This window comes from Canis lupus, chromosome 28, assembly GCF_048164855.1.
Source record: "Canis lupus baileyi chromosome 28, mCanLup2.hap1, whole genome shotgun sequence".
NCBI lineage: Eukaryota > Metazoa > Chordata > Mammalia > Carnivora > Canidae > Canis > Canis lupus.
Window position 1 is genome coordinate 26422431 of NC_132865.1, and position 288358 is coordinate 26710788.

Here is a 288358-nt window from a genome sequence, read left to right on the forward strand (position 1 = left end):
CATCCATGAAACCACAGTGGAAGTTACATTTCTTTTAATAGTAGAGAGCAAATAGACAAACAACTATGTAGAACATTTTAAATGATGTAAAAGAAACAGATGCCATGGAAAGATGATAAAACGTCTTACAGACTTTTGATTTATGGAATCATGAGCATTTCATACCTGATGTCATCAGTCATGGCTATGCAGAACTTTCAAAGATCTACCATCTTGCCAACGGCTAGTTATAACAGATAAGTGGAAGGGTGGGAGCCCTGAGAGCAGAACCAAATCAACAATTTTGCCAGCAGGAAAGAGCTTGTTCAGGCCCATGTCCCAGGGGCTGGAATGCATTTGAAACAATGGGTTGCAAGTGAAGAGCTTTGATAGTTTGGGGGAGAAATTTGACAAAATGAACCTGCAAATGACATATTCAGCTTACAAACCAGGTCAAGAGCTCTAAAAATCAAAGCCAACAAAGAAAAACACTTTTGGTAAAAGGTCATGCAGGCTCCTTTTTCCTTTGTCTTCTCAGTATCATCCTTTCTCATTTTTTCCAGTGCATACTCGCACTTCTTTCAGTCTCGGTGTTTCCCCTCCACCCCTGGACGCCCCCACCCCCCCCACTCCCGCCTTCTCGGTTCCCCTGTCCTCCCCTTGGCCCAGGACAGCCCTGGGGCCCGCACCTGCCCGGGGAGCCCCAGCCGGGCCCGCCAAGGGACTGGCGGTGACGTAGCGGGGAGGACTGTGCCCGCGCGGCCCGCTGACGTCACTGCCGCAGCGGACCCCAGCGAAGCCCAAGAATGGGAATTGAAGGAGGGAAGCACAGCGGTGACCCCGCGGTTACGGCTGGGCGCCGCGAGTGCGCCGCGTGCTTTGGGCCTCTGGGGTCAGGAGGCCCGAATCTCGCCTGTAGCGCAGGCCGATCCCCACTCCACACCCTCGGCGCGCACGACAGCAAGAGTTTAGCTAGAAGGAGAATGTCCCCAAGCGGTGGGGCCTCGTGCGCACGCGCCCTGGGTGGAGGGCAGATAGGGGACAGCCGGGGGGGGGGGGCTGCGCGCTGATACAGGGCGTGGGGGCGGTAGAGGACGGGTGGCGAGCGGCAGGAGAGGAAGGGACCCGGCTTAGAGGGCAGACCAGGAGGAAGGCAGCTGCCCCCTCCGCCGCTAGCCCGTCTCCCTGGGCGCTGCGGAGGCGCGAGGCCTGCGGCGCGGCGTCGTGACGTCACGGTGGCGGCGGCGGTGGTTGGCGCACGGTCCGCGGCTGCAAAGTGTGAATTACGCCCGGCTCGCGCCGGCGGCGGAGTGAAGTCAGGCTCCGGGGGAGGGGAGGGGCAGGACGGTGGCGGCGGCCCGAGCTGGTGGCTGGTCCCGAGCCCGCGCACCCCGGGTCTCGCCGCTGGCGCCCGCAGTCTTTCCTTGCACCGCTTCCTCCTGTCCTTGCTCCGCTCCTGCTCGGCTCTCCCCCGGCTCCTCCCGGCCGAGGAGCGCCGGGGCGGCAGGGCTCCCCCTCCGACTTTGCCTGTGCCGCCCCCGCTTGCACCCCGGAGCCCGCCGCGCGCCGGTCCCCGTAACTGTCGCCGCGGCCGCCGCAGCGTCTTCCCGCCGGCGGCCCGGGCGGAGTGTTGGGGCGGGGAAGGCGTGAGCGCGGCTTCCCGGCCCGGGGTCGGCGGCCGCCCGCCCTGCCCCCGCCTCGGCCCGGCGCCCCCGAGCCGCGGCCCCTTCCCAGCGCAGGGGCGGGCGGCCGCGGCCGGGCGGGCGCCGCGCGGGGGCAGGGCGGGCGTATTCAATGGAAGTATGTTACCAGCTGCCGGTGCTGCCCCTGGACAGGCCGGTCCCCCAGCACGTCCTCAGCCGCCGAGGAGCCATCAGCTTCAGCTCCAGCTCCGCGCTCTTCGGATGCCCCAATCCCCGGCAACTCTCACAGGTACGCGCCGCCGCCGCCACGGACCCGCGCTCGGGGGCTTCTCTCTTTTGTTTCCCTCTTCCCATCCGGGTTCACCTCCGCGACACCCCCAGTCGCGGCTGTTTACCTCAGACCCAGCATTGTTCATTGTTTGGGGGTTTCTAGGCTGGCCCCTGGATTCGAGAGCCTTTTCCTTTATTCTGGGGCTTTGCACCCTCAGTCCCTCGGCCTCCTCCGAATCCCGCCCAGCGCGGGGGCTTTGGGAGCCTTCAGACCTGCGGCAGGCCCGCCCCCTCCGTGCTCGGCGGGCGAAGCTTCGGGACGGACTGTTTTCCTCCCTCCGAGGTCGGGCCCCTCGCACCCTAATTGTGGCCTCGGGCACACCTGTCCCCCCGCCCCCGGGCACACACCTGTGCGGCGTTTGCGCCTCGCCTCCGCGTGGCGTGCGGATGGTCCTGCGGAGCCCCGGACGATAGGCCAGTTCCCCGGAGCCCTCGGCGGCTCCGGCTACTCCGCGGGTGGACCTTTAAGTGCTTATCAAAGAAACAAGTATCCGGAGTGCTTCTCCGGAGCTTCGGTTTTCACAAAGTTGATAGCCGGGAATCAGTTCTTTTTTTTTTTTTTTTTTATTTGATACGGAGATTTCAGCAGAAGAATTACTAATGAACACTCACGGGAAGACTTTGTTTTGAATGGTCCAATACCAGCTGCTCCTGAGAATTTCGGTTTTTTTTTTTTTTTTTTTTTTTTGTCCTATGGTCATGCTGTTGGCCCAGCTCCTTAGTTCTGGGTGATTTCTGTTGCCAGCTTTAAAATAGGCAAACACAGTTTTGTTTACATTTGAACCAAGTCAAGTGCCCTCCGTATCTGCTGCCAGAATGTTATATGTTCATGATCAATTTTGAATTCAAATGCATTTGTTTTTCCTATTGGTTAGTATTAGTATCTTCTGTGAAGCATATTTCCTCTCTCCGGTTAAGTTGTAAATACCTTGAGCCACGTCTATATACATATCTTTTTAAACCGGTAGTGTAGATAGCACCTGGTAGAGATTTTGCTCGTGATAGGTGTGTCCAGTAAACATTTGTCATTTGCTTCTTTGCCTAAATGGTAGAAAGAGCAAGAGACCATCTGGATTTCCCTCTGAATTGTTTTTATTTAAAATCAGGCTTATTTCACGGGACAAGATAGTATGCTAATGAGGTTAGAGCCAACTTTTAAGGTTACCATATTAGTTTAAATAATACTCATTGTTATTTTGAAAGTTAGGTCCATGCTCTACCTTTATAGTACTCCTTAAATCATTTTCAGGTTCCAAAATTAATGTTGAAGAAAAATGTTAATGCATTGCTGGGAAAGGTTTTTAATGGTAGTAATTAAAGGTTCTTAACTGTAGTAACTTTTTTCACTTCCCAGTATTATTTCACTTTCTCAGATCACAGGCCCATAACTAATACCTGTTTCCAGTTCAGTCTAAATAGTAAGGATGATCTTTTTATTAAAAGGTCTTTTATAAAATTATAAAATACAAATAAAGTTACTTATGCTCCCTGAGGAGAAAATGAATTAAAAAGAAGATTCCAAGAGCATTAAAACAAGGCTGATAGGAGGGTTTTACCATTGTCTTAATTAATCCTCAGGGACCAATTTTAAGCCCTATTCCTTCTTGACTCATTTCCTAGCCTTAGGTTTAATGGGTAATGGAATTTTAAAAATATGATTGTGGCAGATAAAGCAAATATTGAACAGTCACACCATATTTTATTAACTCCTAAAGCTTGAAAAAAAAAAAAAAAACTATACCACTAAGTGAAGTATATAGGAACTTATGAAAATCTGGACAGAAAGTTTCTTGAATTATAACATTTTTTTCTAATCCTTGTTGCCCAACATTAAAATGATGATAAACTTACCATGGGCTGTAATGGGTGTATTTATCATTACCAAGACTTGGACTGTCATTTAATACTGAACTGTATGTTACTAGTGATTTTACTAAAGCCAGATGGGAATGTGTAATAGAAAAAAATAATTGGGGAGTCTTACTCAGAGTATTATACAATAAATGTTTGGTTAAATCAAAACTCTTGAATCTTCAGTTCTAAGTCTAAAGCTACAGAAATTTTTAAAAACTGAGGTGGTTTTGTAGTTTCATTTAATACTTAAAAAAACCGCGAACCTGTTTTTCTTTTTTTTTTAGTCGCTAAGAAATTATTTTTCTGAATCTATTTTAGAGTATGTTCAAACTCGCAATCTTTCAGTTCTTCATTTTCACGATAATATTGGAGACTGTCTCATAATAGGTACTTAATACTGTTGGATGAGTGAATTAGTAATGAAATTATTTCTGAGCATCAGTTTTAAATCTGAAACAATGTAAAGGCTTTTATCAAGGTATAGCAGTAACTCATTTATCCCGAACTTGGTTTGGAACTTGTAACTGCGCTTTAAAGAAATTCAGGAAATAAGCAGAAGCCTGAACAACTAAAATATAGATTTGATAATCCTTTCAAAGTGTGTGTATTAGGCAAAATTCTGACAAACGTGTTGCGAGCAGCAGCAAATTTGAAGGGATTGGAGGCTGCTAGAATCAAATTCTCATTGATACTTGCTAAAATTGACAGCAGACACACCAAAGCCTGGGATCAGAAGAAAAACTCTTTAAAGCCAGCAACTCTTAAAAAGGAACCCTGAGGACATACAGTTTAGGAGCTTGAGTGTTGTACAACACAGTAATTATTAGTCAACATATTTAATTGAATGTTTTTAAATATTGAAATATTCCCACTTAAAATCTCCATGCCAAACAATGTAAGTTTTGGTGTTTAAATAGATAAGGGTGAATTATCTGAAAAATTCATTTCTTTGGAACACCATTGTCTCAAGAATGCCAAGTAAATGAGGCATTAACTTTTTGTTTTAAACTAGGTCATGTACTACTTTCTCAAATGGTTAATATGAGTTCTTTGAATTATTTGGAAAATCAGGACAATAAAAGAAACTTGTTTTTGCCATTTTAGGATATCTGTTGATAGCCGAGATTAAAGATTTATCTTGCAGAATAAAGTTCTTATTTAGATAAAATATTGTGAGAGCAGAAATTATCTTGTTCACTGTTGTGTCCATAGTGCTTTGCATAGATAGGTGCTCAGTAAGTGTGGAAGTTGAGTTAGTCTGTTAATAGCACACCAGAGCACTGCACCTGCGATTATTTTAGTCAGATTTTCTATGGACTGGAGACAAATATTTTTTGGGTTAGAAATTTGTGATCTAATTTTTAAAATTTATCATTAATTGATGGTATGTATTACTATTGAACAAAATATTGGGATGTCTTTCTTGAAGACATTATCTTTTTAGAGCAGTTTTAAATTCACGGCAAAATTGAATTCCATATGCTTTCTGGCCTGGTACATGCATACCCTCTCTCATTAGCAGCATCCCCTACCAGAGTGGTACGTTTGTTACAATTGCTGAACCGACATGGCTGCATCATTACCACTCAGAGTCCATGGTTTACATTAGGGTTCATTCTTCGTGTCTTTTTTTTTTTTTTTCATACAGAAACTATTCCACAAATATTTACTAAATACCTTCTGGGAATGAGGCCTCTTGTGTTGAGTACTAAGAAAATGTAACGAATTAGTAATTGGGGGGAAAAAAATCACCTGTGAGCCTGCCAACCATCCAAGTTTTTCTTTGATGTATTAAATTCCTTATATATAAACATTTTTCACTTCTGGTCATAATTTATATGTCTCTTGTCTTTAGCAGTGTTCTTAGTATATGACAAATTGTCAAGATCCTGTATGTGCCAGAACAGTTCAAAGTCCCTTGGGCAAAAGTTGGTTCTTAAAGCTTACAGGAGTGTGGTGGGGAAAATGATCTATAATATGTGACATAATTTTTCTATTGGAGATATCAAGGCATAATGAGACTACAGGAAGGTATACCCAAATTTCCTGGATAAATCAGGGGAAGCTTCTCATAGTAGTTGAGGCTTAGGCCAAAGCCTGAAGATTATGTAGGTATTTCTTGAGGAAAATGGTAAAAATGGGAGTAATGTTACTTGCAGGGTTTTTGTAAAGATTAAAAACATCAATTATAATATCTGGCATGTGAGGGGGAGGAGGATAGAGGATAGATAGTCCAGAAAGCTATGTAGGTCAGCACTATCCAATAGAACTTTTTGTGATAATGGAAATTTTCTCTGCAGTATCTAGTATAATAGTCATTATCCATATATAGCTAGGTAAGCACTTGAAATGTAGCTAGTCTGACTGAAGAACTGGTTTGTAAATTCAGTTTTATTTATATAGCTGCATGACTAGTTGCTATTATATGACTAGAAGCTACTATACTGTCAGAGTACCATGTAGTTTTATGTATACTTAATGATCATGAGTAGTGATGTCATGTTGATCTATGAGTAACACATTCTCTGAATATTGAAAAGTTAGAATTCTTTCAGGTCTTGATGTTGTACACAAAACCTTAATACCTTCATGCATGTTTGATAAAGTCTGTAGAATGGTATCACTAGGTCAGGTCAAGAGGTAAGAATGGTTTTTGGGTTTTTAGAAAGCTCTGTCCTTTTATAGTACTAAGATAAATGTTACTTTTTCTCATCTCCAATCACATATTATTACATTGTAATACTATATAATTATTATAATAAACATTATTTTATAAATGTTGTGTAAACATTTCCAGATATGTTTTACTGTGTTAGTAGATGCATTGTGGTAGGCTAAGTTTGTTTCAACTTGGACTAAGCAAAAATATACACTTTCTCAAGTGTTTCTGTGCATTTGCATTTCCTCTTTTGTCAAATTTCATTTGCATATTTTGTGCTCATTTGTAAGGATTGTTACATATCTTTTTTTTTTTTTTTTTGGATTGTTACATATCTAATGTCAGTTTGTAAATGTGCATTATTTCAAATTACTGTTACCATAGTAGTTGTCTCTTCACAAATCTACATTCGGAAGCCAGTACAGGGGATAGTGTGAATAGTCGGTGGGATGTCCTGGGAGTGGTTCAGTTGCTGAGACCACCTTCCTCCCTGTCCACTGCCCAAAGACTTGTTTTGTTGGGATCTTGGTTTCATTTTTTCTGTTTTTAGAAATGTTTCATACTTTGATTTAACTTTAATAGTATCATGTTTTGGCTTTTACTTTTGAAGTAATACATATTTATACTATAATTCAAATATATATTCAAACATAATATTAATGTAAATTTGTAGTGTATTTAGAGTGGTGTTCTGATTGAGGAGTAGGATGTTCAAATTACTGGTTTATAAGTTGTCATCAGGAACACATTTAGTCTGTGCGACGTGATTGGAAGAGGTTTTAGACCTATGCTCAGATTTTGTGGCTATGCTTGGAGTTCCATCAGCTGTACATACTGCCTATTCAGGAATTCTTTTTTGAAAACAAATGTCCTACAAGCAGTAAAATATTAAGCCCTTTTCAGGAGTTACAAAGAGTAGGGAACTCACTTTGGGTGGAAAGGAGAGGTACCATCCATTCTCTTTGAGGCGATTTGATAAGAATTCTGCTAATACTTTAGTCTAAGTTTCAGCTATTCTTTCCTTCCTTCCTTTTTTCTCCCTTTTCTTTTCATGAAGGACCAGAGTAATTTTAGAGAATTAACTTTCTCGAGATGAGTATAGAGACAAGTTTGGGAAGAGAAGAGCTGAAGAAAGAGGAAGTCTACAAAGCTTAGCTTAATTCAGATTTTTGCCTGGGACTATTAATACCCATTTAGTTGGAATAAAGACACTAAAGAAGCTTACGTGATAAAGAACCCTCATTGCATGCAGATCTTAAAAAGTTTAATTTTCTGTTCCAAAAACTGTGTGTTTGTGTTTATGTAAAATCTAATTTTGTTAGAAATTCCTGGACTAAAGATCTTTAAGATGTGGGCATTCTTACACTTCCTTTGGCCACTTCAGAAAACTTCAACAATTAATTTTTAATCTTCTAATTTAAAAACAACTTAAAACTTCTTAATTCTACAGATTGCTATCTTACGATTAATTTGAATGGAGAGAAAATTGAGTGTTTATTCTCTCTCACATTTAACTAGCCTCTTCTTGTTAAATGTAACATAGACTTTGTTGATTTTTATATTGTTGTCAAATATGTCTTTCAAAGGTTAGTCACAAATAAATGATACATCCACGATTTGCATTCAGATTTAGTATATGAAGTAGTAGTATATGGGGAAAGGAACAAAAGCTACATTTGTAGATGAGCTTTTGAAGCTTGCAGAACTACATTTTGGCTGCTGGCAGGTTTCCTTCCTAATGGACCTGTGCCAGTGTTCTTGTGGTTGAAATCAGAAGTTTCTCCTGCTTGTAATTTTGAGTAGGAATTTTGGATTACTGCTCTATGCCTCCACCTGCTGGTAGGGAGGGCTCTTGGTTTTCTGAAGATGATGGCAAGAGAGAAGAGGAGAGGAAGAAAGCAGGGCAGGAAGAATTGGGGGAAGAAGATGAGTTGTTAATTGTTTAACTAAGTTTGAGCAAAGCCTACTCTGTCATCCGCATTTTGGGTAGACCAAACTTGAGCTCAGGACCATGTAAAGCACTTGGTAAATGGTGCTTAATAAAGATGCAGTAGTCTTGTTTCAGTGATAATTCTGTTTCCATTTATTGAGTACCTCACATGACAGATACTGTAATTAATGTTTTTAATCTTTACAAAAAACTATGTATTATTACTCCCATTTTTACCATTTTTCCAAAGGAGTAAACTGACCTTAGAGAAATTACATTATTTGCTCAGGGCATCACGAGAACTTTGGGAAAGGCATGTCATGTTCAACACCCTCACTTTTAACCTAGCCTGCCTCAGTGAAGGTGAGTAGAATATATTTAGTCTTTTAGGTTTATGGATTGTAGGTTTTTGTTGACTCATAGATCTGGATAAGGAAGACACATTTGATGATTTGAGGTGATTATTTGAAGTGATAACTTACCTTCTGGTCTTTTCAAATCATATCTGGATTTTACTCTAGAGCCACTTTCTAGGGGGACATGACTAAGTTAAATCATACTTTGAAGATAGTTACCAAGATGATGAAGTAATTTGAAAGCACACTGTTTGATATGTGAGTGAAGAAATCGGAGACATTTAGCTTGGAGAAAGGAAACCTCAGGATTTGGGCCAAGAAGATGGGGATGGAGGTGGAGGAGTGGTTGGTGACAGATGATAGAGCATTGCTGTCTTCTAGTATGTGAAGGACTATCCTGGGAATGAGAAAAAAGAGAGGAGGATTAATTTAGATTTTGATTGGTTGTATATTCTTGATTGCCTCATCTTGTTCCTACTTTGTGAGAGCAGTCACTAATATACAGGAGAAGGTACAAGCTTAAAGTTGTCAACTTGTCCAAGGTAACACAACTAGATAGTAGAAAATGGATTAAACTCTGTGTCATTGTGACCTGACCCTAAAGACTATGCATTCTCTTCTACTTCCTTTTATGACATAGGAAAAAGATATTATTGCAGAGAGTAGAGTACGATGAATAGGTAGAAACAGTAGGGAAATTGGGTGATCTTGTGTTTAATCACACTAATAATTAAAGAAATGCAAACTAAAAGAATGATAAAATAAATATATAACAAGATTATACAGTGTTAGTAGATATAAATTGTAAATTTGCTGAAAAGTAATGTAGCAGTTGAATAAAAAATAATATTTTCTCTTACTTTACTTTTAGTACCAAGTATTCAACAGTTTGTCCCAGTTTTGTTTAAAACTAAGTCAAATCTATATACCATGCATACTCACAAAAAAGGAAGAATAAAGCCAGTGATATCTCCAAATGCTAATTGAAGCCATCTCTGGATGTTAAATTATAACTATTTTTTTAACTTTTTGTTTAGAATGTATGTAATTTTACCAGTGTTTTTCTTTCAACGTGAATCTTTTTTAAAATCACAGTAAATCTAGAAAAAAGTGAAACAAGTTGTATTTGGGCTCAGATCTCTGACAGAGATGTCCATAGAGAGAGCTGGCTACTTCATGAGATTATAAATTGAAACAGTAGCTTGAAAGATACTTGGATAAGGATATGGTCAAGAGGATTGGCTCTCTGGTTCCTTCCAACTTCATGATTCTATAATTTCTTTGGGTAACTCGATAATAAGCATTACAGGTATTTTTGTATAGCTCTTCTGTAATAATAAAGTAGTTTCACTCTCCATGGGAGATGTTGAGAAGTAAATTTAAGTGTAATTATTGTTAGAAAGAAAAACAAAGCTGGAGGTATTACAATTCCAAATTTCAAGTTGTACTACAAAGCTTTAGTAATCAAAACAGTATGGTGCTGGCACAAATATAGACATAGATCAGTAGAACAGAAAAGAAATCCCAGAAATAAACTTTTGATTAGATGATCAATTAATCAATGACAAAGGAGGTGAGAATATAGGGAAAAGACAGTCTCTTCGATAAATTTTGCTGGGAACACTGTACAGCTACATGTAAAAGGAAGAAATTGGGCTACTTTTTAACACCATACACAAAAATAAAAATGGATTAAAGACCTAAATGTAAGACCTGAAACCATAAAAATCCTAGAAGAGAACATAGGCAGTAATCTTTTTAACATCAGTCATAGCAACATCTTTCTAGATATGTCTCCTTAAGGCAAGGGAAACAAAAGCAAAAATAAACTATTGGAATAACACATCAAAATAAAAAGCTTTTGCACAGTGAAGGAAACAATCAGTAAAACAAAAAGGCAACCTAACTGAATGGGAGAAGATATTTGCAAATGATATCTCTGATAAATGTTAATATCCAAAATATATAAAGAACTTCCACAACTCAGCACCAAAAAAAAAAAAAAAAATCCAATTAAGAAATAGAGGACTTAAATAGACATTTTTCCAAAGAAGACCTATAGATGGCCAATAGACACATGGAAAGATGCTCAACATCACTAATCATCAGGGAAATGCAAATCAAAACCAGTGAGAGCTCACCATACACCTGCCAGAATGGCTAAAATAAAAATGACGAGAACTAATAGTGTTGATGAGGATGTGGAGAAAAACAATTCTTGTGCATTGTTGGTGGGCATGTAAATTTATGCAGCCACTGTAGAAAACAGTTGGAGGTCCCTCAAATTAAAAATAGAAATACCATATAATCCAATAATTCCATTACTTGGTATTTACCTGAAGAAGACAAAAACACTAATTTGAAAAGGTAATGTTTCTTGCAGCATTATTTACAATAACCAAGATATGGAAACCACCTAAGTATCCATTGATAGACAAATGGATAAGGGAAGATTTGGTACACACACACACACACTGGAATATTGCTCAGCCATAAAAATGGATGAGATCCTGCCATTTGAGACAACATGGATGGCCCTAGAGGGGATTATGCTAAGTGAAATAAGCCAGTCAGAGAAAGACAAATATCATATGATTTCACTCAGTGGAATCTTTTTTTAAAAAAAGAATAAACAAAAAGTAGAATCAGGCCTATAAATACAGAGAACAAACTGGTGGTTGCCAGAAGAGGGGAGTGAGGGGTTGGGCAAAATGGGTAAAAGGGAGTGGGAGATACAGGCTTCCAGTTATGGAATGAATAATTCACAGGAATAAAAGGCATAGCATAAGGAATGTAGTCACTGATATTTGAATAGGGATGTTTGGGGGCAGATGGTAGCTACACTTGTGATGAGCCCAGCATAATGTATGAACTTGTTAAATCACTATGTTGTACACCTGAAACTAACATTGTGTGTCAACTCTGGCAAAAAAAAAAGTATAGTTCTTGTTTTGAAGAGCTATTTGATGACAGCCTATGAAGAGATCTTAAACAGTGGCTGTGGTGCAAGAACTAGAAAGTTAGGAGTTAGAGACTAGGAATTGATTTGATGTGGGAGGTAAGAAAAAATTCTCACTTTTTTAGTCTGGGAGACCAGATCATGAAGCTAGTAACAAAAATACAGGAAGAGGAGGTAGGTTTTGTGTGTGTGTGTGTGTGTGTGTGTGTGTGTGTGTGTGTGGTGGGGGGGAAGAGATAATAAATTTACTTTGAGTATGTTGAGTTCAAGTATCTGGGGAGCATCCAGGTGGGCATGTCCAGTAGGCAATATCTTAGGACGGTTAGGACAAATGATGCATTCTAACTTTCAGAGTTTTTTTGCTCATATATCCTTCAAAGAACTGGAAAAACAAACAAGCTATATACCTCTCACACATCAAGAATTTTTCATCGAGAGGTGCCTGGGTGAAGTATCTGACTTTTAATCTCAGCTCAGGTCTTGCTCAGGGTCATGGATTCAAGCCCCACATTGCACTCTATGCTGGGTGTGGAGCCTTCTTGAAAAAAAAAAAAAAAAAAAAACAAAACTCTTCCCCTAAATTCAGTATTTGTAAATGAATAATTTTTGGTGTGTTACTTAAATCACAATTTAAAATACATCCAGGGAATTTTTAACAACTTGATTATTTTCCATAATTATTTTTAAAAAAATATGTGAACAATATTTTAAGTCAGAATTTTTACATTCCTCATTTTTTTCTTGAACTCCTTTCTGTTTTTCTGTCACTATACATTATCTCCATCTTTTATAATTAAAAGCATTTTATCAATCATATCATACTTTTCTACAATGAAAGTAAATTCATTCATGAATTTAGTGAATGGGAATAAAAAACATTTTGTATTAATTGTCACCCAGTTATTCTGAGTTCTGTGTAAAAAGAATTATAATTAAAAACATTTAAAATTTACTATGTTGGGGGCACCTGGGTGGCTCAGTCGATTAAACATCTGACTGGCTCAAGTCATCGTAGGGTCCTGGAATTGAGTCCTTCATCCGGGGATTCCGCTTCCTCTCCCACTACCCTTCCCCCCATGCTATGTTTCTCTTTCTCTCAAATCTTGAAAAATTTTTTAAAATTAAAAATTAAATTTCCTTGGTTCATAAAGCTGTTTCAAATTTATTTTGGTCTCAGCAATACAGCTTTACTGACTATAACCAGTGCACAAACCAATGTGTGAGTTATAAAATTTAAAAAGTATTAAAACAGTAAAATTTTATTGGAAATGGATTCTTTTTTAAGTTATTTCATAAATATTTATTGTTTATCCATTAATACTATCAGAAAATATGGTGTTTTGCATTGCCTTTCTTCCTCTTTTACTTTAATAGTGAAAGTATTGAGAAATCATGAGTAGTAAGTACTTTATTTTAGCAGTACCAGCCATTCTTCAAAGTTGACAACAAAGTGATAAAATTATTTTTAATGGTTTGTCAGGTAGCAACTGGATTTGGCTTAACTTCTATATTCATGGAAGTAAGAATTGATGACCCCTTTACTTGAAAAAAAAAGTTGGGTACCCCTGTCTGTTAGAATCATTGACTTTCTCACTGTGGGTATTTTGAATTCTCCTTTTGGCTCCCTAGATGTTGTTAGACACTCTCTCCACAGTAAGTATCATGAAGGATTGTGTGTTGCAGGTTCCTTTGTAAGGTGGTAGAGGGGTAGAGATGAAAAGGGAGAGGAGGTAAATGAAAACTGATATATTGGGTTATCAGAATTTTTTTTTTTTTAGAAAGTTGTACATATGGGAGTTGAGAGCTGAAAAATCAATTTTCTTGAAACTCTCCATATTCTTGTACTTTTCAGGGTTATACATGCATGGCCCAGTTTGTAGACTACTGGCTTACTATATCCCATCTTGTTATTGTCTTGTTCCTATATTTAACCATTTTTCATAGGTATATAGAAATAATATTTCATACATCAACCTTTTTTTCCGGTATTTGATTGTTCCTAATCCTAGGTCATCATACTTAATCACTCTGGGACTTCTTTGGAAATGGAATCAGGATATTAATGCTTGGAAGGAATCATATAAGTCATTTTAAAGATTTGATGATTAAGATTCTGAAAAGTTAAGTGATTTCTCCAAGATTCCACAGTTAGACAATGGAGAAATTAGAGTTTTGAGATTAATTCTTCCCAACTTTGTTGCTTTTCTCACTATATCCCCTACTGCCTTGTGAAAGGATTGACCTTTGAATTTCCTTAGGTAGCAGTCTTCCTTTACTGAACGTTATTTTTTGAGTAGCAAAGCATCTGTGAATAGTCCAGGGAGTTTTAAAAGAAGTTAGAGTAGAAACACACTCAATTTAAAACATATCTGAGTTACTTCTTAAAACATAAGAGATAAAACGATTATTGAAAGTATCATAGACCAGTTGGGAAGATATGATTTGATGAAATGAGATTTATGTGCAACAGAAATAACCTTTTACAAAGAAAGATGTAAAAAAAAAAAGAAAGATGTATTTCACCTATACTTTAAAAATTAAGAATAAAGCTTTTTTTCACATTGAGGAATAAAATAATATTCCCTATATACAAATTGCTCATTCTATATAGCCTTTTATGTATGAAATGGTAGGAGGTGGAATTTTTCGATTTTTTTTTTTACTTCATTTTACTTTTTTCCTCTAATTCTTTATTGTGAACATTTTAAGAAAATTTTAGGAAAAACATTGAAGTTATTATAAAAAACAAACCTTTCTTAAAGACTTAATTTTTTTTTAAAACAGTTTCAGGTTCACAGTAAATTTAAGAGGAATGTACAGAGATTTTCCATATACCTCCAGCCCCAACACATGTATACTCTCCACCATTATCAACACTCTTCACCAGACAGGTACATGTATTAGAATTGATGAACCTACATTGATAAAGCATCATCATGCAAAGTCCATACTGTACATTAGGGTTCACTCTTGGTGGTGTACATTCTTTAAGTTTGGACAAATGTATAATATGTATCCATTATTAGTAGTATCATACAGAGTAATTTCATTGCCCTAAAATCCTCTGTACTCTACCTAATTATCCCTTCACCTCAACCCCTAGCAACTACCGATATTTTGTCTCTAGTTTTGCTTTCTTCATAATGTCATTTAGTTGGTTTCATACAGTCTTCAACCTTTTCAAATTGGCTTTTTTCACTTAATATGCATTTAAGGTTCTTCCTTGTTGTTTTGACCTGATAGCGCAGTTCTTTTTAGCACTGAGAAGTATTTTGTTGTCTAGATGTATCACCATTTATCTTGGTTGCTTCCAGGTTTTGGCACATGAGACTACTACAAACTACTACAAACCTCTATGAAGATTTTTGTGTGGACATAAGTTTTCAACTCCTTTGGGTAGATACCAAAGAAATGTGATTAGCAGGGCCATATGGATAAAGTATGTTTAGTTTTTGTAAGAAACCACCCAACTATCTTCCAAAGTAGCTGTACCATTCTGCATTTCTATCAGCAGTGAATGACAATACCTGTTACTCTACAACCTCACCAGCATTTGATGATGTCAGTGTTTTAGAGTACCCATTCTAATAGGTGTATAGTGGCATCTTGTTTTAATTCACATTTTGCTGATGACATATGTGGAGCATCTTTTTATGTTTATTTGCCATCTGTATATCTTTGATATGGTGTCTGTTATGGTCTTTGGCTCATTTTTAAATTGTTTGTATATTACTGAGTTTTAGGAGTTCTTTGTATATTTAGCATAACAGTCCTTTATCAGATGTGTCTTTGGCAAATATTTTTCCCGTTCTGGGGCTTGTTTTCTCATTCTCTTGACATTGTTTTTTGTAGAGCAGAAGTTTTAAATTTTAATGAAGTCCAGCTTATCAATTTTTTTAAATGCACTGTGCCTTTGGTGTTGTAATCTAAAAAGTCATTGTCATACCCAAGGCCATCTACGTTTTTAAAATATTTTCTTCTAGGAATTTTATATTTTATATTTAGGTCTGTGATCCATTTTGTTAATTTTTATGAAGTGTGGGGTCTGTGTTCAGATTGATTTTTTTCATATGGGTGTCCAGTTGTTCCAGAATCATTGGTTGAAGATACTATCTTTGCCTCAGATTACCACTGTTCTGTTGTCAAAGATTAGTTTAGCCGTATTTCTGTGGGCCTGTTTCTTAGCTCTTTATTCTTCAATGATCTCTTTGTTCTTTCACAAATACCACACTATCTTAATATACTTAGTTACTGTTGCTTTATAGTAAGTCTGGAAGTCCAGTAGTGTTAGTCCTCCAATTTTGTTTTTCCTCTTCAATATTGTGTTGGCTATTCTGGATATTTTTGCCTTTCTCTGTAAACTTTAGTTTGTTGACATCCCACAATAAAACTTAGCGGAATTTAGATTGGCATTAAATTGAAACTAGATCAAGTTAGGAAGAACTGACATTTTGACAATATTAAATCTTCTTGTCCATGAAGATGCAGTTTCTCTCCATTTATTTAGTTCTTGATTTTATTCATCTGAGTATTGTCATTTTCTCATAAAGATCTTGTGTATATTTTGTTAAATCTATGCCTAAGTATTTCATTTTGGGGAGTGCTAATGTAAATAGTATTGTGTTTTAAATTTTAAATTTCACTTGTATGTGAAGTTGATTTTGTATATTAACCTTGAATCCTTTAATCTTGCTATCATCACTCATTAGTTCCAGGAGGGTTTTTTGTCCTGTTCTTATAGATTCTATGTAGACATCATGTCATCTATGAACAAAGACAGTTTTAGGTCTTTTTCAATCTATACCATGTTTCCTTTTTTTGTGTGTGTGTGTCTTATTACATTAGCTAGAATTTCCAGTGTGGCACTGAAAAGGAATGGTGAGAGGAAACCTCTTTGTCTCATTCCTGAAGGATTTTTTGGATAGGGCAACAGAAATAAGATCTGTAGGGGGAGGGGAGGAAGAGCAACAAAAAAGATCTATAGGAAAAAATAAATAAAAATAATTTTCTACTCATTAGAAAATTGGCAGAAGACTCAGCTCTACGGAGAAATACAAATGTAGGAAAACATGTTTATCTTTGTTAGTAATAAAGGAAATGGAAAAAAAATGAAAAGAAAAAAAGAAAAAGTATTTTTTGATGGGGGATATCTATTTTCATATTGGCAAAGTCTGACAAAAACCAGTGTTAGCAGAGGGTGACAAAATAGTTATTCTTTTATATGGATCTGGGAGCATCATTCGATTCAGTGTTGGAGGATAGTAGATTTTTACAAATCCAAATTTTCAGCATGAATACTACCTTTTCTGCGGTCATGGAATTTGTCTAAAGGGGCAGTTGCAAAAATTTGCTAAAACAAATGTGCATAAATTATTTTGGTAATAATTTGCAACACTGGACTGATGGATATTTAGATTATTTCAGTGCCCACCAGTCTGGTGGTTGGTTAGAATATGTTTTTTTTTTTTTAATTTTTTAAATTTATTTATTGATGATAGTCACACACAGAGAGAGAAGGAGAGGCAGAGACACAGGCAGAGGGAGAAGCAGGCTCCATGCACCGGAAGCCCGACGTGGGATTCGATCCCGGGTCTCCAGGATCATGCCCTGGGCCAAAGGCAGGCGCTAAACCTCTGCGCCACCCAGGGATCCCTGTTGTTTTAATTCAGCATAAAACTCTATCCTGTAAAATGATGCCATGTATCTCTATTCATCTTGGAAAGATACACACAACAATTTGGGGAAAATACTAGCTGCAGAGTAGCATGTGTATTAGCTTGTTTATGTAATTTTTTATATAACATCTGATTTTTGTAAATAAGACATGAAGGATATTATATACATCAGTGTATGCATACATACAAGTCTGACAGGTTGGTCAGCAGAATGTTAACAGTGGCCATCTTTGGTACTGGGACTTATGGTAATTTTTAGTATCTTTGTACTTGTGATTTTTTTTAAAACAATAAAAATACATCACTTTTGTAATAAGGGAACTTAGTAAAGCTGTTTTTAAAAATCTTACCATTAAATGACACTTCTACTATGTAGAAACAATGGAGAAAGGTCTAGTTAGCTAGTTAATAAGTTGGTGGGTCAGAAGTGGGTTGTTCACTGGCACATAGTAGGTATCCAAAGTGGTGTATTAAAATGGAAGTATAGTGCTTTGATGTACGGAGGAATATGCTGCATATTTATGGGAAAATGAAGTAAGTTTGGTGGCTGATAGTTTACAAAAACTATTTTGCCTATTTCAGAACTGATAAGGTAAGCTTTTTGCTATAATCTATTGAAATATTTTAGGGTCTCTGTATTAGCATACCATATTTATTTATAAAATGTAAAAAGTCATCAAGAAAATTTATGACCCAGAATCAGAACACTAATGTTAGAAGAGGCTATAGAAATCAGTTTCCTTAAAAAAAAAGAAAAAATCAGTTTCCTTAGTATACAGATGAATAAACTGAAACCACAGCGGTTTTAAAGGACACACAGAGGTGATATAGAAATCTCATCTGTTGAGCATCCATTTTGGCTACTCAGTTTTTGCTTGAACGTTTTTGGAATAGAAGATCACCACTTTATAAGGCAATCCATTGTGGTATTGAATGGTGTAATGGGTTGAATAGTGTCCACCAAAAATTCATGTCTACTTGGAGCCTCAAAATGTGACCTTATTTGGAATAAGGATCTTTGCAGATATAATCAAGATGAGGTCATATAGGATTAGGACAGGCCCTAAATCCAATGACTGATGTCTTTCTAAGAGGAGAGGACACACAGAGATGCCAGCACACGTGGGGAAGGAGGCCATGTTGAAGATGGAGCAGAGATTGGAGCGATGCAGTTTACAAGCCAGGAACACAAAGGATAGTTGGGATACACCAGAAACTCCTAAGAGGCAAAGGAGGTTTCTTTCCAAAAGCCTTCTGGGGAAGCATGGCCCTGCCCAACACTTGATTTTGGACTTCAAGCCTGCAGAACTGAGAGAAAATAAATTTCTGTTGTTTGAAGCCACAAAGTTTGTGTTATTTCAGCAGCCCTAGGAAATGAACACATATTGATTATTTAAAATGTATTTGTTCATTCTCTCAATCAGCAGACATTTATTGAGCACATTTTATATGCCAGGTACTCTGATAGGTGTATCAAAGATAAATAGAACATGTTTTCCTGCCTTGGTTCTTGGAGCTTGATCTAGTAGGAAGGACAGCTATGTAAATATAGAATTGCAATACTCTTGATACGTGTCCTCATTACCATAGTACATGAAGTTTAGTAGTGGCACATTTGATCTGGGAGAACAAGGGCAGATTTTAGAAAGAGAAACCTTTGTGCTCTGTTTGCAAGAGCTGAAATCAGCCTCTGGGAATTCTGTGTGATTCTACCACTAATGCTATCAATCCTGCCTCGTTCGGGGCATGTTTGGCCTGCTGTGATAGCATCCTGTGGCTAGGATTTGCTTTCCACAGATCTGTCGGAGTAATTTTTTTTTTTAAGATTTTATTTATTTATTCATGAGAGACACACAGAGAGAGAAAGAGGCAGAGACACAGGCAGAGGGAGAAGCAGGCTCCATGCAGGGAGCCTGACATGGGACTCGATCCCGGGTCTCCAGGATCACGCCCTGGGCTGAAGGCAGCGCTAAACCGCTGAGCCACCGGGGCTGCCCTGTCGGAGTAATTTTTAAAATTTAAATTCAATTAGCCAACGTATTAGTACACCGTTAGTTTCAGATGTAGTGTTAAATAATTTATCAGTCGCGTGTAACACCCCGCGCTCATCACATCATGTGCCCTCCTAATGCCCATCACCACTTGCCCCATCCCCCCCCCCCCACCTCCCCTCCAGCAACCCTCAGTTGGTTCCCAGAGTTAAGGATCTCTCATGGTTTCTCGAAGTCGTTTTTTAAATGCAGTCAGTTCATGCCACTCTGCTGAAACATCATCAGTGGGTTCTTACCACAGTGAAAATAAAATCCAAACTCCTCTTTTGCTATGGTCCCATGTAATCTCACACCTGCTAACTTTTCAGTTCCCTCTTTCACCATGGTCTTTTTGCTATGATCATGCCAGGTTTGTTTCCATCTTTGATTTTGTTCCCGTTCTTCTCTCGGTCTCCAGATCTCATCATGGCTCCTTGTCCTGCGGATCACAGCCCACCCTGCAGAGGAGTCTTCCTGACCACCCTATTTCAAACAGCACCCCTCGCCACCTGTCCTCTTACCTTATTTTGTCTTATTTGTGGCACACCACTGACTCAATTCATTGGTCCGTCTCTGCCTTCCACCCCCCATCATACTCCCCACCCCTGCTACCACAGAATATGTGGTCAGGAAGCAGGGATCTTGTTTACCCTGTGCACTGCTGTGTACCTAGTGTGTAACATACAGGAAGTGTTCAATACAGAAGAATGAAGAAAAATTTACTCTTTTAGTCTCATGCTATCATGTCAGATCTTGTGTCACCATAACTGTCTCTGGGATGAATCCCAAATTGTATTCCTGTAATTTTATTTTATAGTCCCACCTACTCCCTCCCCTTAAAATTCCACCTTCATCCTCATACCCTTTCTGAGCTGCCCACTGTGGTATGAATCTGTCTTAATCTCTAAATTTATGTAATCTTATTTAAGAACTCTCTTGAGGTTTAGAAAACTTGCGCAAAGTAACACAACTGTAAATGATGTTTCTAGGATTTGAACGGAGATCTGTCTTTGACTAGAGCTCATCTCTAGTGTACTGGAGTAGGGGAGGGGTGCTGAATGCTTTTGATGAAGAGGAGGTAAAAATCAAAAATTAGAATAGGAGCTCTATTTGGAATAGAAATAGCAGACACTTATTTGTTTAAGAAGAACTGGGTGATATTTGTTAAAAGGAATTCTGAAAAGAAACTTGAAATTTTTGGATTAAAGTTAATATGTGCTTATAATTTAAAAAATGAAATATACAAAAAAAAAAAGGAAAGTAAACACCACCTGTAACCCTATATCCAGAGATAAACACTTAACATTTTAGAGCACTTTCATTCAGTCATTTTCTATGCAGAAATAAAATATTGTGATATCATTTTCATATATGTCCATCTAAATTTTGAAATCATTTCCTAATATAATTACTAGATCACAGAATACTGTCAAATTTCTCCAGAAAGAGAATATCAGTTTATATTTCCATGAGTAGAATGTGAGTGCCTTTTCATACCTTGCTGATACTTTTTAGTTTCCATTTCTTGGATTTTTATTGATATTAAACTTGAAATAGATGTTTATTATTAATTTCCTGCTAGCTATTTTCTGTGACTTGTCTGTATCCATTACCTATTTTTCTAGAATTGAGAATGTGGAATTGGAGGCAAAAATTTTATGCTTGGAAAAGTATACTGAAAATGATTGACTTGAGATCTTCTGAATATACTACAGAAGCACACTCATTGTTAAAACAGCACACAATCTCTCCCTCAAGCAATATTTTAAATTTAGTAATACTACCTCAAATTTTATACTAGTCAGAAACATGGAATATGGGGCCCATTTTACATAGCTTTTCTAAAGTCTAAATTTTTAAAGATAATTTCTATCTTTAAGAGGTTTTTTGGTAGCCTAAAACATTAACATAAAAGAGAACAAACTGAAGATAAAAGCAAAACATATGTTACCTGACGTGTAGAACCCACATTTTCATTTTTCCTTTGTCCTACAGTGAAAATACTCTAAATTCATTTTCAGAGAAAAGCTTTCTGGAAGTGACTTCAAGATTGTTGTGGTTGGCCTCAGCTCATTTCCAGTTGAAGTGTAGTTTTAATAACTGTTGAGGCTTTCCACACTTAATTCCGCATCAGTAGTGTTTTTAAATTTCCTTGAGAGCAGGATTCATGTGGGCCATGCAAGAAAAGGCACTGAAGATAGAAAAATAAAATTTTAGAACTTTATATTTTTAGCCTTATTGTTTTAGATCCTAATTTTACTCATGTTGCATAGAGTACATAAAATAAAATGAATACAATTCATAAATAAATGCATTACAAGTTTGGAGACCACTACCTCAGAGCAGTTCTTTTATACACACACACACACACACACACACACACACACACACACACACACAAATACAGACACACACACCCCATATGTAACATTTCAAAGGGTTCTCAGAGTCCATTCATCATGATACCCATTTAATCATAACCTTCCTTATCTCCTGAATCCACTTAGCTGCAGTTTTTTGTCTACTGATTTGACTTTATTAACCAATTCTGACTTCAGTCCTAAGGCTGCGGCCCAGGATGAACTGTCAGAACAGCTGGCCTTGTACACTGATCTGTCCTGACTGCAGTTTGATTAGATTATGAGCTACTAAAGAGTGGACACTGTTTATTTAGCTGTGTTCAGCCCAGTGCTTCACACAAAGTAAGATACTCAGCAAATGTAAAAAGTACGTCAGATCCTTATAAGGTCCTGTGACTCAGTCCTAAGGGAGTCTAACTTTCTGCTCTGCTCACACTCCTCCCATTTCCCTCCTCCCACAGTGCCGCCTCACACCCTGCTGTGCAAGCTAGTCACTTCTGTCTTAAATCCTCTAATGCCATCTCAGAGTGGTCACTTTTAACTCTTTGATGGCTGAAGGATTTCTGCAGAGCCTCTTGAAGTGGTTATTAGTATTCACATCCCTGCAGAAAGCTGGCAAATGACATGGTCAGAGTGAGAGGTTTCCAGCCTGGAAGGACTTTCTAAAAGGTCTGTGGATTTTTCCTGGGGCCTTGGTTGTGATAATAGGTTAGACCCCTGTTGTTGAGTAACCAGATGACTATAGGAAGCCCTTATCTTCAATACTGTGTAGGAAATAATCCTAGGTCAACATCTCCTTTTTGTTTTTAGGATACAACTATGGAATCTAGAGAGTACTAAACCAAAAGAAAATGGTTATAGAATTTTGCTTGTTAGAAACTGGGCTGGTTTGTTCAGGTATAATACCAGTGATATGCAGTAGAAATATAGCGTGGCCTCATGTAATTTAAATTTTTTCCTGGGGCCACATTTTAAACAATAAAATGAAACAGGTGAAATTAGTTTTAATATATTTTATTTAACCAATTATATCCAAAATATTAACACGTAATCAGTATTAAAAAGATGTTACTGATATACTTTTATATGTTTTTGGAGACCACATCTCAGTCTTGACAAGCACTATTTCAGGTACTCTGGAGCCACAAGTGGCTAGTGATTCATGTTTTGTGGTACACTTTGTTAGAGGGAGCCAGGACCACTTTTTTTTTTAATAACTAGACAAATGTGTAGTTATATTTTGTAGAGTTCTGTACATTTCCCTTGCTTAAGCCTTAAATTTAATTATTAGGTTTGGAGATTTCAAAATACTGTATAAATTAGTTGCATTTTTAGAGAGATTGTATAGTTTCAAATATGAGAGGACAGCAAAGTTTTTAGCAGCTCTGTTTTTCTTTCTTTGGGCTGGGCTGTTTCAATTTCTTGGGTTTTTTTGGGGGGGTGGGTAGCTTTCATCTTAAAAGCTATGCTTTTCATAGTGGGGCCGGCTTTCATCCTTCTTCAAATATATTTTTCGGTTGACGGAAGCTGCTGGATGGGAGAATGCATAAAGCTTTTTGTTGGATCAGTTTCCAGTATATCCCCTTGCATTGAAACCTTATTTTCTTTTAAGCAATACAAATATAAAAGATGAAGCCAAAAGACTTTTGTCTTACGTAGAAAAAGTTTATTTAGTTATACAGTCAGTCTTATTTGGCTAAGGTTCCTAGCTCTAGGAGTAGATAATTTTTCATTTATTAAAGAACACAATGGCTGGATTGCATACCAAGCATCTTGGATTTGAACATTGGCCAGAGGATCCATGTTTTACATGAATATGAAACTGGATAGGATAAAGATTCCTTAAGTTTATTTCTATTTCACTAGAGAGAAAGATGTTTACATACATATTTTGAGATAGCTGGGATGAGTTAGTACGTTAAATTTTATTTCTTTTAAAATATGTATTTTTTTAAAAAGCATGGATTTGTAATGTCACTTGGTAGTATAATATTTTATTTTGTTGTGATATAATAGCCTAGATATAGGTGCAAGTTGGTGAAGTGATTCCATTCCATGAAGTAATACAGGGATCTGTTTGTCATGGTTGTCTGTGAGTTGCTACCAATCCAAACTGAGGCCTTCGGTTGGGAAGGGGAAAGACAGAAAGTTCAGGGCTGTTTACCATGGAGGAGATGAGGAGGAAGTTGTGGTATCTCTTCCATTTTGGTAGCATTGGTGAGAACTTAGTCACAGGGCTCCATCTAGCTGTAAGGGAGGCACTAAGGGAGAAATAATGTGTAGGAACATGCTATACACAGCTTGCACCATGATTTTGGGTTATTTCTTTAGGATGGTTTTCTATAACTGGGATTACTAGTCCAAACAGTATGAATATTTGAATGGAATTTTTATTTTACATAACTTTTCTGCAGCAACCATTTCAATACTTGGGAGGTTGACCAGAAGCCAATTGTCTAAAACATTCAAAAGTGTTACGCTGTTGAACTTCAAGTAAGAGAAATGGGAATCTGTGGCATTCTAGCTTGGGACTGCTCACTTTCTACCCTACTCTGGCCCACCTTGATTGGCATGGACGTTCTGCCAGCAAGAAGCAGGACAGAAAGACCTCAACTTGAAGGGGCTCAGTTCTTTGGAGGGGTGGGTCATGCCCGGTGACACTGTCTGTAATGAGAATTTTCTGAAGTGCAAGTTGGGGGGTGGGGTGGGGCACAAGGCAGTGCTCAAATATCAGGGGCTTGCAGTACTAGTTGAGGCAAACTTTCTTGGTTGAGGCTGCATAGAAGCACAGGAAAGCCCTGGGAAGGCCCGAGGTTTTCTCCTACTTTTGACCCTCAAGTTGCATTCTTGCACCAAGGAGACTTGAAAGGGCCCTGTGGAAAGATAAACCTGGGGCAAACTTAAAATGAGCTCCCCTTCCTCCCACACACAAATCCATGGGAAGGGGTGGGAGCCTTAGTGGCTCAGGGGGTTTGAGATAAACTCTGTCTAATCACATATTGACCCCTAAGTGATACAAAGGGGTAACCCCTAGGAAGCCAGGCTTAAAAAATAAAATCAGTATATTTAAAACTGAGCAGAGCTATCAGGGACTGCATACCTCAGGAAAAAAGACTTTTTACATGTTTATTAGCCCAGGTAAGATACTAAACAAAATGAAAGAAGTAAACAAAACAGCAACAATACATATAAGTCAGAAAAAGAATCAGAATCCTGAGTTGCTACATAATATTATATAAAATCTCTAGGTTTAACAACAACCAAATTACAAGCCATGTAAGGAAGCAGTGAAGTATGACTCATGCACAAAAAAAAAAAAAAAAAAAAAAGACTGTAAAAAAGAATCCTCTCTGAATGTCCCCAAATGTTGGGACTTAATAAAGACTTAAACTATTATGAATATGCCACAAGAACTAAAGGAAACCATGTTTTAAATAAAGGAAATTATAACAATGTTAGTCAACAAATGGAGTTTCTGGATGGAGGGTATAGAGATAATAAAAACAATAACAACAAAAAAGAACTAGTTCATATGACATCATGGGAGAGTACTTCACCTCTGTAGTAGTCTTTCCCAAGACTTATAGCCTGAGTCTGATGATGAAAAAAAAAAACAAAACAGGCAAAAGTGAAACTCAGGATCATTCTATAGTAGCACCTGACCAGTGTTCTTAACATCTGTCAAGGTCATGAAAAACAAGGAAAAACTGAGAAATTATTACAAATCAGAGGAGACCAAGGAGACATGATGATTGAATGCAGTGTGGTATACTGCATTGGATCCTGGAACAAAAAAGGGAAAAATTAGTTGAAAAAATGGTGAAATCTGAATAAAGTCTGTCGTTAGGAACCAATGTTAATTTCTTACTTTTGACAAATTGTACCATGCTTATGTAAGATATTAACATTAGGGAAAGCTGGGTGAAGCTTATACAGGAACTCTCTGTACTGTCTTTGCAACTTCTCTGTAAATCTAAATTATTCCAAAGTAAAAAGTTAAAATATCACATGGAAATTCTAGATTGAAGAATATAATGCCTGAAATGAAAAATTCACTAGAGGGGTTCAACAGTCTTTTTGAAGTGCCAACAAAATCAGGGAATTTAAAGACAGACCAATAGATATGATTCAATCTGAAAGATAGAAAAATGAAGAAAAAGGAACAGAACGTTGAGATCTGTGGAAAACATCAAACATACAACATATCTATAATGGGAGCCCCGAGCTGGGTGATGGGGGAAGAGAAAGAAAGAGAGAGAAAGAGAAGGAGGGAGGTAGGTACAGAACACAGTCTTTTGGAAAAATTTCCAAATTTGATGAAAAACTTTACACATCCAGAAATTGATTGAACTTCAGTAGTTTAGGAGGATAAATACAAAGAGACCTGTGCCTAGAACAGCATAGTCAGTTTGTTAAAAGACAAATTTGTCCGATTTTCAAGACAAAAATCTTGAAAATCAAGAGAAAAATAACTCGCTACATACACATCAATGTGATTAAAAACTGCATTCTCATCAGAAGGCTATAATGGGATGACATAAGGAGGCATAATGATGACATAAGGATGACATCAGGAGGCTATAATGGGATGACATAATCCAAAGTGCTGGAAGAAAAAAACTGTCTATGAATAATTCTGTATTTAGTAAAACTGTCCTTCAAAAATAAAGGTGAAATAAATACATTCATATGCAAAGATAGACAGTTTTTAGCAAGCAGACCTACCTTACAAGAAATACCGAAAGAAGGAAATGATGATGCGTTACCAGATGGTAACTCAAATCCATAGAAAGAAAGACACTGGAAATGTAAATATGTAGGTTAATATAAAAACTTTAATACTTTTTTTCCTCATTAACAAAAATACTTGAATTGTACCTAAAAACGAATTTAGTATCTGCAACATTTCATTACCCCCACCTGCTTGTACAGTTCATTCATCCCTGCTGTGAACAGTTTGTTCACAGCTGTTTGCCTTTTGGTTTGTAGAATCTCAAAATTTTTGGCTTCAGAACTTCTTTCCATTCTCTTTCTATTCCATTCAGAGAGTTTCTACTTCAGTGGGCTTTATGTATTGATATTTTTTGTATTAGAAAATAAAAAATATTTTTAAATAAAAACAGTACCAGTTACATGTATAACATGTTTTTTAATGAAAAAAGTATTCAAAAGCAAGAAAGGTAGGAGAATGGCATTGATTTTACACTTTTCAAATCTCATTAGTGTCTGGTTTAATAGAAAACCACTGGGTTCTCATATAGGCTTCTGCATTGAACTTACTGAAATATGTTGATTTGGCAGAAGTATATAAAGAAAATCTGAAAAAAAAAATCCTGGCCCCACTCAGATGTAGTTGGAAGAGGGAGGTGTATAATAGTAGCCTTTAATTATAATTACAGGTGTTTTTCTTTGATATGATGCCAGAACTCAAGAAATGGTAGAGGTTAGTTGCAATGTGGAATCTAAAACATACTGGTGAATTTTTTTATTTATTGCTCTATCAAGCAGTGTACTTTGTTACATCAAAACCCATCATTCCTACTGATCTGTAAAGGATAAGGGAATAAACAAAAGTTTTATGTCTGAAGTAATCTGGAAAAAAAACCTGATAGAATAATCAAGTGTTGTATAAGAATATCTTTTGGAAAAAAAAAAAAAGAGTATCTTTTGAAATGGCTTTTATTAGTATTTGAGATTTCTAAATTTAATGCCTTCCGTATGTTAGGGCTTCATTTAAACTACTGGAAGTTGGAATCACAGATTATCTATTATGACTGTGTACTTAATTTGAAACCTACTTATATAGAGCGTCATCATCATCACTGTAAAAGCTGTACCTCTTGTGGTAAAGCTAAGTAATTTAGAAGGGTATAAAATGTAATTAAAGGAAAGTTCGCCTTACCAATCCCCAAGAGATAAGCAATGTTAATAGTTTCTTGAATGCTTTTCCTGAAAATATGTTCACATACAGGACTCTTGATACGAATACATGTGAAAATCTTTTTAAGCAAATGGAATCATATACGTATCCTGAAAATACATAAATCTTGGATATTTTTATATTAGTATGTCATTCTTTTTAAATCACTAGTTAACATATATGTTATTAGATTGGCTATTATGAGAAAAATTTTAGTAATGAAAGCACCACTTTTAAAGTTGTTCTCATTCAGTTTCTGATCCTTTGTTAATGTTTTTATTTGTCAAAAATAATAAAAATCACTTGCAAACTGAAATTGGATGCCTTGGAAAGTGTGCAGGTTTTTATGAAGTTCATAGATGTGATGTTAAAAAACTCAGAGCCACTGATAGACAATTGAAAAAGAAAATTTTCAAGGATGACATCTTAGATACTTTTAAGGGAGCCTGATTTGATTACAGTGACTTTTGATGTAAATGATTAAAGAGAAGGCTCTTAGGAAAAATGGATGAAGGCATTCAGTATTTCTGAAAACAAGATCTTTGTGATCATCTCCAAAGAGAAAACCATGAAAGGTATGGTATATTGTGTTATCATACAATTTTGTTGAAAAGATTACACTAAAAAAAGGGTCAATACTTGATTCTTTTTTATTCTAAGAAATTTGTGCATAGATGAAATTGTAACCTGTCAAATATAAGATAACTTAAAACTTATTTTTACATTTTTATTTTATTTTTCAAGTCAAATTCTTGAAAATCCTTTATTATTTTCAGTATTTACAATTACATTTTGGTCCTTACCTTAGATAATTCACTTAAGTGACCTTTGCTCAAAGTCATTCATGCTTAGAAACTTAGGAATTCATGAATTCCATTATATGGATGTACTATATGTAATTTAATCACGTCCCTGCCAGTCAAGGATATTTAGGCTGTTTGTGTGTGTGTGTCTTATGAACATAAGACAGGGATAGAGAATATCCTGTACACATATCTTTACATTCCCATGTGAATATGTCCATGGAATACATATCTAGAAGAAGGAGAACTTGGGTCTAAAGCTATGAGCATTTACAGTTTTCCCTAAAAGGATTACGTGAATTTATAATCTTACTACAAAACTCTGTATACACATTCACAGTGTACTCCTTATTGTCCACACCTTTTCTTGAATTAGCACAGTGAGATTTGTAGTGTAATTTTACTTCCTGAGATTTGGATAGTCAGAGTAGGGACAGTCCAGATTATAAGGGGTTCGTTTGAAAATGTATCCTAATCTGTTTAGCTCCTCAGTTGGATAGTGAGAGTGTGAATAACACAGGATACCCGTTGTCTCTTCACTGATGCTGAAGTGTTGTGAGTCTTTGTAATCCTTGCCAGTATGATAGGTTAAAATAAAAATGTCTCATTAGGTTTGTTTTGCTTCTCTTTAATTGTAAGTTAGAGTATGCATATTTTAATTTTAATGACATTTACATTTAAAAATGTATCTTGCAGTTACCTTCTTACTGTATTACAAGAGTGATATTCCAATATTAGGGAAATAAAGACTTATTATAGTATTACTAATATTTATCTGATCTCTCTAACCTTATGGTAAATTTTTATATAGCAGTTTTGTATCTATTTAATGAAATGTCTCATTTTTTCCCCTTATAAGGCTTCTGGTTCTATGTTATAGTTAGAATATTACCTTCTGTGCTTTAAGATAATAAATATATTCTTGTATTCTTCTACAGTCTTCTACACTGTTCTCTTGATAATTCTGTTTCCACAGTTTGTTCCTCATGTTTTGATCTTTGCTCCATGTGGAATTTATTGTAATGTAAGGAATAAGGCAGAGATCTAATGTTTTTTTTTTTTTTTTATCTCCACTCACTATCCAGTTTCTCTTAAATTATTTATCAAATAATGTATCTTTTCCCTGTTTATTTAAAGTGTCACCTCTACTGTATGTGAAATTCTTGTATCTTTTTGGTCTATTTCTGGACTCTGATTCTGTTTCATTGATCAGTCTATTCATGTGCTAGCATTAAAGTTTTAATTATTACAGCATAATAATATTTTTTAATATTTAATAGGACCATTCTCTCCACATTTCTTCCCTACCTAATCTTTCATACTTGTTTATTATTCTAGAAGAACTTGCTGATAGACTCACGTCTGCCTTCTCACTACCCATAAATGATCCTATTGGTATTTTTACTGGGATTGTTTCAATTTGTGGTTTAGGCAAATTTACATTATGAGAATTAATCCAGACAAAGTGGTTAGAGTGGTGCCTGGTGTAGAATAAACAGCCAGGAGACTAGCTGTTGTGCTGGATATTCTTTTTGCCTCTTCAAATATATTCTTCACTTTCTCCATCTCCAGGCTCTCTAGTCCTCTGGCTTCTTATTGGATTTGGCTAATAGGTCTTGTAGGAGATGGATGTGTGGGAGGAAAGAGGTTGTATTTCCCAGCCTCTTATCCTATAGAGTTGTGTTTGTCCTCCTAAGGCCACACCTTCTGCCAGGGTAGTTCTTCTCCCATACTGAGAGACCTTACTAGGGTCTAGTAGTGACAGTGATAACAGCTCCCTGCTATTGCTTGTCCTGTGAGTATGCCATTATTTTCCTGCTGGGAGGCTGATTGATGGACCTGCTTTCATCTTCTGCTTCTCCTCCTCCTCCTCCTCCTCCTCATTGCTGATATTGAATCTCCCTATTGCAATCTTCTTTGAGAGCCTTTAGTAGAGGTTAAAATTCTCTTTATAAAGCCCTTTATCATTTGTCATTATACCCAGGTTTTCTTCTATTCATTTGCAGTTATAAATAGAATCTTTTCTCTTGTTACATTTTCTAACTAATTGGATATAAGCAAGCTATCAGCTGTATACTGAATTTTCTTATTGTTTCTAATAATTTTTCAGTACCTTGTTTATTTCATAATCACCTGCAGACAGTGCATCACTTTGAAATAATGATAGTTTTCCCTTTTTTTTTCTTCATGAGGAGTATTTATTTGGGAATGGTTTTATTCAAATATTTTTGCACATCTGTTAAGATACTTAAAATTTTTCACCTTTGATCTACTAATTTAGTAAATTATCTTATTAGATACACTAATACTAACTTACCCTTATTTTCCTGGCCTAATTCTTACTTGGTTAAGCTATCGTATTCTTTTTAGGATTCTACTTGCTGGTATTTTGGTTAGGATCTTTGTAACAATATTTTTTACTGAAAATGATCTATAGCTTTCTCTCCCCATCCAGTGTCATGTTGTGATAGCAGTACTTTGTTTACATCACCCCAGTATTTTCAGCGGCAAGTTAAAAACAGTAAAGAGAGAAGAGATTTTACACACACATGTAAATATCTTTAAAGCAGTGAGGAAGTTAACTTGTTACCAGGGAAACTGGCATCATATCTTGCTGATTATAAAGCTGTCTTTTGTATCAAACTGGTACAAAGTACAGTTGTTACAAGATGTGTATGTAATGCTGTGGTGACATAAAATACCATCTTTCACTTGATCTTTTATCTGCTTTTCCTCATCCTATGAAGAGAAATGGGTAGGACTTTGCCACATTTAGCAGATAAGAAGGTTTAGATTCAGACAGATTTCTGCTTGCCAGAGGTCATATGGCTAATAAAGTTTATCTCTAGACCTAGAAAACAAACCTTGTGACACATGGTCAATGCTCCTTTGTTTCATCATCTTTAGGAATAGAGTCAGTGAAATCAGATCACACGTATATTTCAGAATAGGAGAGACCTTGGCTCAGATTTTATTTTCAAGGAAATTATGTGTGAAGAATTTAGCACTTTTCTTATAATGCATATTATAATTCAATTTATGCCTACAACATCATCTTAAGGTAGTCAGAGAACAGGTTTATAGCGTAATACTATACATGTCAGAAATCACCCAATTTAAAAACTACATGAGAGGTTTATACAGGCTCTTCCCAGACACAAATGGAAGAAAAAAATAGCGTGTCTTCATATACTCATTCTTCCCTTTAAAAGAATGAATTGCATTTTTTCTTTATTACTAAGTTAATACATATTTATGAAGGAAAATTTAGGGAAAAAGGCAAAAATATCAGAATCCTCTGTAATTCTACCACCCAGAGATACCAGTGTGAACATCTTGGTGTGGAGCCCAACACTTCTACTACCTATCTAAATGTATTCTTTTTCTCTGCCTCTTACCATGCATAATGTTTTATAATCTGTGCATAATTCTTTTATAATCAGTTTTTAAATCTTATATAGTAATTTTTCATATTATGAAATATAGCAATATTTCAGATACTAGAGACTTTTTTCTGAATAAAGTCTTATTAGAAACCCAAATTAAGGTACGCCTAGGTAGCTCAGCGATTGAGTGGCTGCCTTAGGCCCAGGGCATGATTCTGGAGTCCTGGGATCGAGTCCCACATCAGGCTCCACGCCCGGAGCCTGCTTCTCCCTCTGCCTGTGTGTCTCTGCCTCTCTCTCTCTCTGTCGCTCATGAATAAATAAATAAAATATTAAAAAAAGAAACCCAAATTAATGCAGTGTTTTATGCTAAAATTTTTATATTGTTAATTTAAACGCTAATATGGGAATGAAAAGGTTGATTTGTTGAAAAAAAAATTTAAGATAGGGTTGTATCCAGTGGTGTTCTGGAATGCTTATTACCCACAACTTGGATGAACCTAGAAAATATTATGCTAACTAAAATAAGCCAAACACAAAAGATCATGTAGTGTATGATTCCATTTATATTAAATACTCAGGAAATATATTTCCATAAGGACGAGGTTTCTTTGGATCTCTAAAGGAAAAATAGAACTGATTTGTGTTACTTGATGATTTCTACAATATACTTACTGTGGTTGATTTGAAGCTATCAGTGCTGCGTCACTGAATGAGTTGGTAAGAAGAGAGGTGCAGAATTGGCTCTTCTGAGCCAGTGTGAGCAGGCTCCAGCACACTAGTGGTTTAAAAGCTAGAATGTTTTTAGTTACAGGTAGCAAAAATCTTACTCCAGTGTCCTTAAACAAAAGATTTACCAAGAGGATTCAAGGTTGAATGGTTCCAGATTTGTTTAGTTCAACAGCTCAGCAGTATCATCACTGACCCATGTTCTTTCTTTCTGTCTTGCTATCTTCAGTATGTCAGAGTTGTCTTCACACCAGCTTTTACCATGGTTGCAAAGTGGCTTTAACAGTTCCACATATCCAGACATCACAACTTCCAGAGGAAGAAAGGGCTTGCCTCTTTCCTTTCATATTATTTTAAATGGGGGGAAAAAATCCCTTGGGACTCCTTTAGCAAACTTTCCATCACATCTGATTTTATCACATTGCTATTTTCAAACTAGTCTCTGACAAGCAAGATGGAACTATTATGATTGGTTTGGACCAGTCAGGATCCACTCTTCTGATCTGAGGCTGCCAGCTACATTCTCCTGAAGCATATGGCTGCCTAGACATCAGAACAAAATGTTGCTTCTTTTAGGATGGAGGTGGATGGATGTTGGTTGTATAGCCCACAGTGTCTACAGCACAGGCGTTGGGGATGACACTTCAAGTTGTATTATCAGCTTCAATATTTAATTTATGTTTCTATCTTGATTGTGTAGTTTTTCACTTATTCAGAAAAGTTGCAAATGTTACAGTATTCTTCCCACCTCATTCTGTGAGGCCAGTATTACTGATACTAAAACCCAACAAAAAAATTACAAGGCGATTACAGACCAATATCTGTTATGAATAAGGACACAAAAATCCTAAAAAAAATACTAACTGAATATAGCAACATATAAAAAGAATTATATGCCATGACCCAAGTGGGATTCATCTCAGGAATGCAAGGTTGGTTTAACATCCACAAATTATTGTAAATTATTGTAATATACCATGTCAATAGAATACTAAAAGTCAAATGATTATATAAATAGATGCAAAAAACACTTGACAAAATCCAACATCCTTTCATAACAAAACACTCAAAACCTAGGAATAGAAGTGAATCAAAAGGCATCTGTGAAAAACCCACAGTTAGCATCATACTTGATGATAAAAGACTGCTTGCTTTCCCTCATAAGCTCTGGAGCAAGACAAGGATATCCACTCCTGCTATTCTGTTTAACATTGAACTAAGGTTCTAACCAGATCAATTAGATAAGAAAAAGAAAAGGCTTCTAGGTTGGAAAGGAAGAAGTAAAACTGTTCATAGATGACATGATCTATGTAGAAAACACTAAGGAATCCCCTAAAGAATTATTAGAACTAATAAATGAGTTCAGCAATGTTGCAGGGTACAAGATCAGTATACAAAAATCAGCTATGTTTCTGTCCACTTGAGATGAGTAACCCAAAAGTGAACTTAGAACACTTCATTTACAATAGCATTAAAAAGAATAAGATGCTTAAAAATAAATTTAACAAAAGAAGCATCGAACTTATTCTCTGAAAACCACCAAAGATTATTTAAAAAGAAATTGAAGATCCACATAAGTGGAAAAATATCCCATATTCATAAATTAAAAGACCTAATATTGGTAAGGTGGCAATATTGATCTTCAGATTAAGCACAGTCTCTTTCAGAATCCCAACTGACTTCTCTGTAGAAGTTGACAAGCTCTTTTGAACATTTATATGAAATTGCAAGGGACTGAGAGTAGCAAAAAATCTTAAAGAACAAAGTAGGACTCATAATCTCTGGTTTCAAAACTTATTACAAAGCAACAGTGATCAAGACAGTGTGGTATTGGCACTTATAATCCTTAAGTAATTATCTGGGGAACCTAGGGATCAGTGGAATAAAGTTGAGTGTCAAAAAATAAACCCATGTGTCTATGGTCAGCTGGTTTTTGACAAGAGTGCCTAGACCAAAAAAAAAAAAAAAGGAGTGCCTAGACCATTCAATAGGGAAAGAACAGTCTTTTCAGTAATTGTGCTTAGAAAATAGAATAGCCACACAGAAAAGGATGAAGTTGATCGTATGACTTAAAATGAATCTAAGAACTAATTGTAAGAACTAAAGCCTATAAAACTCTTAAAACCTAGGGCAAATTTTTATGACCTTGGATTTGGTCAAAGAATTTTTAGATACGACACCAAAAGCATAAGCAACACAAAAAAAATAGATGCATTAGATTTCATCAAAATTAAAAACTTGTGCTTCAAAGGACACTATCAATAAAGTAAAAAGCCCACAAAATGGGAGAAAATAGTTGCAATCATATATCCAATAAGGGACTTACATCTAGACTGTACAAGGAACTTCTACAACTTAGTAGTAAAAAAGGCAACTCAGTTTAAAAAAAAAATGGGCCAAAGATCTGAATAGGCATTTCTCCAAAAAAGATATATAAATGAATGATAAGCACATGAAAAGATACTCCCACATCTTTTCCATCAGGGAAATGCAAATCAAAACCACAATGAAAGACAGCTAGAACAAAAAAGAATAAGTGCTGGCAAGGATGCGGAGAAATCAGAACCCTCATACACTGCTGTTTGGAATGTAAAATGGTGCAGCCACTTTGGAAAAGATTTTGGCAGTTCCTCAAAATGCTAAACATAGAGTTACCAAATGACACAGCAATTTCACTTCAAAGGGAAATGAAAACAGGTCCATGCAAAAACTTGTACTTGAGTATACAGCAGCATTTTTCAAATAGCCAAAAAGTAGAAACAACCTAAATGTCCACCACATGATGAATAAACAAAATGTGGTATATCCATACACTGGAATGTTACTCAACCATAAAAAGGAATACTGATGCGTGTTACAACTTAGACAAACCTAGAAAACTTTTTGCTAAGTGAAATAAACCAGACATGAAAGGTGACAGCATGTGATTCCATTTATATGAAATATTTAGAAAATGTATTTCCATAAGGACAGAAAACAGACTGGTGTTTGCCAGGGGCTTGGGGGAGGGGAGGATGGGGAATAACTGCTTATGAGTCTGAGGTTTCCTTTGGGATGATGAAATATTCTAAAATTAACAGTGTTGATGGTTACGTGTATCTGTAAGTAGACTAAAAACCATTGTTATTGTGTGTTTACATGGATGAGTTGTATGGTTTGTGCACTGTATCTCAAGCTGTTTAAAAAATATTATCAGTATTTAAAGCTTTCCTTATGGTTTCAGAATACTTATAAATTAGAGATCCAGAAGTTTGAAGGAAAAAGTCAGAAATTTTTGTTTCACTGTGGAGACAGTAATAATTATCTAAAGTTCTATCTATCTTATTTGTCATGAGCATAAAAGTTAGCAAAGTATGCCAAAGTTGCAATAAGTATTTAAAATTGTACAGTCCTAATGGTGCTTATATGTTAATCCGTTAGTATAAAACTGCTTTGTTTTAGTGAAATATGTGAACAGATGCATGTGAGCTTTGCCTTGCATTTATTTGAGGAGTTCAGTTGCTTTAGCATAGCACAAGTTTACATGAGGAATCTTGCACAGGCCTAAATTAAAAAAGGTCCATTCAGAGCCCAAATTTTGCTCATCAATAACACACATATAAAACATTCAGGTACATGCACAGAGATGCCAACAGATGGCCTACTTTAAGATTTGTATAAAAAAGTATAGGTGTATTTATAATTTATATATACTTTATATATTTAATAGTTAAAATTTTAAATGTTTGAATATATGCATTTTTTGAGAAATAATTCCCATACTTTTAAAATTCACTCTTAAATTGTACAGTGGTTTTATATTCACAAAGTTGTGTGATATTTCACTACTGTTATCTAAATTCAGAGCACTTTCATCATCTAAAAACTACATATTAGTCATTCATCACTTTCCCCTTCCCTGTCCCCTGACGACTAGTCATCTATTTCTGTCTCTATGTACCTACATATTGAATATGTGCATTATTATAAATTTTAAATAGCTAAAAGTATCCAAGAATTATAGGCAGTTTCAAAAAGTTTGAGCATGTATATTTTACAACATTCACTTTAAACGATTTAGATATTCCATATTTCTATTTTTATAGTCAACTAATTAATCCCTTTATTGTCAAATATTTAGAAAGTTTACAGTTTTTCACTATGAACAATGCTGTGATGAAAATCTTTGTTTTTTTTATTTTATTTTATTTTATTTTATTTTTAATTTTTATTTATTTATGATAGTCACAGAGAGAGAGAGAGGCAGAGACACAGGCAGAGGGAGAAGCAGGCTCCATGCACCGGGAGCCCGATGTGGGATTCGATCCTGGGTCTCCAGGATCGCGCCCTGGGCCAAAGGCAGGCGCCAAACCGCTGCTCCACCCAGGGATCCCGTGTGATGAAAATCTTTGTAGTTAAATCTTTATCCTTATTCATGATCATTTCGTTAAGATTAATTCCTAAAAGTGGTATAGCTAGTTAAAATACTAGGTTTAGTTTTAATTCTTGATACATGTTGTCAAATTACTTCCCAGGAAGCTTATATCAATTTACACTCAAACAGTAATGTAAGAAAGACTCAAAAAGTTGTTAGGTGTAATAATACAATAAATAATTAATGTTTTAATATGGAGAGTGATATTATTTAATTATTTATTATTTAATTGGGAGAAAGAGTGATATCTTTCTCCCAATTAAATGTTTACATGACTAATTTTGAAAATTTTCTGCTTGAAACTTTCGAAACTTTTCGGTGAGCAAGTCATCATTTAAAAATTAGCTGTACTTGAATCATTACCTCAAATTAGCAAAATTCCTGTGGTACTGATCTATATTCCAGGTTCTAAACAAGAGACTCTTTAAATATGTTTTATTCATGTGTTATAAACTGCCTGTTATAAATATCTAACTAGTTCTTAACTGTCTATAGAATGAATTAAAACTTTCAGTTGTACCAAATTACCCATTTTAGGGTTTTTTTTTTTTTAACTTTTCCATTAAATCTTAAAATAAGTCATTGTAATAGCTAAAAATAACTGGACTTTATTTTTGTCTTTACAAATATGTGTTGGAGGTGTTAATAATGACAAGACTTTCCTAATAGGAAGAAAAATCAGTCTAGATTGAGGCAATGAGTTGGCTACAAGTATGGTGGTAGTAATGTCTCGGCTATGTTTAGGAAATTTTGCGTAATTGATTGGAATTAGGATACGTATAGGGGAAAATGAAATAAAAAGGTTACATTTGTGCCGTAAAAACAAACATTAAGTGGTTTTCTATATCTTCTTGTTAATAAAACATAAGATAAGGAAATATGTATGTTGAAGCACTATGTATACAATTTGATGAGAGGGTAAATTATTTCATGCTCTTTGGTGTGTCCCCTTTTTAACTTTGATCATACAGGTTTTTCTTAGATCAGCTAACTACCACCCCCCCCCCCCCCCCCCCGTCTTACCAGCTTTTTAAAAGAAAGATGATGGTGTACTGAATGAGGTATATCTCTTCCAGAAGTGTGCATCAGGGGTGAGGATATTGGGGAGGGGGAGGGTTGTGCATACACACACACTTTGCCTCATCATCCTGTGGTCAGTGATTCTCATATGAGAATGGCAAATCCCAAGAGAATCTGGGAATTTGGCAAGGGATTCATGAATCCATATGTATTTGAAATAGTTAACTTAAAAACATAAATCCCAAACCTGTATGTACTAGTGTGTTTCAAATGTAAGTAGATACTGTTGGGATTAAGTAAAATTATTTAAATATAACTCCTGAACTCACAATAATGTTCTGTATTTTCTCAATCAGTGGATGTGTTTTGTGTTCTTTGCTGATAGTCAGGTGCAGCCACCAGAGGAGACACAGGAAAGGCTCAGGGAAAACCAAAGTTTATTACTCAGAGGTCCCAGAGACAGGAGACTGAGCACAACATGCAGGGCCACAGGGAAAACAGCAGGGTGTTTGGGTAGGCCGGAGATAAAAATGAGGGGAGAGCATTAGGGCCACAGTCTTTGCTGGGGGTTTCCAGGGAAAGACAGGGCAGAGTGAATGGTTTATGGTTGGGAGATTTCAGTAATTTTGGTGGGCTTTGAGCCATAGGAATGGTCCCTAGTTGCCAAGTACCTGGCTCTGGGTGATTAAGGCCTTGGGATAAAGGATCTGATGAAGAAGGTCTGGCTCTGGGTTAGTTTGCACATCAAGGACATGCTCTTGGCCGGGCCCTTTGCTGTCTCCAAGAATTGCCTAGGTCTGGGACAGGTATTCTCTTTCCAGCTAGAAAATTTTCTTGAAATGTCAGAACATCATAATATACTGATCTTAAAAAATAGGATACAGGGTATCAAGAAGATTAACTTGTATCATGTGGGGCTATGCAAAGTATTTGATACTTAAGAAGATTAAACACCACCTATGCCAGCATGTTTCATTTCCTAAAAGAGTGAAATTGTGATCTAGACTGTGTTAACACTTGGGCAAATTCCTGACTGGTTTGATACTGTTAAATGCATGGCTGTTGTTGATGGAGATCACTGCAAATGGACTATTACCATTGAGTGGCAGCTGGCAAAAAACTGAAAAGGAGAGTCAGACTTCTTTTACTTAACGATAAATTGCTTTTTTTTTTTTTTTTTTTTTGGTATTCCTGACTGCCTCATATTGTAACTTAGAGAAACTGGCAATTTAAATGAGAGCTGGGTTGAGGGGTGCCTGAATAGTTCAGTTGGTTGAGGTTGAGTATCTGACTCGTGACTTGATCTCAAGGTCCCGGGATTGAGCCGGGCCTCAGGCATTGCATCCAGTGGAGAGTTGGCTTGAGTTTCTCTCTCTCTCTCTCTCTCTCTCTCTCTTTCTAATAAATAAATCTTTTTTTTTTTTTTTAATAAGAGCCGGGTTGATAAACAGGGAAAAGCCATTTTAAAGAATTTGAATCAAGTTTTGTATGCCTGAGTATATTATCAAACACTGGTTAAAGAGTGTTAGATAATTTTTAAAAGTGTGTAAACAACTTTAGTTAACAACTTTATTTAATTAATAACTCTTTGTATGCCAGAGAACTGAATAAGAACACCTTGGTGTGAAGTTCCTGGGTTATCTTCATGCATGCTATAGCTATCTGTTATAGTCCTTATTACAACTTTGTGTCCAAATACTTTCCCATTTTCCAGGTGGAGGAAACTAAGGCTTTCAGAATGTAACTTGTATCAAGAGTCTGTGGTTAGGAAGGGTAGATCTCAGATTTGAATCTATGATGACATAACCCAAAGCCTCTGCTCCCCTGTTTCAATTTTTAGAGGATACTTAATTTGCAAGAGTTTCAGACTTGAGAATCCTTAACTTTAAGGAAATTAGATAAAAATAATTTTTATTTTTTTATAGTGCTAAAATGCACCTAACATAAAATTTGCCATTTTAACCATTTTTGAATGCACAATTCAATGACAGTAAATACATTCACAGTGTTATATAACCCATCACCACAATCCATTTCCAGAACTTTTTCATCATGCGACATAGAAACTGTGTACCCATTTAAACAGTAACTTGTTCCACTCTTTCCCCAGCTGGTGGTAACCTCTATTCCACTCTCTGTCTCTATGGAGAAAAAATATTTTTAAAAGATTTTATTTATCGGCATAGAGAGAGCACATGTGAGCACGAGCAGGGGGAGTGGCAGGCAGAGGGAGAGAGAGAAGCAGGCTCCCTGAGGAGCAGGGAGCCTGATATGGGGCTCCATCACAGGACCCTGGAACCACCCAAAGCCAGACACTTAACCGACTGAGCCACCCAGGTGCCCCTGGAGGAAAAGTTTTTAGTGAGAGTTTTGTTGATGTTAGATGATACATTAGGTTTTAAATTTCTTTATAGAATATTAATTATAAATACATTTATTTTGGAAAAGTTCCATGTACTTCAATGCAAATTAAAAGTTATTTTTGTCTTTTTAATTCTTTGTCTATTCTATTTTAAATAAAGCATTATAATTATATATGCTAAGTGCCAAAGCCTTCATGTTATCTTCATTTTATTAAATATAAACAATTGGTGTTAAGAGAAAGTAGCTCTTTTCTGAACCTTAGAAAACTTAGCTTTTATACATTGTTCTAGTTAGAGCTCCTTGAGGGTAGCATTAGTTGCAGTCAAGTCATCAAAATTGTGGCAAATCCAAAGTATGGCAATCTTTTTTGCCAACCTACATACATTTGTATTCTCCTAGCGGATGGTTGTCACATTGCATATGATTTGATTCAGGCTATTTTTTTAATGAACATAGTATGTAATTATTGCCCATTGTGTATTCCATAGTAATAGTTACTAGAGGTGCTCTATACTTTGGCCAGACCCTGGACTTTGGTCTTTTTTGTTTCATATACCCATGTGGTTATGAAAAATCCAAAGCTCAGGTTCACCCCCTCTAACCTACTTTGACCTTGAAATGAAAGTCAGCTTCAGTACTCTGCTTACCTTTGTGCATTCCTCCATTTACCTAGTTTTTGCCTGTGGATTCCTTATGTTCTTACAGCTCGTGGATTCATTTCAGTAGATATTTTCTATATTTTCCACTGTTTTCAGTTTTCAGTGGTAGGTTTGGTTCTCTGAATTAGTCCACCACTGGAAATAAAAGTGATCGAAGAGCCTTTAACAAGAGATTCGTTCATTCCACCTAATAAATAATATAATAGGAACATGGGTTTTGTTTTAGTTAGCCACTATTTATCTCAACAACTTCTTCCAAACCAGTGTCAGTTACAGAACTGGATGGAAGAAGTTTTAATATTAGCTGCTGTGTCTATTCTATTTCATCTTCTACAGGAACTAAATCAGCCTAGATTAGGGAGAGAGGAACCAAAATTTCTTTCTCTAGCTAGGTCTATAAGAAATTTTAAGCCCTGGGACACCTACCTGGGTGGTTCAGCAGTTAAAGCGCCTGCCTTAGGCTCAGGGCTCAGGGCGTGATCCTGGAGTCCTGGGATGAGTCCCTTATCAGGCTCCCTGCAGGGAGCCTGCTTCTCCCTCTGCCTGTGTCTCTGCCTCTCTGTGTGTGTCTCTCATGAATAAATAAATAAAATCTTAAAAAAAACAAAAACAAAAACAAACTTTAATCCCTAAAAGGGGATTTGGTTTGAGATTTGTTGAGCAATGGCTTTCTTGTCACTTGCTTTTTGTACTGTATTCAAAGATGTTTCTTGCTTCTTACTGGCTTTAACTTTACTGATATGTAAGAGGGAAAGGAATGTTATTTGCATATATGTGTGTGGGGGGAACAGACTGGGGGGTGCTATTTAATTTGAATGTTACCGATTGTGAAATTTGGCCTTTTGCCCTCCCAGTCCTCTCCTGCTTGTGAGCTTTAAGATTTGGTTTGGGTTTTAACCATCTTCTCTCATTTGGCAGTTTTACTATATCGTCTTGATTAATAGAGGATTACTCCCAAATCCCTCTCTCTAGCCCAATTCTCTTTCAAGGCCTTTATGAAACCTTTGAAGCATCTTGAATTTTCATTTTTCACAAATCCCTAAGGTAAATTCAATCTCCATAGGCCCCTCGGGTTTCGTATTAGTTTTCTAGGACTGTCATAACAGAGTATCACAAAGTGGATGGTTTAAGACAATAGAAATGTATTATTTCACAGTTCTGGAGGCTAGAATTCTAAGATTAAGGTGTTGGCAGGGCCAGGCTCTCTCTAAGACTTTAGGGAAGAATCTCTCCCCCACCTAGCTTTTGATATTGCTGGCAATCCTTGGCATTCCTTGGCTTGTAGATACATTACTCTAGTCTCCATCTTCATATGGCTTTCTCCCCGTGTGATTGTGTGTCTTTGTCCACGTTTTTCTCTTATTATAAGAACACCAGTTTTTATTAGATTCAGAACTCACTCTAACCCAGTATGCCCTCATCTTAACTTAATTGCATGTGTAGAGAACCTGTTTCCAAATAAGGTCACATTCACAGGTATCCATGGTTAGAAATTCAACATATCTCTTGTGGGAACACAATTCAGTCCCATAACAACATGGTATATTTCGCCATTTATGTAGTTCTTTAATTTTTCTCAAAACTGCTTTATAGTTTCATTGTACAGATCTTGTTGCATGCATTCTGTTAAATTTTTCCCTAAGTATTTCAAGTTTGTGGATGCTGTTGGAAATAATATTTTTTAAATTTCATGTTCCAAACATTTTTCATAAATGTGTAGAAATACCATTGGTTTTATATATTGGTCTTATGTCTTGTGACCTTGCTAAATATTAGTTCTCATAGTTTTTTTTGTGTGGAGTCTTTAGGATTTTCTACCTTGTGGAGTCTTTAGGATTTTCTACCTACACAATCTGATTGTCGTGCAAATAAAGACAGATTTTCTTCTTTCTTTCCAGTTTGTATGCCTTATGTTTCTTTTTCTTGCCTTAATTAGTTGGCTGTAACTTTTAATACTATGTTAAAGTGGTAGAACAGACATCCTGCCTTGTTCATGATATTAGGGCAAAGCATTGTTTTTTATTGCTAAATATGATAATGGCCATAGATTTTTCATAGATCTTCTTGATTGGGTGAGGAAGTTTTTATTTATTCCTATTTTAGTAAGTATTTATCATAAATAGTATTGAATTTTTGTTAAATGCTTTTTCTTTGTCAATTGAAATAATTGATTTTTTTCTTTTTATTCTGTTAGTATGTTGAATTACATTTATTGTATTTTCAAACATTAAGCCAATTTTGGATTCTTGGGATAATTTATACTTAGTCATAATGTATTTCCTTTTTATATATTGTTGGATTTGATTTTCTAATATTTTCTTAAATACTCTTGTGTCCATATTTATGAGGGTTTTCATCTATAGTTTTCTTTTCTTATAATGTCTTTGCCTGATTTTAGTATCAGTTGATTTTTAGCAACTTTATTGTCATATACCTTGTAGTGATTTTTTGTTTTGCCTATTTGAAATTCATTGAGCTTCTTTAACATCTGGATTGGTAGTTCTTCTCAAATTTGGAAAATGTTTAGGTAATTTCCACTGATCTCTTTTTCTGTAGTGTTTAGTGTACTGTTAAGCTCAACTGTGAATTTTGCTATATAGATATTGTATTTATCAGCTTTAAGTAATCCATTTTTTAAAAAAGTTTTAATTTCTTTTTTCATTGTATGTTTCCCTTTAAATCTTTGAATATATTATAATAAGATTTTAGAATTTCTTTTCTACTAATCCCATCAACTTGACCATTTCCAGGTTTGTTTTTATTAACAATTTTTACCCCTTGGATCAGGTTACTTTTTCTTGTTTATTCTCATAATTTGTAATTTTATTTGTCATTCCTAAAAGAGTGTTGAGTTTTGATTTGGCAGGTGATTTAGTTAGTTTCTGATCAACCTGATCCTTTTCGGCATGTTATGAACTTTGTTAGTGTGGACCTAGAACAATGTTGTTTAATAGAATTTTCTGCCCTTCTCCTATGGTTGGCATTTCTGGGGTCTCTGTGTAATGTCCCAGGTATTTTGTGAGTGCTCTTTTGTGGTTGGTTGGGACTTGTGTCTCCCAACTCCCCTGTAGTAGTTCTTCCCTTGGTTGTTCTGGCCTCATGGAATCTCATACTACACGTAACTAGCTTAGTATTTAGCCAAAAGACTCAAGGAGAGACCCACTTTTGGAATTTTGGGGCTCATTTTCTTCACACTTTAACTCTCTGGTAATCTGTCCTGCAAATTTCAAGTGCCTTAGCCTCCCTGAACTCCAGTCTCTGATTCAATAATAGTACCGTGAAATTCTGGAATTGGCAGAGAAGGTCGGTTGTTCTAGCCTGTTTCACAACTGCCCTGACAGAGACTTGTTTGAGACAGCTCTTCTCAATTTACATGGCTCAGTTTGTAGAAAGTACATAGATAGTAATATTGAGTCAAATTCTGTTTTCCACAGATTTATTGCTTGTTGGTCTTATTTCCACCTCTGTAATTTCACAGAATAAAGCTTAACTCCTTAGATTATTTTATCTCATAGCTGTTTAACACCTGTTCTGTCCCTCTTTTTATTTCTTTACCTAAAGTACCTCAACTTATAATACTATTATCCCTTATGTATATTATTCTTTTTTTAAATGTATATTATTGTTATCTGCATCTTAAAATGCCATGTATGTATACATCTTCCAGTGTGATATTTAGAACTGAATGCAGTTTTTTAAATGTGGCCTCTGTTGAGAAGAGTGGAACATCCTTGATCTGGATACTTACCTTTCATTGGCTCCTAAGATTGCCTTTAATTACTGCCTCTTATTAACCTAGAGATTAAACATCCTGACCTTTTTAAAGTTATTTTTAATTAAACATAGTGGTTTATCCTTTGCATTTTATATGCATTTGTCTGATCTGCACCCCAGGACAGATGCACAGTTCTCTTAGTTATCTCTAGAATTCTTCCACTAGTTTGGTATCACATACTTAATCTCTGGGTATGTTTGTTTAGTCAGCTAGGAGTCTGCTTTACCGTAGTATGGGGCTCACATTGTTCTGTTTTGTTTAAGGTTGCCACCAGAGACTTTGTGTGCAGCTCTGCCTAAAGTAACATGTCCTGTGTTTGTGACATTCTCCTGGTCTAATAATATACTTGTAGTCTTATACTTACAGAATGCACACTCAATAATCCTTTTTTAAGCTCCCACTCTGCAGATCTATGCTACTGTTTTTTCCTTCTAAAAATTGTGATTACTTTCACCTTCCCATAATTTCTGATATATTATGAACAATGGATCAATAAGCAAATCTTTGTTATTTTAATGTCATAAGATAGTTGTAGCAGAATTTATTTATTTATTTTTAAAGATTTTATTTATTTATTCATGAGAGACACAGAGAGAGAGAGAGAGGGGCAGAGACACAGGCAGAGGGAGAAGCAGGCTCCATGCAGGGAGCCCGACGTGGGACTTGATCCCAGGTCTCCAGGATCACGCCCTGGACTGAAGGCAGCACTAAACTGCTGAGCCACCGGGGCTGCCCTGTAACAGAATTTAAATTTTGTTTGTAAAGTGGTAAGGTGGTTTTACTCTTTCCTCTGTACTAGGATTATTGTGCCTGCTGCCATCAACTACTGAGATTCTGTATAACAAAAAAACTTGATTCAGAGCTCTAAATCAGTATGACAACAAAGGTTTTAATTGGTAGAATTCCCATGTTGCTATGGTTTTAGAATATTTTTTGTTAGTTATTGATACTTTGTATTTTTTGTTTCATATCTCTTGAAATTCATAGTATTTGAAGAATATGAAGCCCTGATATGTGGATTTCAGTAAAAGAAATGAAAAAAAAAACCCACTTTGCTATATTCCTTGTGATTAAAATTGGCTGGAATTCAAAATGATAAAAGCACAATTGGAGGTTTTGACTATAGTGTTCACATTTTTCTATTGTAAATTTGGTTATACTTTTCCACAGACACAACATTTGTATAAAGAACTCTGGGATAGGCTATTTCCGTCCTGAGAATCCAAAATTATAGACACTGATGTCAATGCAGATGAGGTTAGCCTAATTTGGTCAAGGGAAGGACATGCTGCCTCTCTATATGGATAGCTAAAGGCCATTGCCAAGATTGACAGGTGTCCTGTGGGTGGCAGAGAGCCCCAGGGATAAAATTTGTACTTGGATTACTTCTCTAAAACACCACGATCAAAGTCATGTCTTTTCTTCCTATTGATCACAGTTTTTAGTGAGGTCTGCTTGTAATACTTTAATTTTTCAGATAATTAGTTTTGTTAGCCCCAGAAAGGGTAAAATTTTATACCTTCTTCTTAAAGTATCAAATTCTATTTTTGGAAGCTTAATTGTATCCTGTGCATTAGTTTTTCTAATATAGTCTGTTCTTTTTGTTACTCTGCCATGTTTCACTAGGCAGAGGTGAGAAAAGTTCATGTAAAAGGATATACTTGTTATTAGTGTAAGAGATGCAACTATTTGCTTATGGAATAATAAGTTACATGATCAGACTAGAAAGATTAAGTTTTAGGAGAATTTTCTATGAAATAAACATAATGTAAAGGAGTATTCATACTAATTTGATAACAGCTTTTGCTTTTATTTCATCTTACTGAAATATTTTTATTTTTAATAATAAATTCCTTTAATGGGAGTGCTTGTAACTTATACATATAAGTTAGTAGTAGGTATTTCATATCTCAAAATAAGAAAAAAATTTAAAGCTATTAGGTCCATGCCATGAAGAAAGGTAAGTGTATTGTTTTAAGAAAAAAATTGCATTGCCTGAGATTTTTGTAAGATTTGAGTGATGTGCATGCATCACTAGCAATGAAGGTTCTTTGGGTTTTTTAAGGTAAAAATTCAATAGCTGTTTCTATTCAAATAGAGAATTTTCTAACCTGGGAAGAATTGTGTCTTGATTATCTCTGCATTTCACTGTCAGATATAGAGTAGAAATTTAAGAAGAGGATGCTAGGGAAACCACCTTAGGAAGCCAGCCTATTCACTAGTTTGAAAAATGAAAGCCAAGACCATCACTCTCCTAGGGCTCAGAAAATGTTTCTGAGGGCGCTGCACAAGCATAGCACCAATTCCCTTTATGGACCATTGTGATTTCAGTTAAGTCTATTGTTGGGTTGAAGCTGGAGTGATTAGATCAGTATCATTCTTAAGTCTTAAATATTTAATTCTGATTTGGCTAACATTTATTGGGAGCTTACAAGAGCAAGGTATTCTTGTATAGATGTTACCTAAATCCTGTGAAGGGGAGGAAAATAAGACCCAGCAAAGTGGTGACTTGCCCAGGGTCACTCAGCTCTTGTCAATAAAGCTGGGGAATAAACCCAAGCTCTTGTCTCTAAACCCAATAGAGTTTTGAGGTGGTGGGAATAAACTCGACAGAAATTCACTTAAATGATTTCAGGACTCCCTTTCTTATGACCTTTTCCCCCCTAATTCTTTGTCTTAATTCTGATTCTTTTCTTTTTATCCTGGTCAGTCCTTCCTTTTTAGACTAACTGAAAGTACAGATTCTTGAGCTCACCTTTAATCAAAAATACTTTTATAAAAATATTTAAGTACTGTACCGAAAACAGCAATCTTGTAGTTGATTCTCAAAATTTGACTCTTTAAGCAGCTGAGTGAAAAGGTGGTGTGAAAATGAGTAATCGTGGGCTGAGCATCATGGTAAGGGGCTAATTTGGCATGTGCAGCATGGGCCAGAGCAGCAGGTAATGACCTCAAGCCGTGTCAGCTGCTGGCCCAGGCTCCACGACCCCCTCCCCAAGATTCTGCTGCTCTGTCCTGTTCCTGGAACCTTACTAGATATACATAGAATAATGAAAGATCTGATAATCTCACATCACACCTGGTTTCCTGACAAGAGAGTCTTCTCCATTTGTGCAAGGATTGCATCACAGCTTGTTACTTCAGCAGCAAGAGGAGATATCCATAATGTATAAGGTAGAGTGAGAAATTTATGGCCATGTGTTATGAACGGTTTCAATTTAGGAAAATTTTGATTTAGATCTGCTAATTTAATTTATGCTTCATTTTGACAGGTCTAGAATTAACTTTTCTTTTAAATAAACCCTGTGTACCGAGGATTGGATCATGAAAATAGCATCAACATTACTATTTGACCTGTTTGGGCTGTTTCAAATATTTTAGAACCACCCTTTGTGTACTGTTGCTATGCAGATGCTGTTATCTTGTCGTGACAGTCCTGTCATGTCCTGAGTATTTCTCCAGCCAGCTCCCTCTCTTCATCTCCACCATCCAGGGCGGGCTCATCGCCTCCCTCCTGGACCTCTGTGGTGGCCACTTAACTGCTTGTCCAACTCCTGCTCCACACAGCTAGCCTTGACCAAAACCTGCTAAAGCTCTTTAGGTTGGGAGTAGCTTTTAGGATGAAGGTAAAACACCTTTCCACGGACTCCACTTTTGACTCACCCTGCTCTCCAGCCTCCCCTGTTCCTCCTGTCTCCTCTCACCATGCTTTGTTTCATAGCTCCTTGGCCACCGTGTGTTGCGTCTGCACAGATCGTTCTTCCTGTCCTCTTCATGTGCTTGCCTCTTCGTTTTGGCTCAGGGACATTTCAGGAACTGTGGGAAGAAGTCTGTCTCCTCTTAGGTCACATCCAGACTGTGTTGGCAGTTCTTTCCTCCACCTACTGTACTTGTTCCAGTTGCAGATTTTATATTTATGTTTGTTCGTAGACTTTGATTAAAGTAGATGCTGACTAAACTGTAAGCTTCACAAGGGCAGGAGCCATTTCTGGTTTTACTGGGTGATTATGCCCCTGTCATCTAGCACAGGGCCTGTACATAGAAGTGTAATAAATACTTGCAGAATACTTGAACGAAAGTTTCATCAAAGGCTTTCTCAGCAGTAGTACCTGCAGCCTGCTGGCTGTTATGAGGTCATGAAGGTGGAAGAATGTAGGCACACTTTGCTATTAGCTCACTCACCAGCCAAGGGAGGAAGGTGATATGTACCAAAAATATTGTAATATAAACTAGGTGACAATTAGGACTTATAATATACTATTAATTGTCTGAAAATGCACCGCTAGACTGGCCTATGTCAATAAACCTAAAATGAATGAATTACGATGTTAAACAGGGCATACGATATTTATAAAAGACTCTTAACATTCATAAAATAATCCTAGCTCTAAAAGAAAAAAGTTGAACAAATTTGGTGTTAAAAGCTGAAAAGATAGAATAAAATGCAGTAATATTTTGAAGTGCCAGGACATTATACCTGTGAAGCTGGTCTGTGTGAAAGAAATGAGAAGTTTTGTGTATTGCTAAACGTTTTTTGAAAGTTATGTCAAAGCCCTCTGTTAGTATTATGACGTAGAAGTGTTTGGGGCTAGCCTGAGACCCCTTTAGGTATATTTTGTGAGACTGTTAGGTCAGCCCTCACAAAGGTTTTTTTCTTTCCTCTTCCAACATTACTGAGGCCAGTCTCCCCCAACCCTGGGGTCGTGGCATTAAGCAGGCGCTGGGCAGGAAGGCCGGCTGGCAGCGCATTCTCGGAGGAGTCAGGTGACCCGTTTGGAAGGCAGCTGCCCGAGGTTCAGGGCAGTCAGTTCTCCCCTCGCTTCTGCCTCGGGACAGCTGGCTGTTGTCAAACTCAGAACAAGTCTTCCTTGCTTATTGCCTGCTGGGAGAGGGGGGAGATTATGCAGTGGGCTTTTGATTGTTCCAATGGGAATTACATTGATCTGGTGTCTGGCCGTGGTTCTTCTCAAGTGGATCGCCTCTAAGGTAGGCCATCTTTATTTTTAGGAGAGTGAAATTAATCATCAGTGTATATATTTGGTTGGGGTCGAATTGCTAGGAGTTTCTTCTTTTGCTTCAGTTTTTATTTCTCTGATTAAAAGAGCTATGAATTTTACCTGTCAGCTGAAAAGCTTAACTGTAGTTAAGCGTGTGATTTTTATGCTTCTCCCACCTTTTCCTTCTTTCAGGGGCTTTTTTAGGGTATCATTCCTCATTATCGAAGTAGCTTCCCTCATACCATTCCCTTAAAGAAGTGATATGATTAAAGAAATACACCTTTTAAGATGAAATAATTATTAATTTATACTTTTGGTGTACATATTTTAGATATTCTTTTTGGAAATAATTTACTAATACTTATATGTTGAATGTGTAGTTGTTGAGAATTTTTCAACAGTTATGAACTTTTAAAAAACTAAAAACTACCCTCTATTCTCTGTTAAAGTATTGCTGCTACTAAAAAGTATACCTTACTTATGTTGGGAAAAGTGAGATTATTACATATTTGTTGTTTTTGAACTTGCATTCTGAGTGTCAGGCTTGAGAAATGCTGGCTAGAATGCTAGCCTAGCCATTTGCCATCTGGACAAAAGTCTAAAACTAAAGTAGGAAATAGTTAAGATGGTACCAGTGAAATTATTTTTTTCTATACTTGTATAAAAATGATTATATCTTTCATCTATGATGCAACTTTGTATTAAGAAATTGAAGACTATTAACTTAAAATTTGTAAGGCCATTGGTATTTGCTAAGTAACCCAAAGCATGGAATTCCATAAAGTTAAATTTCTTTTTCAAGCAAGATTTTTAATCCTTGTACGTAATTTTTCACATAATGTTTTAGGTGTCATTGACCTTGACTTGAAGTTGTCTTGATTTCTTAGTATGATTGAAGAAATCTCTTAAAGAAAGATAGTGTACTCAAATTTTTTAGATCTTTGCGTTTTGTAAGAAGCAATTTTGTTGTGCTGACAGCTCTTTACTCCTCTACTCATTGTTTTTAAAAGATTAGCTCACTAGGTTATTGAAGGAAAGTCAAGTTAATATTAATGCATTGAGTTGTGGATGGTTTCAGAGACTTTGACTTTTTTCCTAGCCAGCAAAAAAAAAAAAAAAAAAAGTTTTGATTTTCTTTCTTTCTTTCTTTCTTTCTTTCTTTCTTTCTTTCTTTCTTTCTTTCTTTCTTTCTTTCTTTTTCTTTCTTTCTTTCTTTCTTCTTTTTTTTTTTTTTAAAGAGAGAATGCTTGTAGGAGTGGTGGTGGTGGTGGTTGTAGAAGCAGAGAGAGAATCTTAAGCAGGCTCTGTGCCCAGTGCAGAGCCCGACATGGGGCTTGAACTCACAACCCTGAGATCATGACCTGAGCTGAAATCAAGAGTCAGATGCTTAACCAACTGAGCCACTCAGGTGCTCCCCAAAATTAAGTTTCAAAACGAAAAGAACATTGATATTTTATTTTGCAGTATTTTTGAAAAAATATACTGTTTGCATAGGCAAGAAGAATGGAAGGATACTACTATTCCTGTGGATCAATGCAGTGTTTTAATAGACAAACACTAGCATGTTTTTCTAGCATTTGTAAAATGAATATACTCTGAAAGAGCTCATTTTACTACATCAGAGAAAACTGCTTTTAAAACTTTGGCTGCACTTCTGTCTTTTGTAGTCTGTTTCTGTTGTTTGATAATGTTACCAGAAAATTTATTTAGTGCTACTGTGGTTAAGCCCTTTGACCATCAGTTTACTAATCCATAAAATGGGGCCAACAAAACCTATCTTACAAAGGTCTTGTATGGGTTAAGTGAGATTTTATATGAAAGCACCTGTAACATTTTCTGACACAAAGTAGGAATTAAGCAAGTGTTACTTAATATATTATTATTTTTCCCATGTAAGGGAAATAAGCATGCTTTTGCATAATCATTTTAGTGGAGAACTTGAACAAGATAAAAACAGTGGCACTTAAAATATCTTTGCTCAGTTTTTTAAAATGCTTGTCTTTAAAAGTTTTGTATTAACTAATACTGGAACAACTTTGACACCTTTTGTCATTCGCTTCTGTGGAAGAGTGATTCAGGGTGAGTGAGTGTCTGACCAGGGCACTGTGAAGTCCCGTTAATGTAGCAGTGGATCCTTTGGAACCTTGTTTATGCTTCTGTCAGTTTCTGATTGGCTCAGCCTCACCCATGTTTTGACCTATGCTAGTTTGCTTTCCAAGCTATTCCCAGGATGGCTAAATTAGAAGAGTCACGAGTAGAAGCTTCTCAGTTATTTCCATTCACTGGTGAGGTGAGGTGGGAATGTGGATGAGAGCACAAAGTGTTTTGGGACTGACAGCAACACAGGATTTTAATTAAATTTGTTTTACTATTTTTATTAAGAAGAGGATTTTACTAGTATGGTATATGGCTTTTAAATGGTAATCTTTAAAAAAGATGTGTTAAGTCTGTGCTGTAGCGTTGGGGTATAAAGCACATATAACTTTTGTTTAGAGTAATTCCAGCATTTAAACCAAATTTTTATTGTTACAATTCACAATTTGTAGTGTATTTTTCCAAAATGAGTTACTTCAGATTATTCCACCTCAGTTGCTTAGTGAGAGAATATAGTAATACTCATTTTAATCTTGGTTTGTGAGGAGATAAATGAACGAAGCATCACTCAGGATATATCGCTCAGGGTTCAGATAGATCAGTTTTAAAGTCCATCCCTTAAAAAAAATCATCTCATTTGGATTTATTTTATAGTCATGTCTTGTGGTTTAGTGTAGCTTTTAAACTATTTGTGGACCAGACTTACTTAAATTAGTAATGAATAGAATAACTTGAATAAGTTGTACTTCACTAAGTAATTTGATATATTTAAAATTCTACTCTTTTGCCAGGTTTTTATTATGATTAATATAGATCCTATCATTTTTATATCTAAATTAATGCCTCTGTAAATAAGTCTTAAGGGATTACCTTAAAATTATTTTAGTAGGTCATAGTTCTAATCTAGATTATGTTCATTAACTAGTTTTTTACTTCTATTATTTTATTTAACAGAGCTGATACTAGTCTTTCTCAGTCCTTAATATGTGAAGTGATAAATGAAATTTTTACATTCCTAATTAGTGGCTTTTTAGTAAATCGTCATCCTACATTAAAAAAATAATGTCAATCACTCTCTTAAAGATGCCTGTTAGAGATGACAAGTTACAGTTCATTTTCATAACCTATTTATTCAAGTTGTTATTGCACACTAGCAGGTTGATAGGTATTGACCATGATGAGCTATTATATAGTGGTATCTGTAGCTTCATTACTATGTCTTGGCTGACAGAAATACTTATTTCCATATATATGCTCTTCAGGGTCCTAGGTTCTCCTCTAATATGGTAGTATTAAGGGGAGACTTGTAATCTAATAAACTAAATATTTTTGAGGAGATCAGACAGATGTGAGAGGTGCCTTTTATTTATTTTTTTTTTAAGATTTTTTATTTATTCATTCAGAGAGAGAGAGACAGAGAGGCAGAGACAGGCAGAGGGAGAAACAGGCTCCATGCAGGGAGCCCGATGTGGGACTCCATCCCTGGTCTCCAGGATCACACCCCAGGCTGCAGGCGGCGCTAAACCGCTGCTCCACTGGTGCTGCCCGAGAGGTGCCTTTTAATACCAAGTGATTACAGGGGCTGTTTGCTCCAAAATAAATAGTTTACCCTGAAATTATTTTAGTTTACACTGCAGTAGGCTTTCTTAGGATAGATATTTTGTTGGTAGAAGACACTTAAAGTGTGATGCTGCCAGGAATGTATTCTGTATGATTTAGTCCCTTGGGATTTGATATCATGCTTTTCTTTATAGATTTCTTTGTAGTGGATTATTTTACTTTTTAATTTGAATTTGGTCTATTTTGTGACTAGATAATAACTACACATACTACAAAATTCAATGGATAAACATTGAAAAGTCCTTCTCATATCTCTGTGTCCCTCAGGCTCTGTGAAGACAACCAGGGTTGAAATTAAGAATTTTATTTTTGTTTGGAACTTCTGTTCCTTTTACATTTCTTGAACTGTTGTTTTCTGTTTTTGTAAGGATACATGAAATCATGTAAGAACTTAATTACATGATAAGCATTAAGGAGATAATAACAGTGATTTGGGGAGCTATATAGCAAAGTACATTCGATTAAGGTTTCAAATAAAGTAAATTTCTTTATAGTGATAGTAAAAAAATTATTTTTCATTGAGATGTCTAGGTGTGTGTTGAAGAATTATAAATCTCATGCCAGTTTTTCAAGGGAAGATCATTAATCAGATATATAAAAATATCTCGTTGCTTTTAATGATTCTTTTGTTAATGAAGTTGAGCATCTTGTCTTGTGTTTATAGGCTTATTTCTTTTTCTGTAAATAGTATGTTTATGTCCTACCTGTTTTTCTACATTATTATTCATCATTTTCTGATTGATTTGTAAAGCACTTCTTGTTCCTTTCATTATTAGATAGGGTAGGGGGAAATCTGCCTATTATCATGTCTGTTGAACTAATTTGATCCATTTTTCATGACTTTTCCACAGGTTTTATAGAACAGTTAGAAAAACCTAATAGGAAGTTTGGTTTGAAGAGATGACATTTCATCTAGAACCCAAGAGATAAGAAGGGAACCGTGATGCAGTGATCCTGGACATGGAAGCAGCAAGTATAAAGCTGCACCTATGGTACAGTTGAGGAACAGCAAGGAGACCAGTGTGGCTGAGTTGTGGTGGTGAGGAGAGAGTGGGAGAACAAGAAGACTGAGACGTAGGCAGATCATTGAGGCCTTTGGAAATCAGAGCTTGGTATTGGACCTTACTTAGTCCAAGTGTGTGGAGAGCCATTGGAGGATTTTGAGCAGGAACCGAATTGTTCACTCTTGCCTTGATGTGAAGAGTGGACTGGGGGCCCAGAGATGCCTCAGGAAAATCAGTCAGCAGCCCACTGCAAGAGTCCAGGTTAGACATGATACTAGTCCAGGTTAGTCCTGAGACAGAAGGAAGAAGTGGAGATAAAGCACGAGAGAGGAGTATGACCGGGAGAGTGGGCAGAGCTCACGGAGGGGATTTCAGCTCTGCAAATGTTGTTTTAGGGTGTATATTTTAAATTTGTAGTATTTGTTATTTTTATAATAGCTTTATTGAAATACAATTCACATACCATACAATTCATCCACTTTAAAAAGTACAATTCAGTAATTTTTAGTGTACTCACAGAGCCGTGTGGTCATTGCCACAGGTAATTTGAGAACATTTCCATCACTGTAGAGAGAAACATGGTACTGTGAGCATTCACTCCCCACCTTGCGCCAGCTCTCCCAGCTCTAGAGAAGCACCAGTCTACTTTCTGCCTCTGGATTTGCCTGTTTGGGACATTTCATATCAGGGGGACCATACACTGCGTGGTCCTTTGTGACTGGCTCTTTTCACTCAACACGCTGTTCTTGGGGATTAGCCGTGTTGTAGCTCATATCAGTACTGTGTACCTTCCTACCTGTCTGAATAGTGCTTGCTGTGTGGATATAGTACATTTTGTTAATATAGTCGTTTTTTGCTGGATATTTGGGTTGTCTTTATTTGGAGTGTTATGGATAATGTTGCAAGATACATTTTTATATGTTTACTTTTAAACACAGAGTGTATTTTAAAATCTCTCAGGGGCACCCTGTTTTTTGTCTTACAGATTTAGTATCACCTCAGATCTTTTTAAGTATACTAATTATATTTTAAAAAATTCTCTTATTTCTTGCTAGCGTCTGGGCCGTTTGGTTTTTCATTTTGTTCCATTTATTTCTAGTTTGATGCGTTTCTTCAAATGATGATTCCTGTTTCCTTATTCATTCATGCTTAAATTAAGGAAATGGTAAATAGTTGGACCATGTCTCCTCTTCACTTCTGTCTACTTCTGCAGAAGGTCTCTCCCCAAGTGAGCTTGTCTGACTCTGACATTAACTTTCTATTTACTGCACGTTCCTTACTCTCTGTACCCACTCTTATGGCATTGCTTAATCATAATTGTCTTCCTCATAACTAGAGATTTTAAAAGCAGAAGTCATATCTGCTCTTAAAAAATTTCTCAAAATTTCCTTTGGTATATCCATCTTCCGCACAGTGCTTTACAAAGAATAAATAATAAATGTTTGTTAAATTTCATATCACATTTAATTAGCATGTGTTAAAAATGTGTGTATTTTTTTTTCTAGAGGCGTGGAGCTATTTCCTATGACAGTTCTGACCAGACTGCGTTGTACATTCGTATGCTAGGTAAGCAGTATTTATTTTGTACCAAAATCCATTAATTTTATTATCACATAGTCTTAACTTGGGATTGAGATCATTTTCATTCGGTTGCTCTTCATCACTGTTTGCAATAGGAAATAATCAATAATTTTGAAATTAGAAGTCTTGAAACCAATATTGAATGTAATATGAATAAAGATAGGTATTTTAGAGTAATTGAGAAATCTCCAGCTTGATAACTGGGACTCTGTCATAAGTGTACAATTTTAAATTGAATTCTGAGTATTCTTCATAAAAATAATTTTAGACTTGTAGAGTTGATAAAATACTAAAAAGATGTCCATGCTAGCATAGAGAAGGATGAAGCCACAAAATACCTGACCATATAGTCCTGTCACTGGATGTATTAATTGCTCTCACTTGTCTGGCAAGGAGGACCGTTTGTCATCTTCCAGTCTCAGTTCTTAAATTTTTCACGTATTATTCAAGTCCATAAGGTAAAATGAATTTAGATTGTGTATACATGTATAATTTTCTTTCTCTTCTCCCTCTCTTTGCCAGATTTCTCTCCTCATCACGTACTCCTCAATCCCTTGAACTTTAAATCATACTATTAAAGATGTACAATTAAGATTCCAATAGGCAGATTTACTTCTCTTTTCTTAAAGGAGTCTTCTGTGACTTCTTTCATGCTCGGAATTCCTCCCTCAACTTCTAAGATATTGAGCCATCCATAGTCTTCACCTTTCTCTGGGTGTTTAGTTTGTTTTTGCCTCTTTGACTAATTCTTATTCATCTTCTTAAGCCCAAGTGTTCTCCTGTGCCCCATTTTTGCTCTTCTTCCTTTCTTCCCTCTTTAATTTACCTTGTGTGTCTGTCTCAGCTCCATTCTACTCTGGTACAATTTTTTCCCCAATAGGGTGTGGTCTTTTCCTCTTTTTTTTTTTTTTTTTTTGGTGGAGGATGCGGGCATCGAGGTCTTTTCCTCTTTACTGTCTATGTCTCTCTCCACAAACATATTTGAGATTCTGCTCTCCTGAAAACAGAACTTTATTTTTTTGTAAATTTATTTTTTATTGGTGTGCAATTTGCCAACATATAAAATAACACCCAGTGCTCATCCCATCAAGTGCCCCCCTCAGTGCCCGTCACCCAGTTACCCCCACCCCCCGCCCACCTTCCCTTCCCCCACCCCTAGTTCGTTTCCCAGAGTTAGGAGTCTCTAATGTCTGTCTCCCTTTCTGATATTTCCCACTCATTTTTTCTCCTTTCTCCTTTATTCCCTGTCACTATTTTTTATATTCCCCAAATGAATGAGACCATATAATGTTTGTCCTTCTCCAGTTGACTTATTTCACTCAGCATAATACCCTCCAGTTCCATCCATGTCGAAGCAAATGGTGGGTATTTGTCGTTTCTAATGGCTGAGTAATATTCCATTATATACATAAACCACATCATCTTTATCCATTCATCTTTCGATGGACACCGAGGCTCCTTCCACAGTTTAGCTATTGTGGACATTGCTGCTATAAACACTGGAGTGCAGGTGTCCCGGTGTTTCATTGCATTTGTATCTTTGGGGTAAATCCCCAGCAGTGCAATTGCTGGGTCATAGGGCAGATCTATTTTTAACTCTTTGAGGAACCTCCACACAGTTTTCCAGAGTGGCTGCACCAGTTCACATTCCCACCAAGAGTACAGGAGGGTTTCCCTTTCTCCACATCCTCTCCAATGTTTGTGGTTTCCTGCCTTGTTAATTTTCCCCATTCTCACTGGTCTGAAGTGGCATCTCATTGTGGTTTTGATTTGTATTTCCCTGATGGCAAGTGATGCGGAGCATTTTCTCATGTGCTTGTGAAAACAGAACTTTAAACTCATATATTTTTTTAACTCTATAGAACATCTCCATATAAATGTATTATGGGCACCTCACATTTAATCAAGCAGAGGCACATAGGTAGAGGCAGGGAGGCAAGCTAAGAAGCGAATACAGGAACAAAACTTATGTGTTCCCAAGGCTCTTCATTTTTCAGTCTTTTGCCATCTCAGAGCACATAACTCTCCATTCTTCTGGTTGTCAGATCAGAAACTTACAGATCTTTTTGATTCTTATTTTTGGTCTACTCCATGTTTGCTTCATCAGCACATTCTCTTGGCTGATATCCAGAATTTCACCACCCTCATGCTGTTACTACCAAGATCTAAGCCACGGTTATTTTTTTGTTGTTGTTGTTAATTTATTTGTTAATTATAGTCGCATTGTTGTACATTAGATCTCCAGAACTTATCCTGCATAACTGACACTTGTTTCCCCTTGAACTTCGTCCCATGTCTGCCCCCCACCAAGCCATAGTTATTGTTTCATTTCTTGCACTCGCTTCTTAGCTACCTAAGAAGCTACCTACCTGCCTCTGCTTGATTAGTCTATGTGGCCAAAGTGAACCTTTTGAAACATAAGTTAAATCAATCTCACTCCTCCATTCAGAATCTTTTGATGGTTTTCTGTCTTAGATGAATGGCCAGAGCTATCATGATGGTCCACGAAGGTCCATCATCAAGTGGCCCTCTCTGACCTTACTTCTCCCTCACCTCACTCTAGCCATACTGGCCTCTGCTTGAAGTTGAGCATGCCTAGCATGCCCTCTATCTCAGGGTATTTTATTGGTTCTTTCTTTTGCCCGGAAACCTCTTCCTCTAGATAGCCACATGGCTCACTGCCTCACTTCTTTCAGGCCTCTGCTCAGATGCCTCCTTTTCAGTAAAGTCTTCTCTGACCATGCTACTGCGTCTGTCCTCCTCTACTTCTCCCCCACCCATTCCTCTTTGCTTGCTTTAATTATCTCCTGGTTACTTATTACCATCTTCCATAGAATGAATTCTTTTTAAGATTTTGTTTATTTGACAGAGTACAAGCAGGGGGGAGCAGCAGAGGAAGAGGGAGAAGCAGGCTCCCAACTGAGCAGGGAGCCCAGGATCATGATCTGGGCTGAAGACAGATGCTTAACTGACTGAGCCACCCAGGCCTCCTCCATAGAATGAAATTCTTATTTGTATATTATTTGTCTCCATGAAATGATAAGCTTCGTGCAGACAGGGACTTTATGTGTCTTGTTCATTGCTGTATTTGCAGTGCCTGATGTGTAGTGGGTGTTCAGTAAGAATTTGTTGCAGGGAAAAGGAAACCCCACATGAGAGAGTTGATAAATCATTGTGGAATGACACCATGAAGGAGATGATGGCTTGCCTTAGAGAAACAAAATGTGAGCAAGAAGGCCTTGCAGAATTCAGGGGCACAGGGGCAGGGACTGAAGACCTAAAGGTTATGAACTTGGAGGCTCTGAGAGTATAGTGGGGAAAGTGCTGTCTTTGGAGTCCAAAGAGCTAGGTTTAAATCCTGACTCACCCTTTACACTAGCTTCGTGGCACAGGCAGGCTACTTAACTTCTCAAAGTCTCTGATTCTTCATCTGTAAAATGGGGACTAAGATTCCTACCTCTCAGAGTTGCTTAGAGAGTTAAATAAAATAGTGCCTATAAGACACAAAAAGAATGTCTAGTACATGGTTATGGTGGTTATTTTGTTGTGTAGAGAAGTGATCTGAAAGTCATATGAATACATGTAGAAACAATACTGAGCTTATAAAGGCCAAAGTTTAAGACCCAACTGAAGGCCGTGTGTGTGTGTGTGTGTGTGTGTGTGTATACACACCCCCACACACACCCACACACACACAAAATCAGTGAGAAAAGAGAAGATCAATCAAATTGAACATTTAAGGCACAATCTTTTAACATTTTATTTTTCTGTACATTTATAAACATTTTTTTAATTTTTTAATATATTTTTAAAAAATATTTATTTATTTATGATAGCCAGAGAGAGAGAGAGAGAGAGAGAGAGGCAGAGACACAGGCAGAGGGAGAAGCAGGCTCCATGCACCGGGAGATTCGATCGTGGGATTCGATCGTGGGTCTCCAGGATCGCGCCCTGGGCCAAAGGCAGGCGCCAAACCGCTGCGCCACCCAGGGATCCCACGTTTATAAAATTGTGCTTGAGAATGGGTCATGTAATTTCTTTCATATTTCTGACAGTATGGTGCTAGGCACAGGGTAGACCCTTAATATCTTCCTCTCTGGATTTTAGTTTTGTGCTGAGGATTTTTTTTAACTAAATGTGAATATTAGATATTAGGTTGGAGGAACACCTGGGTGGCTCAGTGGTTAAGCATCTGCTTTTGGCTCAGGTTGTGATCTGGAGGTCCTGGGATTGAGTCCCACATTGGGCTCCCCACAGGAAGTCTGCTCCTCCGTCAGCCTATGTCTCTGCCTCTCTCTCTGTGTCTCTCATTTTTTTTTCTCTTAAAAAAAAAAAGATATTAGTTTGGATTGTCATATATTTGTCATGTTTCTGAATGCTAACTTTAAAAGTTAGATTGTAATTATTGTTATTATTATTATTATTATTATAGAGGTAGATTTAAAAAAAGCTTATCTAGCCTAACAATTCAGTACTGAAAATTTATAAATCCCTTCAAATAAATTAGCTCTTAACTACTTATTCCATATATATATCATTAGTGAACCAGTACTTATGAGTATGATACCATTAAACCTTCATTGCTTATGGGAGCTTCTTCCCAAAATGGCAGCCTTCTAAGCTTATGTTTTATACTTCATTTTGTCCAGGAGATGTACGCGTAAGGAGTCGAGCAGGATTTGAATCAGAAAGAAGAGGTTCTCATCCATATATTGATTTTCGTATTTTTCATGGTAAGTGTTGGCATATACAGTATTTCTCTTAGGCTTTTGGTAACCTTCAGATTTTTAGAAAAATACAAAGGAAAAAGAAAAAAGTTATGTTTGAAATGTTTTAAAAACATTGGGTCATGATAAATGACACATTATTTTAGATAATGTTAGTAAATGCTTAGAGGCAATTAGAATTGTAAAGTATAAAATATGAAAGCTGATACAATTTTTCTTCTCCTTTCCAATTGAAATGTGACATTACTTTGGTACATTTTTTCTCTTCCTGATACATATATGTGCAAAATGTTTAAAGTTGTTGTATTCCATGTGTTTTGTCTTCACTACTCTAGATAAAATGTTTTTGTGCAAATGACATAAGAGATTTTCATAGTTAAAAAGGTGTATCTTGGCTTATTTGAAAATATACCACCACCTTTAAAGATATTTCATAGAATGCATATTTTGAAAACAAACATTGTGTGAGTTTGGCCCATAAAGGAGAAAATGGGAAAAAGAGAACTTAAACAGTAAGCACATTACCTGTTTTTGGAGGAGCACCACTTTTGGTAATGTTGGATAAATCATTTGGATTAACACTCCAGTTTAAAAAAACTAGAAAGACTGGACAAAATATGGAAAACATGTATTTGAGTATATCAGAATGCTGTTAAGGCAGAGATGAACCTGGTATTTGGGCTACTTTCCCCCTTAGTAGCATCTGCTGATTCTGGGAAAGATGGATGAAAGCTGAGCAGAATTTCTGATGGACACTTAAAATTAGAAAAACAAAAATAGCTGTTGATACCCCACCAAAGTTGGGGCACTGGTCCTGGTAAACCTTCTGTGCTCTAATTGGAACCCCAAAGTTCTTTACCTTAGGAAATCCTCGCTGTAAAACGTCTCAATCAGTGATTAGATCAAGATGATCTGTACCTTCAGAACCTCTAGCGACGTACTTGAAGTAAATGTTAATCCTCTTTGAAGAAAGGTAGTAACATTACCCTAAGTCTCAAATCACCTCTAAATTTTTCATATGCATATTAAGCACTGAATTAAAAATAAAAAAGGCAGGGAACCCAGGTGGCTCAGTGGTTTAGCGCGCCACCTTTGGCCCAGGGCGTGATCCTGAAGACCCGGATGGAGTCCCATGTCGGGCTCCCTGCATGGAGCCTGCTTCTCCCTCTGCCTGTGTCTCTGCCTCTCTCTCTTGCTCTCTGTGTGTCTCTCATGACTAAATAAATAAAATCTTTAAAAAATAAAAAAAAGGCGAAAGGAGATAAGAGTGTGATCAAAAATGAAAAGGAAACAACAGTAGAAACAGCCACAGGAAATTCTAATGATGGAATTATTTTACGTGAGCTTCAAAATAACATAATTATGCTGATGGAGGAAAAAAGACAGGATTGAAAATTTCAGTAGAGGACTGCAAATTGTAAAAAAAAATTTTTTTTTAAAGTCAAATGAATACTTAAGACTAAAAATAACATACTTTAATAAGAACTCATTGGCGTTGGTTTTAACAGCAAATAAGACCAAAATACAGAGAGAATTAGTGGATTAGAACATTAGGTCATAAGGAAACAATTTAGAATGAAACACAATGAAGCAAGAGGTAGAAAATACAGAAAAGACATGTGGAATGTGTTCCAGTTATCTATTGCTCTGTATCTGTCAAGAATTGTGAAGAATCTAAGATTTTACGTATAAATTAACAAGTTAGCCTGTTACTGCATCTTGGATGCTGGCAGAAGAGAGAAAGCTCCTGGGAAAGACATAGAGGACTTTATTATTCATGGCACAGCCAGCAACTTGAATGTATATTGTGTCAATTCTTCTAGCCCCACACATCCACAGTGGCAACGTAGAGGATTTTATGTGGATACTATGCACACAGTGGATTTGTGTTATATCAGGGAGCTTGGGGAACATACTGCTATTTGTTCCAGCAAAAGATGTACTTATCCTTCCAGGTTGCTAGCTGCAAACACAACCCTGAGAAATGGCCCAGGTAAGGATTGGTCGGGGCTTGGCATTCTTGGCACACCCAACCAGAACATGCAGGGACACTCAGGAGTGTCCACTATGAAGGATTACCTCTTCCAATAGTGACAAATGACTCCAAAACATACTGGCATAAAACAACTGTTTTTTATGTTCATGATTCTGAGGGTCAGGATTTAGTTAGTATATCAGGTTTGATTTGCCTGTGTCCCACAATGTTCTGATCTTCAACAGGGGTGGCTCCACTAGGTCCATATGTCTGGGACCTTGCTTCTTCTCCACATGTCCTCCTCTGGGGCTGGAACATCTAAGATGACCTCTGCGCTCTTATATCTGGTGCCAGGGTAGGGTGGCTGGAATTTCTGGAGCTGGCCAACGTTTTTCTTACCATAAATGGCAGTCTTAGGGTAGTTGGACTTCTTCCATGGCAGCTGCTGCCTTCCCCTAGAGCAAGCATTCCAAGAGAGGAAGTATGGGAACACCTGGTCTCTGACGACGAGGGCATGGACACTGTCACAGCATCACATTTTCATATTCTGATGATGAGCTGTGTCACATAGCTTGTCCAGATTCATGCAAGAGGACATTGATCCCACTTGTCAAAGGGAGTAAGGTAAAAAAAAAAATTTTTTTTAATTTATTCATGAGAGAGACAGAGAGAGTGAGAGGCAGAGACATAGGCAGAGGGAGAAGCAGGCTCCCTGCAGGGAGCCTGATGTGGGACTTGATCCTAGGACCCCAGGATCATGATCTGAACCAAAGGCAGATGCTCAATAACTGAGTCACCCAGGCATGCCTGGTCAAAAAAATGTTTAATCTTCTATCCTTAATCTGGCACAAAATGTGTTGAAAGTCATTAGGGTCCCAGGAAAGGAATGGGAAATTATAGCAGAAGTAGTCCTTGGAAAGATAATACCAAGATATCTCTAAAGCTTAATAAAGCACATTAAGGTACAGATTCAAGAAGCATTATGAATCTTAAGTACAGAAGCATTAAAAGAAAATCACAATATATTAGCAATATAATAAAACTGAAAACTGAAATCAGAAAGGATTTTTTTTTTTGAAACAAAATAAATGAGGAAAGGAGTGGGGTAAAGGGAGTCCAACCAAGAAACAGACTTTTAATTCTGGAGAACAATCTGATGATTACCAGAGGGGGAAGTGGGTGGGGAAATGGGTGAAACAGGTGATGGGGTTCAAGGAGGGCACTTACTGTGATGAGCACCAGGTGACGTATGGAAGTGTTGAATCACTATATTGTACACTTGAAACTAATATTATATGGTATGTTAACTAACGAATTTAAGTAAAAACTTAAAAATATATGGGGCATTCTAAACATGAGAATAAACTCTTTTCTAAAATGGAAAAGTAAAATAAATAAATTAATTTTTAAAAGTAGTGAGAAAGAAAATTACCTTCAAAGAAACAGCTATAAGATTGCCAGAAACAGATTCTATTTTGTTTTCTACAGAAACTAAGAAGCTAGAAGATAAAGGGAAAGATAGGTTCAAAGTGATGGAAAAAAATAAATGTCAAACTAAAATTTCACCCATAAACTCTTCTAGAGGAGAAAAGGAAAGGACTTCACAACTTACTGTGTAAAGCCAGCATAATCTTGATATAAAACTTGACAAGGATATTACAAGAATAGAAAATTATAGCCACTATCACTCACAAATATAGAGGAAACATCCTAAGTAACATACTATCAAATCTGCCATTTATAGGAAAAAATATATTTTGACCCAATTTCTGTTTTCCCAGAAATGTAAGATTGGCTTAACATTAAAAAACCAGTCATTGTAATTCACCATATTAATAGAAAAAGGAAAAAATAGAATAAAGGAGAAAAGTCATGGAAAGACCAATATATAAAGGTACCGTTTATCACCTTTCTTATTCAGTACTTTTTTTGGAGTTTAGCCAGTATAGTAATTCAAAGAAAAGAAACAAGATAAAAGGATTGAGAAAGAAGTGTCATTATATATGGATGATGTGATTGTGTACTAAGAAAACTATGAGGAGTAGCAAATGAATTTAGCAAGTTTGCTTGGTTTTATTTTCTATAAAGCAGAATTGACAGAAATTGAAATAACATAATTTAAATTTACATCAATGAAAGATGAAATACATAAGCATCAGTCTAATAAAAGATGTGTAGGACTCTGCATAGAAAACTACATAGAGGAAAAAAAAAAGAAAGAAAGAAAACTGCAAAAAAAAAAAAAAAAAAGAAAGAAAACTGCATAGAGGAACACCTGAGTGGCTCAGTGGTCGAGTGTCTGCCATTGGCTCAGGTCGTGATCCTGGGGTCCCACATCGGGCTCCCCATGGAGAGCCTGCTTCTCCCTCTGCCTATGTCTCTGTGTGTGTGTGTGTATGTGTGTGTCTCATGCATAAATAAAGTCTTAAAAAAAAAAAAGAAAACTGCATAGAAAAAAAGATACTACAGAGGAAAAGAAGACCTAAACAAATGGGAATACATACTATTGTTCATAGATTGGAAGATTCAATATTTTAAAGATGTTAGTTTCTCTTGAATTGACCTATAGGTTTAATGAAATCACAAAAAAAGTCCAAGCATTTTTTTTTCTCCCTTTGGTAGAATTGAGATGCTGATTGTAGAACCTATATAAAAATTGAAAAAGCCCAGGGGTTGCCTGGCTGGCTCAATGGAGCACGTGACCCTTGATCTCAAGGTTGTGAGTTCGATCTTTGTGTTGAGTGCAGAAATCACTTTTAAAAAAACTAAAGAAAGGAAGGAAGAAAGAAAAGAACCCAAATTAGTCAAGACAATCAGAAAAATAGGAACCATATTATAGAAATTACTCTTCCCAGAGGTGCCTGGGTGGTTCATTTGGTTAAGTGTCTGGTGTGACTCTTGACCTCAGCTCAGGTCTTGATCTCAGTCAGGGTCATGAGTTCAAGGCCCATGCTGAGCGTGGAGCCTACTTTAAAAAAAAAAGTTACTCTCAAATATAAAGACTTACCATAAACTATAGTTATAATTTTGAATTAGAGTGATACTGGATCAAAGCCTGACAAATAGGATAATAAAACATTGTAAAGTTCAGAAACAGATTCACACATATTGTGGGTGTTTGATTTGTGACAAATATGGTAATGCATTATGGAAAAGATTATCTTCTAAATAAATGGTGCTGAATCAGTTGGCTACCTATGCAGAGAAAAAAATGAATCTTGACCTTTAGTAGTAAAAAAATCAAATTTGGGTATATTTAATGTTCCAAATTATACTGGTAAGTCAGATAAGATGAGGAATAAGAATTGATTTTTTGATGAGGTGGTTATGGGGAAAGCCTGATTATTGAATGAATATAAGCGAGAACAAGGAGATAGATATAGCAAGTACAGACAACTTAAAGACTTTCAATGCAAAGAAGAGAGGCAGCTGATAGGGCTAGAAGGATCACTAAAGCTGGCAATTAATAACCAATTAAGTTCTGATATAAGTACTTCTTTTTTTTTTAAATTTTTATTTATTTATGATAGTCACACAGAGAGAGAGAGAGAGAGAGAGAGAGGCAGAGACAAAGGCAGAGGGACAAGCAGGCTCCATGCACCGGGAGCCCGACGTGGGATTCAAACCCAGGTCTCCAGGATCGCGCCCTGGGCCAAAGGCAGGCGCCAAACCGCTGCGCCACCCAGGGATCCCTGATATAAGTACTTCTTGAGTCAAAGAGGAGATGGAAACTGATTTTGAAGACTTTTATTTTTTTTCTTAAGATTTTATTTATTCATGAGAGACACGGGGCAGGCGGGGGGTTGGGGTTGCTGGTGGCAGAGACACAGGCAGAGGGAGAAGCAGGCTCCATGCAGGGAGCCTGACATGGGACTCATCCCAGGTCTCCAGGATCAGGCCTTGGGCTGAAGGGTGACGCTAAACGCTGAGCCACCCAGGCTGCCCAATTTTGCAGACTTTTAAAAAGTGATGAATAAAGATTACATATAAAAACCTGTGAAAATTCAAGTGAAATCTGGTTAAAACAGTGATACAGGAAAATTCATAGCATTAAAAATACCTATGTTAATAAATAGGAAAAAATGAAATAAGTGAATTAAATAGTCAAGTTCAAGAAGAAAAAGAATAAGAAAGTATACCTAAGAAAAGATGAAGGTAGCAATTAGTGAAGATAAAAAACAGAAATTAATGAGTTTAAAAAACAAAATAAAAATAAACTAAGAACTGGTTCTTTACAACAAAATAGATAAACTGCTGGCTGACTTAATCAGTGATTAAATTAAGCTAAGTTGAATACTTAAAAACTAAGGAGGAGTGGGAGATTCTCATAGGAACAAGGGAAATTAAAGAATAAAAATAGACTACTTATTCTTATTAATTTTTTGTTTATGAAAATGTTTTTAAATAGAAGTGTTATTTATGTTAACATGGGTCTATTATATTTTTAACAAAACTTTATTTTCTAGAGCATTCTTAGGTTGAGAGTAAAATTAAGAGGAAGTACAAGGATATCTCCATATCCCCATACCACAAATGCATAGCCTCTTCTATTATCAACATCACCAAGCAGTGGGATATATTTGTTACAATTGGTGAACCTACATTGACAATTCATAATCCCCAAAGTCTATAGTTTACATTAGGGTTCATTCCAAGTGTTGTACATTCTGTGGGTTTGGACAGAGTATTTTCACTGCCCTAAAAATCCTTTGTGCTCCACCTCTTCATCCCTTCATAGCTTTTTGCCTTTTCCAGAATATCATATGGTTAGAATCATACTGTCGGTAGCTTTTTCAGATTGGCTTCTTTCACATGGATAATATGCATTTTAGATTACTCCTTATCTTTTCATGACTTGATAACTCATTTCTCTTTAGCACTAAATAATATTCCATTGTCTGAATGTACCACAGCTTATTTATCCTTTTACCTAGTGAAGGACATCTTGGTTGCTTCCAGGTTTTGGCACTTATGAATAAAGCTGCTACAAACATCCATGTGCAGGTTTTTGTGTGGATGTAAGTTTTTTACTTCTTTGGGTAAATACCAAGGAGTGTGATTGCTGGATTATATGGCAGAAAGTATGTTTGGTTTTGTCAGAAACTACCAAACTGTCTTCCAAAGTGGCTGTACCATTTTGTATGAGGAATGAGGGGGGAATTTCTGTTACTCCACATTCACATCAACATTTGGTATGGTGAGTATTTTGGATTTTAGCCATCCTAATCAGTATGTAGTGGTATCTTGTTTTAATTTGAAATTCCCTGTGGATCATCTTTTCATATGCTTATTTGCCATCTGTGTATCTTCTTTGATGAGGTATCTGCTAAGGTTTTAGCCTATTTTTTAATCAAATTGTTTTCTTATAGAATTTTGAGTTATTTGGGCACTTTGGATAATAGTCCTTTATCAGATGTGACGTTTGCAAATATCTTCTTCCATTCTGTGGCTCGTCTTCTCATTCTTTTGACTCACTATCTTTTGCAGAGCAGAAGTTTTTAATTTTAATGAAGTTCATCTAAAACCATTTTCTTTCACGGATCATACATGTCTTTGGTGTGATTTCTTTCTTTTTTTTTTTTTTTTTTTAAAGATTTTATTTATTTATTCATGAGACACACAAAGAGAGAGGCAGAGACAGAGGCAGAGGGAAAAGCAGGTTCCATGCAGGGAGCCCAACATGGGACTTGATCCGGGGACTGCAGGATCACACCCTGAGCTGAAGGCAGATGCCCAACCATTGAGCCACACAGGCGCCCCTTTAGTGTGATTTCTGAAAAGGCATTTTCTTCTCTGGGTTGTCTAGATTTTCTCCGGTGTTATCTTCTAGGAGTACTGTGGTTTTGTATTTTATATTTATGTCTATGATCCATTTTGAATTAGTTTAGGTCTATGATCCATTTGAATTTTTTGCATGTGGATGTCCAGTTGTTCCAGCACGTTTTGTTTAAGAGACTATCTTTGCTCCAATGTATTGACTGTGCTCCTTTGTCAATGATCACTTAGCTATATTTATGTGGGTTTATTTCTGGGCTTTCTGCTTTGTTTTACTGATCTATTGGTCTCTTCTTTTGCCAGTACCATACTGTCTTGATTTTTGTAGCTTTATAGTAAATCTGGAAGTCGGGTCGTATCAGTCTTCCAACTTAGTTTTTCTCCTTCAATAATGACTTGGCTAGCCTGGGTCTTTTGCCTCTCAGTGTAAACCTTATAATCAACTTGTTGATATCCATAAGGTAACTTACTGGGATTTTGATTGGGATTGCATTGAAACCGTGGATCAAGTTGGAAAGAACTGACATCTTGACGATACTGAATCTTCCTATCCATGAACATGGAATATCTCTTATTTAGTTCTTTTTTGATTTCTTTCATCCCAGTTTTATAGTTTTCTTCATATAGGTCTTATACATATTTTATTAAATTTATATCCAAGTATTTCACTTTAGAGGGTGCTAACATAAATGATATTTTGTTTTTAATTTCAAATACCATTGTTTATTTCTGGTATATAGGGAAGCAATTAACTTTTCTTTATTAACCTGTATCCTGCAATCTTGCTATACTAATTGTTTAAATTAGTTTTAGGAGGGCTTTTTGTTTATTCTTTTAGATTATCTGTACAGACAATCATGTCATCTGTGAGCAAAGAAAGTTTTGTTTTTTCCCTTCTATTCTGCATGTTTTCTTTTCTTTCTTACTGCATTAGCTAGGACTTCTAACATGATGTTAAAAAGAATGGTGAGAGGGACCTTCTACCTAATTGTAGTGGGAAACTTTCAAGTTTCTTATTAAGTATTTTCCTTGTGGGGTTTTTGTAGACATTCTTTATCAACTTTAAGAACATTCCCTATATTCCTAGTTTACTGCGAATATTTATCATGCATGGGTGTTGGGTTTTGACAAGTGCCTTTTCTGTGTTTATTGGTATGATCATTTTTTTTTTAAGTCTGTTGACTTGTTGGATTACATTAATTGATTTTTTAATGTTGTACCAGCCCTGCATACCTGGGACAAATCCCACATGGTTTTAGTGTATAATTCTTAATACTTTTTTGGGATTTGATTTGCTAATATTGTGAGGATTTTTGCACCTGTATGCATAAGAGATACTGGTCTGTAGTCATCTTTCTTAGAACATCTGTGCCTGGTCTTAGTATTAATGTTGGCCTCAGAGTGAATTAGAAGTATTCCTTTCCTCTGTTTCAGTCTTCTGAAAGAGATTGTGAAGAATTGGTAGAATTTCTTCTTTAAGGGTTCAGCAGAATTTACCAGTGAACCCATCTGGGCCTGATGTTTTCTGTTTTGGAAAGTTATTAATTATTGATTCCATTTCTTAAATATAGGCCTATTCAGATTGTCTGTTTATTCTTGGGCGAGTTTTGGCAGACATTTACTGTGAGAACCTAGTCAGACCACTGGAAGTAAATCTCACAAAATATTAGACTTCCCCACAACTCGGTTTCAGACTTCTCCACACTGAGCTTTCAGAAATTTATCAGTTTGGGATGCCTGGGTGGCTCAGCGGTTTGAGCATCTACCTTTGGTTCAGGGTGTGACCCCGGGTCCAGGGATCGAGTCCCTCATCGGGACCTTCAGAGGGAGCCTGCTTCTCTCTCTGTGCCTCTGCCTCTCTGTGTGTCTCTCATGAATAAATAAATAAAATCTTAAAAAAAAAGAAATTTATTAGTTATAGTTCAGATATCCCTACCCTGGTACTAATTCCCAAGGAGGTTTCTGTTTGTGTCTGTGCTCCAATAAAGTTATTCTCTCTAATCATCTGTTGGTCTCTCCAGTCTTGAGGGCAGTGGTTTGCACCATGTCCTCACCTCTTTTATGGATCCTAGAAGAGTTGTTGATTTTTCAGTCTGTTCAGCTTTTTACTATTGTTAGTGGCAGCTTCCAAACTTCTTATATGTGGATACAGAAACTGGAAGTTCTCTTATGCTATTTTGAAGTGAAATGACAAATAAGTATTTACAGATTTTGTTTTAATTTCCATCATGGTAAATATCAGTAGCTGTAACTCACATAAACTAAAAGTTCTTTGGGGCATTCAGTAATTTTAAAAGTGTGAAGTAGTTGTGAAAATCAGCATGTTTGAGAAAGTTGCACAAGAGTTAACCTCTCTAAAATCGTGAGGTCTAGACATTTCACAAGCAGTTTCTTCTGGATTTTAAGAAGCAAGTATACTCTTACTATAAATGTCTGTAAAAAAAAAAAAGTTCAAAAAAATATTAGCAGAAGGATTCCAACAGCATAAAAGAACAATAATCCAGCCTTAGTGGGCTTATTTTAGAGAGGAACGCAAGCATGACTTAATACCTAGGTTTGACGGGCTCTTTTGTAGCAATATATTTATAACATTGGTTGCTTCTTAGGAGGAAATGAGTGGCTTGAGAAAAAGACAAAGGCATTTTTTGTTGTAGGCCCTTTTGAATTATTGATCCATTGAATGTATTATCATTAAAAAGTTTAAGTAAAATTACTTATAAATATTATAATATACAAAGATTGGCTGTGATAGGGATATCAGTAAAAAGATCAAGTCTAACTATTGACATTATTATAAAGAAAGGTGTACAGATATATTGGAAGTCTCTAGTATAACTCCTTGTATTTCACTGAATTTAGTAAAATTGAGGATTTGAAAAATATAATAGTTATAATGTATCAGTTTTAAATGAGGGACATAATGGGACATTTTGTTGGGACAGGGAAGTTAGGAATGATCAAATTGTTGGAAGTAATTTAGTGGAATAAAAATAGGATGGATACCTTCTAAATCATAACAAACCCAGGAGCAAAGGACAAAATGAGAGCAGACCAAAGATATTGATGATAGTAATAAAGGTAAAGGGATAAATTTTCCTTTTAAGGGATGAAGATGATCAGATTAGGTAAAAAATGAAACCTAATGACAAAGAATGGTTGAAAACAATACGAAGCAGTACCAGGCCTGAAGGTGTTAAGTTGGATTTGGGGGCTTAAACTTAGATCCTGATCTAGTGATTTAGACCCATTGTAGGGACTGTGTGGTATGGTATCTTACAACTCTTGACCTCATTACGCAGATTGTTTATAAAAAGTGACCAATGTCTAAGACTTTAGGTTATAGTTGGAAAATTGATTCACTGTAGAATTGGTCCTGTATTTAACAATATCTCTAAGCCAAACTGATAATGTAATTTGGAGGGTTTTTTTTTTAATAGAAAAAATGAATCATTTTTTTTCCTACTGGTAGTGTGGGTACTGTTTATCACAGAGCTCAAAATTCTTAAAAGAAAAAAAAATCTTAACCTTGTAGAGTTTGTGAAATGTGATCTAATCAGAGTGTGAGTACATGCTCCTGTTAGCACTAAAACCCCCTGTGAGCCAGCTCTAGGAAACTTCTCTTTGGCCCTGGCGAAGGCATGTATCTACCCTAAAGCAGCTTTCAGGATGAGTTTAAACCTTCAGAGGGGCTAAAGCATTTGAAAGACTTTAGTCATGTGCCTTCTCTTTGATATATAATTAAAAATAACATTTTGTTTTTCACGATGACATAAAACATTGCATGCTGAATTTAAAATAGTTTCTAGATGTTCAGAAACTACTTCTAGATACACGTATTAAATTGATTGAAGTTAGAATTCTATCAACATACGGCTCCTTGACACCTCTTTTGAGCATCTCTGTGGTTGTTAACTTCATCACTCTTAATTTCCCTTTTGTAAAAGTCCTGTCTCTTTCTGCTCTTCCATTGCTTAAATCCAGTCCGTATTAAATTCCATGTATTCTGTAACCGAAAATAGCTGCCGTACTCCTCTTTTATCTCTTATCCTGCTTGATTTCAGACCTTTATCACACCATTGTCTGGTATTATCTTAATCATTGTCCTTTTAGGATTTCTCTCCTGCAATCTGTCCTGTACTCTGTACCCAAAGTTGGATCTTTCTAAAGAGAGGGAAAGCTTAAAATACAGGGAAAATACATAATAACAGGTAAAGACATGTATGCTGTTAGCATATTAATTAAAACTATTTTTTGTCAATAATTTTGTGTTCTATTTGTTGTATCTGTGAGGTACTGATACTTAAGTGCTGGAATAGTTTTGACTGATTTCTAGATTATGATCATCTCCATGTTGACATATTACCTTTACTAATTTATCTGGAAATTAGAAATCCACACTGCAATATCAAGCTGTTATATTAAGATTTTTTATACGTATCGTTTATAATAAACAGTGTTTGGGGTTACAATGTCAAGGTGAGTTCTCCTCAAAAGGGCTGTCCAGGTAGGGAACGATTCCAGATTCCAAAGATAATAAGTAGGACCTCAACAGTAATTTTATCCTGTAGATATTATGGGTTTTTCTGTCTTGAGTTTTTGTCATTTGCATCATCTTTTGTCATAAATCCTTATTCTCTTAAGATCCATAAATTTATCTTCACAATAGGATTTGTGATAGGCCTTCTCATATAGCGAGTCCTGACTTTGAGTTTTTTCAAAAGGGTTTAAAGAAACAACAGGGCAGCCCTGGTGGCTCAGTGGTTTAGCACTGCCTTCAGCCCAGGGTGCGATCCTGGGGACCCGGGATTGAGTCCCATGTCAGGCTCTCTGCATGGAGCCTGCTTCTCCCTCTGCCTGTGTCTGTGCCTGTCTCTCATGAATAAACAAAATATTTTTAAAAAATTAAAAAAAGAAACAACAGAAGAAAATTAATTCAACACAGAAATACCTTAAATGCAGAAACCGTGTTCAGCCTTACTACTAAACAAGTTCCTATCAAATTTAGGAAGTTAAACTGTTAGTATGGTGCTAGTGATAGTTACATTGTGAGAGATTCTAGGGGGAAGTTCCTCAGTATGCATCAAGAGTTTTAAGATTTTTTTTTTTTAATTTACTCATGAGAGACACAGAGACAGAGGCAGAGACACAGGCAGAGGGAGAAGCAGGCTCCATGCAGGGAGCCCGACGTGGGACTCAATCCCAGGTCTTCAGGATCACGCCCTGGACTGAAGGCGGCGCTAAACCACTGAGCCACCTGGGCTTCCCTGCATCCAGTTTTAAGCATTTTTTTTCTTTGATTTCACCACTAGAAATGTATGCAAAGGGAATAATCACATGTAAATGTTAATGTATGTTCAAAGATGTTCACTTTGGCTTTGTTTATAGTAGGAAATGAATTAAATTGTGGTATTATTGACTGAGTTATTTAGGGAGCAAAAGACCAAAATGTTTATAACCTATTTCAGATGTTCAGAAGGAGAAATGTACACACCAAACTGTGCAAACATGAAAGCCATGGATAGATGTTAACAATGGCAAATCTGAGCAAAGGGTATTCCTTGTACTATTTGTAGTTTAGTTTGCAACTTTTTGAATTTTATATCTGTATTTTGAAGTGATCTCCAAATAGAAAGTTTGGTAATTATGTGCTTCTAAAAAATGTGGGGCTTTATTCAGATTACATATTTGTTAATTAACTGGTATTAGACCAGTTCTGTGGTTGTTTATTCAGAACTGAGAGAGTTCAAACTTTGGGAAGATGATTTGAAACTTAGTTATATTCATTGTTAAAAGAATGGAGGGATTTTGATGCTCATGAATCCTCTTTGCCAAAAAATATTTCCCAAAGATCTGGTATAAATCTGTAGTCAGGCATCTTTGTTGCAATGATTCTGCTTTAATCAATAAATTTTACTATATTTTTAAGTTAAATTTTTCCTAAAATGGATGTGTCGTACAGAAGCTTTTATTCTTAACTAGATTTTCCTTCTTCTGTCTCTGATGCTTTTAGTGGTTGCTCATGCTAACTTCTTTGTGAATTTATCAGATATCATGGTTCTATGAGACAAGAAATCAAAAAATTTTTCCCTGGTATCATCTTTCACTAAAGGGATTTTCTGAAGCATTCTTTTACCTTTCTTTGTTTTTGTTCTTACTAACTTTTTAATTATAGAACAAAAGATAACATGTATCAATATATATGAAAATGTTGATGTTAACATTTTTGAGACCCACTGAGAGACTTCAACTTTCATCCCATTTTCAAAAGATCCCTAGCCCTCAGACCTGCTCTGTCTAGAAATTACTCCCACGAAGGTACAAATTTCTGGTCCTCCAGCATGTAAAAACGGATTCTGGATGCCATTCATTCAACTAAGTTTAACCTGTCTAGTCTCCTGATTTTATGTTGTGAAAATTCTAACTTTGAGGTACCTAGTGACAATGAGTGATAATACAGCACTAACAAAATGAAAGGAAAAGATAATGGGGGGTGGGGGGCGTGGTGAAAATGAGGGGGAGAGAGAAATAGTTTGATTAGAGAGAGCAAGGGGCTGATGAAGACATGAGGCTGACCGGAGGGTAGTTTCCACAACAAAGTGCTCCAGAGCTGTCTCCCTGGGATCTTGGGGTCTTGAGCATCATTTTCCTTAATATGATGGCTTCTCCTCACCAGGCTTAGTTTCTGCTTTCACTCAACTCTGGAGACCACCAGGAGACTCCTCATTTCACTTTCCTCCTTTTGAGAATGGTGGCCTACTTTCATTCAGTAGGCTGGATTAAAAGCCCCAAATATTCCTACAAATATTTTTCTATACCTCATCTGTTGCAATACAATATTTTGAGACTCTAGTTTATTGGATCTGATAAAATGAACTCTATATTGACATTTTGTCCAATTTTATCTTGTTTGCTTTTAAAATTATATATCCGTAAATTTAATGAATCATTCTTTTCGTTACACATTTTTAGCTTATATAATAACAAATACGAATATCTTTAGAACATAAAAGAACTTATAACTCTTCATGTGCACTTAGAAAAATGATTTTTTTTTTTAAAGATTCTAGCATCATTATTAAATAGTAACAGAAGCTGCCAGCTTGACAGTTACTTCTTTTCATGGAATTCACTAGAGCTTACTGACATCATCCAGACTGGAAGGCATGGTCTCTCTGCCAATATCAGACAAGATGTAATATTCAAGGAATATGTTCTTTTTTTACAGTTTTTTTCATGTCTACGTAAATGCAGTTCTTTCCATTTTCTTTTACTCCTGGCACATGGTAATGTTTAAGTCCATGTATATGTGTTTTACCCATTATCTAGAGCTTTGTATTCATTTTAGCACTTTTCTCCATCCCTTAGTGGGGCAGCAAGGGAACTTGTAAGGTTATTTATATTGTAGCCTAAAAGCTCTTAACTTTTGTAAGCTTTGAGGCTTATTGGTCTTTTTGTTCCTGGTCTCTGGCAGTGTCTTGCAGTCTCTGGCAGCCTCTGGCTCAAGGTAGAGATTGAATATATTCTTGTTGCATCAAGTTGACTAAAACTGTATCTTCTACCATTTAGATTTTATAGGGTCCCACTTGTAGTTCTCCAAATATAATCTGAAACTATTAACCAAATTCACGCTGGTCTGGTCGCTGCCCTTCTGCTGAACCAAATGTCTCATGTTGTCTTTATTGTAACAACTCGCTATGAAAACATACAGACTCCTTCTGCTTTTCCTTAGATCCTCATGTGTGTTTGATTTCGGGTTGTTTGCTGTCTTACTAACAGGGCTGTGTTAGACTTCAGTACTTGTTTTATACTGTGTTATATGATCAGAAGGAACATCTGTTTCTGTGTGTGTTTTAAGTTTAAAAGCTTATGTCTTAGATTTTATTGTCTTTATCTGTCTTTAATATATAGTAACTCCCACACAAGGGTAGATCCTATTATATTTGGTAGTTTTTCCTGCTCTCCCTTTAAACATAAAAGTTGTTGCCTGGGTTTTTCCTCAACCGTGACTTTTTCTTTTAGTCTTTTACCTGTTATCTTTCCTGCTATACCAGCTGGCCAGTACTTTACTATTTACAAGCATATTTTCTTCAGCCATTATTTGCTTGATCTGCTAACATAGCTGTTCATCACTTGTAATTTAGTCCCATTACAAATGTAAGCATTCCAGCCTCTACTTACAGCTGTGATATTATAGACTAAGGCCATATTTTATTTTGTCTGAGGTTTCTATTAAATTTTAGTTTGTTCCCAGTCATTCATTTGTCTTGAAATCGTATCCATAATATGTAAGGTAAGCAACATATCTATAATAATTCACAGAGATATCATGAGAAATAATAATCTTATGTCTCTTTTCCCTTCCTTTTTATCACAAATGTTTCTACTTCCTGTAACAATCCCCTTACCAAGCAGTGCACGTAAAGAGGAATACTTCTGTGTTGAACTGAGTTAGAAAACATAGCACTCTGCTTCCTTTTTATCACAAAAATTTCTACTTCCTGTAACAATCCCCTTACCAAGCAGTGCATGTAGTACTTCTTTGTTGAACTGAATTAGAAAACATAGCACTCTGCCCCATGTGTGTATTTTTAGATTTTTACCTAGTTTCCAGGTGATTGTGAAATGTCTACATTTAAAAACCACTAATTTTTGTTTTTTGTCCCAAATTGATAGATGTTTTGTCCCCTAGACACCTTCTTGAACTTCATAGCATAAATTAGGGAACTAATATGGAATGGACCTTAATCTTAGTACAGTTTAATGGTAGTTTAATTCTTATTGTGCTTGGGAGAACTGAGGGAATTGGAGATCTAATTCTAGACTTTATTTTGTATGGTGCACATTAAATCTTTCTGTACTTTATTTTCTTTCTCAGTTCACTAAGAAGGTAATTAAAAATGTAATGAATGAGGAGCTATGTTTAAGGGCTGAGTTTGAACAAAGGAGGGATCCAACATATCACATATCCTATCTCTGAAGGGTGGAAATGCCTAATCCAGAACAATAATAATAATAATCTTAAAAAATTTATATCAATTATGCTATCACATCTTGTCAGAGTGAAGTTGAATTCCATAAACTAAGTTTATAAGAATTACTTAAGGGAAAGAATATTGATTGTACAGCTTATTCTCATGTTAACATTGATCTGATTTTAGATTATGAGTAGCTTGTTTATTTCTTTGATTTGCATTGAAGCTTGGACTACTTATATATTCATTTTAAAGTAATGAAATTGGGGGCGCCTGGGTGGCTCAGACAGTTGAGCATCCAACTCTTGATCTCGGCTCAGGTCTTGATCGCGTGGTCGTGAGTTCAAGCCCCACATTGGGCTCTGTGCTGGGCATGGAGCCTACTTAAATACATACATACATACTTATGTACATAAATTATAAAATAATGAAATTATATGCATATTGATCTCTTTTAAATGTGTCCGTTTATTTCTATAGTATATAAAAGTATGGAGGGGTCCTCAAGATGAAGTTATGCTGTTACAAATAATAAATTTGGTTTTGTTGGAGCACCCGGGTGGCTCAGTCTGTTAAGTGTTTGCCTTCAGCTCAGGTCGTGATCCTTGGGCCCTGGGATCAAGCCCCACATCGGCTCCCTGCTCAGTGGGAAGTCTGCTTCTCTGTCTCCCTCTGCCCCTCATTCCTGCTAATGCTCTCTCTCTGAAATAATAAAATCTTAAAAAAATATTTTGGTTTTGTTAATATAAGTAAAGCCATATGTTTAAAAATATTTGAAGTCATGTTTAAAAATATTTGAATTTGAAACTAATATAGTGTTACAGATCAGTTATACCTCAACTAAAAAAAAATTGATATCTGTAATTATAGCCATTAACGTTTAAGTGTTTATTCTTTCCCCAAAAGACATATTGCATGTATTATTTAACTTTTACAACAGTCCTATGAGCCCTATTTTATAGTGAGGAAGCTGAAAAGACCTTAAATAATAACTTTACTAATGTCACAAACTAGTAAAAGTGGGATTCAAACTCAGATGTGTAACTCCAAAGCGCATGTATTTATCTACTCTGCTGTACTGCTTCTCTATATAAGCACATACTACTCTACTAGAGTTAACTATTGTTTTATGTACTTAGCTGTTTTCTTCCTATGTATCCACACATGCTAAATATAAATATTCTTCCAAGAAAAATTTCCCAATAGACATAAATAAGTGTAGTTGTTCAATATTAACACTAAGCTTTCAGATAAGGCTTCTGTTTTGTTTGTGTGTGTGTGTGTGTGTATGTGTGTTTAGGAAGATTAGAGGGAGGTTAGACTATAGAATGTCTTCAGGTTTTTTATTCCATTACTATTCAACGTGTCATTGCCCTAGACTTGAGTTGGAACTGAGTTTAAGAAACATTTTTTATTTTTATTATTTTTTAAAGATTTTATTTATTCATGAGAGACAGAGAGAGAGGGAGAAGCTTAGGCTCCCTGCAAAGAGCAGGATGCAGGACTTGATCCGGGGCCCCAGGATCACAACTTGAGCCAAAGGCAGATGCTCAACCACTGAGCCACCCAGGCATCCCAAGAAACATTTTTAAAACAAACTCCAAGGATAATTCATGATTATATGCATCTAAATTGATTTTTATGATTTTAACGTGGCAGATATAGTGACTTCAGGGCTCCCTCTTGTGGACCATTAGAGCAAGTGGTGATTAATCTCAAGATCCAAGGACTTTTCTGTTAAAAACCTCCTTTGTCTAATAACTAAGGAACAGTAACATTCTTTGCCATGCAACTTGGATGATAGAGAGTCTGGGACTGTCAGGGGATACTTATTAGCTCAACATATGTGATCCTCCCAGCCCTTTTGTTCCTTAGCCTGTTGCTTGTATTTCTTTACTTTCTAATATTAGGGGAAAACATTGCTTCTAAATTTGCCTGCTATCATTCATTCATTTATTTATTTCCTTCCTTCCTTCCTTCCTTCCTTCCTTCCTTCCTTCCTTCCTTCCTTCCTTCCTTCCTTCCTTTTCTCTTTTCTCTTTTCTCTTTTCTCTTTTCTCTTTTTCTTTTCCTTGGAGAATCTTAAGAATGGATGACTGGAAGTAATTCCCATGATCTTTAAGTAACAACACTCATTTAGTTTTTTGGAGGCTGATTAGTTTGCTCATGGTCACATAGTGAGGTAATGTGGTATTTTAGAAGAGAACCAGCAGAGCTAACAACTCTTTAATAGTAACTTGATTAATTCAGTGAGCCCTGTTGGCTTTCTAAGCTGGATTGGAATGTAGGTAACCATGTAAACTAGAGCAAGCCAGGGACTTAAAATAAATAGTCCTAGCCTGGTGAAAGCTGGGCTTTAATAAAGGCAATTTTAATCTATTGTGTATTATGCTGTGAAATAAATAGTGGTGTGCCTCAAGGTACAGAACGAGCTAATGATGGCATTGGTAATAGGGTCAGATTTTATGTAATATGGTCAGAGGGTGAGCTTTTTAGTAATTGTCAGAATGAAGGGTACTAATCAAATTCTCACAGTCATTCATTCCTGTTTCGAAAGTTCCCCATGTAAGCTTTTTTATATATCCCTAAATGATAATGACTTACTCAATTTGATATCCTTGTTTTCTCTGTAGTGTTCTTTTCTTGTTTCAGGATAAGAATTTTACTTCTAATCATTATAGGGAATCCATTTGTGTACGTATGTATGTGTAAGGGGGAAGAATGGGTGGGAAGCAAATCTGACAAAACTAAAAATTTCCATCTTAAAATGATCTCATCATGCTTCATCCTTGATTTATAGTCACTGATCCCTTTTCTTAGATCATATTTTGGAAGCTATTCTAGGAGAGTTCTGGAAGTCTCTCTAATTTTCTTTTAGAAGACTTATTCTCCAGTTTGGTAGTGTGTTTTAGAAGCCATTGAAATGTGCTCCTATGTGCGTGTTCTACTTCCTATGTGCTTGTTCTACACAGCTAGGATGTGTGCAAATATGTAGTTATAAGAATGTTACAGAATTTTAAGAAAAATAAGAGTTGGAAACAGCCTAAAAGCAAAAGGATTAAGGAATTATGATAATTTCATATTTTAGAATAATACATAGCTATTAAAAATGATGTTCTTGTAAGTGTGTTTATTGACTTGGAAAGATGTTCATGAATTTGTAAGAAGAAAATTACTATGAATTGTCTTGGATTAAAAAACTATATATACACATACATATAGAAAATAATACATAGAAAAATATCTGGAGTGCCAGTTACCATTGGTGGTTTCTGTACAGCAAAGTCCTCCCATGCAGATTCTCCCCATTTTCAGCTTTGTTGAGCAGAAGAGGCAGTTTAGGGCAGCTACTCCCAGAAAGGACCAAGAAAAAGATATCTTTTAGAAGAAAGTGGCATATGTCACTCAGAATGACAGGGTAGGAAGATTGAGAGGCTTCTCTATCAAAATAACTACTAAACTAGAGAAAAAGACCAGGGTCTACTATTTCAGGACTCTGGATCCTGATTGGACACTTACAACAACCTTGAGAGTACTTGATGAAGGGAGAGGCTGCTGTTTGGTAGTTCATGCACAAACCAGTGACCATTACCCATCCCTTGGCCCCTTAGCCTATGGAGACAGTGGCCTATGTTCTTGGATGGGCTTGCTGAAGCCAGATGGGCACTGGGGACATTGTTTTCCAAAACTTTGTAGTTGCATGTTGAAGTCGGTTTTTCAGATCTCTGAGTGATAGGCACAGACATTTGCCTTTGTTTCAGCCCTTCAGCTGCAGAGATTTCACTTAACAGTGTTTACTGGAAGATTTAAAGAATCTTTTCTTCCCTCCCATCTCCCCTTTTGGAGCCACACATTTAAGGAAATCTGTGTTGAGTCACTGTGTTAGCTGACTGCAGAGATAATGGGTTAGGAACTTCAGTGACCACACGCAAGGAACACAAAACAGCAAATAGATAGGCAAAGGTGAAAATAGTCTGGAAAAGTAAAAACAGATGGCTTCAGCCCACAACAAGCAAAAGTAAGCTGTACTGGAGGAGTGAGAGATTAGATTTCCAGTTACTCCAGTGTAATAATAGTCAGAATATCCACTTCTCAAAAAAAATATATATAAAACATACAAAAAAATCAGAAAGTATGGTGCATACATGCAATAAGAGAATTTCACAGTAGCCATCCCTGAGGAAGTCCAGATATTGGAATTGCTAGTCAAAGTTGTTAAATCAAGTGCTATAAATGCATAAAGCAAACCATGGACATAGAACTAAAGGAAATCGGGACAAAATTCTATGAACAAAACTAGAATCTAAATAGATAAAAATTACAAAAAGGAACCAAACAAATTTTGAGGCTATAAAGTATAACTGAAATGAAAAATTCAATAGAGGGATTCAACAGCAGATTTGAGTAGGCAGAAGGATCAGTGGACTTGAAGATAAGACCATAGGAATGATTCAGACCCAAGAGACAGAAAGAAAAAAGAATGAAGAAAAATGAACAGAGCCCAATAAACTGGTGGAGGACCATCATGTGTACCAATATATGAGTATATGAGTCATAGGAGTCCCAGCAGGAGGAGGAAGAAAGAAAAGGGCAGAAAAAAGTATTTGAAGACATAAAAGTGGAAAACTTCCCAAATATGATGAAGACATGAATATACACACCTAAGCTCAGTGACCTCCAAACAAGATAAACTCAGGGGATCCCTGGATGGCTCAGCGGTTTAGCGCCTGCCTTCAGCCCAGGACGTGACCCTGGGGACCTGGGATCAAGTCCCACGTCGGGCTCCCTGCATGGAGCCTGCTTCTCCCTCTGCCTGTGTCTCTGCCTCTCTCTCTGTATCTCTCATGAATAAATAAATAAAATCTTAAGAAAAAAAAAAAAAAAGGAAACTCAGAGTTCCACACTGATCCATAATATAGTCAAACTGTTGAAACCCAAAAACAGAATTTTGAAAGCAGCAAAAGTGAAGTAATTTGTCATAACAGGGAATCCTCAATAAAATTAACAACTGATTTCCCAATATAGAAACCTGGGAGTCTAGAAGCCGGTAAGATGATGTATTTGGAATCCTGAAGGAGGAGGGGCTATCCACCAAGAATTCTATATCTGACAAAACTGTCCTTCATGAATGAAGAGGAGATAAATACATTTCCAGACAAAAGTTGAGGAAGTTCATTTGCAGTAGACCTGTTCTACAAGAAATGCTAGAGGCAGTCCTTCAAGATGAAATGAAAGGACATTAGAGAATAATCTGAAACTGTAAGAAGAAATAAAGAACACTGGCAAGGGTGACCACATAGGAAATATAAAAACAGTATTATTGTACTCTGGTTTGTACGTACACAATATATAAAGATGCAGTCTGTGACAATAACAAGGGAAGAATTGGAGAGTATGGGAGTGTAGTCTTTGTACAATAAGTTGGTATTATGCAAACTATGTTGTTATAGTTGAAGATGTTAATTGTAACATCCAAGCCAAGGTGACTGCTATGTAACTAAAAAAATGTACAAAGAAGGAAAGAAGAGGGAATCAAAATGGTACACTACAAAAAAATTAGCTAAGTGAAAAGCAATAATTAAGGAACGAAAAACATATAAAACATACCCAAAATAATAGCAAAATGGCAGAAGTAAATCCTTCTTTATCAGTAATCACCTTAAATATAAATAGATTAAATTCTTCTACTTAAAAGCAGAGATTGGCAGACTTGAATTTTAAAAACCCCACAGTGTCCATCTAGATGCTGTATAGAAGGGACTAATTTTAGGTATAAAGAAATAAAGATGTTGAAAATAAAAGGAGGGGAGTGATACTGCATTGCATGATGAAGGAGTAACCAAAAGAGCTAGATGGGTTTATTATGATCACACAAAGTAGACTTGAAATAAAAGATTACAAGAGATAAAGGACACTCACTGTACATTGATAAATATACAGGAAGATATACATTTATAAATTATAAACATATATACATTTAACCAGAGAACCCTAAAATATGTGAAGCACAAATTGACAGAATTGAAGGGAGAGTAGGAGAATTTTACAGTAATAGGGACTTTATTTTTTTAATTGGAGTTCAATAATGGGGACTTTAATACACATTTTCAATAATGAGTAGAACAGTGAGACAGATTAGTAAGGAATTAAAGGACCTGAACAGCACTATAATCCAGTCAGACCTATTAGATACATACAGAACTCCTAATAGCAAAATACATGTTCTTAAATGCACAGAGAACATTTTGCAAAACAGGCCATATGTTAGGCCATAAAAGAAGTCTTAATAAACTTTTTTTTAAGGGGCTTACTCGGAAGTATAAAGTTAAATATTTTACTTGCCTTGTCTGGTCTGTGATCAGGGTTGAACAGGGTTAGATGCACTCCCCCCTGGGCCCAATTATAGAAATAGCAGAAACATGTTTGTAAGAAGCAGTCTGTGTCTTTGGCAGAAAAGGAGAGAGCTATTTGGGTAGGAAAGTGAAGAGGACCCGTTGCCCTCTCCTAAGACTTCACTTCTATCCCTACTAAGAGTGTGGTGTAGGGGTGCCTGGCTGGCTCAGTTGACCCTTGATCTCGGGGTTGTTAGTTTGAGCTCCATGTTGGGTGTAAGATTCCTTAAAATATTTAAAAAAAAAAATTGGTGTAGAGGGTTAGCCCAGGAGAATTTAGCTCATTCGGTAGTGACTTGTTAAAAAACAAACAACCCCCCCAAAAAAACTAGCCCATCAGGTCATTGAATTATGCAGAGCAGTAGATGAGAACAGTAGAACTCAACAATGATTAAAGAGTGGCTCACACACACACACAAAAGTTGCCTATAAACTGATGAAAATTGTGACTGAGTTTTCTATCACTCACTTAAAAATTTAAATGAAGCAATAGCTTCACTGTAAAGCATAAATTGAAGAACTCAGGGACTAGTTGTTCCTTGAGGTAGGTAATAGAGATAAATTGTTTTTGAGCTACGTTGCCTTCATGAGCCCTTCTTGAGGAAACTGCTAAAGGATGAACCTAAGCAAACAAAAGGTAAAAGTGTGGGTTGGAATGAAGGAGAAAGTGTATGCTGCTAACATCGGGAAAGGAAAAGAGAGAAAGTAGGATATAGAGTAGATTCCTCATGTGTGGTAAAGGATTAAAGGACGATGTTGTAAGCTGACAAATCAAGAAGCGGGAACATAAGTGTATTTACAAAATGAAGGTATCTTTTCAAATTGTAAAATTGTAGCAGTGCTCTTCAGTAAAGGACTGGTTCAGAAGATTATGGTTCATCCATATTATGGAATATTTGACAGCCTCATGAAAGTATGAGGAAGGTCTCTAAGTACTGGTAGGGAAGGAGCTCCCAGATAAATTAAAAAGCAAGGTGCAGAACATATAATGGAATATGCTGCCATTTATGTGAAAGAAGTAGAAAAATGGTGTATGGTGATTTCATTTATTTGACCAAAAACTCAGGAAAGATACACAGGAAACTTTAAGAAAAAGCTCATCATTTTAGGGGAGGGCTTGGGAAGTAGTTGGATGGATGACTGGCTAGGGGTTAGGTTTTTCACTGTATTCTTTTGTCCCCTTTGCCTTCTTTCCCTCCTTCCTCCTTGAATTCCTTCCCTGCTTCTCGTCCCATCTTGCTTCCTTTTCATTTTTGAGACATGTGAACAATTGCATATTCAGTAACTAGTCTAATAGAAAAATCAAATTCTCTTCCTCCCTCTCCCACATTCTGGTCCTATATGAAGTCTTAAAGCTTTGGGGTAGTTTTAGCTACTGTCTCTGCAGGGTCTTATGGAATTTCCAGGCTTTCCACAATGTAATATTCTTGAGTAATCTTCCCCAGGCCTTCTAGGTAGAGAAAGCACTTTTCTGTGCATGATGTGCTGCTTCATCTGGACAGGTTCTCTGTCCTTTCTCAAGTTGTCTGTGAAATAATCAGTACTTGTTAAGGCTGATTCTATCATTAAATGATGCTCTCTTTCTGATCCTCTGAGTAGCTTATTTATGGGGTTAGTCTTGCTGGATGCCACTGGGCCCCCATGAGTGAGCATTTCCCCTTGAGTCAGTATGTAATACTCATTCTCAGCTTCATATGATCAAACCAGAACTCTGGATAATGTGTACCAATTTCAGAACTCTGTGAAACAGGAAGACATGAATTATGTTTTTTGTTTTGTTTTAATTAAGAAAAATGAGACATCACGAGGTTGTGACTTGTCAGAAATTAGGAGTAAAGCAGGAGGATACAGCTGTGATCTTGTGAATAGGCCTCCGGCTCCCAGACTGCCAGATGTCTTAACCGTTGACAGTGTGAATCCTGCCATGTTGATAGGAGGACTTAGCATAGTGCATTGTGTTAGTGGGGTTTTCCCCTCAGATGAGACTCATTTATTTTTTGGTCCTTCTGCAGCTATCCTCCCAAAGAGATTCTCACATTTATTTCCAGGGTGCATGTATTTAGATTTATAATTTGAAAGCAGTGATGCTACTATCATTAGTGTGTACGTGCATGCACACACATGCACATAGTGGTGCAATGTAATTAATTGCCAGTGATAAAACTATGGCCTTTTGTGTGTGATTTAAGATAAATTGAAGGGAATGCTCATGAAGTCATGCTCATGACCTTGAACTCTTTTAGATTATTTTTCCATAATGAATAGAATATATGTATTCTGCAACATTTTCTAGAATTTTTTAAATGCTTTGGCTCTCACAGATTAATTGTATTTCATTTCTACTTTGGTGTCTAAGATTATATTTGTAAAATGGGGGTGATAATCTTGTCATCTTCATATCATTCTGATTACAGAACGGGATAGTTGACATGAATGCTCTTTCGTAAAACTGTAAGGTGCCTTATAAAAACAGAGATGGTGGTGCTAGTATTTAATTAGATCTCATCTGCTCCCTATGTATTTGTCCATTCAACTCTGTCCCTTCCAGATTCACTTGTTTCTAAGAAAGAATAGGACTAGAAGGATCATATTAGACATAAGTTCTTGTACATTAGCTTTTCCCTCTGTTTCTTTTTCTGTATGCTTCCATCTAAATAAAGACAATTTTGAATAATTTTATACACAAAACTTTTACAATTAATAAACAATACTGTAGAGATGGAATAAAACTTAGGAGTAATAGTATGGACACAGGCTTTGTAAACAGTTCTATGTTTTAAAATCCCCTTGCATCCTATATTGGCTCTGTAACCATGGGCAAGTTCTTTAATCTCTTATAGATTCAGTATTTTCATATGTAAAGTGAAGGATAATATTTATCTTTTGAGATTCTTGGGGACTAAGTGAGGTACTTTTTGCAAAGCAATTGGGAACATTGTTTTCACAGAATTTAATCTTCCCTCATTTCCTTAAACTTACTAATTCTAGTTCAATTATCACTTGATATTACTTACTATTTTGATTCCAATCCTTTTAATGTAAGTTAGAGATCAAAAATTTAAGTCCACAATTGTTCTAGATACTTTCTATTTTATTTTTTAAAGGTTTTATTTATTTATTCATGAGAGACACAGGCAGAGGGAGAAGCAGGCTCCCTCTGGGGAGCCCAATGTGGGACTCAATCCCAGGACCCCGGAATCAGGACTTGAGCCAAAGGCAGACGCTTAACCACTGAGCGCCCCCGATACTTTCTATTTTAGATTGACTAGAATGAAAAGTGAGTACGTTATGAAAAATGTACATAACAGTGTCCCTTATTCATTTATTTCTGATTTATGTGAGTATATGGGAATCTGAAAACTCATCAGATATTTCAAAAGTAGGATACACTTATTCAGTATATTTTTCACATATCTACTGTTATTAGGCTTTGGAATAAAGAGATGGGGAAAAAGGTAGCTCTTGGCTACATTGGATGTCATCATATATTGAAGGAGACAGGTAAATACATTATAATTGAGTATCAGAAGTAGTCTGATAGGGATCTGCACAGGGAGCTTTGAGAACCCAGAGGAGGTACCTCCCATTTCTCCTACATGGGGAGGGTGTAGGCAGATGTTCAGGTAGTGCCTCCCAGGGAAGGTGACACCTGAGTCAAATCTGGAGAGAGCTAGAACCTGGAACATGAAGCCTTTCCTTCCAGACTAAGGACATGGAGTTCATTTTGAGATGATGAGAAACCAGTGAATACTTTTACTTAAAGCAACACTAATATATTGGGAACTTAGGATAATTACCTAGAAGCAAACTTCCAAGCAGTGGCATCAACATCAGTTTTATCATCATCTACATTGCAACCATTTACTTAAAACCTGTTATGTATCCAACTCATGTATACATTATCTCATTTAATCCAGCACCCTTTGAATTAGATATTATTGCCATTATTTTATAGATCAGAAAACCAGAGTACTATAGGTCAATAGAGGAGTTAGTGATGGGATGCACAAGGGAGAATATATTTGATTAACTGCTATTCTACATGGTGATTTTAAGTTAATGGAAGTTAAGATGGGGTGATGAGTTATTGATCCTTAGTCTCCATTTTCATGTGCTTTATATTGTATTTCACTGAATTTAGTTTGATTCTAGAGTTTAAAGACAACATGTGTTCCCTGGGGGATGGCTTTTAACCCAGGTCTGATACTTCATCTGGTACTTAAGGAAACTGGTTTGTTCTAAAACTAGAGGGAAAAATGGACGTTAGACTTGCTCCTTTCTAGAGCTTTTCATCTTATAGGATTTTGTCCCTACCCTTTAGAACTCTTATAGAATAGAAATTACTTAATTCTCTGGTCCATCTCTTTTTCCTCTAAGTAAAATTACCTAAATATTTGAAATAATACCTCATTAGGATTAAACTTGGGACCCAGCTCTTCATTAAGAAGGGTGGTTTGAAAATAGGTTGTCTTTCTGCTTCATAATGTGTATACAGATATTCAAGCAATAGAATGAGAGGTGATAATTCTTCAGAGTTTAAAGAAAAAAAGATTAATCCAGCCATACTTCTCATTAGCTTTCTAAGTGCTGTCAAAATTTTTTTGTATATTTTTTATTGGAGTTCGATTTGCCAACATAAAGCATGACACCCAGTGCTCATCCCGTCAAGTGCCCCCCTCAGTGCTCATCACCAGGTCACCCCATCCCCCTGCCCACCTCCCCTTCTACCACCCCTTGTTCGTTTCCCAGAGTTAGGAGTTTCTCATGTTCTGTCTCCCTCTCTGGTATTTCCCACTCATTTTCTCTCCTTTCCCCTTTATTCCCTTTCACTATTTTTTATATTCCCTGAATAAATGAAACCATATAATGTTTGTCCTACTCTGATTGACTTACTTCACTCAGCATAATCCCCTCCAGTTCCATCCACATCAAAGCAAATGATGGGTATTTGTCGTTTCTAATGGCTGAGTGTAATATTCCATTGTATACATAGACCACATCTTCTTTATCCATTCATCTTTAGATGGACACCGAGGCTCCTTCCACAGTTTGGCTATTATGGACATTGCTGCTATAAACATTGGGTGCAAGTATGTTGGTCTTCAACTGCATCTGTATCTTTGGGGTAAATCCCCAGCAGTGCAATTGCTGGGTCGTAGGCTAGCTCTATTTTTAACTCTTTGAGGAACCTCCACACAGTTTTCCAGAGTGGCTGTACCCAGTTCACATTCCCACCAACAGTAGTGCTGTCAAAATTGACCATTTACCCCTTCATTCCTAATTCTTTAATTGAAAATACAAATGAAGTATTTCTTATCTCCTAGAAATGTGGTATAATGATTTATATAACTAGAAAAAGGGGTATTACAACGATAGTGTATGCACAATTTTGACTTGCTGAACTCACCTTTTACTTCTTTTATTTCAGCTCAATCTGAAATTGAAGTTTCTGTGTCTGCAAGGAATATCAGAAGGTTACTAAGTTTCCAGCGTTATCTTAGATCTTCACGCTTTTTTCGTGGTACTACCGTTTCAAATTCTCTAAACATTTTAGATGATGATTATAATGGACAAGCCAAGGTGTGTATTACTTTTTCAAGAAAATATTAGTTTTTGATATGTTTAATGAAGCCTTTTCCCCCCCCACATAGTATTGATTTATTAGAACCTTTCTTTGTATGCAAAAATCAGTTAAGCCCATTTTTCAGCTTTTTCCTTTAGGTCATTTGTTCAATTTATAAGCAGGTATTACAGAGTAGGGAAGATTTCTGAAGTAACTAAAATGGTGAAAATGTTTTTATTTATTATAACATTAAGTAACAAGTGAATCAGTAGAACATTATAAGATCACACAGAACCTTAACCCTGGGAAGAATCTTAAGGCTCTTCTGGTCTAATTTCTTTATTCAATAGGTAAGGAATCTATGGCCTGAAGAGCATCAGAGACTTGTTTGAGCTCATCCACTGGTTAGAGGGTACAGCGAGCACAGGGTGTTAGGTCGCATGACTTTCATTCAAATGATTTTTCATAGTCCCTTGTATCACTGAGATGCTTTGATGATTTATTTGTATATTTTCTAATTAAACCCAGTGATTGTGAGCATTATTTTCTATTTATATAGTTTAAAAGAAATGTCTTAATGAAGATGGAGCTCAGATGAGCTTTTTTTTTTTTTTTGACCAAATGAAGGCTTTTAATAATCTTATGTTTCCAATACTTTTGAAATTATTTTTTGACTTAATATTTACAGGCCAGATTTTGTTAAGTGTGTGTACAGAGGGCTGAGGCCTTCTTTACAATTACATTAAAGTGAAAAAAAAATTGCTTCCCTGTTTGATGAAAGAAATTAACAGAAGTGTTCATGCTTTCTTTAAATTTTAAAAAGTTTACATGTTCTGCCTTTTAAAATGAGATTATTGATCTATATATGTTTGGTCGTTAACACTATCAAAAATAAACTCTACTAGTAATATATTAGTATTATTTATGTCAATTTATTGATGAATGTGTACAACAGTGACCCTTCCACAGAAGTTTCAGGTTACAAATATATGGCTTAAAAATATAGTCAATTTTGTTTTGAGGTTGTTGTGGGATTTATTTGCTCAACCGAAATATACATTAACTTAAAAATAAGTGTAATAAGTGCTATTAATTATATTATAAGCTTATTTAAATAATAAAAATAAGTGCCTGTAAGTTGGGAGTGTTTTTTTTTAAGACCATGAATAACAAGTAATTTAAGCGTAGTGTAGCATTGATGTCAGGTGCCTGGGTTCTATAATCAAACCACCTGGTTGTAGATCCCAGCTCTATTATTTTCTAGCTGCTCTGGTTAGTCACTTTTAGCCTGTTTCCCCATCTGTAAATGAGGATTGAAAACAATGCCTACTTCACAGTGTTGTTATGAATAGTAAAAGTGAACAAGCATAGGAAGTACTCAGCTATTATAACTTATTTTTACCGAATTTTTAAAATCTAGACTCTAGACCATGTCGGGTACAAACCACACTTCCGTGGTGTTAAATTATTATTAAAAATTCTTGAAAAGTTCATAGTAGCATAGTAATAAGTTGAAAGAAACACTAACCTTACCTGTATATTCATTAATTGGAAAAACAAATGTTATTTGATTTTCCAAATGGAAATTGCATTTTGGGCACTTTTTTGGAGCAAGTTGGAAAGGTCATGATTAAAAAGAGAATGATACTTAGCATTTCTTAAATCACTTTCCATTTTCACTAACTTCTCTATGGATTATCTACAAAAGACAGACTGTTACTGAAATTAAATTACAGTAGGAATGTTTGGTTTTCATTTCAGTGTATGCTGGAAAAAGTTGGAAATTGGAATTTTGATATCTTTCTATTTGATAGACTAACAAATGGTAAGTGAAGGATTTAACTTACTCAAATTACTGTGTACTCTAGATTGCTGCATTGATGGTACAGCCACTGGTAGGTTCTTACTTTTATTTCCTTGGGTTATGAGCCTTCTGCTGACAGCAGAACATCATTTTGTCCCTTTGTTAGTGACTAATCTATCAACCCAGAGAATCACTCTCATAATTTTATTTTTTCTTAACTCTCAGCAGTAATCAAAAGTTACACTAGTCATTATCACTTGGCCACAAAGATGGCTCCTATTATGGATAACATGAAGTGAAATTGTTACCTCATTGTGTTCTTTCTCTTTCTGTTTTGGTTTCTTTTGGATTGTGGCTATTTACAGTGACATCTTCTGATACTATATTCCAGCTTTGACAGCCACAGATATGTGGTAGATTAATGACATTTTGAGAGCTATCCTTTCTTCTAACTTTGTGGTTCTCAGGCTTTTCTTTCTCTGAACACTTGAGAGAGAGGACATCCTCTGACCAGCAACAATGGTTCCCCCTGACACTGTTTCTTCATGGTTGGATGGGGATGAGCCTGTAGCTTCTTTAAGAGTCTTATCAGAATCTACAGAATATGATAGGTTTGAAAATACCAGGTGATTCTAATCTGTTTATCCTCTCCAGTGTTTTGTTTTGTTTCAGGGGTAGGGATCATGTTTCCTTATTCTCTTTGGGAACAGAAAAAAGATTCCCTTTGGGAATAATTCTTATTTAGGGTAAAAATTTTGGCATAAAATAAAAAATGGTACATGTAGTTCAAGTAGACTTTGTCCTTGTCTAAATTCTTTTTAATAAGTGAAGCAGGTTGAAAGTACACTGAGAAGAAGTTGCCTCAGAGTGTTTAGAATGGAGTAACTATGTAGTTCACTGCTATGTACATTGAAATCACTGGTGGTTTTTTTGTTTTTGTTTTTGTTTTTTTCTTTCTTATTTTACTTTGGAATGAAGCTCATTTCATAAGGAAGCCAAATACGGAAAATGGACAAGCAGATACAACTTTATTCATCTTGAGAATCAATGTGGATCTAGCTCTTTAGTATCACTACATTATTCCCTATAAGCCGTGTGGCCATGTAAGGTGAAAATAGCTTTGTAATCAACTTCTATTTTTTTTTCAACTTCTATTTTTGTCTGTACACTGTTGACAGAAAATAAATTGACTGATTCTAGGCAAAATTTTAAAGACTGTGAACTCTGTCTTATCAGTTTACCTCTCTCCTACTTCCCTGCCTTTTTTTGTTTTTTGTTTTTTTCCTTTTCTATTTCTCTTCCACCTCTCCTTTGCCCTTTGGTGACTGTTCTTTTCCTCTCCCTGCCCCCACCTTAGCATGTCCACACAGAAAATTCTCTAGTATCATTTACACAGTTGTCCTTCCCTTCAGTCTTCCCTTTTTAAAAAAATTTAGATAATAACATATCAGGTGACTCTTCTTCTAGATCTGGGAAATTCCTTTTTTTCTAACTTAATATGAATATTACTTCACTTGTTGTCTCCAGATAAATGTAAATAAAACAGTGCCACCCTTAGCAAGTTCAAAGTTTAGCCTTATATAAACTGTAATACATAGCCTATTATTAGTTTACTGGGACACTTGTCACTCATCAAAATAATTGGTTCTCTAAATTTTATTTTTAAAAAGTACATATCCTGCTAGTCAGGGGTCTTGGTGATGAAAGTGCAGTGAGATTGACAGTGTGTGGGATAGGCAGAATAGCCACTAGTTACAGTAGTTAATTTAGCACTTTGCTTTCACTTTAATCACCTCATTACTTTTTTGGAGTTGGCCAAATGGTTTCTTCTTAGGGTTGTAAGGAGTTAGCTACCCACCTGTGATTTTACGGATGGTGATACACATATCCAGTTAAATACAGCTACCCCAAATCACAAAAATTCTATCCATGAGGAGATACTATTGAGAAGCAAATGGGCAGAATAAAATTTTTTTTTAATTTTCATAATTTAATTAGAAGTGCTTTCTTTTTAAAACTGCTTAGCCTGAAATGAATTCTGGATGCCAAGTATATAGGTTTCCTGTCTTGTTTATTGACCTGGTGCTTTCTGTATTTCTTACTCTGGGCAGTTCACCAGATGACCTTGTGGGGAGGGCAGGGTAAAGGCAAAACTCAGTGATTCCTCTTAAGACAAATGGTCCCCAGCTTGCCCACTACAAGAAAGAAATTACTTACCATCTGGTAGGATATATTTGACATTCTTTTTATAGGAATGAGAGGTTATATGTGAAATAGCAAGATATGGTTTGTCACCCCTGAAATCTACCTGGCATGTGATGTGAGGGACCCTTCTTGCCAGGCCTGTGTCATGGCCTTATTCTTTCACAGTCTAGGTGCCTTTATTTCTTTTTCTTGTCTTATTGCTATGGTATGTACTTTCAGTACAGTGTTGAATACAAGTGTCAAGAGTGGGCATCCTTGTTTTGTTCCTGATCTTAGAGGGAAAGCTTTTAGCTTCCACCATTGAGTACGTTACTTGTGGGTTTGTTGTATTTGGCCCTTTTTTATATTGAGGTACACTCTGTACCTGCTTTGTTGAGAGTTTTTATCATAAGTGGATATTAAATTTTGTCTAAAGGTTTCCCTGCATGTATTGAGATGATTATAGCACTTTTATCCTTTATTTTATTAATGTGATGTATCATGTGATTCATTTGCAGATGTTGAACCATCCTTACATTATGGAATAAAACCCACTTGATTGTAGTGTATGAGCCTTTAAATGTTGTTGAATTTGGTTTGATAACATTTGGTTGAGTATTTCTGCACCTTTGTTCATCAAGAATATTAGACTGTAGTTTTCTTTTTTGTACTGTCTGATTTTGGTGTCAGGGTGATGCTGGCCTCACATAGAAATATTTCTTCCTCTTTAATTTTTTGAAATAGTTTGAGAAGGATAGATACTCTTCTCTAAATGTTTGGTAGAATTCACCTGTGAAGCCTTCTGGTCCTGAACTTTTGTTAGTTGGAGGTTTTTTGATTACCAGTTGGTTTGGTTTCATTGCTAATAATTGGACTGTTGAGATTTCCAATTTCTTTGTGATTCAGTCTTAGAGGATTATATGTGTCTAGGAATTTATCCATTTCTTCTAGGTTGTCCCAATTTGTTGGCAAATGCTTGTTTCATTAGTCGTTAAAATCTATATTGCTGTGGTGTCTCTGGTATCTTCTCCCCTTTCATTTCTGATAGTATTTACTTGAATCTTGTCTCTTCTTTTTCCTGATAAGCCTGACTAAAGGTTTATCAACTTTATTTATCTTTTCAAAGAATCAGCTCTCAGTTTTATTGATCTTTTAAATTATTTTTTAAGTTCTGTTTCATTTATTTCCACTCTGATCTTTATTATTTCCTTCCTTCTAGTTTTGGGCTTTGTTTTTTCCTTTTCTCATTCCTTTAAGTGTAAGTTTAGATTATTTCTTTGATATTTTTCTTAGTGCTTTTGGGAGGCTTTATCATTATAAACTTCCTTTTTCAAAATGCTTTTGCTGTCTCTTATATTTTGAAACATTATATTTTTGTTTTCATTTGACTCAAGGTGTGTGAATTCCTCTTTAATTTTTTTCATTGACCCCTTGGCTGTTAGTTAATGTGTTTATTTTTTTCCAGTTTTTTTTTCTTGTAATCTTCATACTGTTTTGATTTTAAAAAGATGCTTGTTGCTTTGTGTTCTTAAATTTATTGTTTTGTGGCCTAATATGTGATGGAGAATACAGTGTTCTGTATTCACTTCAAAAGAATGTGTATTCTGCTGTTTTTAGATGGAATGTAAGTCCGTCTGGTCTAATGTGTCATTTGAGACCACTATTTTCTTATTGATTTTCTGACTGGAGTGGGGGGTATTAAAGTCCCCTACTAATATTGTATTACTGTCAATTTCTACCTTTATGTCTGTTAATATTTCCTTTATATATTTAGGTGGTCCTATGTTGATTGCATAGATATTTACTATTTCTTTTTATCCTCCTGTTGGATCAGTCCCTTCATCATTATGTAATTCCTTTCTTGTCACTTGTTAAAGTTTTTCTTTTAAAGTCTGTTGTGTCTGATATAAGTATTGCTACCCACACTTTATTTTCATTTCTATTTTCAAGGAATGTTTTTTCCATCCCTTGACATTCAGTCTGTATATGTCATTAGGTCTGAAGTAAGCCTCTTGTAGGCTACGTTTAGATGGGTCTTGATTTTTTATCCATTCAGTCACCCTTTGTTTTGTTTTTGTTTTTTTTTACCCTTTGTTATTTGATTGGAACATTTGGTCCATTTACATTTGAAGTAATTGTGGGGTTTTGTTTTGTTTTTCATTTGAAGTAATTGTTAATGGGTGTGTATTTATTGCTGTTTTGTTTTCTGGTTGTTTCCTAGTTCTCAGTTTTCTTCTTCTGTTGCTGTCTTCCCTTTGATTTGATTACTTTCTTTAGTGTTGTGTTTTTATTCCTTTCTCTTTATCTTCTGTGTATCTGTTAGAGGTTTTTGCTTCCTGATTACCATGAAATTCATATATAATACCATTATGTATATAGCAGTCTATTTTAAAGCAACAGTCACATTCTAAATATTCTAACAGGAGTACCTTTCTGCAATATTTTATGTTTTCTATGTCATATTTTACAACTTTTTTTGGTATATATTTCCTAAGTAAATATTATAGAAATAATTGATTTTACTACTTTTTATTTTTAACTTTAATATAAGCTTTATAAGTGGCAGGTCCACTACCTTTATTATATGTTTGCTTTTACTAGTGAGACTTTTTCCTTCATCATTTTCTTCTATTTTTGACCTTTTCTTTTTGCTTAAATCCCTTTAATATTCTTTATAAGGCCTGTATAGTGGTGATGAACTTCTTTTGCTTTTGTTTGGGAAGCTCTTTATCTCTCCTTCAATTCTGAATGATAGCCTTGCTGGGTAGGGTATTCTTGGTTATAGGTTTTTTCCTTCGGTATCATGCCACTTTCTTTTGGCCTTCAAAATTTCTGCTGAAAAATCAGTTGATAGTCTTATGGGGTTTCCTTTGTTCCTAACTAGTTGCTATTCTCTTGCTGCTATTAAGATTTAATTTTTGACATTTTAGTTATTTGTCTTAGTGTTGACTTCCTTGTGTTCATCTTGTTTAGGACCCTCTGTGTTTCCTGGACCTAGATGTCTGGTTCCTTCCCCAAGTTAGGGAGTTTTCATCTATTATTTCTTCATAAAATTTTTCTGCCCCTTTCCTTTCTGTTTTCTCCTTCTGGGGCCCCTGTAATATGAATGTTAATATGCTTGATGTTGTCCCAGAAGTTCAGGTGAAGATACTCAGGACAGTAGCCACTTTGGAGGGGACAGGCACCAGTCCCAGTTGAGCTGCCTGCCATGAGGATGGGAGCCACTTTGGAGGGGTATCTGCCAGGGTGGGTAGGTTGGGCTGGATAGGTCCACAGGGGAACACTTGTTCAGGGTGACAGCACTAGCAAGGTAGATAGATGGTGTCAGAACTGGTGCCTGCCAGCATCAGATCAGCTGGGTAGGGGATGGCAAGAAAAATGACATCTTTTAGTAGTTCCATTCCTGGATAAAGTTCTTACAGATCCCTGACCCTATTGCATAAGCCCTAAGATTAAGTCAATGAATTTCCTTCCCTTATGTCCCAAACACTCTTTAAACTGCTGTCTCTGTGCAAGTGAGTTTGTGTACAGGCTCTTCCAGAGTGGAATCTTGGCTTCTCCTGGAGTTACTAAGCTTTGCTGATTTTCAAAGCTTCTGGATATAAGCCCAGCTGATTTTTCAAACCCTAGTGTTATGGAGGGTTGTCTTCCTGGTGTGCAGATCCTCAGGCTGGTGGGTGCCTGATGTGGGGCTTGAACCCTTCACTTCTCAGGGAGGATCTCTTTACTTTATGATAAACTTCCTGCTTACGGGTCACCAACATGAGGATGTGGATCCTGACCAAACCACATCTCTGCTTCTTCTACCCTTCATGATGTGGCTTTTTCTTTGTATCTTTAGCTGTAGAAGAGCTATTCTGCTAGTTTTCAGATCATTTTCCGAGAGTTGCTCTATATGTACTTGCAGTTTTGGTGTGTCCATTGCAAGAGGTGAGCTTAGGATCCTACCACTCTGCCATTTTCACCAATTCCTGCCCATTTTTTAAATTGAAGTGTAATTGACATATAACCTTATTTTAGCTTTAGGTATACAATGTAATGATTTAATATATGTATATATTTAAAACAATTACAAAAAAATCTAACATGCATCATGATACACAGTTACAGTTTTTTTGTGATGAGAACTTTTAAGGTGTACTGTCTTAGCAACTTTCAGATATGCAATATGATATTTTTATTTTATTGTTTTAAATAGGCTCCACACCCAGCATGGAGCCCAACTCAGAGCTTGAACTCAATAACCCTGAGATCAAGACCTGAGCTGAGATCAGGAATCAGACACTTAATCGACTAAGCCATGCAGGTGCCCTGCAATACGGTATTATTAATTATAGACACCATGCTGTACATTACATCCCCCAGACTTACTGTATAACTGGAAATTTGTACCTTTTGACCCCTGTCACTTATTTTGTCAGCATTACTACCTCTTATCTCTGACAACCACCAGTTCTCTGTATCTGTGAGCTTGGTTTTTTGTTTAAGATTCCACATACAAGTTAGATCATATGGTATTTGTCTTTCTCTGTCTGACATATTTCACTTAGCATAATTCCCTTTAAATTAATCCATGTTGTTGCAAATGGCAAGATTTCATTCATTTTTTTATGGCTGAATAATATTCCTTGGTGTGTGTGTGTGTGTGTGTGTGTGTGTGTGTGTATACACCGCATCTTCTTTATTCATTCATCTGTCTATGGACACATAGGTTGCTTCCATAACTTGGTTATTGTAAATAATGCTGCACTGAACATAGGGGTGCATGTGTCTTTTTGAATTTCTTTTTCTTTCAATAAATACCCAGAAGTGGATTACTGGATAATATGTTATTTCTTTCTTTTAATTTTTTGAGCATCGTCCTGCTGTTCTCCAGAGTGACTGCACCAATTTACATTCCCACCAACAGTGCACAAAGGTTCCCTTTTCTCCACATCCTCACCAACACTCGTTATTTGTTTTTTTGATAATAACTATTCCTGACAGGTGTAAGGGAATAACTCATGGTTTTGATTTGCATTCCCTGATGATTAGTGATATTGAGCATATTTCATCCAACTCTTGGCCATCTGTAGGTCTTCTTTGGAAAAATGTCTTTTCGTATCCTCTGCCAATTTTTTAAAAATTTTTATTTATTTATGATAGTCACAGAGAGAGAGAGAGAGAGAGGCAGAGACATAGAGGGAGAAGCAGGCTCCATGCACCGGGAGCCCGATGTGGGATTCGATCCCAGGTCTCCAGGATCGCGCCCTGGGCCAAAGGCAGGCGCTAAACCGCTGCGCCACCCAGGGATCCCCCTCTGCCTATTTTTTAACTGGATTGTTTTCTTGAACATATATTGTGAAATACCTACGTATATATCCAAGGCAAAGTTGGTTGTTACAGCAATAACAACAGAAATATAGCTCACTTCTTCACAAATGGTTCCAAGCTTCATCAACTCCTGTTTCTACCAATAGTGTTATCAGGATTTAAATGCATTTTAACATTTAATATCTTAAAAATAAAAGATCTGAAAAAAATTTTTTTCTTTTAAAAGTGATATGTCAGGGTTTTTAAAAAAAAGAATCTCTTTGGGTCTGCTGCATCTTTTCCAGGGTTTCTCATTCAAATATTGTTAAATGAATTTATATTTTTCCTCAGTCATAGGCTTCTATTGGTAGTTGTTTAGGCAGTTGTGGGAAATGAGGTTAGCTGAATAGTCCTTTTTAATTCTTCATAAATGTTATTACTGTAAATATGCAATGTGGGAATAGTTAAGTTTTTATAGATTTTTGTAAGATCATGAATTTATTTAGAGACTACTCAAATCATGGTTATGTTACAGTTATTTTCTAAATGCTGGCAATAAGTTATAAGCTCATAACTCTTTAAAACTTAGTTTTAAAAATTAAAACAATATATGTGTCCTGTAGAGGAAATCTATGAAACTTTGAAAAACGTAATAGAAGGTAGAGATACGGAGAGTTACATCTTGGAAGAGAATCTAACCATCATAACAATGGTAGTTTTTCCAAATTTAATTTCTATACTAGTATTGACTCTGTGGTCAGTGACAAAGGAGTGGAAGTTGAGGATGAGATAGGCCACAGTGCATGTAGCAGCTCCTTTAGAAAACTTAGCTAACTGTGAAGGGGAGTAGAGAGGGTGACCCTGGAGGGAGCCAAGAGAGTAAGGTATTCTTTGTTGTTTGAAAGAAAATCTAGAGCATGTTCCAAGTGCCAGTGTTTATTGGAACAATACAGAGAGGGACTGAGGACAGGTATTTTGATTCAATGGGATGGAAGTGGGATGTGTTGTTAGGTATATCCAAGCAGAGTTTCTGAGAAACTCTGGAAGTGTCGAGGGATTGGCTTTGGAAAGAAAAGGAAACTCTAGGGATTGTGTATTGTCAGTGAAGTATGAGGCTGTTGGGAATGAGAGGGTGAGTGAGTGGAAATATGTCGAAAGTTTGAGAAGGCTTGAAAAGCTTAAAAATAGTCATTTGAGGAGGTAAATTAACCATTTCACTAGAGAAACATACTAAGATTGCTATATAGTGTTGTTAACTTAGAGTGATGGGATAGAACTCTGCTTAGTTTTGTGACCACTACCCACCCACCTTCCAGCTCTTAGATTTACTGCTTGCTACAAGTGTGGGGGAGGCAAGTGGTCAAGTTCAAAGTTTTGGTTTTGAGGTCATTGATCCCTCCTCCTAGCTCTGTACCTTGAAGAATTAAATACAACCTCCAGCTAACAAGGTGTAGCTAAGGCAGTTGACTTTGGACATCGTCATTCAGTTATAGTGACCTGGTAGAGAGATCCAGCTGGAAGTTAGAGCAGCCATGTTCTGGGTGCTTTGGGAAGTTGTGTTAAACTTAGTGTGGGACAATTTTCAAAGTTCTCTATTGATTCTAATTATTTTGGTGTCTTTCAAAAAATTGTTTGAAAATGCTTATCTTACTTGGTTGTAGAAAAATGAAACAAAGCCTTTTTCCCCCTTAAAATGGAAAAAAGAGATGTGAGATTTAAAGTTCATAGCTAGTAAAATAAAAGGATGTAAATTTTAGCCAAAATTTACTCTCCATGTTTTACATTCAAAACCCATATTGGAAGCACAGTTGGTGGTTATGCTAGCCTGTATTTCTTACTAATATTAATATCTCTTCTTCTTTCATTTTAGGAAATAGTCTAGTAAGTTTAACCTTTCATTTATTTAGTCTTCACGGATTAATTGAGTACTTCAATTTAGATATGATGAAACTTCGTAGATTTTTAGGTAAGTGAGTCTAATCCATTTACTAGTAATTAAGATTTAAGCCTGTTGAAATTTGTGTCAGTTATATCCATTAGCTATTGCTCTAAAACAAACTACTTCAAACTTAGTGCCTTGGAATGACCCACATTTATTTAGCTGTTCAATGCTGCTTGTAGTCTGGCTGAGCTCCTTTATTTGCCTGCAGGTGACAACAGGTGAGCTACTCTGTGGGCCTTGCCTGGGACCTCAGCTGGGCTGCACGTGGCTCTCCATGGTCTCCCATTAAATTAAAAGGTTACGGAGGAGTTGGCACCTTAATAAATTTGCTTTAAAAACAAAAAAAGAAGGGAATATTTATTTATTTTACAATAAGCTGAGCTTGTTCAAGGAGCGAGCTGGTCTACCCACAGCCCCAGGCCCCGGTCTCAGCACTGGCACACTCTTACTTCCACAACATCCTCTTGGCCAAAGCGGATCAGATGGGGAGGAACAGCACCTACCTGCCAGGAAGCTTTGTGGGTTCCCGGCACAGGTGGAGGGCATAGTGAAGAAGTGGGACACTTTTGCAGTCATTCTCTGACACTAACCACAGCTTTGTGACAAAGATGACAAGTTTTGTGCTTTTTAAAAATTTTGAAAGCTCAAACTTTAAAAAAATCAGGTACATTGTACCGAGGTACTCTTTTTCTGATCCCAGAAATCTCTTTACAATAGACTTTATTTATTTTTTATTTTTTTTACAGTAGACTTTGAAGATGATTTGTAATCTGTTTAACCATGCAGGGTGATATTTGCTTAGGACTGCTCTGCTAAGAAAAAAGTTGAAGTTTTTTACCAAATAAAAATGTTAAAAAAATTAGCATGGGAATTATTTCTTACTTTTTTAAAGAAGAAGATAGTATTTTCTTTCCTCTTAAATACCAGACTAAGATAAATTTATTACTTAGGCCCTTTAGAGACTTTTCATGTATTACTTATTTATACTTTGTATGCCTGTAGTCCTATACTAATACATTGTGTAAATTATAAAACACATACAAAAATAGATATTAACAAGAGTAATTAAAAGGCTGTTTGAAGGGATGGATTAAATTAAATATAGAATTCCAATGCTCCTTCCTTTTCACCAATGAGTGATAGTTTACCACTGTGGAATTGGAATTGGCTCACTTTACTCAGTGACCAGAAGATGAGAGTGTTATGCTCTTGGGGCCATCCTGCAGGCTGGATGGCAGTGGGAATAGCTCTGCCCTAATCCTAGTCTACTTTTCATGAGAGCACAATACAAAGCAGAGAGTAAGATTAACAGAAGGTCCATCCCTGCTACTGAAAAACTAATTCCATCTGAAACTCCCTCACTGATGATGCACCTGTAGGATCATGCTCATATACCCTAATAACTGTAATATTTTAGCCTCATATAGATTTTTGTTCACTGACAAATGTCTAGAATCTAAAACAGTACTTGGCACAATAAGTATTTGTTGAATGATTATAGTGTTAATTAAACTGAGAAACTTAAAATTATATTTAAGAGAGAGGAGTTTGGCACGATGATAGATTCACATTTTAAACTTTTTTTTTTTTTTTAAAGATTTTATTTATTCATGATAGTCACACAGAGAGAGACAGAGAGGCAGAGACACAGGCAGAGGGAGAAGCAGGCTCCATGCACTGGGAGCCCGACGTGGGATTCGATCCCGGGTCTCCAGGATCGCGCCCCGGGCCAAAGGCAGGCGCCAAACCACTGCGCCACCCAGGGATCCCGATAGATTCACATTTTAAAAGAGAAAATATTTATTGTTTTGACATGAATACCTTCTGAAAATTTCAAACAAGTTAGCAGTCCAGTGGTATTGATTCTTTGGTATATGTGTGAGTTTTGAGGTGATTATCATCTCTCTGAATCTGTATAGTCAGCTGATAGCCACATAAAAGTTTTAAGTGGAAAACTCCTAATTATCATAATTTTTGTATTGGTATATGCTTCTCACCTACAATGAAATGTGTGGTTTTTTTTTTCTTTGATGCAGTTATGATTCAAGAAGATTACCACAGTCAGAACCCTTACCACAATGCAGTCCATGCTGCAGATGTTACTCAGGCCATGCACTGTTACTTAAAAGAACCTAAGGTAAGGTGCTGACATTTACAGTGGGTGAGAATTCTAAGAAAATTCTTTTGACTTACTATCAAATGCTTTTCCTTAAGTTAGTGATTTGACTTAAAATTAGAGGGTTCCTTCACAAGAGTGAGTTCTGGCTGGATCAAGCTTCCCATCGTGGTTATCTGTGTAAGTGTAGCAGCTCAAGAACTGGGTGATTGTTGGGAGCAAGGCTGGAGAAGTCCAGGGAAGGTGCAGATCCTAGGAACCTCCCAGTGCTGTGTTAAGACACTGATATTTACACTAAGCTCCTGGTGAGCTCCCTGAGGGCTGAACAGCATTAGTCTGGTTTAGTGAATGAATGGGGAACTGCAAAAGGGAATCAGGAGACTTTAGAAAGCTGTCCTGGGTGTGGTATCAAGATGAATCTGGCAAGACCAGGAAAAGGGACTCCCGTCAGGAGTTGTTTCATTTCGATGCACCATGGAAGAGCCTGGCAGCTCAAGCTAGGCAAGTAGCCTTGGGGAAGAGGAGAGTGGATGGTCTGTAAGATTTCTTCTGAGTTAGAGTATCTAGGTTATGGTGTCTGCATGCATTTGGGGGGGATGAACTAGGGAGCAGAGTGGATGAAGACTGTGGAGCAGCTGAGTAGAAGGTGGAATTCTGTGAAAGAAAGACGTAGAAAAGAGAGCAAGTTTTGGGGGTAAGGCGGGTAGAGATGATGAGTTCCATTTTGGATACATGAAGTTAAACATATTTGTGCTATATCCAAATGGAGCAGTTGAATAGAGGGTTGGATCAAAGATCCTGGAGCACAGGAGAGAATCTGATGGAGATACAGATGCAGGAGTCATCTTCTGTAGATGATAACAGAAAGCCACATTTGCCCATGGACGTTTTCTACCCCTGAGGGTTGTGAAAATACATCTGCTTACTCTTAGCCCTGCTTCTAAACTCTTCTCCCCTGAGATCTGACCGTTTGTGCTAGTTGATACCAACTGTGATATAGCCATGTGGTTGGCAGTGTTCTGATTTTTCAAGAGATTGTGGAATATATGAAAATACCCCAATTTTTTTTTTTTTTTTAAAAGATTTTATTTATTTATTCATGGTAGTCACAGAGAGAGAGAGAGAGAGAGGCTCAGAGACACAGGCAGAGGGAGAAGCAGGCTCCGTGCACCGGGAGCCCGACGTGGGATTCGATCCCGGGTCTCCAGGATTGCGCCCTGGGCCAAAGGCAGGCGCCAAACCGCTGCGCCACCCAGGGATCCCGAAAATACCCCAATTTTTAAAGTATATACATCATGACTTTTTTTTTAAGATTTATTTATTTTAGAGAGATTGAGGGTGCATGTATGTGCATAATGGAGGAGCAGAGGGGAGGGGAGAGGGGAGAGAATCCTAAGTAGACTTCCCACTAGGTGCAGAGCCTGCCTCAGGCCTTGATGCCCTGACTCTGAGGTTATGACCAGAGCTGAAATCAAGAGTTGGATGCTTAACGGACTGAGCCACTCAGGTGCCCCACATCACGATTTTTTTAAAAAAAGCATATTTATTGTGGTGTCACTTATATACCATAATAAAATGTATATACTCCCAAGCCCAATTTTTTTATTGAACTTTAGAAAAACTCTGGCTAAGTCTAAAGCCTCTATTTGAGAGTTTTTTGGGAGAAGTTGATAAGTAATCACCATACAGCCAGGTAAATGGAATGATGTTCTATGAGACACTGTGAACACATCTGCGAAGGCTTCTCCCCTCCCATCTTCCGCTGGCCACACCCAACCAGAAGCCAGGGCCTGGAAGTTAGGGTTGATGTCAGGCAGTGGGAGTGGTGAGAGGGGCAGAGAACACACAGGATGGGGGAGTTGTGGATAAAAATGAATAAAAACAGACTTACCTTTGCAGCTCTGGCAATACTAATTTTTGAACCTTTTTTTTTTTTTTTTTGCCTATGTAGCTCTGATAATTCTTATTTTAAATACTTTTAGCCCTATGCAGCTCTGAATAATACTTATTTGAAATACTTTTCATTGTTAACATACTCCACACTTAGGTAAGGCTTCAGTGAAGGAGATAGATAAAATCACTGAGCCCTAAAATGCAAAAATTCCATTCTCCTTTATTGTCGTTTACATTTTAAAACAGATTCATTCTGGGGCGCCTGAGTGGCTCAGTTGGTTGAGAGTCTGCCTCCTCCTAAGGTCATGATCACAGGGTTCTGGGATCAAGCTGCATCAGGCTCCTTGCTGGGTGGGGAGCCTGCTTCTCCCTCTCCCACTGCTCATGTTTTCTCTAGATCTCTCTCTCTCAAATAAGTAAATACAATCTTAAAAAAAAAAAAAAAAAAAAAAAAAAAAAAAAACCAAACAAAAAAAACCAGAATCACTCAGTTTTAAAAGTACATTCTAAGAAAAGCCTTCTTTTTTATTTCCTCGGCTTTTATGTGGCCTCACAATTTCAAGTGGTGTCACTAGTTGAGTACATTTTTCTGGTGCTAGGAATCCACTGGAAAACAGGACAGGAAAGGTCCCAGTGGGGGGAAGCAGTTATTAAACAAATGAATAGAATGTTGTTGTAATTACTCATGTGGAGAAACCAAAATAGAGGAACATGCTGGAAAGTGACCAGTGTATGGCAAGCATTTACAGCTTTGGTTAGAGTGGTCAGAAAACACCGAAACCGGGCAGTCCGGGCGACTCAGCGATTCAGCACCACCTTCAGCCCAGGGCGTGATCCTGGAGACCGGGGATCGAGTCCCACGTTGGGCTCCCTGCACGGAGCCTGCTTCTCCCTCTGCCTGTGCCTCTGCACCCCTCCTCCCCCCCCCCGCCCCCCCGCCGTGACTCTCATGAATAAATAAAATCTTAAAAAAAAAAAAAGAAAAGAAAACCCCGAAACCAAAAGGGAAAATTTGAGGAGGAACCAGCTGTACAAAGATGCAGGCACGGAGGGAATTGTAAATAGAAAGGCTTATTAGATAGAGAATTTAGTGAGAAGCATGCTTTCAGTTTTTATGTATGATTTCTGTGTAAGAGCTAATTCCTGGACTCTAAGTGAAAAAAATATTCAAAGCCCCCCAAATTGCTAGAAAGTTAGGGAAAAGTTCCTTCTCTCTATACTTGCATCAGCTCTAACTTTAGTGTTCACTTCTTATGTTTTCGTAGCTGAACTTACATAGATCATAATTGTGTTCCAGTTGACCCTACTAGCACTTAATAGCAACAATAAAAACTGTGAGGTTTTTTATTGAACACAGGAAAACTCACCATTACTAGTTTTCTTTTTGAAAAAGGGTCCTGATGATAACTTTGCAGGTACAAGTGAAGTCTGGCTTATAGATGTCAAATGGTTTGCAGTTTCTTTCTTCACAGGACTCCTTGTTACTGTCTGGCATAACCAGATACAGTCACAGGAATGGAAATGACATTTGCCTTTGTTTTTAATTCACTCTAAGAAATTGTAATAATGTCACTGACTTCTTTGTCTTTGTTATAAAGCTCATAAAGTTTTCTTTCTGATGAAAAATTTTTTTCATGTGGATTTGTTTTCAACTTAGAACTTACTTTTTCCCTTCACAGAACTTTTAGAAATTCAGTTATTCCTTCTCATGTTTCTCTTTTTAATGGTTAACTCTTAAGTCCACCTGAGATGGTTTGAAGTCCAGTAACCAATTTGTTGATGCATTAATTTTTTTAAGTCTAAGTCTGGATTACTGTATTCTCCCAGGATAGTACATGTCTACTGCCCTTTTGCCTCTGTGCTCATTACCATAAGAATATAACACTTCTGCATATTGCTTAGTGACTTACATGTTCAGATCTCCACAGCCATGCCCACACGTCTCTGTCGGGGAGAGGAGGTTGCTTTATATTTAGGGTGCCCACATAGCAGGTCTCCTGCATATATTGACTTAAAGCAGATCTTTATTTTTTTAAATGCTTTTGTGTATCCTAAAGAAGAAACCATTTTCCTCACCATCGTCTCCATTCATCGAGCCTTTCCATATACCAATTACAGGGATTCAAAATAGTGCCTTCAAACAAGTTGGAGTTTTCCATGGGATTCAAACTCTCAGACAGTGATTTTTTTTCCCCCATTCTAAGATGAACTTGACATAGGAGATGGAACAAGGTCCATTCTGGCATAGGAAGAAAATGTTAGAATTTGAATCTAAATTTATTTTTTATCTCAAAATTTAAAAATTGTCAACTTTCACCTCTGCTTTATCATGTACGGTATATATTCAGTATCATACGTATAACTGTGTGGCGGTATGGGCTCAAAATATTTTACTGTTGGTTAGGACAAAGGATCACACAAGTTTAGAAAGCATTGCCCTAATATTACCTGAAAAAAAGTGTGTTCTGCAGAATGTTACTATGGCAGGAAATGTGAGTTGTTGTAGGAACACAAATCAGTCATTTGCTTGCCTGGAGGTAGAGACTGGTCATTGGAGTCAGGCCTTAAAAGAGGAGTACAAGTTGGCCAGAAAATGAGAGGAGATTGATGAAAAACAGGTGATACACACAGGTGATCATTTCTTACCATTGACAGTTTCTGTTACTTATTTTATCACTGATAGTTTCAGCCAGGCAATAAACTAACTTCTTGTGATTATTTTATTGTATCAGCAAAGGTTAGCAATGGATATTGAACTGTAACATAATGATTGCTAGTTTACAAGATTGCTTTTTCTGAGGTGAATTGTTCTGAATGTATCCATCCATTGGGAGAAGATTTTATTACAGACTAGACATAGACTTTTCCATGATTACTCAATAGCTTCCATAAACATTAGGACCTCAGAAATAACCTTACACTTTGGATTCTTAACTGAAGTCCCGTAACCAGTTTGTTGATAAATAAGTGCCCTCAGTCATAGGTCTTCTGTATTGTATACTTAAACTTCTGATAAGAGGGTATATCTCACATTAAATGTTCTTAAAATAATTTAAAAAAATTTTTAAAGACCCTCATAGGTCTTGTATTGGTAGTGGCTATAGTAATAAAAATATACAAACCTGTGTTTGTTTTAAACCCATTTCTCAAAGAGATGGTTTATGTTTTAGCTGTCATGTTAAGTAAGCTTGTTTAAAATGAAACAGTAGAAGGATGGGGTTTGTAAAGTCTGTGTGGGCAGGGACACGCGTCATTATTATGCCTACCCCCAGTGTCATCAGCACCTGGCAGGTGCTCAGTGGTCTTAATGCACAGTCTGAAAAACATGAAGGAGGAGGAGACTTGACACTACTGTTTGGGGCTCATTCTGAACTACTGTAGTGGTACCGAGTTTATTTCAAATATGTCTATAATTAATTCTTTTGTTACACTTCAGCTTGCCAGTTCTGTAACTCCTTGGGATGTCTTGCTGAGCTTAATTGCGGCTGCCACTCATGATCTGGATCATCCAGGTGTTAATCAACCTTTCCTTATTAAAACTAACCATTACTTGGCAACTTTATACAAGGTTAGTGCAATTTTGTCATGCAGTTTAATATTCTTGGATTCTGGAAAATGTTTTAATGGAATCAAAGTAGCAAACAGATTCTCAAAGAATGTTAGAATTTTAACCAGATTAATATCACCTAAGTAATTCTTTATGTTCAGAAGAGATTTACCATTAATTCAGATATGCCCTTTTTTGTAGAATACCTCAGTACTGGAAAATCACCACTGGAGATCTGCAGTGGGATTATTGAGAGAATCTGGTTTATTCTCACATATGCCATCAGAAAGCAGGTAGGCTGGATTAAGACACATTTAATTGGTTACAAACTAAGGAAATTAAGTTGGCAAAACAATTTTATAAAGTTTTACAAATTACTCAGGTGTTCCACAGTTTTCAGTTTTTGTTAAATTTAATGGCTAAATTATTTTACAAATTTATATCAAAATTCTAGTAATTTAAACTATTCTACAGGATACACAGTAGTATTTTTTTAGTGCATTTTTATGGCTCATTCCATAGACTTGGCAAGTATTACAAAATTCATTCCAAATACTAGTATAATAACTAGTATTATGTATTTCCACTTTATGCTCATTTGAATAAAACCCTATGTCCTAGGTGTAAAGAAATTAATCATTCTTTATAACAAATACACTCAAGTTTCACGAAGTTTTCAAAACTGATAAGTAAAAAGAATACTTTGTGTCTCAATAGCATAGTCCTAGAATCAGTAATGGTGGAAAGAACAGAAAATACTAATTTCTTAAGAAAAAGGCCATTTCGTGTTAAGAGGCAAGGCCATTTAAAGCCTGATAAAAAGAATTGGTGCAAATGAGCCCAACAGGATGGTGGTTAACAAAGTGTCCTATCATTGATCCATAAACCAATGCTTTTACTAATGCCTCACTGAGAGAAGATACACTTGAGAAAAAAACCATGTAGGTGGATATGAACTATCTGACTCTAGAGACAAGGTGAGGTGTAAAAATAAGTTTGGGCACTAAAATATAAATTCCTATCATTGTTCTTTCCTTGTTCCTTTTCATAATATAAAACCTTATTTTAAAAACTTAAGTATTTTGTGTAATGACCATGAGAAAAAAGCTGGACTTTATTTTTTATTTTTTTAAATCTTTATTCACGGATACCATTTGGAGTTATGACAATACTTCTGGTAAGTAATATTGTTTCTTGCTGTAGTACAAATGTAAAAATTGTTTAAACCATAGTTTTTATATGTATAAATTATCTTTTTCTTAAGGCAGATTAAAATGTTTGCTTTATTCCCTTTTTGTCGTGTTTTACAGTTGATTAACCGTGTTGATAAAAACTGAAAATAAGGAACACTGCATAATAGCATTCTTTTATGTTTCCTTTATTTAGAGTTTGTTTTACTTAATACTCAATATTGTGAGCCTTTTAATCTGGTGACAGCTCTTTACTGATCTTTATACATAGATAAAGTTTGCTATGGCCCATTGGTGGGGAAAAGGCAGGGATTTTAAGTTTATTTCCCTTTTTATTCAACTTGAAACGGTTTTTTAAAATGATATATTTGTATTAACTCGTTACCTTTTCCTTTCAGAAAAGTTGGATATTCATTCAGATAATTGATTCTTGAACTTGACCCTGAAAATATAGTTGCATCTAAACTCAAATTGTTTGGTGGGATTTTATCAATGTATAATCAGGCATCTTAGTCAAAATACCTACAGTAGTTAATTGTTGACTGGGCTGTTCTTTCTCTGTTTGCACCAGCCTTTTGCCTTTCAGATTTCAGACACCAGAAAATAAAACAGAATTGTTTACCTTCAGCACATCCCAGCAAAGAATTTTCTAAAATAATGTTACCAATCTCATATAGATACTTCTAAGGCAAATAATTAATTCCTCCTTGGCTGACAAAATAAAAGCACTCTTTTTGGAATGTACTCATATTGGTATTTTCCTACAAACTCCTTTGGTTTTAGTTTTGATATTTTTAATAGTTTTTTTTAACACATTCTTTAAAATTCATTGTGATGGATTAAAAGTTAAATGGCAGAGCATTAAGTTTAAGAAAAAAGAAATAAGAATTTAATTGAAAGTCTTCTATTTTCTCTTTATATTTCTCTAATTCCAGGCAACAAATGGAGACTCAGATAGGTGCTTTGATACTAGCCACAGACATCAGTCGCCAAAATGAGTATCTGTCATTGTTTAGGTCCCATTTGGACAGAGGTGACTTACGCCTAGAAGATTCCAGGCATAGGCATTTGGTTTTACAGGTAAAATGGGGCTGGGAAAGATTCTCTTTCTAGGTTAAATTATATGATGATTAGAATAAAAATGAAATCTTCTGGGGCAGCTTTCAGAGTGGTCAAGTCTTGAGGGAAAGTTGTGGAATCTCCTTCCATGAGTGAAACACTTTCCAGAGGGTGAATCTGTTCCTAAGGAAAACACAGTTGCTTTTGTAGTTTTCATACTTGAGATTTCTAACAAAAACAATTTTTGTAAGATTAGGGTGCTGACCAAGAAACAGCATTTGATTAAAATTTTGCATATATAAAAGAGAGAGAATCAGATGATTTATGTGTAGCTTTATGTTTAGTCCTGTCCTTATGCTTGGCTCTTGGGTATTAGTAAAGCATGTGTAATGAGATAAGCAGTCCTTCAACATTCCTGCAGAAATAAGTGATGGCCCTAGTAGCATCATGAAATTAATATAAAAGACAATGAATTTTCTATTGCAGTATTTTCTTTTTATTAAGATCTTTTTTCCCTGCAATTAGAGTATGTTGGAGCTTAGTACAATTGAAATTTTACTTTTTTCTTAAAAGAATTTTAATATTTTGCTCGCTAGATGGCTTTGAAATGTGCTGATATTTGTAACCCATGTCGGACCTGGGAATTAAGCAAGCAGTGGAGTGAAAAAGTAACAGAGGAGTTCTTCCATCAAGGCAAGTTACAATTTTGGGTGATAAGTAGTCTATCACTTGGATAAACTAACCCACACATTTGCGGGAGTCCAGCCCGACATACTTGGTATTTTTAGTGACAATTCATAATAGATGTCCCTAGAACAAATAATGTACAAATTGAGCCTCTGTTTTCAAAATTAGCAGTTCTCTTTCGAAATGATCAGATATGAATATATGCATACATTTATAAATAAATGTGTAGCTCAGGTTGGAAATTTTGCTACACGGAAAGATTTCCCTGACCTTGTTACATCTTTGTCCCATGTGGAAGATATTGCCATATGAATGTGCAAGATATTTTTAGCAATTTAAAGCCAAGAACCAAGGATCTTCATTTTATGCACCTTCCTTTTAGAAATCTAAGTGTTAAATTAAAATGCTAGTAGAATTACAGTCATGGGGGTAACACCTAGTAAAATTTTTCATGTCCTCCATTTAAATTAGGATATCAGCTTGAGACGCCTGGGTGGTTCAGCGGTTGAGTATCTGCCTTTGGCTTGGGGTGTGATCTTGGAGTCCCAGGGTCGAGTCCTGCATTGGGCTCCCTGTGTGGAGCCTGCTTCTCCCTCTGCCTATGTCTCTGCCTCTCTCTCTCTCTGTCTATCATGAATGAATAAATAAAATCTTTAAAAAAATTAGGATATCAGCTTGTTAATCTTTTCTATCTTTGAATAATTTAAAAAAGAACTAATTTAGTCACCATCCTTTCATGAGGATTAAGTATGTCATGTTTTTCCTAAGGAATTTACAAGTAAGATGAAGAATTTAATTATATACTTAAGCAATGGGTATGTTCCACATTAATAATTCTTTTTTTTTTTTTTTTAATTTTAGGAGATATAGAAAAGAAGTATCATTTGGGTGTGAGTCCACTTTGTGATCGTCAGACTGAATCTATTGCCAACATCCAGATTGGTAACTATACATACATAGATATAGCTGGTTAGAAAAATCCTGCTGACTTTAATTTTATCAAAAATAAATATACTTTTAAAATATATAATAAAATTGTGCTCATTTCTGTTTTTTAATTGAGGAAATTTTACCACTTTTTCCCCTTTTATGGCTCTTATGATTTACTCTCATTTGATCTTAAGTCATAAAAACCATAATTTTTGCAAAGTGCAGGTGGCAGTAACTTTGTTCTGAAACTGAAAGAATGTATGGTTTGCTAATGTGGAAGCTTCTTTTGCATGATTCTCAGATTGCCATTCTGAAGCGAGAAAAGTGACCACTGAGTGAGCAAGATGATAACGTGAAGACCAGTTTCTACTACTGCTTACTTGTCTCTTTTAGCATTGCCTATTGGTTCATTCTTCAGCCTCCTGGGAATCTCCCCTTAAGCTATTTCAGTCTGCTCTCCAGCAGCTGCCCCTCACGTACCCACAGCAACCCGGGACTCTGCCCTGTTCCCCAAATCCGTGACGCCCCTCCACTCTTTGTGCCTCGCCATCCTTCCCATCTGCCTGCTGGACTCATTTTTCTGGAAGAGCCACCTGCTCCCGAAGCTACCTTCTACTCTGCAGGCAGAGTTGCTCTTTTTTCCAGGCCTTCCAGAACACCATATCCATCTGTCCTTGCACCCAGTTCCTTGTCCCTGGCAATGTGTTCCTGAGGCCCCACACTGTACCTGGAGGCAGGGGGCACTTGGGAACTGTTAGGAACCATTACAGGAGCCATAGCTGTGATGGAAAAACAGGGAGATGTGCTGATTGAAATATGGGCAACTTGTTGTAGAAGAGCAAAGGAATGAGTGGTGGAGTTCTGAGCATAAAGTAGGACTGTGCGGAGGGGTAGGTCAGCGAGGTATTGAAGGTTGACTATAATATTGGTAGTTGGTGTTGAGTAGGATATTGGAGCATTATCCTACTCACCCAGGGTGGCCTGGGTGGCTCAGCGGTTTAGTACCACCTTCGGCCCAGGGCGTGATCCTGGAGACCCGGGATCGAGTCCCATGTCAGGCTCCCTGCATGGAGCCTGCTTCTCCCTCTGCCTGTGTCTCTGCCTCTCTGTGTCTCTCATGAATAAATAAATAAAATCTTTTAAAAAAAATGTGTACACAAACTTCAGAAAGATAAAGTTTCTAGAAATTCAGAAGATAACATGCTTCTGTGGCATAATACTTTGAGAAGAGGCCTGTGCTCTAGGTGAGAAATTCAGAAATGTAATTCTCGCATTGTAATTGCAAAGGATTATAATGTAGAAGACAGGAGGTTGTAGGGGACTTGACTGCAGGAGGAGAATAGAGAAAATGAAGAGCCAGGCCCAGGAGAGTGTGGTACAGGCCTGTGGGAATGGTGTTGGGGTGCTGAGGTGCCAGGAAACCTAAGGAGTTTTACAGAGGGGGATGCTTTCTTTTGGGAGGATGAAAAGACAATTATGAAGCAGATCTGTGCCTGGAGTCTCAAGCAGAAAAATCTTCAAATGCAAAAGAATAGGTGAAACGTGGTCAAAGGGAATTGAGTCAAAGATAGGTAGCAGAGGCACTGTAACCACTTTAAGTTCTTTCTGACTTCCTTGGTTAATGTGGGAACTTTACAGTGAAGTTTTTTAAAACTGCAATTTTTAAAAGGGCAAAGAAGCTAGATCCCTTCAACTCTTCATTTCCATCTGTAGATCTTGTCCATGTTGGACAGTTCCAGGTGAGGTTATCTGAGGGACAGGATACAGAAAATGATGATAAAGGTTGACATCTGCTAACTGTTCACAACAACCCTAGGAGACAAATACTGCTAGTGCTTCTTTTTCAGATAGTTTGCCAGTTATATACAGTTCACAGATATTGGCGTTTTTGACATCAAATCCCATGTAAAATAGGGCTTGGAAAGATTCTATTTCTAGGTAAATCCTGTGACTAACAGAATAAATACTGTGATTACTCAGAGTCAGCATAGGGTCATTAAGTAGAAGTCACATTTAATTAATCCAGGTTCCATCTTTAATAGGAATAATAGTTTTGTTAAACAAGAAAAGATCATGTATTGGGTAAGGTATTGACAGGGTGTCCTATAGTACATGGAGGTGAGAGAGAGGCGCATGTACAATAAGTAGATTCACAAGCAGCTGATAAGTAGAGCCCCGCCCTCCAAGAGGGAGCTGCATGGCTCTATGTGTCCAGGTCCCCAGCCTGTTCATTTTTACCAGGTGCTTAAGAGCTGGAAGAATGAGGGTTAACCTAGAGCTGGAAGTAATACTTCTGGATTGTTGGATGTTACGGGCAAGATCCAAAAGCTCTCAACCAGTTGGAATAATGGGTGAATCCATAGGAAGAAACTCATGTAAAGCCTGATAATAAGATTCTAATTTGGGTATAAAACTGTAGCTGCTCATGACTTCAGTATGGGATCTAGAAAAGACAGGCCTTTGGGTGACTGTTCAGCCTGACCCTGTGGTGTGAGGATGGCTCACAAAAACCTGCTGCTCTCTTTGCGGTGATGACATTTTTCTGTTTGTCTGTTTCTCTTCACCAGAACACAACTCCTTGAGGGCACATCTTGTCTATTCCCTGCTATATTCCTGGCCACCCTAGAACAGTGCCTGGCATATAGTAGGTTCTTGGTTAATATATATGGCGGGAATGGAAGAAATAGAAGGCCTTATTTCCACTTATTAACCAGTAGTCCAGATAACTAAAGTTTGTACACTTTTCTAATAAAAAGTCCTAATTGCTTTTTTTTTTTTTTTTAAGATTTTATTCATGAGAGAGAGAGAGAGAGAGAGGCAGAGACCACGGGCAGAGGGAGAAGCAGGCTCCATGCAGGGAGCCCGATGGTGGGACTCCATCCAGGGACTCCAGGATCACACCCTGGGCTGAAGGCAGGCGCTAAACCACTGAGCCACCCAGGGATTCCCCCAATTGCTTTAATTCCAGAATTTTTTGCCACCTAAATGTAACCTATGTTGTCTGTGGTCCACAGAGATCTTTTGCTGCAAAGGAAAAGTTTTGGAGATGAAAAAAATTTAAAAACTGTTACATAGCAGTGATAGAATTTGAATTTTGTAAAAGGTTTGGCTCTATAAATTCTGATTTAAGTGGCCAATTGTAACCATGGGCAGGTGTGAAGATTGTCATCCCTGAGGGGATAAAGCAAGGCAGCAAACCAGCAGTGCCACTTCAGTTCCCATCTCATCACCCACAGGCCTGGGAGACCCCTCTCAGCCTCTAGCTGTCTTCACTGTAACCGTCTGCCCTGCTTTCCTCACAGTTGGAAGGGCCACTGAGTGTTTGCTCAAATAGATGTGGTTGTGGAGCTGAGAGCAGTCGTCAGAAAAGATTTGATGTGTTTGTCAGTTAACCTTTACTTAGAGTTCTAGGAGTTGGGCAGCCCGGGTGGCTCAGCGGTTTAGCGCCGCCTTCAGCCCCTGGATCCAGTCTTGAGTCTCATGTCGGGCTCCCTGCATGGAGCCTGCTTCTCCCTCTGCCTGTGTCTCTACCTCCCCCCCCCCCCCCACCGTGTCTCTCATGAATAAATAAATAAAATCTTAAAAAAAAAAAACAAAGTTCCTTAATAGGTTCTTCAGAGAAGTTAGGTAAATTTACACACACACACACACACACACACACACACAGAGAAAACTTAGGTAATACTGGATTAGGACTTAGAGAAAAAACACCGGGTAGATGTTTTGAAGATGAAGTTTCAGAATATACGTTAATACCTTTTTTCTCTTATTTTCTCAAGGTTTCATGACTTACCTAGTGGAGCCTTTATTCACAGAATGGGCCAGGTTTTCCAATACCAGGCTCTCCCAGACAATGCTCGGACATATGGGGCTGAACAAAGCCAGTTGGAAGGGGCTGCAGAGAGAACAGTCCACCAGTGAGGACACTGATGCTGCGTTCGAGGAGTTGAACTCACAGTTATTACCTCAGGAAAATCGATTATCATAGCCCCCAGAGTCAGTGGGACAGACTGTCTCCTGCAGGTGTTTAGAAATGTGAAATGGGGTCTCAAGGTGAGAGGACTTGCTCTTGACTGCCAAGGTTTCCGAAGGAACAAGGCCAGCGTTATTTATTCCCAAGGTGTCGTGTCCTGTCTCGGATCACGCAACCCCACTTTTTAATTATAAGACCCGAACATATAGCAATATGCATTTGGCTTTCGTGAGAAACCTTGAATATGCAAAGCCCAGCAGGAGCGAACCGGAGAGGAGGAACAAAAGGAAGCTTTGAGGTGTGCCACCGAGTCTTTCCAAGCATTTATTCCTCGAACCACGAAACTTGAACTGGATCTTTCAGCAGAAATCTCTTGGAATTTAACCAATCTGATGCAACATTGTGTATCTGTACCTTCCACTAAGTTCTCTCTGAGAAAATGGAAATGTGAAGTGCCCAGCCTCTGCTGCCTCCTGCAAGACTCGATGTTTACAAATCCACTCTGAAATACTGGTTCTAAATTGCCTTGGAGCATGATTGTGAAGGAACCACTAAGAATTTTAAAGATCAAACTTAACCTGCAGCTCTTTCCCTCTGGTTTGCCTTGTTTCTTCTTTGGATGCCACCAAAGCCTCCCATTTGCTATAGTTTTATTTTGCGCACTGGAAACTGAGCATTTATCATAGAGTACCGCCAAGCTTTCACTCCAGTGCCGTTTGGCAATGCAATTTTTTTTTTAACTCTTAGTTTTTAATTTGGGGCGGGCGGGGAAGAACACCAATGTCCTAGCTGTATTATGATTCTGCAGTGAAGACATTGCATGTTGTTTTCACTACTGTACACTTGACCTGCACATGCAAGAAAAAGGTGGAATGTTTAAAACACCATAATCAGCTCAGGGTATTTGCCAATCTGAAATAAAGTGGGATGGGGAAGTGTGTCCTTCAGAGCAAGGGTACTAAAGTCCCTTTCGCTGCAGTGAGTGAGAGGTATGTTGTGTGTGGATGTGTGGATGTGTGTTTGCGTGCATGTTTGTGCATGTGTGACTGTGCATGTGGTATATTTATCCATGTGGGAAAGGAGTTGAAATGTAAGCTTTTATTTATTATTTTAGAATGTGACACAGTGCGCAGCCACACTGGGGGAGGGGAAGGTAGGTGAGCCGTAACAGACTGCTCCAGTTGCCTTAAACTATGCACAAAGCTAAGTGACCAAACTTCTTGTTTTGATTTGAAAAAAAAAGTGCATTGTTTTCTTGTCCCTCCCTTTGATGAAACGTTACCCTTTGATGGGCCTTTTGATGTGAACAGATGTTTTCTAGGACAAAAATCTAAGGACTAATTTTAAACTTCAAACATTCCACTTTTGTAATTTGTTTTAAATTGTTTTATGTATAGTAAGCACAACTGTAATCTAGTTTTAAGAGAAACCGGTGCTTTCTTTTAGTTCAATTGTATTTCCCTTGTTACTGTAAAAGACTGTTTATCGATTATGTTTACAGTTTGTTGCAACAGCCATTTTCTTGGGAGAAAGCTTGAGTGTAAAGCCATTTGTAAAAGGCTTTGCCATACTCATTTTAATATGTGCCTGTTGCTGTTAACTTTTGATGAATAAAAACCTATCTTTTCACATATTTATCTTCGATATTTACCTTACAACGCAATCTTTTGGAAATCATGATGCTAATGACTAGGAAATCAGAGATTTAGCTTCTTGGTTCTAGCATTCACTCATCGGATACTTAGCCAGCTAGGTGCAGGCACAATCCATTAGCGTTATCTGCACCTCACGAGTGAGTGAGTGGCCCTGCGTATGTAGTTGGCTCCAAGTTCTGACTAATACAAGGGAGAAATCTGCTTGATTCTCCTTTGATTGATGATCAGTGTAAGAAGGGCATCACTGGGCTTCTCCTGTGTCTTCCCCAAGTCCTATTCATTAGGAAGGATATAGTACAAACCTTAAAATCAAACATGCTGTCATTATTTGCATAGAAGAGTGATGTCCAATAGAAATATAGTGTGAGCCATGTAAGTGAATTATCAATTTTCTACTAGCCACGTTTAAAAAAAGGAAAAAAAAAAACAGATGGAATTAATTTTATTAACATTTATTCCAGTATATCCAAAATATTGTACCATTTCCATATGTAGTCATTATCTTAGAAAAAACCATTGGAGAGATGTTTTACATTCTTTTTTGGGGGGTACAAAATCTTTGAAATCTGGTGTGTTTTTTACACTGGAGAGCACATCTTGGTTCAGACTTAGCCACATTTTGAGTGCTATGGCTAGTGGCTACCATATCGGACAGTGTGTGGGTACAGCAGTCTGATGTAGTAGAGTGGACTGTACCTGGGGAAGATCAGTGGCCATTAAAGGTGGCACCATCCTGACAAATCTAATGCATCTAGAGTCTGATGAGATCTTTACAGGCTCTGAGAAGATCTTTACAGACCTAGGATGTCAGCACATGGAAAGTGGAGCTATCTCCTAGGAAACTCCCATTAACCAAGCTCATAGTAACAGATACTTTTTTTTTTAATGTTAGTATTTGAATTTACAATGGAAATATAACTATCAATCATTCTCTCCCTTTAGGCAAATCTTCTTGGGAAGTCAAATTATGATCAGCCGGTTACTTGGTGAGCATGGATTCTGAGCAAGGGAAGCAAGTTGCCTCATGCATCCATCTCCCTACGGGGATGTGCCTGCTGATATTCATGTTGGTGGACCAGGGTACGCTCTTCCCCTGGATGATGCTAGAGATTCTCTGCCAGTAGTTGCTTCTCCACATCAGCTTCTGATTGGCACATCCAGTAGATCTGTCAGTACCTTCAGCTTTGTCTCAGTTGAACCTGCCTGGGCTCCATCTGCCGGATGATTGCTTACTTCTGCTCTGATCCATTATGTGTTTCTTATTGTTTGATAGAGGATTATCTTATTTCCATTCTTGGGGGAGACACCTCAGTGTTGCTCCCATTTCCTGCCTACACATATAATAAACCCACTGGCAAGTTATGTTTTGTTACATATATATGGAAGTCACAGTCTATATAGCCCTGTTTCTTAAATATAACTTAGATTCCTTGAACATTGATTTTCTAGAAAAATTTGAGGAAACAGTTCAATAATTTAGAAGAGATTACACTTAAAATGTTATGGAACAATTAAAATTCACATGAATTTTTAAAACAGGAGACTTCAAAGAATTGTTGAGCATGTAGCAGCCTTTCAGGGCTCTAGGCCCAACACTTCAGTAGTCAGGGGGCATCTCCTCTGCTCTGAGGGTAAAGGTCCGTGGAGAGAAAATTTTGGCACAAGCCTTAGCTTAATGAAAAAAAAAAATCTGGTACGTGGCTAATATTTGTATTCTGTAAATGTGATGGTTTATAAGGATCCTCTTTGTATAAAAGAAGCAAATATTTTATGTCCTTTACAAACCGGGGAAATCTATTTGTACCTGAGGTACAGGTTAGAGGTGCTAGTAATTCTTTGAAGATTCCTAAAATGGTTTCTTTTCCCAAAATGCTTTCTTGGCTCTTTAAGCTTTCAGTTTTCTTAAAACTCTGAAATTTTTGCATCAGAGGTTTACAATGTTTTCATGTGTACTTTTTTTAATGTATAATATTTTGTTTAAATCCTCTCACAATCAGTATCTCCTGCTTGAGAAAATATATAATGATCGACAGCTAATACGCATTCATTGATGTTTTTAAATAAATGTGCATATTAATCACCATGGCATCGGCGTACATGTGAAACATACTGTTGCAAGATATGTGCAAGACTTAGTCTGAGCCATTCCTTTCTTGCTAAGGATCTGCAGACAACCTTTGTCTTTGGAAGGCCCCCCAAGGGTCCATGGTCTGTCGGTGGAATGCTCACTACCTGGAGGTGAGCTGCCAGGGGGCTCACCGCAGGTCTCATCCACCTTTTAGTCTCTTGTGCTTAGCACAGGGCTAGCGTAAATTGGGCCATCACTAAATGTGTGTTGAACAAACTAATTTGGTATTAATGTGTTTCCTCTTTAGCCATCAGTCTAACATTAAGCAATTCTATCAAAACTAGTGTGTGCTGAATCATGTGGTCAGCAACATCTAGGTTCCTGTTGTGTGCAGAGAGCACTGCACTGGTTGTAATAAAGGTATTAAAAATTACAAAACCCTGGTCTCTGTTCTCAAAATGTTTGGGTGACAAAATGATGTGTGTTCTCGAATATGGCAGGTTTCTGTATTCTACAAAATGACTGCCGAGTATTGGGGTGTGGTTTAGGAGAATGGTTTCATTTGGTTAGTGATGAAAATGATACCATTTCTAGTAATTCTTGCATTTTTTAACATCCATGACCAATAAAATCATTTAGCTTTCAAGTTTGATTCTAAAATATAGTCTCCACATCCTCCCCAACACTTATTTTTCCTTTTTGATAATAGTCAATCTGATAGGTATGAAGTGATACTGTGGTTTCAATTTAATTTATGACGGTGAGCATCATTTCATGTGCCTTGCCGCTTGGCCATCTTTATGTCATTTATGGAAAAATATCCAGGTCCTCTACCCATTTTTTAAATTGGGTTATTTATTTTTTTTATACAAGTTGTATAAGTTCTTTATATATTTTGTATATTAAGCCCTTATTTTCAGGTATCTTCTACCACTAAGTGGGTTGCCTTTTCGTTTTGTTGATGGGTTTCCTTTGTTGTACAAAACTTTGATATGATCCAGCTTGTTATTTTAGATTTTGTTGCCCTTGCCTGAGGAGACTGGTCCAAAACCATATTTCTAAGACCAATGTCAAAGATAGCACTGTGTATGGTTTCTTCTAGGAAGTTATGGTTTTAGGTCTCATATTCAAATCTTTAATCTGTTTGAATTTATTTTTGTATACAGTATAAGATAGTGGCCAGTTTTCCAACGCCTTTTAATGAGATATTGTACATCCTTGGCTCCTTTGTCATAGATTGACTGTATATGCCTGGATTTATTTATGGGCTTTTTATTCTGTTCCATTCATCTATAGGTCTATTTTTATGCCAATATCATACTGTTTTAGTTACTAGATTTTTATAATAGCCTTTGAAATCACAGTGCCTCCAGCTTTCTTGTTCTCATGATTGCTTTGGCTAGGGGAACCCAGGTGGCTCAGTTGGTTAAGCGTCTACTCAGGTCATGATCCCAGAATCCTAGGACTGAGTCCCACATCAGGCTCCCTGCTTAGTGGGAAGTCTGCTTCTCCCTCTGCCTCTGCCCCTCCCCCCTGCTTGAGTTTTCTCTCTCAAAATCTTTAAAGAAATAAAGATTGCTTTGGCTATTGTGTGTGTGGGGGGGGGAGGGGGCATCTTTTGTGATTCCATACAAATTTTAGGATTATTTGTTCTAGTTCTGTGAAAAATGCTGTTGGTACTTTGATATGGATTGCATTGAATCTGTAGATTGAGTAGGAGCATTTTAACAATATTCTTTGAATCCATGAACATGGTATGTGTCATCTTCAATTTCTTTCACCTGTGTCTTGTAGTTTTCATCGTATAGGTTTTCACTTCCTTAAATTTATTCCCAGATATTTTATTCTTTTTGATATAGTTATAGATGGAATTATTTTCCTAATAGCTCCTATTAGTGTATAGAACTACAATTGATTTCTGTATGTTAATTTTATATACTAGCTTGTTTAAAAAAGATTTATTTATATTTTAGAGGGGAAGGAGGGGCAGAGGGAGAGAACGAATCTCAGACTCCCTGCTGAGCATGGAGCTCAACCCCGGGCTCCATCCCACAACCCTGAGATCATGATCTGAGCCAAAATCAAGAGTTGGAATCTTAACTGGCTGAGTCCCCCAGGTATCTCTGTATACTGCTTCTTGACAATTCATTGATATAGTTATGATAGTGTTTTGGTGGTCTTTAGGTTTTTTAGTAAGTGTGGCAACTGCAAATACTGAGTTTTACTGCTTTTCCTATTTGGAATTCTTTTCTTTTTCTTTCCTGATTGCTGTAGCTAGACCTCCTAATACTATGTTAAATAAAAGTGTAAGAGTGGCCATCCTTGTCTTAGGAAAAGCTTAGCTTTTCACCATTGAGGATTAGGTTACCTGTGGGTTTGTCATACGTGGCCTTTATTATTTTCAGATATGTTCCTTCTATACTCACTTTATCATAAATGGATATCAAATTTTGTCAAATGGTTTTTTCCTGCATCTGTTGAGATAACCATACAATTTTTATGTATAAATATTTTGTTTAAATCCTCTCCCAATCGTTTTGTTAATGTGGTGTATCACATGGATTTGCAGATGTCCAACCATCCATGCATCCTTGGAATAAATCTCATTGGATTCTGGTGTATGGCCAGAATTTTTAACACACTAAATTCTGTATGTAATACTTTGTTGAAGATTTTTGCATCAATGTGCATCAAGGATATTTGACCTGTGGTTTTCTTTTCTTATGGTCTTTCAATATCAGGGTAATGGTGGACTCTGTAGTCTTTACTATTTCCTTCCTTCTACTAACTTCAGATATAAAGTTAGGTTGTTTACTTGGGATTTTTCTCATTTCTTGAGGTAGGCTTGTTTTGCTATGAACTTCCCTCTTAGAACTGCTTTTTGCTGCATTCTATGGCTTTTGGAAAGTTCAGTTTTTATTGTCTCAAAGTGTTTCTCTTTGATTTCTTCATTGACTTATTGAGTAACGTTTTTTTAGTCTCCATGTGTTTTTTGCCAGTTTTCTTGTATTTGATTTCTAGTTTCATACTGTTGTGAGAAGAGACAACATATTGCATTCTTGAATTTATTGAAACTTGTTTTGTAGCCTCCCGTGATCTCTCCTGGAGAATGTTCTGTGTATACTTGAAAAGAACCTGTATTCTATAGTTTTGGGGATGGAATATTTTGTATTTATTATTAAGTCCATCTGGCCTAACGTGTCATTTAAGGGCAATGTTTCTTTACTGATTTTCTCTCTGAATGATCTATCCATCGATGTAAGTGGGGTGCTAATGGCCCCTATTGAAGTTTTACTGTTATTTTCCCTCATGTCTGGATCTGTTAATATTTTACTTTATATATTTACATGCTCCTATGTTGGCTCGTAGATATTTACAAACGTTATGTCTTCTTCTTGGACCAACTCCTTTATAATGATAAAGGAGTAATGTAATGCCCTTGTCTTTGGTACAGTCTTTTGTGTTTTTTTTGTTTGTTTTTAAGATTTTATTTGAGTGAGTGTGAGGGCAGGGAGGGAAAGAACAGAAGGAGAGGGACAAGCCGACTCCACCCTGAGTGTGTGGCCCAGTGCAGGAAGGGCCTGATCTCAGGATCCTGAGATCATGACCTGAGCCCAAATCAAGAGTTGGACCCTTACCACCCCTATGTCTTTCAACTTAAGTATTGAGTTCATTTTTTTCCCAAATCAAATGCAACATTTATTAATATATTAGCTACATTTTTTGCTAACAGTCAATGAGTCAAATGAACAAACTGATCACAAGTGAACCTCATTTTAGTCAAAACTCTGATGTACTCTCGGGATGCCTGGGTGACTCAGTGGTTGAGCATCTGCCTTTGGCTCAGAGTGTGATCCTGGAGTCTCAGGATGGAGTCCCACATTGGGCTCCCTGCATGGAGCCTGCTTCTCCCTCTGCCTCTGTCTCTGCCCCTCTGTGTGTGTCTCTCATGAACAAATAAAATCTTAAAAAAAAAAAAAAATTTAATGCACTCTCAATGGGGGTTGACATTGTTTTGGAAAATACCATGTTTGGATGATGGAGCATCTCCATGCTTTTTATCTTTAAAACTACTTCCTAACAGGATTTAAGAAATTCTGGGGTGCAACTTCTAATAACCAAAGAAATTAAGCATTCTCAATAACTGTTTTAGGTTTTAAGTTCATGTACGTTTGAAGTTAATTGAGGAGTACATACTTACTGCCATTTTATTCATTGTTTTTGGTTTTGTAGTTCTCCTGTTCCTTTCTTATCTCTTTCCTTTTGGTTTGATGAGTTTTTGTTGTCATGTTTGAGTTTTTTTTTTTTTCTTAATTTTATTTGTGAGAAACACAGAGAAGCAGAGACATAGGCAGAGGAAGGAGGCGGCTTCCTGTGGGAATCCCTGGATCATGACCTGAACTCTGAAGGCAGACACTCAACCACTGAGCCATTCAGGTGTGCCATCTTTCTTTTTTGTATCTATTGTAGGTTTTGGTTTATGGTTACCATGAGACTCCTATACTGGTCTATTTTAAGCTGGTAATTGCTTAGGTTCAAACACATCCAAAGAGCACTAATTTTTACTCCTTGCCCTCTACATCTTGTTTTTGACATCTGACATTTTTTGTATATCCCCCTTAAATTACTATTCATTGTAGTTACAATTGATTTTACTTGTTTTGTCTTTAACCTTCATACTAACTTTTTAAGTGTCTGCTTTCCTCTCTTTATTTTTACCAGGGACATTTTTTCCCTTCATATATTTTTTTATTTCCAGTGGGACTTTTCTGCTTAAAGAAGACCCTTTAACATTTCTTTTAAGGCTGGTAGTGGTTTAGCTTATACTTGTCTGGGAAATCCTTTTCCTTTAATTCTGAGTGTTCCAACTAAGAATATTTTATCCTGCAAGGGTAGGTTTTTCCCTTTCAGCATTTTAAATATATCCAGACACTCCCTTCTGGCCAACAAAATTTCTGCTGTAAAATCAACCAAATATCTTCTGGAGGTTTCCCCTGTATGTGACTTTTTCTCATGCTGCCTTTAAGATTTTCTCTTTACTTTTTGCCGTTTTAATTCTAATACATCTGGTGTGGCTCACATTACAGACTTTTTCCTGGGTGTCTGTTTCCTTACCCAGATTAGCAAAGTTTTCAGCTATTAGTTCTTCAAATAAATTTGCTTCTCTCTTCTCCTTCTGAGACCCCTATTGTGCATATTAGTACACTTTTTGTTGTCCTAGTGGTCCTTACACACACACACATATACACACACCCTGTTTGGCTTGGATTCTTCACTCTTCCAGATTGCTAATCCTTTCTTTTGCATCCTCTGTTAATATCCCCTAGTGTATTTTCATTTGTTATATTCTTCAGCTCTGTTCTTTTTTAAAAATATTTTCTCTCTTCGTTGAAGTGGAGTTCATCCACTCTTTTCTCAAGTCTAATGAACTTGATCATCATCACTTGGAACTCTTTACAGGTAGACTACTTATCTCCATTTTGTTCTTTTTCTGAGGCTTTGTCCTCTTCTGTTTGGAACATATACTTCATGTTATTTGCCTTTTCTGTGTTCATTGCTATAAATTAGGCAGAACAGCTATCTCTCACAGTCTTGAAGGAGTGGTCTTGTGTAGGAATGCCTCGTGTAGACTGTATGTTCCTGCCAGCTTTGAATGGTGAGCTGGGATGGGAGCAGGTATCAGCCAGGGGTGTCCTATGGGACACTGTGCTAGGACCATGAGCTGGTGGGGGCTTGAGGCTCACTTGGGTAGCCCAGCAGGCTGGCTACAGTGCCTGGACCCTGCTCCTTGTACACTATTAAGATGGAGGGGGAACATAAACAATGGTAATCAGCAATGCTTTCCACTTGAGTCCCAGCAGTTTCCCTACCATTCCACACTTGGGTTAGAAAATGGGTCTCCTTCACTCATAGGTTAATTGCCCTTTAAACCACTGGTATGGGGCAGCCCTTGTGGCGCAGTGGTATAGTGCCACCTGCAGCCTGGGGTGTGATCCTGGAGATCTGGGATCGAGTCCCATGTCAGGTTCCCTGGATGGAGCCTGCTTCTCCCTCTTCCTGTGTCCCAGACATTCTCTCTCTCTCTCAATAAATAAAAATAAACCACCAGTATGTTTTTTTTGCTGTGCCCCAGGGTTGGCAAGTCTACACACAGGCTCCTCCATGATCTCCCTCCCTGTGTAGTTTGTTGTATTGGGGGTGGGGTTCCTGTCACTACTGTGTTGGTCTCTCCCACTCTCAGTGAGCCTCAGTTCTTCAAGAACAATTGTTTTATATGTAGATTCAAATTTATCAACTCCCTACCCCACTATCCTGGACTACCTACGAAAAGTTTAGACTTCTATTTTTGGAGAAGTTGTCAGAAGGATGGTTTTTCCAAAGTATTTGTTTCTGGTAATTGTTACCTCATGTTGTCTTCTTTACCACTGAGACAGACTCAGGAATTTAATATGTCAAGAAAACATTCTTATACAGATGGGGGAGACAACCAGAACTAGACTGTTTTCCTGCTCCACCCCAGACCTGTGCCAGTAGTAAATAGGAGGACACCTGGCAGAAATCAGCCTACTGGAAACTACAGTGACCTAATGTGTAAAATCATAGACGCAGTAATTTATTTAGCTCTCTACCACTCAGAATGTATTGAAACTCGTTATTTTACTTAATTTTTTGAGCTGAGCCAGGTTCCCCTTTTGAAAATAGGACTTATATTACTCCTAAGTCCAGTGCTCTCTGACCCCTACAAACATACTAGTAATTTAACTTTCTGAGCCTCAGCTGTAAAGTTTAATTATCTTCATCATCTTTCACTTCAGGTATTGTGTTCAGCGGAAGAAACAGACTGGTGAATAAGTGAAAACAGATTTCCATTTAAGAATGCAGAAAGCAAATTATAAAGAATCTACACTTAGACTCTTACCCATTAAAAAAACAAAAACAAAAATATATAGGCCTTATCCAAGGAAAATGTAAATTTGCTTTATTTTAAAACAGTAACTTCCTTCCATTGGAGCAGTGGGCAAATTCAATACTGATACAAATATAAATTTCTTAGGAGGTCCAAATATGTAATTCAGGCAAAGTTTCTGAATTTTTTTTTAAATCAACAGTTAGAAACAATGTAATCAACATATGTAAAATAAGTCACAGTTCAAAATTTAAGCTGAATAACATCTGCTAATATTGAGAACATTGCACATATTTTCAATAACTTAAACTTCTATCTCCACTTCTTTTTACTAGATTTAAATAAATCCAAATATTTACTCATGGTAGGAGATTCTGGCATTAACTATAGCTGAGTTTAACAGAAATACAGAAAACCATAAAGATTTATCAAACATTCACGAATGATCACTTAACAGCAATTCCTCAGAAGCTCTCAATGAGAAAGGCTGTTCTCCAAATAGCACCTAAGGTTTGCTGTATAATGTAGTTCGACAGAACAGCACTCTGGCCAATGATAAACTTCTTACAGGAAATTCTTTTGCCTATTCAGTGTTTCATTATAAAGCTACTATATTTGACCACTATTAAAAATTTTAAAACCCTATTATGCTGCCATTTCCCATTAAGTATTAACTTAGCAATGAGTCATCTTTATGATGCCATTTATTCAACTGGAAAAAAAAGACGGTACATTCTGGTTTTCACTTGTTATAAGAAGAAATCAAATTATTAAATTAAACCTGTATGAACCCTAAATTTTTTTTCTCAGTGCTGAACAGCACTAAAGTGAAAGCAGCTTTGATAGTCTTTGACTTCCCTTTAAACGAAAGCATTATGGAATTTTCAGCAGTGAACATTATCTGGTCCCTACTTGAACTCCATCTCCCAAGGAAATGAGATAGAGAATCTAAGGTAAAAGCCCTATTAAGGCAAAAAGGTTCCAATCCTAAATATTTCACTCCAACAACCTGTGCTCCATCACTGAGTAGTAAATGATTACTGACAACTAATGATGGTAACAGTACCCTCACTGACGTCATTATTAAATTTTGCATACTGTTATATCCAAATATATGCATATAAAACATTTATATGGATAAATTAGTGTTAAGAATTAAAAACTCACATCTACAAATGTCCTTTCTTCTGAAATCTATATGACTACACATTAAAAACATGTTACCTCTGAATACACGTTATGGAAAACTTCAGAACTAATCTCATAAGAAAAACCCCACAAACTTAGGGTGCATTTGTTATTGCTGAATCTAATTAGACTTAAAAGGATACCACTGAATACTAAATTCAGGTATTTACTAAATACTGTTGATTTCTACTAGCCAAACAGCCCTAACCAACAGCTGGAACAAGGATAGTTTTTCTTGGCTCACTGTCTATTAGGAAGTTGAAGCATTTTCAATTAAAGCCTTCATTTTTCCTGTAGACTTCAACATGTGTGGCCCAAACTAGAAAAGAAACAAAAAGTATAAATAAAGATATTGGTTCAGGTAACAGTAACGATACACACTCCCCTCCTAATCAAAGATCTGGGTATTTCCGAAAAACAAAGCAGCTATTAAAACCTTAATGAATTGACAGGCTGTTATAAACATGACACATTAACAGAATGAAATACAAAGATGTAACCAAATTACTTCCTAGAAAACTATAATCACCTTAGCAAGATCATAAACTTTAGGCCAATTTCACCTCAAGAATGAAGTACGAAGTTTCCTTTATTCAATGTCTTCAGAGTTTCAAAGATGCTAGAATTTCTAAGATACCTGCCTCTCTCAAATGGGTAAGTACATATTCCACATGACAGTAAAGGGCTAATATTTGAAAGTTTCCATGAAATCTGCTCAATCTTCACCTATGACCTGAAACATCCTGCAAGGCCAGGTTAAATCTCACCCTCTTCAAATGACTTTCACAGAACACCCTAAGGAAAAATTCTCTTTTGTTACTTTGAATTCTCTATCATAACATACACAATGTCCTAAGATATAAATTTTATTATGAATTTCACTTCACTGTGCTTACATATAAATAAAAGCACAGCATGGAAAATTTAACACTGGAGATGCTAAGTAGCGAAACTAAGAGTTGGCTCTTGCTTCCTTTTTTATGCTCTTCTATGACCAGTCTGTTTGTGGGTAGGGGCTAGTTCCTGTGGCACATCTTTCTGAATCTTGCAGAAGCCACAGTTGAATGTCTTATGAAATGCACATGCTCAGCAAAGGAGTAAATGACCACGTTGTACAAGTAAAGAAATGTGACCTAATACTCACCAACACTGTTTCTGAGGTGGCCTCAGATGCAAGTTTTGGAATTCCTTTTTCAGATTCACCTTGACTATCACTTCGATATCGATAAGCAAATTTCTTTTTCAGAGCCTCTGCTATGAGGGCAGCAGGGTCAGTGGCATCCACAGATTTGGGCTTTATGTCCTGTTCTGACCTTAAAGAAGTGAACAGAAACCAAGGGGACATTTCAATATGTCGGCATCCCTCAGAGAAGTACTTTGTGTGCCTTTACATGCTTGGCAGCACTTCTCCAGCATCACAGATACCCAGTGAAGTTACTGACAAACGTTGAGAGAAGGGAGATAGAAACTCTAAGGCTCAATAAACACACAAAGATGCCCAATGAATAGCCACTTAGTTCAACTCAAGAGCATGCGTTATGCTCTCCTTTGTCAGGGCAGATACACTTCCATTCTCCCAAAGCCTAGTGTTTACCATGGTAGGTGTACAGTGCAGCTTTACTGAATGAATGACTAGATGATAACAAAGACTTCACATAAAACAACTTTAAATTTTACAGGAGGAAAACTAAAAAGCCTGGAAATGTTTGCTGATTTCTTAGTTATACAGGAGACACTTGAGGCCTTGTTTTTTAAAAACTAAACACTAGAACTCTTCATGGTAAACAGGTTATAAAAGAAAAGTTCTCAAGAAGCCTAGTATTTTGCTTAGTAAACATAACAAAATACAGGAAGTGAGAGAAGGTAAATGTATCCTCACCTTTTTACTGACCGCAGTTTTACACTATTCATATCTTTAAGGATCTCTAGCATATTTGGCATATCAGATTTCTTTGGACTGCTCTTAACCAGAGTCTTTCCAGCACAAGCTTTTTTCTCTCTTCGCTCTTTTATCAAGTCAATAGCAGATACACTTTGGTGGAGTCCTGATGGGGGTAGGGGCGGGGGAGGTGGAGGAGGTGGGGGGACAGAGGGTGGTGCTGCAGCAACAGATGTGGTAGGTTCTAAATCACCTACAAAAATAAGGAAAAATCAATTTAACAGTAACGGGCAAATAAAATACCTTTAACAGCAAAATTATGCTAAGGACTTTTGTATACTTGAAATCAATATGCTGGGATCCCTGGGTGGCGCAGCGGTTTGGCGCCTGCCTTTGGCCCAGGGCGCGATCCTGGAGACCCCAGATCGAGTCCCACATCGGGCTTCCGGTGCATGGAGCCTGCTTCTCCTTCTGCCTGTGTCTCTGCCTCTCTCTCTCTCTCTGTGACTATCATAAATAAATTAAAAAGAAAAAAAATTAAAAAAAAAAATCAATATGCTTAAACCCTCAGTTATGTAATTAAATGAAGTTTCGGTTACTTGATTAGAATCTTGAATATCTATCTAATCCCAAGCTCTCCAGATGGAAAAGTTCCATTTAACTTAACAGGGGTGTTTTTGTGATCTCAAAAGTTCAAGTCTGACTGTTGCAATTTGTAACTATTTTTAGATAAAATATAAAAGAGTATACTGCATAAACATTTTCAATATAGACAGTGATACATTTAGTATAATTTGAAAAAATTGATAATTTGTTTCATTTTAAGAATATTTACATGTAAGACATGGAGAAGTTTTAAGACTTAATATTCAACAAATTCCTGAAAGGAAAAAAATAAAGTGGTTACAAAATAAGGATATAAAAATTCATCTTGGGGATCCCTGGGTGGCGCAGCAGTTTGGCGCCTGCCTTTGGCCCAGGGCGTGATCCTGGAGACCCGGGATCGAATCCCACGTCGGGCTCCCGGTGCATGGAGCCTGCTTCTCCCTCTGCCTGTGTCTCTGCCTCTCTCTCTCTCTCTCTGTGACTATCATAAATAAATAAAAATTAAAAAAAAGAAAAGTTTAAAAAAAATAAAAATAAAAATTCATCTTTCTGCATAACTAGAGGACAGAGAGTTGTTCACAGGTTGGACTGTATTGACTAGGACTAATATTGACTCAATGCAAAATTTTTACTCCAGGGATTTCAACTGTAAACAGAACATCTTATAAACCTCCAAATGATCTCATTTTCAGTTTTCCTAGTTTGCCAGAAGAGGGAGGTAAAGCAAAAGAGAAATGCCATATAGTAAAAGTTTAAAAAGATACAACTTATGGTTTTTTAAAAGTTACATGCAAATTTCGTTAAAATAACCAATTATTTCTCAAGCGCTCAGTGCCCAGAGGACATTGGTCTGCTGTCCATCCTGGCCGTACTCATGTTGCGTGAGGTCTCCGTGTTGGGTTACAGTAAACTCCAGCACACGTGGCTTGGAGGCAGAATAACTATCTTTAAACATTAGAGTTGCCGGCAGGTTAATAGGCTGGGATTTCAAGGCTAGGATTTCTTTTCCAAACTAACAATGCACACAAATAAAAGCAAAGAGTATTAGACCAAGAGTCACAGGATCTGAATTCAGTTTCTACTCTGGGCAAGAGGAGGAGAAATGACTATTAAGTAGCTACTATGTACTAAAGGCATTTTATATAATTTGCACATTTACTACCACAACAACTGCACAATGTAGGTACTCTTAGCCCATTTTAGAGCAGGAAAGGAAGGTAGGAAGGCCGAGGACTTGCCTTGGGACATGCAGGTCAGTAAACAGCACTCAACCCTGTCAGGGCGGTTTTGAGATTACTTCTCAGCTGATAAAATTGGTGCCATTATCACAAAGTGTCCCAGTGCATTCACAAGAGCAGCAATTCAACGGTATGAATTTCAGTGTTTGCCAAATTCATCCTCTCTGATAGCATCAAAATTGTCCAAAACCAACAAAAGCTACTTAAACTTGATTGGGTCTTGGACTGGACCATGGAGAGGACTGACCTTTGGTTTTCTGACAGCCCCATTGCTGTTACTTACTAATACATTTTAAAATTAGTGGCATTCTCCTAATTCCCACTTCACTGGTTAAAACAAATTTAGGATTTACAGACCTGCAGTGAGATTTTGCTGTTCTTGCAGGGTCACAATTTTGGCAATCTGTGCCCTGAGAGCAGCAAGTTCATTTTCAAGGGCAGAGATCTTCTGCAATGCTTCCTCATTTGCTAGTGCGGTCTTCTGTTGAGGCTCTTCTGGAGACAGACTTGGTAAGGAAAACTGTCTGCTTGGCGGCTTCTCAGAGAATGGAAGGTCATCTTGAAGGGGCTGCCTTGATCTGATGTCTGTCCTGTAAGGAAGGAAGGATGGCTATTACAGGCTTCGTAAGGAAATATGAAAATCATCATTATCAATTAATCAGAACATAGTATCTGAGAAATACTTTCCAGACTGACCTTACATAATACATAAATCCCCTCCTGTAAGTTTCGTAACAACAAAGCACTGATCAACGTGATGTAGATACAAGCCAGGTCTCTTATTGCCATCATTCTTCCTAATCTCTATATGATATGCACAAACCCACACTGTCATGAGGCACCACTGATGTTTTTGCTAAGCCATGTCTTGTGTGGGTCTGAACTAAGGTGAAGAAACTTTTTAATGCTCTTAAAAATGGTAAACTAATTATTGGTTACATCTGACAACAAAATCAAATCAGTAATACAGTAGCCTTTCACCAAGGTATTGGCTGCTGCATTTTAAGGTAAGTGTTATGTATGTATGATAGAATACAACAAATTTCACAATATAATTTAACAATCTGGACCAAATACAGGATCAGAAACTGAAAAGGAGGGACAAGAATCAACTGAACCCACACGTTAACTACATGCACAGTCTCATCTTCACTTGGGTGTAAAGAAGTTCTTTAATATGCGCTGCTCCATAGTTCCAAATAGAAGTCTTTTGAGGCTGAGAATAAAATTCAGATTTCTTCTCAATTATCAATTTATTATACTATTTCCTATTTTCTACAATTAGGTTTTCTGGCTCTTTAAAGCCCTTTGTTCTTCCAGTTTTATTAAGGTAAAATTGACAGTTTTATTTAAAGTGGATACCATGATGATCTGAGTACACATTTTGAAATAATCACAGTGATCAAGTTAATAAACATATCCCGGTTTCCCTCACAGTTTCATGTGGTCATGTGACTGAGTTCTGGCTGACAAGATGTTGACAGGAGAAGAATCCAGGAGAAAGTCCTTTCATCTATAGCCCATCCCTGTTCCTTCCTCTTGAGTCTTGAGTACAGGGTGACAACTGGACCTGAGAGTCCCAGCCAGCCAAAAGCTAACCTGGACGTGGAAGCCAATGCTAAGGATGGCAGAGAGCCTGTCTGGGTCCCTGTGGACAAAGTAGAGCCACTGTCAGCTTCAGACTATTTACTCTGGATGTTTTTGATTTGAGAGAAATAAACTTCCAAGTTGTGGAAGTTGCCATTTGGGGCTTCTCTGTTACATGTACTCAAACCTAATCCTGTTATAAGACCATCATTAAGTTCTGATTTTTAACTGGATATTGGTATTTTTGCTTTTGAGATCTGTTATAATTCTTTACTCTCCTTGCGTTCTAAATGAAGGAATTCTTGGACCTTTAGCTTTCGGTATTCACTGAATTCATGTTTTTCTTCATATCTAATTTTGCTTATACTCTGTTATTTTACTATACATGGAGGATGCCTGTAAACTTTTTACCTGTAATATTAAAAACGTTTGGAGAATAAATGTCCCAGTTGTTACCTAGCCTTAGTTTAGCTAGTAAGTAGCTTTAATAATAGTAATTAATTTTATTTGGAGTATCTGTGGGATAAAGAAATAGGTTTGGCTTACAAAGCTCCAATTACTATTCCCTTTCTTACCTCCACTCTGGGAAGAAACAGGTGATGAAATTTCTTAAAAAGTACATGAAGATTAAACAATGGTAAAAGCTTCTCTAAGGAATAGAACCTATGTTCTGATTAAATACATTAAGATGTTCTTTGAAAGATTACATGTTATATAAGTTACACATCAGATGCACGTGTTCTAATCATCTACAATAAAATAATTTTAACAAGATACTGACATTTTTAAAAAGATTTCTTAGAGCACATGCATACGTGAGGGTAGGTAGGGGCTGAAGGGGGGGGGGGGGGAGGATCTCCAGCAGAATCCCTGCTGAGCACAAAGTCCTACATGGGACCCAATCCTAGGACCCCGAGATCATGACCTGAGCTGAAAGCAAGAGTCAGACACTTAACCGACTGAGTAACCTGGGAGCCCCAAAACATTAAAATTTTTAAAAATCACTGAGGCTTTCTGCTGATACAACAGGCTGAATTCTGATTTCTACCTATCTTTCATCAGGTAGGTCAAGTGATTTTGTTAAAGAGCTCCATACAATAAACGTTTTGAGTAGAGAGAAATTAATCTCTTGAATGAAGTTTTGGGGGGTATATTTACATAGAATAATTATATTTAATATTAGTATAATTTCCAGTATTCTTTTTTAAGATTTCATCCATTTATTTATGAGAGACAGAGAGAGGAAGAGACCCAGGCAGAGGAAAAGCAGGCTCTTGATTCACAGGGAGCCTGATTCAGAACTCCATCCCAGGACCCCAGGGCCATGACCTGAGCCAAAGGCAGATACTCAACCACTGAGTCACCCAAGTGACCCCCCCAGTATTCTTACTTAGTATGTTTCTTCAACTATATACTTGATAATTCTTTAGACTTTTAATAAAAAAAAAAAAAAAAAAAACTACTCCTTGAAAGTCTAGAGAAACTGCTCATAGGTTGGATAGGGGTACTTACGTAATTCTAGTCTTAGGAATAGATCTGGATAAAATACAGAACTGTCCAAATGTAGAAGAATTCTGTATCATGCTTGTTCCAAACAAGAGTGGAAGAGAGTATAACAGACAGAGTTTAGAGGAAGAGAGTGGTCAGAAGCCTGGTGTACACAGGACAGGAGGAATGCCACCACCATGGATATCAAGGGTACGGGTATTTGTTAGAAGACACCTGGAAGTGGAACTGAGAAGAGAGAAGAGAAACACAGAGCCTCTGGATAAAGACAACTCTCTAGTCCCACATCTTCCATTTTCTATGAAAGCTGAACTTTGTTTTGATAAAATGAACCTAAGAGAATGAAAATATGTTATCTGGGGATGGAAATGAGAATGATGGTTTGCTTTCTTATTATGTATGAGCACAGAAATTTCTTGAAGTCTGTATTATAACAGCAAATAAAGTTAAATTTTGGATATCAGAATCTTTAGTGCTACTAGACAAAAAAATGGTGTTACAATACTGCTTATTCAAGAACTGGTGGTCACTTTATTTTTTAAGCTTTAAGTAACCTCTATATCCAACAAGGGTCTGGAAGTTATGAGCCCAAGGTCAAGAGACCTATGCTCTTCCAACCGAGTCAGGTGCCCCCTAGTGGTCACTTTAGTAGAGACTTTTCCCACCTAAAATTCTACACATCTCAGGATCTAAAAGTATTAAATGATTTTTTTTAATGTTATTTATTTATTTATTTTTTATGATAGGCACACAGTGAGAGAGAGAGAGAGAGACAGAGACACAGGCAGAGGGAGAAGCAGGCTCCATGCACCGGGAGCCCGACGTGGGATTCGATCCCGGGTCTCCAGGATCGTGCCCTAGGCCAAAGGCAGGCGCCAAACCGCTGCGCCACCCAGGGATCCCAGTATTAAATGATTTTATGTTGGTCTTAAAATGTTATCAAGTAAGCCAAATTTCAAATCCCATGAACGTTTACTCTTCAATATCCAGAATTGGAACAAGATAATATGACAATTTGGATTAGGAGATCAACTTATCAACTATAAATCATGTTTGAACAGCTTACTTTAAAATACCTTCTTCCTGTCAAAATAAATTGAGAGAATTAATGAATCCTGAACAGCAACTGCAATGTTAAAAAAAAGAATTAAGTTACTGCATCTCCCCATAACTACTACAGATCAATTTTTCCATTTTGATTTTCTATCTACTAAAAATTAAGGACAAAGCACTTATCATCGTTAATCTTGAAAACCAGTGGTGCCAGGATAAGAGGAAGAATGTCTAGGCCTTTAGAAAAATAATGTAAGTAACAGTGTCAGATCATCTGTATTTTATGTCTACCCCCGTTTTTATAAATTTGATGATACAGGACAGCCTTGGGTGGCTCAGCAGTTTAGCGCCTGCCTTCAGGCCAGGGCGTGATCCTGGAGACCCAGGATTGAGTCCCACGTCAGGCTCCCTGCATGGAACCTGCTTCTCCCTCTGCCTGTGTCTCTGCCTCTCCCTCCCTCCCTCTCTCTGCCTCTTATGAATAAATAAATAAAATCTTTAAAAAAAATAATAAATTTGATGATACAGATTCTCTATTTCCCTATGTGAAATACTGTTAATGGTTATTATGAGTCCAAACAATAATTATAGGAAAGGTAGAGCTTAAAATGTGGATTTTTAGAAGCTGAAAAAAAAAGTAATTCTGAAGTGATTATGTCTTCTCAAAGCCATAGAAAGATTTAACATTCAGAGATCAAGAACCTCCCCAAAACCCAAAAATTGTTCTGCAGTATTCTTGTATATGGAAAATATTTAGATTTTATGAAATTCTCAGACATGTCCTTTCCTTTAAAAATATATACACACACCCTTTCCCCATAGACATGTTCTATAAGATATGTGACAATTCATTCTCTGAACCGTGTTCTGCTACCTCTCAGAGAAATAGTAAAAGCTACAACACAGAGGCAGAATCCAAATGTAGATAAGTATCTTTTCTAAAATTTGTAGGTGTAATTCTGAGAAGTCTTAAACTAAATATAAAACAAAAACAACAAAAAGAAGGATCAAGTATGGATGTCCCAAAAGCAGAGGACAAATTACGATCATCTCAAACTGTTTTCTGCATCCCAACTTCTACAGGGAGATTTCGACCTTTTTGGTTTGAGTTTGCCTCCAGAATGACTTATGGCAAAAAGGAACAGGCTCCTCCTGTTCATAGTGTCATTCCATAAGAGTTTCCTAGCTGTTATTTTTTTCAATGATATTATCAAGAGCAGCCACTTTTGGAGTACAACTTAGATAAATGTGAAGGGCTTTTTAAGCTCCACTGGCCATTTCAAAGAATATTCTAAAAATATAATGCACTTCTGAGGTCCTTTCTCCTTATCACTCAGCTAATAAAAACTCAAAATTTGAGATCATTTTAAATTAGCCCATTGCCCTGTGAAAGATGGTATTCCTAGGATGATTTTCACTAATCCTCCTTCTTACCTCTTTAGTTTAGAGAATAACCAGAAAAGTATAAAAATATACTCTTATTGTCAATGCGATGTAGGGAGGGGGGAAAAAGTAGCAATTTAGTTCCCTGAAAACATGAAATTGGGTAGAAAACTAAGTCTTTCCAATTTTCAAGGTCTTAGGATTAAGCCCTACGTTGTGTGTGTGGGGGGGGGCTGCTCAGTGGGGAGCCTGCTTCTGCTTCTCCCCATCTCCCTCCTTGTGCGCTGTCAAATAAAATCTTTTAAAACAATAAAATAGGAATGAGTAACACCTGCTTTTTGGTGTGCTAGGAGTAGGAAACAGTCTTGCTCTAATCCACTGAGTCTTCTGGCTATCCTCACACCTGTGGAGCTATGGCAAGTCAGGCTGCTGGTGTGTTGAAGCATCTCCTTCGGAATCTTGTGAGTCAATGTCCTCCTCTATGAGGTCAGGGTTCCTCCCCAACACTAAAACAGCACATTCCATTCTATACTTCTATTCAAATCTGAAAAAGTAAACTGGGTAACCTTAGTCAAAGTCCTCAGTCTCATGCTATCCTTATATCACAGATTTTTATAAATATGTTCATCTTAGTCATCAGATTACAAACATTGTAGTGTAAGAAAAAGGGCTACCTTTAGTACTTTCGAGTCTTATAAATTTATAAATTTGCATTTAATACATCCTCATATGTATATGTGGCATTCAGAATTGAGAATAAGACAGAATTAGATTAATATAAACAACTGGAATTGAACTTGAAATATTCCAATATGCCTTAAAGTTCTTCTACTCCAAAAGCAATCAACTACTTGATGACAATGTCTATGTTGTCAACTAAGAAATCACAGGTATGATAGTCTTAAATTTCATCATACATATTAAAAATACTATGTCGTGTATATATCTCAAGTACACATTCTCCTTAAGCTACTATCATTAAAGAACAAATGGGTTATCTCAAACAAGATTATCAATTATACTGATCCTTTCAAACAGTCTCAATATTCCTTCTAATTCTTTCCAATTCTGAGGTAATTCTGTTAATTGAAAGGGAAATGAAGACATGTATGAAAGAAAAAAAAAGAGGCCTTACTTTATGCATGCAACAAGGCTAAGTTTTCTTTTAAAATTCTCCTCCAGGGGGCAGCCCTGGTGGCGCAGCGGTTTAGTGCTGCCTGTAACCCCGGGTGTGATCCTGGAGACCTGGATCAAGTCCCATGTCGGGCTCCCTGCATGGAGCCTGCATCTCCTTCTGTCTGTGTCTCTGCCTCTCTCCCTGTGTCTCTATGAATAAATAAAAAATCTTAAAAAAAAAAATCTCCTCCAGGGGCATCTGAGTGGCTCAGTCTGTTGAGCAGCTGCCTTCCAGAGTCCTGGAATCAGGCTCCCCAGCTCCCAGCTCTGCAGGGAGCCTGCTTCTTCTCCCCCCTCCCTCTGCTGTTCTCCCTGCTTGTGCACACTCTTGCTCTCTCTCACTCTCTCAAATAAAATCTTTTAAAAATAAAATTCTCAAGATACGTATTAATCCTTCCAATATAAAGAAGAAAACTGAAGTTTATAGTGCATTTGAAAAAACTCATTTGTATAATAACTCTGAAGGACTCATATATGCTATTTTCCCAGAGAAAAAAATACCATGACATTGTAGCTGTTATAGAAGTATCATCAACATAAATTTGAAGGGAGAAATAAACATCTTAAATAGCTTTGATTTTCCTACAAATAGGAAAGGCAGGGAAACACTCAAACTGAAATATACAAGTCCTTGAATATACTCTCCTTCAGATTTTAAGATTTAAGTTACATAGGGTGCCTGGCTGGCTCAGTCAGAGCATGAGACTGTTGATCCCAAGATTGTAATTTCAACCCCGACACTGGGTGTAGAGATTACTTAAAATATTTTTTTAAAGAAAAGAATTTACAGGTTTATTATGTAATCTCCATCTACAATTTGTCTAAATCAATGCAAAGAGCAATATAACACCATACTGCAAAAGAAAAAGTCCACCCAGCTCTTCTAATCATGTGGGCCACATCATTAACCCTGGAACTCTGGAGGCACTTCACTGCCTTATCAACTTTCTCCCTCTAGAGAGCACCACTCAAATCCAAGTAGGTCTCCTTTGCTTTCTTCTCACTTTGTTCAAGTTCAGATTATCCTTACCTAGAATACATTCAGGCACCTGATTTTCAATTATTTAGTCAATTATTTTCAAAACCACAGACCAAATCCATTATGCCAATTCAGTTACTATCATCACAATTCCTCTAACAGCTACCAATGTCATATCCTCTGCAAACATGACATTTGTGTTAAAAGTCCTTTTGAGACTCTTTCCAGGAAGATGGAACAGGCTAGCTTTCTCTATTCTTCCTCTTAACTAAAATTAAAAACCCCAGACATCATATAAAATAAATGTAAGATGACTGAAAGCTGAGGAGAAGACAGAGTGGCTGGGACTTTGGGATCCAAAAAAACGACATAGAAGTGAGTTCCCCAAGTTTTTCTTCTGCTTCATATGCCCCAGACTGGTTGGAGTAATGGGTAACCCAGAAATGTCAATGGATGAAGGGGGAAAAAAAAGCTACAATGAAAGCCTGCTCTTCTAGCCCAAAGACCAAGGAAAGGGTAGGCTCCCAAGAGAGAGGACTTCTATAAAATAACTGCCTTAGAGGCACCTGGGTGGCTCAGTCGGTTAAGTATTAAGGGTCTTAACAAGGAGAGACTTAACAAGGAGGTTAAGTCCACTAACCCTCATGGTATAGTGGACACAATGTGGGGAGCCTCAAATGACACCCCATCCAGCAGTAATGAGGCACTCACACGTACCTGCTGAAATGTCCTAAGAGGCCGAGGGCAGAGGAGCTAGAGCTCACTCCCACCAACCACCTCAGGGGTGAATGGAGGCTTAATGGGAAATCTGGATTTCTACTTCTGCCTGGGAGAAACCAGGTAGCACACACTCTTCTCCTGCCAGTGCTATTAGTGAAAAAACAGTAAAAGAAAAAGCTTAGATCCAGAGTCTCCTATACCAAAAATATCTAGGTTTCAATCAAAAATCAATCCTTAAGAGACGCTGGAGTCCGGGGAGCCGCCCTCCACTTGGCAGGGGGGCGGGGGCCGGGTCGCAGCCCCCCCACCAGCCTGCAGCCGCCTGGCTGCACTGCTCAGTCTCACGGCTCCTCGGCCTGTGACAAGCGGGTGTGGTGCTCGTGCCCGCCGAGGAGTCGGGGGCTGTAGCGGGGCACCCGCCAGGTTCCAGGCCCCGAGTAGCATGAGTGGCATGAGTGGCAGATGCCGTCGTGGCGGTCTGGCCGCTGCACTTTGGGTTTCTGAATCCCAGAGCTGGGGCCTGACTCCCTAGAGGCACTGAGGCTGCCGAGATGATTTCCAGAGCTGGGCGGTGCAGCTGTATTTTGCTAAAAGGTCAATGCAGAATGGATCAAAGCAGAAAATAAGCCTGTCTGGCCAAAGCAAGACTCGACTGAAAGCAGTAACATACCTAAAGCAGGAATGCCTCAATCAGGAATTGAGCCCTCCTCCCCCTGCAAAAAAAAGCCTGGGAAGTAAGTATCTGGCAGGATCCCTATTTAAAGGGGAAAGTCTTCCAAGCAGCCTCTTCTACTGAAAGGAATTTCTGTGTGTAGATCAAGGATTAAAACATTGTGAAAAAAATAAAAAAATAAAACATTGTGAAGATTTGGGGACTTCTGTAACTTATTTCTAATTATTAGTAAAACCCTTAAGGAGTACAAAAAAGAGGACAGAAGAAGGGAGAATGCATTCCACTCTTGAGAGAAGAACCTCAGAGATTGAGGGACTTTTCTTTCTGTTTTGCCCCAGAAGAAAAGGAAAACACCTGGAGCTGGCCTGGCTCTGAAGAATCATAGACCTTAAAATGATTTCCCAACAGTTAATAAGAACGGTTAAAAAAAAAAAAACAAAAACAAAAAAACCCCCCAAAACTTAGGGATATCTATAAGGCGTTAGAGGATGAGAATCTAGCCAAGGAAGAAGAAAGGTTTAAGAAAGTTAATAAATAATGGTCAGTGATGCAGAATCATGAGAAGGGTTTAAGAAAAGGCCTCTGGATTTGTTACTTAAAATAGTGTTTGTTATTTTGTTTGACTGTTTTTATTATTATTATTATTTTACTATTTCCATTGTAGTTTAAATTTGGAATAGATGATACATTATAAAATCAAAAGATAGGGATCCCTGGGTGGCGCAGCGGTTTGGCGCCTGCCTTTGGCCCAGGGCGCGATCCTGGAGACCCGGGATCGAATCCCACGTCGGGCTCCCGGTGCATGGAGCCTACTTCTCCCTCTGCCTGTGTCTCTGCCTCTCTCTCTCTCTGATGTAACTATCATAAATAAATAAAAAAATTAAAAAAAAAATCAAAAGATAAAAGGAAATGCTTTACTATTGTACTGGACATCCCAGCAACAAAAAGGCAAGGAAAAAATGTATAAGGATTTGAAATACATGAATCTGTTTTTTGGAGGAAAAAAAAATCATTCCTTATACCAAGAACCCTAAGGAACATAAACTGAATGAAAAAGACAATAGATGCCAACTCTGAGAAGACAGAGATGTTAAAATTATCTGCATACTGTAAAGAAGGTGTGATAAAAAGGCTTCAGTGAGCAATTACCAGCACTCTTGAAATAAATGAAAAACAGCAAAGAAACAGAAAATATAAAGAAGAACCAAATGAAAACTTTAGAATAGGTAAAATAACTGAAAAACACAGTGGACAGGATCAAAAATAGAATGGTGAAGACAGAGGAAAGCAACAGTGACTTCGAAGATAGAATAAATTATTCAATCAGAAAAACAAAAAGCAAACAGACTAGAAAAAAGAATGAACAGTCTCAGTAACCTGTTGAGCTATAAAAGATCTAATATTTGTGTTATCAGGTTCTCAGGAGACAGAGGGCTAGGCTGAAAAAGTACAAAAAAAAGAAAAAAAACACGTAAAATATTTACAGAAATGACAAAAGACATAAACCCGAAGATTCAAGAAACTGAGTGAACCCAAAAAGAATAAACCCAAAGAAATAAATGCCAAGAAACATTCAAAATTCTGAAAACCAAAGACAAAGGAGAAATTTTCATAGCAGCTAGCTATAGGGGAAAAACTTCACAAGACAGGATTCCTCATCTGAACCACAGAGGCTTGAAGAAACGGATATATTTCTTGAGTGCTAAAGGAAAAAACTAAGAACTCATAACCTCATATCCAACAAATATATCCCTCAAAATTGGAAAAAATCAAGAATTCTCAAGTGAAAAAAAAAAACCTAAAAAAATGGAGAGCAAGCACATCTACCCTAAAAGAGTAGCTAAAGAAGTTCTCTAAACAGAAAGAAAGCAATAAAAGAAGAAACTGTATCAAGCAGAAAGAAAAACACAGCAAAAGTATGAGTAAGTAAGTAGACTTATTTTCTCCTGTAAGTTTCATGGTTCAGGGAAATAGCATACTATCTGATATGATTCTAAAATGTCTGGAGAGAACATTTTTAAGAAAATTACAAACAGGGGAGGGTGTAAGGACATAAAGGAGAAGATTAACTGGCAAAATGACAACACCAATAGAATGTGGTAAATTAGATATATACAATGTAATACTTAGACCAACCACTCAAAGAACTTTACAAGGAGAGAGACTCAAAAACATGGATAAATCAAGAATTCCCCCCCAAAAACTGTCTAAGTATCCCACAAAAAAGAAGAAAAAGAGTAGACTTCAACTCTAACATAATAATTACATAAATGTAAATGGTTTATATATACACCAATTAAAAGACATTGACAGAGTGACCCAAAAAAGTAGGACTTAACAGTATGCTGTCTACAAGAAATTCACTTCAAATGTAATGACATAGGCAGAGTGAAAATATATCAATAAAATACAGAAAACGATCTGGACAGAGAGGGACACTAAATAGTGAAATAGTCAGACACTATTCTAATATATAAGTTCTAATATGTATGCACCAAACAGACTTCAAAATATGAAAAGCAAGTACTGTTAAAACCGAAAGGAGAAATACACAAACCCACAGATAGTTGAATCTCAACACCCCTTTACTACAACTGTTAGACAATCAGGAAGGATAGAGAAAAATTCAACACGATCTATTTGAGATTTATAGGGTATTCCATGGACAACAGAGTACACTTTTTTCTGAAGTAACCACAGAATATAAATGAAAAGGGCCCATATATGGGACCATTAAAATAAAAACAATTCAACAAACTTAAAGAATGGAAGTATACAGCATGTGTTCTCTGACCACAAGCGATTCAAACTAGAACCAAGAGCAAAATTTCCAAACATTTGGAAACTAAATAAACTTCGAAATAAGCCATAGGTCAAAGAAGATGTCTCAAAGGAAATAAAAAAAAAAAAAAATACAGTAAACTAGATTTTTAAAAGATACAATGAACTGAAACTTGTGGGGTGCAGCCAAAGCAATGTTGAGGGGGAAATGTATAGCACTAAAATGGTTTTACAGTAGTCTCCCCCTACCCATGAGGAAATATGTTCCAAGACCCCCCATGGATGCCTGAAACTGTAAAGAATACTGAATACTATATATACTATGTTCCTGCCTACATATACACTGACGATAAAGTTTAATTAGGCACAGTAAGAGATTAATAATTACTACTAATAAAATACAATTACAACAATCTACTGTAATAAAAGTTACATGAAGGTGATCTCTCTCAAACTATCTTATTGTACTGTACTTATCCTTCTTGTGATGACACATGATAAAATGCCTACATGATGAGATGAAGTGAGGTGAATGATATAGGCATTGTCATGTAGAATTAGGCTACTACTGATCTTCTGATATGTCAGAGGAGAATCATCTGCATCTGGACTGCAACTGACTGTGGGTAACTGAAATTGTGGAAAGTGAACCACAGAGGAGGACTACTATATTAGAAAAAAGGAAAAGTCTCAAATTAATAATGTAAGCTCCCACTTTAAAAACCTAGAAGAATAAGAGCAAAATAAACTCAAAACAGCTAGAAGAAAATATTAGGAGGAAAAAGAATCCATAAAATTGAAAACAGAAAAACAGGAACATCCACAAAAAGAACTGGTTCTTTGAAAAGCTTAATACAATTGACAAGTCAAAAAAAGATACAAATTACTACTATCAAGAATGAAATGGGGAATACTATAGACCTTGTAAACAACAAAACAAGAAATACTACAAATATTGTACACATAAATTTGACCACTTAAATGAAATGGACCAATTTCTTGAGAGGCACAAATTACTACATCTCATCTAACATGAAATTGATAAAACAATCCTGTAACTTTAAGGAAACTGAATTCATAATTTTAAAACACACCAAAAAGAAGTCTCCAGGCCCAGATGATTTCACTGGAGAAAACTATGAAATATTTAAATAGTATCCCTCCTATACAATCTCTTCAGACCATAGGAAAAGCACTGTTCAATTCATTTTATGAAGCTAGTATTATCTTGACACTAAAACCATACAAAAGATCACAGACTTAAATGTAAACAAAACTATAAAAAAAAAAAAAGGCCACATCCCAACAACATTGAGAAATCTGATAGATCAATGTTCTCCTCCAGTCTCCTCCAATAAAACAGATAATGAAAGAAATCATGCAAAACGGACCAGTTCAAGCCATAACTTAAGTCCATGAGGACTTCTTCCATTAGAGGTAAAATAGGAATATATAGACATGTTACCAGAACAAATGAAGAATCAGGAATTGGCAAGAGAAAAGAATGACGACATCAAATACTGGTGAAGATGCATCTGGATACTGCATACATTTCTAGTAGAAAAGTAAAATGGTATAGCCACTCTGGAAGACAGTTTGTCAGTTTCTTAAAACGTAAACATGCAACTATCTTATGACTGAGATGACCCACCAATTACACTCACAGGCATTCATCCCAGGGAAATAAAAACTTATATTCATTCAAAATCCAGTTCACAGGGATGCCTGGGTGGCTCAGTGGATGAGCATCTGCCTTTGGTTCAGGGTGTGGTCCTGAGGTCCCAGGATTAAGACCTGCATCGGACTCCCTGCATGGAGCCTGCTTCTCCCTCTGCCTATGTGTCTCTGCTTCTCTCTGTGGGTCTCTCATGAATGAATAAATAAATAAATCTTTTAAACAAAAACAAAAAAACAAAAACAAAATCCTGTTCACAAATGATCACAGCAACCTTAATCATAATAGTCAAAAACTGGAATCAGGGCAGCCCGGGTGGCTCAGCGGTTTAGCGCCGCCTTCGGCCAGGGCGTGATCCTGGAGACCTGGGATCGAGTCCCATGTCGGGCTCCCTGCATGGAGCCTGCTCTCTCTCTGCCTATGTCTCTGCCTCTGTCTCTCATGAATAAATAAATAAATAAAATCTTAAAAAAAAAATGGAATCAATCCAGATGTCCATCAACTGGGCATGGTCAAACAAACTATGGTTCACCCATACTAGTACTCTGTCCTAAAAAGGAAAAAAAAAACTACTGATTTTATACACCCCCCCCCCACACATATATATAACATATAAATACACACACACACACACACACACACATATATATATATACACAACATATATAACAATCTGGACAAATCACTAGAGAATCATGCTTGGTGAAAAAAGCCTGTCCCAAAAGGTTGCATACTGTATGATTCAATTTACGCAACATTTTTGAAATGACAAAATTATGAAAACAGGGAACAGATAAATGACAGTTATTAAGGAGAGGTTGGAGAGGGAAGGGAAGTGGGTGCAGCCATAAGAGAACAACATGAGGGATATGAGATATAGAAATGTTCTGCATTTTGACTTTTAATAGTGTCAACATCCTGCTTGTAATACTGTAGCATTTTTGCAGGATCTTATCACTGGAAAAAACTGGGCAAAGAGTATAGGAAAGGTTTCTATATTATTTCTTACAACTGTATGTGAAGAATCTATTATCTCAAAATGAAAAGCTTAATTTAAAAAATGAACATCTTTAAAAAGAAAGGGTCTTTACCTACTAATCCTGCAATACCTGGTCTGTGTTCATCTACCACTATGTCCTTACTTCTAATTGTCATTCAAATAAAATTCCTTCTTTGCTCTTGGATTGTTTGATCTTCATTATATTCAGCTAACTGCATTCAAATAAAATTATTCTTGCTAAAGTCAATGATTATCTTCCAAATGCAAGACAAAACTGAAATTGGCTCATTTTTAAATTTACCTAGCCTCTAAGTATTTGACACTGGTCATTAGTTGGACTCCCTTCCATGAAACTCTCCTACTTCAAGCAGGTTGTCCTTCATCTTTAGCATCCTTTCCTCCAAGAAGTCTTGCCAAACCTCTCTCATCCCACAGTGGCCTTCTGTATTTACTTACTAACTTTATAGTATCAACATTGTTTATTTCCTTTTTAATCTCCTCCAGCACAAGAAATATTCCTGGAAATCAGTGTCTTATTTTATCTCTGTATCTTTGAGGTCTAGTAAGAAAGAGTTGAATATGCTGCATGACTATTTAATAGACTGAAGCATAGTCAATAATTTATTCAGGCTCTTTCAAATAAATGGAAGCATCACTCTAACTTTTACACTTCATGTCCTTTGAAACAAAACTCTTCTTGACACAACTTTTAGGAAGCCTTCTCCAGTGATTATACAAATTCCCTAATATGACCCACAGGTTCCTCTGCTCCAATAAAACCATTATTATTACTTATCTCAACATTTTTATGACAGTTGATTTTTGTTTCATATTAAACTTTTGAATGGCAGGCAATTCTATGATAAGGACTTAAGACACAGTTATAATGTCTCTAGGAACTTCATAAATACTAGTTAAGTCTTTAAAATGAACAGAAAATAAAACCGCTTGAGAAAAACAATTGGCTTAATTACTAGAGATCAAATTAGGCTAAGTGGAAATACTGCAAATGTATCACCTTTTAAAATGATAAATACTGCATCTCATTTCTGATAGCCTTCCAGACTAACCTTCGTCTCGTTGAACATTCTCCTTCTTCTTTAGCTACCCATCCAACATCAGCAAAAGACACCACCGCATCTTCTCCTGGATGGCTGGGGCTCCACTCTGTAGTAGGACTGGTAAGCTGTAAATTATAAATAGGAAAGTTCTTTGGCACCAAAATGTTAGACTAAAACTTTAAATCACCTATAGAAAAATCATCCGCTCTGGTGTTACAAACACATGGATATTGAAGGTCCCCACAAAAGGGGCCATTAGTTATGTCACACTATTGCCTACTAGTGTATGACAACCTCTGAATTACAACTTGAGTTTATTCAATTTTTATTTTACAGATCAAATGAGACCTTGTTTGTTGGCTTTAAAAACAAGTCAACAAATAAGCAAGTAAAAAATTCTGTTCATCCTAAAAAACATTATGAAAATATTTGGAACGTAAGCATTAAAATTCAACTTTTTGAAGAGATTTAATTTAAAAAAGTATAGTAACAAGAACAAGCAAATGACCAATTTGTGCTAAATCTGGGAATATTTTTAAATGGATATTATATAGATATGCTGTTAAAATGCTAAAAAAAAAAGTTAAAAAATTTAAAAATGCTTAAAATACATTTTTTAAAAATCCTCAAATCATGATTTTTAAATAAAAGTATTAACTGTATTAAAGAACAAAAATAGAACAGAATTCTCTAGCTGACCTTATCCACATAAACAGAATATTCTGAAATACAAAGAAAAAGCATGCAAGTTCCAAAATTTACTTTAAAAAATAAGAAAGATAATTTAATTGAATTAAATTTAAGTTTTGTTATAAGTGTAATGCCTTGGGGCTCCTGGGGTGGGTCAATCTGTTAAGCATCTCCCTTTGGTTCAGGTCATGATCCCAAGGTCTTGGGATGGAGAGCCCTGCATCCTATGGGCTCCCTGCTCAGTGGCGAGTCTGCTTCTCCCTCTCCCTCTTCCTCTCCTCCTGTTTGTGTTCTCTCTCTCTCTGAAATAAATAAAATCTTAAAAGTAAAAATAAAAATAAGTGTAATGCCTCAGAGTCAGATGGCCAATGAATAATTTTAAAATGAAGTTATCAGATTAATACTTCCTAAAAATTAGTAACAGTGAGCTTTAAACAAAAAAGGAAAATGTAAGCTTTTTATTATTTTTTAAATATGTTATTTATTTATTCATGAGACACAGAGAGAGAGAGGACAGAGGAAGAAGTAGGCTCATGATCCCAGGGTCCCAGAACTGAACCCCACTAAGTCTCCCTGTTCAGCAGGGAGTTTGCTTCTCCCTATTCTTCTGCCCCTTCCCCCTGGCTTGTGTGCTCTTACTCTCTTTCAAATAAATAAATAAAATCTTAAAAAAAAAAAAAAAAAGTTTCTGCTATAACCCAAGCTTTGTTTGAACCTTCTTAATACTCTTACTGTCAGATCAAGCTTTTGGAAGCTATATTTAAAATAATGCTTTTTCCTCAAATGTAAAATATACCATGCAAACCCACTAATACTGAAACAGTTAAAAATTTTAAATGTCTTTAATATTACAAATTCTAACGGAACATACTGGCTGCTGGTATGTGCACCCATTCTGATATCATAATTATCTAACATTATCAACTTAAAAAAGTAGCATTAGAAAACTGACATTTTGATAACGTACTTAAGAATATCAAATATTTAAAATGCCTTTAACTAGGGCTTTTGGGGAAGACGGGTACAGGCAACAGGGAAAACAAGCTGTATTAAAAGGGTATATACTTAAGAATCTAATCTTGAGCAAAAACAAAAACAAAAACTAATAATGGAATTAAGGTGAAAAGTCTTTCAAAACACAAATGTAAAGCACATAGTGGAATACACCTGTGGCTATAAGAAAAAAAAAGTAAACACCTTAGAAGTACACTGTCAAGGGATATGATTAAAGAAAAATCAGACATTTTTACTTTCTCCCCCTTATATTTCAGAAATTTATCCAGATAAGTCAATAAACACACATTCAGTCGATGGGTATCTTATACAACTTAAATTAATATAACTTACTAGAACCAGAAAAATTTAATATTATTCCTATCCAATACTGAAAACAAAATGATGTATTAATATTCCCATAACACTGTAACAGGGAGATTACAAGTAGGTTACATGGAGATCCTTACACAAAAAGGTCCCCAAGCTCGGTGGAAGGTTCTAGATGATACAGTGTTTAATAGGCTATTTTGTAAAATGAAAGATCAAAAAAGCAAAACCTGAATGGTACCTCCCTAAGGTGCTAGAGTTAATGAAAGATCAATCTAATTGTAACTATTCTAGAACTAGTCTATAAAATCTTACAATACAGGAAGTTACTAGTTTGTAGGAAGTGAGGTATATTAAGAAAATGACATTTTGACCTCAAGACTTCTTACTTTCCCACAAAAGTCACAAAAATTGCAGTTTTCTTCCTAGACATGTTTATTTATAAAAGATGATACTTTTCTAAATACTTAAAAATATAAAAGTTAACTCAAGCTTTTCAGAGTATTTTATAACAAAGATTAAACAATGTATCTCAATTTCACATATGTAGTACTTCCCATATTTAAACATGAAATGTTGCTTTCTGTATAAATTAAAAAAAAAAAAAAATTTTCCATAGATTTAGTTTACAATCTTACTAAGGACTATATGAAGTCGCTGAAATAATACTATGTCTATAATGTGCTCAATGAGATGAAAGGGTTAATGATCCTGCCAAGAATCAATTCCAGAAATGATCATATCTGTATCATTCCTAATGGACATCCTGCCCCACAAAACAAAGTCATCTTAATATATCTACATAGCAGTGATTTATGCCATTAAAAAAAAAAAAAAAAGGCTAACAGTCCCTGAAAGAAACCAAACTCATCCAAATGACAAAATAAAAGTGAAAAGAAATAGTAACACTAATCTTTTTTTAAGAAAGCATTTCAGTTGCTGCTGAAATGTACACTGAGTAACAAGCATGGAATGGGAAAGACAATTCACTTAGTAAATACCAGTTAAGGTGACATCAGTGCAGGCAAGGGGGCTGATGGCATGGAATTGTTGGAAGTACGATTTATATGCCACTACTGACATGCATGGATGACCTATGGGAAGTTTGAAAAAGACAAAGCCAACTTACTGAAAGTTCTAGCAAGGTCCTGTCCTACCATAGCTATTGTTAGGGGTGGGGGGAGAGGGGAGAAGACACACACAGAAATACAAGGAAGGTAATAGAAAAAAATTTTTTTCAAAGTCAAGGGCATTTTAAAATTTTTTTTAATTTTTTAAAAATTTATTTATGATAGAGAGAGAGAGAGAGGCAGAGACATAGGCAGAGGGAGAAGCAGGCTCCATGCACTGGGAGCCCGACGTGGGATTCGATCCCGGGTCTCCAGGATCGTGCCCTGGCCCAAAGGCAGGCACTAAACCGCTGCGCCACCCAGGGATCCCCATTATAAAATTTAAAAGTAAAATTAGTGTTTATTGATTTGTAAGTATCCAAATTCCTTTCAAAAAGTATGAAAAACATTTCATGCAGAAAAAATTCAGTAGTAGCATTATATTTTTACTGATTTTAAGAAGCTCATTTCAACATCTAATACAATTTAAGTTATCCAAAATTCAATTATATTTCAGGAATTTTAGTAACTTTAGATAATTTTGAATATTCTGACGATGTAAAACTGTATCAAGAAAATTAACTGATCTAATAAAATGCATGAAAGAAAAATACAAAGCTTGTATAAAAGTTGCAATACCTAGAATAAAATATTAGAAGAGCTAACTTTGTCCTAATGTGACTTTTCATAAAATAAACACACTGTATTAGGAACCTGAATTCCCTCAGTTTCTTGCCAAAAAGGGTGTTATAGTAAATAGACTATTTTACCATTATTTGTTTATAGTCTAATGGAAAACATGTATTCTTAAAAGCAGCATGGCAAAATAATCTCTAGCTTTTACTTAGATTTTATTATTCTTTTTCTACCAATTCCTGCCAAAGAAAAACTGAAAGCAAAATTTGTCTCTTAATATAGTGACATACAGTAAGCCATGCAGTATACCTGTGTAAAGTGCATTAAATTCAGTATTCTAGCCAAGCCTCAGCCACTACTGTTTCTGAGTAGTATAGTCACTTTAAAAAAACAAAACAAAACAAAAAACAATTGAGCATTTAGGAGCCCAGTTGGTTAAGCCTCTGACTCTTGATTTTTGGCTCAGGTCATGATCTCAGGGTCGAGATCAAGCCCTGCATCAAGGTCCATACTAAGTGTGGATCCTGTTTAAGATTCTCCCTCTCTCCCTGTTGCTGCTGCCCCTTCCCCACTCTCCCCTCCCTCATGCTCTCTCAAACAATAAAATAAAAACTGAGCATTTACTAAAGCTTTCTACTCATTATGCTTAGAATGGGAGAGGGTAGAAAGAGAAGGAGGGAACAGGGACAAAAGAAACAGGGACAAAAGAAACCACCTGCAGCCCAGGTGGCTCAGAGAGACAAAGGGAGGGAAATGTGTTTATCTTTCAAAATAACCCAAAACAGTAAGTAACAGGATCCCCATTGGACAAGCTATTCTTTAAGAAGTCAATTACTGAAGGGCACCTGGAGAGCTCACTTGGTTAAGCATCCTGACTCTTGATTTCTGCTCAAGTCATGATCTCTTGGGCTCTGCACTGAGTGTAGAGCCTGCTCCTCCCCCGACCACATGCTCTCAAAGAGGGGGAGGGGGGGAGGAGGAGGAAGAAAGTAAGTTGCCAATTACTAAGAATAAAACATCACAATTTTCATTATTATTTATAGTTAGGCTTCAAATCATTGTGCCACACTACCAAATTTATAAAACATAATATTGTTATCTGAATTTCATTTTTCTTAATGGCCATTTTAGAGCTAAAAATACCAAGAAATGAACATCACAGAGTTTGATATCACACGCCAGCATATTCCAGAATATCAAAGAATAACTTAAAAAAATTGTTAAATTTAACAGTATTATTTTTAAAAGATTTTACTTATTTGTTCATGAGAGACACAGAAACAGAGGCAGAGGGGCAGAGACAGAAGCAAGCTCCCTGCGGGACTCGATCCCAGGATAAGGACCTGAGCCGAGGGCAGAGGCTCAATCACGGAGCCATCCAGGCGTCCCATTAACAGTTATTTTTAGTATTAATTCAGGTACTTACCTTCAGATGCCTCAGAAACTAAAAACCACTATACCACACAAAGTCCCACTACGCTAGTTCTTGACAAGTCTTAGGTTCCTCAAACAAGGACTTCTCTCTTTCCTTAGAACTAGCTCTCTGCACATATTCTCTCTTCCCTCAACTCTATCCTTCTCCCTAAATCAGCAGACAGGCTCTTCGTAATCTTTACCTGTCATTCCTCCAGATGGGTCTTCCCAGACCACCATTATTATCTTCTCCCAGGCTACACTGCTTTTTTCTTCACAACATTTTATTTTAAGATTTTATTTATTTATTTGACAGAGAATGCAGGCATGCACACAGAGGTAGCCAGAATGAAAGAGGGAGAAGCTGACTCCCTGTTGAGCTGGTTTGTCTATAAAATCTTACCACAATACAGGAAGTTACTAGTTTGTAGGAAGTGAGGTATATTAAGAAAATGACATTTTGACCTCAAGACTTCTTACTTTCCCACAAAAGTCACAAAAATTGCAGTTTTCTTCCTAGGCATGTTTATTTATAAAAGGAAGACGATACTTTTCTAAATACTTAAAAGGAATCAAACCAGATTTGACTACAGGACCCTGAGACCAAAACCTGAGCCAAAAACAGACACTTAACTGAGCCACCCAAGCACCCTCCTTTATTGCATTTAGTATAAATCATAATTATATGTTTATTAGAATATTTTGCAGCCCAGGTGGCTCAGCGGTTTAGTGCCGCGCCGTCTTCAGCCCAAGGCCTGATCCTGGAGACCAGGATCAAGTCCCAAGTCAGGCTCCTGCTTCTCCTTCTGCCTGTGTCTCTGCTTCCTCCCTCCCTCCCTCTCTCTCTCATGAATAAATAAAATCTTTTAAAAAAAGAGTATTTCCTTGTTAAATCTCTCTCCCACTGAATCATATTCCAATAAGGATGGACATCACATCTTTTTTGGTCCATCACTAATCAAAAGCCCCCACAAGAACGTACAGATTTCAAGTTCATTTGCTAAATAAAGATGGGCTGTGACAAGTAGCTATTTTACTTCCAGATTTCATCATAGTATATGAACTTTAGTAAGAACTTCATTCATTACTTGGTTATAGAACCTTCCCTCCACCACCAATTCTAAGAACTCCTAGCAATCGAAGAAAACAGGCTGGGGCAGGGTTTCCAAAGGGAAAAAAAGGTAGCCCAGATTAAATTCCCAGAGGTCTGCCAGTTACAAAGCTGAAAGTCAAACTTCTACACCCCACTGCCAAATGGCCCACCCCAGTTTTTCTGGTAAGATTCAGATCATTTTTTTTTCAAGTTTTTTATATATAGTTTATATATCTATCACCCCAAAAAGCATTGAACAAACCATGTTTTTAACTCATACAATTTAAAATTTATAAAAATGCATCCCCAAAGTGCTTTTGTGATTACTTTTATAAGTCAGTAGATAATTGTTACTAATTTAAGAAAAACTTTAACCTCAGCTGCATAAGAACCTCCTTCAAGAGGTAAAAAAACCAAATGTATGAAAATCAGATTTAGTGAGACCTGAAAGGACATATATTTTTTAAAAGCTCTGTGTTTTGCAAGGAGGTGGCGCATATAAAACTACCTGGAAAGAAGGGGCCTGAGCATGAATTTACTATTTTTTTTTAAAGTTCCTATGATTCATGGCAGCTCCGGTGGCCCAGGGGTTTATTAGCGCCACATTCAGCCCAGGGCTGAATGTGATCCTGGAGACCCGGGATTGAGTTCCGTATTGGGCTCCCTGCATGGAGCCTGCTTCTCCCTCTTCCTGTGTCTGTCTCTGTCTCTCTCTCTGTGTCTCTCATGAATAAATAAATATAACCTTTAAAAAAAAATAAAGTCCCTAGTGATTCAAATATGCATATAGTGATTGAGAACCACAGCAAATTAAAACCTCTGCACACCATTCCTCCCCATCTCCCAGGGCTCACTGCTTTTCCAAGTTCTTCCATGATCTGAATTTTCTTTTGGCTTCATGAAACTGGAATAAGTACTAGGAGAAAATCAAGAACCTACTCTCACTTTGTCTTCATCTGGGTTCCTACCTCGAAGGAAACTATAATATCCAAATACAAAAAATGCTTATGGCCAGAAGTATGTTAATTGTGACTCAAGGGTGAAAAGGGCCCAGGAAAGTGTACTTTTCTTCAATTAAAGTAAATCTGAACAGTTTACTACACCAAAAAGATTCTACACAGCAAAGAAAACAATCAAAACTAAAAGGCAACCTACTGAATGGGAGAAAATATTTGCAAAGGATATATCTGATAAGGGTTAGTATCCAAAATAAATAAAGAACTGATACAAGTCAAAACCCAAAAAATAAATAATCCGATTAAAAGTGGGCAGAAGACATGGACAGATATTTCTCCAAAGAAGATACCCAGATAGCCAACAGACACACCCAAAGATGTTCAACATCACTCATCATCAGGGAAATGCAAATCAAAACTATAATATCACCTCACACCTGTCAGAATGGCTAAAATCAAAACACAAGAAATAAGTGTTGGTAAGGATGTGGCAAAAAAGGAACCCTCATGCACTGTTGGTGAGAATGCAAACTGGTGCAGCCACTCTGGAAAATATGGAGGTTCTTCAAAAAGTTAAAAATAGAGCACCTGGGTGGCTCAGTCAGTCAAGCATCTGCCTTTGGCTCAGGCCAGGATCATGGAGTCCACAGATTGAGCCCTGCACTGCTCTCCCTGCTCAGAGGGGAGACTGTTTCTCCTTCTCCCTCTACTGCTACCCCTGCTTATGTTTCCTCTCTCTCTCTCAAATAAATCAAGTATTAAAAAAAAAAAAGTTAAAAATAGAAGTACCCTACCTAGAAATCACACTGAGTATTTACTCAAAAATCACATCAGTAATTCAAAGGCATACATGCACTCCAATGTTTATAGTAGTATTATTAAGAGAGCCAAATTATAGAAGCAACCCAATTATGAAGCAGCCCAACTGGCCAAAGATGAATGGATAAAGATACAATATATATATAATTGAATATTACTTAGCCATAAAAAAATAAAATAAAATCTTGCCATTTGCAAAGACATGGACAGAGCTAGAAAGTACAATGCTAAGTGAAGTCAGTCAGAGAAAAGACAAATACCATATGATTTCACTCACATGTGGGATCAGGTAAACAAAACAAAGGGGAAAAAAAAAGAGACAAACCAAAAAAAAAAAAAAAGGATTCTTAACTATAGAGAACTGATGGGTACCAGACAGAAGATGGGAGGGGGAAAAAGATTCTTAACTATAGAGGACAAACTGATGGGTACCAGAGAGAAGATGGGAGGGGGCATGGGTGAAGTAAGTGATGGGGATTAAAGAGTATAATTACTATGATGAGCACTGAATAATGTACAGAATTGTTGAACCACTAAACTGTATACCTGAAACTAACATAACAATATATATCGACTATACTGGAATTGGAACACCTGGGTGGCTCAGTGGTTGAGCATCTGCCTCTGGCTCAGGGCATGATGCCAGAGTCCTGGGATCGAGTCCCACGTCGGACTCCTCCATGGAGCCTGCTTCTCCCTCTGCCTGTCTCTATGTCTTTCATAAATAAGTAAATAAAGTCTTTAAAAATATCTATATACTGGAATTAAATTTTTTTAAAAACAATTTAAAAAAGTAAATATGAAGGGTCTAGAGATCCTGTTTGGAGTATAAAGTAGCCAACTCCTTTCTAGCACTCACAAAATGAAGTCTGGGAAAAAGCTATGGGGTTATAGGTAAGTCTTCTTCAAATAACGTAGCAAAGAACCACACTGAGTGCTTTTATATGGTTTGTTTTCTTTTTTTTACACTTATTGCATTATTTTATCCCTAGTGCAATATTCATTGAGTCCATTAACTGGATGATGGTGTAAATATATATGTTGATCTGTACTCTGGCTTGTGACTCTATAAATCCAATTTGTAAAACCAGGGAGTTGAATTACTTCCCTAGCAAGTAATAGCAAGAAAGTTAATTTGCTATCAACTGTAAGGTGGCAATAATAACAACAAAATCACCACCACTTCTTCTAGAAATGCACCACACTTCTATTGTGCACTAATTATGTACCAGTTATACTCAGGGCTTTAATATGGATTATTTTGTCTAACCTTCACAACAATAAGTAATCAGCCCATCTTGCCTATCATTACTTGTCTACAGCTATAAGGGTCAGCTGATGACAGTGAAAAGATGGCGTGATTTTGAAGGAACCATAATGAAGCTTAAGATTTCAAAGGTAAAATTGAATTGAGGGTGACAGAGTTGAGGTGTTGCCTGTGAGTATGAGCAGTAGAAAAGAAATGGAAGTGAAAGCCAACAGAAATACAAGAAGTAAAGAACATAAAATGCTAAGTTTCAGATAAATCCTAAGATTGAAATTACCCAGAACACTGGAGGGACTTGGTTTTAGCTACCTAACTCCTGACCCATGAATGCCCTATTCAAGTTTAAGCCATTTTGATTTTTTGTCTCCTGAATATGGCCCTACAAATATGGTATCTACTTTCTCTGGGTCCAATTGTGGTTCCCCAGTTCCAGACTTTCTACAGAATTTACTCATGTTGGATTTCTAGATAGTCCAAATACATTCCATATCAATCAAATCCCTAAATGAGCCAGGAAAATAGCAAAAAATGCATTTTCAACTTTACTACTCTAAATTGCAGGTTTTTAAAAATTCCACATTTTTTCTTTTCTGACAGATTAGTTAAAAAATAATAGAAGATACAAAGGAATATGCGCACATTTAAAATGTCTATAGTTAGCAGATAAAACATTCACTTTAATACTTATCTTGAATTTGGAAAGACTCAATATGCTATAAAATCACCTGGAAACAAAAATCTCTCTGTAAACAAATGTATTCTATCTTCCACTACGTTCTCAAGTAGATCATGAATCTTTCTCTTACCTTACCTCTCTCCTATGTTTATCCATCTTTATTCAAATGCAGCTCCTATACTAAATCTAGTATTCTTAATTCTGCTTATACTTTTTAAGTGACTAATAACACAGAGAAAAAGAATCTAAGAAAATATACTTGGCTCTAGTATTTCACCCCACTGACTACCAACGCAGATTTGGGTTGTTACTAAAAAATGCTAAATTATCTTCATGTCCTTCTACATGTCTAGCTACATGAACACAAATGCTATGCCAAATTCTCCTGCAACTAGGTTAAGTAGATACATAAATAGATGAAAAGAAAATTTTAATGGAACTGAGCAACCAGAAAAAAGTTAACAAGCCTTAGTTAACACAGCAGTTATTTGAAGGAAGTTGCTAAATGAAGCAATCAGCAATTTGTATCTAATTGAACCGAATTCTTAGAAACTGTGCTTGAGAGTTACCACCACAGATTTCATTTTCATTATTTTTTTAAAGCCTATGGTTTGATAAAAAAAATTTACTTCTTGGAAAGTTCCAATCTGTCACTTTCTAGATTGATGCACAAAGGTTTTGCCAATTTGCAAGCAGATTATGAGCACAATAATGAACAACCCTGTTAATCAACCTGAACAAATGTGAATTTCTACCACTTACTTAAGGAATAGATTCTTTGCATCTACCAGGAGTGCTGATTTATGAGTAAGACATAATATCAAATAAGCTTGCAGGGGCACGTCTGACCTATTGAATTAGGAGTTAAATATACTTTCCATATTTCACACATGCTAATCTATTTAGAATTGGTACTGATATCTACTGAACTTTACATTCTTAAATGTTGAACTGATTCTGCACTATTATTGTTATCGAGAATTACTGAAAAATAAGAACATGTCTAGCACTATTACAACAATAAGGAACAAAGCCCAAATCAAGAAAATAACAGTTTATCTCCAAAGAGTATAGTTGCTCCCAATTTGGTGCTATAACAGAATTCTAAGACCTGCACATTTAAAAGTATTCCCAATTCAGGGTTTCACTATCATCTCATTCAGAGAGCCACAGTTACTTCTTTGTCTTGAGACTGTTTTTACCAAGGCAATGGTGCTTACAATTAATGCTAAGCTTTAAATCAAGGATGGAAAAAGTAACTTACAAGGCATCCACAGAAATATCTAAAAATAAACTAAGGAAACAGAACGGCTGTCTGTCTGCTAAAGAAGGTATAATAACTAAAGAAAACAATGGTGGTACCTAAAGCTTCCTAAAGTAACTTAAGGCCATGTTCAAGGTCACCTGGGAATTAACAACTGCTTGGCTTATTATATGCTTCTGAATCTTTGTGTATGTATTCTTAAGAAGGATAAATGTCTTAAAGAGCTTTAAAAAGCTTGAATAATCACTTCACAGAGGAAGTAAAGTTAGAAAAGACTTTACTGTGGTTTTATTGTCTTTTATTGACAGTACCATTAATAGAAATGTTCAAAAATGCTTTTAAAAGCTCTCTTGCCTATTTACATTTCTAATGCACATATATTAATATGAAATTCCAAATATACAAAATGCAGTACCTGAAACTGAACTCTTGGACACTGGATCAGAGATAAATTAGTACCAATTTTCCTTACGATACTTCGAGATGAACCATATGGCTTCCCAGACCAAAGTACCTGAGGAAATAGAAAAAAACAAGTTTAATTACAAGGGTTATGAAAGTTTGTAGTTTGTTACTACAAAGCACTGGACAATTAATTGTATAACATGTTGACACATTAATTATAGAATCAGAATGCTCTACATGTTATGGAAATGACTAATATTTCTCAATTAGAAGTTTAAGAGTACATATAGCTAGTTATGATTAACACATTAAGGTTTAATGTAAGGCATATAAAAATACAGAAAAATAACTAGTAATTGTAAAATAATACATTTGTATTAAAAAACTGCATTTTCATACTATTCTGCAAAGGAAACACTATTTATACCTCCTCTACTGTATTTTTAGTTTCAGAACTTTATATACACACAAATTTCTTAGAACTGTAAACTACATTTATTATAATGGACTTTTCAAGAACAAATCCAAATCAGTACAAAGTTCAGAATCTGAATTTGTACCATTCAGGAGGCTTCACTTTGTTTACTACACAACAATGTCTGTTCAAGTGTAAGTGCAGGTCAAAATTCAGTTGTACTGCATCTTCTTATGAGGCCCTGTCCCAGGTTTAAGTTAACTTTTCCTAAATTACAAAAGGTACCAAATGGGCTTGTGGTGACCTCAATTAGAGAATTTCTCAGATGAAATAATAATACACGCAGGACATTATGCTACGCTTTACACAAAAGCAAAAAGCAAACAAAAAAACACACATGTAGAATGTTAAATCATTATAAAGTACCTTGAAACTTCTCCCCAAGTATTTTCCTTAAAGAGAAAAACTATCCATCTGTTTTGAGTGCTACACTTGAAAGCCTGGACAGAGAGGCAAAGAAAGGTGGTATGCTATTAAAAGCAATTTAAAAAGAAAAGAGTGAGAATGATATGACCATTATACTTAATTCATTAAATTTTACATTCAGCTTTATCCTAAAACTAAGTAAGTAAAACTAAATCAGCTGGCATGTATTCTGAGCAATAGACACTGACCCCTTTTTAAAGTCACTCCATGGTCACTCTAATTTAAAGAATGCAATTACCCTAACATATGCAGTATGACCAAGGAATAAATGTTATTTTAAACAGCAGTGGATCCAACACATAACCCAAATTAGACATTTAAACCATTCTAAAAGCATGCACAACTTGTAAAATGAGCATAGAAGCAATATATAGGACTTCTTAGATTTTAGCAACCAAAATCAATTAGAGATAACAGTAGGACTCAAAGTGAGGATTTTATACACACACACACACACACACACACACACACACACATATATATCCAGTATATGCCTCAACTTTTATATACTTCACCATTAATATATTCAAAATTTCATTGTCTATTACCTGGGACAGTTCCAGGAAGTACTATAACCTACACTGGCTACTATAACCAATAAAAACCATAACTCTTGCTTTGGAAATATAAATTAGAAAGATGGTACAAAGTGGAAAATAGGTCATTAGAAAGATGACCCTGATTTTGAAATATGAATATTAAACAAAGGATATAAAGAGGCAAAGCTACTGTGAAGCTTAGAAGAGAATTACTTATAATTTAGGAATGCAAATCATTCACACCAATGATCATCCAGAGGATTATCACACAAATAATGTTAACACATGAGGACTGAGAGAAGAAAAACATTTGACTAGACAAAAATGGGAAGCATCACACTTTTACAAATTCAACATAAAAGGCCAAGAAAAAAAATAAGAATGTGGGCAAGTAATTCTAGAACAGACAATATTTAAGCAAACTCTACCTTATACATGTTCATAGATCTTAATCTTTTAAAAAGAAATCCACAGGGCAATGGCACTTATATCACTCAATCATTCTCCCCTTGAATCTTGTATTTAGTCACAAGCCAAAACTCTATGATGTAGGTGTAGTAGAACACTACTTATGCATCACAATGTGACAATTAGAGTCTGAAGTGAATCTCCCATCCCTCCAGTATGCAAAGATCTTAACTGGAGATGAAGAGAACAGGAAAAATTTGGAAAGGATTTGCCAAGGTCAGGAACTAATGTTTCTGCCAACTTTTGGCATTCCTTGCTACGCGTGCCTCAAGGCTAAGTTTCAACTATTATCTTCCCATCTGCTTACATCAGAAGGAAAGAATACCAGGTGACTTTTATAAGCGAAGGTGGCCAAAATTCAGCTTTTACTTTTAAGTACTAAGTAGACTATTTAGGCTTCTTCTACAGAGTTAAAAGAAGTAAAAACAGATTGCTTTATGTTATTTTTTTCAAGTATATACAGCAGACTAACAATGTTTCTCTGTCACTCGTGAACTGCACAGCACTTACCACCAAAAAAATATGAAGAAGGGTCTATGTAAGCTAATGACTGGAGTATTTAGAAAGAAGGAATCCTAACCTTTACTTGACTATAGGAAAAAGTGAAGGTAAAGAGCAGCTAACTTCCAGGAACTCTAAAATTAGGACCTACTTCATCTTTCCTATTCAACCCTCATGGAGGAGAAATTGTAAATGTCTGTGAAGAAATAATGAACAGATGGTACTGAAAAGTCACCATCTGTGCACTGGGAGACTGTAAGGCCCAAGTATCTCCTATCCTAACTGGTGGCTGAACTGTTGTCTTGTCAGTATACAGGAGAAGGGAAGACTTCCTCTAAAGATAAACTGTCATTAATATTTTTTCAAATGTTAGAGAGAGGGAAGGGAAAAAACGGTCACTGCTAGACAACTGGATTTTATTAAGAAATAACTCAATTCCACTAGAAAATAACTATTATTATTGAACAGAAAAACTCTGCTTTGCCTTATAATGACTACTGACAAATAATCTAATAATGAATCTGTGCATGTGTTTGCATGTGTGTGTCTAGTAATGACAGTCCATAACATTTAGCAACAGTGTTTGAAAGTGATGACAGCAAGGAGGAGGATGACAACAGAAAGCAATTTGTTCTTTTTTAACATTGTGAAATGCTATTGTAGAAGTGTTGAAGTGTGAGCCTGAAATCTGAAGCTATCATCTGTCTCATCATGATGACTGTCCTCAAATTTCATGTGGTAATTATTCTGTTATAGATCAGTTTAATCTAAATTACTATTTCTGAGGTACCATTTAGCAGGAAAAAGTACAAATTTAATTCTAAATACATGTATTTTTCTCAAGATAAGCTAATTCATATTAATACAAGGGTCCTTATTCTGGGGTCCACATACCCCTGAAATTACATGCAAAATTCTTTGTATATATGATATCTTTCTAGAAGAAAGTCCATACCATTAATCAAAAGTTCAAGGAATCTAGACACAACAAATTACAAATCCTTAACTCCAAGGGAGCCAGGAGAAAATTCAAAGTGTATGTTGAGGAGAGCAGGTAGCCAGGAAGATGAAACTCTAACAATTTTCAAAATCTCCAATTAAAGATAACACTCCTCTCAGTTCTCTTCCTTCCTCTAAACTCAGCCACATTCACATTCTTCTTCCAAAGCACAAAAAGGAAAACAAAGTTAAAATCCTTAAGTATTACTGGAAATCTATTACTAATACAAATTAGATATTTACTCTGACTGTAGTTATACCTGTAAAACAAAGTGTTGTTTTACTGAATACACATAATTTAGGAACTGGATTATAGTAAACCAGTGATAGCTATTACTGTGGTGATGTGTACAGTAAAATACAGAGAGCTAATTATCTACAACTGTTCTAATGGTAAAACCCAAACCCTAATCTTAAAACCTGCAGTTTTTCTTTTTAAGCAGATAAAACATGTAGAGGATGAAGGCAATTTCTACTCTTGGAATACTTTTAAACATAGTATTCAAGTTCATTATCAAACAATGGGAAAATATGTATTTATTACTGAAAGAGCTGAAAAGTTTTACTTTCAGATACCCCAAAGTAAAATCTTGGTAGTAAAACCTTTTTACGCTTAGGCAGCATACTAGGAGAGCTTAGAAACTAAATAATTTCAATGTGACAAATTGTTTATGTTAAAAGAAAACTTGTTTCTATATAGATTTTCAGTTAACTGAAGTTGATGATTATAGTTATATATTTTTTAAAAAATCTTGTTCAGTTGCTATTAATAGCAAGAGCCTTAACTGTGATTACAATATAGGGAATAAGTTAATGCTCTGTTACCTGGTCCATTTCTTTTTTTTTTTTTTTTTTTATGAAAGGCATGCATTTTATCACTTAAAATGAATACAATTAAATTAAATGAACAATCTACATAAAGTGTGTTATCTGTTCCTAAAACAAACTTCTGCACTTGGGACTCAATCAGCACTAGTCACATTCACCTGACTTGGGGTGGGGGATGACAGAGCAAAACTACAGAAAATTAACCATTACCCAATGTAGCTATACTATATAAAAGCCACTGTTCTAGGTGTTTTACATACAGTCTTTTAATCAACAGGCTAACTCTTCAGTAGTTCTTATCTGTAGTTTGTAGATGAAGCTTAAAGTACCTGACAGAGACCAATTACAGACCCAGAGTTGTTTGAATCCAGGACCTACTATCTTTTCACTAAACTATACTTCTTTTTCAATTATTATACATTTTTATAAGTAATCTCTATGCTCAACATGGGGCACAAACTCATGACCCCGAGATCAAGAGTTGCATGCTCTTCAGACTGAGCCAGTCAGATATCCCTCCCCTAAACCCTAAACTGTATTTCTTATTAAAATTGGAAAGTAAGAATCATAAATTGTAAAAGTTTGACTTTCTGGGAATTATAAATAACAAAAGCTTCCCATTTTTCTAGGAGAAACAAATTATTTTACTGTCAGTACTAAAATGTTAATCTATTCTATGTAGCTACATGGTAGTAAGTAACAAATGAGAAAGGTAGTATATAGCTGCAGTAAGTCCAAAACATAGGAAAATAAATGTAACTGAAAAAGATGAAAATGCTATTTACTTTAGAAACCATTTTCCTATTGCTTATCTTCAAGCTAATAATCTCAAAATTATGCAGCTATTTAAAAAAAGTAATTTTATTTGGTTCTTTGCTTTTTTATCTCCAAAGAAAACAGATGTAACTTTGGGGGGCTGGGAGATTCAAAGTTCGACTTTCTCTTAACAAGACATGAAAAGACACAAATAAAAACAAGTATAAGGGCAGCCCCGGTGGCTCAGCGGTCTAGCACCGCCTTCTACCCAGGCGTGATCCTGGAGACCCGGGATCGAGTCCTGCGTCGGGCTCCCTGCATGGAGCCTGCTTCTCACTCTGCCTGTTTCTCTCTTTCTGTGTCTCAAATAAATAAAAAATCTTAAAAAAAAAAAAGAAAAAAAGAATAAAAGTAGTACATTAAAAAGTTACATACATATGAAGTCATACATTCAAAAGTATATATATATATACACACACCCATATTCCAATTATGTAACCTGTCTATATCTTCAATAAAATTTAATTCTATATTACTAATGCAAAAAATATTGAACGAGAAAATGAAAAACAAATAGTCCACAAAATATGCTGCTAGGCACTATTATTGCTCAAATAACTTTACACTGCATCTAAAAAAATTATTGGTAGAAAATACTTGAAATATCAAGATCAGAACTAACACCTTTGGCATAGAATATTATACTAATTTTTTTCTTCATACCTATAGTTGTTATTTTACAAAGACATGACTTACCTTTTACCTTGAAAGGTTGTGTGAGAAACTACGTTTTAACAGCATTCAAAAAGTTCTATAACAGAGTTGTCAAGTGCTAGTCAAACATATTTCATCCAATGATTTCTATAAAATATTTCTTTCCTCACTACTAACAAATGCATTGCTTTTAACAGTCACATGAATATTGATACATTTTCAAAGTAACCCAAAATATTACTCAGTACTTAGGATACTAGGTAAAGATTCACTTCCATGACTTAAATAAACATACTGAATTTAAAACGGTGGTCATATATAGATTCATTTCACTATCTCAGAAAAAATTCTTAAAACATACAAGTGTCTAGATTTTAAAAATTAATTTGGAGCACTCACCGATTGCATGCTTACTCCAACCTGTTGAAAAACCATCCTAATTAGGCGCTTAATCCAGCCAAGCATTTAGATGGCAAAGTGTCTCCAAATTTGCATTTCAAGTACTTCAGGCATACATAGCAGCACATGGTCCAATAAGCACACTAAAATTTTAAAATGCAAATACTAAAATGAAATTACTGTTATTTAGAACCTTTACTGTCTGCAGCATGACTCACAAAGTCTAGTCTAAAACATTTTAAAACTTTGTGTGTACTTTAGAGAAAACAGTATCTTGCTTGTTACCAGTTTTCAAAAAACAGTACAATATATTTTTAACTTTTTTTCTAGCAAGGGTTCTTAGTTGGAAGCAATTAAAAAAAAAAAAAAAAAACCCTGTGGCTAATTTAAGTAGAAAATGTTTTTATGAAAAGATACCTAACTAGATAACAGATCTTTATTTTTCTAAAGATTTTACTTATTTGAGAGATAGAGCAAGAGCATATGCACGCACAAGCAGGGTCAGGGGCAAAGGGAGAAACAGACTCCCTGCTGAGCAGGGAGCCTGACCCAAGACTTGATCCCGGGATTCTGGGATCATGACCTGAGTGAAAGGCAGATGCTCAACCACTGAGCCACACACGTGTCCCTTTCCTGGGCTTTTGATATGTGGTAAGATACTCTCCTGTGAAGCTGGGCAGCATCAGCAACTGCAGTTCCCAGTCAGATCATGAAGGTAAAAACCAACAGATTTACAACTATTCTGTACTCATACAACCATTCTGTTTTTCCCTTTTAGAATAGTATTCAATACATTACAGAAGATATTCAACACTTTACTATAAAATAGGCTTTGCACTAGATGATTTCACCCAACTGTAGGCTAATGTGTTCTGAGCACATTTAAGACAGGCGAGGCTAAGCTATGATGTTCAGTAAGTTAGGTGTATTAAACGAATTTTACACGTACAGTTTTTCAATTTACAGTCAGTTTATTGGGACATCTCTACCATCAGCCCAGGAAGATCTGTACAGATAAATACATAGCTACATCTTTAACAAAAACTAACACGTTTCTGAAGTTTTTATACTAATTACACTCCTGTAAGCAAGTCAGTGAGAGAGATCTAATTATTCTACAATCTCTGTCAATATTAGGTATTATCAGTCTTTTAAATTTTAACCATTCTAGTAGTTTCTTTACGTGTTTTGGGGGCATTTGTGTGTCTTCTCCTAAGTGTTTTTTCTGCTTATTTTTTTAAATGGATAGGTTTTTTTAAAAAAAAAAAATTAATTATTTTTGCCAGTAGGGCACCTGAGTGGCTCAGTCATTTGGGTGTCAGACTCTTGATTTCAGCTCAGATCATGATCTCAGGGTTGTGAGATCGAGCCTTGCATTGGGGTCCTTCCTGGGTGGGATTCTCCCTCCCCCTCTCTGCCTTTCCCCCACTCACGCTCACTCTCTAAAAAAAAAAAAAAAAAAAAAATATATATATATATATATATATATATATACATACACACACACACACACGTATAATATAAATATGAAGTTATTTCTGCTAGGTAGAGATGTTTTGCAATCTCAGCTAAAGATTAGAGAGTACAGGCTTAGATAAAGAAGATGAAATCTAAGAGTGAATGACTAAGAAAAGAAGCCAAGATAGAAACCTTAGAAAATACTTGAGGAATTAGCAGGGGAAATAAGGCCCCTGGGGAAAAAAAATCAAATAATAGAAAAATAATGAGAGAAGTATAGTCAACAAAGAAAAAAAAAAAAGAAATTTCAAGAAAGGAAATGGTCCTTGTTACACAGAAAAACACAGAAAAGAGGTCACACAGTCACCAGGTGGTAGGCAGACTCCTGCTGCCAACCTTTCCTCCAAGCTTCACTGTGTGTGCTCTCTAAAAGTAAATGGCCACTTCCTACCTGAACTGAAACTGGGCTCTCCATTTACAATGCTGCTTCAAAGCCTTCTCAAAGGGTTCCCACTTGAACCCTTTATCCTCTCACACTTTATATCAAAGCTGTTCCAACCCATAACTTCTCTAAACTCTTTTAAAAACTCTTCCTCAAACGCAAAACTAAAAGGGACAAAAAATCAGATCAGTGGTCACCAGGAGCTGAGGTGGAAGAAAGGGTTCAGTAACAAAGAGGCACAAGGGAAGTTCTGGGAACATTGGTATCATGGTGGTGGTTCCAGGACTATGCACATCAAAGAAATGTTTGCCAAAAAGAGTGAATTTTGCTGCAGGCAAATTAACCCCACATAAAAAAAAACAGTGGGATTGCTTCCTACCTGTTTTGGAAGGACTGCCTTACCTACCAACCCTGGCAGCTTATAAGAGTTGACTCGAGGACACTTAAGTCATTCCCTATCATTTAGCTTAAGTCATTCCCTATCATTTAGCTATGTTCTCTATTCCAAGTCCTTCCCTAAACTGAATTCTGTGTTTTGGCCCCACTAGCACTAGTCAATCAATAAATACATCTTATATTTGCCAGTGCTAGGTGACTTTAATATTCACAGAAATGATGCATCCAACAGAGTACTAATACTAAGTCCATTCATATGAAGATCCCAAACAGGTAATATTAAAAGTAAGCTAATCCCAGATTAGAGGGTTTTTTTTTTTTTCAAGTTTTGTTTTGTTTTATTGTTGAGAGACAGGGGTACTGACTGGTAGGATGCCCGAGAAGGATTTCTCAGGGTGCTTGCAATATTCTATTGCCATAGAGAGATACTTAAGTGTGTTTATTCTATGAAACTGTAGGAGAGTTGACAATACTATCTTTAGCTTTCCATCTTGTTCATGCCCATTTGCTCAAGGACCTGTCCTTGCAGTTATGTGTTCCTGGGCCCTTGGAGATTAATATACATACCTTAGAAACATCGGCCAAGAAGGCTTTGGCCTCCCATGAATCCATTAGAAATAAGTCTTTCCCTCTTCTGAAGCACAGATGGCACCACAAGGTCTGTTAAATGTTAGTTGTCAATTAAGTGCCTGAAAGCCTTTTGATCTCACTGCAATGCCCTCCTGCATGTACCCTCACTCTATAATATCTATAGACTAAGATCCCCGGGCTCCAGGATAATGTCCAGGGCCGAAGGCAGATGCTCAACTGCCGAACCACCCAGGTGTCCCTACAGTGCTTTTTCTACTCACAAAATTGGGATCAACTTTAAGTGTTCGTCAGTAAAACAACTGTTAATTAAATTACAGTATATTCCTATTAGAAAAATATTATGCATCTATTAAGTGATAGTCCAGATGGTATTTACACCTGCAATGAGCACAGCACAATGTATAAACTTGTTGAGTCACTTGTACACCTGAAACCAATGTAACATTGTGTGTCAACAATTCTCAACTTTTTAAAAAAAAGTGACAGTCTATGTTATTACTTGAGGACATGTACATGATACAGGAAAAATGTTAATTATGATTTCATTTCTGTAAACAATAATCCTCAAGCTTTTTATAGAAAGATACGCATCAAATAAAAGCGGCCAGAGCACATAGACGTGAACTTTTCTTTGCAGTTTGCTTTCCATTTAAAAACAAAAATCTATAAGCTAAAAAAATAACCCAAATATTTCACCGCTTAGCTTTCCCTCAGATGCTCCTCTGCCCTACTGTGTGCATATTCAGACCTTTAGTCTCTCCTCCCCTGCAATCTTCACCAACCTAATCAATCCCCCTCTTATACCTTCACTTTCTTCTACTCCATGCAGCCCAAAATCACGTAAACCACTCTGTCAGTATTTTCAACTCCTGTTCTACTGTTCTGTTTATTCTACAAGCCAGAACTTGATTAATCCCGTAGGCTAAATGTCCTACAATTGGGCTGTAGAAAAATTAAAATTTCACATTTTGAGGTTGCTACAAATGTTCTATCTCTGATTTTAAATGGGCCCTCACTGGTGTCTAGCATCCTAGGAAAATATTTTCTTACTCTTGCCCCTTTCTTACATTCTCCAAGAAGCTTTTTCAAGCATTCTCCATGCTACCCAAATCTCTCTAACCCTTCCTCCATCATTTCAGCAGATAACCAAGCATACTACTCCAAATAATAGAGAAGTATCTGACAGGATGCCTCAACATCCGGCCACTCCATATGCCATACACTATGCACCTATCCTGTCCCAATTCTCTCCTATCCTCTTCCCAACCAAGTGCTCAGAATTACACCCCCCTCAACTCACAGGTCTCATTATATCAGCTCCACTACAGATAAATAGTCTTTCTTGTTCCATGACAATCACACGCCAACTTCTGCTTTCAAACCAAAGAAATCCAAACCCCAACTCCTTAATTTTCCTCCTAAATCTGCTGCTTGTTTGTTCCCTACCTCACTCAGAAAACAGCACCCATATTGTTATTCCTTCTTTCTCTTTCATTTTCTGCAATCCAGATCTGTTTCCTCCTAAATACATTAGATTCCATTTCCACTGCTATTCTATTTCAATCCATTACAGCTATTCTAAGCCTATGCTATCATAGTCACCCTCCACTAATTTTGCTCTTCCCTCTCTATCCATTTCTCAGTACCAAAATAAATCCTTTATGATATAATCTCTGTACTTTTCTATCCTCTGGATCTTTCACACTCTTTAATCCAGTCATACAGATAATTCTAGAAATTCAACAGGCTCTCTGGACTTTTATCCAGTATTCTACCTCCCTACAGCACCTCTATATCAAGCTGTTTCCTACCAATCTTTTATTTCAGCTTACCTATTACCTCCTCCAAGACGTTTCTCCTGATTAACCAGATTAGCGCCCTGCTGTATATATTCTCCTAAATTGCACATTAAAACAATGTACCTAAACTGTTTGTCTCCTCCACAGCACTTTAATCATCTTAAGAACAAAACTCTTGCGCAGCCCGGGTGGCGCAGCAGTTTGGCGTGGCCTTCAGCCCAGGGTGTGATCCTGGAGACCCGGGATCAAGTCCCACGTTGGGCTCCCTCCACGAAGCCTACTTCTCCCTCTGCCTGTGTCTCTGCCTCCCTCCCTCTCGGTCTCTCATGAATAAATAAAACCTTTAAAAAACAAAACAAAACAAAACTCTTATTCACCATAGTGACCCCAGCACTTAGTACAGTACATGTAATATAACAGTTGCTAAGTTAATGTTAGAATATGAAATGAGGGCAGCCCGGGTGGCTTAGCAGTTTAGTGCCAGCTTCGACCCAGGACGTGATCCTGGAGACCTGGGATCAAGTCCCATGTCAGGCTCCCTGAATGGAGCCTGCTTCTCCCTCTGCCTGTGTCTCTGCCTCTCTCTGTCTCTGTGTCTTTCATGAATAAATAAATAAAATCTTTAAAAAAAAAAAAAAGAATATGAAATGAAGGGCACCTAAGCCCCAAGGCAGTGAGTACCTTTTCCATACTACCTCAATTGTAAATGAATATCTAAGAATTTTGCTTCTATTTGTAAGTGAATTACGTAATTTCAGACAAACCATCCTCCTATAAGATCAAATAAACAACTAAACATGAAAGTCATCTATCTGAAATCATCAGAGAACTATCAAGGCAGAAACGTATAGCCAGGCCAAGAGATCGTTCCTTGAAATAATAAAAAGGACTGACCTCTAATGAGATTTACTAAGGAAAAAGACTTATAGCCAGTATCAGAAATAAAAAAAAGGGGACATCACTATAAATCACAAAGGCATTAAGAAATATTACAGAGGCACCTGGCTGGCTTAGTCAGTCAAAGCATGTGACTCTTGATCTCAGGGTTTTAAGTTCGAGCCCCATGTTGGGTATAGACATTACTTGAAAATAAATTTTTAAAAATAAAAATAAAAGAATAAAAGGCAAAACAAAGCTATAGTGTAAGAAGTTACAATGGGGGCAGCCCTGGTGACCCAGCGGTTTAGTGCCGCCTTCAGCCCGGGGCCTGATCCTGGAGACCCGGGATCGAGTCCCACATTGGGCTCCCTGCATGGAGCCTGCTTCTCCCTCTACCTGTGTCTCTGCCTCTCTCTCTGTGTGTCTGTCATGAATAAATAAATAAAATCTTAAAAAAAAAAAAAAAAAGAAGTTACAATGGTGGTTACCTATGGATGGGCATGGTAATAGTTGGAAGAGAGCATAAAGGAGCTTCCTAGAGTGCAAACAACTTTCTATTTCTTTTTTTTTCCCCCAAATTTCTATTTCTTAATGTGGGTGGTGATTCATGGATATTTAGTGATTACATATTGAACCATATATTCATGTTTGTTACATTTTATATATATTTTTTATGTGTTGTACTTCAAAATAAAAAAGGTTAAAAAAAAGAGGGCTAAGAATCAGACTGCATTTAGTTTTCTAGGTTCTGTATGAATATATGTACAATTTAACTTCAAGAATTTTATGATGATGGTATAAGCTTGTGGTCTAGTCTACTTGATATAGGCTATAAGAAACAGCAAACTTGGGGCACCTGGATAGCTCAGATGGTTGAGCGGCTGCCTTTTGGCTCAGGTCGTGATCTCACGGTCCTGGGATTGAGCCCCACGTTGGGCTCCCAGCTGCCTCTGCCCTTGCCCCTGCTTGTGCTCTAATAAATAAAAAAAATCTTAAAAACAGCAAACTATTTGGGGGAGGGGAAATGGGTAGTTGACAGGACATATAAAAGAAAATCAAGGCTAAATGAAAATAGATAAACCCTGAAAATAGACTTCCTCTTCCCTCCAATAAATGCTATGAAATTTTTAACGTTGTATAATTAGACCAATTAAAGTTTACAGCAATCAGAGATAACACAATACTGCTTTCAACAAAGCAGCATATGTTTTTGAGATAGATATAATTAAAAAAAAGTTTATTAGCAGTAAATAGTTTCATAGTAACCCTGTTAGTGGTAATAACAAAGCTGTCGTTAAATTTAAAATGCCAAAAACTTGAAAAGCTACAACAGTACACTGGAGCTTATTTTTATAAGGTCTTTGGGAACTATTCAAAGAAACGGCAATTTAATTATCTTTACAATATGCGAGAAGAGCATGACCATTTTTAGTGGGAGGGTGGAGGAAGTCTAAAAGGATTAATAAAACATTCTTATTCACTTGGCTTATTTAGTAGAATAAAGTTTCCTGTTACTCAGAATACTAAGAGATTATATAAACTTATCAATGCATCCCAAATAACAATCCGCATAAGGACCATGAGGCATAAAACAACAACAACAACAAAAAACCTTGAATTCAACTTAAAGTTACTGTCCTTTATTTTGAGAATACATCCTTCTTACATTTTGGTATAAAAATATTTTTCTTTTAGGATATGGGGACAATAGATGGGTGACTTTTTTTGTTTTTTTTAAAGTCCTTACTTGGGCAGCCCGGGTGCTCAGTAGTTTAGCGCCTGCCTTTGGCCCAGGGTGTGATCCTGGAGTCCTGGGATCGAGTCCCATGTCGGGCTCCCTGCATGAAGCCTGCTTCTCCCTCTGCCTGTGTCTCTGCCTCTCTCTCCCCCTGTGTGTCTCTCATGCATAAATAAAACGTTTAAAAAAATAAAAATAAAAAGTATTTACTTGTTACAAAGTTAACTTTTGCCCTGTCCTACTTTCTGAAAATTAAACTTAAAATTAAAATCTAGTGACCACTGCTATAATTCAATCACTTCAGTCTAGTTGAAACTTTAAGTTAGAACACTTTACCATATTATAAAAAACAACGATAGAGTATCTGACCCATGGGCACAATTTAGCAATTATTTAGAATTTATATCCTATATAAATTGTTCATGCAAAATTAAATACAGATTATATTCCCAGCACCTAGCACAGAATCTAACATGTAAGCCTTACTTTTTTTAGTCCACAAATGAATAAATCTCATGACCTATACTACATCTCTTAACAAAAAAAAACCTTAAAATAAAGTCTAATAACACCAACTAATTAAAACGATGAAAATTCTTTCAAGTAAATAGGTTTTACATATGAAATTAAATTTCTGACAGACATTTCCTGTGACGTTTTTAGAGGTCACCTTCCCTTGAGTAAGATATGATCAAAGGTAGTCCCAGATTTCCATTTGAACTAAGAATATACCATATTCATGTGAGGATCTCTGAAACATAATCCTACAAAGAATGACATAATTAATGTACTCAAAAGTATATTTTAGGTATTCCCATGCAAATGAATTAAGTACTCTGGTATCAATTTTAAAACAATCTTTTGAAGAGACTGTTCAAATATCTCAAGTGATCCTGAACAGCAATAGAAACACACACACTATTTGGAACTTAATAATATTTATTGTTAATAGTGCCATCCTGGGGCCCACCAAAGTGATGAAAATTCACTATACAGGTGATTTTTGTAAGCTGTGTAATAATTACTGTCTCCTGAATATTATGTATATAAAGAATTGCCTTTGTGGCAAGACTCAATTATACCTTTGTAATAAATAGTTTTTGGTAGCTAGGAAAGGTATTTACTGAGCATTAGCATAAAAAGAAAATTTCAGAAGCAAACTAAATGTCCATCAATAGAAAAACAATTAAAATAAATTCAAAATATCCATTCTAAGTTTATGAGCATTAAAACAAAAAGTTATACACAGATAGTATTCATAATAAAGTGAAAAAAGTTGCAAACATATATATGTGATTCCAATATTTTTGTGATTCTATTTAAAAAAAAAATAGAGCACAGAAGTGCGCCTGGCTGGCTTAGTCATTAAATCATGCAACTCAATCTCAGGGTTGTAGATTCCAGCCCCATGGTGGGTATAATGATTACTAATTACTTAAAAATAAAATCTTAAAAAAATAAAATCTTAAAAAAAAAAAGAGAAAAGCATAGGAATAGTAGCAAAAACAGGTATTAGCTTAAGTCAATTAATTTTTTTTTAAGATTTTATTTATTTATGAGATACAGAGAGAAGCAGAGACACAGGCAGAGGGAGAAGCAGGCTCCCTGCAGAGAGCCTGGGACTCCAGGATCATGCCCTGAGCCGAAGACAGACGCTCAACTGCTGAGCCACCCAGGCGTCCCTAAGTCAATTAACTTTAAAAAAATAATTTAACTTTGGCCCAAGCAATAAAATCTATGTAATTGGTGCCTGTTATTTCTGGATGTTTTTCTCAATTCACTTTAAAAAATTTTATTATAGGCCACACTCCCTATCGCAGCCCAAAGAGATTGAGATAAAGAGATATCTTGCTAAAATAAATATCAAGTTGATTCCCTTCCACCTAAAATTATATCTCTAGCACAGTAGCCCACTCATCAATACACACTATATGTAAAATCGATACTTACCACCATATAAGAATTCCATTTCAAAAAGTCACTAATCAACTTTCTTGAAGGTTAAATAATTTTATCACAGGGTATTGCATATTAATATACATATATATCAAATCTATCATGACGCATTTTTTTTAAGTCATGGAGACTTAATTTAACTTCCTTATTTATTTTTAAAGATTGTTTTTATTTATTCACGAGAGACACAGAGAGGCAGGCTTCCTGTGGGAAGCATGATGCAGGACTCAATCCCGGAAACCCAGGATCACGCCTTCCAGAGTTACGTCCTGAGCCAAAGGCAGACAGGATCAACCACTGAGCCACCCAGGCTTCCCTTAACTTCCCTATTTAAATTTGCATTTTAATTCACCACTAACTCACACTAGTCAAAACTAGTTGTATAAATTGATCTGATAAATGGTAAGCAACAACTACAGTATCATAAATTTAAGGGATTGTTTCAGAAGTGGCCTGTGCTGGTCCCTAAAACTACAGCCCTGAGTATTCTCCCAGCTGACATAAATATTTCATTTTATTATCCATTCTGCATCATTTAAGTAATTAAGAAACCTAGCTGCAACTTATATATAACAAATGATTACAATCCCTAATGAATATAAAGTGCTATCAAATAAAAGATCAGAGCCCAATAGAAAAACAGAAAGTGACATGAGCAGATTTGTAAGAAAAAATGTTTTAATGATCTCACTAGTAATCAAGTAAATGTTAACTAAAACTGTCATCCCTTTTCAGCTATCAAATTGGCAAAGATAAAAAAGGGGACAACCCCGGGTGCCTGGATGGCTCAGCTGGTTAAGCGCCAAGACTCTTGATTTAGGCTCCATGCTCAACAGATAGTCCACCTGAGATATTCTCTCCCCGCCTCCCCCCATTTTCCCTTCTTCGCATGCACTCTCTAATAAAAATAAATTTTATTTAAAAAACGGGGACAACTCAGTATTGGTAGAGGCATGGGTTGCCCGATATTTCTGATGGGCAACCTGGCAATATGTATATACTAGCAACTTCACTTCTAGAAATTTGCTAGAAATAATCTGATGCTGACAAAAATCCGAATTGAAAAGCTGTCTTGGGCAGCCCCAATGGCTCAGCGGTTTAGTGCCGCCTACAGCCCAGGGCGTGATCCTGGAGATCCAGGATCAAGTCCAACATCCGGCTCCCTGCATGGAGCCTGCTTCTCCCTCTGCCTGTGTCTCTACCTCTCTCTCTCTCTCTCTCTCTCCTGTGTATTCTCATGAATAAATAAAATCTTTTTTTAAAAAAAAGGGCTGTCTTAAGTATTATAATAGTTTAAGAAAATGGAAAAGAAACCAACACATCTAACAAAAGAGAGTTCTTTAAATACACAAAGTTACCTGATGCATATCTTGAAAGACTAAGCAGACATTAAACAGATGAAGAAGGAGAGAGAGAGAAGCTGAAAACTTATCCGAAGAAAAAATACCTGAAACTTCCCTAACCTGGAGAATGAAACACATATCCAGGTCCGGGAAGCAAAGGCAGTCCCAAACAAGATAAACCTAAAGAGGTCCACGTCAAGATGTTTAATAATTAAAACGTCAAAAATTAAAGATAACCCTTAAAAACAGCAAGGAAACATCCATGAAACAGCCAGTTTTTCAGCAGAAATGTTTTAGGCCAGAAAAAAAGTGACATGATATTTTCAAAGTACTGAAAGGAAAAAACCTACAATCAAGAAAACTACCTGACAAGGCTATCATACAGAACTGAAGAAGAGATAAGTTTCCAAAGTTAAAGAAGTCCAGAAAACAGCCAGCTGGCTTAGTCAGAACAGCACCAACTCTTGATCTCAGGCTCTTGAGTTCAACCCCTATGCTGGTTGTAGAGATTACTAAAATATATATACTAAAAAAAAAAAAAAAAAAAAAAATTAAAAAAGAAAATAGTTAAGTTCATGATCACTAAATTAGCCTCACAAGAAATGTTAAAGGGACTTCTTTAAGAGGAACAGAAAGGTCCATAACTAAAAGAAAATTTTAAAAAAAAAATCTTGCTGATAAAAGCAAATGTACAGGGGCAGTCCTGGTGGTGCAACGCTTTGGCGCCACCTGCAGCCTGGGGCGTCATCCTGGAGACCTGGGATCGAGTCCCACATCGGGTTCCCTGCATGGAGCCTGCTTCTCCCTCTGCCTGTGTCTCTGCCTCTCTCTGTGTGTCTCTCATGAATAGATAAATAAAATCTTAAAAAAAAAAAAAAAAGCAAATGTACAGCAAACATAGATAATGAACCACATATAAAGCAAGTGTGAAGATTAAAGGAAAAAATAAAAATGGTATATATAGTAATAAAAGACAAAATTTTTTAAATGTAAAATAGAACATTAAAAATAAAAAATGTGGGAGGAAGTGATAGGTAGTAATGTGTTTGAAGTAGGTGACTGGGACACCTGGGTGGCTCAGCGGTTTAGCACCTGCCTTCGGCCCAGGGAGTGATCCTGGGGTCCCAGGATCGAGTTCCACATCGGGCTCCCGGCATGGAGCCGGCTTCTCCCTCTGCCTGTGTCTCTGCCTCTCTCCTCTCTGTCTCTCATGAATAAAATCTTAAAAGAAAAAAAGTAGTAGGGACTAACAAAATTCTATGCAGTGTTATATATGAACCTTATGGTAACCACAAAGCCAAAACCTAAAATAGATATGCATAAAATGAAGAGAAAAGAATCTACACATAATACCAAGCAAAATTGGAGATCCTCTAAGATGGCAGAGAAGTAGGAGACCTTAGTTTTGTCTGATCGAGGAATTCAACTAGATAGCTATCATTCTTAACATCTGAGAATTTTTTTTTTTTTTTAAAGATTTTATTTACTCATGAGACACAGAGAGAGGGAGGCAGAGACACAGGCAGAGGGAGAAGCAGGCTCCATGCAGGGAACCAGACATGGGACTCCAGGGATCACGCCCTGGACTGAAGGCGGCGCTAAACCCCTGAGCCACCTGGGCTGCCCAACACCTGAGAATTTAACCGGCAATCTAAGAATTGCTGCAATTCTACAAATAAAAAATTGACCATTTTTTGCAAGGTACAAGTTGTGGAGAAGTGATCCAAGGTGATATATTAGAAGATAAACTGTGGTGGGGAGGGAGCCTCTGTAAGCTGACTCAGGGTAAGTGATATCGCAGCGGAGCACAAATTCAGAAGCCTGCAAATTCAGTATCCCTGGTAAGGAATACTGCCTGCAGCTCAGGTGGCTAAGCGGGATGGAATCATAGGTAGGACAGTGTGGTGTCAGGATCCCCAGGGTCACAGAAAGAAAAAGGCACCTGAGTACAGCAGAGTTACCAGAAGCAGGCTGCAATCAGAGAGCCCAGGAGTGGGCTTTCAGCTTGGGGTTGCCATAAACCGCAACCAAGGCACAGTTAGGAAACCATTCTCTGAACAGGTGCTCACCAAGAGGCAGAACCTCGGTGAGACTGCCCTCCCTCATTTGGGAAGAGTGGCACTGGTGCCTGCTCGGGAGTCTGCAGGGTTTGGAGATCAAAGCGGGGTCGAGTGTCTGAGATAGAAATGCTGGGTCACAGACTGAGCAGAGAGGATGGACAGAGACCAGTGAGACAGGAATAACTGACTGCTTTACCCAGAGGGCACACTGAGGAATGGAGGGCAGGAGCTATCGGATCCGGGGCTGGAGACTGGGGGGCCACCATTTTCATTCACACCCTCTAAAACAGCACAGAAAGCCTTGAGGGAACAAAAGCCACATAGAGAAACTCAAGCTGCCTGTCCCCCTGGCTAAGTTCTGTGTGGGATAGACATCTGAGCATCAGCACAACAGTGCCCTCCCCAGAAGATCAGCAAGAACATATGGCTAAGACCACGATTATCAATCATACAGAACTGCAAAACTCCAATATTAGGGGAAAACAGTATATAGAATTCATAGGTTTTTTTCCTCAAAGATTCTTTGTCTTTCAATTTTAACTTTTTTCTTTCCTTTTTAGTCAATTTCTTATTTTAGCGACTTTTTAAATTTGCAATTTTCATCTTTACGTTTACATTCTATCCTTTCATTGTATTTATTTTTGTATATATATATGTTTTTCTTTCTTTACAATTTTGGGATGTGGTTTCTTCTAATAAAAAAACAAAATACACAAATACACAAATCTAATGTATTGCTGTTCTCTCCATCTGATTATTTTTAAATCTTTTTAAAATTTTCATCTTCACAGTCACATTCTATCCTTTCAATGTATTAATAGTCTTTGTATGTTTTTTTCTTTACAATTTTGCGATGTAGTTTCATTTACAAACAGACCAATTACACCCAGAATATAATGTACTGCTTGTTTTGTTCATTATATTCTTTTTATTTTTAATTTCCATTTTCTTTTAGATTTCTGGCCTCTCCTGACTTGTTTGGCATTTATTTCTCTGTGGTCATTGTTGCCATTTTAGTATTTTGTTCTCTTGTTCATCTATCATTCTCTAGACAGAATGACAAGACAGGAAAAACACTTCAAAAAAGAGAACAAGAGGCAGTACTGACTGCCAGGGACCTAATCAGTATGGATAGGAGTAAGATGTCAGAGTTCAGAATACCGATTACAAAGATACTAGCTGGGCTTGAAAAGAGCATGGAAGATACCAGAGAATCCCCTTCTAGAGAAATAAAAGAACTAAACTCTAATCAAAACAAAATAAAAAAGGTTATTAGTGAGATGCAATAAAAACAGAGCATTAAGTGCTAGGATAAATGAAGCAGAAGAGAGAATTAGAGATATAGAAGACAAAATGATAAAGAACAAAGAAGCTGAGAAAAAGATAAACAACTAGATCACAAGAGAATTAAACAAATAAGTGATATCATAAAGCGAAACAATATTAGAACCGGGATACCAGAAGAAAATTTTGCAAGGGGTGAAGGCAGAAGGTATATTGAAACAAATTACTGCAAGGAACCTCCCTAATCTGGGGAAGAAAGGAGGCACTTTAATGCCTCCAGGAGGTAGAGAGAACCCCCTTTCAAAATAAACAAATATAGGTCAACACCTTGACATGTAATAATGAAGCTTGCAAATCCCAGAGACAAAGAGAAAATCCTAAGTAGCCTGGGGACAAGAGGTCCATAACCTAAAAGGGTAGAAACATCAGACTGGCAGCAGACCTATCCACAGAGACCTGGCAGGCTAGAAAGAACTGGCATGATATATTTAGGGTGCTAAATGAGAATATGCAGCCAAGAATACTTTATCCAGCTAAGATCTCATTCAAAATACAAAGAGAAATAAAAAGCTTCCAGGACAAACAGAAACCAAAAGAATTTGTGATCACTAAACCAGCCCTGCAATAAATATTAAAAGGGAATCTTTAAGCGAAGAGAACCCCAAAGTAACATAGACCAGAAAGGAACAGAGACAATATACAGAAACAGTGACTTGATAGGTAATACAACAGCACTAAATTCATCTTTCAATAGTTACTCTGAATGTAAATGGGCTAAATGCCCCAATCAAGAGACAGACACACAGTATCAGACTGGATAAAAAGCAAGACCCATCTATATGCTGTCTGCAAGAAACTCATTTTATTTTTATTTTTATTTATTTTAAGAGACTCCTTTTAGAGGAAAGACATCTCCAGATTGAAAGAGAGGGGGCAGAAACCATTTGTCATGCTAATGGACATCAAAAGAAAATTGGGATAGCAATCCTTATGCCAGACAAATCAGATTTTTTTTTTTTATTCATGAGAGAGAGAGAGAGAAAGAGAGAGAGAGGCAGAGACATAGGCAGAGGGAGAAGCAGTTTCCAGTTTCCATGCAGGGAACCCAACTTGCGACTCGACCTCAGGTCATCACTTCTTGGGCAGAAGGCAGGCGCTAAACCGCTGAGCCACCCAGGCTGCCCATGGACAAGTTAGATTTTAAACCAAAGACTGTAATAAGAGATGAGGAAGGACACTATATTAATTAAACTTATTAATTAATTAAAAGGTCTAGTCAATGAGAAGATCTAACATTTCTAAATATTTATGCCCCTAACATGGGAGCAGCCAATTATATAAACCAATTAATAACAAAATTAAAGAAACATATTGATAATAATATAAGAATACTAGAAGATTTTAACACCTCACTCACTGCAATGGACAGATCATCTAAGCAGATCATCTAAGCAGAACAAGAAAGGCTTTGAATGACACAATGGACCAGATGGACTTCATAGAATATTCAGAGCATTCCATCCTAAAGCAACAGAATATACATTCTTCTCAAGTGCACATGGAACATTCTCCAGAACAGACCACACACTGGTTCAGAAATCAGGTTTTGAGACACCTGGATGGCTCAGTGGTTTAGCGCCTGCCTTCTGCCCAGGGCATCATCCTGGGATCCTGGGATCAAGTCCCACATCAGGCTCCCTGCATGGAGCCTGCTTCTCCCTCTGTCTCTTCCTCTCTGTCTCTCATGAATAAATAAATAAAATCTTAAAAAAAAAAAAAAATCAGGTTTCAATCAATACCAAAAGACTGGGATCATTCCCTGCATATTTTCAGACCACAATGTTTTGAAACTGGAACTCAATCACAAGATAAAATTTGGAAAGGGAGGCAGCCCAGGTAGCTCAGTGATTTAGCACCGCCTTCAGCCCAGGGCCTGATCCTGGAGACCGGGGATCGAGTCCAGCATCGGGCTCCCTGCATGGAGCCTGCTTCTCCCTCTGCCTGTGTCTCTGCCTCTCTGTGTGTGTGTGTCTCTCATGAATAAATAAATAAATTTTTAAAAAATTTTGGAAAGAACTCAAATACATGGAGGTGAAAGAGTATCCTTCTAAAGAATGAATGAGGGATGCTTGGGTGGCTCAGAGGTTGGGTGTCTGCCTTTAGCTCAGGGCATGATCCTGGGGTCCTGGGATCGAGTCCCACATCGGGCTCCCTATGTGGAGCCTGCTTCTCTCTCTGCCTGTGTCTCTGCCTCTCTCTGTCTCTCTCATGAATAAATAAAATCTTTTAAAAAAAGAATGAATGAGTCAACAAAGAAATTAAAGAAGAATTCAAAAAATTCATGGAAACAAAGGAAAATGAAAGCATAACTACCCAAACCTCTGGGATGTAGCGAAGGTGGTCCTAAGAGGAAAGTATATAGTAATACAGCCTTTCTCAAGAATCAAGGAAGGCATCAAATATACATCCTAACCTTACATTAGGTAAGGTAATGTAGGCTTTACATTTACCTAAATAAAGCCTAAATCCAGAAGAGAATTAATAGAGATTAGAGCAGAAATCAACGAAATAGAAACCAAAAGAATAGAACACATTAACAAAACCAGAAGCTGGTTCTCTGAAAGAATTAATAAGATCAATAAACCCCTGGCCAGATTTATTAAACAGAAAAAGGCCCCAAATAAAATCATGACTGAAAGAGATCACAACCAACACCAAAGAAATACAAACAATTTTAAGACCATATTATCAGTAACTGTATGCCAACAAATTAGACAATCTGGAAGAAATAAATAAATTCCTATAGATATATAAACTACCAAATCTGAAACAGGAAGAAATAGAAAAATCTGAACAGACCCATAACCAGGAAGGAAATTGAAACAGTAATCAAAAATCTCCCAACAAACAACAGTCCAGGGCCAGATGGCTTCCCAGGGAATTCTACCAAAAATTTAAAGGAGAACTAATACCTATTCTTCTGAAGCGGTTTCAAAAAAACAGTAAATGGAAAGAAATCTTTCAAACTCCTCCTATAAGGCCAGCATTACCTTGATCCCAATACCAGATAAAAACATCACCAAAAATGAGCATTACAGACCAATATCCCTGGTAAACACGGATGCCAAAATTCCCACATAGATACTAGCCAATAGGATCCAACGGTACATTAAAGGATTATTCACCACAACTAAGTGGGATTTATTCCAGGGCTGCAACAGTGATTCAGTATCAGCAAAAATCAATGTGATAGGCTACATTAATTAAAAAAAAAAAAAAAAAAAAAAAGGACAAGGACCGTATGATCCTCTTGATAGATACAGAAAAAGTATTTGACAAAGTACAGCATACTTTCTTGATAAAACTTTTCACAGTATAGGGATAGAGGGAACATACCTCAATATCATAAAAGCCACATGTGAAAAGCCCACAGCAAATATCATTAGCAATGGGGAAAAACTGAGAGCTTTCCCCGTAAGGTCAGGAACGTGGCAGGGATGTCCATTCTCACCACTGCTGTTCAACACAGTACTAGAAGTCCTAGCCTCAGGAATCAGACAACAAAAAGAAGTAAAAGGCATCCGAATAGGTAAAGAAGTCAAACTGTCATTCTCTGCAGATGACATGATAATCTATGTGAAAAACCCAAGACTCCATTGCTAGAATTTATACACCAATTCAGCAAAGCAATTCAGCAGAATATAAAAGTCAATGCACAGAAAGCAGTTCCATTTCTATAAGCTAATAATGAGACAGAAGAAAGAGAAATTAAGGAGCCAATCCCATTTACAACTGCACCCAAAACCATAAGATACCTAAGAATAAACCTAACTAAAGAGGCAAAGAATCTGTATTCAGGTAACTACAGAACACTCACAAAGGAAAGTGAGGTAGGCACAAAGAAATGGAAAAATGTTCCATGCTCATAGACTGGAAGAACAATATTGTTAAAATGTCTATGCTACCTAGAGCAAACTATACATTCAATGCAATCCCTATCAAGCTACCATCAATTTATTTCACAGAGCTGGGACAAATAATCCTAAAATTTGTATGGAACCAGAAAAGACCCTGGATCCCAGCCAAAGGAATGCTGAAAAAGAAAATCAAAGCTGGTGGCATCAAAATTCTGGACTTAAAGCTCTATTACAAAGCTGTAATCATCAAGACAGTATGGTACTGGCACAAAAACCAACACATAGATCAATGGAAAATAATAGAGAACACAGAAATGGACCCTCAACTCTATGGTCATCTAATCTTTGACAAAGCAGGAAAGAATATCCAATGGAAAAGACAGTCTCTTCAACAAATGGTGTTGGGAAAATTGGACAGCCACATCCTGAAGAATGAAACTGGACAATTTCCTCACACCATATACAAGAAGACTCAAAATGGATGAAAGCCCTAAATGTGAGACAGGAATCCATCAAAATTCTAGAGAACACAGGGAGCAGCCTCTGTGACCTTGGAAGCAGCAACTTCTTGTTAGACTGGTCTCCAAAGGCAAGGGAAACAAAGGCAAAAATGAACTACTGAAATTTCATCAAGATAAAAAGCTTTTGCATAGCAAAGGAAACAGTAGACAAAACCAGAATACAAGTGACCGAATGGAAGATCTTTGCAACTGCCTTATTAGGTAAAGGGCTAGTATCCAAGATCTACTCAACACCCAAAGAACAAATAATCCAACCAAGAAATGGGCAGAAGACATGAACAGATATTTCTCCAAAGAAAACATACAAATGGCCAACAGACATATGATAAAATGCTCCACACATCATTTGTGATCCTGGAAATACAAATCAAAACCATAGTGAGATACCACCTCACACCAGTCAGAATGGTTAAAATTAGCAAGTCAGGAAATAACAGATGTGCCGAGGATGCAGAAAGAAGAGAACTCTTTTATATTGTTAGTGGAAATGCAAGCTGGTACAGCCACTCTGGAAACAGTATAGAGGTTCCTCAAAATGCTGAAAATAGAGCTACACTATGATCCAGCAATTGCACTACCTCATATCTACCCCAAAGATTCAAATGTAGTGATCCAAAGGGGCACATGCACCTCAATGGTTTATAGCAGCAATGTTCACAATAACCAAACTATGCAAGGTGCCCAGATGTCCATCGACAGACTAATGGATAAAGACGTAGTGTGTATATATATTATAGAATACTACTCAGGCTCTTCCCCCGAGCGGCCTGAGGTTTGGAGATGGTTCGCTACTCGCTGGACCCAGAAAACCCTATAAAATCATGCAAGTCGAGAGGTTCAAATCTTCGTGTTCACTTTAAGAACACACTGCCCAGGCCATCAAGGGTATACATATTCGAAAAGCCACCAAGTATCTGAAAGATGTCACTTTGCAGAAGCAGTGCGTGCCATTCCGTCGTTACAATGGTGGAGTTAGTAGGTGTGCTCAGGCCAAACAGTGGGGCTGGACACAGGGTCGGTGGCCCAAGAAGATTGCTGAATTTTTACTGCACATGCTTAAAAATGCGGAGAGTAATGCTGAACTTAAGGGTTTAGATGTAGATTCTCTGGTCATTGAGCACATCCAGATGAATAAAGCCCCCAAGATGTGACATAGAACCTACAGGGCTCATGGCCGGATTAATCCATACATGAGCTCTCCCTGCCACATCGAGATGATTCTTACTGAAAAAGAGCAGGAAAAAAAAAAATAAAATAAAAAATAAAAAATAAATAAAAAACAAAAAAACAAAAAAAAAATGAAAAAGAGATTGTTCCTAAACCAGAAGAGGAGGTTGCACAGAAGAACAAGATATCCCAGAAGAAACTGAAGAAACAAAAACTTATGGCCCGGGAGTAAATTCTGCATAGAATAAATGCAAATAAAAATTAAAAAAAAAGAATACTACTCAGCCATTCAAAAAAAAATTTTTTTTAAATATTGCTATTTGCAAGGATGTGGATAGAACTAGAGGGTATTATGCTAGGCTAATAAATAAGTCAATCAAAGAAAGACAATTACATGATCTTATTCATATGTGGAATTTAAGAAACAAAACAAGATCATAGGGGAAGGGAGGGGAAAGAAAAACAAACACAAAATCAAAGAGGGATAAAAAACCTAAGAGGGGATGCCTGAGTGGCTCAGCGGTTTAGCGCCTGCCTCTGGCCCAGGGCGCGATCCTGGAGTCCCAGGATTGAGTCCCATGTCACGCTCCTGGCATGGAGCCTGCTTCTCCCTCCTCCTGTGTCTCTGCCTCTCTCTCTCTCTCTCTCACATACATACATACATACATACATACATAATCAATCTTTAAAAAAAAAACCCCTAAGAGACTCTTAATCACAGGAAACAAACTGAGCATTGTTGGAGGGGAGGGGATTGAGGGGATGAGGTAACTGGGTGATGGACATGAAGGAGTGTAAGGAGCACTGGTTTTATGTGACTGTGATCAATCACTGGGAATAAATAAGATCCCATTCAGAAGAAAAAAATACTAAAAGTCATTAAATAAGGGAGAAGGGTAAGAGAAAAAGGCAAAAAGAACAAGAAAAACAACCAGAAAATTACCAAAATTATTTCAGTTCAACATCTGCAAATCAATGCATTACATCACATTAACAAAAAGATAAAAAAGATAAAAAGATAAAACAAAAAGATAAAAAAGATAAAAATCACATGATCATCTCAATAGATGCAGACAAACCATCTGACAAGATTCAACATGATTAAAAAAAAAGAACCTCAACAAAGTGGATATAGAGGGAATGTATCTCAATATAATAAAAGTCATATATGACAAACGCACAGCTACCATCTTGAACTCAACAGTGAAAAGCTGAAAACTTTTTCTCTAATATGAAGAACAAAACAAAGATGCCTACTCTTGCCTCTCTTACTAAACACAATACTGCAAATCCTAGCCACAGCTATCAGACATCCAAATTGATAAATAAAAAATTGTGACTATTTATAGATGACATGATACTACATGAACCTCCTAAAGGCTCCACCAAAAACTGTTACAACTAATAAACAAATTCAGAAAAGATATAGGATACAAAATTAATATCTGTTGGGTTTTGGGGCACCTGGGTGGCTCAATGATTGAGCGTCTGCCTTTGGCTCAGGGCGTGATCCCGAAGTCCTGGGATCAAGTTCTGCATCAGGCTCCCCACAGGGAGCCTATCTCTCTTCTACCTATGTCTCTGCCTCTCTGTCTCTCTCATGAAAAATAAATAAAAATCTTAAAGAAAAAGGAATTGCATTTACAATTCCATTAAAAAGAAAATACCTACAAATAAATTTAACCAAGGCGTAAAAGCCTTTTGCTCTAAAAACGGTAAGATGTTGACAGAAGAAACTGATGACAGAAAAAAATGGAAAGATATACTATGCTCATGGGTTAGAGAAATTAGTATTGTTAAAATGTCCCTATCACCCAAAGCAATCTACAGATAGAATGCAATCTCTATCAAAATTTCAATAGCATTTTTCACAGAACTAGAACAAATAATCCTAAAATTTGTATAGAAGCACAAACGATCTACAAAAATTGGCTACAAAGCAATCTTAAGAAGAACAAAGCTGGAGATTTCATGCTTTCAGATTTCAAAATATATTACAAAGCTACAGAAATCAAAACAGATGGTGTTGGCATAAAAAAGACACAAAGATCAATGGAACAGAATACAGATTGAGAAAAAAGCCCACATGTAGGTAGTCAATCTTTAACAAAGGAGGCAAGAAAATGAGGAACAGTCTCTTCAATAAATGCTTTTGGGAAAACTGGACAGCTACATGCAAAAGAATGAAACTGGATCATTTTCTTATACCATATACAAACTGAAAATAAGACTTAAATGTAAGACCTGAAACCATAAAACTAAAATAAACACAGGTAGTAAACTCTTCGACATCAATCTTAGAAATATTTTTTTTGTATCTATTTCCTCAGGCAAGGGCAACAAAAGCAAAAATTAACTGGAACTACATCAAACTGAAAAGCTTTTGCACAGCAAAATAAACTATCAAAGGCAACCTACTGAATGGGAGAAGATATCCACAAGTGATATATCAGATAAGGGGTTAATGTCCAAAATATATACATACAACCCCACACCAAAAAACTCCCAAACAATCCAATTAAAAATCGAGAAAGGACTTGAATATACATTTTCCAAAGACGTCATGGTGTTAACCAACAGACACATGAAAAGATGCTCAACATCACTAACCATCAGGGAAGTGCAAATCAAAGTAACAGTTATCCCCTTACACCAGTCAAAATGTCTAGTACCAAGAAGACAGGAACAGTAAGTGGGCCGCCTGGGTGGCTGAGGTGGCTCAGGTTATGCTCTCAGGATAATCCCTGATCTCAATCAGGTATTGAGCCATACATCAGGCTCCCTGGATCAGTGGGGAGTCTGTTTCTCTTTCTCTCAAATAAATAAATCTTCAAAAACAAAAAAATGTTGGCAAGAATGTCAAGAAAAAGGAACCACACGCACTACTGGTGGGAATGTAAATTGGTACAGCCATTGTGGAAAATAGTAGGGAAGGTCTTAAAAAAAAAAGTTAAAATATAAATACCATACAATACAGTAATTCCACTTCTGGGTATTTACCCTAAGAAAAGAAAACCACAATTTAGACCTGTAAATACAGAGAATACACTAGTGGTTCCCAGATGGGTAGGGGGTGGGGATGGAAAAAAATGGGTGAAGAAGAGTGGGAGGCATAGGCTTCCAATTATGGAATAAGCTACAGGGGATGAAAGCTATAGCACAGAGAAGATATTTAATGGTATTATAATAATGTTGTATGGTAACACATAGTAGCTACGCCTGTGAGCCTAGCAGAAGAGATTTGTGGAATCACTAGCTGTACAACTGAAACTAAAGTAACATTGTGTGTCAACTACACTTCAATTAAAAAAAAAAAAAAAAAAAAAAAAAAAACTTGGGGCAGCCTGGGTGGCTCAGCAGTTTAGTGCCATCTTCAACCCAGGGTGTGATCCTGGAGACCCGGGATCGAGTCCCACGTCCGGCTACCTGCATGGAGCCTGCTTCTCCCTCTGCCTGTGTCTCTGCCTCTCTCTCTCTCTCTTCCTGTGTCTCTCATGAATAAATAAATAAAATCTTAAAAAAAAAAAAAAAAGAAGTTTGAGCCCTACATTGGGTGTAAGATTACTTAAAAATAAGATCTTAAAAAAATAACAATGATGTTTTAAAATAAATTAGTACCTTAGCTAAAAGTTTTGAAACTGAGAATATTTTAAATTAATCTACTTTTTTTCTAAAAATTTCAAAGTTCTTTTACAAAAAATAAAATAAAAATTTCAAAGTTCTGAGTTTTAGTGTAGTTAAACCAGTTTATTTTTCTTTTTTGGCCAGCGTATTTTGTGTCCTTAACAAAGCAGTATCTGCCTATAACAGTGATCGTGCAGATATTCTCCTGTATGTTTTTCAGAAAGTTTTCACATTGTACATTTATCTCTAGATATACCACAAATTCATTTTTACGATTAGCATGAAGCTAATTTTCTATGTTTTCTATATGTTCAGCTGTCTCAGCAGTTTACTGGAGGGCCATCTGAGCCTAATTTTTTTTTAGGATTTTATTTATTTATTTATCCATGAGACAGAGAGAGAGGCAGAGACATAGGCAGAGGGGGAAGCAGACTTCATGAAGGAAGCCCGATGTGGGACATGATCCCGGGACTCCGGGATCTCGCCCTAAGCCAAAGGCAGATGCTCAACTGCTGAGCTACCCAGGTGTCCCCAGATACTTTTCTTTGTACCGCTGTTTTAACTATCACAGCTTTGCTAAGTTTTGATATTCAGTGCTTTAAAACTCTGACTTTGTTCTTCTATCATTCTTGCTTTTTGGTCTTAAATATTTTTTATGTTCATTATAGAATCATCTCTCAATTGCCACAAAACCAAGACCTAGTCAAATTTAATGAGAATCACAGTAAATTTACAGATCAATATGGGGAGAACTGACACAGTAATAATATTCAAATTCCCAATTTACTAAAATTCTATAACCCCCAATTTATATATTTCTTAAGATTTATTTATTTATTCATGAGAGACAAGAAAGAGAGGCAGAGGGAGAAGCAGGCTCCCTGAAGGGAGTCCAATACAGGACTCGATCCCAAGACCTGGATCACACCCTGAACTGAAGGCAGATACTCAACTGCCGAGCCACCCAAGCATCCCAATCCCCAATTTATTTAAATCTACTTTAATTTTTATCACACTTTGTAGTTTTCCATGTAAAGGTTTTGCAACTATTTAATTATTAGGAGTTTTTTAAAGCTACTAAGTTTTATGGTTTGTATAATTTTGCTATCTAATTTGCAATAAGTACTAATTAGTTCTGTTAAAGCGTATTTTCAAATTTTTATGACTACCATGTCATGTTTCCAATTTTTATATCTTCTTTGTCTTTTCCCTGGCTATAATGAACTGTTCAGTAGAAGCGTTGATACCAGTCATTTTTGTCTTATTTCTTAACCCACAGGGGAAATATTTCATCATTAAGCATGATATATATGTAAAATGTAACTTTTATGGAAATCCTCTTTATGAGATCCTAAGTTTCCTTTTCAACAGTCTAAAAAATCTGCCTAAGAAAATAAACTTGTTGGGGCGCCTGTGTGGCTCCGTTGGTTAAGAGTCCAACTCTTGATCTCAGCCCAAGTCAATCTCAGGGTCAGGAAGGTAAGCCCCACACTGGGCTCCATGCTAGGTGTGGAGCCTACTTTTAAAAACAAAAAAAAAAACAAAAAAAAAACAAAAAACAAAACAAAAAAAACCGTAGGGAAACTAAAGTTTACCAGCACTTCAGAATCATGCCATCTGTTCATCCCCTTTTTCAGGCTTTTTTCTCTATTCCTTGCCTTATATTCGTAAATTCAACAGTTACATCTATTTCCTATATATCCTCCATGTCAAGTTACTAATCTTTTCACATTTCAGGTGAAGCCATCTTTGATAATGCCCAGCTCACTCTCCCTATGAGATGGTTGCAATCAGTGAGTCACTGTTTTGCTTAAGTTCAAACTCCTTAAACTTGGCACTCAAAGTGCCAAAAGTCACATGTGAGTCTAACTTTACTTTAGACTTGTGAATTAATCCCTTTAGTAGTAATCCTAAACTCCAATTTAACTGGTCTTTCCTACTGTGCTCTGAAAAGCCCAGCTGTCTTTCTAGTTCCTGACTCCTCTAACACTATTTGGATGTAGATTTTGGTTTAGAAATCGTATAAGATTGAGAAGATAAGGCATATAGTTTAAAGTACTCAATATAAATAGCTGATGAGTGCCAAAGGAAATAGAGATTATTTGATGTATATTTCCTCTGGTTTCCTTTCCCCTTTAACTGGTCCTATTCTACTGAAATTGTAAACACTTGTATTTATTGATCTACATTTACATACTTAAATTCAACTTAAGATTTCAACTTAAAACTCAATTGCATTAACCTTTTACTGCTTTTTTGTTTTGTTTTAAGATTTTATTTATTCAGAGAGAGGCAGAGACACAGGCAGAGGGAGAACCAGGCTCCATGCAGGGAGCCGGATGTGGGACTCCATCATCACGCCATGGGCTAAAGGCAGGCGCCAAACCGCTGAGCCACCCAGGGATCCACACCCCCCCCCCCAAACCTTTTACTGTTTGAAAGAAACAAAAATACCTATCTTATCACTGTACTCATAAGTTACAGGGTTTTTCTTTTCATTATGGATTTATAGCTCAATAGAAATAATCCACATCAGTTACATTTATTCCACAATTCTTACGAAATTTAATTATGGTTAAAAGAGCAAGAACTTGGCAGGGACCTGGTTTAGTATCCTAAACCCCAGACACCCCAGCCCCTTGTCCCCCCTTATTTATATCAGTGTGACCTACGGCAAATTGCTTAGCCCCCCTCTTCCCCTCATCTGTAAAACTGGATACCTACTTCACAGGGCTGTTGTAAAAATTTAATAGGTGGAGTTTCACAGTGCCTCATACCTACCAAGAGTCCTATAAGCAGAAATTACCAATATTAATATTTCTGCTCAAAAAGCAATAATGCTACTGCCAAGACTGGGTTGTTTGGTACCTTCGTTTTCAATTATTTTTAAAATCTGAATACGGGATAGTCAAACTGCACTTTCGGAGAACTCCCCACATTCTTGTAGCACAAACTGAAATTTGCGCCGTGTAAACCTTCACGTGTGCCTTATTTTATTCAAACCCTCTAGAAAGCAAATGATTAAAAAAAAAAATAATAAGTAGTACAGTTAATGACCATGACAAAGCCGAAGAAATACCTAGGAAAGATTAAATGTCTGGGATCTGCTAGAAAATAACCCGGAGAGGGCGCAAGCCCGGCCATGTGTAGACAATTGTCGAAATTGGTTGATGGGTTCCCCGAGTTCCTAATACCAACCCCTTGACCTCGGTAGGTTTGAAGATTTCCATAACAGAACGTGTTTTTAAACGTCCGGAGGTCGATATTTTTTCTTTAGGGCTCAACGCAAAATCCTAGCTGCGTTCAGGAAGCTACACTGGGCAGTACTGGGAGGTGATAATGAAGCAGCAACCCCCGCCAGGTGGGCCCGGTTTGGCCTCCCGGGCGGAGCAGCGAGCGCGCCCCTCCTCCCAGAGTCCCCGCGGCCCGGCCCCAGGCGCCGCCGCGGACGCCGGTCCGTCCAGTCCCGGGAAAGAGCGCAACGCCCCAGGCAACCACCGCGGAGGGCTGACGTCCCCGGGCCGCCGCCGGCGGGGCGGCTGGCGCGCGGGCTGTGGGCTCCGAAGGACCGACCTAAGGGCCGGGGGGAGGGGGGGAGGGGAGGGGGGGGGGTCCCAGCCCTGGGGCAGGTGGACCGGCTTCCCTCCGCTCCGCCGGCGCGCCCGCCCCCCAGAAGCCTCAGCGCCGCGGCCGCCGAGAACCTCCTCTCAGCTGCCGCGGAGACACCCAACCGGCCCACGCAGCCCGGCGTGTCCCCGCATGCCCGAATTCGGGGGTCCTTCAGCTCCTACTTACTTACCGAGACTTCCCACCGCCCTCAAGCCTGGGAGCGCCTCCTCGACCCCCCCGCCAACCGCTTCTTGAGTCTCTAGCCCCCCTTACCTCTGCCGCGCGGCAGCCAGGCGCCTTCCTGCGCTGCTCCAGCTTCCAGCTTGGCTCTCCCGGGGAGTTACTGCCAATCACCCAGTCTCCGCCCCTAGCCCGGACCAGACTGGCCAATCAGCTGCTTCCTCCGGCCCGGAGGCGGGTACTGATTGCCCGCGGAGGAAGGGAGACTACCCGCCCACAGGCCTGCTGCCGCCGCTCACAGTGCGTCTGCGCAAGCGCACTGCTCGGAGAGAGGCGGGCGCTTTCGCGTGGACTTCGCTTTGTGTCTTCACTGCTCTAGTCTAGAAAGTACTTTGTTAGTAAACCCCATTCTCGAAGTGTGTAGCAAGACCCGTGTTCCGGGGACGCCCGAGTGGCTCAGCGGTTGAGCGTCTGCCTCGGGCTCAGGGCGTGGTCCCAGCGTCCTGGAATCGAGTCCGGCATCGCGCTCCCCGCATGGAGCCTCCTTCCCCCTCTGCCTGTGTCTCTGCCTCTCTCTGTGTCTCTCATGAATAAATAAATCTTCAAAAAAAAAAAAAAAAAAAAAAAAAGCCCCGTATTCCTAATGTAGCCGCAGGTGTCTATTACCTTGAAGGAAGCCGGGACTCTTAAGCCCTTGTTAACTGACTTACACTGATCCCTTTTATCCCAAGCCTGTTGGGCCTTCTGTCTGGCCGGCAGATCTTCCCACGTGAACTTCATATCCCAGGTGTGCTTGTGTTTAGGGGGGGTTGAGGGTGTGGGGCATACAAAGAGCATGGGGGAGCATTTTACCGTCTTCAGTTCCACTGCGTGTTTAGTCTGATTCTTGGGGATACATGCTTTTTAATAGTTGAATATTCTGGGACACAAGATTTCAAATAATTCTGCCATGAAAATGATCATTACATCTGTAGCTAACAATATAGTCAGCATGGTGACGTGTGTAGGTCCAGGAAGAAATTCATACGTAGAGTGAAAAACCTGTGGGTATTTCTCTGTGGCCTGTAAGGAGGCTGCTGCTGATTGGCTGTCTCCCTAAGGCTCCCTTTGTAATGGATCCCACGGGCCACTGGGCAGGCACCAGAGCTAGAGTGGTTTTACCCCTGGTGCCCAAGTGCCTTCCTGGCAAGGGCTTTCCAACTTCAGCAAGAGCACTAATTCATTTGCTCACTAAGGGCTTGTTGAGGGCCCATTATGACAGTACAAAGATTTTTAAAAGCCTTGAACCACACCCTCAGTGAGCCTACAGACTAACAGGAAGACAGAAACACAAACATAACCAAATGTTATAATGAAGGAATCTTGGGAACCTGGGAGACCTGCCCAAGCCGGCCAGAGGACTCAATGAACACATTTTAGAGGTGTGCTTCGGCTGAGGCTTGACGAAAGAGTTGGTGCTTCTGAGCTAAAGGAGTGGAAGCAAAGGAGAGCGGCATTTCTGGCAAAGTTTACTTGTTTCTTCCGAAGTGCTTAGAGGGTGGATTTACTGAAAAGCTAATGAAGCTTGTGCTCAGACCCCCTGACTTGCACCAGCCCCTTCCAAGACCCAAGGAGGGACCCTCGCACTGAGTTCACATGGTCATATGTTTTCTACTCTTCAAAATGAAGATGTTTTAAAGCAACCTTCAGAGATTGGTCAAGACCTGCCTTTTTTCCATTCCAGCTTCCTTTCCTTCACGCTTCTGTCTGCATACTAGGTGCTCAGGAGTGGCCCTGGGCATTTTGGAGATCTGGGTGAGGGGAAGAGGGTTGAGTTGAACTTAGGTTCCTTTTGTGATTAGATATTGCTGACTGCCACGATGTTGGAATGTCTTCCCAGAATACTCCTAGCCATACTATATGCCATCTTACAAGGGCACCTGTGGGTGTGTCTCATGGCACCTGGCATCAGAATTTTGTGGCTGGTAGAGGAGAAAGGAGGGTGCAAAATATGCTGAGCCAGGAAGTAAGGGGAAATCTTGCAGTCATCATACTTGAAATAAACAGCATACTTCACTTTTTCCTTTTAATTAACTTTATTTTAGAATAATTTTAGATTTATTTTTTAAATCTATTTTTAAAATATTTTATTTATTCATGAGAGACACAGAGAGAGAGAGAGGCAGAGACATTGGCAAAGGGAGAAGCAGGCTCCATGTAGGAAGCACGATGTGGGACTCCATCCCAGACTCCAGGATCACACCCTGAGCCAGAGGCTTAACCACTGAGCCACCCAGGCGTCCCTAATTTTAGATTTGCAGAAAAGTTGCAAAGATAGTTCAGAAGTTCCTGTTTACCCCTCACTCAGCTTCCCCTAATGCTAACAGTGTATTACCATGATGCATTTATAAAATTAAGGAGCCAACATTGGTACATTACTATTTACTAAACTCCAGACTTTACCCAAGTTTTATTATATATATATATATATATATATATAGAGAGAGAGAGAGAGAGAGAGAGAGAGAGAAGCAGACTCCATGCAGGGAGCCCAACGTGGGACTCTATCCTGGGTCCCCAGGTTCACGCCCTGGGCCAAAGGCGGCACTAAACTGCTAAGCCACAGGGGCTGCCTCACTCAGATTTTATTAATGTCCTTTTCCTGTTCCAGGATCCAATCCACAATGCCACATGGCATTAAGTCATCAATGCCTCATTACTTAGACTCCTGTTCTTGAGTTTCTCAGTATTTGTTTCTCATAATCCTGTTATGACCATGACATTTTTAAGGAGTATGATCACATAAATTACAAAATATGCCTTGATTTGAATTAATCCGCTGTTTTTCTCATGGTTACACTGGGGTTGTAAGATTTGGGAGAAATACCATACACTGAGATGCCCTTCTCATCACATCATATCAGAGGGTATATTAGATATTAGCATGATTTATTTATGCTGATGTTAACCTGACCATGGTAGTTTTTGCTTGTTTCTCCACTGTGAAGTTGCATTTTTTACCCTCTTTACATATTCTCTTCTCTTTACATATTCCCTTGGAAGCAAGTCACTAAATCCTACCCACCCTCAAAGGTTATGAGATTAAGCTTCAACTCCTGGAGTGGAATATCTACATAATAATTTAGAATTCTTTAAGTAAGATTTGTTTCTCCTAAAAAAAAAATCGTTTCTTCTGCCCATTTATTCATTTATTTTGTATATTTATATTTTGTTTATATTTTATACATACCATCTCTCGGTGGACAGAGCTAGGAAATATATTATCACCTTGGTTTTTCTTTGTTTACATCTCCATGATGGGTAACCTCTAAAAATACTCCCAATGATCCCTGCCTCCTGGTAGTCACACCCTTGCGTAATTCTCTCTCGAAGAGAGTGGGTTTGACCTAGTGACTTCCTCCTAATGAATCAAATACAAGAGTGATAGGATGGCAATTCCAAGACTAGGTTAAAAGAGTGTGGCTTCCATCTTGCTTGCTCTTTCTTGGTTTCTCCTGAGAGAAGTCCAACTGCCATATTGTGAGTTGCCCTAAGGAGAGGCCTATGTGGCAAGAAACTGAGGAGAGGCCTCTGGCCATCAGCCATCAAGCAACTGAAGCTTTTTTTCATCAGCCTCTGAGAAACTGAATCCTGCTAACAGACATGTGAGTGAACTCAGCAAAAGATCCTCTTTCTATTGAGCCTTGAGATGATTAGAGTCCCACTGACACCTTGATTACAATCTTGTGACTCTAAACCAGAGACCCTGAGCTAGGCCCACATGGATTCTACATACACAGAAACCATGAGATAATAAATGATTATTTTGTTAAGCTGCTAAGTTCTGGAGTGATTTGTTAGGAAGCAATAAATAATACAATTTATATCTTTTCCAAAAGATTGATAATTCTGAAACTCCACTTCTGAGCATATGTTTAAAAATCCATATCCATACCCCTTCCCTAAATCTTAGATGATTTGCGTAACTAAGTTTGGAAACTAATGTAGGTTACAGGGCAATCCATTCCGGGATTTTAGAAGCAAATTGACTTTTCTTTTATGTGTCTGATCCTTTATAGTTCTTCATCCAAATAAATGGCTCAGCTTCCTTGGCAGAATCCAGAATAACTGAAACTTCCGTATTTATTGAGTAGAGGAGAATCAGAGTTCTCTCTCCTCACTGTGCAGCCTTGAAAAAGTCCCTTGACCTTTCTAGACCTCCAAATTCCTAACAGATTAAAGGACTATAGTACTATTGTTTAGGCAGAGATTTAGTCACTATTAAATGTATTTTAGGCAATAGAAAGATGACCAAAGCCAGTTATAGGCCAGCTTCCTTGCAGAGATTTAACCAAAAGGGCAGATTCCCATTTGTTTATATTGGCAGATGGTGAGGCTGAATTCTCAGAAGGAACTTCGGCTTCCAAGTCAGACAGACCCATACTGAAAATATGCCTCTGTCACTTATCAGCTGCATGGCCGTTAGCAAGTCAATCACCCTCCCTAGGCCTCAATTTCCTGATCTGCACAGTAGGGAAAAGAGCCACCTCACAGGGTAGCCTGAGAACCAATTGTGTAACATGTGTAAAATACTAAGTATAACACCTGGCTTATCACAATAGCCCAATAAATATTACCCATGAAGTACGTTCAGTCAGCTGTGTGGTATGACCAGTGGTTAGTAAAGTAGGGGACAAATATGTCCATCAGTCTGTCTCACATGAAGTTTAATGACAATCCCATTTGGTAAGATAGGTTGAATGACCTGCAAGCTTTAGTGTCTTCTCTGAAAATCCAGACCCTTTCTCTCTAGTTCTGCACTTTTTCCAGCTCCAACTACCTGTCTATAGAAAATATAATACATTGAAGTGGGCCTTAAGAGGTTCTGAGTTTGAATCTAGAAAAACCTAACTAGCAAAAGACCACTGGTAGGACAATGAAGTGCCCTTGTGAGAGGCATTTTAAGACCAGGTGAGAGGCAACCCGGGTGGCTCAGCGGTTTAGCACTGCCTTCAGCCCAGGGCATGATCCTGTAGACCTAGGATCAAGTCCCATGTCAGGCTTCCTGTATGGAGCCTGCTTCTCCCTCTGCCTGTGTCTCTGCCTCTCTCTGTGTTTCTCATGAATAAATAAAATCTTAAAAAAAAAAAAAAAAAAGACAAGGTGAGGCTGGATGTGTCATTTATGAGCTAACTGGTCGCCTTAAGGCACATTTGTAAAGAAAAGCAAGTTGAACGTTTCTTAATGTGTACCAGTTTTCAGATTATCATACACCAACTATTTTGTTACACTAAAATATAATACATATAAGAAAGGCATGTTTTTTTTTATTTGAAGATTTTATTTATTCATGAGAGACACACAGAGAGAGGCAGAGACATAGGCAGAGGGAGAAGCAGGCACCCCGCGAGAAGCCTGATGCAAGATTTGATCCCAGGACCCTGGGATCACAACCTGAGCCGAAGGTAGATGCTGAATCACTGAGCCATCCAGGTGCCCCAAGAAAGGTAGATTTAATGCTTGGTTTCTCTCCATTTATTTCCCAGTTTTCAGAAAAATGAGTTGGTTGCTTCAAATTCTCTGAAGGTGACTAGTGATGCTTCTTTTCTATCTTTTCCAGTATTAGTAAGAACTCAATAATTTTATCACTACAAATTAGGTCTTATCAGATCTTTTCTAGAGAGCATATTTTTATGCAGAGAGAAGTGGGGCTAATTCTACATTTATGGAACATCTTCTAGACACTGGGCTAGGTATTCTCTTACACTATTTTATTTTTTTTTAATTTTTATTTATTTATGATAGTCACAGAGAGAGAGAGAGAGGCAGAGGGAGAAGCAGGCTCCATGCACCAGGAGCCCGAAGTGGGAGTCCTATAGCAGTCTTGGAAGTGCCAGGATTTCTGTTTTTTAGAGGAGATTAAGGTCCTTAGTGCCAAAGTGACTTAGTATAGTCATAAAGCCAGAAAGTGGTAAAATCAAGATCTGTCTGACCCAAATGGCACCATGTAGCTTTTCTGAATGAGGTCCTACACTGAGTCACTGGGTACAGCTTACTGGATACTTCACCAACCTATCTTACCTCTCACCATATATCCTCCTCAGATGTGACTGTTTTATGACCCCAAGTTTATCATTCTCATACTTGTGAAAGCAGTTGCTTGAAACTACTAAATACCACCTAGATTTTTGTTGATTACATTTCATTTACATGTGATTTTACTTAATGAAAATTTTTTTTTTTTTTTTTTTTTTTTTTCCTGGCTGGAAGATTTTGAGTTTTATAGCAAACCGTATTGTACAGACCCGGGGCCCAGGGGCCCAGCCCGGCTGGGACCCCCTACTTAATGAAAATTTATTATATTTACACCCCACCCTCCCCAGTAAAGTTAGTTTATTTACAACTTTTGTGTGTGTGGTGGGCTCCTACTCTCCCAGATCCTGTCCTATTCAGGTAATATATGCTAAAAACCTAGACTGTATCTCTCTATATATTTTCCATATTCATAGAATATATAAAAATGTAGTTTATGATGTTATTTCCAGAAACCAAATCAGTGTATGTGTGTGTGTGTGTGTGTGTGTATATATATATATATATATATATATATACACACACAAACTTTGAAGCATCATGGAAATACCTCAATGTCTCTTCTATAGCTCTCATTTCCCTTTATTAAAGGTTTTCTAATATATTGTTCAGAATGGCCCATGGCCTGTAGATATATCATTTACTTCATTTACATCATTTGTTTGGTTTTTGTTTTTGCCAATATGAGCAATATTGCAATAAACATCTCTGTTCTTATGCCTTTGTATGATGCTTTTTGTCTCTATGGTTTGAATGCTTCAGGACAGCTGAGTCACAAAATGCAATTTTTAGAATAGATTTTGAATTATTTTTTAAGTCTGTAATAATTTACATTTCCACAGCAAAATCTGAGTTTTCTCACTACACATTATTCCTGCCAGCAACTTTGTGTCATTTTTTTTTTTTTTTTGCCAGTCTGAGCAGCATTGTGATTATTCTCATTGTTAATTTGCATTCCCTTATAACAGGTGAGTTTAAATATCTTCACATGTTTATTGGCCACCTGGACTTTCTCTTGATTAAATACTCATTTTTATTCACCCAATTTGTATAGGGCTGTTAATTCCTTTCTTGACAATGAGTGATCAATTTTTTAATGTTAACCTCTATTTGTCCACCAAGTTGCAAATTTACCCCTAAATCTATTGTCTGTTGACATTGGTTATGTATTTTCTTGCCACAGAAATAAGCTGCTTTTTAAAACAAATGAGATATGACCATTTCTTTCTTTTTTAACTTCTGAGTTTCTAATCTTCTTTAAGCTCTTCCCTACTTCTATATTGTTATAGGAATGTTTAAAAAAAGGATTTTATTTATTTATTCATGAAAGACAGAGAGAGAGAGAGAGAGAGAGAGAGAGAGAGAGAGAGAGAGAGAGGTACAGACACAGGCAGAGGGAGAAAGCAGGCTCCATGCAGCGAGTCTGACATGGGACTCGATCCCAGGTCTCCAGGATCACACCCTAGGCCAAAGGCAGCACTAAACCACTGAGCCACCTAGGCTGCCCTCTCCAAGATTTTCTTAAAGGATTTTTGATATTTTGTTTTACACTTGAGTTTTAATCCATCTGGAATTTAAGTTTTTTTTAGTAAATAATGTATATGGACATAATTTTAATCTCAAATATAAGTGCTTCTATTTGTAATTATTTATCATCTTCTAAACTTTTCTATTTCGATATGCTTTTTAGTCTACATATTAGTTTGATAGTCTGTGTATAGAATTTATGACTAAATAATATATATGTATTAGAGCTGTGTGCTCAAAACGTGTTTTTTTTAAGCTGAAAGCAGTACTTCATCATAAAGTTTGGAAGCTACCATACTAGACCATAAACAACTTGAGGACAGTAATAATATTTTCTCTTGTTTTTGAATTCATTGCTAAGACTGTTTCTAGCACATTGTATGTGTTCTGAAAATAATTTTAAAATAATAAATGAAGCTGCCATTATCTGGTTCACAGGTCTTAAGCAACACAGCCATTGAGAAACTTGACATTCCAGCTGTGTCCTGTGGCAAGCTATCTGAGACTAAGAACAAGGAATGACTCATAATAGCTGGTAGTATAACTTTATTGATGTCAAGTTCATACATTTTTAATATGGGAATATAAATTCTTAAAACCTTAAAAGACTTCACTGGGCTTGTAACCCATTGGTGCTTATGAAATTGTTTGTTATTTCTTTGTGACTACAGTCCCTGCCTTTTAATGCCAGTCATCTAACTCTCTGTAATGGCTGTTGCCAAGGAAGAATTAATCTTCTCAATACTTTAAATATAATCATGCCTCTGACAGTAATTTTAGATTTTGAACGTCTAAAAGACTGCGTTGAACATACATTCTGAACACTGCCAAAAACCTATGTCATCAATTACTAGTTGGGAAAATCCCAACTGTCTCACTTTCTTATACACAAATTAACCTTAGAAAAAAGAGCAAGTTGTGGTGCATGGCTGGCTCAGTTGCTTGTGAGTTCAAGCCCCATGTTGGGCATGGAGCCCATTTAATAAATAAAATAAAATAAAATAATAAAATAAAATATAAAATAAAATAAAGTAATAAAATAAAATAAAATATCCAAGTTTACTTTGTGTTGTTGCATTGTTTTTAATAACAATATTAAGCAAAATTTCATTTACTCAACTGGATTATGTTTAACCTGTCTGTGCCTTTTGAACTTCCTATATTTACTTTTTTTTTTTTTACAGCTTTTTTTCCTTACAGTAAATGTATCACAATCTCCTTTTTTCCTTCCCCTCCTGCCCACCCACCCCCGACACCCCCCCCCCCCCCCCCCACACACACACACACCCGCCAGTTCCAGCCGTTGGTTGGTCTGGTTGATTACTAATTAATTAGGCTGGTGCCTCTACCACTAGACATTACGCATCATTTCTTTTTACTTTTTTTACTTTTTGTTTTTACATTCGCTTACCACCACTCCCTCTTATGACTTTGGGAAATAGAAATCATGCCGGAGACTTGTTTTTGCTATAGGTCAAATGGTGTGAAAGGGACCTTTTCTATTCCACTTTGCTCCTAGTTTCTTCTTGACAGCTTGTTACAGAAGGAAGAGGATAAGTAAGAATAAGGAAAGGCAAAGAAATTTGAGAAGTAACTGTGTGGATTTTAAATTCACTTAGGAATCAAAGTATTGGAGACAACTGCATAGAACACAGTCTGGGTTTTTTGTTTTAAAGTAAGTTCTACAACCAACTTGGGGCTTGAGCTGACGGCGTGAAGATCAAGAGTCGCATGTCTAGGCCTCAACCAGTCAGGCGCCACAGGGGTATTTACTCTTACGCACTCTCCCCAGTAGAAGCTTCTTGAATCCCTTGAGACTTTAATATACGAGCTACGGGGCAAAATCAAATTGTGAAAGAGAATCTAGATTCCATTCAGTGAAGTTATTGGGTGCAACTGATGCATTATTCTCAGACTGGCCTGGGGAATTTAGACTTCGCTTACATGTAGAGAAATATCTTTAAAAACCAAGATCTAGGGATCCCTGGGTGGCGCAGCGGTTTAGCGCCTGCCTTTGGCCCAAGGCGCGATCCTCGAGACCGGGTATCGAATCCCACGTCGGGCTCCCGGTGCATGGAGCCTGCTTCTCCCTCTGCCTGTGCCTTTGCCTCTCTCTCTGTGTGTGACTATCATAAATAAATACAAAAAAAAAAAAAAAAATTAAAAAAAACCAAGATCTAGGGCAGCCCAGGTGGCTCAGCGCTTTAGCACCGCCTTCAGCCCAGGGCATGATCCTGGAGACCTGGGATCGAGTCCCACGTCAGGCTCCCTGCATGGAGCCTGCTTCTCCCTCTGCCTGCGTGTGTGTTCCCCTCTCTCTGTCTCTCATGAATAAATAAATAAAATCTTTTTTAAAAAATAAAAAATAAATAAAAACCAAGATCTATACTTAACAAAACCGACAGTGACTGGCATGGATAAAAGTATATGAATTCTTACCATGATAAACTAGCAGACAGTATCTAAAAAATACTTCATGACAAATCTCAGAACATTCTGATTCGAAGTCCCTTTCCCTTTCCCTTTTTTAAAAAAGATTTTATTCATTCATTCATTCGAGACAGAGAGAGGCAGAGACACAGGCAGCGTGAGAAGCAGGCTCCCCACCGGGATCTCGATCCCTGAACTGGGATCACGCCCTGAGCCAAACGCAGACGCTCAACCACTGAGCCACCCAGGCGTTCCCCCTTTCCCTTTCAAGAAAAAAAAAAAATTCCTTCCAAAAACAAGTTATTATTTATTTTTTAAGATTTTATTTATTTATTCACGAGAGAGACACAGGCAGAGGGAGAAGCAGGCCCCAAGCAGGGAGCCCAACGCAGGACTCGATCCCGGGTCTCCAGGATCACACCCCGCGCTGAAGGCGGCGCTAAACCGCTGAGCCACCCGGGCTGCCCAGAAGTTATTATTTAAAACAAATAAAAAGCCGTACTCTGCAGCCTTCGCGCTGTTGGGAAGACTGGACACGAACAGGAACGAAATCCGAGAAACGCCTCACACAGGGCTGACGTTCTTACCAAAAGCTCAAAAACCTTTAAAGATGATCAACTACGACTCACAAAAACGAATGAAATATCACGAAAATACTTTATTAGAACTGAAAGAACTGCTAGAGAAAAACATACCATGTGAACTTCCGAACGCGGCAGCACGCAGGTTCCCGCAACGCCGTGAGCCCGGGAGTGCACGCGGGAAGCTAGCGGCTTCTCAGCCGGATTGAAGCTTCTTCGCTTGACGCTCAGCGGACGGAGACCCGTTGGGGCCAAGTCAAGCGATCCTGCGCTCTCATTGGCCTCTTCCGTTCAACACTTAGGGCCTTTCCCGAGGTAACCAATCAACGCGTGAGTCTAAGAAGGCCTTCACGTACTGGATGTTTTATCCTCGCGTTGGAATGGGATCAACCAATGAGAGGGCAGAACCGACGGATGTTGCAGGGTCATGGGGGAGAGTCTGGAGAACCTTTCCCCGCCAGCGTCCTCGCTCTTTGGCTCCTAGAATTTAACCTGGTCGTTTGCCATCGCTGACGCCGCGGCTGCGAACGGAGGGACCTGCTGTGCGGCTCCTGGGTTCCGTACCTCACTCGTTGGTGTGGCCCTGATGGTGCGGCAGGCTCTGGACTCCTGAGGCTCTGGCGCGGTAGGTAAGGGTCCAGGGACGGCAGACAAAGCGGCGGAGCCAAGGAAGGCCGCGGAAAGCGGCCCCTTCATCAAGCCCGCGAGTCGGCCTGGGCGGAGGCGCTCTCCGCTGGCCTTCTGCCGACCCAGCAGTGCGTCCCACCGAGCGCCTTCAAGTGCTTTGGCCGGATGTGCCTGGGGAAAATGTTAGCTTCGGTCATTTCGTCCCCGTCCCCCGCACGTCCGATTTTTTTTTTTTTTTTACAAACCCTAGCGTTATTATTAATGGATGTCGTCTCACTTCTTCGTCCCTTTAGCTTGTTCCTATGGCAATTTCAGGTTTTGTGCACCTGCGTGTCTATTAAGGGTGGAAGGACGTTGCTGTGTTTGTCTCCATTCAGGAGAGACAGGCATTCATATCCCTGTATTTTAATCACTTCTCGGAGGCCTTCCTGCAGTTCAGCAGCTCCTTTGGGGATAGTTCACCGATGTGTTAGGGAGGTGCGGAATAGACCGCAACGCCTGGTGGGATAGAAGCACCACAGGATCAAGTATTGTTCTTGTTTGGTCATTGCTGGTGCTGGTTTCAAGTTCTAATTTTCTTTGATACTGGCAGTCACTCGGGATTATTGAGAGGAAACTGAGGCTCAAGGGAGATAACCCAACTTCTTGAAGAGTTACACTTGATGCTAGCAAGAGAAAGCCAGATCTGACCTCAGCGCTTTTGTTATTTTGTAAAAACTTGCTTAACTGAATGTGCATTTAGATTGTGGGTGTGTACTCTCTGCAGCTCTTAGTTGTAAGAGACCGAAATCATTCTTTGAGTTGAATGTTAAGCTTTGGCTGAAGAAAATCTTTCCTAATTGTAGTCTCACACCCATCACCTAAGTTCCCAGTTCCAGCAGGATAGGCCTCACCTGGGAGCTTGTTGGAACTGCAGAATCTCAAGCCTCACTCCATCAGATCTGCTTTTGAAAAAAATCCCTTAGGTTGTAATCAAAGTGCACTTTAAAGTTCGGGGAGCATGCATTATCTTATGATCTGTTTGTCCAAATTGAACTGAACATAAGAGAAAAGGTATGCAGTATATGCATTTGTGTTCTAATAGACGAAAAGAAGGTTTTTTTTCACGTTTTCCTCATTTGCCAGTGAGGTTTTGATTTTTCTTTAATTAAGTACGTCTGTATTGGCAAGTTTAGCTTAGTAGCCCAAAATCTTAAAATTGAAGAGTATTTAAAAAGTAATCAAAAACTAACTTGTAAGTCATCAAGTACTGGTCTAAAAAAGAAAATAATTGAGACAAGAAAGATAAACTACTGCTAACAAATAAAATTTAAAGAACCTTCTGTTTACTCACACAAAATCTATACAAAGATTCTCCACCATAATGCCCCCCCACAATTTTGTTCCTTTGATCATCACTTTCTTTAGAAGGAGTCAGTAAATTTGCTACTGCTAGTGTTTTTTTCAGTTTATTCATTTAGTTACCTGGTAATGAAGCTGAAACATAGTCCCAAATTCACTTACTGTCATGTTGCATTGTAATTAAAGAAAGTATCTTATAGAATTTTAGTGTTCAGGATTTTATTCAGACATCTCTAGCCATATTAAAAGGACATGCAGTTATCCACCATTGTAAAGTTTTAATTGCTTTTATTTGCACCAGGAATCACCTGGTGTGCTTGTTAAAATCATGCGTTTGGGCCCTACCTCCAGTGATTCCTAGTGAGGGCTGGGTATGGGCCTTGGAATCTGCATTTTAATAACCCCAGCTTATTCTGGTATAGGCTGTCCAAGTCCATATTTTTTCACATTAGTATTTTAAATGAAAAGTGCAACTAGAAAGCAAACTTATTTTCTTTTGAACCTAATGCATTACTCATTATAGAATACTTTTTTTTGACTTACATTATGGTTCATTGGTTGCTATAAAATCATTCAGATAAGTGTATTTAAAATATTATTTAAAAATTGTTTTGAGATCTGCCAATTTGAGAGTAAGAGAGGGTAAGATAGAATACCAAGAAGTATCATTTTTAAAAGTTTTTCCAGCCTCTGAAGGCTAACATTTTTATCAGACAACTTTAGTATGTGAAAATGATACAATTAACGTAGCAAGACTAAACGTATCTAATACATCAGATGGCGGTAGAGTTCTAACTTTTGCTTACTTGTTTCAATTTTCTCAACTGTTCCATAACTATCTTATAAAAACTGCTCTGTGAATTCCTCAAAACACAGAAATATTGATCATTTAACAGGATCCAGGCAATTCTCAGAGTAATTTGATATTGCCAAGAATATTGAATGAGGAAAAAAAAAAATTGATCTCTAACACTCAAGAGAGGAAATCTCTCTTGAAGTTTTACCTAAAAACCCGTTTAATTTAGGAAACTAATCATTGATTCTGTCTACCTTTCTTGCCTTCATTTAAATGCCAGAGGAAATGCAGTGCTTGACCACAGCTTCTGCCCGTTGTGTTAGGATTTTTGATGTCTTGTGATATTCTTGACTTTTTCCTTGGAAGATCCTAAAAGGGACCCTCTCCTTGTCTGTGGGCTTTGGAGATTGGAAGTTTTAAGTTTAGGCTTTTATTCATCCCAAAGGAACAGGGAAGGCCATAACTTTTTCAGCGTTATTCCCACTGAATAGTTATCAAAGGACTCCGATAAGAATGGAGCTCTCCAGTTCCAAGGTCAGAAGTGAATGCAAAAGGACCTCTTCCAGCGTATTTGGTTCTTAATGTAACTTGGTTCTTGGACCTTTTAGCCAGTAATTGGTTCTTCAGGTTCCACTTTGGTTAAGATTTGTGCTGGTAACAGCATGTAAAGCTCTTGGTTAAGGTGGTTTGTAAACAGGGATATTGAGTATGCTGATAATAGAGGCACATAAGAGGCAGCATGCCCCCAAACCTGTTAATCTTATCTCTGTGTGTTCAGTCTATTGCTTTTTTAAAATATTTTTAAAATTGCCACAGTAACTATATTTTCATTTTGAAAATAACTGTCAGATTCTGTCTTGCTAAAGCCCTGTTTCCTCTGAGTCCTTTATTTTGCACTTGCTTGTATACTTAAAATTTATCATATTTTATCTTGAGTATGGTTTTCTTTTGCCATATGGTATAAATTATTTTTTTAAAAGATTTTTATGTATTTATTCACAAGAGATACACACACAGAGAGGGAGAGAGGCAGAGACACAGGCAGAGGGAGAAGCAGGCTCCATGAAGGGAGCCCAATGTGGGACTTGATCCCAGGACTCCAGGATCACGCCCTGGGCCAAAGGCAGGCGCCAAACCACTGAGCCACCCAGGGATGACCCATGTGGTATAAATTAAACTTGCTTAGCAGTGATTTTAAATTGCTTAGAAGGCATTCCAGTACCATTTATTGAGTAATCTTACTATTTTTTTTATTAATATTTTGCTCTATGTAACTTAACACTGTTATGTATTGAGCATTTACAATGTGCTAGGCACATTGTATATTGTCATTATATCTAGATCATACACCTTTGGTAGCTGCTATGATTAGCCCTATGTTACAGATGAAGAAACTGAGACAAAAGAGTAAAGGAATTGCTTGAAATCACATTTACCAAGTAGTGGAGCCTTGGTCTGACTCACTGAGCCTGCTTTCTTATATTGAATGCATAAATAACTTTCCTGGGAGAAATACCTTCCTACTGCACCTCAACCAACACCCCCCCTACCACCCCCACCCCCGCTTTACTATTTATAACTTTGTATATTTCAATCTGGTGAGGTCAGTTATGCATTATTACCTTCTTCCCAAAAAATAACCTGTAATAGTCTTTTGAGTAACAGAAGAATTTCTGCCCCTTCCTCCCCTAATTGGTATTGTTTTTGAAATTGACACTAAACTTATTTTGATTCATGGAAAGTATTTTTGGCACTAAATTGATTCATGGAAAGTATTTTTACTAATAGGAATATACTATGTAACTTGGTTAATGGAAATTATTATTTTTAACTTTCTGCACAAATGAAGATTATTCCTTGATATTTTGTTTCTTAGGTTTTTGTATGTTTAACATGTTACATTTTCTAGCATATCAAGGTTTACTTTTATGGCAGAAAGGTATGCAAATTTAAAAGGACTGATGGGATCCCTGGGTGGCGCAGCGGTTTGGCGCCTGCCTTTGGCCCAGGGCGCGATCCTGGAGATCCGGGATCGAATCCCACGTCAGGCTCCCGGTACATGGAGCCTGCTTCTCCCTCTGCCTGTGTCTCTGCCTCTCTCTCTCTCTGTGACTATCATTAAAAAAAAAAAAAAAAAAAAAAAAAAAAATTTAAAAGGACTGTATGGATGGGCACCTGGGTGGCTCAGGTGGTTGAGTTTCCAACTCTTGCTTTTTAAAGTACTGTATGGAGAAAAGTAAACAAAAAGACAATGGAAAGTGGAAAGACTGTTGATTAGGAGATAAGATTTTAGCATACTTTTTTTTTTAAGGTTTTATTTATTTATTCATGAGAGACACAGAGACAGAGAGAGAGAGGCAGACACATAGGCAGAAGGAGAAGTAGGCTCCCCACAAGGAGCCCAATGTGGGACTCAGTCCCAGACCCTGGGATCCTGTCCTGAGTCAGAGGCAGACACTCAACTGCTGAGCTACCCAGGCATCCCTTTAGCACACTTTTATACTAACTAGCTTTTGTCACATGGGGCAAATAATTTAACTTCTTTGTGACTGTTTCCTTATCTGTTAAATGAATTACCTCGGGCAGCCCAGGTGGCTCAGTGGTTTAGCGCCGCCTTCAGTCCAGGGCATGATTCTGGAGACTAAGGATCGAGTCCCACGTCGAGCTTCCTGCATGGAGCCTGCTTCTCCCTCTGCCTGTGTCTCTGCCTCTCTCTGTCTGTCTCATGAATACATAAATAAATAAATGTCTTAAAAAAATAAATGAATTACCTCAAATTGTGTTCCATTCTTCTGAATATGGCACACTCAGAGATGAAAAGGTGTATTACAGATTCAGTTCAGATTCACTGTGATCTCTAACTCCTGGGGCCTGAGACACAGGGTGAAATATGAGATACCCTTCTTGGCTTTCTTGTTCATAGCCTTTTTTGACTCCCTCCTTTTTCCTAGGGGATTTTATCTTTTGTAAGCCCAGTATGCTGGGTTTTGTTCATAGATGAATACGAAAAAAAGCTTTCAGCTAGACGACACCTTTCCCTGAGACACTTCTTGTAGGCTCCAGAAGTGTTCTAGAAAAAAGCACTGGCAGTGGTAGAATTTGAGAAGTATAGTGAAGGTTATGAGCTTTAACTGTAAAGATCTTGTTTATTATGACTTTAGTGTTAAAATATGTATTGCTAAAATGGAATTTATTGGAATATTGAAGATGACATATGTTCTTTAAATATTGTGCACATAAATAACTTGATTTTTTTTTTTTTACTTAGCTTCTTATGTTCATTTTACTTAAACTGTGGAATTGCCAAGTCTCACGTTTTTGTGTGATTTAGATTCATCTGTTCTTTCTAAAGGTGTTGTAATCCTGATTATTTAACAAATGCCATAATGTACCTCAGCAGCCTAGAGCTAATTTTGCAAACCGTTTCTACAGAATTTAAGAAGATTTGGTTCATGTGTATGGCATAGAAGATGAATTCTTCGTCCTCCACCATGAATGAAGAACCTGATGCTCTCTCGGTAGTTAACCAGCTACGGGATCTAGCAGCAGATCCATTAAATAGAAGAGCCATTGTCCAGGATCAGGGATGTCTGCCTGGCCTTATTTTATTTATGGACCACCCCAACCCCCCTGTTGTCCATTCAGCTTTGCTCGTAAGTTGCCTTTAGTAATTTCAGTCTCAGTGTTCTAATTTTGCAATTCAGAAGATTTTGAAAAAGTGTTAGATGACATGGTAAAAATTAAAAGTGACTATAGAGAAAAAAAGTAGACTATAGAGTAAATAGTAGTAAGTATATTTCTATATGTGCAAACACGTATGTGTGTGTATAGTCCTTTGACACAAATGGTAGCATACTGCATGGAATGTTCTGCAACTTCATAAGAAATCTTGGACTGTATCATTTCAGTATGGATAGACACATTAAAAAGATATTTATTGTTCCATTTTTATTTTGTAGTACCTTCATTAAGGTCTGAATCACATGCTGTACAAGTCACTCAAAGTGTATCATTCATTGTTTTTTAATGTATTCACAGAGTTGCACAGCCATCAACCCAGTCAATTTTAGAACATTTTCATCACCTCAGAAACTTCTCTACCTATTGCTCCCCAACCGCCTACCTCCTTCCCTAAGTAACCACTTTCTATCTCTGTATTTGCCTATTTGGGCAAAAATGCCTATATATTTTTTTACATAAATAGAATCATGTTATATGTGGGTTTTGTGAATTCTTTCTCTCAGCATAACGTTTTCAAGGTTCATCTATATTGTCACATGTATCAATACTGCATTTATTTTTGTGTCCAAATAATATTCCATTGCAGAGAAATACCACATTCTCCTTATCTGCTTATTAGTGGATAGACCTAGCACTTGTTTTAGTAGAAGATGGGAGGGAAAGATAGGAAAGGAGAGGAAAAGAGAAAAACAAACAGGATCATAGCTAATAATGTCGAAGGAACTACCATGTTATGAGAAGTGTGGGAACAAGAGACGTGAAAGAATAATGCAAAGCAATCAGGCCAATCCAGAATGTGATAAGTTCTCAAGAACAAGTAATCTGGTTCTGTGACCAGTAAGTGACATTGAAAAGAAAGGCATTTGGGGTGAGGAAAGGAATAGTGGTAACTGTTAAAGCTTAAAAGTGACTTCAGAGACATATCACCCAAGAGTAATATGTGGAACCGATTTGGATCCTAATTTGAACAAATCAACCGTAAATGTTTTTTTGTTTTTTTAGATAGTTCGAAATAAATATCGATCAGATAGTAGGTATCAAAGAATTGTTATTACTTTTGCAGGGTATAATATTAAGTTAACTTAAAAATCTAATTTCTTGAGAATTTACTGAAGTATTTACAAATGAGATTATATATTCTCTGATATTTGCTATAAAACATTCCAGTGTAGTTACTGACAGCAGAGATAGATGAAACAAGATTCTCAAGTGGTTGATAATTATTGATGGTGAATGATGATGAGTTCAGCAGGGTCACCACACGTTTTCTCTACTTTTGTGTTCTCTAAAATTTTCATTACAAGAATGTTTAAAAGAAAATTACTCTAGGGGCAGCCCGGATGGCTCCGTGACTTAGCACTGCCTTCAAGCCCCGGGGCCTGATCCTGGAGATCCAGGATCGAGTCCCATGTCGGCACCCTACATGGAGCCTGCTTCTCCCTCTGCCTCTCTCTCTCTCTCTGTGTGTGTGTGTGTGTGTGTGTGTGTGTCTCATGAAAAAATAAATCTTTAAAAGAAAGAAAGAAAATTACTGTAATAGAAATTTTAAACTCATTGCCTTTTACTTAAACACCCATGATGAATTCCCAACTAGTCTAATTTCATAAGTTTGTACAGAACAGTAATATATGCATTTTCCTTTTCAAAAATCAAACTTCATAAGATTTGAAGATTTTCTATTTTGCCTTCGTGGAGTGAAATTTAACAGGCAAGACAGATGTTGACAAGTTAAGGGTAGCAACAAATGGGAAAATTTGCATGGCCCCTAGTTTGATCTTCAATTAGAATTGCAATAAGGATGAAAAGAGTGTTGGTCTCTAGATAGGGTCTTAGGGTTGGAGGAGGTGTCTTTTTCAGTGGACTAGACTTGGACCTATTTAAATTCAGAAGGCTAGGGGTTAAATAATTTTTTTTAAAAAAAGGCTAGGTTCTGCCAGAATGGAAGAGGTTTGAGGAGAAGGCTCTTCTAGAGTTGTTACAGAAAATAGGACAGGTTGCTAACTAAGGAGAATGATGAGATTGTTCAGCAGTTTTGAGGGCCCGATTAGTTTGGTAATCCCGAATGGATAAGATACTTTTGGCTTATGAAACTCCTTTTTCACCTCCTTTCAGGCTACTGTAGGCCCTGAGAGCCAAATAGTTGAATTTGTTCAGGGATGATTTCTTGGCCAGGTAAGTTATACAGAAGTTTAGGCAAGGGAATTTAGGATTTTGGCAAGAGAGTGGTTGAAATGGTAGACTGTAGATGCCAGGCTGAGCAAGAAGGGAAATTAGTCATGTAAGGACAGAGCTAGAGAAAAAGGAGGGGAATAAGTGGGTACAAGTTCCCTCTGAGGTTGAAAAGCAGGTGTGGCATTTTTATAATTTTCTTTTATCTTCACTATTGGCTTATAGCTATACTGTTTTGTTTGGTTTCATATGATTTCTTTTTTTTTTTTTTAAGATTTATTTATTTATGATAGACATAGAGACAGAGAGAGAGAGAGAGAGAGAGAGAGGCAGAGACACAGGAGGAGGGAGAAGCAGGCTCCATGCCGGGAGCCCGACACGGGACTCGATCCCAGGACTCCAGGATCACGCCCTGGGCCAAAGGCAGGCGCTAAACTGCTGAGCCACCCAAGGATCCCCTGGTTTCATATGATTTCTAATAAGACTGCTGTAATTCTTTTCTTTTTTTCCTTTCTACGTAATTTCTCTTTCTGACTTTTTTGGTGACTTTATCACTATTTTTCAGCAAATGATTATGATGTGCTTAGTATGAATGAATTTCTTTTTGTCTTGTTTTTGTTGTTCTTGGGATTTGTTGAGCTACTTGGATCTGTGGTTTTATAGTTTTCATTAATTTGAGGATATTGTCATCCACTGTTTTTTCAGGTTTTTTTAATGCCTTCTCCTCTTTCAGGACTCCAGTTCCATGTATGTTAGATATTTCATTTTGTCCTGCAGGTCATCGTTGTGGTGCTCTTTTTTCTTTTTTTTCCCCCTCTTTAAGTCTTTTTTTCCCCTCCTCTCATCCTTGAACATATGGAGCATATTTATCATAGCTGTTTTAATGCCCTTATTTTCTAATTCCATCTTTCTCACATTTTGATCTGTTTCTGTTGATTTTTCCCCCCTCCTGGTCAGATCCTGCCTCTCTTCTATTCTCCGCAAATTCGAGCCACCTGGGGTGTTTTTTTTGACACCAGCCAATTCTCAGATTCTGTGTGGACACCAGCTGGGTGTCCAGCAATTGAGTTCAATTCAGACAGAGTTAATTGTCAGACTGCCCAAATTTAAGGCTCACTCCCACAAGACCGCCCTTCATTTCAAAGGCCAGTTGCAAGTATCAGGTCATCCAAATTTCTGACTAAGTAGCTATCAATTGGGTGTCCAATGACCCCCCTCCTCAGGTTTGATAATTTACTAGAATGGCTCCAGAACTCAGGAAGCCACTTGACTTATACTTACCAGTTTATCGTAAAGGGTACAAATGAATAGTTATATAGGGCAAGATCTAGAGGGGTCCTGAGTGCGGTACCATCTGTCCCTGTGGAATCAGGGTGTGCCACACTCCTGGCAGACTCTATGTATTCACCAATTCAGATACTCTGAATCTCCTAGCTCAAGAGTTTTTATAGAACTTAATCTCTAGCACCTCCCCACCCACAACCAATAGGTGGGGCTAAAAGTTCTTACCCTTTAATCTCTTGGTCCTTCTAGTGACTAGCCTCGTTTTGAGGCTTACTTGGGGCCTCAGCCAGCTCACTTTTTTTTTTTTTAAGAATTAATTAATTAATTAATTTGAGAGAGAGAGAGGGAGCAAGCTCATGCATGAGTGAGTTGGGGGGGCACAAGGGGGCAGGAGAAGCAGGCTCCCAACTGAGCAGGGAGCCTGATGTGCAGCTGGATCCCAGGACCCTGAGATCATGACCCAGAGCCAAAGGCAGACTCTTAGCCCACTGAGCTACCCAGATGCTCTGTAACTCACTTCTTTTACATAAACCCAGATGTAATCAGAAAGGCTGTTTTATGAGAGACTGCTGTCACTCAGAAAATTCTAAGGGCTTTAGGAGCTCTGCACCAGGACATGGACAAAGACCAAATATTTATTTTTATTATACTGTACCACCTTAACCTGCGCACCTCTGATCTCTGTATCCCTAACTCAGCAAGACCACTGGGCTCCGTTTGGGTTCCCTCTCCTTATGCTAGTCTGAAAACTGCCTCCAAAGCACTGAGATGGAAGGCTGCCCTCATCATTTCTCTTCTTTCAGAGGTTACAGTCCTATGCTGCCTCTTGTTCATTGTGTTTAATATATGTTGTTCTCTTTGTTAGTTTTTTTTTTTGTGTGTGTGGAGGGAGGGCAGTTCCCATGGCATTTAATCCTTTATGGACTGAAGTGATAAAGTTAAGAGGAGATGCAGAAAGGACAGGAGATTGTAGTCAGAGGTCATTGAATTTGTGATTTGGTAGAAGGTACCGTTATCAATAATTACCGGGCAGTTGGGTAATGTAGTATAGAAGACCAGTAGGATGTGTGAAAGTCAGTAGGCTGAGATGGCAGAGTTTTGGGTGGTTTCAGTCACAGACCTATTCCCTAGAATCAGGTGCCAGAGTCTTTGGTAAATGATGAGAGGTTAGGAGGTCTATAGAACAGCTAAATGAAATCCCTAAAGAATCACCAGCAAAAGGGATATTTATAAAAATGTACTTTAAATTTTAAGAGAAAAACACCTTAGAAAAATTAAACTCACAAAATAGCAATTTGTGTAAGTTTATCTTTTGCTTTTCCGGAAAAAAAAAAAAAAAGACACTTTAAAAAAAAATTTTTTTTTTAAAGATTTTATGTATTCGAGAGAGACAGAGAGAGGCAGAGACACAGGCAGAGGGAGAAGCAGGCTCCTGGCAGGGAATCCAATGCAGGGCTGATCCTTGGACTCAAGGATCACGCCCTGAGCCAAAGGCAAGTGCTCAGCCACTGAGCCACTCAGGCGTCCCAGAAAACACTTTAAAGGTGAACTGTAGAACTAGAAACAGTTCATTCTGTAAAGGTGGTTGTATGTTTTGTCTTTCTCAGCAGTTTAATTAATATGTAAAAGGCATCTAGGGGAAATGGTGGTTTTTGGGGCTACTCCCTGAAATTAATAAATGGAATGTGGTTCCCTTGTATCTGTGGCAAGATGAAGTGGTGAAAATAAAGCCAGAACAACCTGATTTTAACCTTGTGGATAAGTTAGAAGCCATCATTTTAAAGAGCAGATTGAGGCACTTCAGCTCAAAGGATCATTTCTCTTCTAACGGGGCTGCGCTGCCTGTCACATTGAAAGAAGAGTGTCTAAACACTTTGAAACCAGTTGATTCTTAAAACCCTGTTTTTCACTCTTTTTCTTCTTGCAGTACATTAGTAATGGGTTTAGTTTTGAATAGTCTGAATTTGTGAATTAACCGGTCTCTGTTTTTGCTGTAGGCTCTTCGCTACTTGGCAGAATGCCGCGCTAACAGAGAAAAGATGAAAGGAGAGCTGGGAATGATGTTAAGCTTGCAAAATGTTATACAGAAGTAAGTATGTTAAGCCTGCAAAATGTTGTACAGAAGGTGGTCTCCTAAGGCAGTAGAAAAATGGATCTTCCTATTAAGTGTATGGTGATTGTTAATACATCATTTTCCTAAAATTTTTATTCTGATATGAAGGCATACTTTTGTGAGTTATATGTCCAGAAATGTTCGGATGATCAGTGTTCTGATTATTCTTAAACATTGATATTAATAGTACTTAGGAAAATGCTCAAATTTTATTTAAAATGTTGATAAATATGATACTTATGAATCATATGTTTAAAAATAGAATCCTACATTATATGAAATTATGTGAGGTATATGTAAATTGATTTGCTAGCAGAGCAACACAGGTTACTAACTGCATTTGAAAGTATGCAGTATTATAGCACCTTACAAAGTTCTTTCGCTACTTCATCTTCCTCAAAAGAACCTTCATCAGTATCATGTCGAAAAGCGGCTTTTGATATTTTCCTGAGCATTATTAAGACATTTCTTACAGCCTTAAGGCCATTTCATTTGAATTTTAGCAAATAGGTGGTTGTTATTTGTTTTTTTTTATTTGTTTTTTTTTAGACTTTATTTATTTATTTGAGAGAGAAGCAGAGATAGCAAGAGAGCACAAGCTGGAAGGAAAGGGAGAGGCAGGCTCATCAGGGAGCCCAACATGGGGCTCATTCCCAGGACCCTGAGATCATGACCTGAGCTGAAGGCAGACACTTGACTGACTGAGCCACCTCGGTGACCCATAAACGGGTGTTTTGTTTTGTTTTGTTTTGTTTTGAAGATTTTATTTATTCATGAGAGACAGGGAGAGGGAGAGAGAGAGAGAGATAGAGAGAGAGAGAGAGAGAGGCTTCATGCAGGGAGCCTGACGTGGGACTCGATACCAGGACTCCAGGATCAGGCCCTGGGCCGAAGGCAGCACTAAACCACTGAGCCACTTGGGCTGCCCCAAACGGGTGGTTTTTAATTGTACCTTTCATCTAATTTTTTTTTTTTAATCTCCATTGTCTCATTTTGTTACTTACAACCTTTTGAGGTAGATTTGACAGATGATAGTTTTATGGGCAAGGAGAATACAGAGTCCAACTCGGTTATCCTTTAGTGTCGTTCAGCTCAGTTTCCCCTGGGAATGCCTGGTTTTGTTCCTTTGTTAGTCTTTGCTGATTTCCTATTAAAAGGCTAGAAATTGAAGATTACGTGTTTTTTTATATTTCCACTGTGTCTGGAAGCAAAAAAGCTGTGCTTCTGTAGCTTAATCTTAGTTTACTCTGTATTTTGATCTTCTACTAGACTTGACTGCCTTTAAAACTATAATGAAAAAAAAAACTATAATGAGTAACCATTTAATTTATTTGATTTAAAATAAATTGAGTAATTGCCAACACAAATGTATTGACATTCTGTTTCCTGCCGTCTAATCAATGCAGACACCAATAGTGCTAAGAAATAAAGTATCCGGTGCAGGTATACAGATGAGATAATTTACAACTACATGCAAGTTGTTCCTCCTAAATCCTTGCCACAACCCCCCTGCCCCCCCCACCCAATTGGGTCTTCTTTTTTTTCATACTTATGCAGTGACTCCTTAAGTAGCATTTTAAAAACTTGTATTTATTTTAAAAGGCTCTTGGGTGGCACTTCAGAGTCCTCTGCATTCACCTTCAGTTTCTTGCAAGATCTAATGCATGTTAGGAGGTCCAGCTGTCTGCAGCTCCCCACATCAGCCTCAGACACAACTACTATCTCTGAGCTACAAGGGTAGGATATGAAGTCTCAATTTAAAACCCTCCTCCTCACCTCAAAGGAAAGAATTCATTAGTTGTGTCTTGTTCACATCACAATTTCAGTGCAAACCTAATCACAAATTGCATATCTGGCACATCCAGTACTTTTAGCTTCTGCACAAATTCAACATGGTAACCCCCACAGCATTCTAGGGCATAAAAGGGTCAAGAACAATAAATATCCACTCTAAATGACCACAGGAAAGAAATCTTGCATTTTCTTTGGCTTGACTGCTCACAAAAATTCTGTAATTCCGAAATGCTGATGGTTAAATTATATCAATGAAGAATCATCTAAACTGACTTCCAAGGCACTGTGCTCTTTGTTTTAGTGTTCTTGGCTTCTGAATAAATTCTATTTTATTAGTCTTATTTTTTTAGAAATCTCTAAAATATTTATACTCATCTGGCCAGCTGCCTGGTAGGATAGTTCTGTGTTGCCTTGATCTTTGATAATAACAAGATAGAGACTGAAGTTTTTGTCTTGTTTTTATTCAAGTGGTCAGTTAGGAGTAAATAACAAAATATTAACTGCTGTCAGTTTCTTAATTTATTCCCTATGGTTTGAGGTCAATTCCACTAGTGAAAAAAAATTTTTTTAAAGATGTTATTTATTTATTCATGAGAGACACAGAGAGAGAGGCAGAGACACAGGCAGAGAGAGAAGCAGGCTCCATGCGGGGAGCCCGATGTGGGACTTGATCCCGGGACCCCAGGATCATGCCCTGGGCCTAGGGCAGGCACTTAAACACTGAGCCACCTAGATGTCCCATCCACTAGTGAAAATTTGGATTCTAGTTCTTACTTGGGACAAAGAATCTCTTTGACCCTCAGTTTCCTTACTAAAGCCTGCAGTGTGACACCTGCAAAGTGATCAAGGACACAATGGGATGACATATGTAGAAATGCTTTGTATATTTTAAAATGTATGAAATATAAGGTTGCATTATTCTTGTTTCTGGTATGCTTTAATGCCAGATAATTAACTGTTTTTAACTGGCATATTAGCTCTGTTGGAAACAATGAAAAGTTCAAGCATAATGCTTCTGTAGGGCTATTTTATTAATTTATTAATTTACTTATTTAAAGATTTTATTTATTCATGAGAGACAGAGAGAGAGAGAAAGGGGCAGAGACACAGGCAGAGGGAGAAGCAGGCTCCATGAGGGAGCCTGATGTGGAACTCAATCCCGGGACTCCAGGACCACACCCTGGGCCCAAGGCAGGCACTAAACTGCTGAGCCACCGAGGGATCCCCAGGGCTATTTTATTTATGTGATGAACTTAAGATTGTATATCCTGTAACAGGTGTTGGTATTGAAGTTCAAAACATGGTGAAAAATTATTTAAGTATAAGAAATTAGATGAAAAAATTAATGTTGTTATATCAAAATATACTTTAAATTTGAACTTTGTTTTTAATTTAATTGTTTTAATCATGAATAGTTGGGTTTATTTCACCAGTGAGTTTGAAACTCTCACCTTAGGCAAAGTACTACAGTAATTATACCAGGATTAGACAGTTTCCTACACTGTCAAATATATAAAAGTTCCTCTTGCGCTTTTCTCAACACTGACCAACAAGCAGATTCAGTCCACATTTGCTTTGATCAATCTACTGAGTTAACCCAAGCTGCTTCTTTAGAAACTCTGGCATTTCAGGTGGAAGAAAACCTGAAGTAGACCTTCATAGGGTCATAGATGAACCACTGTAAATTTGAACTTTAAAGATTTAGAGCAAGTTTTAGAGGTCTCATAGATTAAACCTGTAAAGCAGTTTTTAGTTTGGTTGGCTAAGGTTTTAGTATATATGTGTGAATGTGTATATATGTGAGAGAGACATCTCTAAAATAGTAGGGAGACTATATCTTTGTAAGGTAAGTGGTATGTCAGTTCAGGTCATTGATATATCATCTGGAGAGGAGATTTTAAGATGAAGTTAGAAATGGAAGAGGTTTGTTGTGGGTAAGGTCTATAAAGATAGAGGATAATGAAGCAGGACTACAGTCTTCAAATTTCAATGCGTATCTGTCATCTGTAAAAGAATAGAGAGGAAACAGTGAGGCAAGGAGTCTCAGATTGCAGTGCAAATTTGATAGTTAATTCAGCAGGTAATCCAGAGCAGGGATTACCCTGAGAATGAGTTTTGCATTGGGCAGAAATGGCCAGGCCCTAGTGTCTCCACTGCTCAGTCATTGGTCGGGGGGAAGAACCAGGCCTTGGTATGAAGGTTGAAATGGCGTGATGGATCTCAAAGTCATGACAGCTGGTGCCTCTACCACTCTACTTCCTCCAGTTAAAGGACAAGCTTCTTTCCTTTTTTTTTTTTTTCTTTTTTTTTTTTTTTTTTAAGATTTTATTTATTTATTCATGAGAGACTCAGAGGCAGAGACACAGGCAGAGGGAGAAGCAGGCTCCATGCAGGGAGCCCAATGTGGGACTCGATCTCAATCCCGGGTCTTCAGGATCACACCCTGGGCTGAAGGCGGCTCTAAACCGCTGAGCCACCTGGGCTGCCCAAGGCAAGCTTCTTTCTTAAAGGGAAGTCCATGTAGTGTGTCTCTTTGGCTGCCACAAGTGGCTTAGCTTTTTAACTCAAGGTATGTTTTTTAGGACAATGTGATCATTGCCGGCTTCTCCAGTAGTAAAACAGATGTACAACCATTGTATGCTCCATTATAATTTGATCCGATAGCCCTCTCAAAAGTGGAGATATGATGTAATAATTTATATGTACATTTTGCAGCTCATTTGACTATTGGAAATCTCAGATTTGAAGGTTGCCTTTTAGGCTTTTTAAAAGTCACCTCTTGGGATCCCTGGGTGGCGCAGCGGTTTAGCGCCTGCCTTTGGCCCAGGGCGTGATCCTGGAGACCCCGGATCGAATCCCACGTCAGGCTCCCGGTGCATGGAGCCTGCTTCTCCCTCTGCCTATGTCTTTGCCTCTCTCTCTCTCTCTCTGTGTGACTATCATAAATAAATGAAAAAAAAAATTAAAAATAAAATAAAATAAAATAAAAGTCACCTCTTTACCAAAATAAGCATCTTAGAAGTCTATTTTTGTATTTGAATATAATCAAAAAGTTAATTAATAAGACTAAGTGTTTGGGTTGTAAACATGAAGATTGTGAAGTATTAAAGAAGTGTTAGACTCAGGTTTTGGTTCAGCATGTTTAACTTTGTTTTGTGAACTGTCTTGTTTGGACATGATTTTCTTTTAAGAAATTAGATTGCTCTTGTAAGTTTTATAATCTCTTCATCTGCTTTCTTTTGGGTACCTCTGTTAAAAATCAGAATGAAAAATTCTTACATAGGTCAGGATGAGTTTTATATATGCATAACTGATTTGGTAAATACAGCTTAGACGTTATTTTCCATTTGACATCTGCGTTACTAGATACAGGTGACTGATGTATTGTTAGTCTAACTTAACTAGTTTATGAATGAATTGGCACCTCATTATTATATAGATCACTTTGCTAAGCTATAGCACAAGAGATCTATTGCTCTAATTGCTTTCTTCAATATGGCTGTCCCATGATAGCCAGCCAGTTAGGATGGGATTCCAAACAATATTTCTGTTTAGGAGTACTGAGTTAGAGTTTTAGCTATGATTCCAAGGAACTGTGCAACTAAGGAAGTATAAAGATCTTCCCATACTCCAGAAAGATTCATAGAACATGAAAATATGTTGTGAAGGGATGTTTCTCTATTGACTAAAGAGAAACCTTCCACTCTGCAGTGATTGAAGGGGAAACCAAACAGCAGAAGTAGGTATGGAAACTAGACATTGGAATATCTCGGTGGCTCAGTTGATGGAGCGTGGACTCCTGATTTCAGCTCAGGTCATGATCTTAGGGTAGTGGGATTGAGCCCCGTAGGTCTCTGCACCTAGAATGGAGTGTGCTTAGGTATCTCTCCCTTTCCCTCCCCTTCTGTCCCTCTCCCTGTGCATGTACCTGTGCTATTACACACACTCTTTCTCTCTCTCTCTCAAATAAATGAATAAAATCTTTAGAAAGTGGACATTATTCTTCACATGGGAAGCTGAGAAAATTATTTTATAAAATAGAGAAGATTCTGCAACTAAAATTTTCACTCTTAATCACCATATTTTGTTTTGTTACAGAATTTTGCTGAGGTTTTAACACTTATTCAGCAATAGGTTTTACTTGTGTTGAGGTCAAATTGATGCTTACAGATCAACAATTGGATTGACTTCAAAGTCACTGTCACTTTCACTTTTCTAATTGTGAAGAGAACTGAAAGTTCTCTGTCATTCAGGATAAATCTGGCATTATGTTCTAATTTTAATCTCTTCTATAAATAAAACCCTCTTAAAAGGTTAGAACCCTTTTACATTTTATTTTTTTAGTTCTAGATCCCTTTATGAAGAGAATTTTCAAAATGTCAACCTAGGAGAACATCTAAATCTGATTTAAGACATTTGGTCTTGGTATTTGTAAGACATTGTAATCGGTATTTCAGGAGTAATATTTCTGATATAAGATGTGTTTTTATAAAAGTACTTGTGAATATATAATATGAGGTATATTATAAATAAAAGCCACTATAATAAAGTGTAGCATCTCAACTTTAAAATATCTCATTTCATTTGGAGAACTTTCGAAAATCTTAGATTTTGAAAAGATGCCATAATAAATGAGTCTCTTCTTGTTAAAATCTTGACTAAAAAATTTGTACCTTATTTTTTTGTGTTCTTTATTTCTTTATGTGGTTTTAAATTTAGATTGAAATGATATCAGACTTACGGAAAAGTTGTAAAAACCATACAACTCTATCTAGATACCTTATACATACTAGATTCCTTAATTCTACCATTTTAATTTGTTTTATCATTCACTGTCCATACAGGTTATTTGGTACATAAATATTCATAACATACATATATTCATTGTGAAGTATGTCTTTTAGGATTAGAAAAAGTACCCTTTGTCATGTTAATGCTTGGATTTATTGCTGGAATTCTGTGTTGAGCTCAGTATACAAGCCCTGTAATCATTGTTTCTATTTGCCTGGTCTACATTTGCCCATTCCTTTATTTCTGAATCACTTTGTTTTAGTTGTCTTGTCTTGTGAGCCAAATGGAAAATTTTTTTCTCTTAATTGGTGAGCTAAGTCCGTATGTATTTATTGAGTGACTGATAGGTTTAATCTCAATTCATTTTTGTTACAGTTAGCATGTATATTATGTGGTAGTAGTTGTATATCTTTGCATAGTTTTCTTCTTTCAAAAATTTCTTCTGATACTTAAAAAGATTTATCTTACTGTTACAATGGTTGCTTTTGCACTTACACTTCTTTTTTTTTTTTTTTTTTAAAGATTCTATTTATTTATTCATGAGCCAGACAGAAAGAGAGGCAGAGACATAGGCAGAGGGAGAAGCTGGCTCCTCCCAGGGAGCCTGATGCAGGACTTGATCCCCAGATCTGGGATCAGTCCTGAGCTGAAGGCAGACACTCAACTGCTAAGCCACCCAGGCTTCCCTGCACTTACACTTTTCTTAAAAGTATTGAGTTTTCTTATTTAAACTTCCACTATCTTGTTAATTTTTTAAAATATTTTTAAAATTTATATATTCATTATAGACACACACACGGAGGGTCAGAGACACAGAGAAGCAGGCTCCCTGCCAGGAGCCCGATGCTGCACTAGATCCCCGGGACTCCAGGATCACGCCCTGGCCCAAAGGCAGGTGCGCTAAACCACTGAGCCACCCAGGGATTCCCTATCTTGATATTTTTAATGATAATCTTTTGATTGCCACCTATTATGTATTCCATAGTCATTGAGATTTTTCTAGCACTTTTCTTCTCCCTTTTCCTTTAAAAAAAAATTGTTTTGAATATAGTTGATCTACAATGTTATGGTAGTTTCAGGTGACTCTCCTTTTTTTAATTTGGGTTATTCCTGCTCTGTAGAACATTTCATTCTTTTTCCCACCTTTGTTTTAAACTTCTAGCCACAGTTAAATATAGAGAATGCTCATTCTCAGTCCTTTTGTAAAAGTTTTCCTAGTCATCTCTTTGTTGGTGTTGAAGCTCATTGTCTAGTAGATTGCTCAAGAAAGGCTCAAATATTCCATGATTTCTTTCATGTTTAAAACTCTTTTTCTATAACCTTAATACTTGAAGGAGTAGATCCATGGCTCACCTTTTGTTTTCTTGAGATTCTTGAAAATGTTGTTGCCATTTTGCTCCATTTTGCCTTGATTTTTATTTTGTTTTTGAGAAATCTGATGCTAATATATTTCATAAAAGATAAGGACAGAGGTAGTAGTTAATATATCAGGAACACTCTTCTGAGCCATTTTCCTGCAGCATCATTCTTAATGGGTGCAGTTACATCCCACATCCTTCGTAGTTTTTTTTCAGTGTATTTTTTGTAATTATTTGGAACAGAGGTTAACAATTATTTTCCTTGAAAAGTTAGATAGTAAATATTTTAGGCTTTACCGGACATACAGTCTCTGTTGCCATTACCCTAGTGGGTCAAAACAGTCATAGTTAATATATAAATAAGTGGGCTTTGGCTCAAGGATTATTGTTTCCCTGTGTTGGATTACCTGAACAGAGCTGTTGACTTCTTTCTTAGAACCCTTTTTAAGTTAGATTTTTTTGCATTGGAAAGTGTGGGATAATGTTTTTGAGTTGCATAAATGTTACCAGAACACTTTTTCTTAGAAAACAATACAAAAAAAAAAAAGAAAAAGCAAGAGAAATTCCTAATGGAAAAGTTAGGATTTTTTCAAAAGATAATAGCAAGCCTTAATAGTAAAATAGTATATTTATTGCTTTTGTAGAGTATATGGAAGTCTCACCTGGCCTTTGTGAGTAACATAAAATGTTACTAGTGGCATCTAGAATAAGAGTAAATTGGTGTTTAGGACGGATAAGAAAATATATTCATAATTAAAATTATTTTTGATATATAATAAAGATCAAGGTTCTTTTAGTTATGTTTTATGAATAATTTTGTGAACCTTTTCAGTATAGAAGACTAATTAGAAAAAGTGGTGAGGAATCAATATACTTCATTATGGAATAGTAAATTACTGAGAGCAAAATTCTAATTACTTAGATGAAAGAACTTTTCAAGATAGTTTTTTTTTTTGTTATTTTTTTTTTTTCTGATGTCAGATTTTAAAGACTGAACTAAATCCAGGGCATTAATCAGCTCTTTCAGTTTGTAATTGCCTTAAAAGATTAGGGCAATTAATACTTGTTTAATTATACAATCTCTCTTACATTTATGGCCAAATATACCATAAAACTCTAGACTTTTTCTTTTTGAATGTTTTGAATGATAGTATTTGAACAGTAATTTTTAAGATTTTATTTTATTTATTCATGAGAGACACAAAGGGAGGTAGAGACATAGAGGGAGAAGCAGGCTCCCCTTGGGGAGTCTTATGTGGGACTTGATCCCAGGACTCTGGGATCATGACCTGAGCCAAAGGCAGACCCTCACCCACTGAGCCACCCAGGCATCCCTGAACAGTAATTTTTTTTTTTTTTTTTTAAAGACTAAGATAGCTTCCAAATCTGTAGATGCTCTTGGATTTTCCTTTTTGGTTTAAAAGTATTTTTTAAAAATAAGGACATAATTATTTATAATTGATTTATTGAATAATACCTCTAGTGCCCAGATCAAGAAATAACTTCATTTGTAATTCAGTTTTCTTATGTGCTTTTGTTAATTTAATTTTGCCCAAGACAGAATTTTATTTCATTTTAAGAGGGATCTGGGTCTGTAAATAGATCTCCTGTTTCATAAGAAAGGTAGCAATAAAATTAGTCCTTTGAGTACACCTGAAGACCATTCTTAACAGTAAGAACATCACATTGATTTGATTGTTATCTTTTTAAAATCTTTTGGTTTTTAATTTTTTTAAGATTATTTATTTTTAGAGAGAGCACAAACGGGGGTGGGGGTGGGGGTGGGGTTTGAGGGAGAGGGAGAATCTCAAGCAGACTCCCCACTGAGCAGGAAGCCAGACATGGGGCTGGACACCAGGAACCTGAGATCAGGACCTGAGTCAAAAGCAGATGCTGAACTAGCTAAGCCACCCAGGCACTCTGGCTTTGGTTTTTAAGTAGATAGAAACAAAATCTTCTAGAAAGGAATTTATTACCTTGTGAAAATGATGAAATTTTGGAATTATGAAATAAGGAAGTTAAAAACGGTGGTGGTCAGTGTATTTACTAGAACCATTTTTCTAATCTGTCCTCTTTAATTGCTTTATCTAAGCAGGCATACTGTGTGACTCTATAGGTAAAATATAGTTTGTTGTAAATCCTTAACTTTCTTTTTTTGTTTTTTGTTTTTTTGTAAATCCTTAATTTTCTAATTGAAAGTGCAAATAGCCCCTGTAGCAGCGCAGGCTATTGTAAATGCACATGTATAACCTTTGTAAATTGTTTTAATCAATAAATGGAATTTTCTCCCCTCTGTTGCTGTTAATATGGACTAGTACAGGTTTATGAGAGAATTAAGCCCCAGCCCCTAAGAAATCCAATAGATGTACAGATTATCTTCTCTCCTGTGAATCTGGATTGGCTCTAGCTCTATACCATCTCCCAGAGAATTGAGAAAATAGTCACTTACATACTTTCCTTATAGAGCCAAATCTTTTATAGCACCTCAGTCAGAAAAGGTATTAGAGGAATGGTTTGTCAGACGGATGGGAGCAATAATTAACCAGGAAAAGAAGAGTTAGCTTAAGGAAACTGACAGCAGAGGCTGTCTTCCCTTTTTACTAAAACTTCTGTCCAATATGGTTCTCATTAGCCACTTCAGGCAGTTTAAATTTAAATTAATTAAAATTAAATTTAAAAACTGGGGCATTTGGGTGGCAGTTGGTTAAACATCCACCTTTGGCTCAGGTCATGATCCCAGAGTTCTGGGATCAAGCCCCACGTAGGGCTATAGGGCTACCTGCGCCACAGGGATCCTGCTTCTTCCTCTCCTCTGCCTGCCGCTCCCCCTGCTTGTGATCCCCCCCCCCCCCGTGTCAAATAAATAAATCTTTTAAAAAAAAAAAGTAAAAACCAATTTTTCACATGTATTTACAAGCCATATTCTCATTACTCAGTAGTCATATGAGTAATTTATTACATTTCCATCATCTCTGAAAGTTATATTGGGCAGTACTGTTCTAAAATTTCTTTGCCTATTTATAAAAGGCTATTTTTATATTTGGATTATTTTATTTCACGGATTATTTTCTTAACAAGTTCCAGTAGAAGAATTATGAGTCAAAGAGTAAAAATACTTTTGTGTCTTATCACTGTTCATTTTTTCCCAGTAGAATTGATTATATTCTTACCAATTGTTTCTATTTTATTGAATTTTTTCAAACAGTGAATGGATTGCTACATTGCTGTTCTTCTATTCTACTTTCTCCAATTTTAGATCAATTTAAAAAATGTTTAACTAAAAAATGTTCACCTCTTCCAGGTTGATGTAAGATGGATGGCATGGGTACGTACATAAATTCACTGAATTTGATGTAGAAAATTTTTGTATTTGCATTTTTCATTCTCGAATTTTACATCATCTTCTCAAAGGTGTTAATAAGCCCTGTGTGGTTTAGAACTACTGTTATAGTTCTTACTCTGCAGGACAGGAAAGTAATAACTTGATGTTATAGTGTTTTTTTTGTTTTGTTTTGTTGTTGTTATAGTGTTTTAATATTTTTCAGCACTACTGGTTCATCAGGAACAGTTTTTGAAGTAATGTATTCATTTTAAAATGTTTTATAGGAAGATCATTAGTTGAGTCTTCTATTATATGTTGTGATTATTCTTTTTCTTAGTTGGTGCAAATGCTTGAAAACAGTATTGGTGGTGGAAAGGGGTAGCAAAGACATTGTTTTTTTCCTCCTAAATTCATGAGTATCTTTAACTACTGTTGTCATACTTTTTACAGTTTGTGGTTGGCTAGTATTTAAAGTATCTCAGAACTGCAGTGACCTTTTCAATACTGTAAGAACAGCTATCAGAAAAGTGCTGAGACATCTCTCCCCTCAAAATAGTCTTTTTGATAGCTTCTTGCAATACACAGCCAAAATTTTTCAAGGTAATTGATCTCTGTGGTCAACAGTAGCAGTGAGTATAGTAAATTGAGTGCCCAGAAAATTGCCAAATTAGTACCCCTGGAATTGAAGCTCTGTATATAGCTTGAAGATTTATAGTTTGAATATTGAAAATTGATGTGTTTCTGCTCATTAAGTAAATAAATGGATTCTAAAAAGTTTAGTGAGGCCCTGTGGAGAGAATAGATCTCCATTCTTGAAGAGAAAAACATAGAAAATTAAGATCAGTAGTATGAGTACATTTTATTATTTTAAAAAAATATTTTATTAATTTACTAATTTTAGAGAGAGGGTACAAAGGGGAGAGAGAATCTCGAGCAGACTCTGCCGTGTGCGTGGAACCCAACACAGGGCTCGATCTCACAACCCTGAGATTATAACCTGAGCCAAAACCAAGAGTGGGACACTTAACTGACTGGATACCATCCAGGCGCCCCAGCATAGTACTCTAAATGTAGAGGGAGAAATGGATTGTTGGGGTGAGGAAGCTTTGCAAAGATAGTAGTTAAGGTTGAGCCTTCAAGGGAGGAATAAGAGTTTGAAAGCATATGATCTAGGTAAAGCTCTTTTGATTGAGAAAAAAAGGCATCCGTAAAAAGTATTCATAAAAATGAGCTGATGTTGGTAGATCTCAGTGGAAATAGATTTATTTATTTATTTTTTAAAGATTTGATTTATTTATTCATAGAGGCAGAGACACAGGCAGAGGGAGAAGCAGGCATCATACAGAGAGCCTGACGTGGGACTCGATCTAGGGTCTCCAGGATCACGGCCTGGGCTGCAGGCGGCGCTAAACCGCTGCACCACTGGGGCTGCCCTGGGGATAGATTTAAAAGCTTTGAATATATGTTATAAGGTTTGGACTTAGTTGAGCTTATCTATAAGTGAAATGAGGGTTATTTTTACAGTTATGTATATTTACTATTTATTCAGTTTAATAAGCAGTAATTTGTGCTGTCCAATATGGTAGACACTTGCCACATGTGGTAATTTAAATTTAATTCAAAGTAAATAAAATCATTTGTTTTTAGTTGTGGTTGCTGAGTGGCCCTATGCAGTGAGTGACCAGTGCAGCTATAAGAACATTTCTACCAGTGCGGAAAGTCTTTTGGACAGAATGACACTTGGTGTTTTTGTGAGGAACTAAGTAGGATTTAAAAGTTCTGCTTTTAAAAGTACCCCCACAGTGTGTACATGCACATGTGCTCTCTCCATCTATAATAAATAAATAAATAAAATCTTTAAGAAAAAAAATAGATAAGATCAGAAGGCCTTATGATCAACTAGATGCTTTTTCTATGTTGTTGATTATTCTACGATTCACTGGTCTTTCCTTTCCATCAAACAAAGCATCAGAATGAAGAAAACAAAGCTCTGCAAAGTTGAGAATAAAATTATAGAATCAACAGAAGTGACATGACTAATTAATTTATATGTGTTTCTTTTTAAGGACTACAACTCCAGGAGAAACAAAACTGCTGGCTTCTGAAATTTATGACATTCTTCAATCTTCCAGTATGGCAGATGGTGATAGTTTCAATGAAATGAACTCACGTAGAAGGAAAGCTCAGTTTTTTCTGGGAACTACAAACAAACGTGCCAAAACAGTGGTTTTGCACATAGATGGTCTTGATGATACGGTAAGACTTTTAGAAACACATGGTTCATAAGGTGGGTGGGGAAGCAGATGATCCTCCTTCTGACTTAGCATCAGAAGGTCAGTAGTTGCCTGAAGCTATGTTACAATGCTTATATTATTTCATCTCATCACGTAGTCATTTTATTACCTCACATTATCACGAGAAGAGGGGTAAATATACTACCATAAGATATTTTGAGAGAAAGATCATATTCATATAACTCTTTGTTCTGTTTTAGTAATCACTGTTGTTAATTTCTTACTGAGCCTAATTTATAAATGTATCATATGTATGTACAGGAAAAAAGCACAGTATATACAGGTTTTGGCACTCTCTGAGGTTTTAGGCATCCCCTACTATTCTTGGAATAGATCTCCGTGGATAAGATGGGAAGGGGGGCCCTACTGTAAATAGTTTCTTCAGTGACTTGTCAGCAGTCTTTTTGTTGTTGTTTTTTAAGATTTTATTTATTTATGAGACAGAGAGGCAGGTACATAGGCAGTGGGAGAAGCAGGCTCCCTACAGGGAGCCTAATGCAGAACTCGATCTCAGGACCCCAGGATCATAACCTGAGCCAAAGGCAGACAGACACTCAACCACTGACCCACCCAGGCGCCCCACTGGCCAGAAGTCTTGAAGAATAAGTTCCACAGGGGCATTTTGTTCTAAAGGTGTCAGTCAGGGGCATAATAATTTTAAATATTTATGTTCTAATAATAGAACTTCAAAATATATGAAGCCCAAACTGACAGAAATGATAGGAAAAATGGTCAAATCCACAGTTAGATAAGGAGATTTCAGTACTACTCAGTTATTAGAACAAGTATAAGAAAATCAATTAAGGATATAAAAGACTCGAATAACACTAACAACCACTTTAACCTAATCAATATTTATGCAACACCATATCCAGCAACAGGATAACATTCATTCTTTTCACATACTCATGGGGGTATTTATTTACCAAGATAGACCTTATTGTAGGCCATAAAACAAGTCTTAATAAATTTAAAAGGACTATGCAAAGTATGTTCTCTGAGCACAATGAAAAATTAGAAATCAGTAACAGAAGGGTATTTGGAACCCCTCCCCCAAAATATTTTGGAAACTAATATATTTCTAAAATAATACATGAGTCAATGAAGAAATCAGAAGATAAATTCTAAAGCATTTTAAACTGAATAAAAGTGAAAACGTAGTATCAAACTTTGTGGGAAGCTGCTTAAGCAGAGTTTAGAGGGTAATTGAATAGCACCAAATGTCTAAATATTGATATACAAGAGAGAAAAGATCTCAGTGACTTAAACTTCTACCTGAAGAAACTAGAAAAAGGAGAGCAATTAAATCCAAAGTAAGTAGAAGAAACATAACAAATTAGTAAAATGAAAAACAATAAAGACCAATGAAATCAAAAGCTGATTCTTTGACATGATCAATAGAATTGACCTATTGATCAAGAGTAAAAGTCACAAATTATCAATACCAGAAATAGGAGAAAGAAACCATCACTATATACCCTATAGACATTAAAAGGAAAATAAATATTTTAAATAACTTTGTACCAATAAGTTTGATAATGTAGATGAAATAGGAAAAAATTTTGAAAAACAGATTGACAAGGTTTATTCAAGAAATAGATAACTTGGGGGGTCCCTGGGTGGTGCAGCGGTTTAGCGCCACCTTAGGCCCAGGGCGTGATCCTGGAGTCCCGGGATCGAGTCCCCCATCGGGCTTCCTGCATGGAGCCTGCTTCTCCCTCTGCCTGTGTCTTTCTGGCTCGTGCTCTCCCTCCCTCCCTCTCTCTCTCTCTGTCTCTCATGAATAAATAAATACAATCTTTAAAAGAAAAAAAAAAGAAATAGATAACTTGAATAGTTCAATACCTATTAAAGAAATTGACTTTGTAGTTAAAAACCATTCCATAAAGAAAACCTGTACCGGGTGGCTTCACTGGTGAATTCTACCAAATATTTAAGGAAGAAATAACACCAGTTGTACACAGATTTTTAGAGTATAGCATAGTATAACATAGTAATATTGAATATAGTATAGTATTCTAATATAGAATATTGTAATAGTACAGGATAGTTTCTTCTGAACTCATTCTACTTTGCTTTTAATATTAGTTTCTTCTTCTTGCTTTTGATTAGTGTGTATCTTCTATTCATGTCTATATTTCAAGTAGATTTCCTACAGGCACTATATTGTTGAGCCTTGCCTCTTAATCCATTCTGAAAATTTCTGCCTTTTATTTCTTTTTTTTTTTTAGGATTTTATTTATTTATTCAGAGACACACAGAGAGAGAGAGGCAGAGACACAGGCAGAGGGAGAAGCAGGCTCTATGCAGGGAGCCAGATGTGGGACTCGATCCCGGGTCTCCAGGATCACACCCCAGGCTGCAGGTGGCGCCAAACCGCTGCGCCACCAGGGCTGCCCAATTTCTGCCTTTTAAATGGAGTGTTGAGGTCATTTATTTTTGATATGATTATTGGTATGGTTGGTTTTAAAACAACTATCATGCTAAATTGCTTTCCTTTATTTATTTATTTATTTTTTAAGTTTATGTATTTATTTAATCTCCACACCCAAAGTGGGGCCTGAACTCACTACCTGGAATCAAAAGTTGCATGTTTCTCCAACTAAGCCAGCGAGGCACTCCTTGCTAATTGCTTCCTATTTGTCCCAACAGTTTGATGTTCCCTTTGCCTTTTTTGCCTTTTGGGCTAATTGAATGTTTTTTATGATTCCATTTTATTTCCTTTGTTGGCTTATTAGCTACAATTCTCCTTCCTTTCTTTTTGTTGGTTGATTTAGGGTTTATTTTATATATCTCTAATTTACCATACTGAAGTTTCAATTAATATTATATCACTTCATGCATAGAATACACTTAGAACATTATACTTCCATTTCTTCTTTCTCTGCCTCCTTGCAGTTATTACATGTTTTGCTTCCACATATGATATAAATCCCCAGTGCATTATTATTACTTTATCTTTTTGGAAGTGAAAACAATTTATTGAAGACAGAGAGATACAGATGGAGCATCTGGCAGACTCGAAAAGGAAAGGAGCATAGGTCTCCCACTTGTTAGTACATTAAATAGTCTTTATTTAAAATTTTGTCTTTATTGTGATAAAATACAGATAAACATAAAATTTACTGTCTTAACCATTGTCAGGTATATAGTTCAGGGGTATTAAATACATTCATAATGTTGTATAACCATCACATCTATGCTTCTTATGAATGTACAGTTTTTTATCTTGTAAAACATAAAATTCTGTATTCATTATGCAATAATTCCCCTTTCCCCCAGCCCCTGGCAACCACTATTTTTACTTTCCGTCTCTATGATTTTGAAAAAGTCAGTCTCTTTTAAGACATTTAAAAATAAGAAAAAGTATTTTCTGTCCACCTACATTTTTGCCATTTCCAGGGCTCTTTTTCTTTTGTGTAAATTCTATATTTTCATCTGATTCCATTTTCCTTCTGTCTGAAGGACTTTTGTTAACATTTCTTATAGTAGTACAGGTCTGCTGGCCATGAATTCTTTCAGGTTTTTTTTAAATTAAAATAGAATTCACATACTATAAATTCACCATTTTGAAGTGTACAATTCAGTTCTTTTAGTGTATTTACAGGGTTGTACAGCCATCTAATTCAAGAACATTTCGTTACTCCAGAACTTAACCTCATGCCCATTAGGAGTCACTGCCCACTGCCCCTGATAACCGCTAATTTACTTTCTGTGTCTACGGATTTGTCTCCTCTGGACATTGTGTATAAATGAAATCATAGGTCATATGACTTTTCATGTCTGACTTTCACTTAGCATAATGTTTCTGAGGTTCATCCCTATTGTAGCATGTATCAGTACATCATTCCTCTTTGTAATATTCCATTGTATGGATATACTGTATTTTGTTCTTTCATTTATCAGTTGATGGATATTTAGGTTGTTTCCACTTTTTGGCTATTATGAATAATTCTGCTGTGAACATTTTTGTATAAGTTTTTGTGTGGATTTATGTTCTCAGTTCTCTTGGATATGTTCCTGGGGTGGAGGGGCTGAATGATACATTAACTTTATTTAGTTTTTCAAGTAACTGTCAGAGTGTTTTCTACAATGGCTTCACTGTTTTACATTCTCATTAGCAACATAGGAGGAGTCTACTTTCTCCACAGCCTTGTCAACATACATTTCTGTTGTTTACTAGCTATGAAGTGGTATCTTATATGGGGGATTTTTGTTTTTTTGGCTTTGTTTTGTTTTATTGACGTATTGATTTGCATTTCCCTAGTGACTAATGATGTTGAATATCTTTTCATATGCTTATTGGCCATTTTCCAGGCATTAGGGTTTATTGTATACATCTTTAATTTGTCATATATTTTCTTTTTTAAAGATATGCCTATTGATCATCTATTTTTAAGTTGCTTATTTGTCTTTTCATTGTTGTTGAATTCTATTAATATCATGTATTGGTGATTTTCATATTCTGATTTTCACATTCTAATTTTCATATTCTGAATCAACCTTTCATTGCTAAGGTAAATCCCAATTGATCATGGTATATGCTGCTTTTAATATGCTGCTGTATTCGGTTTGCTGGGATTCTGTTGGGGCATTATGCATGTGTCTACCTACAGTATATTTTACAGTTTTATTTATAGTTTTCTTTCATGTGATATCTTCTTCTGGTTTTGGTATCAGGGGAACACTGGCTTCATAAAATGTGTTGGGAACTGTCTGAATGAGTTGTGAAAAAAATTGGTGTTGATTCTTTGAAACATTTGACAGAGTTAACCAATGAAACCATTTGGTCCAGAGCTTGCTTTGTGGGATATTTTCTAGTTACTAATTTAATCTCTTTACTAATTATAGGTTTGTTGGGGTTTTTTGTTTGTTTTTTGTTGAGTCAGTTTTGGAAATTTTATTTTTTTTTCAAGAATTTGTGCATTTCATTGAAGTTATCTAATGTGTTGTCATACTTTTGTTCATAGATTTGCTTAAAACCCTTTTGTTTTAGTTAGATTGGTCATAATGTCTTTTGTTCCTGATTTTAGTACTTTGAGGTTCTTTCTTTTTCTTAGTCTAGCTAAAAGGTTTCAGTTTTGTTGATCTTTTAAAAGAACCAACTTTATTTTCATTGATATTTTTTTCTTCTATTTTTTCCCCCTTTTTTCTGTTTCTTTTTTCCTTGCTCTAATCTTTATTATTTCTTTCCTCCCTTTTGCTTTGGGCTTTCTCAGAATGGAAATTTAGGTGATTGATTTGAGATTTTCTTCTATTTTAATGTAGTGAATATAAATTTTTGTTTAAGCAGTACTTTATATGCCATCAGATCTGTTATGTGGTGGGGGTTTTTTAATTCATTTCAAAGTATTTTCTAATTTTTCTTGTGATTTCTTTGACACATTGGTTATTTAGGAGTTTATTTCCATGTATTTCTGTATTTTCCAAATTTCCTTGTCATTAATTTCTAATTTCACTTCATGTGAGATTTGACAACATTGTATGATTTCAATCCTTTTCAGTATATTGAGGCTTGTTTCACGGCCTACCATGGTCTATCTTGGTGAATGTTCCACACATACCTGAGAATGTATGCACTGTTGTTTGGAATATTAGAAGTGTTTGTTAAGTTTTGTTTATTTATACTGTTACTTAAGTCTTCTTTTTCTTGCTCATCTTCTCTCTAGTTATTCTATTCTTTTTGAAAGTCAGGTATTGAAGTCTTTAACTCCTTTGGTTTTGTATGTCTGGAAGAATCCTTCCCTCCCCCCCCCCCCCCCCCCCCCCCGCCCCTGGGTGTAAAATTCCAGGTGACAGGATTTTTTTTTAAACACCATACTTTAAGACATTACTATCATCTTCCTTGCCTTGTTTCTATTCAGGATTCTATTATTCTTTTTTTTTTATTAAAGATTTTATTTATTTATTCATGAGAGACACAGAGAGAGGGGCAGGCAGAGACATAGGCAGAGGGAGAAGCAGGCTCCACGCAGGGAGCCTGATGCGGCACTCGATCCCGGGACTGTGGGATCACGCCCTGAGCCGAAGGCAGATGCTCAACCGCTGAGCCACCCAGGTGTCCCAAGGATTCTATTATTCTTATTTGTTTTCTGTATGTAATATATCTTATTTTTCTCACTCTGCCTACTTCTAAGAGTTTCTCTTTCATCATTGCTTTTGATCAATTTGTTTATAATGTGCCTTGGTATAATTTTCTTCATGTTTATTCAGTTGAATTTATAGTATGCAGCAAATTTGGGCAATTTTTTCCATTATCTCTTTTTCATTTTAAAGATTTTATATATTTATTTGAAAGAGAGAGAAAGAGCACAGAAGGGGAATGGAGAACAAAGGAAGAGGGAGGAGCAGACTCCCCACTGAGCAAGGAACTTGATGCGGGGCTGGATCATGACCTGACCCCAAAGCAGACACTTAATCAACTGAGCCATCCAGGTGCCCCTCCATTATTTCTTCAGATCAGCTGAGCCATCCAGGCACCCCTCCGTTATTTCTTCAAATATTTTTACTGCCCACCTTTCCCTTTGGTCTTTCAGAGATTCCTATTACACATATTCAACCATGTGAAGTCTCACAGATCACTGATACTCTGCTTTTTTTTTTTTAATTTTTTTTTTTTACCTCTTTTATTTTGGATAGTTTCTGTTGTTGTATTTGCTAAATTTTTCTTTTACAAGTGTTTAGTTTCCTGTTAATCTCATTCAGTGTATTTTTTTTTTTACCATAGACATTGTTTTATTTATATTTATTTATTTTCTTATTTTAAGTAGGCTCCATGCCCAACATGAGGCTCAAATTCATGACTCTGAAATCAGGAGTTGCATGCTCTACCAACTGAGCCAGCCAGGCTCCCCTTATTCTAGAAGTTTGACTTGTTTGGGTCTTTTGTGTATCTCCTTAACATGTTTACACTTCTCTCTATCTCTGATGTCCTTATCTATAATTTAATCATCTGTGTTTTTTGAGTATGTTTTTTATAGATTTTTGTAACTATAGATTGACTTTTCTAATTACAGATTGGTTTGGGGTTTTTTTTTTTTCTTTGCATTCTTGGTAATTTTTAAATGGATGCTAGGCATTGCAAACTTTGTTGGATATAGCATATATTTATTTGTATGCATATCCTTTAAAAATATTCTTGAGATTTGTTCTCGATCACAGTTACTTGCAAACACTTCTTTTTGAGGCTTGCTTTTAAGTTTTGTTAGGCAAGACCGTAGCACCCTTTATCCTAGGGATAATTTTGCTACACTACTGAGTCAGTACTCTTCTGGGTTCTCTGTTCATGCCCCATGTATATCAAAGTTTTTTCACTCTGTCTGATGGAAACCTGAAGTATTTCCAGCGTGATTTGAGCCTGCAGAACTATTTCTTCTATTCCTTTGCAACCTGGTTCTTTACCTAACCTCAGGTTCTTTCTTCACATGCATGTACTGATAATCATTCAGCTGAAAACCTGATAGGAGCTCACTCCAGATCTCCAGTGCATGCCTCTCTCTGTGGGCCCTCTTTGCATAGCTCTGCCCTCTCCTGTGCTCTGTCCTGTGCTCTGTGCCTTGACCTCCCTGAATTTTCAGCGGTGTCCTTAAATGAAGAAGACTGCTGGTTTCCCTTGAGTTCTCCTTTTCTAAGTTATAGCCTGGAAACTTTCTAGGCAATATGTTCATATTCTTGTGGAGCTCATTTCATTTGTTTTCCCTCTCTCAGGGATGTTTGTTTCTCATTGTCTGGAAATTATTATTTTATTCATTTTATTTTGTCTGTATTTTCAGTTATTTAAGCCTGGAGGTTAGATCCAGTCCTTGTTACTCCATCTTGACTGGATTTGGAAGTCTTCCTGAAGTTATTTTGAGCAGTGCTAAGTTATATAACTTTATATATTTAAGAGTAGCAACCTGATTACCACTTAGCTTTTTAGCTATGCCAGGTAGGTTACTTTAGATTATCCACAGCATTTAGGCCTCAGGATTTAGGATTCTTTTTTTTTTTTTTTTAATTTTTATTTATTTATGATAGTCACACAGAGAGCGAGAGAGAGAGAGAGGCAGAGACATAGGCAGAGGGAGAAGCAGGCTCCATGCACCGGGAGCCCGACGTGGGATTCGATCCCGGGTCTCCAGGATCGCGCCCTGCGCCAAAGGCAGGCGCTAAACCACTGCGCCACCCAGGGATCCCAGGATTTAGGATTCTTGAAGTAAGAGTGAGGGGAGAATTTTCATATGCATATTATCCATGACATTGCCAAATAAGATAGTTAACAACTATCTTACTGAAACTGGGGTCACAAGGTCCTGAAAAGTTTCTAGAAAACAAGCTCTGGTAGATGTAAATTGTTTGAATGGATGAGATTAGGATATATAAAATATCAACAGTGCCATCTAAGTTTAATGAATAAAAATAATACAGTTCCTTTTGAAAGCCAGCACAAACCAAATGATAAAACTCAACAAAGCACAGACAAGAAAACAGGGCAATATATTGTATGAAATCGATTGCTAAAATCTAAAATAAAGTGTTAGCAAGTTGAATCTGGCTCCGTACTATAATGTTAGTAGGGAGGAAAGCAATGATTAAAGAGTTCTTTTAAAGGATTGTTGGAATAAATTTGAAGATTGACTGTATTCAATGGAAGAAAAGAGTGAATCAGGTAATTTGAAGCAGTGTTTCTCAGGGTGATCCAGGGACTTAGGGTCAATTGCAGATGTCTGTCATGTCAGAAATAACTGATTCAGATGCCTGGTCTCAGTAAAGACAGGAAAATGTAGAGGTGCTGATACGATATGTGAGCTGGAGGTGGAGGGGAGGGATAAGGTGAAACTGTCTTTTTTTTCTTTTCTTTTCTTTTTAGATTTCATTTATTTTTGAGAGAAAATAAGTAGGGGGGAAGGGAAGAGGTGGGGGGAGAGACTCTCAGGCAGACTCCCTACTGAGTGTGGAGCCCAACAGCAGGCTCCATCTCATGCATGACCTTAGCCGAAATCAAGAATTTGATGTTTAACAGACTGAGCCAACCAGGCACCCCTCTAGTTACTTTTTAATCCATTTTTGCTTGGATCTTGTGTTTGAGATGACCACTTGATATCCAAGTGGGTATGTCTGATAGCAAATGAAAAATAAAGTCGTCTTGGAGATATACATCTATGTTTTCCATGGTAATAATGGTTGAAGTGATGAGAATAGTCTACTAAGGGACAAAGTAGGAAAGAAAGTCACTTAGTTTTAGGCACTGGACCTTGTAGGTAAGATGAGACAGATGGAATAAACAGTGGTCTCAGTAGTGTATTACTAGGAGTCAAACACTAAAGGAGTATGTGACACTGTGTTGTCAGAGGAAAATGAAAACTAAAATGAGGGATTCTTGAGGGGGGCACCTGTGTGGCTGAGTTGGCTTCTTCCTCTGCTCCTACCCCTCACTCATGCTCTCTCTCCCTTTCTCCCTCTCTCAAATAAATAAATAACATCTTAAAAAAAAAAAAAACCCTTGAGAATGCAATGGTAATCATTGAGAATGCCATAAATGAAGGATGCAGTGATATTTATAAATACCAACTGCTTTAAAAAAAAAATGACTCAAACACTGAACACTCACTAACTGTAACATCAGTTTATCAGAATTATCCTTAGATTTTTAAGCCAGAGCAGAGGTCAGCAAACCTTTTCTTTAAAGGACCAGATAGTAAGTATTTTAGGTTAAGCAGATATGGTCTCTGTTGTAACTACTAACTCTGCTATAGTATGAAACTAGCCTCAGACGTTAGATAAACAAATGTGTGCGGCTGTGTTCCAGTAAAACTTTATAAAAATTTATTTTTTTCTGTATTGTTCTTCCATTCCTTTTGCATTAAGAATTAACATTGGCAAACTTGTTTCTGATAAAAATTATTGAAACTAAGTATTAGTAATGAAGCTTGAAAAAAATCCAGCAGGAATTACTAGTATGTTAATTTTATAAAATTTAATAAACTTGACCAAACACTATATCCAGCATGCCCTTAAGTATGAGACGGTAGAACTGAAATAGGCATATTTATTACCCCCCTCCCCCCATATAATGACTAATTTAGTGTGGTTTGAGTTAATTTGTTTCCGTTTATTATTTGGCAATTTTAATAATTTGTGATTTTCTTACCTTTTCAGTCTCGGAGAAATCTCTGTGAAGAGGCTTTGTTAAAAATTAAAGGTGTTATTAGCTTTACTTTTCAAATGGCTGTTCAGAGATGTGTGGTGCGGATCCGTTCAGATTTGAAAGCAGAGGTTAGTATTTTAAATGGCTGAATATTCTTGAGTTTATGGGTAAACCAATCAGTGTTCAAAATTGTTCCTTTTAATCCTGGCCTAGGCTTTGGCATCAGCGATAGCATCAACCAAGGTTATGAAGGCTCAGCAAGTTGTGAAAAGTGAAAGTGGAGAAGAGGTAAATGCTTTATTTAGTTTTCTTTATACCTGACTCTTGATTATCCTTTATGGCTAGCAGATTGCTATTATTTTCAGGCTATTAGTTGCCAAATATATAGGAGTGTTGTTGGGTCAGGTTATCTTAATGTTTCTTGGCTAAGGTTAACTCTGTTAGAAATATAGAGAGATTTTATAGATTTCAAAGTCTATTCTTATATTCTGTGGATTTCAGAGTCTGTTCTTTATCTCAGTGGAGAGGTTTTCCTAATTTTGTACGGAAATAAAGGATATCTAATTTCCTTGCATTGGTTTTTAAAGTCTTTTTAACCTTAGTTTAGTTTTGCCAATCCAAAAAATAAAGGTCTGTTCCCACCACGGATAGATAAATTTGGTGAAAGTCTTTGCCTCTTGCTACTTTTGCCCCCAGTTTTGTGATAGGGAAGACAGATTTGTATCCCTTTAGCCTGTTTGTCTTCCCACAGAAAGGAGGTTCAGGGGCCTACAGTAGCCAAATAATTGCTTTTGTTTTCTTTAAATAGACAGGAGTTGCACCTTTATTCTTGGAGCCTCAGGAGAAAATCATCTTAGTTTTCATATTTCTGCTTTTCTGTGCTCAGCAATTGGGCCTACCCTTCATGTAAGAGGAAAATTTTTAAAGGAACATAGCTCTTGAGAGAAACAGTGATTAGAATGAGGAGTAAAGTTGACTTTTGACTAAAGACATGTATCCGTGTCACTTAGGTTGATTTTATACTAACTCTTAACATGTTCTCCATATCAGATGCTGGTCCCATTCCAGGATACACCTGTGGAAGTAGAGCAGAACACAGAACTGCCTGACTACCTGCCTGAGGATGAGAGTCCGACAAAGGAGCAAGACAAAGCAGTGTCCCGGGTCGGCTCACACCCAGAGGGTGGAGCTAGCTGGCTGAGCACAGCTGCAAACTTTTTATCCAGATCTTTTTACTGGTGACTTCAGTTTGAGTCTCAAGGACTGTGTGAACCAACAAGGGGCCAGTTTTCCATTGTTGTGGTGAACTGTCAAGTGCAATTTGCAATAAGTTATCATGAAAAGTTTTTAGATTATATGATTGCGTATGCTGCATTTTACATTTTATTGGACATTTTGCCCCACTAAGTGGTAAGAAGGACAGAGGCTACAGGTGGAGTTCTTTGTTTATGAAGGTATTTTGGTTCTGTTTTCCTTTAATTGCCTCACTTTTTAAAAAACATGGGTCCACTGTTAAACCAAACATATGTATGTGCAGCTTTACATTTTATTTTACATGAAGCACGTGATTAGGAAAACTTATTTTCTCCTCAAGCCTCAGGACCTATCTGAAGAGAAGTTGGGGGGGGGGTTTGTGGGGGGTTTTTTTTAGCTCAAGTTGTGCATGAATTACTGAACATCTTCTCTGCTTTTCTTCATGAAAGATACTTGCTTTGATACTCTTCACTGAAAATTGATGAAAACATTTCTCATCCCCCTTTTGTGCCTTTTTTAATTTTGCCAACCATGTTTATAGAAAGAACATTACTAGAGAGACATTTTGCAAATTAAAACACATTCATACGGACAAAGCAGTCCTCTAAAAATACAAGTCTACAAAAACTTTGTCGTCTTATTTTGTTGTAATTTTAATAAGATCAACCCAGAATCAGCTGAAAGGACGAAACGTGTATATTAGCAAAGTACTATTGGAGACTGAGTGTGATCAGATGCTCCAGTTGACTGTTGCTCAGTGTGGTTTTTATCAGCTCTTAAGAGTTCCGTCCAGCATAATATTGAGAGCGACTATAGATGGTCTTTAGTCCTTACTTTGTGTTCATATACCATCCCTTGCTAGAAAAAAAAAAAAAAAAAAGTCAAGAACTAACAGACTTGAAGAAAGAAAACAAAAATCAAATGCCTATGCCATAGTGCCATTTGGTAGAGTCTAACCTTAAAACATGAATTGCTTGGCAGATGCCTATTCAGTAGGTATTTCCTTGTATTGCCTTTTGTGAATTTATTATGAACATGCAATCATACTGAATGAACAAAAAAGACTCAAATTATTGCTTATAGAGAAATAAAGCCAGCATTGGTCCACTTAATTTTGTTCTCATGTCCAGCCAGAAAAAAAGAACTTCAGTGAAGGTAAGATAAATAAATATAAATATATATACATATATATTTTTTGGTAGATAAGAGCTAATTACATATATGGAATGCTTTATTAAATTTCTGAAATATTTGGCAACTAAAATTTTCCTTTTGGTGGAAATCCAGCTAAATCCAGATAAATTTTTAGTGCTAATATGATTAAGAAACTCATATGGAGAAATTGAAATTCTTTTTCATCAACATGTAGAGCTGCTACTGTACTGCTTGTGGAGAATATGAAGTGAAAATTGGACCCTTGAGGGTTTCCTTGCATTTTCATCGCTTCTCTTTTAGAGAAAATTAAAAGCATCCAGTATCACTGGAAAAAAATTATTGTAATATACTTCACCAACAACAATCTCGAGTTCACAACCTTCTGGAGGGAGAGGTATTGAGGGTGTTGAGAATATTTTTTATGTATCTGGGCTCTGATTCAGCTGACACGCACAACTGAAAATAGAAGCTTTCAGGGCCTGTATTGTTTTAAATGCATAATAAACTTGCTGCCAGAACCAGATGTGTTGAAAAACAAAAACAAAACCACCTCCTTTCTATAGCCATTAAAACAAAGTTTACTGTTCTGTTTTAACAAGTTTGTATTTTATTTTGCATCGCCACACATCTGCCTATTTAAAAAAAACTACGTCTCTTTGGTAGTAATGGTTCAGTACAAGTAGGTATTACAGCTTGATGTTTGTGTGTTCTAAGTGTTCTTTTATTCCAGGTCTTATAGAGCAGTTAAGGCAACTGTAATGGCATTTTTTGAAATATATTGTAAAATAATAAAAGGTAACATAATTAAAATTGAATGGATATTGCATCTTTGTGATATAAGCATTATTGATTACTCTTGAGCCTGTTTGTATCCACACTGCCTGGCACCTTCTCCTAACTCCCTGCAGGTGCGTTACCCGACTCATTCCCATGCATCTTCCCCTCATCTTCCCAGCACCACACCTGCCTCTCCGTGGGTTTGGATCAGCTGCTTCTCTACATACACTCATTGTAGCACTTAAATTAGATTGAAATGATATTTACCAGTGTTTCTTCCCAACTGAGCTCTTTGAGAACCGAGAGTCTGTAGCTGTAACTGGCTAGCAGTAACTGTGCAAGTATTTTTTTTGGAGGATGAACAAAGAATTTTTTCTTTTTTCTTTTTTTTTTTTTTTTTTTAGAATTTTTTCTTAAATCAGTAAAAACAAATGACAGGTAGTAATTAACTTGTTGGGCAAATAGGGAAAATGTCAGGTTGTTTTTTTTTTTTTTCTGGCAGGTTTATGGTCTATTGGTGAGTATCAAGTTTCTTATTTGCTTTGTCATTTGGTTTTTATTTTTCAAAAAAAGTGGGAGGGGAGCATAATACTTGATCCACTGAATAATGAAGTTAAGGTCAACTTATAATATCATGAGTCTTATAGAATTGTTATAGGAGAAATTTATTACTAGTTATTTCGATTTCCTGTTTTATAACTTAATGGCTGTGTAATTTTAGGTAATAATTTAATCTCTGGGGTTTTTCTTCATTTAATGGAATGGAGATAATTCTTATACTTTATGGGGTAATTATTTGAATCCAGTGAGATCATCATGAGTAACTTGAAACTAAAGTCTTACAAGTGTAAGATGGAATTATTGTAACTGGAAGTTTGACACGATTCTATTCTTGTGCTCGATTCCAAGTGAGACACTATACCTTTGTAAACACACTTATCTGGCTCCTCAGCTTTCTGTATCCAGTTGAGGGTGTTTTTTGAGGCTTAGTTCACAGGTATTTGATTTTTATCTGAATGTCCCTTGAAGAATTCATCTATTGTTAGGCTTTCAGTTACCTTTGAGTCAATAATTTCTAAATCTCCACTGTACCATCATCTTTGATAGCTCTCCTTTCCTTTGCCATACCGGACAGATACAGTCTGTGAATTTTTCTTTTAGAACCAAGCTCATGGTAGGCATGCAGTAGACTTGAAAATTAAATGTGTCAGTACCGTGCCAAGTGCTTTACAAATATTTGTCCCTTAACAACTATAGTTAGGTGCTTTTGTATCTCCATTTTACAGATGGGGAAAATGAGGCAGAGGAGTAATAAGTAGCTCACTAGTCCCAGATAACAGAGTTTACTAGTAAATGGTGAAGCCCGGTCTCCAACCCAGGCAGTCTGGCTCCTGAGTCTACACGCTTTGACAAGGCAGCCTGCATTTTAGGGGTCCTGCTGCTGTGCCTTCCTGGTTCTTTCACCACCATTCCTATTCAGATCCTTGTGCCTGATTCATGTCAAGTGACCTAACTTGGTTGTCTATTAGCAATCAGAAACTCTGGACACCAGAAAAGTCAAGTACATGAAAGAATTAAGTCTCGTTAGGCCACAACAAAGGAAAACACGTGTAGAGCAGCTAGCCTGTCTAAAGAGGGAAACCATGTTTGTTACATGGATTCTGGGCTTTTAACAATGCCAAGCTTCTGGATGTTCTGGTTGTTCCAGACCCTTAAAATACCACCTGTGCCACATAAAACATGTCTAGGCCAGAAATTGGCTACTTGTAGCCACATTCTCATCTGTCAGATTAATCTTAACAGTATTTTTGTCATTTTCTGCATGATGTCAACAAAGGACTATGGCTTAGTTTAGACTGTGCTGTCTAGCACCAAAAGTGTCAGAGTTTAGCTACCAACGTAATCTTTCATACAGTCTATAGCATTATTACAGACTTTCTAGACGTGAAGCGCAAGTTATCTCATTGTTACAAACTCTGCTTTATTTAGTCTATTTATTATAACCTAAGTATTTTGTGTTCATCCTACTCTTAAATCTTTGCTTATGTTCTTTTTTATTTTTATTTTTTTTAAGATTTTATTTATTCATGAGAGACAGAGAGGGGCAGAGCCATAGGCAGAGGGAGAAGCAGGCTCCCCTAGGGGAGCCTGATGAGGGACTTGATCCCAGGATCCCAGGATCATAACCTGAGCCAAAGGCAGGCACTCAACCACTGAGCCACCCAGGTACCCCTGCTTGTATTCTTTCTTATCTGGAGTTTCCTCCTTTATACTGTCATCTCCTTTAAAATATTTTATTATGAAAATAAGGTCAGTATGTTCTAGAAATGCATAAAGAAAACAAGTCCTGGGCAGCCCTGGTGGCTCAGCGGTTTAGCGCCGCCTTCAGCCCAGGATGGGATCCTGGAGACCCGGGATCGAGTCCCATGTCAGGCTCCCTGCATGGAGTGGAGCCTGCTTCTCCCTCTGCCTATGTCTCTGCCTCTCTCTCTCTCTCTCTCTCTCTCTATGTCTCTCATGCATAAATAAATAAAATCTTAAAAAAAAAGTCCTCTGTCATCCTACAACCTAAACAATATTAATAACAACATTTCGATTTATTCTCATTTGTTTTCTTTTGTTTCAGTTGTTAAGTATACATTTAAAAAAACTTTTTTGTTAAATAAACTATGTGCCTGGTGTGGGGCTTGAACTCATGACCCAGAGATCAGGCGTTAACAGATCCTACTGACTGAGCCAGTCAGGCACCCCTACACTTGAAATTTTTAAAGTCTTCAAAGTAGGTATGCAGTGAGAAATGACTTTGAACCACTCTCACCTGGTTTTTCTCACCAGAGATAGCTATTTTTACTAATTATGTGTGCCCATCAAGAATATTCTATTAATTTACCGACTTTATTCTTGTATAAAGCAACTTTTCCCCCCAGCTTCACAGTATTTTTTTTTTTTTAAGATTTTATGTATATATTCGTGAGAGACACAGAAAGAGAGTCGGAGAAGTAGGCTTCTCACAGGGAGCCTGATGCAGGACTCAATCCCCGGACCCCAGTATTATACCCTGAGCCAAAGGCAGATGCTCAACCACTGGAGCCACCCAGGTGTCCTGCTTCATAGTATTATATTAATGTTCCACCAATTATTTAGCAGTGCTTTGATTGCAATCCTTTGCTATTACAAATGGTGCTGTGTCAGTGTATCTGTAGAGTGAATTTCTAGATGTAGAATTGCTACATCAAGCCTGTGAGTGCTTTTATTTGGAGAGTTCCTGCCTCCTTAGAGAGTATTCTGGTTTCTTCTCTTACTAGAATGATATGATAGTTCCTATTTCCCTTCAGCCTCTCCAACTGTATTATCCCACATTTAACCCTTTGTGGTCTAAAAAAAAGGGAGGGGGGATATCTTCTGAATGAGAGTTCGCTTTTTTATAGATTTAAGAACTATTTCAGTATTTCTTTGAACTGTCTTTCATTTTTGGGGGGAGGGGATTTGAGTTTTCTTATGTAATTTATGGAAGTCCTCATACTAAACAGATTTGCCCTTTTTTTTTAATAAAAATATTTGCAGCACACACATTGCAACAGTATTTCCCAGTGCTTCTTATACAAATCCTGTGAACAATTTTCACCCCATGGATCCTTCTTCCTCTTAACTGCTATATTTACTTTTTCTTTGTTTGGGACCTGTCATTTATGGTCCATTACTTTCCCTGAGTATGTTCTTACTGAGATCAAGATCCCTAAGGGGAGGGAGTGTTTCTTATGTTTTAATGTTTGCCACACTGTGGAGCATAATACTGTGTGTGCTGAGCATTTGGGGAGTGTTTACGAATGAGTTATGGAGATAGAACAATTATAGCAGTATTTCTATGTCGAAGGGATGGGTATTTGGTACTTTGGTTCCGATCTTGTCTGGATTTTAACTATTGTACATCTGGATTACTGCTACCTGCTTGTTAGTGACATTTAACTTTACTTGGGCATTTAACTGTGTTTCAGGCTCTGCACTAAGTCCTTGTGTTGTTTTCTTTAATCATCACCATGGTCCAGTGAGCTAGGGTTTTTCATATTCATTTAACAGAAGAAATAAAGTAACTGGAGTCAAATACAGCTACTGAGTATTAGGGGCGGGGTCTTCCTTCTTCATGACCAAATACTTGCCCAAATAATTGTTAGATATTTTAAATTTCTTCTACTCTTCTGGTTATAAATCTTTAGTGACTTTTATTGTGTCACATCCAAATTGTTCTGGCTTCAATATTCTCTGGAACCTATGCTATTCTCATTTACCTGACACTTTTCTTCAGGTGATATTTTTGGTCTTCAGTAAATGCATTTTATGTTTGTCCTCATCCTAAATTACCAGATTCTAGTTTTCCAGAACCAGCTATTCATGAAACCCTCCTTGTCTATCCCTTTTGGACCTTGCCAATCTGTCTCCCAATTCTTTAAATTCTTTCAGCATTTAAAGCGTCTGATGTACATTTGACCACTCAGTTGTATTGTTTGTCTCTTCGTTCCCAAATGTGTTCATTTTTGCAGAGCTTGCTTTCAAAACTCTCGCTTCCTCTTTTTGTACTGCCTTTTACTTATTAAGCCCAAACTGAAGCCTCACCAACCTTCCTCATTACTGCTGTCTTCAGGACCAGCCAGTTTGCTGAGGTTCTTTCCAGCCTTTAATGGCTCAGAACCCCTTTTCTAACCCATGTTCTTCTGATAAGGGGTTTCTTGTAAAAATACAAGTCGTGTAGGTACCCATTTTTTCATGTTTAAATATTTTAGGTAGGAAGATAGTTGATGAGGACACATTAAAAATAATACTCAGTTTGCAGTCTATGCAAACAAATATTCCAGTGGGAGCAAAAATTGGGCAATAAAAAATAAACTTTCAGAGAAAAAAATGGTTTTGCAATTGATAGAAAAAAAAAAAAAGGAATATTAAGATAGGTAAGAAAGTACCAGTGAATGAGTTACAAAATGGTAGCAGAAAATGAAAGAAGATAGAAGAAGGGAGGCAATACATGGAAACTCAGCCATACCGACCTTACCAGTGAATTAAAAAAAAAAAAAAAAAAAAAAACAGGGCTAAAAGCAAATGTAGATGAAACCCTAAGGCAGACTGTGAAAATGTTGAGCCAGAAGTCAGGACTCCGTTTTAGTAGGTAAACTTCAGGGAAAAAGGAATCCTTGCCTCTCAGTGTAAAGTCGGAGAAAAAGTATACTGTTTTAAGAAAATGTATATGTAAAAATATAAATAGGTTTGTAAAACAAACTGCGTAGGCATTTACACTCTTAGTTTTGATTTTATTTTTCTACGTACCACATTCTTCCAGGCAATTTAAGGTCTGCTTTCTAAAAATTAGATCCATGGGACACAGGATTAAAGCAAGTACCTAGTAGAAACAAAATCAAGTGTCTCCAGTCCATTGAGATAGAAGAACTAATTTAATTTTTTTTTAAAGATTTTACTTATTTATTCAAGAGAGACACAGAGGCAGAGGGAGAAGCAGGCTCCATGCAGGGAGCCCGACAAGGGACTCAATCCTGGGTCTCACAGGATCACACCCTGGGCTGAAGGTGGTGCTAAACTGCTGAGCCACCCGGGCTGCCCAGAACTAATTTAATATTAAATTCAGTAGAAAAATAGCTTACAGGCAATAATGTAATATCACTTCTGAGTGAAGATATTTATAGTGCTTGATAGAAGGACTACTAGTCTTTTATTAACTGTGGAAGCAGTATGTAGTAAAATTCTTAGAAATGACAATCTGTGGGAATCTTCTCTTCTCACCCTGTGACTGGATAATAAGTAGCAAGCATACCAAGTAAAGTAGTGCATTAAAATGTATTGTAAACTAAGATCCTGATCACCAAGCTATTAGTAATTATCTAGGATGGACTGGAAAGCAGATCAGTGTTTTTTCTTCAGTATATGATTTCCTAGTGTTGAAGTAACAAAATAAGCCAAGCAGATGTTCTGTTACCACCACAGAAGTTATGTTAGAAATATAACTTTTATATTCAAAAAGTTATATTGGAAATAAAAAATGAAGGTACTTTCCTTACTCTTTATGGTGTAGTATTTCTGGTTGGTGAAGCTCAAAGGAGACAAAGTGATAGAGAAATACCAGCAATTACTGGCTCATGCTAAAGGGAGCCACAGGCTTCTATTAGAGTGTAACACTTATGGGTATTTTTCAGTTAGGTCATTAAAATCAGTTACTAAATATTTGAAAACCTGTAGTCTCTAATTCATGGTGCTTATTGGAAGGATTATAGACCTAATCCTTCATGAGGTTCACAGTCTAGTGGGAAGGAAGACCTTGGAACAGATAACGACAAATGTATGTAGCAGGAAATAATACAGAAGGTTTGGGAGACCTGATATTGGGAGGGAAAGGGAAGAGGGAGTCAGGGTAAGTTTCTTAGAGATATTAAGGTTTAAGCCAGAACTTGAATGATGAGCAGGACTTGGTCAGATGGGGCAAGGCAAGAGGAACAGCTTTATGAGGCTGGTGTGTGGAGTCCAAAATGAGACTGGAATGTTGGTGGAGGTCAGCTTAAACAAGACTTTGTAGGCCTTTTGATTTAGTCCCTAAATAATTTCATCTCCTAATGTAAGTAGTTCAATCACTATTGTTTGTACATTAATAAATATAACAGTGACTTTCTGCTTTGCAGTTGCTAACTGCCTTAGTCTGGTATCCATTTGATCTTCATAACAATCTGATAAAGTCTGTGAGAAAAATAAATGGAGTTTACATATGAAGAAACTGAAGCTTGGGTTTGGTAATTTGCCAAAGTGAACGCATTTAGGCTACAATGTGGAAAAGGGAGAAAAGTGGATCTGAGGATACCAATCTATAATATCAGATTATAAGGCTATTTCCATACTTGGAGTACAGGGGCAATGGTGGCTTGGCTTTGGGTAAGTAGCAGTGGGCATGGAGAGAGGTGACCTATGTGACAGGTCTTTTTAGGCAGTATCATAGAAGAACTCGGTGGTTCATTGTGAGAGGAAATGCCCATGATTGTCAGCAGCGCTCTAGTGGGCTGTGCTGATGGGATTGTAGGCAAAGATGTCAAGGATCTAGGCATGTGTGTTTTAAGGTAAGAGAGACTGAAATGTTTAAATGTTAGTGGGATGGATTCGAGAGAGATGAGACACAGAAAAGAGCATTCAATGTAGAATGAGGTTCAGAAGCAAGTACATTTATAGTAGGGGTGGGAGGACTGGCCTTTGATATATGAACTCCTCTGGTTCCTTCTGTACAGCTGACCCATTAAGACATTCCTTATATTACTATTCTTACATTCCTAGTGGATTAAAAAAACAAGAGGAATGGTTTTCTCTTAAGTCTATTTAAGATTAAATTGGAATGTGAATATGCTTAGTCTTACTAGACTCTTGTATTTTTTATATTAGCATGGATGAGTTTCTTTCCATGAGACATCATTAGACTCCTAGTTTACCATCCGCTTTCTCTGATCCTTTCATTTAGTTCAGGGAGTCTCACCCTGTCTGTACATTAGGATCACCTGCATGATTTTAATAAATAGCATTGTTCATGTCCCCACTCCAAACACTTGAGCCAGAGTCTCTAAGGATAGGGCAAAGGCATGGATGAGGACTTGGGCAGAGGGGGCGGTTGCTTGTTTGTTTAAACAGCTTTGTAGTAATGCTAATATGCAGTCAAGACTGAGAATCATGACTTAGCTCTTATACTTTTAAGATCTAAAGATCTGAGAGGTGTTACCTTCAGCTTTTGCTCAGTTTAGGAAAGTTCCTTTCCTCCAACCAATTGGTTTCAGAAACTGAAATTCAGAGTGAAAGCTTATATACAAAATTTTTAATTGTTAGTTGAATATCTTTGCTATTTTATTAGTTATTGGCTTTGTATGGTTTTTAGTGTGCTCATTTTGCCCTTGTACTTACATCTGGTGTGTTTTCTATTATAAATGTCAGGATATACTCTGTCTTCCCCACATAGCATCTAGTGTGGTGCCACCTATTTGATGGCAGATATTCTTTACAGATTTGGAGTTTCTTAACTTTGAAATTTTCCTGTATTTTAGCCCCCAGTAGTATCACTTGTTCTGAAATATTTCTACACATATACTCCAAAATGTGTGGATTCCCCAGATATCTATAATCTAGACTACGATCAAAGTAAAAAGATAGTAAAAAGTCAAGAATGTGGTTTAAAAATTTCTCAAGCCACTGCTGGCCAGAACACTTAAATTTAAGCAAATGAATACTTAAAGTGGATATAAAAATTTTAGAGCTAGCAACTATTCAAAAGCATAAATGTTTTAGGATGAGGAAGCCTTTGATAGTTGTAATAAACTTGCATTGTATTTGGTATCTGTTATAAATTACAGCTTCTATTATATAAACATGGGATTATGTTAGTCTGTGAGTCTTGGTTAATGGGTGTCACACATTTCCTGTATATTTATAAATTCTCCAAATTAAAAATATTAATCCAACACTAGAACCAAGAATGTTATCAGAGAAAGGCAGCTATTCTATATGACTTTTTAGCAAGTTATGGCTATTATTTTTCTTCACCTGATTCAAAGGAATGCATAGGATGTGTCCATGTATAACATACCTATTAGTGCTTACTGTAGAGGAATGGTATTGACAATCTAATTTCAGTTGTCTACATTTTCAAAACAATGAAGACATATCCCTGACCATAAAATAGAAATACCAACCATTTGAGATAGTTTAACATTTATTGTATCATTTACTCTATAGAGGCAATCTCATTATTACAGTAAATATAGCCAGTTTATGTGCATATGTAGATGCAGGGATCTGTAATGTATATTGCAATTTATAACAAATACACAAATGTAATGGATATTTTGGGTTATTTTCAATACAAGCTTATATAAAACAGATTCTGTGGCCGTGTACTCTCTCAGGAGTGGTTTCGGTTTCAAGACTTGAAAGTTTTTAAATGAAATTTTGCTGCCTTCTTTTTTTTGCAGATGGATTATTGAAGAAAAAGTATGAAAGCAGATTGATTCTGTACCCACTTTTTAGATATCATATTCACACACATTTTAATAAAAGTTTTCTCCGTGCAGTCTTACTTAATTCAGTTAAGGCTTTCTGATTTGGAGTTCATATGCATAATTGTGCAAAGGCTCTGCAGTGTAATATCTTTGGATATGTATAGGCATAACAGTTTTCCAGAAGTAAGTCTGAAACTGATGTATAAATGTGCTCTATAAAATCAATTAATATTAATAAATCTGAATTGCTTTAAAGAAAAATTTTGGATGATATGTGAAATTTATGTTTATAATAATAGATAATCAAGTTTATCTGTTATAATAATAGATAATCAAGTCCTGTGTGGTGTTTAGGGATGAGTGAGAGCCATGATAGGAAGAGAAAAGTACAATTCCTGAGTTTAGAGTTTTGACTCCGAACCCTTCTTTGACTTAACACAATTCTTACTAGAATAAACAGCTCATTACTCATAATATATGGATACATTACTCTAAAGTCAAATAACTCAGCAAGTCAAATTATGAGTTATAATAAATCTTTCTAGCTAAATCTTACACTGACTAGTCTCCCAAAACTTGTTCCAAAGAACCGGCTATCTTTGCCAGACTTTACCTATGTCTACTATGTTGTCCATCATGGTGGTCTTGGAAAGGGTGAGAGGAGTGGTAGTGTTTTGACAGTAACTGGGAGCACATTTCATCGATTGTACCCACACACCGCTATGTTTATAGTAATGTAGTGAACTCTTGGTATTTAGCGTGCTGAGATCGGAGATGCTAAACATCTTCCAGTGCTCAGGACAATCCCAAATGTGGAGAATTGTTCTATCCAAACTGCAAGTAGAGAAACATTAATGATAAATATATTGAGTGCATACCAGTAATCATACCATAATTTTGCCAATTAAGAAAATATGTGAATAGATGAAATATCTTAAGATATTTCACATTTTATTTGAGTATAAATCAGTAGCAAGCTCAGATTTTAAAACAAATTGGAACAGAAGATTTTTTTATGTTACCTGTTCATTAAATCTCAAGGTAAAATTATGGTAACCAGTAAGAAATCATGAAGTCCTAAATCCCTAATGTGGGGAAATTTTTTTTTAAGATTTTGTTTCATTATTCATGAGAGACACAGAGAGAAAGAGAGAGAGAGGTAGAGACATAGGCAGAGGGAGAAGCAGGCTCCCTTCAGGGAACCTGATGTGGGACTCGATCCCAGGACCCCAGGATCACGTCCTGAGCTGAAGGCAAACCACTGAGCCACCCAGGTGTCTCGGGAGATGTTTCTCTAATCATTGACAGATGTTCTAATAGAAGATGGGTCGGTCAATCTAAATGATCTCCACTCATAACATTAAATATAAGAAACCATTACATTTCATCAAACTGAATCAAACAATGACTTAGGGGGTAAATATGCTGAATTCCTTACATTAATTTTGAAAAATTTAAACCATCCATTTTTCTAATGAGCTCAAGCTTCCTTAAAGTATATTTCTGGTTTTTTATGCAAAAGTAGGAAAAATGGTAAAATTCAGCTTGCTCACTTGACCTTTTGCTTTAGCTAGATGAATAATATGCTAACAGAAAGGTTGTGTTACTAGGAACAAGAATCTTTAAAATTTGTGTTATTCTGTTTCAGCAAGATGGGGATAGATGGCATTACCAGCACTATAATACAAATTGCTGAAACTATAAAATTTGTATTTCTTAAGGCTGTTACTCAAGTCACAAACTATCTTACCTTATCCTATTTTGGACTTATACAGTCAACAATTAAAATCATTGTATAGTAACTATTTTATATTTTTTTCATGTCCCTATAATGCTTACACCAAAGTTAGCTGTTGATTTACTTATCAAGAAACCTACTAATTCAGTTTCTTGGAATCTGAGGAGATTTGGATTTAGGGCTTGGCTGTAGCCCAAAACCTGGGTGACCTAATTGTGCCTTTCAATTTCTCATATACAGAATAAGGTTAATACCTATCTTCATAGGATTTGTGTGACGCTCAACTTAGCATTTTAATTTTATTTGAAATGAAATTTGGACTTAAGAATCTTTAAAAATTTTTAACCAGGTTTTTATTGTTTTTCTAAAAACAATCTCACATTGGGGTACCTAGGTGGCTCAGTCAATTAAGCATCCAACTCTTGATTTCGGCTCAGGTCACAATGTCAGGGCTGTGGGATTAGGCCTGTATTGGGCTCTGCACTCAGTGCAGTGTCTCCTTGTCCCTCTCTCTGCTCCTCCCCCTGCTCACTCTCTCTCTCTCTCTCTCTCTTAAGTAACTAAATAAATAAAATCTTTAAAAATAAGTAAAAATAAAAATCTCATGTGAATTTACCATGAAGAATACATAAGGGCTTCAAATAATCTTTGTGATCATTTGGAGGGACTTGGGATTTGGCATTTGAACTAAGTGAAGATGGAGCCTTAAGGTGACAGCCTGTTAAATTGCCTTTGTCAGAGGAAAGTAGCCCAAGGCAGCTTTGTCTATGTGGAATAGGAGTGTTTGATTTTGCCATAGTGTTGACTCAGCCGTGGCCATGACTCTTCAGGGGTCAGAGATGATGGATGGTGACAACATGACCCAGTCAACTTTCAGCTTGGATTTTTTGGAGCTAAAAAGCCCTGACATAAACAGAGATAACACTGTCAAAGCCCTACTACCTTCGTTGATGCTGATGTATCTTAAATCTTTCTCCTTTAAGTTTACCTGGCATGTTCCTTACTCTGAGCTAAGCAATAACAGAGATTGGTACCAGGAGTGGGATATATATTACCATTTCAAGACCTTTATTTCATTATCAGTGTCTTCATGAACATAGAGGAATCCCATCAGAGACACATTCAAATTTTATGACTCCAGCTGGAGTGCTGGGCCAGAGAGAAAGTGAGAGAGGTTGAGAATTTAAGTCATGCAGTCACTTCTGCCTACCATTTCTCTCGAGTATTCCCCAGACTAGGTGTTAAAAAGGGAGACATTAATCTATGGCTCCCTCAATTGGTCATTGATTCCTTGTGCCTTGTAGTGTGAGCTTCTCACTGTGCAGAGTGTGATTCAGTGTTTAAAGATAAGTTTTTTTTTTATACAAGATGGCCTCAAATACAAGCCAACTACTTCATCTGGTGCTCACCCAAAGAATGAGCCATCTGTTTGAATGCTGAAGGAAAAATTGGCTGTGTTGGACATATTGAGAGTCTGCCTCCAACATGGTCTGTAAATGTTGTATACTGTATTTTAAAGGTGACTTAGATTTCCAGGCATAATTTTGACTTTATGAGGTTTTTTCCCTTGTATGTACATGTCTGTATGAGAAGTAAACTCCACTATAATAAAAGCTGCATCCTTCCAGTTTCCCTTTGTTACAGGATAATAATAGATAATTACAACAGTTCCTTATCTTCCAAGGTGTATGGAGACATTAAAAATTTTTTTTACATTAAAGGAATTAAAACAATGACCTGAATATAAAGCAAGGTTTTTAGCAAAGAGTTTTAAAGTTTTGTATATAGCTATAAATGACCTATACAAAGTCAAGGCTATTATACATTTTAGTCGAATTTGCATCATTAATGAAATAAGCCCTAGTCATGGCAGCAGCCTTGCATGGTTATGCTCTGTAATCGTCCTTTGTCCAGTCCAGGAGGCTATGTGGCAGGGTTGGCTATGGGCTAGAAGATGATGCTCTAGATCAGCAAACTTTTCCTATAAAGGACCAAATTTACCAACAGTGAATATCCTGTGAAGGACCAGAAAAGGGCTTTGTAAACTATAAAATATGTTGCAGCTACTCAACTTTGCAACTGTGCCAAGAAAGCAGCCAGAGACAATATGTAAACAAATGAGCATGGCTGTGTTATAATAAAGGTGTATAAAGAGAGGACAGGTTGAATTGGGCCCCTGGGCTGCCCTGAGCTAGAAAATGATGCCCTAGGCAGTGTTTTTTTAAGTTTGATTCCCAGACCAGCAAACAGTAACATCACTGGAAACTCGTTGGCAAGGAAAATTTCTCAGACCCTCACCCAACAGTAGCTGCTGGGCCAGAACCTGGGGTTGGGGTCCACAATTAGGGTTTTTATTAAGCCCACCAGGGGACTCTGATGGATACATGCTGAAGTTTAAGAGCTACTGCTCTAAAAATCTAGACCCCTCTGAGGCCAACCCTAAAACTACACAAGATGATATTTTTGGTAGAGTCACCATTGGTGCACAAGACAATAAGGTTATTTGAACATTGAAGAAACCGTAAACCCTCTATTGAGTCAGAAAACAGTTTTGTTCTTCTAGGAAAGAAATTTTTGTTTTTATAATTTCTGAAGTTGTCTTTACTGCTTAATATGTTTGAATGTATTATAAATTTCTCTTGAAAAAAATTCCCTTAAATTTGAGACCAGCTTTTGTTTGTGGTATCATCATATATACTAAACCTATGAAAATAGTACAAAGTTTCCCATTGTGGGATTTATTTTAGAGTAGAACCTAACAATGTTGCAAAGTTGTTGCATATGATCATTTTGAATGTGTTTAAAAGACCCATGTCTCACAAATGAGGGAGTTAGAATACTCTGTAGAAGTTTTCCTATTGGGACACTTTGGTGGCTCAGTGGTTGAATGCTTGCCTTTGGCGCAGGTCATGGTCCTGGAGTCCTGGGATCAAGTTCCATATCAGGCTCCTCCCAGGGAGCCGCTTCTCCTTCTACCTAGATCTCTGCCTCTCTCTGTGTGTCTCTCATGAATAAATATGTAAATAAAATCTTAAAAATTTTTTCCCCTATTATTCTGGAATTTATGGCAATCCCGAAGCTGAGAAGAGAGGGTATTAAATTCTCCCTCTCAACCCAAAGTGTACTGTATTTTACTGCCCAGCACTACCAAATTCTGGATTTATTGTATCAACACTTCCTTCCCTCACAAATTTATGGAAGGAGAAGTTTGAGGAAGGAGGAGTAAAATTTTGACCTTAAGGGGTCATAGTGTAGCAGGGGACTTGTTACTCTTCTCCTGGTGGTTTCTCCCAATCCTGAGGAGTGGTGTGGGTGGCTTCAAGACAATCATTCTGAAACCAAAGGTGCCAATAGGTCCTTCTTGCATTGTCACTGTAGGGGAGTAGGACAGAGCCTAGAGATAGCAGAAGATATTTCCCATTGAATTTTGGAGCAGTATATGTGCATAGAGATACTATGTGCTTCTGTCTACAGGTCCCTGAAGGCAGAAGGTCAGCAAGAGTAGCCTGTGTCAGCAGAGTATGAAGGGATCTTCACATGTGGATATGGTGTGAGTGCCGACGTAGAAGAGGGTGCACTCTGTCACCCTGTTCAAGTTTGTGCAGCCCTCAGGCTATGGAATAGTTATCTAGAGGTTCTTTGGGCTCCTTGAGAAGGAACTTGTAACTTAAAGGAAGGACAGGAACTGTACAATTACCTAGGTCAAGTGAGAAGACTACTTAGCTCGAGAGGGGCTTTGAGGACATTTGCCACATATGGGTCAAAGACACAACAAGATCCTTTTCCCTTAAGGAGCTGGGATGAAGCTGACAGTAGCTCAAGAAGAACACACAGACAGCCTATTCGGAGATCACCACCATGAGACAGAACCAAGTCCAGTCAAGAGAAATGAGGGACCCTTCCTACCACCACCACCAGGCAAGGGGCAGTTCCATATTTCTACCTCCCTGATCCTTCTTCCTTGTCCCCAGATCCAGACTTTAAAAAGGAAAGGGAAAAAGTATCACAAGGATGGACAATGCTATTACAAGTCCTGGAGTTGCCATCCAGCCCATGATGGAGATGGATTTAAGGGTAAGGATGGGCAAAGGGTTTTGCATCAGATACAAATGTCAAGAACTGTGGAGGGTCTGATTTTATCTTGCAAGCTAACAAGTTAGCCTTCATGTCTGCTGGCAAAAGACATTAGATTCCTAGGTCAGAAAAATTGCTTCTATTACTCATCACAGATAAAAGCATGAGCCTCAGCATATTGGCTGGATTCTTTGCTCCCGAATTCCATTGGGGGTGGGGTGATTCATGGGCTGAGATAATATGAATACATGGAGTCAGTTATGCTACAGGAGAACCATGGCCTAAAGCAGCAAACATTGTAGAAAAGAGCAAGCAAGCCAGTTCCCCTATTCTTAAGAGTGAGCAATTAGATGGTAGTTGTCTGGGCTGGGAGAAGGATGAGGCAAGGGATCATATCCATGATGCAAAATTTAGGGAAGCACTGAGTCCTAGGTTTGCACAAATGCAGGATTAGCACATAAGCATGAGAACCTCTTTAACTTTTTGTCGTGGGCATCTTGCTTGCCTCTTCCTAATCCTGGCTTTGGTAGTCATGCTGGACTACCTGGTAGTCACTTTGACTTACTTCATTGTCTACCTCAGTAGCTACAGAATATGCTCCGTGCCAGAGGACACACACACCTGGCAGTCCAGCACACTTGGCAGGAACGTGCTTCTCCCAAGAATGAGACTGAAGCTTAAAACTGAACTCTTATAATAATCCATGGGTCAAATCTAGGCCCAATCCATAGTGTTGACATTTTTTAAAGGATTCCGAAATAAACAAGAACATGCAACAGAGATCATATGTGATTCACAAAGCCTAAAATATTTACTATCTGGTTCTTTACAGAAGTTTACTGACTCCCATAAAAACCAAAAGGCATTTAATTTGTGCATATCTTTAAAAGATGAGAGAGGGAGACTCAAAGTGGTATAGCTTCAGGCAATAATTTAAAAAATTGTTTTACATTTATTCCCCTAAAGAGCTGTGTTTCTTCAATAAACTATTTACACAGATGACAGACATTAAGCCTCTTTCAAATGACAAAAATCCAACTATAATCAAAGCTAGAAGAATGCATTGGCTCATATGGACACCTTGCAGAAAGGGCAGGTTCAGAGTCAGCCCCAGGTCTGGTGGCATCTAGGGATTTGAATGCAATTGGAACCCATGCACACACTAGCTTCATTTTTGCTTCTGCAGACTGCCAAGGAAGGGCTTTCTCTGAATGGCAGGGAACAAAGCTCAAGCCACTCCAGAACCCTCCCGTGCCACTCTGAGAGGCAATATGGAGTCTGCATCCTAGCTATAGGTTTGGCCATCGTCCAACCCGGACCAACATCGTGGCCAGGATGGGAAAGGAACTGTGTGAGTAAGCTGGCTATGTGCTACCTCTGGGACCAGTGGGAGCAAGAGCTGTTAGAGAGCAGTGAAGAGCAGCAGCACAGACGTGACCCTGGGTGATCACTGGCAGCTCCCCCAGTTTGTGTCTACCAGTGTCCTTTAGTTTGGAATAACATGTGAGATTTTTAGGCCCTGTCAATGTCTGCAGTGGAAGCTCTTAGCCCATAAAATTTTCATGTGTTTAAAATTAGCTGCTCTATTTCTGATTGATGTATCAGATTGGCCTCTCTACCCTTGTTTCTACAGTTTTATCACGTTGTTTGGAGTTGTGCTTTCTGAGACTATGCCTTGCAGCACTTCCTCTTTTACTGTGGGCTTACCACGGAAGAGTTGCTTCGTGAACTTTGATTAATCATCCTATTATGGTCAGGCACTCCTGTCTTTCCAGCCTAACCAGATAGTTCTATGGCAAACATTACATTCCTGACTCTAGACTCTCCGTGTCCTATAATCACAGTGATGAAGCTGTTTTGCTAATTAATTTTTAGTGTGGCTTGTAGATGATGCTCATGAAACGAGTGAAATGTGACAGGCTTTCAATCCATAAAGAAAGAAGCCTGAGTAAAAGCAACCATTCTCTAGATGGTTAGCTCTATTTGGTACTTAATGCCAGATTGATCCTCGGTCCCTAAAATAGTTGTTAGGCTAACTCAGTTTTCCTTTGTTTTGTCTGACATTTTGTGGCAGCTTGAGTAATTCCTACTATCCATATTGGGTCAGATATTGTATCAAAAATATTTCCCAGTGTCTACTTTCTCATCATAAATTTTGGAAGCAACTGCTTTCCTGTTACACCTACGTGTCAGTGCTGGTCTGTTCACTCTGGGGTGAGGTCCAGCAAGCAGGCTGCTCTATGATCCTGTTAACTCTTCTCCCACCCAGAAATCAACTCACCAGGTTAATTTTAGTTAAGGACGTGTTTGACAGGGAAATTTCTATTGGACGATATATTTTCATTGGTTTTCTGCAATGAACTAGTTTTTATTTCTGGAAGCTTCTTATTCGCTCCTAAAATGGTCAATAGCCCCTAGCACCATAAGCTTAAGAATATAATCTTTCACTAAAAGTTGTTATTTTCAATTGCATTTTAGGACTTGTGAAACATGAAAAAGAAATGTTCTTAAAGACAGTGAGTGTGAATTTATGGGAAGTAAGCAAATTCCTAACTTCTGATACAAATTCTTTTTTTAAAAAAAGATTTTATTTATTCATGAGAGACACAGAGAGGCAGAGATATAGGCTGAAGGGGAAACAGACTCCATGCAGGAAGCCTGATGTGGGACTTGATCCCAGGATTCCAGGATCACGCCCTGGGTTGAAGGGAGGCACTCAACTGCTGAGCCACCCAGGCGTCCCAGAAATCCTTTTTTTTTAAAAAAAAAAAAAAATTTTATTTATTCATTCCTGAGAGAGACATAGAGAGAGAGAGAGAGAGAGAGAGGCAGAGACATAGGCAGAGGGAGAAGCAGGCTCCCTGCGGGGAGCCCAATGCAGGACTCAATCCCAGGACCCCAGGAACATGACCTGAGCTAAAGGTAGATGCTCAACCACTGAACCACCCAGGTGCCCCCTGAAACAAATCTTAGTAAGAGTTTTACACTAGAATATTAAAAAATCCAAATGAAAAAAAAAATCCAAATGAATTGACTGCACAATGTTTTGTTTTATAGAATTAAAACTGTATTAAGCATATGTCAGTGTTACTAGGTGATCACTTAGCTTTGAGGCAGTGAAAGTACTTTAACAGCTTCTTGGACTTCAGCATACTGTTTCTGGGTTAATCCCAGCATGTGAAATATAAAAACACATGTTTATATCCTTAAGATAAAATTATACTTTTTAAGTTATTATTATTAAATAATACACATTAGTTTTTTAAAAAATAGATTGGTATACAATGGATTTAAATAAGAAATTAAAATCTCCCAGTATCCCTTTTCAGAGACAGTCACTTCTTAACTGTTCTATTTTTAGCTCCAAAGGTGGCTTCCACCAGAGTAAATGATACTCACATTTCTCTGTTTCTTGATGTATCATCCTTAGGGTATATTCAATGTCCTAATGTGAAAGGTAACTCCCACCTCCCCGCCTTCCCTTGAGTTTGTTAGTTTTATTGTTATTATTATTTTAAAGATTTTATTTATTTGATAGGGAAAGAGAGAGAGAGAGAGCGAGCGCGCATGAGTAGGGGGAGGGGCAAAGGGAGAGGGAGAGGGACAAGCAGATCCTCTGCTTGGGAAGGAGTGGGAAGCCCATCTAGGGGCTTGGTCTCAGGACCCTGAGATCACCACCTGAGCCAAAATCAAGAGTCAGAGGCTTAACTGACTAAGCACCCAGGTGCCCCCTTTAGTTATGTTATAGTTTTGTGTTCTTTTGGAGGTGGTTACTTTTCGAACTTTAAATAATATACCTAAATGTCTATTCTTTATTCCATCAGTGGAAATAAAATATCTATGAAGGGGTGCCCGGCTGGTTCAATTGGAAGATCATAAGACTCTTGATCTTGGGGTTGTGAGCTCGAGCCCCACATTGTGTATAGAGATTACTTAAAAATAAAATCTTAAAAAAGTATTAATATCCTATGGAACCAGCCATTTCTTGCTCCTAGTGATTCTTCCCTCCTTATAATCATGGACTCTCTCACACTGAATAAGGTTGACCTGTGTAACCGATACGATGCTGCTGAAAGATGGTAAAGATGGTGTGTGACTTCCACGATTAGGTTAGAGAAGATGTTGCGACTTCTACCTTGCTGCCTTTCGTATCACTTACTCTGGGGAAAGTCGGTTGCCCCGTCTTGGGAATATGCAAGCAGGTCTAAGTGGAAGTGCATGTGACAAAGAACTGAGATTTCCTGATAACAGCCAGCACCAAATTTGCCAGCCATGTGAATGAGCCATCTTGAAAGCAAATCATCCAGCCTCAGTTAAGCCTTTGGATGACTGCAGCTTGAAGCCGATTTCTTGACAACCACCTCATGAACCACTCAACTAATTTGTCCATAGAAATTCTGTGAGATAAGAAGTGTGTATTGGTCTTTAGGCCAGTATGTTTTTCTGGGGAATATTTCTCATGTAGTCATAGATAACTGATACACATCTTATGGGTAAGATGATGTCATTTCCCCTTCAGAGTAACCTTCATCTCCTTCCCTAACCCCTTCATATCTCTCCCAAATTCTGTCATCTATTTCATTACTTTTGTCATTAATTCATTACATGGTTTATCATATTTATATTGCTTTTTAACTATAATTACAAAGTGTAACCATCCATGCTTTGTGTCAGTTCTAAAGTTAGGAATAAAAATAGTATTTAAATTATTATAACCACAAAATACAAGCGTATAATCTTATAAAACATGTAATATAATTATTTTCAAACTTCATTTTTTAATTGTTTTTTCCAGCCTTACTGAGATATAATTGACATATAATATTGTGTAAGTTTAAGGAGTACAGTGTGATGATTACCACAAATAAGGGTAGTTAACACATCCAGCACCTCATATAATTACCGTTTTTTTTCAGTAGTGAGGACTTTTAGAATTTACTCTCTTGGCAATTTCCAAGTATACAATACAGTGTAAAATATAATCAATATGCTCTACATTATAGCTCTAGAACTTGCTCATCATGCAGCTGGAAGTTTGTGCCCTTTAACCACCTTCATCTATATCCTCCACTGACCCCTGGCCCTGGCAACCAGCAATTTACTCTGTTTCTATGAGGTCAGCTTTCATATATAAGTAAGACCATATAGTATTTGTATTTCTGACCTACTTCACTTAGTATAACGTCCTCAAAGTCCATCCATGTTGTCACAAATGGTGGGATTTCCTTCTTTTTTATGACTGAATAACATGCCATTGCATATATACACCACATTTTCTTTATCCATTCATCCACCAGTGCACGCTCAGGTTGTTTCCATATTTTGGCTATTGTGAATAATGCTGCAGTGAACATGGGGCTATCTCTTCAATATATCAAAATAGTGATTTTATTTCCTTTGGATACATATATCCAAGAGTGAGATTGTCGGATCATATAGTATTTCTATTTTTAGGTTTTTGAGGAACGTCCAAACTATTTTCCATAGTGACTGCACCAATTTACCTTCCCACTAAGAATGTGCAATTGTTCCCTTTTCTCCACATCCTCACCAGTACTTGTTATTTTTCATCTTTTTGATAACGGCCATCTTAACAGATATGAGGTGATGTCTAAACCTGTGTTTTTGATTTACATTTCCCTGATGATTAGTGACATTGAGCACCTTTTCATATATCTGTTGTCCATTTGTATATCTTTTTTTTTTCAGTAGGCTTCACATCCAGCGTGGGGCTTGAACTCACAGCTCTGAGATCAAAGGTTGCATACATTATCAGTGAGGGGCCCCCATTTGAATATATCTTCTTTGGGAAAATATCTATTCACATTCTTTGCCCACTTTTTATTTATTTGTTTGTTTGTTTATAGTTTATTTATTTTTAAGTAATCCCTACATTGAACATGGAGCTCAAACTCCAACCCTGAAATCAGGAGTTACATGCTTTTCCAACTGAGCCAGTGAGGTACTCCTTTGCCCATTTTAAAATTGGATTTATTTTAAATTTTTGTTGCTATTGAGTTGTATGAATTTCTTATACATTTTGGATATTAAACTCTTCTCATTTATATGGCTTGCAAATATTTTCTCCCATTCCATCGATTGCCTTTTCATTTTGCTAATTGCTTCTTTTGCTGTGTGGAAGCTTTTTAGTTTGATGCAGTCTCACTTGGTTAATTTGCTTTTGTTGCTTATACTTTTCTGTTGTTGATGCTGTTGTTGCCGCTTGTACTTTTGATGTCATATCCAAAAGATTACTGCCCAGACCAATGTAAAACAGGTTTTCTCCTATGTTTTCTTCTAGGAGTTTGACAATTTCAGGTCTTACATTTAAGTCTTTAATCCATTTCAAGTTAAATTTTGTGAGTGATACATGTAATATTATTTAACGCAGAGCCAGTAGGATTTAACCAATAAAGAAAGAAACATACTCCCACCAAATCAAATCTTTGCCACTTTAAAGAGGATGCTTCCTTTTTGGCCCATACTTTTTTTTTTTTGCAGGTTTCTAAAGTTTTCCCAGGGTTTCCAGAGTTGTCTTTTAAGTTCTTGTTGAAAGAAAAAACCCACAAGATTCTTTGCCATGTCAGTAGGTTCTTTCAGCTTCTTACTCATATGATTTGCTGAGTAAAATCCATTCCAACATTCTTTTTGAGGACATTCTTCCTTACATCTTCTAATGTCTTGTTTTAGCCACATAGCTGTCATCATGCGATTTCTCATCATGCGATTTCTTTTCATAGTAATGTGGGTCAATCTTATTGTTTTCTATTTCTATTTCTATTGTTTTAAAATTTCTATGAAATTTTTTCCAGAAGAATGTGTCCAAGGAGTCCTTGAATATCTATGAAGCTTTTAATTTTTTTTCACACTTAGCTTTGTTGTGCTCTGAATGGTATCTTACTTCCAATTATGCTTTTCTTTTCTTTTCTTTTCTTTTCTTTTCTTTTCTTTTCTTTTCTTTTCTTTTCTTTTCTTTTCTTTTCTTTTTTTCTTTTCTTTTCTTTTCTTCTAGGCTCCATGCCTAACACAGGGCTTGAACTCATGACCCTGAGATTAAGACCTGAGCTGAGATCAAGGGTCAGATGCTTTACTGACTGAGCCACCCAGGCACCCCTCAGTTATATTTTCTAATTGGTGAGTGTTGAATACTGCTATTGAGTTCATTTTTCATCTGGGAACTTTGATCAATTCGTTATTTTAAGGATTTGACCGGTAGTCAGTTTTATCTTTTTCCTTCCAATTCTTATCATTTTCTTATCTTATTTCCTTGATCAGGATGGCTTGTACTATGTAGTACAGAATTGTAGATCTATATCATTTTTTTTCCTCCAGAGTTTTAAGATATTGTCTTACATCATTCAGGCACCCTGTTGAGAAGTTTAATATTACTTTGAATTCTATTCTTTTGTAGCGAGCCTGTTTTTAGTGTCTAGAATGGTCATTACTTTTTCCTTGAAATTCTGCAGTTGAAAAAAAAATTCTGCAGTTTTACAGGGATATACCTTGGCATAAGGTATATATATATGTGTGTGTGTATATATACATACACACTTTGGCGTAAATTCTTTTTATCTATCTTGCATGGCATATCATCCTGAAGACTTTCTGTGTTTTCAGCTCTAGGAAATTTCTTGCTTTAGTTGTTTCTCTTCCCGCCCCCGCCTTGGACTAATATTGGACTTCCTCAGTTGATTCTCCATTCTACAACTTTATTTTCATATTTTTCACTGTGTCACTTTTTTGGCTTGCATTGTGGAATTTTTTTCAACTTTGTCTTCTAGGCCTTCTATTGAAATTTTTAAAAAAGATTTTATTTATTTATTCATGACAGACACACAGAGAGTGAAAGGCAGAGACATAGGCAGAGGGAGAAGCAGGCTCCTTGTGGGGAGCCTGATGTGGGACTTGATCCTGGGACTCCAGGATCATGGCCTGAGCCAATGGCAGATGCTTAACTGCTGAGCTACCAGGTGTCCCTGAAATTTTTATTTAAGAAATTATATTTTTTATTTTTACGACTCTTTCTGGTTCTCTGCTCCCCTTTTAAAGCAGCATCCCTCATTTATTAACTCAAATATTCTAAGTGTACTAATTATATTCAGTTCTTTTGATTGAAAGTGACAGAAAATCTAAAAGGAAGGAGGTAACTTATTGCTCACAAAACTGAAAAGGTTGAGCAGTAGTGCTTTCTTTAGACAAGTTTAGTTTTATATGGGAGTTTACATAGTAATACCAGCATCTGCTTTCTATCTTTCTAAACTTTACCTCTGTTTATTCTAGTTCCATTCATGGTAGCAAGAGACAGCAACAGCTCAGCCTACTTAATTTAAAGTTGCATGAGAATAAATGAGGATCTCTTTCTTGTAGTTCCCAGCAGGTGCCTCATGGTACCTCACTGATTCTGACTGGGCACATTCCTAAACATACTCCAATGGTTGTAGGAATGAAATCTGGAAATTTTGTACTAGGGTAGCTATAGCCATCTTTCTCCCATCTGGTCTATCTGACCTCAGAATTTAGGCCTAGATTGTGGAGTGAACTCAAAGTGAGAATGAAACGTGAGGGCTGAGTATACAGGGTATGGCTCAACAGAGCAAAATGGGATAACCACAAGGAGGAGGATCCTAGGCACAAAATGTAACAAATATTTTCTGTAATCACATAATTTGGAAAAATCAAAAAGTTTTGAAAATGTAGGGGCAAAGGCAGATGAGTATTGGGCATTTTACTGAAATGGAGGGCAGTAAGCAAGAGACTGGCCAATATCTGTTCTGTGAACTAGTTGCCAAAACAGTGTGAATTGTCCTAACCAGTTTCTTTTAGTTAAGTTCAGACATAAGCCTTTTGACTCAACTTTGTGACAATAAAGGATGGAATGAATAGATTTTACCTGCTGAATTAGCAGGAAGCATCACATTTGACTTTAATAACTTTTTCTATTTTCTTTCCGAAACCCACTGTGCACTTTGCTTTAGTTGGAGTGTCACAGTGTGGCAGCAGTCATTCTTGTAACTCTTTTAAAAATTCTCTCTGCTTTGACAGCTTTGGTTTGTGGAGGCATGAATTTATTTGTTATTTGGAACCTGAGATATGGACCAGTCCACCCTCATGGCCAGACTTCACCCGAGAAAGAAAGCAGCAGCCAGGACAAGACTCTGGATGGAGTCTGCAGATTAGGGGGCAGCTGTTCTGATGGTCACCGATATAGGGCTGGAGGCTTCTGTTTTTTGTTGTTTTTTTAAAGATTAAAAAAAATTTATTCATGAGAGTCACCGAGAGAGAGACAGAGACAGAGACACAGGCAGAGGGAGAAGCGGCTCCTCACAGGGAGCCCAATGTGGGACTCAATCCTGGAACTCTGGGATCATGCCCTGGGCCGAAGGCAGATGCTCAACCATTGAGCCACCCAGGTGTCCCAGAGGCTTCTGTTTCTTGAAACAGACATACTGGATGAGATTTTTAAGGTTGTTTCCAGATTTGACATTTTATCATTTTATTACCTGACAGTGTGTGGGGTTTTTGTTGTTTTGTTTTATTTTGTTTTTGTAGTAGGCTTCATGCTGGGCATGAAGCCCAATGCAGCATTTGAACTCACAACCCTGAGGTCAAGACCTGAACTGAGATCAAGAATCAGCCACTCAACTGACTGAGCCATCCAGGCACCCCGAAAATGTGTAGGTTTTTATGTTAACCAAGAATCAGTTCAGATCCATTTGTTTAAGATAAATCTCTTCACCTGAGAGTTACACCTCATTAGTGATGAGACCAGGTTCTATGGAGGTCAGAGGGGGGTGAAATCTGAGGGTCGCCTAGATTCCTGTCATTCCGTATATATCACACATGTATCAACTCTGCTTTCAGGATCTCAGGATCTCACTCAGGGGATACGAACTCTCAGGTCAGCACCTTTCTCTTCTTATGGAGACATCTAAATTACAACCAGAGGTAAATAAATACCAACTGAGAGTGTACATTACTACCCTGCTTTCTCATCTTTCCTAGAAACAGATTCACTCTATATATTATGCCCAGAATACCAACCTGCTGGAAGGTGGGGACCTGATAATGAATGTAGAAATACACGTCCTCCACCTTGGTCATGGGATTCTGGAGAACAAATTTGGAGGGTGTCATAAAGGTTCTCCTGACACATTCTTTTAAGTTCTTTCAAGTGGGAAAATGCTGTATTTTCTCAGGTTTACTAGGAAAAGAAGTCGGGGGTGGGGGGGTAGGCAGCAGAATTTTTTTCCAATATATATATATATTATGACTAACAAGAATTTCTATTTTTTCCCCCTCTGTCCCTTTCTGGATTTGTTGCTGACCCTAAAACTTGGGTACTCCAAAGAATGCCTGCAAGCCCAGAAATGGTATGGGACATTTCAGCATGAATCAGTAACAACACTTGACAGTGGGTTTGGCAGCCACATATGAAATGTTTCCCCACACATCAGAGTAGCATTCACCCACTGGGACTGCATTCAGAACCTAACAAGGGATGATACCACGATCCTGACACCGATTTCATTCTGTGTGTTTTGCAACACCAAGCAATTTTCTGGCACCAGCTAGGAGTCCTAGAATTCCACTCAGTTCTGACACTACCTGGAGATACTGTCTCATATCACATGCCAAGGGCTCAGTCCCATAAGACTGCCTCTTGCACACACTTCAGATGACAATTGCAAGTCCAGATTGTCACCTCTATTTCTGATTGACTAGCTAGAGATTGGAAGTTCTAAGGATCCTGTCTTTGGGTGCAACTGGTTTGCTAGAGTGGCCCACAGAACCCAGAGAAACATTTTACTAATTAGATTACTAGATTATTATAAAAGGACATTACTCAGGAACAATCAGATGGAAGCGTTGCACAGGGCAAGGTATGCGGAAAGGGGCAGAGCTTCTGTGCCCACTCCCAGCACAACACACTCCCTGAATCTCCCATGTTCACCAACCTGGATACCCTCTGAACCCTCCCTTTTTGGGTTTATAAAGAGGTCTCATTACATAGGTGTGATTGATTAAAGCATTGGCTATTGGTGATTGATGGGAACTCTGGGGCCCATCCTTAGATGTGGTCCCAAGTCACCTCATTAACGTAACAAAAGATACCTTTATTGTTTTTATCATCCAGGAAATTTCCAGAGTTTTAGGAGCTCTGTGATGGGATCATAATCACAATATTACATTGCCATTACCCCTTTTCCCTGCTCCCTCTTCCCTTCCTCTCAATGTCTGGGGCGGGGCGGGGGGGGGGGGGGACACCTCTGAAGTTATTTACTCCCACCTGACCTTGTCAAAAGCAGGCTGGCAGTTTTTTCAGTGAGTGTCCTATCTCTACTGCACAGTCACATCACCAGGTGAGCTCAAGCAGAAGACCTTGAGGGCAAAGCATCCCCTGAAGAGAACCAAAACGACTCCCTCAAGCAATTAAGACTGCCCTGGGCCAGCAAGACCCTCACTGTGATGGACTCCAAGACAGTGATCTATTCGATCTTCACTGTCTACCTGCAGGTACCCACCCACCTTTGTCCCACATTTTCCTTACATAAACATGGAATTATTTTTGGTACTTTGGAGAGAGTCTTTGAAATGGTAGTCTACTGTCTTCCCAGTGTTGGCCTCACTGAAATAAATTCCTTTCTCCTTACACCACCACTTGTTTCTCTGTCTTTGGATTTTGTCAGCAGCTAGTGGCTGAACCTGATCTGTTTGGGACTCCTGAGTTAGGTGCTCTTGCATGCCTGCACCCTGACTACAATTTCCCAATGGCATGTGGGTTTGGAGGGGCTGGGTTTGGAGTTATGGCCAAAATACCATGTATATTACCTCTTAGATATGGGATTTTAACTTTTTTTTTTTAAGTTTATTGATTTAAGTAATCTCTACACCCAACATGGGGCTCAAACTCACAACTCTGAGATCAAGAGTCGCATTGTCGCTCTGGCTGAGCCAGTCAGCGCCCCTGGATTTTAACTTTGTTTTCTAAATTTCAGTTTTAGGTGACAGAGATAACGCCAACAGTGTATATTACCACATTAGTTTATTTTTAAGTGATCAAAGCCTCAATATGGCATATTTATAATGTCTTTTATAATAAATATTGCCTAAACAATGACAGAAACATTTGTTTCCCTATCAAGGTAACATTTGAAAGCTAAAATATCTTAAACTTAAAAATAAATCTGGTTCTCAGGAAGATGTTTAATATAATATATTAGAAATAGTATGCCGTATAAATAGAGTTATATTTCGTTTTGTCCAATAAATGGCCATAAACAACCAATGAGTCTTCATATCTGGCATAATCTGGGGAGGGGGACAGGACTTCAGATTTGCATGCTCTTTGGCTTTGGCTGCATTACCTCAGTAGTCCACGAGATGGCAGCAGAGAAATGTTCATTTAAATTTATCATCTGCAGAGAGGTTGTTATAAATGCACTTCCCCGGGAAAACAGACTAACCTTTGTAATTCGGTTCTTTCTGAACATAAAAGTAGCCAGCGAGGGCTGTCAAACCACTTCTCAGGCCTTTTATGAGAGCTGTGCTGAGGATTTTATTTTCTTTATTTGTCTTAAAGTTGTTTTCCTTGCTTGCCATATTTTGCGGTGAGTCAGGTCTGAACATGGGGCAGTCAGTGTAGGTGCAGGTCTTTGTGTTCCGGTCACAGGTTCTCTTAAGTAAGTTTAGAAAATCTAGGAACAATAAACTTTGGGATCTTACTGTGTTCTTTGTGGTCATTGACAATCTACTCTCACCAACAAGCAAGACAATGGAAGAAAGTGGTGTTCACACGGTGGGGCCTGGGGGCAGCTTGTGTGGGTAGGGCCTGAAGAGAGGCAGTGCTTTGGGGAAAGAAGGTATTTCTTTTTTTTCCTTTAAAAAAAAAAAGAGATTCTATTTATTTATTCATGAGAGACAGAGAGAGAGAGGCAGAGACATAGGCAGAGGGAGAAGCAGGCTTCCTGGAGGGAGCCCAATGCAGGACTCGATCCCAGGACCCTGGGACCCCTACCTGAGCCAAAGGCAGTCGCCCAATGGCTGAGCCACCCAGGTGCCCCCAAACATTTACATTTTTAATGAAATGAGATCATGCAACACTGACACTGTTTTGCAGCTTACCTCTTACATTTACTTTATCACAGACACCTTCCCATGTTTAATTTTTACAGGCCATATATTATTCCAGAACATGTTGGTGATGTAATTTCTTAAAGTACCTCAATTGATGAATGTGTTTTCCATGTTATTCTTGTTGCCAATAACAATGCTGCACGAAGACAATTTTGTATGTTTATCTTTGTGTACTTAAAATCTAAACTTTCCACCAAACAGCATTTTCAGAACTGGGACGCCACCACTGAAATTAGTAATAAAATCCTACAGTTACATCCTCCCAAAGTGGGCAGAGCCTGTGCAACAAACCTAAGAACATGTTGATCAAGTGTCCTCTTTTTAAAAATTTTAAGGTGAAGCCTGTGCTTGAACGGTGGCAGCAGAGGACAGAAGACACACTTTCCCAAGTTTTTAAATGTATTCGATAGCAGGGATATTTGTAAAAGCTCTCCCCTTTCCTTGGCATGTCACTACCCCGTGCAACCTTGACATTGCAGGCTCCAGGGGGAAGTGGCCCCGCGGCCTCAGTACAACTGAAATGTGCTCTGGCCAGGAAGCCTCCTTTCTGTGACTCCTCCACGGTGCCAGATGTGAAGGAGCTGAAGGCTTGAGGTCTGGGAGCTCAGGGCCAGGGTATTCTCCAGGAGGGAGAGGGCACCCTGCAATGTACCCACTCCCCAGGGCCCGCAGAGCCAGGGCCTGACTGCCTCTGGGGCACCGCGAAGACCCCTCTGCGGGCTCCAGCGTGATTCTGAGTGGTCGCCTTATGGTGGCTCCCCTTGCCCACAAGCCTGGGGAGCAGCAGCAGCATCTTGTCATCTTTGCTACTTCGCACAGAGGGGCTAATGCTGGCAAAGATGGTCTTACAATAGGGCTTCTCTGCCAAAGGATTCAGACTCTTCTTTATTCCCTGTGACGTTGGAGCAACATTTCATACAAATGGCAGGAATTAAAAATCTAAGACACGTGTAACATTTCAAGTTCAGAAGTCTTTTTCAAGCCCCATGATTATTTTATTATTTATCTTTTTTTAAAAAATATTTTATTTATTTTTTCATGAAAGAGAGAGAAAGAGAAAGAGAGGCAGAGACACAGACAGAGGGAGAAGCAGGCTCCATGCAGGGAGCCTGACGTGGGACTCGATCCCGGGTCTCCAGGATCAGGCCCTGGGCCGAAGGCAGGTGCTAAACTGCTGAAACACCCAGGGATCCCCTTATTTATTGAGTCTTATATCTCACTGGTTATATAAGTTGAGGATCCAGGGCCTTTAAACAAATATCTCTGGCTTTGTATGATCGGGGTAGGGGGTGAACCCTGACACTATAAGATCCTAAGTACGAAGTGCAAGTAAGACCATTAGGAACAACTTTTTCTTAGTACGTAAGGCAGCATCGTATCATTATTCTTGCACAGTAACTTTTCTTTTTGTTCTACCTTTTCCCCCTTCTTGGTCCACTTTTGAACCGTGCTTACATCTAATCGTCTGGACTGCTCACTGTGTGTCTGGTGTCTCAGAACCCCTCTGAGGTTCTTAATACACCGAATGCATTGTTGTTTGTGACTTCACAAACAAAATAGCATGGCTCTGATGCTTATGAATGAAATATATAAAAAAGGCAAAACCATGGATGTGCACTTCTGCGCTGGACAGGCTGTGTTCTCTATCCTATTTCTCCATGAAGTTGTAGTACTAACAAGGGCAAAATATAAAGCTTGTCATGCATTAATGCTTTGATTTCATTCGTTCAACAAGTTTGCTTTGAGTGTCTGCCATGTGCCAGGCACTGTTTTAGTCACTGTTTTGGGGAAAGAAATAGACAAAAATTAAGCAAATAAACCAGTCTTAGTATTATTAGGCCATGATCAGTTCCAAAGAGAAAATGTAGGGAAAGGGGATGGGTTATATATTTAAGTCAGGGTAGGTCTTACTAGTAGGATGAATAAGATGGCATTTGAACAATGACTTGAAGGAGTGGATAAATGGGGAAGGAGAGCCCCAAGTAGGAGAGCTAGCGTATGCCAACACTCCAGGGCCGTGGCCAGCCTTGTGAATATGTGGCTTGGACAGCACTCAGCAAGGGGGAGAGAATACGGTACGAAGTGAGAGAGGAAGAGAGCAGGTGATAGTCTAGGCTCTGGAGGACTTTGCCTTTACTACGAGTGATTAGGGGAGCCACCTAGGGTTTTAGAGCAGAGGAGAGAAGTGATTTGATTATATTTTTAAAAGGATCAGTGGAACAGCTGGTTGGTAACAGGGTGCAGTGGGGGCAGCCAGAGATCCATGGAGGCGACTGCTATAATCTCTCTCTCTTTTTTTAAAAAAGATTTTATTTATTTATTCATGAGAGACATACAGAGAGAGGCATAGACATAGACAGAGGGAGAAGCTCCTGCTGGGAGCCTGATGTGGAACTTGATCCCAGGACCCTGAGATGATGACCAGAGCCAAAGGCAGGCACTCAATCACTGAGCCACCAGGCGTCCCACAACTGCTATAATCTTAGCAAGATATAATTTGCTATAATCTTAGAAAGAGGGGGTGCTGTCCCACCCCACATTGTGACAGCGGATGTGGAAATTCTGTATATATTTTGAGGGACATGGTGACAGGATTTCCTGATGGTATAGGATCTACCTAATAAGGGTCTAAAGGAGGGGAAAATTTCTGTAACAATTTGAATGAATGGAGGAGCAGAAAGAGAAGAAACTGGAAGGGCAGAGTAGGGAGAGATCATAAGGAGATCAGCCTGACAAGAGGGGGAGACCTTGAACCAGGAGGAAGCTAAAGAATTCAGGTAATTCTCGTAGTGTCTTGAGGAAGAGCACAGTGAAGACTTTTGACCAGATCCAAAGGCCTGTGAGATGGCATTATGGCTTAGAGAGTGAACTTGCCCCATTTAAAGCAAAGCACACAGAAAATAACCTTTGTCAGTAGTAATATGGATAATATAAAGGCAAAGAGCGGAGAAAATATAATAAACTCATTAAACCTATAGTAAGTGAGGAATAGAAGGGAAGAGATAGTGATGAAACATTTGGGACAGAAGACAGTTGGCAAAATTTGGCAGTGTTGAGACTATGGGATAGAAGATAAATACATTATTCTCCAAGGTTCCTAGTTTGTAGTTTTGTTTTAAAGTTTTATTTATTTATTCATGAGAGACACAGAAAGAGAGGCAGAGACATAAGCAGAGGAAGAAGCAGGCTCCCCACTGAGCAGAAAGCCTGACGTGGAGCACTTTCCCAGAACCTTGGGATCATGACCTGAGCCGAAGTCAGACCTTTAACCAACTGAGCCACCCAGGCACCCCTCATATAATCCTCACTTCAGCCACGCTGATAATTACTGTTCTCTACACTCTGCTCTCTTCAGCTTTTGAGCTTTCGCTGGGGTGTTGCCACCTTACCATCTCCTTACAAATATCCTTTGAAGCTCCTTTCAAATGCCACCTGATCCAGGGGACCTGTCATCGTCCCTAGCAGCCTGAGCCCTTGTACTTCTGATTCCCTAGCATTCCTTCTGTTTCATGGACTTTCTGTGTCATCACTTGATGCTTAGCCCTGGATGAAAAGTTTCTTGGGGTCAGGAATTAGGTCTTATGAATATTTGTGCCCTCTCAGAACTTAGCTCCGTGTCTTACAGATCTTAGACCTAGTGGATGACATCTAAATGTTTGTGAAGTTGACTTTGTTGAGGCGAGCCATTTCTTGTCTTATAGCTACAGAACAAGGGCTAATCTGTAGTTGTAAAGGGTTCTGGATCATTGAATGAAAGCTGCTCTTTCAGCAGATCATAATTGTGTGAAGCTGTTAAGTGTATACTTTTGAAGAACAGGTTTTGCTGTGTTACTGAGTTCACGTTGCCATGGCAACCTTAACTTTTGGCACTTTCTGAATTTAGTGTCCTACTTAATTTCCTGTGTTTGGCTCTGAGAGACCATATTGTTCTGTCCTTTTTGCTTGCTTATATGAATCTTTGAACTGAAAATCATTTATAAATTTATTTTATTCACCTTGTTAGATCCTCAAAAGGATCCTTAAGATTTGGGACTTGGTCTATTATCCTTAGCACCCTAGAGTGCCCTGTACTTTTTAAACAATGTGTGTGTCAATATATATTTTAGATGAATTGAGAAATCATTGGTGCTATAGGCTGAACAATGTTTGTCCCCAAAATGCTCAAATCCCAGTCTTTGGAACCTGTAAATATGTCATTTACAAAGTAAAAAGGGCTTTGGAGTGGTGATGAAGGATTTTGAGACAGGGAGATTATCCTGGATCATCTGAGTAGGCCAGTATAATCACAAGAGCCTTTGTAAGAGGGAGGCAGGAAGATCAGTCAGTGGTAGGAAACTGATGATGGAAGTAAGGGGGTGGAGTGATGGGAAGGAGCCACAAGCCAAAGAATGTGGCAGTTTCTAGGAGCTGAAAAAGCCAAAGAAATAAGTTCTCTGCTGAAGTTTCCAGAAGGAATGTAGCCCTGTGTACACCTTTTCTTTTTAAATTCAATTTGCCAACGTATAACACCCAGTGTCATCCCATCAAGTGCCCTCCTTAGTGCCTGTCACCCTGTCACCCTATCCCTTCACCCTCCTCCCCTTCCACAACTTTTTGTTGCCCAGAGTCAGGAGTCTTTCATGGTTTGTCTCCCTCTCTGATTTTCCCCACTCAGTTTCCTTCTTTTCCCTTATAGTCCCTTGCCCTGTGTACACCTTGATTTTAGAATCTCAACCTCCAGAACTGTAGGAGAATAAATATGTTCCTGTAAGCCACTTTGAGGCACTTTGTTGTAATAGCAAGAGGAAACCAGCACAGTGGGTTACTGCTTTTAACAAGTATCCAAGACCACTTAGTGGAATAAAGTGCAAGTCCAATTGGATATATTTTTTGGCTAGATTCCAGACAATACTACTTTTTTTTTTCTTTTCCAGACTATACTACCTCTAGTAGTACAAAAAGGTGAAGTGGGAAGGAAGCATAGAGATTATCTTGTTAATTGTGATGTAGTTATTGTCAGAATTTCAATAACATATAAGATGGACATTAGAGTTATCTATAACTAATCTACTAAAGTTGCCATTTTCTTGAAAAACTTGCATTGTGTATCAGTGAGTTGTAGGCATTGTGCCTTATACCAGGCCCCCAGTCAGACCTCACAAGGGTCTCAATAAGACCTCCTATAGTTAGCAAGATCTTGGACTAATGAGTGTATAGGACCTCAGGGAGGACTGAATATGACTCAATTTATTGTGAAGTGGGAATTTATATATCAAATCATGTATTAAAATCCAGAAGGGTGGTGTCTTCATGATCTATGTAAACCTTCCACAATAGTTGCTCTCAACATCAACTGGGCATCAGACCCTTTGGTGAAGTTTTTTACAGATCCAGATGCCAGTACCTCATCCTAGGAGATTTGGACTCAGTAGATCTGGGGTAGGGCCTAGAAATCTATGTTTTAAAGAGTCTTAAGTCTGTGGTGTCCCAAAGTGTTGAATGTAGCTTATGTGTTGCTAATTAAAACTACTCAGTCCTCAGTCGACAACATGGCCTGCTAGTGATCATACTGTGAGCAGCATTTCTAATGTGTATTCCTAAGAATACATGTCCTCTAGCATGGCACACCTACACCAATTTGATGAACTTTGTAAAACAGTGTATAGTACTAGTATGTTACTTTTTTGGAGTGTCATGATGGACAATTGGACATTAAAAGCTCTAAGTTATCCTCAATTAAGAGAATCTGTTTAAGTCTTCCTCCTTCATATGCTCTAAACTTATTTTTCTATTGAACTGCCTCATTATGTAATTTTAATTAAATACCCTGTGCCTTGAATGCTCTCCAGGGCACACTTGAGAAAACATTGATCTAGAAAAATGGAGGAAATGATGGCATTTGCCTTATTGAGAAAGTACCAGTTGATGAGTGGGAATCTTGTAATTATCATAAACACATATATGATGCCTCAATTCACAGGAAAAACAATGGTCACAGGATTTACCAACCTAGCAAGGCCATTAAAAGTGTATATTTTAAGACATGGAATCATAAAACTTCCATCCAGATGGTCTTTTTCGTATCAATCATGGGTGGGAGGTTGACGTTCGCAGAGCGCTCACTGCTTCCCACATACTCTGCATGCTTTGCCTTACTTCCATTTTATTGCTAGTCCACATATTATCACTACCGTTGCAAAGTTGAAAAAGCTGAGACAAAGAAGTTAAATGGGTTGGCTGAAGCCAGATAGTTATTAATGGCACACCTATTGTATTGTGTGTTTTATAGGCAGCATCTCATTTAATCCTCCCACGGAACTTACAAAGTAGGCATTAATGTGAGTGAACTCGTCCAAAGTCCTACGACAAAGATAGGACTTTCTCTACGGACCATGTCCCCTCCCCACTGCAATAGGTTACCTTCCAGATATAGGAACAAAGAGAAAACTCATATCACACTTAAAAAAGGTATTATGCCAAGGGATTCAGTTATCTCTATTTCAATTAAAATCTTTCTCTGTGTTAAAAACACTGCCTTTTTTTGAAGGGTCCTCTTTCTGAGTCATATTTTTTCAAATTCAGTTGTTAGAGTCAACATATGAACAACTTCTAAAAACACAAGTGCTTGGTGACCACAGGGACAGCTGTCTGGAAGCATAGCATGTCAGACAGAAGTATGAGATCTCCTTGTGACAGCAGCATTGATTCAGAGCGATGGCAGCTGCCCCCAACAGAAGCAGGTCAATAGGAAGGCTAGACTCCAAAGCGAAAAAAGGTCTGTGCAAAGTCCCACAAATCCTAGAGTATTCTTTTAAGGAATCATATATAAATTTGCCATATAACTTTTTCCCTGCCCCTGCCATTCACAAGTGAAGTAATCACAAAAATCAGTAGTATTGTTCAGTTAGGAAGGGTAATACTTAAGTTAGGACTGCTGTAGATTGACACAAGCATCTTCTTTCTGCTTCTGAAATTATTCCCATGTGTTCTGATCCTCTCAACTTCCCAAATTCCCAAAATTATTTTTTGTTAAAATTTTAGTGAAGGATCACTTAGGAAAATGAGCATAACATTTTCAGGTAGGCCTCTAATGTTTCCCTTCACCTGTAACTCAGGCTCACAATTTGGAATTTTTTGGGGTCAGTTACTGCCAAAGAGAGGAAAGGGAACAAGGTTAGTATTTTTTGCTTTTGTAGTAACACAACTGAAACAGTAAGTTGTCTCCTTTCCTGATAAGAAGGGGTTTTTGTACTGCTTGAGATTGGGTGACTCAGGGTTTCTCCTCACATATATCTTATAATATGAGAGAAAGGTCACTTCTGAAAAATGTTATCCTTAGGTGTTTCCTTAATGCAAGACTGAGAGAATCCAGTGTGCATCCTCTTCATTGTTTTATGAATGACAGAGTACAAATGAGTGACCCTCATGCATCAGGCAGTCTGGTGATCAGGTGACAGAGACAGTAAATGTGAATTCTCACTCTGCAGTGGGCTTTGTGAGGCAATCAAGGCAGCTCTCCTGCTCCATCTCTATGTCAGCCTTTCTGTCTATAAAATGATGTCCCACTATTAATCCAGCTCACAGAACAGTTGTGAGAGAAATGAATAAAAGCAACACTATTGTTGAGTCTTCATATGAAATGCCTGCATCCTAGGTGTTTAGCAAGATTTATTATTATTATTAGAAACAAATATACATTAACATACTACCAGGCACCTCTCACTAAAAGTTGGTAGGGAAATGAAAATATTTGTGTTTCTATCAATGGTGCTAAAACAACTGGGTATCCATATATAAAAAAATTAATTTAGATACAGACCTTATATCTATCATAAAAATTAACTCAAAATGAATCATGGGCCTAAATGTAAAATGCAAAACTATAAAACTCCTATAACATAATATAGGAGGAAAATCTAGATGACCTTGAGTTGTGCCTATAGAGATAAAGCACTGAAGGTGTGATTTTTAAAAAAGATATTTATTTATTTATTTTAGAGAGAGAGAGAGAGCATGAGCAGGGGAAGGGCAGAAGGAGAGGGAGAAGCAGACTCCTCGCTAAGCAGGGAGCTGACATGGGGCTCAATCACAGGACCCTGGGATCATGACGTGAGCTGAAGGCAAATGCTTAATGGACTGAGCCACCCAGGTGCCCCTGGAGGTGTGGTGTATTGAAGAATTGATAAGCTGGACTTCATTAAAATTAAAAATTTCTGCTCTGCAAAAACATTATCAAGAAAGGAAAAAGAAAAGCACAGACTAGAAGAAAAAATTTGCAAAAAATATCTGATGAAAGACTCTTGTCTGAAATATACAAAGAACACTTAAAACTCAACAATAAGAAAACAAATAACCCAATTAAAAACATTGGACAAGGACTTTAATAAACACCTCATCAAAGAAGACATACAGATGGCAAGTAAATGTATGAACAGATGCTCAATATCATATGTTATAAGAGAAATGCATATTAATATAACAGTGAGATACCACTACACACCTATTAGCATTGCTGAAATCCAGAACATTGACAACACCAAAAGGTGGTGAGGATGTGGAGCAATAGGAAGTCTCATCTATTACTGGTGGGAATGCAAAATGGTATAGCCACCATGGAAGAGAGTTTGGTGTTTGTTTTTGTTTTTGTTTTTGTTTTTACATATTTAAACATACTCTTATCATATGATCTAATAATTGTATTCTTTAGTATTTACCCAAAGTAGCTGAAAACTTATGTCCACATAAACATGTGAACATGGATCTTTATAGCACTTATATCCATAATTTTCATATATATATATTAAGATTTTATCTATTTATTCATGAGAGACACACACACAGAGGCAGAGACACAGGCAGAGGGAAAAGCAGTCCCCATGCAGGGAGCCTGACGTGGGACTCAATTCTGGATCTCCAGGATCACGCCCTGGGCTGAAGGCGGCGCTAAACCGCTGAGCCACCGGGGCTGCCCTGTGCTCATAATTTTCAAAATTTTGATGCAATCGAGATGTCCCCACAAATATATTGTGGTACAACCGAACAGTGGACTATTGTTCAGTACTAAAAAGAAGTGAGCTATAAAGCTATGAAAAGACATGGAGGAAACTTAAAAATGCATATTACTAAGTGAAAGCAGTCAATCTAAAAAAGCTACGTATTGTATGGCTCCAACTGTGTGACATTCTGGAAAAGGCAAAACTATGGAGACAATAAAAAGATCAGAGGTTGCCAGGGGTTCAAGGAGGAGGGATGATGAGCAGAACAGAGGGGATTTTTAAGGCACTGAAACTGCATTTGTTCAAGCCCATAAAATGTGTAATACCAAGAATGGATAAATCCTAATATAAACTATAGTCTTTGGGTGATAATGATGTGTCAAAGTAGATTCAGCAGTTAGAAGGCATGTACCACTGTGGTGGGAGATGTTGATAGTGAGAGAGGCTATGCATGTGATAGCCTTTTGTAAGTGATAGCTTCACTTTATCATCTATCTATCTATCTATCTATCTATCTATCTATCTATCTATCTATCTATCTATCATCATAAGCTCTAGGCCCAGCATGGTGCTTGAACTCATGACTCTGAGATCAAGCATCGAACACTCTACCAACTGAGCCAGCCAGGTGCCCCCAATCCTTTTTAAAAATCACCTTATTCTTTAAGTACTCCAATATTCATATGTATTAAGTTGTACATAATCAGATACAACTCTTGGTAAATGAAAAAGCTACTTTTCTGTCATTTAATCTGTCAGTTCTCTAGTTGGTAGGAATAGTTCAAAATCACTCAATGAAAATTAAAAAAAATTAAACAATTCATATAGGGGTAGTGTGTAAACCAGAGAACAGAAAACTTAGCTTATCCCGTTACTTCAGATTTCTTACCCCACATGTGTTGGACCATTTGCTGAGCGAATCTGTTAGGTTTTGGGAGCAAATCACATATTTGGCCCATGTAAATATATATCATAATCATGTATGTTGCCTACAAATTCATATTCAGCTGAGTTATAAATGTAATTATACATTACAGTTCTTCATTTCCAAATGCTATCAGTTTTCCAGAAGGACCAGGCTTCAGAAGTTATAATGACTATGTCCATCCCTATGTGATTGTCATGTACCTTCTATATCTGATTATCTGCCTTATCCAAAACTCAATTACTGTTCACCACTTAATATGTGAATAACTTTTCTTTGGTAAGATTCCTCTGTTCAGCTCTACCTTCTGACATAGTTTCTTCACTGTTCCTACCAGAATAATTTTCTGTTTACCACTTTGATTTGACAAGTATATTTGTTCTCTATTGCTGTGAAACAAACCATCACGCATTTAGAGGCTTCAAACAATACCGAATTATTAGCCCTCAGTTTTGTAGGTCTGAAGTCCAGCAGAGTAGGGTTGGATTATCTGTTTGGGATGAACTCAAGGCCAAAATCAAAAGGTATAAACTGGACTGAGTTCTTGTCTGGACACTCTGGGAAAACAAAAACCCAACTTCTAAGTTTATGCTTATTGTAGGCAGAATTCAAATATTTGCTGTTTCAGGACTATGATTTCTGCCCACTTGCTGGGTGTCAGCTGGCAAGTGCTTTTAGCAACTAGATCCCACCCATATACTTTACTCTGTCCCCTCCATCTTCAGGCCAGCAATGATGAGTTGAATCCTTTTCATGCTCCAAATCTCTGATTTCCTCTTCTGCTGCCAGCCAGAGAAAACTCCAAGCTTTTAAAGATTTCAGGCCATTAAGTTATGTACATCTTGGTAACATTCCTTTCTTAAAGTCACCTGTGTCACATAACATAATCTAATCATAGGGTAAAAGCCCTCAGATTTCATAGTCCTGAAGATTATTATGGGGGTGACAGGAGGAGGCAGGACATCTTAGGGCCAATTAGAGTCCTACTTACACAGCACTCCTCTCTTTCCTAAGACTCTATGATGAATCCAATCTGTGAGCTTTAAAAGCCTTCTGCAGAGTATCGTGGACAACCTAAATTCCTTTTCTGTCCTAGTCGGACTTGGTCACATGTCATTGTTCTCCCATTTTCAACCCTCCCTCAAGGTAGCATCTCATGGCACAATCCCCAAATGTTCCCAAATGCTCAATGAGCTCCATTACACCAGTCCTCAGAAGCTCCAGCTGCTCAAAGCTCGATCCTTGGGGATCCTTGGCCTGTAAACAATCCATGTTGTCAGACACAGGGGGCACCCCCTCTGGTTTTCTCTGAGGATCAGCTGTGAATATTAAGATATGTTAGAGTTGTTAAGAACAAAACAAAACAACAGAAAACTGAAGACAGCACAATTCCCAAACATACAGTGTCTATAGTCACTTGACTGAATTACTTAAAATCTTAAGAGCTGATGGTCCTAAAATTTCTACCAAGAGACCAGAAATTAAGTTTTTGCAATCTGCCATCTGGGCCTTGAATGAAAGAGAAACTTGTATCTTATCCTCAGTTCCAGTTTTGTTCAGAGACAAAAACAAAAAGAAAAGAAAAGATAAAAGAGATCTTTTGTAGGTAGGGCCTAAGAAGTGATATATGGTATCTTGTTCTAGTTTATGACACTTGCTCATTTGTCACAGCACTTGGGTGACCTGGTGATGAGTAGTGTATAAAATTATAGACCAAATGCTTTAATTAGTTCTTGATTTAGATTGTTAATAGACGTAATTCAGTTTTTCAGTACCTTTTTTATTGCTGTCGTAAATAGCAGAAAACCTGTCTCAAACCACCTTAAGATTAAAAAAGATTGATTTTTTGGTCATTGAAAAACATAGGGTAAGCCAGGCTTGGGAACTTCATTTAGAGCTTACTAATGTTATTAAGGGCCAGTTTACCTTTACCTTTCCACTTTACCTTCTAAAGTGTGATCTTTATCCCAGGTCTGATGCCCCCTATTGATTGTAAGGTAACTTGTCATTACTGACAATGCAGTGTGCTGTTTCCTTCCATATCTTAGTAGGAGAAAGCAAAGGTCTGGACCGATATGATGAATTTCATGTTTACTGGGTGTGGTTAAGGTCCGTTGCCACTCCTGAACAGTGATAGCCACGGAGACAGAATGTATTGGTATGTTGTTGTCTACATGGGATACCTGGAGAGAGTAAGATGCTTGGAAACAAATCCTGATATTATATAAAAAATAACAAATACCATGTAATATAATTGCTGTTTTTTTAAGAAAATCTCTCAAGACTCCCTTTTCATACTTTTGAGGATTTGGGCATATATGTGGTTGCTTCGGCTGTATGTGGATGAACCATTTGTTGGCATTTGTATACTTTTTATGATTTTTATCTAGTTTACGTCTACTGTAATTCCCAAGGGTTGAGAGATACCAAAAGGTTGCTGGAATAATTTCACACTCCATTAATAAATAACAGATAGATGCTGCCTTTGGGATTCCAGGAGCATTTTCCTAAAAGGTTTAAACTCCTTAAAGACATGGCAGGTGGAGAGGTGGGGCTTGAAGTTGTTGGGAAGCAACAGGAGAAGACTGGATAGGAAGCCGTTTTTGTCTAAATTAAGGGTTGAGTTTTTTCAAACTAATACAACTAGTATTCTCAAAATGTCTCGCTAAGTTAATGCTAATTGCAGATAATAACTCTTAATAGGCAGAAGAACTGTAATGTGTTATGAAGAAGCCGGTTCTCCAAATGGCAAATTTATCCATTTCTTGATTCAGAAATGGAAGATGAGATCCATCTCTGCTTTCAGGATTCTCGTAGCTTGGAGGTTTAAATACTGGCATTGCTTGGAATGGATAATGCAATAAAAAAAGGTCAGTACCTGAAATAGAGTTGGAATAATATACACGAGAAGGACCTTTCACACGGCAGCAGGTTTCTCTCTCTCTTTCTGATTCGGTGCAGATCCAGAAACCTTTAAACTACTGTTTGGTGGCACCCGACAGTGAACAAGACCTATCCTTCCTCTAAAGCTTATCTGTCATTTCAAATGTTAAGAAAAAGTTCAAACCAGGCTCACCTATGTGCCTTACAAATCTCCAATAATCAGGGAATTCTCTTACCAAATACCTGAACTTTGGTGTGGTTATGGTTTCCCCCTAAATGACATTAGCCCCTTCATTCCTCTTCAGTGGTTCCAATGGTCCCATCATGCTGCATGATACCTGTGCAGCTTTGGCAGTTTCTGGAGAAAACTAATGGCCAGTGACGGCCATGACCTCACACCCAGGACTGATAAAACTACAACGTCAAAGGTATGTATTCGACATTGGATGCTGATGTCTCAACATTTTGCCCTCAACTCCTAGGACTTCCTCTTCAATACTTCTTGGAGGTCTTATAAAAGACTCTATCTTCTCTATTTCCTCCAGTGGGATATTTTACCTGGATTATTATCACAACTATTTTGCTACGTGCAATGAAATTAGCAGTGATTCCATTTGTTGAAATCATATGTAGACGACAGTGCTCTCTGCCTTATTACCAAATGAGTACAGTGTGCCCTTCAATAATTCTTTAAACTCTCAAATGCCATGGAAATAATATGCTGGAATATTACTGAGCTGTGACTGAAACACCATTTGTGCTAAATATGACAGCGCACAAATGATATTCCTCTATAAAAGTTCAAACTACATTAATCTTTTAGGGAGGTTCATTGACTGGGAAGATGGCTTAGATATAAAATAAAGACACGGAGGGCTCACCGAGGAGAGCTTTTCTGGTCAGGATTTCTAGGAACAAGTGTAAGGTAAGGTCCATAAGTTAACCCTTTATGATTAGAATGTGAGCAAGATTATGCAGTTCCAAAGGGGAGAGGTTCAAATGATAATGCATGTATTTCCATATGAGGGAAAAAATGGGCTTCCGGATCTGAGAATTACAAATCAAAGAACAGGGATTAAATGACCAGGCAAACACACAACATTATTGTGTGGGAATCTGGAGGAGACAAATGTGGTGCCCAGGTCTATGCTTATAGCCCCAGCCCTCATTATTTGTGTTTAAAAGAATGACAAGCTCTTCCTATACAGTCTCTCCAATGCCATTTTGTCTGTCATTTTGCCTTATCTTAAGTCTGCACAAAGAGAAACAATTGCATGAACATCTTCTTTTCCTGAGTTTCTAAGAATGGCGGTGAGTAAGTAGGGTTAGAAGCACATATCAAGAGGTGAAAGTGGGTTAGATTTATTTTATTTTATTTTATTTTATTTTATTTTATTTTATTTTATTTTATTTATTTATTCATGAGAGACACACAGAGAGAGGCAGAAACATAGGCAGAGGGAGAAGCAGGCACCTCTCAGGGAGCCGGATTTAGGACTTGATGATCCCTGGACCCAGGATCATGCCCTGAGCTAAAGGCAGATGCTCAACCACTGAGCCACCCAGGTGTCCCAAGTGGGTTAGAGATTTAATTAGCATTAAAAAAAGTAGTTGCAGTGTAAATGTGAGACACTATTAAGTTTTGTGGTAGTAGTTTTTCTAAAATGTATAGAACATATAAAAAAACACTACTATTCATAAAAAATTATAAATCAGTATATATTTATTCAATGCATAAAACATGTAATAGCATAGAAACATACAAAGGGAAAGTCACCTATCATCACAGTGTCCAGAGAAAACCATCACTAACATGCTGGCATGTATCTTGTAGTCTCTGTTCTGTACAAATAGACACATAGTATCTTTTTTATTTTATTTTTTAAAGTTTTTTTTCTTTTTTTAATAATAAATTTATTTTTTATTGGTGTTCAATTTGCCAACATACAGAATAACACCCAGTGCTCATCCCGTCAAGTGCCCCCCTCAGTGCCCGTCACCCATTCACCCTCACCCCCCGCCCTCCTCCTCTTCCACCACCCCTAGTTCGTTTCCCAAAGTTAGGTGTCTTCATGTTCTTTCTCGCTTTCTGATATTTCCTCCCCATTTCTTCTCCCTTCCCTTCTATTCCCTTTCACTATGATTTTATTCCCCAAATGAATGAGACCATATAATGTTTGTCCTTCTCCTATTGACTTATTTCACTCAGCATAATACCCTCCAGTTCCATCCACGTTGAAGCAAATGGTGGGTATTTGTCATTTCTAATGGCTGAATAATATTCCATTGTATACATAGACCACATCTTCTTTATCCATTCATCTTTCGATGGATACCGAGGCTCCTTCCACAGTTTGGCTATTGTAGCCATTGCTGCTAGAGACATCGGGGTGCAGGTGTCCCGGCATTTCATTGCATCTGAATCTTTGGGGTAAATCCCCAACAGTGCAATTGCTGGGTCGTAGGGCAGGTCTATTTTTAACTCTTGGAGGAACCTCCACACAGTTTTCCAGAGTGGCTGCACCAGTTCACATTCCCACCCACAGTGTAAGAGGGTTCCCTTTTCTCCGCATCCTCTCCAACATTTGTTGTTTCCTGCCTTGTTAATTTTCCCCATTCTCACTGGTGTGAGGTGGTATCTCATTGCGGTTTTGATTTGTATTTCCCTGATGGCAAGTGATGCAGAGCATTTTCTCATGTGCATGTTGGCCATGTCTATGTCTTCCTCTGTGAGATTTCTCTTCATGTCTTTTGCCCATTTCATGATTGGATTGTTTGTTTCTTTGGTGTTGAGTTTAATAAGTTCTTTATAGATCTTGGAAACTAGCCCTTTATCTGATACGTCGTTTGCAAATATCTTCTCCCATTCTGTAGGTTGTCTTTGAGTTTTGTTGACTGTATCCTTTGCTGTGCAAAAGCTTCTTATCTTGATGAAGTCCCAATAGTTCATTTTTGCTTTTGTTTCTCTTGCCTTTGTGGATGTATCTTGCAAGAAGCTACTGTGGCCGAGTTCAAAAAGGGTGTTGCCTGTGTTCTCCTCAAGGATTTTGATGGAATCTGGTCTCACATTTAGATCTTTCATCCATTTTGAGTTTATCTTTGTGTATGGTGCAAGAGAGTGGTCTACTTTCATTCTTCTGCATGTGGATGTCCAATTTTCCCAGCACCATTTATTGAAGAGACTGTCTTTCTTCCAGTGGATAGTCTTTCCTCCTTTTTTTTTTTTAAAAATTTTTATTTATTTATGATAGTCACAGAGAGAGAGAGAGAGGGAGGCAGAGACTCAGGCAGAGGGAGAAGCAGGCTCCATGCACCGGGTGCCCGATGTGGGATTCGATCCCGGGTCTCCAGGATCGCGCCCTGGGCCAAAGGCAGGCGCCAAACTGCTGCGCCACCCAGGGATCCCTAGTCTTTTCTCCTTTATCGAATATTAGTTGACCATAAAGTTGAGGGTCCACTCCTGGATTCTCTATTCTGTTCCATTGATCTATGTGTCTGTTTTTGTGCCAGTACCACACTGTCTTGATGACCACAGCTTTGTAGTACAACCTGAAATCTGGCATTGTGATGCCGCCAGCTATGGTTTTCTTTTTTAAAATTCCCCTGGCTATTCGGGGTCTTTTCTGATTCCACACAAATCTTAAAATAATTTGTTCTAACTCTCTGAAGAAAGTCCATGGTATTTTGATAGGGATTGTATTAAACATGTAAATTTCCCTGGGTAACATTGACATTTTCACAATATTAATTCTGCCAATCCATGAGCATGGAATATTTTTCCATCTCTTTGTGTCTTCCTCAATTTCTTTCAAAAGTGTTCTATAGTTTTGAGGGTATAGATCCTTTACCTCTTTAGTTAGGTTTATTCCTAGGTATCTTATGCTTTTGGGTGCAATTGTAAATGGGATTGACTCCTTAATTTCTCTTTCTTCAGTCTCATTGTTAGTGTATAGAAATGCCATTGATTTCTGGGCATTGATTTTGTATCCTGCCACGCTCCCGAATTGCTGTATGAGTTCTAGCAATCTTGGGGTGGAGACTTTTGGGTTTTCTATGTAGAGTATCATGTCATCGGCGAAGAGGGATAGTTTGACTTCTTCTTTGCCAATCTGAATGCTTTTTACTTCTTTTTGTTGTCTGATTACTGAGGCTAGGACTTCCAGTACTATGTTGAATAGCAGTGGTGAGAGTGGACATCCCTGTCTTGTCCTGATCTTAGGGGAAAGGCTCCCAGTGCTTCCCCATTGAGAATGATATTTGCTGTGGGTTTTTCGTAGATAGCTTTTAAGATGTTGAGGAATGTTCCCTCTATCCCTACACTCTGAAGAGTTTTGATCAGGAATGGATGCTGTATTTTGTCAAATGCTTTCTCTGCATCTAATGAGAGGATCATATGGTTCTTGGTTTTTCTCTTGCTGATATGATGAATCATGTTGATTGTTTTATGAGTGTTGAACCAGCCTTGTGTCCCGGGAAAAAATCCTACTTGGTCATGGTGAATAATTTTCTTAATGTATTGTTGGATCCTATTGGCTAGTATCTTGTTAAGAATTTTTGCTCCATATTCATCAGGGATATTGGTCTATAATTCTCCTTTTTTGGTGGGGTGTTTGTCTGGTTTTGGAATTAAGGTGATGCTGGCCTCATAGAATGAACTTGGAAGTACTCCATCTCTTTCTATCTTTCCAAACAGCTTTAGTAGAATAGGTAGGGTTTCTTCTTTAAACGTTTGATAGAATTCCCCAGGGAAGCCATCTGGCCCTGGACTTTTGTGTCTTGGGAGGTTTTTGATGACTGCTTCAATTTCCTCCCTGGTTATTGGCCTGTTCAGGTTTTCTATTTCTTCCTGATCCAGTTTTGGTAATTTGTGGCTTTCCAGAAATGCGTCCATTTCTTCTAGATTGCCTAATTTATTGGCGTATAGCTGTTCATAATATGTTTTTAAAATCGTTTGTATTTCCTTGGTGTTGGTAGTGATCTCTCCTTTCTCATTCATGATTTTATTAATTTGAGTCTTCTCGTTCTTCTTTTTAATAAGGCTGGCTAATGGTTTATCTATCTCATTAATTCTTTCAAAGAAACAACTCCTGGTTTTGTTGATCTGTTCCACAGTTCTTCTGGTCTCGATTTCGTTGAGTTCTGCTTGAATCTTTATTAGTTCTCTTCTTCTGCTGGGTGTAGGATCTATTTGCTGTTTTTTCTCTAGCTCCTTTAGGTTCAAGGTTAGCTTTTGTATTTGAGTTCTTTCCAGTTTTTGGATGGATGCTTGTATTGCTATGTATTTCCCCCTCAGGACTGCTTTTGCTGCATCCCAAAGCTTTTGAACGATTGTATCTTCATTCTCATTAGTTTCCATGAATCTTTCTAATTCTTCCTTAATTTCCTGGTTGACCCTTTCATCTTTTAGCAAGATGGTCATTAACCTCCATGTGTTTGAAGTCCTTCCAAACTTCTTGTTGTGATTTAGTTCTAATTTCAAGGCATTATGGTCTGAGAATATGCAGGGGACGATCCCAATCTTTTGGTATCGGTTAAGACCTGATTTGTGACCCAGTATGTGGTCTATTCTGGAGAAAGTTCCGTGTGCACTTGAGAAGAATGTGTATTCAGTTGAGTTTGGATGTAAAGTTCTGTAAATATCTGTGAAATCCATCTGGTCCAGGGTATCATTTAAAGCTCTCGTTTCTTTGGAGATGTTGTGTTTAGAAGACCTATTGAGTGTAGAAAGTGCTAGATTGAAGTCACCAAGTATAAGTGTATTATTATCTAAGTATTTCTTCACTTTGGTTATTAATTGGTTTAAATATTTGGCAGCTCCCACATTCGGGGCATATATATTGAGGATTGTTAAGTCCTCTTGTTGGATAGATCCTTTAAGTATGATATAGTGTCCCTCTTCATCTCTCACTACAGTCTTCGGGGTAAATTTTAGTTTATCTGATATAAGGATGGCTACCCCTGCTTTCTTTTGAGGACCATTCGAATGGTAAATGGTTCTCCAACCTTTTATTTTCAGGCTGTAGGTGTCCTTCCATCT

The 288358-nt window shown here is 37.4% G+C and overlaps 3 protein-coding genes, 2 long non-coding RNA genes and 1 pseudogene across 20 annotated transcripts; 4 read left to right on the forward strand and 2 right to left on the reverse strand.

Moving 5' to 3' along the window:
- Nucleotides 1–1723: 1723 nt before the first annotated feature.
- LOC140620334 (uncharacterized) lies at nucleotides 1724–48872 on the reverse strand. Of its 7 annotated transcripts, none has more exons than XR_012020122.1 (6): nucleotides 47644–47855; nucleotides 41059–41205; nucleotides 26501–26575; nucleotides 21367–21566; nucleotides 8971–9148; nucleotides 1724–2993 (listed from the first exon to the last, which is right to left on the reverse strand). It is a non-coding gene; the product is annotated as an uncharacterized lncRNA (long non-coding RNA). The 7 variants fall into 7 exon arrangements; XR_012020121.1 differs by having other exon boundaries at nucleotides 21367–21606; XR_012020125.1 differs by lacking the exons at nucleotides 26501–26575; nucleotides 47644–47855 and adding an exon at nucleotides 48509–48872.
- Nucleotides 1753–117795, forward strand: PDE7A (phosphodiesterase 7A). Of its 3 annotated transcripts, none has more exons than XM_072804432.1 (13): nucleotides 1753–1911; nucleotides 56066–56126; nucleotides 60791–60874; nucleotides 89411–89562; nucleotides 91307–91370; nucleotides 100696–100791; nucleotides 102804–102904; nucleotides 108213–108344; nucleotides 108525–108616; nucleotides 110449–110593; nucleotides 111169–111265; nucleotides 112121–112201; nucleotides 115969–117795. In XM_072804432.1, exons 1-13 carry the CDS (start codon nucleotides 1774–1776, stop codon nucleotides 116175–116177), a joined length of 1452 nt encoding a protein of 483 aa, XP_072660533.1. In that variant the 5' UTR covers nucleotides 1753–1773; the 3' UTR covers nucleotides 116178–117795. The 3 variants fall into 3 exon arrangements, with proteins under 3 accessions (XP_072660533.1, XP_072660535.1, XP_072660534.1); XM_072804434.1 differs by lacking the exon at nucleotides 1753–1911 and adding an exon at nucleotides 48451–48471; XM_072804433.1 differs by lacking the exon at nucleotides 1753–1911 and adding an exon at nucleotides 49604–49831.
- Nucleotides 117796–126838: 9043 nt separating this feature from the next.
- Nucleotides 126839–202761, reverse strand: MTFR1 (mitochondrial fission regulator 1). 7 transcript variants are annotated; one of them, XM_072804442.1, is made up of 8 exons: nucleotides 202742–202761; nucleotides 165054–165196; nucleotides 158959–159057; nucleotides 147307–147422; nucleotides 132061–132293; nucleotides 129860–130112; nucleotides 129125–129293; nucleotides 126839–128299 (listed from the first exon to the last, which is right to left on the reverse strand). In XM_072804442.1, exons 2-8 carry the CDS (start codon nucleotides 165117–165119, stop codon nucleotides 128231–128233), a joined length of 1005 nt encoding a protein of 334 aa, XP_072660543.1. In that variant the 5' UTR covers nucleotides 165120–165196; nucleotides 202742–202761; the 3' UTR covers nucleotides 126839–128230. The 7 variants fall into 7 exon arrangements, with proteins under 7 accessions (XP_072660543.1, XP_072660538.1, XP_072660542.1 ...); XM_072804437.1 differs by lacking the exon at nucleotides 202742–202761 and adding an exon at nucleotides 192111–192320; XM_072804441.1 differs by lacking the exon at nucleotides 202742–202761 and adding an exon at nucleotides 192028–192100.
- On the forward strand, nucleotides 127706–135256 carry LOC140620336 (uncharacterized). The gene is made up of 2 exons (XR_012020127.1): nucleotides 127706–128634; nucleotides 133141–135256. It is a non-coding gene; the product is annotated as an uncharacterized lncRNA (long non-coding RNA).
- On the forward strand, nucleotides 184195–185035 carry LOC140620333 (large ribosomal subunit protein uL22-like; annotated as a pseudogene).
- A 263-nt stretch (nucleotides 202762–203024) lies between the features above and the next one.
- On the forward strand, nucleotides 203025–241607 carry ARMC1 (armadillo repeat containing 1). 2 transcript variants are annotated; one of them, XM_072804444.1, is made up of 7 exons: nucleotides 203025–203252; nucleotides 208824–209044; nucleotides 214583–214674; nucleotides 228030–228219; nucleotides 238395–238511; nucleotides 238597–238671; nucleotides 239434–241607. In XM_072804444.1, exons 2-7 carry the CDS (start codon nucleotides 208862–208864, stop codon nucleotides 239623–239625), a joined length of 849 nt encoding a protein of 282 aa, XP_072660545.1. In that variant the 5' UTR covers nucleotides 203025–203252; nucleotides 208824–208861; the 3' UTR covers nucleotides 239626–241607. The 2 variants fall into 2 exon arrangements, with proteins under 2 accessions (XP_072660545.1, XP_072660546.1); XM_072804445.1 differs by having other exon boundaries at nucleotides 203036–203256.
- Nucleotides 241608–288358: the final 46751 nt, after the last annotated feature.

Coding starts and splice junctions, on each gene's coding strand:
- PDE7A (XM_072804432.1), top strand. CDS start 1,774: ATGGAAGTATGTTACCAGCTGCCGGTGCTGCCCCTGGACAGGCCGGTC. Junction 1,912..56,065: donor ATCCCCGGCAACTCTCACAG/GTACGCGCCGCC, acceptor TTTTTTTTCTAG/AGGCGTGGAGCTATTTCCTA. Junction 89,563..91,306: donor ATTATAATGGACAAGCCAAG/GTGTGTATTACT, acceptor TTTTCATTTCAG/TGTATGCTGGAAAAAGTTGG.
- ARMC1 (XM_072804444.1), top strand. CDS start 208,862: ATGAATTCTTCGTCCTCCACCATGAATGAAGAACCTGATGCTCTCTCG. Junction 209,045..214,582: donor TTGTCCATTCAGCTTTGCTC/GTAAGTTGCCTT, acceptor TTTTTGCTGTAG/GCTCTTCGCTACTTGGCAGA. Junction 214,675..228,029: donor TTGCAAAATGTTATACAGAA/GTAAGTATGTTA, acceptor TTTCTTTTTAAG/GACTACAACTCCAGGAGAAA.
- MTFR1 (XM_072804442.1), bottom strand. CDS start 165,119: ATGCTTGGCTGGATTAAGCGCCTAATTAGGATGGTTTTTCAACAGGTT. Junction 159,058..165,053: donor TTGGAGTAAGCATGCAATCG/GTGAGTGCTCCA, acceptor CTATTTCCTCAG/GTACTTTGGTCTGGGAAGCC. Junction 147,423..158,958: donor GTCCAAGAGTTCAGTTTCAG/GTACTGCATTTT, acceptor TATAATTTACAG/CTTACCAGTCCTACTACAGA.